General features: G+C 41.1%; 8 protein-coding genes and 4 pseudogenes across 12 annotated transcripts; 2 read left to right on the forward strand and 10 right to left on the reverse strand.

Annotated features, from left to right (window-relative positions):
• Nucleotides 1–253: 253 nt before the first annotated feature.
• Nucleotides 254–4,689, reverse strand: LOC125889005 (extracellular calcium-sensing receptor-like). Its single transcript, XM_049576663.1, has 12 exons — nucleotides 4,680–4,689; nucleotides 4,257–4,479; nucleotides 3,818–4,059; nucleotides 3,600–3,670; nucleotides 3,132–3,311; nucleotides 2,819–3,007; nucleotides 2,127–2,684; nucleotides 1,779–1,988; nucleotides 1,542–1,665; nucleotides 1,199–1,392; nucleotides 767–1,048; nucleotides 254–676 (listed from the first exon to the last, which is right to left on the reverse strand). The coding sequence occupies exons 1-12, from the start codon at nucleotides 4,687–4,689 to the stop codon at nucleotides 254–256; spliced, it is 2,706 nt and encodes a 901-aa protein (XP_049432620.1).
• A 5,095-nt stretch (nucleotides 4,690–9,784) lies between these two features.
• Nucleotides 9,785–14,080, reverse strand: LOC125889007 (extracellular calcium-sensing receptor-like). The gene is made up of 11 exons (XM_049576664.1): nucleotides 13,764–14,080; nucleotides 13,294–13,472; nucleotides 12,973–13,064; nucleotides 12,533–12,712; nucleotides 12,233–12,421; nucleotides 11,647–12,108; nucleotides 11,293–11,502; nucleotides 11,055–11,178; nucleotides 10,757–10,950; nucleotides 10,310–10,591; nucleotides 9,785–10,207 (listed from the first exon to the last, which is right to left on the reverse strand). Exons 1-11 carry the CDS (start codon nucleotides 14,078–14,080, stop codon nucleotides 9,785–9,787), a joined length of 2,652 nt encoding a protein of 883 aa, XP_049432621.1.
• A 3,952-nt stretch (nucleotides 14,081–18,032) lies between these two features.
• On the reverse strand, nucleotides 18,033–29,037 carry LOC125889008 (extracellular calcium-sensing receptor-like; annotated as a pseudogene).
• Nucleotides 29,038–32,201: 3,164 nt separating this feature from the next.
• LOC125889009 (extracellular calcium-sensing receptor-like) lies at nucleotides 32,202–43,194 on the reverse strand (annotated as a pseudogene).
• Nucleotides 43,195–46,338: 3,144 nt separating this feature from the next.
• LOC125889010 (extracellular calcium-sensing receptor-like) lies at nucleotides 46,339–56,014 on the reverse strand (annotated as a pseudogene).
• A 2,844-nt stretch (nucleotides 56,015–58,858) lies between these two features.
• On the reverse strand, nucleotides 58,859–69,131 carry LOC125889011 (extracellular calcium-sensing receptor-like; annotated as a pseudogene).
• A 3,856-nt stretch (nucleotides 69,132–72,987) lies between these two features.
• Nucleotides 72,988–77,138, reverse strand: LOC125889012 (extracellular calcium-sensing receptor-like). Its single transcript, XM_049576666.1, has 12 exons — nucleotides 77,123–77,138; nucleotides 76,764–76,974; nucleotides 76,252–76,430; nucleotides 76,006–76,097; nucleotides 75,664–75,843; nucleotides 75,361–75,549; nucleotides 74,799–75,254; nucleotides 74,466–74,675; nucleotides 74,249–74,372; nucleotides 73,981–74,174; nucleotides 73,563–73,844; nucleotides 72,988–73,477 (listed from the first exon to the last, which is right to left on the reverse strand). The coding sequence occupies exons 1-12, from the start codon at nucleotides 77,136–77,138 to the stop codon at nucleotides 73,055–73,057; spliced, it is 2,556 nt and encodes an 851-aa protein (XP_049432623.1). The 3' UTR covers nucleotides 72,988–73,054.
• Nucleotides 77,139–78,074: 936 nt separating this feature from the next.
• On the reverse strand, nucleotides 78,075–175,170 carry plch1 (phospholipase C, eta 1). Of its 3 annotated transcripts, XM_049576858.1 has the most exons (24): nucleotides 174,982–175,170; nucleotides 161,958–162,079; nucleotides 134,925–135,071; nucleotides 126,510–126,753; nucleotides 126,011–126,140; nucleotides 119,574–119,744; nucleotides 118,870–118,963; nucleotides 113,650–113,853; nucleotides 111,781–111,901; nucleotides 107,850–108,021; nucleotides 103,079–103,186; nucleotides 99,801–99,956; nucleotides 98,935–98,997; nucleotides 97,112–97,206; nucleotides 92,815–92,912; nucleotides 92,530–92,709; nucleotides 91,479–91,586; nucleotides 88,558–88,682; nucleotides 88,282–88,366; nucleotides 85,315–85,461; nucleotides 84,783–84,862; nucleotides 84,600–84,659; nucleotides 83,674–84,061; nucleotides 78,075–81,944 (listed from the first exon to the last, which is right to left on the reverse strand). In XM_049576858.1, exons 2-24 carry the CDS (start codon nucleotides 162,034–162,036, stop codon nucleotides 79,210–79,212), a joined length of 5,790 nt encoding a protein of 1,929 aa, XP_049432815.1. In that variant the 5' UTR covers nucleotides 162,037–162,079; nucleotides 174,982–175,170; the 3' UTR covers nucleotides 78,075–79,209. The 3 variants fall into 3 exon arrangements, with proteins under 3 accessions (XP_049432815.1, XP_049432817.1, XP_049432816.1); XM_049576860.1 differs by lacking the exon at nucleotides 84,600–84,659; XM_049576859.1 differs by lacking the exons at nucleotides 161,958–162,079; nucleotides 174,982–175,170 and adding an exon at nucleotides 158,780–159,228.
• Nucleotides 175,171–177,784: 2,614 nt separating this feature from the next.
• On the reverse strand, nucleotides 177,785–184,711 carry c18h3orf33 (c18h3orf33 homolog (H. sapiens)). Of its 2 annotated transcripts, none has more exons than XM_049577514.1 (5): nucleotides 184,542–184,711; nucleotides 184,091–184,150; nucleotides 181,254–181,413; nucleotides 178,977–179,137; nucleotides 177,785–178,311 (listed from the first exon to the last, which is right to left on the reverse strand). In XM_049577514.1, exons 1-5 carry the CDS (start codon nucleotides 184,692–184,694, stop codon nucleotides 178,057–178,059), a joined length of 789 nt encoding a protein of 262 aa, XP_049433471.1. In that variant the 5' UTR covers nucleotides 184,695–184,711; the 3' UTR covers nucleotides 177,785–178,056. The 2 variants fall into 2 exon arrangements, with proteins under 2 accessions (XP_049433471.1, XP_049433470.1); XM_049577513.1 differs by having other exon boundaries at nucleotides 177,785–178,314.
• Nucleotides 184,712–185,383: 672 nt separating this feature from the next.
• Nucleotides 185,384–209,044, forward strand: LOC125888775 (mediator of RNA polymerase II transcription subunit 13-like). The gene is made up of 30 exons (XM_049576363.1): nucleotides 185,384–186,266; nucleotides 187,019–187,253; nucleotides 188,376–188,544; nucleotides 190,890–191,035; nucleotides 191,499–191,696; nucleotides 192,595–192,789; nucleotides 192,906–193,062; nucleotides 193,160–193,267; nucleotides 193,352–194,068; nucleotides 194,179–194,395; nucleotides 195,487–195,514; nucleotides 195,631–195,752; nucleotides 195,914–196,004; nucleotides 196,089–196,285; nucleotides 196,376–196,575; nucleotides 198,462–199,351; nucleotides 199,472–199,639; nucleotides 199,761–199,984; nucleotides 200,107–200,302; nucleotides 200,397–200,775; nucleotides 202,776–202,992; nucleotides 204,152–204,343; nucleotides 204,473–204,696; nucleotides 204,817–204,959; nucleotides 205,053–205,211; nucleotides 205,313–205,495; nucleotides 206,485–206,630; nucleotides 207,020–207,184; nucleotides 207,892–207,992; nucleotides 208,084–209,044. The coding sequence occupies exons 1-30, from the start codon at nucleotides 186,201–186,203 to the stop codon at nucleotides 208,214–208,216; spliced, it is 6,366 nt and encodes a 2,121-aa protein (XP_049432320.1). The 5' UTR covers nucleotides 185,384–186,200; the 3' UTR covers nucleotides 208,217–209,044.
• Nucleotides 209,045–222,099: 13,055 nt separating this feature from the next.
• On the forward strand, nucleotides 222,100–225,845 carry LOC125888964 (uncharacterized). Its single transcript, XM_049576618.1, has 4 exons — nucleotides 222,100–222,114; nucleotides 222,261–222,329; nucleotides 224,367–224,490; nucleotides 224,577–225,845. Exons 2-4 carry the CDS (start codon nucleotides 222,282–222,284, stop codon nucleotides 225,449–225,451), a joined length of 1,047 nt encoding a protein of 348 aa, XP_049432575.1. The 5' UTR covers nucleotides 222,100–222,114; nucleotides 222,261–222,281; the 3' UTR covers nucleotides 225,452–225,845.
• Nucleotides 225,846–227,722: 1,877 nt separating this feature from the next.
• zgc:112083 (uncharacterized protein LOC550461 homolog) lies at nucleotides 227,723–234,459 on the reverse strand. 2 transcript variants are annotated; one of them, XM_049577436.1, is made up of 10 exons: nucleotides 234,264–234,459; nucleotides 233,205–233,402; nucleotides 231,990–232,216; nucleotides 231,793–231,904; nucleotides 231,552–231,704; nucleotides 231,385–231,459; nucleotides 231,041–231,161; nucleotides 228,979–229,117; nucleotides 228,762–228,886; nucleotides 227,723–228,643 (listed from the first exon to the last, which is right to left on the reverse strand). In XM_049577436.1, the coding sequence occupies exons 1-10, from the start codon at nucleotides 234,442–234,444 to the stop codon at nucleotides 228,211–228,213; spliced, it is 1,764 nt and encodes a 587-aa protein (XP_049433393.1). In that variant the 5' UTR covers nucleotides 234,445–234,459; the 3' UTR covers nucleotides 227,723–228,210. The 2 variants fall into 2 exon arrangements, with proteins under 2 accessions (XP_049433393.1, XP_049433394.1); XM_049577437.1 differs by having other exon boundaries at nucleotides 233,997–234,354.
• Nucleotides 234,460–243,807: the final 9,348 nt, after the last annotated feature.

Consider the following 243,807-nt stretch of genomic DNA (forward strand, 5'->3'; position numbering starts at 1 on the left):
ACTTTTTTTTTTCGGTCAAATGTTCAGTACCTTTCATAATTATGGATAGGACCTTAAGGCAATCTAAAGTTGATACACTATTAGAAACAATAATGAATGCATCATCATTTCCTGGATTTTCTGGAAAATCAAATCTATGATGTAAGTTCTTTATTTTTAAGATACAATACTGAATAAATGTAATAAATGCATGCAAACAGAAAAGAAATCAAGAGGATATCAATTCAAATGTGTGCATTGTTCATTATCTATGTTACCTTGCCATCAGATGTTTTTTAGTATTTTTCTCAGGCCTCAAGAGAATGATAAAACATTTGGGGGCAAAGATGCAGACCAGTAAACCATAGCTAGAGGCCAGGATCGCAAAAATCTCCACAGCAACAGTATATTTCCCAGGAGAGCTAATATAAGCAGGGACAAAGGCCACCCAGACAGCACAGAATATCAGCATGCTGAAGGTGATCAGTTTGGCCTCATTGAAATTGTCAGGGAGTTTCCGAGCAAGAAAGGCCAAGAGGAGACTGGTGCAGGCCAGCAGACCAATGTAACCCAGAACCAGAGAGAAGCCCACCACAGAGGCCATGGCACACTCCAGGGTGACCTTTGACCCTTGAAAACCCAGATCACGTTGAGGCACCGGGGGGCTGAGGGACAACCATATGGCACAGATGATAATCTGGATGAAAATAAAATGTATTCAAAATAATGTATAACGTAGTGTACCAGTATTATTATATTCTTTGAATAAAAAGCATATCCGTAGTACCTGTATACAAGTAAGAAGGCAGACACTTCCTCTCTGCTGGCCTGGTCCAAACCACCTAATCAAAGCTTCAGCACCAGGCCGAGCTGAACGGAACGCTGCAAGTACAACTATAGTCTTCACTTGGAGGCAGGAAACACAAAGTACAAAGCTGATCCCAAAAGCTGCCTGCTGGAACCGACAAGACCAGACTGATGGACGACCAATGAACACCAGTGAGCACAGGAAGCAGAGCTTCAGCGACAGGAGTAGCAGAAAGCTCAGTTCTGAATTGTTGGCTCGAACCTGCAAATGTAAAGATGAAAATAAGGCCAAGCCCATAACAGCCAAACAGAAAATTATTCAGACTAATCATAAGCAACTGCAACTGCACAACAATGACAATTTGTTGGAAATGTATGGTACTGGTGTTTTCACAATATTCTAGGTTCTCACCAGAGGTGTTTGACGGTGGCAGAGAAACACCACAAACACAGCTGTTGTAATGGCAGCACCAGACACAGCTGCAGTAGTCAGGGTAATGCCCAAAGTTTCATTAAAGGAAAGGAAGTCCAGCTGGCGAGGGATGCAGGCAGTTTGTTCAGCATTGGACCAAAACTCTAATGGACAACGCTCACAGTGAAGAGAGCCTGGAAGAGAAAAGAGGGGAAGGCAGGGTAATACAAAAGGTTGAAAAATAGAGATGAACTTAAAGCAGACAGATTTAGGAGTCAAGGTTGCTGCATTTTGGAAGCTCGGGGACAGGAGTTGCTGGTGTTCTAGATTTTGATTTCCTCACCTTCTGTTTTGCTTATCTCCCCTTCAGCACATGGGATACAGTCAAAGCAGCAGAGAGGTTCTCCTTTCCTATTGGCCTTGCGGGTGCCTGGGGGACAGCTCTCACTGCACACTGAAATGGGCACCTGAAGAATAAACCAACAAATATTCTCAGTGATAAAAATAAATGTGTGTTAAGAACACAAATTCAATATGTAGAAATTTGTTATTGAATCAACATTGTTTTCCTGTTTGATACCTGACTTGATCCTGTGCTCCACTGAATAGCTGACTCACTGAGGTGGAGGTCAAAAGCATCCACACGACCAATCAAAACAAGTTTTTGTGAACCCTTGGGGGTGCTCTGCCAGTTAACAAGGTCATACTTTGCTGGAATGTCGGCACCTTGGAAGTAAAACATTTCACCCTGTCGTGTGGTGAAATTTATGTGGTTCAAGTGCTGCAACAGCTGAAATCATCAAAATAGGGAAATTGCTCATACTGTAACTGACAGAGCCTGTGTAAAATGATGCTTATGACTGACTCATGGTAATTTGACATGGCCAAGTATAGGTTGTTGAAAAGCAAGGCTGATTATCATACTTACCTCTTTGGGTTTGATATGTTTTGGAGAGGAGCAGGTGGAGCTGTTGTGTCTGGGTGAACTGTTTCTATCAGGGCAGGACAGAAGGCTGTGAAGGGCGTGGGCTGCAGCATAAACGGCAAGGTAGACACTATATGCCACTCGCAGCTGGGAGGTGTCAGTGAAGTGATTCTGAACTCCCTCCAGTGACTCGGTGCCACTGCAAAGTGTTGGAGAAGCTTTGTGAGGGGACCCCTTTCCACCTGATGAAGTAGAAATATTCAGTAGATGGCTAGATCTTTGTGAAGGGGTTACAGATTTGAAGGATTGAGAGGAATGTGAAAAGAAAGGTGTGGCCCCAGGACTGCATCCAAATTCGGCTTCCCAGAATTCTCTTAAGAACTCATCATCAGGATGATGAGATGGGTGCAAACTTCGGATATGAGTTTCAAATCCAGGTATAGCTGAGCTTCTAATGGCAACACCAAGAACACCTTTTGCTACTTTACTTGAGACAACATTTTGTATAAGATCACCACTGGTGCTCCAAGCCTCACTGGCCAGAAACTGTCTGTCAGTCACCTAGTTACAGCAGGAGGACAAGATCACAATCTAGTCAAAATTTAATTGTGAGCCATAATGTTTAGAAAGTAAAATGCCTCAGTTCTGCATTGCATTTACTTAATTCAGTACATAATCTTATTTCAGCTTCTCACATTTATCTTGGCGAGTTGCAGGAACAGTTCCCTCACATCTGTGTACCAGGTAAAGATCAGAATCACTTTCGCAGTTGAGGCCTGAATTGTGAGTGCTGCTCGTCTGGCATCACTCACAATGTTTTCCCTTTGGAGAGTCTCTATGAATGCCAGACACACCCCTTTCCCCTGAGTCTCCTCCTGAAATACCTGACAGTTGAAAGGAGCAAAATGATTAGATGAATGAAAAGCATTAAAATACAGTATTTATGAATATACATTTTCCATATACTATATAATGTTATCTATCTACGTAACAAATACATAGAGACACCTTTACTGCCATGTGGCCGTAATTATTGTTTGCTACCACTGCCCCAATCCAGGTCCAGTTGAAGTGTATGGCAAGCTGGGCAATGGCCCGGGCTTGGTAAATATCACTGGGGATGGTCCTGAAGAAGTTAGGAAATTGACGCCTGTCACTGAGACAGGGGCAGCTCGACAAGTAGCTGATCTAAAATGTACAAAAAAAATTACATAATTTGTTATTTTCATTAAAATACACCACATATACTTAAAAGAAGCAAATGTTTTAAAAACTAATTTCTAAAGGTTATTTTCCTGCCCTAAGAGGAAACTTTTCTCTGCACTTTCGTGTTAAAATGAAGTCCTCTCCCAGGGAGCAAAACAAAAATAGTGACTTGCGTTAAAGAGCTGAAGTTAAAGATGACACCAAGTTTTATGAAAAAAAAGAGAAAAAAAGTCCCAGCACAGTATATAAAACATAACTTACCAAAGATACAGAGAGTGGGCCCAGGATCCTGGACAGTATCTGGCCTGTTACGGATGAAGCACCACCGATGATCAAGGGAACTGGGTGATCACATAATGACAGCATTACAAGATGTTACATGAAAAATAACATTTACACAGCCAAACATGTCCTTTTAAGTACAACATTGTTTTGCTGTCTTGATTTCATTTGGTTATGCAATGGACAGAGTATGACAAACATGCTACCTCTCCCTTCTCCAATTCCCTCTCCATACTCAGCAGAATAGTCTGGAGGGTCTGCTGAATTACAGCTGGGGCTGTCTCCCCCAACCAGTGACAGTGCTGCCTGGAGAGCCCATGGCGGTCGGCCACAGCTATCCAAAATATGGTACCCCAGCTTCACACCTGGTAGCAGCATTGTGCTACGATTGATTTCCTCCACCGCAAACACCATAGCATGTATATATTGCAGTGGAACTTGTTCTAATCTGAGATCACAGGAGAGAAGACATGAGAGAAGTATTAGTCAAAAATTCTGATTTATTCTGTGAAGCTACTGGTATTAATCTAGAATTTTACATTATGTCAAATCTGAACGACCCAACATGCAGAGATTCTAATGATAGTTATACATTCATTGCCATTCTACAGTAATTACAGTGCATAGTACAGTTCAGAGTTTTACCCAGTGCAAGGTTTGTAGTGTGGCAGCTGAGTGAAGTCGTTGTCTATAGCTGGAGGTTGGTAATGAATAGTGAAGAGCCCACCAATAACTACATCTCCATCCTGGAACAGACCCTGATTGCTGGGTGTTCCCCACTGAGAACAAGACACTGTCTGAACACACTCCACTACCACGCTGAGCCCCAGCTGTCTGCCCACAAGCCCCACAAGGAACAGGGATGGGGCTGAAGAAAGCCACAGAGTGAAAAGCCAAGAGAACCAAGACATGGATGCAGCTGATTTGAAAACTTTGTATATATGCAATATACTCAGTCAGTTTTCTCATAGGCAAGGCATTCAGTGTCTCCAAAACATTCCCTGAAATAAAAAGTCAGACAAGATAATATCCCTCCCAGTGCAGTAAAAAAAAGGTTAATATTTTCACCTGAAGACATCCACCTGTGGAGGAAAAAAACAACCTGAAGTAAAAGCAAAGATTTCAATACACAAGATGTTACTTAATGACACGGTATCCAAACTCTGACATACCTGCCCCCCCTCCTCTGAACAGCTTAACTGCTGATGTGGGTATTTATAATAGATGTAAAGCCTTTCTGAAACCAATTAAACAGGATGGCACACAACCCCAAATCGCTCCTCTCAAGAGTGAAAGTACAACAACAGCATGATTACAAATGATTAGTCGATGTGTAGGTGCTAGAAGTACAAAGTGTGTGCACATGCAAGCCAATATATTAGTTTCTCCTTTATGAAACTGAGTTCTTCAATACTTCGCCCTGTATGCAGGATCAAAGTGGGGTTTTTTGTTTGTTTGTTTTAATATTTTGTTCAAATACAACTGTTCCTGCTAATCTTAGCTTTATCTGTGAGACTGACATGATGAGACAAACATGGAGCACAAATGAACATTCAAACTAAAACAATCAAAAGCTTATAAAGTGAATGGCCACAAGCAGGCTGATACCTCTTTTGGAGAGGTACATATAAGGCTGGAATTACTGTCACATCTATGTCATAAAAACTGACTTTATTTTTCAAGAGCTGTTGCATGCTGTTAAGATCTCTGTCATGACGTCATGAAATTAGCTTAGGATAATAGGATTTGCATCAAAAACTACAAATGATCAGTAAGCAGCAATCTCCAGGGCTGAAAAAGGAAACCAACATGGAAGTGCTAAAAACTGTAGATCCTCAAATGGCCACTTGATGCTGGCTTCAGAATTAAGTCAATCCCCATAGACCCCCATGTTGATAGGCCCAAATTTACAGCAGAAATAAACATGTTTACAGGCTGTTACAAAAAGCGGTTTAGTCCCTGTAGCTAATTTCGCCCTTTTAGGACAACTATACAGGTGGTGAATTTTTATATAACACCTGTTTAAATGTTATTAAGGCCTAGAGTTAAGCATAGTTAAGGGTGTGGCTGCGTTGAGTGATGGGATGTCTGTGGGGTTTCACTGAAGTCTATGAGTCAAATCCACTGCGCACTCCTCCACAGCTACACCCTCTCATTCAAATGCAATCACTTCTGACTTCAAAAATCCAAGATGGCGACGGCCAAAATGCTGAACTCGGGGCTTCAAAATGTCAGTCCACAAACCAATGAATGACATCACATGGCTGCGTCCATTATTTGTATACAGTCTATCGCTTCAGACCTGGCTTGCTCCACCACTCATTAGACCTGTAGAAATAAGGCAAAGAAAGCCAACCATCAACTACCAGCAATCACAAAGTAATCTGTTTTTAATTTTTGTATTTACATTTTTTTTCCAGTATATGTTATACTGAAGGAGGTACATGTCTGTCCACTGCAGTATACACTATGCATGAATGACATTAAAGTGATTCTATAGAAGTCAATATAGGTCCAAAAAATATGTTTGTTGTTATTGGATTTTCTTATGTGTATTCATACCATTGGCTCTTACTTAGTGGCTCTTACTTAAAGGGACAAAAAGCGAAATCGTTTCATGGCTAGGTTTGTGGTTGTGCACTGCCTACAGACCAAAACAATGTGTGTCATGAGCCACTCCTCCCTCTACCTCTGCTCTCCACCCCCCACCCCACTCTCCTCATCTGTGCAGTCGAGCACCGCAGCATCTCCACGGACTATTACATCCAGACGGTCCAGGTGTTTCTTCAGCAGGCTCCACTTCACTCAGCTGGCCGATATACTCACTGCTTCTTCCCACTTTAACCTGAATAACAAACCAGGGCTTGATTCTCCGGTTGGATCCAAACGGAGAGCCGTGGCTAACGTTAGTTGGGAAGCTAGCTAACATTAGTTAAAACAGACATTTGACTCCGCCATTTCACTTCGAAAATACGCGCTGCCATTGCTCACTGGCTGTAGCCTTTTATCAGGAGGAGGGCCAAGGGCTCTGGGGAGGGGGAGGATTCACATGAATGTAGGGTAGACAGTTGAGACACTTTTTGCTTCTCCATTTTTGAACAGATATTGCACAAAAACTATACATTGAAAATAAGTGATTTTTCATATGCAGTTTAATTTGTTTATATACTAAGTTATTATTGATGAATATCATTTATAAGTTGTTTATTTTTTCCACAATCAGGTCATAAACATGCATTTTTACCATGGTACCGTCTCAACTATACCCCACATGTGTATAGTTGAGACAGTACCATGGTACAGTTGAGACACCTATTGAAACCCATTGATGATGATTGAACATCAATTGTAAATGCAATAAACTTTTTTAAAAAATGACAATTTGACCACATATTTCAATATAAATTCATTTCTCTTTATTGAAATTAAAAACAATGGAATATTATTGTAAACAAGCAATAATAAAACACCAGAAACGCCTAAAATGTCAAGACCTGTGCTGGCACTCCCGTATTTGTGGCCCTAGCTCTGAAGCGGGGCATCCTGCAATAGGCATAGCACAAGAAGACAAACATAAACAAAAAAATCCATACAGGCTATAGAACATAGCTAACATACACACACACACACACTGCATGCCTTTTTATTTCTGAACTCTGAAGTAGGCTAGGCTACACACATCCAATAAAGGCTGTACCCGTTCTACTACCTTGCCTATTACACCACACGCTAAATTATCCTTATATCATTCATGGTTAAAAAGATGTCCATTAATATAACACAGTTCAAGTATCACAAATTTTAAATTATATTTTCATTTTCTTTGTTTGTTGTCTTATTATGACTTGTAACCTGTTATCTTTACGCTGTACAACTTAACAGCATGTGATGTAATAGAACTCTATCACGGGTACAGTTGAGACATTGTGTCTCAACTGTACCCTGCTAACCACCTTGTGTATTTCTCTAGATTATGCAGTGACCTAACATGCTAGGATAGCATGAAATATGTGACTTTTTAGGGCACAGAATAATGTTTACAATGATGTAAGTTATGTTTCATGGTCACAAAAGGATAATAAGCTATTCATTGTGGAAGGGACATGGTAAAGTGAAATTCTTACCTTAGTAAAAAGACTTTTGCTGATATCTTCTGACTGGAAATGCTAACGCTCTTCAAATTTCCCACCACCAAAGAGGATGCTAATCCGCATGTGCTGAGTAAAAATCACAGCTCAGGCTTGCAGCGCAGGCAAGATATTTAGGGTGTTTCAACTGTACACGTCTCAACTATACTCAGTCTACTCTACATGAACATGCAGCCGGACCAGCTTGTAAACAGTGGGCTGGAGATCAACACAGACAGAAGGTGTGTGAGGTCATGCTATACTCCAGATGAAATTACACCTCTAGTTCTTCACATAGCAATTTTTTAATTCCTTCAATCTAGAACTGATGAATTTTACTTATTGCTCCTTTAATGTACTTATATTTGATTGTTTTTTTTGTTGGTTCGTTTTTTAATTTGGCCTGGCAGCAGGGTGGTGCAGTGGTTAGCATCATCGCCTCTCAGCAAGAGGGTTGTGGTTCGAGTCCAGGGTGTGGGGGGTTAAACCCTGGGGTGAGGGAGCCCCCCTGTGCAGATTGCACATGCCCTCCCTGTGTCAACGAGGGTAGGCCCTACTCCAGCTTCCTTCCACGGTCCAAAGACATGATCTAAATGTCCCATAGGTGTGAATGTGAGTGTGAATGGTTGTGTGTCTCTGTGTGTCAGCCCTGCGAAAGTCTGGCAACCTGTTTAGGGTGCTGCCTCTCTCCCAGTGTCAGCTGGGACAGGCTCCTAACAGGAAAAGCGGTTACGGAAATTGAATGATAAAATGTTTTTTGGAGCTATATTGGCCTCTTTTAAATCACTTTTTATATTGTTGATGCATGGTGTCAAATGCAGAGGACAGATACGTAACTCCATCAAGATAACATATTTTTGGGGAAAAATGGGCATAGTTTTTAACTTATTTAGAGGAAAAACAAACATTAAAAAAATATTTTGTGATATACTATGACTGAGATGAGTGAGATTTAGAATTAGTGGTATGAGCGCTGTAAATAGCCACAGCCGAGCACACAAACAGCTGCTCTAGCACCGTTAGAGAACCTCGCTGTTGCAACACAGTTGGTGATATTGCACTTTTTCCGCCGTATTTCTGGGTCAGCTATTGATATTCTGTTCATATGGTCCCAGATTAAATTCTGTTCATGTTGTCATGCACTGGAAATTTGACTTGCAGCACAGAAACTCACTTACATGTGTTATTTAGGGATTTATTTATTTTATTTTTATTTTATTTTGTAAGGTCATTATTCTAAAACTATTTTAAACAAGATGTATAGAATAAAATGTTCTTTTCGAAATACTTCCTGTTCCCACTGCTTTGCATACCTCAGAGAAACTGGATTGATTGTACAGAAACTTAATTAAGGGCCCTCAAAACCACCATTTCTTTTCTCAGGCTCCATAATTTTAAATCCAGTAGATATATGGAAAAGTTTTGATAATTAAAGGTATTTTCTCAAATTCCATAAGACCTAAAAAATGAAATCATGAAATGATAAAGTTCTGACCACCATTTTATCAGTTTCCCTACACACTTCTCGTGGGCTCACTTCTGCGATTATAACCTGATCTCAAAATGGCAATGCTGTAAATCAGTGTGAGGTGTAGTCTGGTGTAACTCCCTGTCACTTTGATTCTCAACATAAAAAAGTGTTTATGGCACAACCTGTGATGCAAACAGTTGCATCACTACAAATAACATACACACAACCTTGAAACCTTTTTATATATGTTTATAATGTTGCTGTTTTTCTTATGCTGTACAGAGTTTATTACATTAGTAATGGTTCTAAATATTGAAGTAAAACAGGCCTATGTTTTCAATTTTACGAAGTTGGAAAAATATCAAAATGTTTTTTTGTTTGTTTGTTTTGTTTATCTATAACACAAACTGTTTAGGTAGTAGCAAAGGTGCGTCACACTGACATTTTAGTATACATCACATTTAAGGAACATCTGAGAAATGGTTACTGCTGTTTGTGACACAGTAGTATATATACATAAATGCAGGCTGATTGATAGGGGAATAATAACTTAGCTGCACTGTTAATTTTCTCTGCTACCTGGCCATCAGGTGTTTCCTAGTATTTTTCTCTGGCCTTAAAAGAATGATGAAACACTTTGGAGCAAATATGCAGAAAAGTAAACCATAGCTGGAGGCCAGGATCGCAAAAATCTCCACAGCAACTGTATACTTTCCAGGAGAGCTAACGTAAGCAGGGACAAAGGCTATCCAGACAACACAGAATATCAGCATGCTGAAGGTGATCAGTTTGGCCTCATTGAAGTTGTCAGGGAGTTTCCGAGCAAGAAAGGCCAGGAGGAGACTGGTGCAGGCCAGCAGACCAATGTAACCCAGAACCAGAGAGAAGCCCACCACAGAGGCCATGGCACACTCCAGGGTGACCTTTAACCCCGGGATATCCAAGTCAGCTTGAGGCACTGGGGGGCTGAGTGATAGCCAAATAATACAGATGAAAACCTTGATAAAAGAAAAAAGAATTGCACAATGTCAAGTTAATGTATGTAAAATGCTGTAGTGAGTCAGACTTTTGTTGTCAACAGGTGCATCTGCAACTCTGACCTGTACAGAGGTAAAGACGCAGACACTTCCTCTCTGCTGGCCTGGGCCAAACCACTTCATCAAAGCTTCAGCACCAGGCCGAGCTGAGCGAAAGGCTGCTAAAACAACTATAGTCTTCACTTGGAGGCAGGAGACACAAAGTACAAAGCTGATCCCAAAAGCTGCCTGCTGGAACCGACAAGCCCAGACTGATGGACGACCAATGAACACCAGTGAGCACAGGAAGCAGAGCTTCAGCGACAGGAGAAGCAGGAAGCTCAGTTCTGAATTGTTGGCTCGAACCTGCAAATGAGTGTTGGGATTAAATTGGTATTAAAAAGACAAGCATATTAACTACTTAAGATGGACTAATACACATTATTTTAAACAAATCTATTTCAATATGTAGTAATGCAGAAATCTGTCAGACATCTACAGACCAAAAATGAATGTACTCTGACTTCTTACCATGGGTGTTTGACGGTAAGAAAGAAACACCACAAACACAGCTGTTGTCACCGCAGCACCAGACACAGCTACTGCAGTCAGAGTAATGCCCAAAGTCTCATTAAAGGAAAGGAAGTCCAGCTGGCGAGGGATGCAGGCAGTTTGATCAACATTGGACCAGAACTCAGATGGACAGCGCTCACAGTTAAGAGAACCTGGGAGAGAAGGTCACACAACAGAGGGAATATGGAGCAAACTTAGAGCACAGTATAGATTAGCAATACAAAGCCAGGAACATTTAATGAAATAATTTCCTCACCAGTTGTATTGCTTATCTCCCCTTCAGCACATGGGATACAGTCAAAGCAGCAGAGAGGTTCTCCTTTCCTATTGGCCTTACGGGTGCCTGGGGGGCAGCTCTCACTGCACACTGAAGTAGGCACCTGAACAAAAAGTAAAACCTTGTTCTCAAGAACATATGCTGTGAATCACAGTAAACATTTAATTTAGTAGGCATTTTGGTATGGGTCTGAATCAGGATTGCTCCTTTTAATCACCTGATTGGATCCTGTGCTCCACTGAATAGCTGACTCGCTGAGGTGGAGGTCAAACCCATCCACACGACCAATCAAAACAAGTTTTTGTGAACCCTCTGGGGTGGTCTGCCAGTTGACAAGATCATACTTTGCTTGAGTGTCACCTCCTTGGAAGTAAAACATTTCACCCTGTGGTGTGGTGAAATTCACGTTGCTCAAGTGCTGCATCAGCTGAAATCATCGAAATTGCAGTAAATATTTCAACATTTTAAAGTAGATCATTATAACAGTTGTATGTGTCACATAATAAAACTACAATAATACTGTCAATGTCCCCATTAAAAATATGTTTAAAATAGACATTATTGTGGTTACCTCTATGGGTTTGATATGTTTTGGAGAGGAGCAAGTGGAGCTGTTGTTTCTGGAAGAACTGTCTCTGTCAGGGCAGGACAGAAGACTGTGAAGGGCGTGGGCTGTAGCATAAACAGCAAGGTAGACATTATATGTCACCCGCAGCTGGGAGGTGTCAGTGAAGTGATTCTGAACTCCCTCCAGTGACTCTGTGCCACTGCAGAGAGGCAACCTGTGTGCCTGAGGTGGTGGTGTGGCCCCAGGACTGCAACCAAACATGTTTTCCCAGAATTCTCTTAAGAACTCATCATCAGGACGACGAGATGGGTTCAAACTTCTGATATAATTTTCAAATCCAGGTATAGATGAACTTCTAATGGCCACACCAAGAACACCACTTGCCACTTTAGAAGTGACCGGATTTTGGAGAAGATCACTACTAGTGCTCCAAGCCTCACTGGCAAGAAACTGTCTGTCAGTCACCTAGTGATGGCAACACAAAAAAAAACAAATGATAACTTAAAAAAAAAAAACGTATTATGTTTTTCAGATAATATCAGCTCTATTATTTACAGATTCAGCGCAGAGTTTTATTTCAGATTCTCACATTTATCTTGGCGAGTTGCAGGAACAGTTCCCTCACATCTGTGTACCAGGTAAAGATCAGAATCACCCTCGCAGTTGAGGCCTGAATTGTGAGTGCTGCTCGTCTGGCATCACTCACAATGTTTTCCCTTTGGAGAGTCTCTATGAATGCCAGACACACCCCTTTCCCCTGAGTCTCTTTCTGAAATACCTGACAGTTGAAAGGAGCAAAATGATTAGATGAATGAAAAATATTCACATATTGCATTCATGTAGATGTCTTGTATAGATTGCATAGTATTTCTCCTACAAGTGGAAACACCTTTATTGCCATATGGCCATAATCATTATTTGCTACCACTGCCCCAATCCAGGTCCAGTTGAAGCGCATGGCAAGCTGTGCAATGGCCCGGGCTTGGTAAATATCACTGGGCATGGTCCTGAAAAAGTTAGGATACTGGCGCCTGTCACTCAGACAGGGGCAGCTAGCGGTGTAGCTCATCTATTGTAAAAGACAAAATACATTCATACATCTATGCACAGAAGTCAATCAAAGTAGGTTTAAAAAAAACTATAAATGTCATGTTAAATGTAATACATGTTAAACCACAGTGTTATACAAAGTGAAGTTTTCAACATTATGAGTGAAAATCTGAAAATATTTTTTTTTTATCACAGTTTACAATTCCAATTTTAATTTAAAGGGGTTTTTTTTAATATTCAAATGAACACCAAGGATATCTGAGATATAATGAAACTCACTAAAGGTACAGAGAGAGGCCCCAGGAGTCTGGAGAGTATCGTGGCTGCTTTAGAGGAGGAACCACCAATAATCACAGGAACAGGCTGATCACCTGATGATATAAAAAAAAGTATAATGATGATAAAATAAAGTCATTTGTTAGGGCTTTGTTCTATTTTAAAACACTGCAGTGTTTATGCTGTCTTCATTTACTTTGCTTGTTTGTTTTTTTTTTTATATGAAAGGATGTACATCAGTTATGCGATTCAATACAGTACCTCTTTTTTCTCCGATTCCCTCTCCATACCCAGCAGAATAGTCTGGAGGGTCTGCTGTATTACAGCTGGCACTGTCTCCTCCAACCAGCGACAGTGCTCCCTGCATAGCCCAAAGGGGTAGGGCACAGCTGTCACGAATGTGGTAGCCCAGCTTAACACCTGGCAGCAGGGTTGTACTGTGATTGATTTCCTCCAGTGCAAACACCATCGCATAGAGATACTGTAATGGAAGATTTTGCAAACTGAGACCACAGGGGAGAGGGGATGAGAGAGATATCAGTCAAAATGCTGAAGTGACTGTGAGATCTGTAATCATCTTGCTAATATTATTATGGCTTGTCATTTTGTGTCATTATTAGATAAGCAGTTATTACGTATATACCATATTTTTAAAAGGGAAAATTAACATGAATGTGAAGCAACCGTCAGTAATTGCCTATGGAACAGAAAAGATACAGCTGACACTTGTTTGTCAAACATATCTATATGCATTGCACAGTATTCAGAGTAAATAGTACAGTTCAGAGTTTTACCCAGTGCAAGGTTTGTTGTGTGGCAGCTGAGTGAAGCCGTTGTCTATAGCTGGAGGTTGGTAATAAAGACTAAAAAGCCCACCAATAACTACATCTCCATCCTGGAACAAACCCTGGTCATCCGGTTTTCCCCACCGAGAACAGCTCACTGCCTGAGCCACCTGCAACCCCACCCTGAGCCCCAGCTGACTGCCTTCGAGCCCCAAAAGGAGCAAGAATGGGGCTGAGCACAGCCTCAGAGTGAAGAGCCAGGATAACCAAGACATAGATGCAGCTGCAATAAACTCAGTCAGCTTCTCATTGGCATAAATATACATGAATAAGAGGTGCAATAAACAGTTTAAAGTTCCTGAAATGAAGATGTCAAAGTCAATTAAATCCCTCTTAATACATCCTGAAGACTTCCACCTGCAAGTACAAATACATTTCAATGAGACAATGTGTATTACAAGTTCAAGTTGCAGTGACAACTGACAAGGTTGTCTTAAGTATGACACACACCCCTCCTGCTCTGCACAGCATAAATGTTGTTGTGTGTTTTTATAACAGCTGTAAAGCCCATGGTGAAGCAGTATGACAGTGCATCAAATCACTTCTCTCAAAGGTGAGAGCAAAACAATAATATTATAACTAACTGCTGTGTAATACAGAAACTAGAGTATCTACCCAGAGGGTAGTGACCACAGATATCCCAATAGAAGTATTTTCATCTTCAGTATTTAGTGTCTAAATTAACCCACAGGGACTCATAAAAACAGGACCATTATTCTAACGCCTTGATTAACAACACTGTTCTTTCAGTATTGGTTAATGTGACCAGTCTTTTAATCATACATTATCCAAAAAGTCTTCATAATGAACCTTTAGTGAAACAACAGTGTTGTTAGGCAGGGCTCCGGTGTGAGAGGTACAGGTATATATAGATATATGCGTGTATGTTTGGGCTGTTTTCATGGCGACTTTTTTCAGTAGAAACTAGTTTCAATGAAAACTGCAGAACTTGCACATGTGTCCAGGGGCCATAAAGAAAGTAAGCAATGGGGTCACAACAACTCTCAGCCAGCTTCTGAAGCACCCAAACATCTCATATCAGGACTGCTGCAGCATCTTACTTGCATCTGGCCCAAACATGGCAGATGGCAACTAAGACAGCATAAGCAAACAGGCCTGGTCCACCCCTGTGTCTATGAGAGGGACAACTACCTCTCCATCGAGAGGAAGGCCATTGCTTTGCCTGTCACCACCATCTGCCCCTCCAGCTTAGGAATGAGGAAACCTGTTAGATCTCAGCAAACAAGTCTGAGCCCACCTTTTTTACTAGATATCACTGATACAGGCTGTAGGGTAGTCCCAGCCCTTGTATTGCAATATCATATTCATTTGAGTGGTCCGCAATCAATCATCTCCTGACCATACATACACCCATGCTAGCTGTCTACATGAACTTATCCAGAAACTAACTGAACTTGTTGGCACTCTGATTTTTGTGCCCATGATTTCAAAATTTCCAGTAACCTCTGCAAGTAACATCATGTTCAATTGTGTTTCTCGCAGAAGATATTCCAGTGACAACCAGGAACGATTTGCTGATTTGCCTCTGAGTGGCTGTACTTGTTAATCCTTCATATATTGCATGCAGGCAAGCATGAGAACAATGCTGCTTGTGTACATGTATGTGTGTGGTAAAAAGCAACTATATTACGACCTTCAGGAGCCTCAACAGGGCATCAAGAGGACAGTCAGAAAAATACACAACACAAATTAGTTGTGGAAGTGAGGCTGACTTTGCTTAGGCTCACTGAGGCTGGGACAGGGGCAAAAGGTCATCTTACCTGAGAGGACTAGGTTACATCAGAATTAATTCAGAGCCGCAGGTGTGCGATTGCTCACCTCCATCATTGTTCATTTAACAAGCAATTAAAGGTCATTACACAGTGACGAGGAGGGGGAACAGGGGAGGGCTGTGTGCATGTTTGTTGTTTTGCAGATCATAGCTAACACGGTGCCATTCTTATTTTTTATATATATCTACAGTAGATAAATTATTATACCATAGCTGTTGTAGGCAATTCAACCTTTGGGACAGGCCGAATAAAGTTGCCACTTAAATAACAGGCTAAGAGTTGTATAATTACTGATATTTTCCAGCTGTGACTGATCCAATATTTGCATAATATATAGATATTAAAACATGCATCAAAAAAGGTTAAAGGAACAAGAGAAAGAAGGGTCAAAATATTGTGCATTCTATTTCATACAGACTTTGCTGTCTATCTCTCCAGCTCTCTGCGACAGCATTTATGTCATTGGTCATTGTCTGCAATCAGCTCCTCTGCAGGAGGAAGCAGCCTATGTGAATGTTATTCAGTTTTATATCACTTGTAATGAAACTGGATATGACACAGGCTTTGTGGAAATAATTAACATTGCAACACATTTTCACTCCGACCTCGTCTCATATTGACGTTTGGTCATGGATTTTTTTTTTTTTTTTTTTTTTTTTTGGGGGGGCATTTTTTGCCTTTAATGGACAGGACAGTTAAGTGTGAAAGGGGGAGAGAGAGAGAGGGGATGACACGCAGCAAAGGGCCACAGGCTGGACTCGAACCCGGGCCGCTGCGGCAACAGCCCTGCACATGGGGCACCTGCTCCACCACCAAGCCACCGACGCGCCGTTCATGGATTTTCTGCATCCACATATGACGTGCAAGGTACACCAGGAGGACACCTTGTCAAGTTCTGCCTTTTGTTGGTACAACACTATGAATTGACGTTTTTTTTTTCCCTTCAACAACAAACAGACATGGTTGGGTTTAGGAAAGAAGAACAGGGTTTGGCTTTAGAATCTTATGGGACACAAACACCGCTCTCTCAGGTGAAAGTCGGTGTTTGTTGTTGGTTTATGATGCCGCAAGTCACTGCCCAAGCGCTGGATTTTGTCGACTTTGGAGTGAGAATCACATTAAACTGCAATCCATGATTTCTTGACTTTAATTATTCAGTGGAATCCTTTCTGTGGTCAGGAGACATAATTACTATGCAGAATGTATGGCTTTATATAATGCATGAGGATTTCTATTTTATGGCAACTAATTGAAATAAAAATTACATATAGGTTTAATCTCCCAAACACACAAGACACAAGAACAAGCAGGAACCTGTTCATAAGGAAACAGTGGCAATGGTAAGGTCAAGGCATTATACAAAAGTGAAGAGGGCAAACCAGCCTTCCCCACACCCATCTGCCTCCCTGATGAGAACAGATGTGGGGTGGGTGTTAGCATATGACAAGCATGGATGCACTGTACCCACACTAGTCTTATTAAACATGCATAAAGAAGTACTGTACCTACACCTTGAAAGCAGATGATGCTTCTGCAGGAAAATTTGTCAACTTAAAAAAAAAAAGTATGAGGTATATCTTGGGTTGGTCTTGGGAACAGTAAATATTTTGTAAGATTTGGACTCTACCAGACAAAGACTGTCTAACAAAGAGATGGTACTAAATTACATTAGGCACATACTCACATTGCCTCATTGAGTTGATTTACATGTGGACAGATTTTTTTTTTCAACTACAGAGAATATTATCTTACATAGTACTATGGTTACTATGATCCACAGGTCAGTTATTATATTACTACTAAATAAATACTACTAAATACTAACAGTAGAGGAAGAGCAAGATGTTGCACAGCTGGATTATCTCATTGCAGATGTACATGGAAAGTTCAACAAGGACGAAACATTGTTGAGAGATGAGGAAAGAAGCATCAGAGGATTATTAAATGGTATAATACTTCCACCAATGGCTGTAATTTCATTTTGATACAAGTTGATTACAACATTTCTCTCACTGATATGATTTTGATATCTATGTCAACTATTGTGATGAGGCACTCTGAAGGCCCATTTTTTAATGTTACATTCCTGAGAAACTGGTGGATTTTTATTCAGATGATGTACACAGAACAACACAGAAAAAGAGATCAACAAAATACATTAGTGCAAAATAAATCAAGGTTTACAGGGAGCAGTATTTTATTTCAATGTGTGGTTGTCTATAATGGTTGATGGAAAGTGTTTACATTTGCATTTATTAGGACTAACAACAGCAGAAATATTTTTATATAAAGCTACCAACAATTGCAATAACTATGTGTGGTCTCAAGAAGTTTGCTAATTTCATGCAAGCACATTAACAATGGACATAATCATCATCATCATCATCATCATCATCACCATCACCATCATCAGTTCCAGAAAAAACTACCTGGCCATCAGGTGCTTCTTTGTGTTTTTCTCAGGCCTCAAGAGAATGATAAAACATTTGGGGGCAAAAATGCAAAGCAGCAAACCATAGCTGGAGGCCAGGATTGCAAAAATCTCCACAGCTACAACATACTTTCCAGGAGAGCTAACGTAAGCAGGGACGAAGGCCACCCAGACAGCACAGAATATCAGCATGCTGAAGGTGATCAGTTTGGCCTCATTGAAGTTGTCAGGGAGTTTCCGAGCAAGAAAGGCCAGGAGGAGACAGGTGCAGGCCAGCAGACCAATGTAACCCAGAACCAGAGAGAAGCCCACCACAGAGGCCATGGCACACTCCAGGGTGACCTTTGATCCTTTGAAACCCAGATCACGCTGAGGCACCGGGGGGCTGAGGGACAGCCATATGGCACAGATGATAATCTGTAAGTAAAGTAAACATATTCAAGTGATTTATATGAAGTGTAGAAATGTTCCCATCATTTAATCAGCACAACAATATTCACACCTGTACAGATGTAAAGAGGCAGACACTTCCTCTCTGCTGGCCGGGACCAAACCACTTCATCAAAGCCTCAGCACCAGGCCGAGCTGAACGGAAAACAGCTAGAACTACCAAGGTTTTCACCAGGAGGCAGGAGACACAAAGTACAAAGCTGATCCCAAAAGCTGCCTGCTGGAACCGACAAGCCCAGACTGATGGACGACCAATGAACACCAGTGAGCACAGGAAGCAGAGCTTCAGCGACAGGAGAAGCAGGAAGCTCAGTTCTGAATTGTTGGCTCGAACCTTGGGGTGAATCAGATTAACAGACAAAGACAGGGCCATTGAAACAACATAATACATTCCATAAACAGAAATAAAATGATTAAAGTGTATACAGCAAGCTCTCTGTTACATCACTCTGACTTCTTACCATTGGTGTTTGACGAGTAGAGAAACACCACAAACACAGCTGTTGTCACCACAGCACCAGACACAGCTACTGCAGTCAGAGTAATGCCCAAAGTCTCATTAAAGGAAAGGAAGTCCAGCTGGCGAGGGATGCAGGCAGTTTGATCAACATTGGACCAGAACTCAGACGAACAGCGCTCACAGTGATGGGAACCTGGTAGGGGGAAAAACAGGAGAGAGGGAATGAAAATAAAACACAAAGGTGAAACTTAAGAGTCATTTCCTCACCAGTTTTATTGCTTATCTCCCCTTCAGCACATGGGATACAGTCAAAGCAGCAGAGAGGCTCTCCTTTCCTTTCAGCCATTCGGGTACCTGGGGGGCAGCTCTCACTGCACACCGAAGTAGGCACCTAAACAAAAAGCCAAATTATATTCTCCATGACATAATCTTGTGAATCAACACAGACATTTCATCAATAGCAAACTTGACAGTAGCCTTGAGACAACTGATGCAACTACCTGATTGGATCCTGTGCTCCACTGAATAGCTGATTCATTAAGGTGAAGGTCAGACCCGTCCACACGACCAATCAAAACAAGTTTGAGAGATCCTTTAGGGGTGTTCTGCCAGTTGACAAGGTCGTACTTTGCTGGAATGTCAGCACCTTGGAAATAAAACATGTCCCCGTGTGGTGTGGTGATATTCACTTTGTTCAAGTGTTGCAACAGCTGAAAGCATCAAATGATGAGGAAACCTACTTTTTTAAATCTGTATACAAAAATGCATTTCCAATTTTCAGTCAGAACTTGAAAAGCCATGACTCTAATGGATAAGATGACACGAGGATAATGTTTACCTCTATGGGTTTGATATGTTTTGGAGAGGAGCAGGTGGAGCTGTTGTTTCTGGAAGAACTGTCTCTGTCAGGGCAGGACAGAAGACTGTGAAGGGTGTGGGCTGCAGCATAAACAGCAAGGTAGACATTATATGTCACTCGCAGCTGGGAGGTGTCAGTGAAGTGATTCTGAACTCCCTCCAGGGACTCGGTGCCACTGCAAGGGGCTGGAGAAGCTTGTTCTTGCGTAGCTCCAGGACTGCATTCAAACTCCTGTTCCCAGAATTCTCGCAAGAATTCATCATCTGGACGACGAATTGGGTGCAAACTCTTGAGATAACTTTCAAATCCAGGTATCGTTGAGCTACGAATGGCCACACCTAGAACACCACTTGCCACATCAGAGATGGCAAGATCTTGGAGAAGATCATCACTGGTGCTCCAAGCTTCACTTGCCAGAAACTGTCTGTCAGTCACCTGCAGTAAGAGGACACAATAAATCACAACAAGAATAACAGATGACATTTTGATTTTTACAAACAACAAACCTTAGTCCATAAAAAATTTTCATACAAGTTGCTCACATTTATCTTGGCCAGCTCCAGAAAAACTTTCTTTGCTTTTGTGTACCAGCAAAAGATCAGAATCACCCTCGCAGTTGAGGCTTGAATTGTGAGGGCTGTTCGTCTGGCATCACTGACAATAGTTTCTCTGCGGACAGTCTCTATGAATTCCAAACACACCCCTTTCCCCTGAGTTTCTTCCTGAAATGCCTGGAGGTCAAAACAACAAATATCATCATACATATATTGCTATCTGTATTATTTATGAAGGAGATCCATGAGAAAGGTTTTTAGGCAATTTACAGTATCTTAACAGACATACACCTGTACTGCCAATCGACCATAATCATTGTTTACAATCACAGCTCCCATCCAAGTCCAGTGGAAGCGTATGGCCAGTTGTGCCATGGCCCGGGCTTGGTAAATATCACTGGGGATTGTTCTGAAGACGTTATGAAACTTCAGCCTGTCACTCAGGCAGGGCAGCTTGCCAAGTAGCTGATCTGAGAGAAAACAAAAAATATTTGACACTGCTTTTATAACAAAAATACCATTTCATTTTTAATTAAAATGCTTTTAAATGTATTAAACCTTCCTATTGTGTTCAGTTTGCTTTAACCTTTTGTTGGGCCAAATTTGACTCAAACACAATAGGACGGTTACAAAAAAGGTTCATCAGTTGTATTTCGTGAGGTAAGGAAACTCACAACTGGCACATAGAGAGCCCCAGGATCCTGGACAGAATTATGTTGTTGACGTGCTAGGACCAATGAGCAAAGGAACAGGTTGACCACCTGTTGATAGCGTAAGACATATAGTTACACGAGGACAATTTTTATACTGTAATCATATAAGGATATCAGGTTGTACCTGCTGTCTCTCTGGGTTGTTCAGAATGAGGCACAGAGGCTGTGAAGTTGCAGCTGTGTGTGTCTCCTCCAACCAGTGACAGTGCAACTTGCAGAGCCCAGGGGTATCTGGCACAGCTATCAAGTATACGGTAACCTAGCTTGACTCCTGGTAGCAGGGTGCTATTACGATTGATTTCCTCCACCGCAAACACCATAGCATATGTATATTGTAATGACTCTAGCTCTAAACTGAGACCACAGGAGAGGGAAGAAGTAGTGGATAAAATAAACTACTATATCAGTCAGTGAAAGGTAAATGAAATCATGAAAAACAACAAAATTATCTATTGAAATTATTCTACTGTTATTAAAATATGCTGATCTTAACTATTTATAAATGGGTTAGTATAAATCATTGCTTAACTTTTGGAGCTTAATATTTTGTAGAATTAAGTTATATTTTTATCTGTATTTCAACACAAACATATGAGCATGACAAAAGCAATGTGCTAGGCAACATTCAACAACAATACATGTTAAAGTTTTACCCAGTGCAAGGTTCATAATGCGGCGCTGGTGAAGCTCTGCTCCACAGCTGAAGGTCTGTTATACAGATTAAATAGTCCACCGATGATCACATCTCCATCCTGGGAGAGGCTCTTGTTGAGCGGTGCACCCCACCGGGAGCACACTATCGCCTCAAACCACCTCAGCCCCATCAGTCTGCCCACTATGCTGAGAAGCAGCAGGGAGAGGGCTGACGAGGACCACAGAGTCAGGAGCAAGGGGAACCAAGACACAGATGCAACTTTTCTGGACATTTAACAAAACAGATAACTGTTACCTGAATGTCAGAATAGGAATCACTAAATTCAGTCTGTGTCAAACACAAGTCACAGCAAACCTGCCTCATCAAACCTGATAATAGAATGAATTAAGTTCACAATAAATGGTACCTCATAGACAATATTCAACAGTTCCTGTTAACAAAGACAAACCTCACAAAAATTACACATGTTCAAACCTTTGCCTCATTTCAGTTACCTACAAAAACAGAACATGATAAACACAAAATGTTTCAGTTGGTTAAACGCTCCTATCACAAGATAAATTGTGATTGTGAAGCATCTAAAATATGGCTACCCCCCCCCCCACTCTGCACAAGTGAAGTGTTGGTGTGAGTATTTATAACAGGTGTAAAGCCTTTTGCAGAGAAGTAAAACTGATGACACAAGCAGTATGCAAGACAAAATTATTCCTCTCTAGAGTGATGGTGGAAAAAGAATCATATGCCTGCAAATGATTCGTGTTCATGAAGTGGTGTGTATCTGTGTACAATATGTTATCTATCAATGCCATAACAAATGATGTCATTTGAATGAGCCTAGGTCACTGAGAGACTAGTGTAGAAGCAGACAATGTATCACTCTATATCAAGGGTGAAAATAATGTCAGTTGCACAAGGTCTTGGAAGCAGTAGCTAAGAAATAAGCTAAACTTGAGAGAGTAAAGTGAAATTTGATTATGATTGGTTTTCAGTATCCAAAAGGAGACAGCCCTAAATTAAAGAGCAGCTGGGGAAACGGAAGAGACCTAAGGTGTTAGGGAGAGCAAGTCGTGTTTTTAAGTCTGAAAAGAGACTAGGTCTAGAGAGACCGAGATTTCAAGTCCAGAGGGACTTAAGAGTGTTTTAAAAGTTTTATTTTCAGGTCTAGAGAGACCAAGATTTCAAGTCCAGAAGGACTTAAGAGTTTTTTTGTGAAAGTCTAGAAAGACTACGTGTATTTTGTCAGTTTAAGAATAACTGAGGCTGTGGTTCCAGCAAACGGAGAACCAACCCCCCGTATTTTGTCAGTTTAAGAGAAACTGAGCTGGATTTCCAGCAGTCAGAGAACCAACATCTTGTTGAGTTGAGTACTGGTAATAACAATTAGTGGCACAAATTAGTGACTCCAAATTTATAAAGATTGCCAAGAGATAGGAGCGCCGAAAGAGGCAGCTGAACTCCCATAAGCCGGGAGGTGGTTTCAAAGAATAAAAAGGTATAAGCTGATAGACATAATAAAATATAGAAAGAGGCCAATAAATAAAGAAAATATAAATAAATCCAGCTGGGATAAAATACGGATAACATAAGTATCCTTGAGAAAATAACAGTAAAAATCACAATTGGTTAAAAAAGAAAAAGGCTGCAGCCAAAGACGATAGTCACTTACACTTAGACTAGTCTTTATATAAAGAGTTTACATTCAGTGAATGTAGAGTCTGTAGGCAAACCCTGGAGATCTTGCCTCCGGAAGAGTAGCGGAAGAGCCCTGGTTTCCAGTTGTAGGCTGTTTGTAGTCCACATGATATTGACCAATCACGATTGAGCCAGCTGCAGTTGTTGCCAGGTTAAACGGTCCGTGCGGTGAACTAATGAGGCGGAACATAATTGGTGTCACTGCAAAATCTGAATCCATCGCAATGGTCCAGCATATTTACTTATACATAAACGGAAGTCAGAAACAGAAATTCGCCTCCTCCGCCCAAATCAAACCGGAATGCCAAAAAATCGCAGGTCTGCCCCCAGAGGCTGTATCGCCATCTGCCGAAAGTCAGACGCCGAATACAGCCGATGGGTTCCGAGAATGCTGAGAGACTGAACCTAAGTAAGGGAGAGGTGACAACTATATTCCTTTGTGGGGTTGGTTCAGCATGGGGAGCAACATGCTGTCATGTGAGCAGATTACAGATCCGGTCAGATTCACACAGCTGATGTTTAGTAATCGTTACTAGTCCATACCCATTGGTAGCTTTATCACCTTCTACCTATGTAGAACCCATAACTTCCGGTTTATAGATTTTCCGCCATTTTGAAATTTTTGAAAAACACTTAAAATCAATCTCTTCCTAGGAAGTTTGACCGATCTGCATGAAACTCTGAGAACATAATCTAGGGAACAATATCTAAAGTTTCCTCTTGGCAAAAGTTGGAAAACTTACTAAAACTGAGCTTCTATAAGGCAATGAATATTGCAGAGGGCGTGGCTCATCACATAAAGGTATATAACATCTCAAGGGTTTCACCAATCACCATGCAACTTTGTAAGCATATGACCACACATAATCTGAGGGGACCCCTCCATAGGCCCATTTCCACCGCAGGAACTTCGGGGTAATTTTACGGGGCCAGGGCCATTGGTGCATGTCTCCACCGCAGGAACCACCCTCTAAGGACAGAGTTCCAGAACTTTTACAGGGGCAAAACAAGTCCCTGCCTCGGAGTAGGTACTCAGAAAGGCCCCGAGAGACTCCTGGCTGGGACTTGGGGATTACTTGGTGCTGATTGGATATACTCAAGGTGGGATGTGACGTTTTGTAATTACTATGGTTATCGTAGATTAGCTGGGTTAACTGTTAGCTGTTAGCGGTGTCCGTATTAACTCATTAACTCAATATACGGTCCGCAAAAAAAACATTTTTTCCAGCGGATATCTTAGTTACAACATGATTGAGCTAGCAAAGCAGTTTTGTGTTGCTATGTGTGGTATTTATTCAGATTTGGGAAATCACAATGTCTAGAAAGCATCAGCTGACAGGGACAGCTTACAGCAGCAGCAAAGCTAACATCAGGACGTCATCTGTTCAAAGCCTCCCGTTGTCGGATACAACATGAAACTACTCCAGTTAGCTCAATCATGCTGGAAAAAATATTTTTTCACAGACCATTTATTGAGTTATTGAGTTCATACAGACACCGCTAACAGCTAACAGCTAACTACGTCCCTACGTCGCCCCGGTCACAATGGTCGCGCAATGATTACGTCACATCCAGAGCCCAGTAACTTTACAGGAACCTTCCTCCTACTTCACTCTCTCAGTGGAGACACAGTGGTTGAGAGGGCCGAGCGAGAGGAGTAGTAGTTCCTGTCCCCCAAATAGTACCAGGAACTTCTTCAGTGGAAATGGGCCTCATTATTGACCTGATCAAACAAAATGGGAGCGCTAGAGAGCTAATTTCTTATCTAGGCCTTACCGCCATATCGATTTTTACTAAACTTGGTAGATATATAGAACAGGATGCCTCAAGGTGACTGGAGAAATTTGACTGTAATTGGCAACTGGGTGGCGCTATAACAACAGAAAAATGCTTAAAATGGCTAAAATGCGACCGATCGCTGTGGCTCCCCCTGTGGCCGAATGTTGGGTTTTTTCTAATTTTTGGTATGACTAAGTCATGGTATAGTATGCTTTACATAATCATGGAAACTGTCAGTGTGTCATTCTGTCAGTCAGTCATTTTGTCTGTCCCACGTTTTTCTACTCACTGACGTGGTCAATCTATGTGAAACTGCACATAGGCATTGAGGATTGGCATAGATAGAAGGTGACAAAGCTACCAATGGGTATGGACTAGTAGAATAAAAAACATGGTAATGATGGAATGTTTGATAGAATGTTTTTTTTTCTTCTTTTAAGTATTGCTGGGATTCACTGTACCACAGAAGATTTGTCATTTGTACAGATCTAGACTGGACATGTGAAGGCTTTTACTCTGGGTCTTGCCATCTGAAATGGTGGCTGAGAGCATGTTATTTGTTCAACAAACATAGGACAGCACTCATCTCCACGGGATGCCTCATTGTCACACCCAAGTGAGAGACTAGTCTTCAAGCTTGACTGGGCACTACTGTCACAGTGACATGTGATGTGATGTCACCAAGCAAACTTGAGGAGATGCTTCTCCTCTCCATCGCTTGTCTTTCTCCTAAGCCGCCAACGGGCTCTCTGCTCCTAAACATGTGAGGAGGTAGAACATCACACAGCAGGACCCATTCTCTCACTTCTGCATGCTCACAGCAAGAGCTGCATCTTTGCTCTCAATGTGGCCTGCTCCCAGCAGACACAGAACCTGTAGACCAGAGAGGTTAGCGTGCCAAACACAATGTTGCAACTAGCTTCCCAGCAACAAGGAGAACCAAGCTGAGTTATCACAACGTCTAACTCTGCAAGGACATAGAGAGACCTATCTCCTCAGATCTGCACCTTTAGCGCAAGGAGACAGCAAAGACTGAATCTGGTACCACAGCTCTTTCCTTCCACTACAGACTAACAAAAACATCACACCACAGCATCTCAAAATCCTTCAGCCTTTCTATTTACATGGTAATTATAGTTATTCATCTTACCATTGATCAGTTTTCCAAACTGATAGTTTAGTGTATTTTATGAGACTGGCTGTCATTTTTTTCCGTTTGGAAATGCAAATTAAGTCACATTATTTGACATCTATATCATGATGAAACCTCTGTCTGTCTGTGGGTCTGTGTCTGTGTCTGTGTGTCTGTTCCACGTTTTCTCCTCACTGACGTGGTCAATCCATGTGAAATTTGCCACAGTGGTAGAGGGTCATGGGAGGATGCGAATGAAGCAATATTACATCAATTGGCCAAAGGGGCGCTATAGCAACTGATTGAAATTGCAAATTTTGAATGGGCATATCTCATGACCCATATGTAGTACAAAAAATCATGTGACATGTTTTACACTTATATATGTTTATACATGACTCAGGTGACCTCAGACTTGACTCCAGACTCTCTGACGTGTTGACACCTTTGTGTGTGTCTGAATGTATTGCTTTTCCTCTTCTTTCATTTAAGGTAATCAACACATCAGATCTGTGTCATGTAATCACTGCAGCTGTTTCTCATGTAACCATAATTGCATCATGTGATCAACTATATTTAAGATGGCCTGTCACAGTATTTGTTTGTCTGACAAAGAGCACACAGCTCGAAACATACGTCATGGTGCAATAAATATTTTTTTCTGCAAAGAGTCCTACAGTGTTGCGAGTCATTCACCCTTTTTTCATCCATATGTCGTAGAGACATGAAACATTGCACAGAGATGCCTCTCCTCATGAGGAACAAATTTGCCTCAAGAACCCATAACTTCGGGTTATGTAGATTTTCCGACATTTTGAATTTCTTGAAAAACACTTCAAATCAATCTCTTCCTAGGAAATTTGAGCGATCTGCATGAAACTCGGTGAACATAATCTAGGGACCAATATCTAAAGTTCCCTCTTGGCAAAAGTTGGAAAACTTACTGAAACTGAGCTTCTGTAAGGCAATGAATATTGCAGAGGGCATCACATAAAGGTGGATAACATCTCAAGGGTTTCACCGATCACCACACAACTTTGTAGGCATATGACCACACATAATCCGAGGGGACCCCTCCATTATTGCCATCAAACAAAATGGGGCGCTAGAGAGCTAATTTCTTATCTAGGCCTAACCGCCATATCAATTTTTACTAAACTTGGTAGATATGTAGAACAGGACGCCTCAAGGTGACTGGAGAAATTTAACTCTTATTGGCAACTGGGTGGCGCTATAACAACTAAAAAATCCTTGAAAATGGCTAAAATGTGACCGATCACTGTGGCTCCCCCTGTGGCCGAATGTTTTTTTTTTTCCAAAATGTTTGGTATGACTAAGTCATGGTATGGGATGCTGTACATAATCACGGAAACTGTCAGTGTGTCATTCTGTCAGACAGTCAGTCATCCTACCAGTGCCCCACTTTTAAGTCAATACAACACATTAACACTTTAACTATCTGCCTTTCAACGTGCTACCTCAACTACTAATGTACAGTTTTAGCCCACTAACTATCCCACTATTGGCAATGGTACCACTGTACTTTAAATAAAGCAATCGTACTATCAAATTCACAAAAACAATCTGAATACATTGCTCTTCTTAATGGGTTCAGTTGACTATTTAATCTGCAATTTTCTATGACCTGTATCCCAAATACACACCATGTGAAACTGTACGTGGGCACCTGTGCACTCAATGGGTATGGACTAGTAATTATTATTACTAATAATTATTAATTATTTACGATAGCCATTTTGGAGGCCTGTCACGCGGTCAGGTCACAACAGTATTTGTCTTTATTCAAGTTAAAATGTGGTAATGACAGAACGAATGTATTGTAAACACTATTTGTTTTTAATAGTGCAGTTTGAAATGTAAATAAATGCACCTGAGTCAATGAATCATGTTCTCAAATACATTTTTATTTGGAAATATAGTGGTTGAACAACATTATTTTTCACATTAAACACATGAAAAATGATCCTCATGACAAACAGCAGTAGGTTGTATTTTGTTAACAAATCGACAAACCATAGCATCATCACAAATCAGATTAGATTAGTCTTGTACATGTTTAACCCTTGTGTATTAGGCATCCCTTTTTGTATATGGCTCGGAAAAAAACACACAATGATGCCCAAATATTATAGCATGATTGCTTTAAGATATAGATCTTCACAAAGAAATTGTTTATCCCAGGTGGGAATAAATCAGAGTCAGGAGGGTTGCCAAAACTATCAAAGATTTTTGTCTTTTGTGATGTAAATAGCCACCCAGTGCTCACAGGTCAACTCTTGACATGAAAACTGATGTTTAAGGCCATCCATTTGTGGCTACCAATCGGAGTATAGATCAGGCTTGTGCATGTGCATCAAACAGAATTAGGCATAGGTGCGCCTTAACAAGTCTGACAACAAAAAAGCACGTATCTGACTCTGTGCGTACATGCAGTTTTAGGCCTGAATAGGCTATAAACAGAGTTTTATGCATATGGCCCCAGATCAGATTCAGTTCAGTTCATTGTTGTCATGCATTGGAAATTTGACTTACAGTACAGCAAAAATAAACAACTGACAGGTGATCAGTTTGGCCTCACTGAAGTTGTCAGGGAGTTTCTGAGCAAGAAAGACAAGAATGAGACTGGTGCAGGCCAGCAGACCAATGTAACCCAGAACCAGAGAGAAGCCCACCACAGAGGCCATGGCACATTTCAGGGTGACCTTTAACCCCAGGATATCCAAGTCAGCTTGAGGCACTGGGAAGGAGACTGAGTGATAGCCAAATAATACAGATGAAAACCTAGATAAAAGAAAGAAATAGAATTGCTCAATGTCAATTTTAATGTATGTAAAATGCTGTGGTGAGTCATACTTCTGTTAACAACAGGTGCATCTGCAACTCTGACCTGTACAGAGGTAAAGACACGGACACTTCCTCTCTGCTGGCCTGGGCCAAACCACTTCATCAAAGCTTCAGCACCAGGCTGAGCTGAGCGAAAGGCTGCTAGAACAACTATAGTCTTCACTTGGAGGTAGGAGACACAAAGTACAACAGCAGGCATATCAGGACTGCTGGAGTATCTTACTTGCATCTGGCCCAAACATGGCAGTTGGCAACAGCATAAGCAAACAGGCCTGGTCCACCCCTGTGTCTATGAGTGGGACAACTACCTCTCCAGCTCGAGGAAGGCCATTGCTTTGCTTGTCACCACTATTTGCCCCTCCAGCTTAGCAACAAGGAAAACTATTAGATCTCAGCAACTAAGTCTGAGCCCTCCTACCCGACCTTTTTGCTAGATGTCACTGATACAGGCTGTAGGGTAGTCCCAACCCTTGGATTGGAATATATTTGGTTGAGCTTGGCATCCATCAGCCTCTGCAGCACAGATTTAGAGGGCTACAACAGCTGGGATAGTCCTGGTTCAAAAGGGCAAAGGGTCATCTTACCTGAGAGGACTAGGTTACATCAGAATTAATTCAGAGCCGCAGGTGTGCGATTGCTCACTTCCATCATTGTTCATTTAACAAGCAATTAAAGGTCATTACACAGTGACGGGGAGGAGGGAGGGGGGAGGGCTGTGTGCATGTTTGTTGTTTTGCAGATCATAGCTAACACAGTGCCATTCTTATTGTTTTTTATCTACAGCAGATAAATTATTATACCCTATATTCCAGCTGTGACTGATCCAGTGTTTGCAATATAGACATCAAAACATGCATCAAAAAAGGTTAAAGAAAAAGAGCAAGAAGGATCACAGTAGCATGCATTCCATTTCATACAGACTTTGCTTTATGTCTCTGCAACTCTCTGTGCTTCCATCATTAGCATGGTGACACAAAAGCTGCGACAACGAAGTCCGGAATCAGTCAGTAAACATTGCAAGATGGCTACGGATGAACACCAGTTGTTTGAAACGGCTTTGGTCGCGACAATGAACGAGTTAGACTTGGCTTTTTCTCTAAAAGAGGAACAGAAGACAGCGCTCGAATCTTTCCTTTGCAAGAAGGACGTTTTTGCTGTTTTGTCAACCGGATATGGCAAGAGTCTAAATTGGTCATAGTGTTAATTGCATGCAGTGATATTTTCAAATGCATGCTTGGTGCCGCCCCTCGAGTTGGGCCATTTTCATTACTCATGGATTTCCAGGCTATGGCTTTATATTATGAATGAGGATTTTTATTTTTATGGCAACTAATTAAAATGAAAATGACATATAGGTTTAATCTCCCAAACTGACACAAGAACAAGTGGAACCTGTTCATGAGGAAACAGGCAGCCCTTTCAGGTTCCCTCTGCACTGGCAATAGTAAGGTCAAGGCCACACTCAACAAACTCTGACTGGCATAATACATAAGTGACGTAGGCAAACCAGCCTTCCCCACACCCATCTGCCTCCCTGATGGGAATAGATGTGGGATGGGAGTTAAGCATATGACTAGCATGGAAGCACTGTACCCACACTAGTCTTCTTAAACATGCATAAAGGAGTACTGTACCTACTAAATGAAAACAGTTGTAAAAAAAAAAAAAAAAAATTGTCAAGTCTGCTAACAAATACAGGTGATGAAGTATATCTTGGGGTGGTCTTGGGGACAGTAAATATTTAGGAAGATATGGACGTTACCAGATTGAGACTGTTTAAACATGGTACTAAATTACATAAAGGCAATTGTAGGATTACACAGCTTTGGAGCTTGGTCAGTCAGGATTAAAATTGGAATATCTAGGCATCTGCTGTTTTTTTTTTTTTAAATTTTATATATTTATTTTTATTTTTTTATTTCAAATTGTTTTAATTGTATAATGTCTCTGTGACTACAGGTCTGACAACCAGTGTCGAAATTGTTTATAATCTTTGCACCTCAGTAAGAGAGGTGATGTCTCTACTCAGTTTGCCTCATTCTAAAGAGTTCATTTACATGTGGACCAACTTTCTTTGAACCACGGAAGCAAATATCTGACATTGTACTAAGGTTACTGTGTATGATCCGTAGGACAGTACCTGTGCATTACAACGAAATACTTCAATCAATATTAGTAGAGGAAGAGTACAATGTTGTACAGCTGGACAATGTAATTGTAGATGTACATGGAAAGTTCAAGAAGGACGAAACATTGTTGAGAGATGAGGAAAGAAGCATCATAGCATCATTAAATGGTATAATACTTCCATCTAGTGGCTGTTTTTGGTAGCTGCAGTAAGACAAGTTGATATTAATATTTCTCTCACTGATATGACATTCATACCGACATCAGCTATTGGGATGAGGCATGATGAGGCCCCACTTTTTTAATGGCAGTCATACTTGTTTTTACTAAAGCCAGAACACAGGGCATTGGCTCACTGTGAAAGGAATAAATCTGTTAACTGACATTATGTACTGTCACTTATTGAATGAGTGTAATAAAAATGGCACAGGATGGTATACAAGCAGCATAATGTTTCCTGAATAAATGGTCTATTAATGAAGTGCAACTTTCCCTCTTTCTGAGAAACTGGTGGATTTTTATTCAGTTGATGTACAATATTTATTCGAAAGACAGACAAATAGATCAACAAAACAAATTAATGCAAAATAAATCAACGTTTGACTTTATGGTTGATGAAAAGTGTTTATATTAGCATTTATTATGACTAACAACAGCAGAAATATTCTTATGAATTCAGCTACTAATGGAAGCATAACTACATGTGGCTGCAAGAAGTTTGTGAATTTCATACAAGCACATAAACAATTAGCATCATTTAGATAAAATGAATTGACATACACATGAACAGTTGCATAATATTGGGTCAAGGCAAGTGTGGGGGCCACTCTCCACTGGACAAATACAAAAAGAGTCGTAAGCTCAAGATCCAGAAAAACTACCTGGACATCAGGTGCTTCTTTGTGTTTTTCTCAGGCCTCAAGAGAATGATAAAACATTTGGGGGCAAAAATGCAAAGCAGCAAACCATAGCTGGAGGCCAGGATCGCAAAAATCTCCACAGCTACAACATACTTCCCAGGAGAGCTAACGTAAGCAGGGACGAAGGCCACCCAGACAGCACAGAATATCAGCATGCTGAAGGTGATCAGTTTGGCCTCATTAAAGTTGTCAGGGAGTTTCCGAGCAAGAAAGGCCAGGAGGAGACAGGTGCAGGCCAGCAGACCAATGTAACCCAGAACCAGAGAGAAGCCCACCACAGAGGCCATGGCACACTCCAGGGTGACCTTTGATCCTTTGAAACCCAGATCACGCTGAGGCACCGGGGCTGAGGGACAGCCATATGGCACAGATGATAATCTGTAAGAAAAGTAAACATATTTAAGTGTTTTATATCAAGTGTAGAAATGTTCTCATCATTTAATCAGCACAACAATATTCACACCTGCACAGATGTAAAGAGGAAGACACTTCCTCTCTGCTGGCCGGGACCAAACCACTTCATCAAAGCCTCAGCACCAGGCCGAGCTGAACGGAAAACAGCTAGAACTACCAAGGTTTTCACCAGGAGGCAGGAGACACAAAGTACAAAGCTGATCCCAAAAGCTGCCTGCTGGAACCGACAAGCCCAGACTGATGGACGACCAATGAACACCAGTGAGCACAGGAGAAGCAGGAAGCTCAGTTCTGAATTGTTGGCTCGAACCTTGGGGTGAATCAGATTAACAGACAAAGACAGGGCCATTGAAACAACATAATACATTCCATAAACAGAAATAAAATGATTAAAGTGTATACAGCAAGCTCTCTGTTACATCACTCTGACTTCTTACCATTGGTGTTTGACGATAGTAGAGAAACACCACAAACACAGCTGTTGTCACCACAGCACCAGACACAGCTACTGCAGTCAGAGTAATGCCCAAAGTCTCATTAAAGGAAAGGAAGTCCAGCTGGCGAGGGATGCAGGCAGTTTGATCAACATTGGACCAGAACTCAGACGAACAGCGCCACAGTGATGGGAACCTGGTAGGGGAAAAACAGGAGAGAGGGAATGAAAATAAAACACAAAGGTGAAACTTAAGAGTCATTTCCTCACCAGTTTTATTGCTTATCTCCCCTTCAGCACATGGGATACAGTCAAAGCAGCAGAGAGGCTCTCCTTTCCTTTCAGCCATTCGGTACCTGGGGCAGCTCACTGCACACCGAAGTAGGCACCTAAACAAAAAGCCAAATTATATTCTCCATGACATAATCTTGTGAATCAACACAGACATTTCATCAATAGCAAACTTGACAGTAGCCTTGAGACAACTGATGCAACTACCTGATTGGATCCTGTGCTCCACTGAATAGCTGATTCATTAAGGTGAAGGTCAGACCCGTCCATTACGACCAATCAAAACAAGTTTGAGAGACCCTTTAGGGGTGTTCTGCCAGTTGACAAGGTCGTACTTTGCTGGAATGTCGGCACCTTGGAAATAAAACATGTCCCCGTGTGGTGTGGTGACATTCACTTTGTTCAAGTGTTGCAACAGCTGAAAGCATCAAATGATGAGGAAACCTACTTTTTTAAATCTGTATACAAAAATGCATTTCCAATTTTCAGTCAGAACTTGAAAAGCCATGACTCTAATGGATAAGATGACACGAGGATAATGTTTACCTCTATGGGTTTGATATGTTTTGGAGAGGAGCAGGTGGAGCTGTTGTTTCTGGAAGAACTGTCTCTGTCAGGGCCAGGACAGAAGACTGTGAAGGGTGGGCTGCAGCATAAACAGCAAGGTAGACATTATATGTCACTCGCAGCTGGGAGGTGTCAGTGAAGTGATTCTGAACTCCCTCCAGGGACTCGGTGCCACTGCAAGGGGCTGGAGAAGCTTGTTCTTGCGTAGCTCCAGGACTGCATTCAAACTCCTGTTCCCAGAATTCTCGCAAGAATTCATCATCTGGACGACGAATTGGGTGCAAACTCTGAGATAACTTTCAAATCCAGGTATCGTTGAGCTACGAATGGCCACACCTAGAACACCACTTGCCACATCAGAGATGGCAAGATCTTGGAGAAGATCATCACTGGTGCTCCAAGCTTCACTTGCCAGAAACTGTCTGTCAGTCACCTGCAGTAAGAGGACACAATAAATCACAACAAGAATAACAGATGACATTTTGATTTTTACAAACAACAAACCTTAGTCCATAAAAATTTTCATACAAGTTGCTCACATTTATCTTGGCCAGCTCCAGAAAAACTTTCTTTGCTTCTGTGTACCAGCAAAAGATCAGAATCACCCTCGCAGTTGAGGCTTGAATTGTGAGGGCTGTCTGCCTGGCATCACTGACAATAGTTTCTCTGCGGACAGTCTCTATGAATTCCAAACACACCCCTTTCCCCTGAGTTTCTTCCTGAAATGCCTGGAGGTCAAAACAACAAATATCATCATACATATATTGCTATCTGTATTATTTATGAAGGAGATCCATGAGAAAGGTTTTTAGGCAATTTACAGTATCTTAACAGACATACACCTGTACTGCCAATCGACCATAATCATTGTTTACAATCACAGCTCCCATCCAAGTCCAGTGGAAGCGTATGGCCAGTTGTGCCATGGCCCGGGCTTGGTAAATATCACTGGGGATTGTTCTGAAGACGTTATGAAACTTCAGCCTGTCACTCAGGCAGGGGCAGCTTGCCAAGTAGCTGATCTGAGAGAAAATGTAAAAAAATATTTGACACTGCTTTTATAACAAAAATACCATTTCATTTTTAATTAAAATGCTTTTAAATGTATTAAACCTTCCTATTGTGTTCAGTTTGCTTTAACCTTTTGTTGGGCCAAATTTGACTCAAACACAATAGGACGGTTACAAAAAAGGTTCATCAGTTGTATTTCGTGAGGTAAGGAAACTCACAACTGGCACAGAGAGAGGCCCCAGGATCCTGGACAGAATTATGGTTGTTGTTGACGTGCTAGGACCAATGAGCAAAGGAACAGGTTGACCACCTGTTGATAGCGTAAGACATATAGTTACACGAGGACAATTTTTATACTGTAATCATATAAGGATATCAGGTTGTACCTGCTGTCTCTCTGGGTTGTTCAGAATGAGGCACAGAGGCTGTGAAGTTGCAGCTGTGTGTGTCTCCTCCAACCAGTGACAGTGCAACTTGCAGAGCCCAGGGGTATGTGGCACAGCTATCAAGTATACGGTAACCTAGCTTGACTCCTGGTAGCAGGGTGCTATTACGATTGATTTCCTCCACCGCAAACACCATAGCATATGTATATTGTAATGACTCTAGCTCTAAACTGAGACCACAGGAGAGGGAAGAAGTAGTGGATAAAATAAACTACTATATCAGTCAGTGAAAGGTAAATGAAATCATGAAAAACAACAAAATTATCTATTGAAATTATTCTACTGTTATTAAAATATGCTGATCTTAACTATTTATAAATGGGTTAGTATAAATCATTGCTTAACTTTTGGAGCTTAATATTTTGTAGAATTAAGTTATATTTTTATCTGTATTTCAACACAAACATATGAGCATGACAAAAAAGCAATGTGCTAGGCAACATTCAACAACAATACATGTTAAAGTTTTACCCAGTGCAAGGTTCATAATGCGGCCGCTCGGTGAAGCTCTGCTCCACAGCTGAAGGTCTGTTATACAGATTAAATAGTCCACCGATGATCACATCTCCATCCTGGGAGAGGCTCTTGTTGAGCGGTGCACCCCACCGGGAGCACACTATCGCCTCAACCACCTCCAGCCCCATCAGTCTGCCCACTATGCTGAGAAGCAGCAGGGAGAGGGCTGACGAGGACCACAGAGTCAGGAGCAAGGGGAACCAAGACACAGATGCAACTTTTCTGGACATTTAACAAAAACAGATAACTGTTACCTGAATGTCAGAATAGGAATCACTAAATTCAGTCTGTGTCAAACACAAGTCACAGCAAACCTGCCTCATCAAACCTGATAATAGAATGAATTAAGTTCACAATAAATGGTACCTCATAGACAATATTCAACAGTTCCTGTTAACAAAGACAAACCTCAAAAATTACACATGTTCAAACCTTTGCCTCATTTCAGTTACCTACAAAAACAGAACATGATAAACACAAAATGTTTCAGTTGGTTAAACGCTCCTATCACAAGATAAATTGTGATTGTGAAGCATCTAAAATATGGCTACCCCCCCCCCCACTCTGCACAAGTGAAGTGTTGGTGTGAGTATTTATAACAGGTGTAAAGCCTTTTGCAGAGAAGTAAAACTGATGACACAAGCAGTATGCAAGACAAAATTATTCCTCTCTAGAGTGATGGTGGAAAAGAATCATATGCCTGCAAATGATTCGTGTTCATGAAGTGGTGTGTATCTGTGTACAATATGTTATCTATCAATGCCATAACAAATGATGTCATTTGAATGAGCCTAGGTCACTGAGAGACTAGTGTAGAAGCAGACAATGTATCACTCTATATCAAGGGTGAAAATAATGTCAGTTGCACAAGGTCTTGGAAGCAGTAGCTAAGAAATAAGCTAAACTTGAGAGAGTAAAGTGAAATTTGATTATGATTGGTTTTCAGTATCCAAAAGGAGACAGCCATAAATTAAAAGAGCAGCTGGGGAAACGGAAGAGACCTAAGGTGTTAGGGAGAGCAAGTCGTGTTTTTTTAAGTCTGAAAAGAGACTAGGTCTAGAGAGACCGAGATTTCAAGTCCAGAGGGACTTAAGAGTGTTTTAAAAGTTTTATTTTCAGGTCTAGAGAGACCAAGATTTCAAGTCCAGAAGGACTTAAGAGTTTTTTTGTGAAAGTCTAGAAAGACTACGTGTATTTTGTCAGTTTAAGAATAACTGAGGCTGTGGTTCCAGCAAACGGAGAACCAACCCCCCGTATTTTGTCAGTTTAAGAGAAACTGAGCTGGATTTCCAGCAGTCAGAGAACCAACATCTTGTTGAGTTGAGTACTGGTAATAACAATTAGTGGCACAAATTAGTGACTCCAAATTTATAAAGATTGCCAAGAGATAGGAGCGCCGAAAGAGGCAGCTGAACTCCCATAAGCCGGGAGGTGGTTTCAAAGAATAAAAAGGTATAAGCTGATAGACATAATAAAATATAGAAAGAGGCCAATAAATAAAGAAAATATAAATAAATCCAGCTGGGATAAAATACGGATAACATAAGTATCCTTGAGAAAATAACAGTAAAAATCACAAATGGGTAAAAAGAAAAGGCTGCAGCCAAAGACGATAGTCACTTACACTTAGACTAGTCTTTATATAAAGAGTTTACATTCAGTGAATGTAGAGTCTGTAGGCAAACCCTGGAGATCTTGCCTCCGGAAGAAGAGCGGAAGAGCCCTGGTTTCCAGTTGTAGGCTGTTTGTAGTCCACATGATATTGACCAATCACGATTGAGCCAGCTGCAGTTGTTGCCAGGTTAAACGGTCCGTGCGGTGAACTAATGAGGCGGAACATAATTGGTGTCACTGCAAAATCTGAATCCATCGCAATGGTCCAGCATATTTACTTATACATAAACGGAAGTCAGAAACAGAAATTCGCCTCCGCCCAAATCAAACCGAATGCCAAAATCGCAGGTTCTGCTCAGAGGCTGTATCGCCATCTGCCGAAAGTCAGACGCCGAATACAGCCGATGGGTTCCGAGAATGCTGAGAGACTGAACCTAAGTAAGGGAGAGGTGACAACTATATTCCTTTGTGGGGTTGGTTCAGCATGGGGAGCAACATGCTGTCATGTGAGCAGATTACAGATCCGGTCAGATTCACACAGCTGATGTTTAGTAATCGTTACTAGTCCATACCCATTGGTAGCTTTATCACCTTCTACCTATGTAGAACCCATAACTTCCGGTTTATAGATTTTCCGCCATTTTGAAATTTTTGAAAAACACTTAAAATCAATCTCTTCCTAGGAAGTTTGACCGATCTGCATGAAACTCTGAGAACATAATCTAGGGAACAATATCTAAAGTTTCCTCTTGGCAAAAGTTGGAAAACTTACTAAAACTGAGCTTCTATAAGGCAAATGAATATTGCAGAGGGCGTGGCTCATCACATAAAGGTATATAACATCTCAAGGGTTTCACCAATCACCATGCAACTTTGTAAGCATATGACCACACATAATCTGAGGGGACCCCTCCATAGGCCCATTTCCACCGCAGGAACTTCGGGGTAATTTTACGGGGCCAGGGCCATTGGTGCATGTCTCCACCGCAGGAACCACCCCCGAGGGACAGAGTTCCAGAACTTTTATAGGGGCTAAACAAGTCCCTGCCTCGGAGTAGGTACTCAGAAAGGCCCCGAGAGACTCCTGGCTGGGACTTGGGGATTACTTGGTGCTGATTGGATATACTCAAGGTGGGATGTGACGTTTTGTAATTACTATGGTTATCGTAGAGTCGCTGGGTTAACTGTTAGCTGTTAGCGGTGTCCGTATTAACTCATTAACTCAATATACGGTCCGCAAAAAAAACATTTTTTCCAGCGGATATCTTAGTTACAACATGATTGAGCTAGCAAAGCAGTTTTGTGTTGCTATGTGTGGTATTTATTCAGATTTGGGAAATCACAATGTCTAGAAAGCATCAGCTGACAGGGACAGCTTACAGCAGCAGCAAAGCTAACATCAGGACGCCATCTGTTCAAAGCCTCCGCTGTCGGATACAACATGAAACTACTTCCAGTTAGCTCAATCATGCTGGAAAAATATTTTTCACAGACCATTTATTGAGTTATTGAGTTCATACAGACACCGCTAACAGCTAACAGCTAACTACGCCCCTACGCCGCCCGGTCACAATGGTCGCGCAATGATTACGCCACTACATCCAGAGCCCAGTAACTTTACAGGAACCTTCCTCCTACTTCACTCTCTCAGTGGAGACACAGTGGTTGAGAGGGCCGAGCGAGAGGAGTAGTAGTTCCTGTCCCCCAAATAGTACCAGGAACTTCTTCAGTGGAAATGGGCCTCATTATTGACCTGATCAAACAAAATGGGAGCGCTAGAGAGCTAATTTCTTATCTAGGCCTTACCGCCATATCGATTTTTACTAAACTTGGTAGATATATAGAACAGGATGCCTCAAGGTGACTGGAGAAATTTGACTGTAATTGGCAACTGGGTGGCGCTATAACAACAGAAAAATGCTTAAAAATGGCTAAAATGCGACCGATCGCTGTGGCTCCCCCTGTGGCCGAATGTTGGGTTTTTTCTAATTTTTGGTATGACTAAGTCATGGTATAGTATGCTTTACATAATCATGGAAACTGTCAGTGTGTCATTCTGTCAGTCAGTCATTTTGTCTGTCCCACGTTTTTCTACTCACTGACGTGGTCAATCTATGTGAAACTGCACATAGGCATTGAGGATTGGCATAGATAGAAGGTGACAAAGCTACCAATGGGTATGGACTAGTAGAATAAAAAACATGGTAATGATGGAATGTTTGATAGAATGTTTTTTTTTCTTCTTTTAAGTATTGCTGGGATTCACTGTACCACAGAAGATTTGTCATTTGTACAGATCTAGACTGGACATGTGAAGGCTTTTACTCTGGGTCTTGCCATCTGAAATGGTGGCTGAGACCGCATGTTCTTTGTTCACCAAACAAAGGACAGCACTCATCTCCACGGGATGCCTCATTGTCACACCCAAGTGAGAGACTAGTCTTCAAGCTTGACTGGGCACTACTGTCACAGTGACATGTGATGTGATGTCACCAAGCAAACTTGAGGAGATGCTTCTCCTCTCCATCGCTTGTCTTTCTCCTAAGCCGCCAACGGGCTCTCTGCTCCTAAACATGTGAGGAGGTAGAACATCACACAGCAGGACCCATTCTCTCACTTCTGCATGCTCACAGCAAGAGCTGCATCTTTGCTCTCAATGTGGCCTGCTCCCAGCAGACACAGAACCTGTAGACCAGAGAGGTTAGCGTGCCAAACACAATGTTGCAACTAGCTTCCCAGCAACAAGGAGAACCAAGCTGAGTTATCACCCCAACGTCTAACTCTGCAAGGACATAGAGAGACCTATCTCCTCAGATCTGCACCTTTAGCGCAAGGAGACGGCAAAGACTGAATCTGGTACCACAGCTCTTTCCTTCCACTACAGACTAACAAAAACATCACACCACAGCATCTCAAAATCCTTCAGCCTTTCTATTTACATGGTAATTATAGTTATTCATCTTACCATTGATCAGTTTTCCAAACTGATAGTTTAGTGTATTTTATGAGACTGGCTGTCATTTTTTTCCGTTTTGGAAATGCAAATTAAGTCACATTATTTGACATCTATATCATGATGAAACCTCTGTCTGTCTGTGGGTCTGTGTCTGTGTCTGTGTGTCTGTTCCACGTTTTTCTCCTCACTGACGTGGTCAATCCATGTGAAATTTGCCACAGTGGTAGAGGGTCATGGGAGGATGCGAATGAAGCAATATTACATCAATTGGCCAAAGGGGGGCGCTATAGCAACTGATTGAAATTGCAAATTTTGAATGGGCATATCTCATGACCCATATGTAGTACAAAAAATCATGTGACATGTTTTACACTTATATATGTTTATACATGACTCAGGTGACCTCAGACTTGACTCCAGACTCTCTGACGTGTTGACACCTTTGTGTGTGTCTGAATGTATTGCTTTTCCTCTTCTTTCATTTAAGGTAATCAACACATCAGATCTGTGTCATGTAATCACTGCAGCTGTTTCTCATGTAACCATAATTGCATCATGTGATCAACTATATTTAAGATGGCCTGTCACAGTATTTGTTTGTCTGACAAAGAGCACACAGCTCAAACATACGTCATGGTGCAATAAATATTTTTTTCTGCAAAGAGTCCTACAGTGTTGCGAGTCATTCACCCTTTTTTCATCCATATGTCGTAGAGACATGAAACATTGCACAGAGATGCCTCTCCTCATGAGGAACAAATTTGCCTCAAGAACCCATAACTTCGGGTTATGTAGATTTTCCGACATTTTGAATTTCTTGAAAAACACTTCAAATCAATCTCTTCCTAGGAAGTTTGAGTGATCTGCATGAAACTCGGTGAACATAATCTAGGGACCAATATCTAAAGTTCCCTCTTGGCAAAAGTTGGAAAACTTACTAAAACTGAGCTTCTGTAAGGCAATGAATATTGCAGAGGGCATCACATAAAGGTGGATAACATCTCAAGGGTTTCACCGATCACCACACAACTTTGTAGGCATATGACCACACATAATCCGAGGGGACCCCTCCATTATTGCCATCAAACAAAATGGGGGCGCTAGAGAGCTAATTTCTTATCTAGGCCTAACCGCCATATCAATTTTTACTAAACTTGGTAGATATGTAGAACAGGACGCCTCAAGGTGACTGGAGAAATTTAACTCTTATTGGCAACTGGGTGGCGCTATAACAACTAAAAAATCCTTGAAAATGGCTAAAATGTGACCGATCACTGTGGCTCCCCCTGTGGCCGAATGTTTTGTTTTTTTTTTTTTTTTCCAAAATGTTTGGTATGACTAAGTCATGGTATGGGATGCTGTACATAATCACGGAAACTGTCAGTGTGTCATTCAGTCAGTCAGTCAGTCATCCTACCAGTGCGCCCCACTTTTAAGTCAATACAACACATTAACACTTTAACTATCTGCCTTTCAACGTGCTACCTCAACTACTAATGTACAGTTTTAGCCCACTAACTATCCCACTATTGGCAATGGTACCACTGTACTTTAAATAAAGCAATCGTACTATCAAATTCAAAAAACAATCTGAATACATTGCTCTTCTTAATGGGTTCAGTTGACTATTTAATCTGCAATTTTCTATGACCTGTATCCCAAATACACACCATGTGAAACTGTACGTGGGCACCTGTGCACTCAATGGGTATGGACTAGTAATTATTATTACTAATAATTATTAATTATTTACGATAGCCATTTTGGAGGCCTGTCACGGTCAGGTCACAACAGTATTTGTCTTTATTCAAGTTAAAATGTGGTAATGACAGAACGAATGTATTGTAAACACTATTTGTTTTTAATAGTGCAGTTTGAAATGTAAATAAATGCACCTGAGTCAATGAATCATGTTCTCAAATACATTTTTATTTGGAAATATAGTGGTTGAACAACATTATTTTTCACATTAAACACATGAAAAATGATCCTCATGACAAACAGCAGTAGGTTGTATTTTGTTAACAAATCGACAAACCATAGCATCATCACAAATCAGATTAGATTAGTCTTGTACATGTTTAACCCTTGTGTATTAGGCATCCCTTTTTGTATATGGCTCGAAAAACACACAACGATGCCCGAATATTATAGCATGATTGCTTTAAGATATAGATCTTCACAAAGAAATTGTTTATCCCAGGTGGGAATAAATCAGAGTCAGGAGGGCCAAAACTATCAAAGATTTTTGTCTTTTGTGATGTAAATAGCCACCCAGTGCTCACAGGTCAACTCTTGACATGAAAACTGATGTTTAAGGTCATCCATTTGTGGCTACCAATCGGAGTATAGATCAGGCTTGTGCATGTGCATCAAACAGAATTAGGCATAGGTGCGTCTTAACAAGTCTGACAACAAAAAAGCACGATCTGACTCTGTGCGTACATGCAGTTTTAGGCCTGAATAGGCTATAAACAGAGTTTTATGCATATGGCCCCAGATCAGATTCAGTTCAGTTCATTGTTGTCATGCATTGGAAATTTGACTTACAGTACAGCAAAAATAAACAACTGACAGGTGATCAGTTTGGCCTCACTGAAGTTGTCAGGGAGTTTCTGAGCAAGAAAGACAAGAATGAGACTGGTGCAGGCCAGCAGACCAATGTAACCCAGAACCAGAGAGAAGCCCACCACAGAGGCCATGGCACATTTCAGGGTGACCTTTAACCCCAGGATATCCAAGTCAGCTTGAGGCACTGGGAAGGAGACTGAGTGATAGCCAAATAATACAGATGAAAACCTAGATAAAAGAAAGAAATAGAATTGCTCAATGTCAATTTTAATGTATGTAAAATGCTGTGGTGAGTCATACTTCTGTTAACAACAGGTGCATCTGCAACTCTGACCTGTACAGAGGTAAAGACACGGACACTTCCTCTCTGCTGGCCTGGGCCAAACCACTTCATCAAAGCTTCAGCACCAGGCTGAGCTGAGCGAAAGGCTGCTAGAACAACTATAGTCTTCACTTGGAGGTAGGAGACACAAAGTACAACAGCAGGCATATCAGGACTGCTGGAGTATCTTACTTGCATCTGGCCCAAACATGGCAGTTGGCAACAGCATAAGCAAACAGGCCTGGTCCACCCCTGTGTCTATGAGTGGGACAACTACCTCTCCAGCTCGAGGAAGGCCATTGCTTTGCTTGTCACCACTATTTGCCTCCAGCTTAGCAACAAGGAAAACTATTAGATCTCAGCAACTAAGTCTGAGCCCTCCTACCCGACCTTTTTGCTAGATGTCACTGATACAGGCTGTAGGGTAGTCCCAACCCTTGGATTGGAATATATTTGGTTGAGCTTGGCATCCATCAGCCTCTGCAGCACAGATTTAGAGGGCTACAACAGCTGGGATAGTCCTGGTTCAAAAGGGCAAAGGGTCATCTTACCTGAGAGGACTAGGTTACATCAGAATTAATTCAGAGCCGCAGGTGTGCGATTGCTCACTTCCATCATTGTTCATTTAACAAGCAATTAAAGGTCATTACACAGTGACGGGGAGGGGGGAGGGCTGTGTGCATGTTTGTTGTTTTGCAGATCATAGCTAACACAGTGCCATTCTTATTGTTTTTTTTATATATCTACAGCAGATAAATTATTATACCCTATATTCCAGCTGTGACTGATCCAGTGTTTGCAATATAGACATCAAAACATGCATCAAAAAAGGTTAAAAGAAAAAGAGCAAGAAGGATCACAGTAGCATGCATTCCATTTCATACAGACTTTGCTTTATGTCTCTGCAACTCTCTGTGCTTCCATCATTAGCATGGTGACACAAAAGCTGCGACAACGAAGTCCGAATCAGTCAGTAAACATTGCAAGATGGCTACGGATGAACACCAGTTGTTTGAAACGGCTTTGGTCGCGATAATGAACGAGTTAGACTTGGCTTTTTCTCTAAAAGAGGAACAGAAGACAGCGCTCGAATCTTTCCTTTGCAAGAAGGACGTTTTTGCTGTTTTGTCAACCGGATATGGCAAGAGTCTAAATTGGTCATAGTGTTAATTGCATGCAGTGATATTTTCAAATGCATGCTTGGTGCCCTCGAGTTGGGCCATTTTCATTACTCATGGATTTCCAGGCTATGGCTTTATATTATGAATGAGGATTTTTATTTTTATGGCAACTAATTAAAATGAAAATGACATATAGGTTTAATCTCCCAAACTGACACAAGAACAAGTGGAACCTGTTCATGAGGAAACAGGCAGCCCTTTCAGGTTCCTCTGCACTGGCAATAGTAAGGTCAAGGCCACACTCAACAAACTCTGACTGGCATAATACATAAGTGACGAGGCAAACCAGCCTTCCCACACCCATCTGCCTCCCTGATGGGAATAGATGTGGGATGGGAGTTAAGCATATGACTAGCATGGAAGCACTGTACCCACACTAGTCTTCTTAAACATGCATAAAGGAGTACTGTACCTACTAAATGAAAACAGTTGTAAAAAAAAAAAATTGTCAAGTCTGCTAACAAATACAGGTGATGAAGTATATCTTGGGGTGGTCTTGGGGACAGTAAATATTTAGGAAGATATGGACGTTACCAGATTGAGACTGTTTAAACATGGTACTAAATTACATAAAGGCAATTGTAGGATTACACAGCTTTGGAGCTTGGTCAGTCAGGATTAAAATTGGAATATCTAGGCATCTGCTGTTTTTTTTTTTTTTAAATTTTATATATTTATTTTTATTTTTTTATTTCAAATTGTTTTAATTGTATAATGTCTCTGTGACTACAGGTCTGACAACCAGTGTCGAAATTGTTTATAATCTTTGCACCTCAGTAAGAGAGGTGATGTCTCTACTCAGTTTGCCTCATTCTAAAGAGTTCATTTACATGTGGACCAACTTTCTTTGAACCACGGAAGCAAATATCTGACATTGTACTAAGGTTACTGTGTATGATCCGTAGGACAGTACCTGTGCATTACAACGAAATACTTCAATCAATATTAGTAGAGGAAGAGTACAATGTTGTACAGCTGGACAATGTAATTGTAGATGTACATGGAAAGTTCAAGAAGGACGAAACATTGTTGAGAGATGAGGAAAGAAGCATCATAGCATCATTAAATGGTATAATACTTCCATCTAGTGGCTGTTTTTGGTAGCTGCAGTAAGACAAGTTGATATTAATATTTCTCTCACTGATATGACATTCATACCGACATCAGCTATTGGGATGAGGCATGATGAGGCCCCACTTTTTTAATGGCAGTCATACTTGTTTTTACTAAAGCCAGAACACAGGGCATTGGCTCACTGTGAAGGAATAAATCTGTTAACTGACATTATGTACTGTCACTTATTGAATGAGTGTAATAAAATGGCACAGGATGGTATACAAGCAGCATAATGTTTCCTGAATAAATGGTCTATTAATGAAGTGCAACTTTCCTCTTTCTGAGAAACTGGTGGATTTTATTCAGTTGATGTACAATATTTATTCGAAAGACAGACAAATAGATCAACAAAACAAATTAATGCAAAATAAATCAACGTTTGACTTTATGGTTGATGAAAAGTGTTTATATTAGCATTTATTATGACTAACAACAGCAGAAATATTCTTATGAATTCAGCTACTAATGGAAGCATAACTACATGTGGCTGCAAGAAGTTTGTGAATTTCATACAAGCACATAAACAATTAGCATCATTTAGATAAAATGAATTGACATACACATGAACAGTTGCATAATATTGGGTCAAGGCAAGTGGGGGCCACTCTCCACTGGACAAATACAAAAAAGAGTCGTAAGCTCAAGATCCAGAAAAACTACCTGGACATCAGGTGCTTCTTTGTGTTTTTCTCAGGCCTCAAGAGAATGATAAAACATTTGGGGGCAAAAATGCAAAGCAGCAAACCATAGCTGGAGGCCAGGATCGCAAAAATCTCCACAGCTACAACATACTTCCCAGGAGAGCTAATGTAAGCAGGGACGAAGGCCACCCAGACAGCACAGAATATCAGCATGCTGAAGGTGATCAGTTTGGCCTCATTGAAGTTGTCAGGGAGTTTCCGAGCAAGAAAGGCCAGGAGGAGACAGGTGCAGGCCAGCAGACCAATGTAACCCAGAACCAGAGAGAAGCCCACCACAGAGGCCATGGCACACTCCAGGGTGACCTTTGATCCTTTGAAACCCAGATCACGCTGAGGCACCGGGGGGCTGAGGGACAGCCATATGGCACAGATGATAATCTGTAAGAAAAGTAAACATATTTAAGTGTTTTATATCAAGTGTAGAAATGTTCTCATCATTTAATCAGCACAACAATATTCACACCTGCACAGATGTAAAGAGGAAGACACTTCCTCTCTGCTGGCCGGGACCAAACCACTTCATCAAAGCCTCAGCACCAGGCCGAGCTGAACGGAAAACAGCTAGAACTACCAAGGTTTTCACCAGGAGGCAGGAGACACAAAGTACAAAGCTGATCCCAAAAGCTGCCTGCTGGAACCGACAAGCCCAGACTGATGGACGACCAATGAACACCAGTGAGCACAGGAAGCAGAGCTTCAGCGACAGGAGAAGCAGGAAGCTCAGTTCTGAATTGTTGGCTCGAACCTTGGGGTGAATCAGATTAACAGACAAAGACAGGGTCATTGAAACAATACAATGCCATTTCCTAAATAGACAAAATGGAAGAAAAAAGGGTAAAATAATTCAAATGTATACAACATTTGTGTTACATCACTCTGACTTCTTACCATGGGTGTTTGACGGTAGTAAAGAAACACCACAAAGACAGCTGTTGTCATGGTGGCACCAGACACAGCTGCAGTAGTCAGGGTGATGCCCAGAGTTTCATTAAAGGAAAGGAAGTCCAGCTGACGAGGGATGCACACTGTTTGATCAACATTGGACCAGAACTCAGACGAACAGCGCTCACAGTGATGGGAACCTGGTAGGGGGAAAAACAGGAGAGAGGGAATGAAAATAAAACACAAAGGTGAAACTTAAGAGTCATTTCCTCACCAGTTTTATTGCTTATCTCCCCTTCAGCACATGGGATACAGTCAAAGCAGCAGAGAGGCTCTCCTTTCCTTTCAGCCATTCGGGTACCTGGGGGACAGCTCTCACTGCACACTGAAACAGGCACCTAAACAAAAACCCAAATTATATTCGCCATGACATAATCTTGTGAATCTACACAGGCAAACTTGATGGTAGACAACTTGTTGATGTGACTACCTGATTGGATCCTGTGCTCCACTGAATAGCTGATTCATTAAGGTGAAGGTCAGATCCATCCACACGACCAATCAAAACAAGTTTGAGAGACCCTTTAGGGGTGTTCTGCCAGTTGACAAGGTCGTACTTTGCTGGAATGTCGGCACCTTGAAATAAAACATGTCCTGTGGTGTGGTGACATTCACTTTGTTCAAGTGTTGCAACAGCTGAAAGCATCAAATGATGAGGAAGCCTACTTTTTAAAATCTGTATACAAAAATGCATTTCCAATTTTCAGTCAGAACTTGAAAAGCCATGACTCTAACGGATAAGATGACACGAGGATAATGTTTACCTCTATGGGTTTGATATGTTTTGGAGAGGAGCAGGTGGAGCTGTTGTTTCTGGAAGAACTGTCTCTGTCAGGGCAGGACAGAAGACTGTGAAGGGCGTGGGCTGCAGCATAAACAGCAAGGTAGACATTATATGTCACCCGCAGCTGGGAGGTGTCAGTGAAGTGATTCTGAACTCCCTCCAGGGACTCGGTGCCACTGCAAGGGGCTGGAGAAGCTTGTTCTTGCGTAGCTCCAGGACTGCATTCAAACTCCATTTCCCAAAATTCTCGTAAGAATTCATCATCTGGACGACGAATTGGGTGCAAACTCTTGAGATAACTTTCAAATCCAGGTATCGTTGAACTACGAATGGCCACACCTAGAACACCACTTGCCACATCAGAGATGGCAAGATCTTGGAGAAGATCATCACTGGTGCTCCAAGCTTCACTTGCCAGAAACTGTCTGTCAGTCACCTGCAGTAAGAGGACACAATAAATCACAACAAGAATAACAGATGACATTTTGATTTTTACAAACAACAAACCTTAGTCCATAAAAAATTTTCATACAAGTTGCTCACATTTATCTTGGCCAGCTCCAGAAAAACTTTCTTTGCTTCTGTGTACCAGCAAAAGATCAGAATCACCCTCGCAGTTGAGGCTTGAATTGTGAGGGCTGTTCGTCTGGCATCACTGACAATAGTTTCTCTGCGGACAGTCTCTATGAATTCCAAACACACCCCTTTCCCCTGAGTTTCTTCCTGAAATGCCTGGAGGTCAAAACAACAAATATCATCATACATATATTGCTATCTGTATTATTTATGAAGGAGATCCATGAGAAAGGTTTTTAGGCAATTTACAGTATCTTAACAGACATACACCTGTACTGCCGATCGACCATAATCATTGTTTACAATCACAGCTCCCATCCAAGTCCAGTGGAAGCGTATGGCCAGTTGTGCCATGGCCCGGGCTTGGTAAATATCACTGGGGATTGTTCTGAAGACGTTATGAAACTTCAGCCTGTCACTCAGGCAGGGGCAGCTTGCCAAGTAGCTGATCTGAGAGAAAAATGCAAAAAAATATTTGACACTGTTTTTATGACAAAAATACCATTTCATTTTTAATTAAAATGCTTTTAAATGTATTAAACCTTCCTATTGTGTTCAGTTTGCTTTAACCTTTTGTTGGGCCAAATTTGACTCAAACACAATAGGACGGTTACAAAAAAGGTTCATCAGTTGTATTTCGTGAGGTAAGGAAACTCACAACTGGCACAGAGAGAGGCCCCAGGATCCTGGACAGAATTATGGTTGTTGTTGACGTGCTAGGACCAATGAACAAAGGAACAGGTTGACCACCTGTTGATAGCGTAAGACATATAGTTACACGAGGACAATTTTTATACTGTAATCATATAAGGATATCAGGTTGTACCTGCTGTCTCTCTGGGTTGTTCAGAATGAGGCGCAGTGGCTGTGAAGTTGCAGCTGTGTGTGTCTCCTCCGACCAGTGACAGTGCAACTTGCAGAGCCCAGGGGTATGTGGCACAGCTATCAAGTATACGGTAACCCAGCTTGACTCCTGGTAGCAGGGTGCTATTACGGTTGATTTCCTCCACCGCATACGCCATAGCATATGTATATTTTAAAAACTCAAGATCTAAACTGAGACCACAGGAGAGGGAAGAAGTAGTGAATAAAATAAACTACTATATCAGTCAGTGAAAGGGAAATGAATTTCATCAAAGACAACAAAATTATCTATTGAAATTATTCTACTGTTATTAAAATATGCTCATCTTAACATATTTATAAATGGGTTAGTATAAATCATTGCTTAACTTTTGGAGCTTAATATTTTGTAGAATTAAGTTATATTTTTATCTGTATTTCAACACAAACATATGAGCATGACAAAAAAGTAATGTGCTAGGCAACATTCAACAACAATACATGTTAAAGTTTTACCTAGTGCAAGGTTCATAATGTGGCTGCTTGGTGAAGCTCTGCTCCACAGCTGAAGGTCTGTTATACAGATTAAATAGTCCACCGATGATCACATCTCCATCCTGGGAGAGGCTCTTGTTGAGCGGTGCACCCCACCGGGAGCACACTATCGCCTCAACCACCTCCAGCCCCATCAGTCTGCCCACTATGCTGAGAAGCAGCAGGGAGAGGGCTGACGAGGGCCACAGAGTCAGGAGCAAGGGGAACCAAGACACAGATGTAACTTTTCTGGACATTGAACACATAAAGATAACTGTTACCTGAATGTCAGAATAGGAATCACTAAATTCAGTCTGTGTCAAACACAAGTCACAGCAAACCTGCCTCATCAAACATGATAATAGAATGAACTAAGTTCACAAAATTGGCTCCTCATAGACAATGTTCAAGAGTCCCTGTTAATAAAGACAAACCCCACAAGGGTTACCTACAAACATCATAAACACATGTTTCAGTTGGTTAAAATGCTACTATCACAAGGTAAATTGTCAACTCTGAAAATAGCATCTTGACTAAACATGGCTACCCCCCCACTCTGCACAAGTGAAGTGTTGGTGTGAGTATTTATAACAGGTGTAAAGCCTTTTGCAGGGAAGTAAAACTGATGACACAAGCAGCATGCAAGCCAAAATTATTCCTCTCTAGAGTGATGGTGGAAAAAGAATCATATGCCTGCAAATGATTAGTGTTTATGAAGTTGTGTGGTGTGTGTCTGTGTACGATATGTTATCTATCGATGCAATAACAAATGACGTCATTTGAATGAGCCTAGGTCACTGAGAGACTGAACCTCAGTAAGGGAGAGGTGATGTCTCTTCCTCTGTGGGGTTGGTTCAGCATGGGGGGCAACATGCTGTCATGTGAGCGGATTGCAGATCCAGTCAGATTCACACAACTGATGTTTAGTAATCATTATGATGTGAGGTAGTTCTATATCATCTCTGACGACGTGGCCATGGTTCAATGGCATCATGCTGATGGTAGGGGGTCCAGGGTACAGGATGTGAATGTGTTTTTAGGGGCCATGACTACAGCTTACACCAGGCTCATGCTGTACGACATGTTGGACCAACACATTGTGACTCCAACCTCATCACACTTTGACCTTTGGTCATGGACTTTCTACGTCCACATATGACGTTCAAAGTACCCTGGGTGTGCTCGATGTTGACGTTCTGGGACACTGTGTCAAGTTCTGCCTGTTACATGCATTGTCTTCTTTCAAAATACACTTCCATTTTAACAGAGAGAGCACCGTGAATTGACTTTTATTTTTCTTCAACAACAAACACACATGGTTTGGTTTAGGCAACAAAAGCAAGCAGTTAGGTTTAGGATAAAAGAACAGGCTTTGGCTTTAGAATCTTATGGGACGCAAACATCGCTCTCGGGTAAAAGTCGGTGTTTGTTGGACCCATTCACCACCCCTCCTGCCCGCCTCAACTTTTGTCCTTGTCCTGCTGTCGGGGGCCAAGTGGTTAAGTGAAAAGGAGTAACACTTAATGCTGTCAATGCTGAAGTGGTCACCCATGAATCATTGGCAGGACTAGTTCACTTGCTTGTAGCCAACCAGAACACAGATGGTCATTTGATAGCTATGTGTGATACCATCAAACGCAATAAAAACAGGTTTCATATAAAATATTAAACAGTTGTGAAGAGAGTTCAGGTGGTGTACAACAAGTGCAGGGTGTTGCCTGATTACACAGCACTACATTATAGATACTAAACTTGATCAAGGGTTTGATGGCAGACTACAGCATCGGTTTAGTCTGGTGGTTAGCGGTCCTTCTAATTGTAGGAAGACTTTTTTGTCAAGAGTGTTGTTGAAAAGGCATCGAGGCTTGTTTCACACAATACTGACAACACTATTTACATTTACTCCTGCTGGCAGTCTTTGTATAATTAACTCCTTTATACAGTATAAGAGACATCAACTTTGTAAATGGTCTGCCTGAATCGCTGTGTGATGATATGTTACTGCCCCCAGTTAAGAACAATTTACTTATTATGGACGATTTAATGAATGACGCTAGAAATAATTTGGAAATACAAAATGTGTTCACCAAATATTTTTTACAGGTATCTTCTTACAGCCAAGCCAAGATACCCCATTATTTAAGACTCAGAACCAATTTGCTGTCAGACCAAACTGTTGTACATATTCCAAAAGAGCTGAAGAGATGATGATGTCATTACATATGCAGAGAAATCTACCACTGTTGGAGTTGTTATATAAATCATTGCTGAGTGTGCAAAGGCTAATTATTAGTAATCAAGCGTTGACTTTTTTCATGTGCTGTGGGAAATAGCCCTCTGTGTTTTCACACCCAAGTGAGAGACCAGTCTTCAAGCTTGACTGGGCACTACTGTCACAGTGACATGTGACCCAGTATTGTCACCAAGCAAACTTGAGGAGATGCTTCTAAGCCGCCAACGGGCTCTCTGCTCCTAAACATGTGAGGAGGTAGAACATCACACAGCAGGACCCATTCTCTCACTTCTGCATGCTCACAGCAAGAGCTGCATCTTTGCTCTCAATGTGGCCTGCTCCCAGCAGACACAGAACCTGTAGACCAGAGAGGTTAGCGTGCCAAACACAATGTTGCAACTAGCTTCCCAGCAACAAGGAGAACCAAGCTGAGTTATCACCCCAACGTCTAACTCTGCAAGGACATAGAGAGACCTATCTCCTCAGATCTGCACCTTTAGCGCAAGGAGACAGCAAAGACTGAATCTGGTACCACAGCTCTTTCCTTCCACTACAGACTAACAAAAACATCACACCACAGCATCTCAAAATCCTTCAGCCTTTCTATTTACATGGTAATTATAGTTATTCACCTTACCATTGATCAGTTTTCCAAACTGATAGTTTAGTGTATTTTATGAGACTGGCTGTCATTTTTTTTCCGTTTTGGAAATGCAAATTAAGTCACATTATTTGACATCTATATCATGATGAAACCTCTGTCTGTCTGTGGGTCTGTGTCTGTGTCTGTGTGTCTGTTCCACGTTTTTCTCCTCACTGACGTGGTCAATCCATGTGAAATTTGCCACAGTGGTAGAGGGTCATGGGAGGATGCGAATGAAGCAATATTACATCAATTGGCCAAAGGGGGGCGCTATCGCAACCGATTGAAATTGCAAATTTTGAATGGGCATATCTCATGACCCATATGTAGTACAAAAAATCATGTGACATGTTTTACACTTATATATGTTTATACATGACTCAGGTGACCTCAGACTTGACTCCAGACTCTCTGACGTGTTGACACCTTTGTGTGTGTCTGAATGTATTGCTTTTCCTCTTCTTTCATTTAAGGTAATCAACACATCAGATCTGTGTCATGTAATCACTGCAGCTGTTTCTCATGTAACCATAATTGCATCATGTGATCAACTATATTTAAGATGGCCTGTCACAGTATTTGTTTGTCTGACAAAGAGCACACAGCTCAAACATACGTCATGGTGCAATAAATATTTTTTCTGCAAAGAGTCCTACAGTGTTGCGAGTCATTCACCTTTTTCATCCATATGTCGAGAGACATGAAACATTGCACAGAGATGCCTCTCCTCATGAGGAACAAATTTGCCTCAAGAACCCATAACTTCGGGTTATGTAGATTTTCCGACATTTTGAATTTCTTGAAAAACACTTCAAATCAATCTCTTCCTAGGAAGTTTGAGTGATCTGCATGAAACTCGGTGAACATAATCTAGGGACCAATATCTAAAGTTCCCTCTTGGCAAAAGTTGGAAAACTTACTAAAACTGAGCTTCTGTAAGGCAATGAATATTGCAGAGGGCATCACATAAAGGTGGATAACATCTCAAGGGTTTCACCGATCACCACACAACTTTGTAGGCATATAACCACACATAATCTGAGGGGACCCCTCCATTATTGCCATCAAACAAAATGGGGGCGCTAGAGAGCTAATTTCTTATCTAGGCCTAACCGCCATATCAATTTTTACTAAACTTGGTAGATATGTAGAACAGGACGCCTCAAGGTGACTGGAGAAATTTAACTCTTATTATTGGCAACTGGGTGGCGCTATAACAACTAAAAATCCTTGAAAATGGCTAAAATGTGACCGATCACTGTGGCTCTGTGGCGAATGTTTTGTTTTTTTTTTTTTCCAAAATGTTTGGTATGACTAAGTCATGGTATGGGATGCTGTACATAATCACGGAAACTGTCAGTGTGTCATTCAGTCAGTCAGTCAGTCATCCTACCAGTGCGCCCCACTTTTAAGTCAATACAACACATTAACACTTTAACTATCTGCCTTTCAACGTGCTACCTCAACTACTAATGTACAGTTTTAGCCCACTAACTATCACACTATTGGCAATGGCACTACTGTACTTTAAATAAAGCAATCGTACTATCAAATTCACAAAAACAATCTGAATACATTGCTCTTCTTAATGGGTTCAGTTGACTATTTAATCTGCAATTTTCTATGACCTGTATCCCAAATACACACCATGTGAAACTGTACGTGGGCACCTGTGCACTCAATGGGTATGGACTAGTAATTATTATTACTAATAATTATTAATTATTTACGATAGCCATTTTGGAGGCCTGTCACGCGGTCAGGTCACAACAGCATTTGTCTTTATTCAAGTTAAAATGTGGTAATGACAGAACGAATGTATTGTAAACACTATTTGTTTTTAATAGTGCAGTTTGAAATGTAAATAAATGCACCTGAGTCAATGAATCATGTTCTCAAATGCATTTTTATTTGGAAATATAGTGGTTGAACAATATTATTTTTCACATTAAACACATGAAAAATGATCCTCATGACAAACAGCAGTAGGTTGTATTTTGTTAACAAATCGACAAACCATAGCATCATCACAAATCAGATTAGATTAGTCTTGTACATGTTTAACCCTTGTGTATTAGGCATCCCTTTTTGTATATGGCTCAGAAAAAACACACAATGATGCCCGAATATTATAGCATGATTGTTTTAAGATATAGATCTTCACAAAGAAATTGTTTATCCCAGGTGGGAATAAATCAGAGTCAGGAGGGTTGCCAAAACTATCAAAGATTTTTGTCTTGTGTGATGTAAATAGCCACCCAGTGCTCACAGGTCAACTCTTGACATGAAAACTGATGTTTAAGGCCATCCATTTGTGGCTACCAATCGGAGTATAGATCAGGCTTGTGCATGTGCATCAAACAGAATTAGGCATAGGTGCGTCTTAACAAGTCTGACAACAAAAAAGCACGTATCTGACTGTGTGCGTACATGCAGTTTTAGGCCTGAATAGGCTATAAACAGAGTTTTATGCATATGGCCCCAGATCAGATTCAGTTCAGTTCATTGTTGTCATGCATTGGAAATTTGACTTACAGTACAGCAAAAATAAACAACTGACAGGTGATCAGTTTGGCCTCACTGAAGTTGTCAGGGAGTTTCTGAGCAAGAAAGACAAGAATGAGACTGGTGCAGGCCAGCAGACCAATGTAACCCAGAACCAGAGAGAAGCCCACCACAGAGGCCATGGCACATTTCAGGGTGACCTTTAACCCCGGGATATCCAAGTCAGCTTGAGGCACTGGGAAGGAGACTGAGTGATAGCCAAATAATACAGATGAAAACCTAGATAAAAGAAAGAAATAGAATTGCTCAATGTCAATTTTAATGTATGTAAAATGCTGTGGTGAGTCATACTTCTGTTAACAACAGGTGCATCTGCAACTCTGACCTGTACAGAGGTAAAGACACGGACACTTCCTCTCTGCTGGCCTGGGCCAAACCACTTCATCAAAGCTTCAGCACCAGGCTGAGCTGAGCGAAAGGCTGCTAGAACAACTATAGTCTTCACTTGGAGGTAGGAGACACAAAGTACAACAGCAGGCATATCAGGACTGCTGGAGTATCTTACTTGCATCTGGCCCAAACATGGCAGTTGGCAACAGCATAAGCAAACAGGCCTGGTCCACCCCTGTGTCTATGAGTGGGACAACTACCTCTCCAGCTCGAGGAAGGCCATTGCTTTGCTTGTCACCACTATTTGCCTCTCCAGCTTAGCAATGAGGAAAACTATTAGATCTCAGCAACTAAGTCTGAGCCCTCCTACCCGACCTTTTTGCTAGATGTCACTGATACAGGCTGTAGGGTAGTCCCAACCCTTGGATTGGAATATATTTGGTTGAGCTTGGCATCCATCAGCCTCTGCAGCACAGATTTAGAGGGCTACAACAGCTGGGATAGTCCTGGTTCAAAAGGGCAAAGGGTCATCTTACCTGAGAGGACTAGGTTACATCAGAATTAATTCAGAGCCGCAGGTGTGCGATTGCTCACTTCCATCATTGTTCATTTAACAAGCAATTAAAGGTCATTACACAGTGACGGGGAGGAGGGAGGGGGGAGGGCTGTGTGCATGTTTGTTGTTTTGCAGATCATAGCTAACACAGTGCCATTCTTATTGTTTTTTATATATCTACAGTAGATAAATTATTATACCCTATATTCCAGCTGTGACTGATCCAGTGTTTGCAATATAGACATCAAAACATGCATCAAAAAAGGTTAAAAGAAAAAGAGCAAGAAGGATCACAGTAGCATGCATTCCATTTCATACAGACTTTGCTTTATGTCTCTGCAACTCTCTGTGCTTCCATCATTAGCATGGTGACACAAAAGCTGCGACAACGAAGTCCGGAATCAGTCAGTAAACATTGCAAGATGCAGCAAGATGGCTACGGATGAACACCAGTTGTTTGAAACGGCTTTGGTCGCGACAATGAACGAGTTAGACTTGGCTTTTTCTCTAAAAGAGGAACAGAAGACAGCGCTCGAATCTTTCCTTTGCAAGAAGGACGTTTTTGCTGTTTTGTCAACCGGATATGGCAAGAGTCTAATCTACCAGTTAGCTCTGCTGGTGGCACTCTAGATACGTCACCCCGTTGTTCTGATTGGTCATAGTGTTAATTGCATGCAGTGATATTTTCAAATGCATGCTTGGTGCCGCCCCTCGAGTTGGGCCATTTTCATTACTCATGGATTTCCAGGCTATGGCTTTATATTATGAATGAGGATTTTTATTTTTATGGCAACTAATTAAAATGAAAATGACATATAGGTTTAATCTCCCAAACTGACACAAGAACAAGTGGAACCTGTTCATGAGGAAACAGGCAGCCCTTTCAGGTTCCCTCTGCACTGGCAATAGTAAGGTCAAGGCCACACTCAACAAACTCTGATTGGCATAATACATAAGTGACGTAGGCAAACCAGCCTTCCCCACACCCATCTGCCTCCCTGATGGGAATAGATGTGGGATGGGAGTTAAGCATATGACTAGCATGGAAGCACTGTACCCACACTAGTCTTCTTAAACATGCATAAAGGAGTACTGTACCTACTAAATGAAAACAGTTGTAAAAAAAAAAAAAAATTGTCAAGTCTGCTAACAAATACAGGTGATGAAGTATATCTTGGGGTGGTCTTGGGGACAGTAAATATTTAGGAAGATATGGACGTTACCAGATTGAGACTGTTTAAACATGGTACTAAATTACATAAAGGCAATTGTAGGATTACACAGCTTTGGAGCTTGGTCAGTCAGGATTAAAATTGGAATATCTAGGCATCTGCTGTTTTTTTTTTTTTTATTTTATATATTTATTTTTATTTTTTTATTTCAAATTGTTTTAATTGTATAATGTCTCTGTGACTACAGGTCTGACAACCAGTGTCGAAATTGTTTATAATCTTTGCACCTCAGTAAGAGAGGTGATGTCTCTACTCAGTTTGCCTCATTCTAAAGAGTTCATTTACATGTGGACCAACTTTCTTTGAACCACGGAAGCAAATATCTGACATTGTACTAAGGTTACTGTGTATGATCCGTAGGACAGTACCTGTGCATTACAACGAAATACTTCAATCAATATTAGTAGAGGAAGAGTACAATGTTGTACAGCTGGACAATGTAATTGTAGATGTACATGGAAAGTTCAAGAAGGACGAAACATTGTTGAGAGATGAGGAAAGAAGCATCATAGCATCATTAAATGGTATAATACTTCCATCTAGTGGCTGTTTTTGGTAGCTGCAGTAAGACAAGTTGATATTAATATTTCTCTCACTGATATGACATTCATACCGACATCAGCTATTGGGATGAGGCATGATGAGGCCCCACTTTTTTAATGGCAGTCATACTTGTTTTTACTAAAGCCAGAACACAGGGCATTGGCTCACTGTGAAAGGAATAAATCTGTTAACTGACATTATGTACTGTCACTTATTGAATGAGTGTTATAAAAATGGCACAGGATGGTATACAAGCAGCATAATGTTTCCTGAATAAATGGTCTATTAATGAAGTGCAACTTTCCCTCTTTCTGAGAAACTGGTGGATTTTTATTCAGTTGATGTACAATATTTATTCGAAAGACAGACAAATAGATCAACAAAACAAATTAATGCAAAATAAATCAACGTTTGACTTTATGGTTGATGAAAAGTGTTTATATTAGCATTTATTATGACTAACAACAGCAGAAATATTCTTATGAATTCAGCTACTAATGGAAGCATAACTACATGTGGCTGCAAGAAGTTTGTGAATTTCATACAAGCACATAAACAATTAGCATCATTTAGATAAAATGAATTGACATACACATGAACAGTTGCATAATATTGGGTCAAGGCAAGTGTGGGGGCCACTCTCTCCACTGGACAAATACAAAAAAAGAGTCGTAAGCTCAAGATCCAGAAAAAACTACCTGGACATCAGGTGCTTCTTTGTGTTTTTCTCAGGCCTCAAGAGAATGATAAAACATTTGGGGGCAAAAATGCAAAGCAGCAAACCATAGCTGGAGGCCAGGATCGCAAAAATCTCCACAGCTACAACATACTTCCCAGGAGAGCTAACGTAAGCAGGGACGAAGGCCACCCAGACAGCACAGAATATCAGCATGCTGAAGGTGATCAGTTTGGCCTCATTAAAGTTGTCAGGGAGTTTCCGAGCAAGAAAGGCCAGGAGGAGACAGGTGCAGGCCAGCAGACCAATGTAACCCAGAACCAGAGAGAAGCCCACCACAGAGGCCATGGCACACCCAGGGTGACCTTTGATCCTTTGAAACCCAGATCACGCTGAGGCACCGGGGGGCTGAGGGACAGCCATATGGCACAGATGATAATCTGTAAGAAAAGTAAACATATTTAAGTGTTTTATATCAAGTGTAGAAATGTTCTCATCATTTAATCAGCACAACAATATTCACACCTGTACAGATGTAAAGAGGAAGACACTTCCTCTCTGCTGGCCGGGACCAAACCACTTCATCAAAGCCTCAGCACCAGGCCGAGCTGAATGGAAAACAGCTAGAACTACCAAGGTTTTCACCAGGAGGCAGGAGACACAAAGTACAAAGCTGATCCCAAAAGCTGCCTGCTGGAACCGACAAGCCCAGACTGATGGACGACCAATGAACACCAGTGAGCACAGGAAGCAGAGCTTCAGCGACTAGAACTACCAAGGTTTTCACCAGGAGGCAGGAGACACAAAGTACAAAGCTGATCCCAAAGCTGCCTGCTGGAACCGACAAGCCCAGACTGATGGACGACCAATGAACACCAGTGAGCACAGGAAGCAGAGCTTCAGCGACAGGAGAAGCAGGAAGCTCAGTTCTGAATTGTTGGCTCGAACCTTGGGGTGAATCAGATTAACAGACAAAGACAGGGCCATTGAAACAATACAATGCCATTTCCTAAATAGACAAAATGGAAGAAAAAAGGGTAAAATAATTCAAATGTATACAACATTTGTGTTATATCCCTTCTTACCATGGGTGTTTGACGGTAGTAAAGAAACACCACAAAGACAGCTGTTGTCATGGTGGCACCAGACACAGCTGCAGTAGTCAGGGTTATGCCCAGAGTTTCATTAAAGGAAAGGAAGTCCAGCTGACGAGGGATGCACACTGTTTGATCAACATTGGACCAGAACTCAGACGAACAGCGCTCACAGTGATGGGAACCTGGTAGGGGGAAAAACAGGAGAGAGGGAATGAAAATAAAACACAAAGGTGAAACTTAAGAGTCATTTCCTCACCAGTTTTATTGCTTATCTCCCCTTCAGCACATGGGATACAGTCAAAGCAGCAGAGAGGCTCTCCTTTCCTTTCAGCCATTCGGGTACCTGGGGGACAGCTCTCACTGCACACTGAAACAGGCACCTAAACAAAAACCCAAATTATATTCTCCATGACATAATTTTGTGAATCAACACAGGCAAACTTGATGGTAGACAACTTGTTGATGCAACTACCTGAGTGGATCCTGTGCTCCACTGAATAGCTGATTCATTAAGGTGAAGGTCAGATCCATCCACACGACCAATCAAAACAAGTTTGAGAGACCCTTTAGGGGTGTTCTGCCAGTTGACAAGGTCGTACTTTGCTGGAATGTCGGCACCTTGGAAATAAAACATGTCCCCGTGTGGTGTGGTGACATTCACTTTGTTCAAGTGTTGCAACAGCTGAAAGCATCAAATGATGAGGAAGCCTACTTTTTAAAATCTGTATACAAAAATGCATTTCCAATTTTCAGTCAGAACTTGAAAAGCCATGACTCTAATGGATAAGATGACACGAGGATAATGTTTACCTCTATGGGTTTGATATGTTTTGGAGAGGAGCAGGTGGAGCTGTTGTTTCTGGAAGAACTGTCTCTGTCAGGGCAGGACAGAAGACTGTGAAGGCGTGGGCTGCAGCATAAACAGCAAGGTAGACATTATATGTCACCCGCAGCTGGGAGGTGTCAGTGAAGTGATTCTGAACTCCCTCCAGGGACTCGGTGCCACTGCAAGGGGCTGGAGAAGCTTGTTCTTGCGTAGCTCCAGGACTGCATTCAAACCCCATTTCCCAAAATTCTCGTAAGAATTCATCATCTGGACGTCGAATTGGGTGCAAACTCTTGAGATAACTTTCAAATCCAGGTATCGTTGAACTACGAATGGCCACACCTAGAACACCACTTGCCACATCAGAGATGGCAAGATCTTGGAGAAGATCATCACTGGTGCTCCAAGCTTCACTTGCCAGAAACTGTCTGTCAGTCACCTGCAGTAAGAGGACACAATAAATCACAACAAGAATAACAAATGACATATTGATTTTTACAAACAACAAACCTCAGTCCACCAAAAATTCCTTACAAGTTGCTCACATTTATCTTGGCCAGCTCCAGAAAAACTTTCTTTGCTTCTGTGTACCAGCAAAAGATCAGAATCACCCTCGCAGTTGAGGCTTGAATTGTGAGGGCTGTTCGTCTGGCATCACTGACAACAGTCTCTCTGCGGACAGTCTCTATGAATTCCAAACACACCCCTTTCCCCTGAGTTTCTTCCTGAAATGCCTGGAGGTCAAAACAACAAATATGGTCATACATATATTGCTATCTGTATTATTTATAAAGGAGATCCATGAGAAAGGTTTTTAGGCAATTTACAGTATCTTAACAGACATACACCTGTACTGCCGATCGACCATAATCATTGTTTTCAATCACAGCTCCCATCCAAGTCCAGTGGAAGCGTATGGCCAGTTGTGCCATGGCCCGGGCTTGGTAAATATCACTGGGGATTGTTCTGAAGACGTTATGAAACTTCAGCCTGTCACTCAGGCAGGGGCAGCTTGCCAAGTAGCTGATCTGAGAGAAAAATGCAAAAAATATTTGACACTGTTTTTATGACAAAAATACCATTTCATTTTTAATTAAAATGCTTTTGAAATAGTATCAGTCTCTTGATGAAGACTTCATACAACTCTCATATTGTGTTCCCTTCGCTTTAACCTTTTGTTGGGCCAAAGTTGACTCAAACACAATAGGACGGTTACAAAAAAGGTTCATCAGTTGTATTTCGTGAGGTAAGGAAACTCACAACTGGCACAGAGAGAGGCCCCAGGATCCTGGACAGAATTATGGTTGTTGTTGACATGCTAGGACCAATGAACAAAGGAACAGGTTGACCACCTGTTGATAGCGTAAGACATATAATTACATGAGGACAATTTTTATACTGTAATCATATAAGGATGTCAGGTTGTACCTGCTGTCTCTCTGGGTTGTTCAGAATGAGGCACAGAGGCTGTGAAGTTGCAGCTGTGTGTGTCTCCTCCGACCAGTGACAGTGCAACTTGCAGAGCCCAGGGGTATGTGGCACAGCTATCAAGTATACGGTAACCCAGCTTGACTCCTGGTAGCAGGGTGCTATTACGATTGATTTCCTCCACCGCATACGCCATAGCATATGTATATTTTAAAAACTCAAGATCTAAACTGAGACCACAGGAGAGGGAAGAAGTAGTGAATAAAATAAACTACTATATCAGTCAGTGAAAGGGAAATGAATTTCATCAAAGACAACAAAATTATCTATTGAAATTATTCTACTGTTATTAAAATATGCTCATCTTAACATATTTATAAATGGGTTAGTATAAATCATTGCTTAACTTTTGGAGCTTAATATTTTGTAGAATTAAGTTATATTTTTATCTGTATTTCAACACAAACATATGAGCATGACAAAAAAGTAATGTGCTGGACAACATTCAACAACAATACATGTTAAAGTTTTACCCAGTGCAAGGTTCATAATGCGGCCGCTTGGTGAAGCTCTGCTCCACAGCTGAAGGTCTGTTATACAGATTAAATAGTCCACCGATGATCACATCTCCATCCTGGGAGAGGCTCTTGTTGATCGGTGCACCCCACCGGGAGCACACTATCGCCTCAACCACCTCCAGCCCCATCAGTCTGCCCACTATGCTGAGAAGCAGCAGGGAGAGGGCTGACGAGGGCCACAGAGTCAGGAGCAAGGGGAACCAAGACACAGATGCAACTTTTCTGGACATTGAACACATAAAGATAACTGTTACCTGAATGTCAAAATAGGAATCACTAAATTCAGTCTGTGTCAAACACAAGTCACAGCAAACCTGCCTCATCAAACATGATAATAGAATGAACTAAGTTCACAAAATTGGCTCCTCATAGACAATGTTCAAGAGTCCCTGTTAATAAAGACAAACCCACAAGGGTTACCTACAAACATCATAAACACATGTTTCAGTTGGTTAAAATGCTACTATCACAAGGTAAATTGTCAACTCTGAAAATAGCATCTTGACTAAACATGGCTACCCCCCCACTCTGCACAAGTGAAGTGTTGGTGTGAGTATTTATAACAGGTGTAAAGCCTTTTGCAGGGAAGTAAAACTGATGACACAAGCAGCATGCAAGCCAAAATTATTCCTCTCTAGAGTGATGGTGGAAAAAGAATCATATGCCTGCAAATGATTAGTGTTTATGAAGTTGTGTGGTGTGTGTCTGTGTACAATATGTTATCTATCGATGCAATAACAAATGATGTCATTTGAATGAGCCTAGGTCACTGAGAGACTGAACCTCAGTAAGGGAGAGGTGATGTCTCTTCCTCTGTGGGGTTGGTTCAGCATGGGGGGCAACATGCTGTCATGTGAGCGGATTACAGATCCAGTCAGATTCACACAACTGATGTTTAGTAATCATTATGATGTGAGGTAGTTCTATTTCATCTCTGACAACGTGGCCATGGTTCAATGGCATCATGCTGATGGTAGGGGGTCCAGGGTACAGGATGTGAATGTGTTTTTAGGGGCCATGACTACAGCTTACACCAGGCTCATGCTGTACGACATGTTGGACCAACACATTGTGACTCCAACCTCATCACACTTTGACCTTTGGTCATGGACTTTCTACGTCCACATATGACGTTCAAAGTATCCTGGGTGTGCTCGATGTTGACGTTCTGGGACACTGTGTCAAGTTCTGCCTGTTACATGCATTGTCTTCTTTCAAAATACACTTCCATTTTAACAGAGAGAGCACCGTGAATTGACTTTTATTTTTCTTCAACAACAAACACACATGGTTTGGTTTAGGCAACAAAAGCAAGCAGTTAGGTTTAGGATAAAAGAACAGGCTTTGGCTTTAGAATCTTATGGGACGCAAACATCGCTCTCGGGTAAAAGTCGGTGTTTGTTGGACCCATTCACCACCCCTCCTGCCCGCCTCAACTTTTGTCCTTGTCCTGCTGTGTTTCCCCCTGACGTTTTTGTCGTTTTCTGATGCCGCAAGTCGCTGCCCAAGCGTCAGATTTTGACGTATTCGGGGTGAGACCGGGCTCATTGGACAAGCTGCAGTACCGTGTTTTGTATTGTGACACAGTCTCTGTGATTTTCACATCTCGACCTGGCGAGTGGGTTCCTCCCTTGGGTCCCTACTTAGGGGATTTGACTGATGAGTTAAACGATGGGAGTCCTGGGGAGGACTACATAACGGAGTTTGTGTCAGGGGGGCCAAGTGGTTAAGTGAAAAGGTGTAACACTTAATGCTGTCAATGCGGAAGTGGTCACCCATGAATCATTGGCAGGACTAGTTCACTTGCTTGTAGCCAACCAGAACACAGATGGTCATTTGATAGCTATGTGTGATACCATCAAACGCAATAAAAACAGGTTTCATATAAAATATTAAACAGTTGTGAAGAGAGTTCAGGTGGTGTACAACAAGTGCAGGGTGTTGCCTGATTACACAGCACTACATTATAGATACTAAACTTGATCAAGGGTTTGATGGCAGACTACAGCATCGGTTTAGTCTGGTGGTTAGCGGTCCTTCTTTTTTTTTTAAAGCTATTTTTTGGGCATTTTTAGCCTTTATTTGATAGGCCAGACAAGTGTGAATGGGGGTGAGAGAGAGGGAGTGGCATGCAGCAAAGGGCCAGAGGCTGGATTCGAACCCAGGCCGCTGCGGCAACAGCCTTGTACATCGGGCACCTGCTCCACCACCGACGCCCCGGTTAGTGGTCCTTCTAATTGTGGGAAGACTTTTTTGTCAAAAGTGTTGTTGAAAAGGCATCGAGGCTTGTTTCACACAATACTGACAACACTATTTACATTTACTCCTGCTGGCAGTCTTTGTATAATTAACTCCTTTATACAGTATAAGAGACATCAACTTTGTAAATGGTCTGCCTGAATCGCTGTGTGATGATATGTTACTGCCCCCAGTTAAGAACAATTTACTTATTATGGACGATTTAATGAATGACGCTAGAAATAATTTGGAAATACAAAATGTATTCACCAAATATTTTTTACAGGTATCTTCTTACAGCCAAGCCAAGATACCCCATTATTTAAGACTCAGAACCAATTTGCTGTCAGACCAAACTGTTGTATATATTCCAAAAAAGCTGAAGAGATGATGATGTCATTACATATGCAGAGAAATCTACCACTGTTGGAGTTGTTATATAAATCATTGCTGAGCGTGCAAAGGCTAATTATTAGTAATCAAGCGTTGACTTTATTAATGTGCTGTGGGAAATAGCCCTCAATGTGTCACACCAAAGTGAGACACCAGTCTTCAAGCTTGACTGGGCACTACTGTCACAGTGACATGTGACCCAGTGATGTCACCAAGCAAACTTGAGGAGATGCTTCTACTCTCCAACGCTCGTCTTTCTCCTAAGCCGCCAACGGGCTCTCTGCTCCTAAACATGTGAGGAGGTAGAACATCACACAGCAGGCCCTGGTACACCCTCCCTCATTCTCTCACTTCTGCATGCTCACAGCAGGAGCTGCAGCTTTGCTCTCGATGTGGCCTGCTCCCAGCAGACACAGAACCTGTAGACCAGAGAAGTTAGTGTGCCAAACACAGTGTTGCAACTAACTTCCCAGCAACAAGGAGAACCAAGCTGAGTTAGCACCCCAACGTCTAACTCTGCAAGGGCACAGAGTGACTGGTCTCCTCAGATCTGCACCTTTAACACAAGGAGACGGCAAAGACTGAATCTGGAACCACAGCTCTTTCCAGCCCTCCACTACAGACTAACAAAAACATCACACCACAGCATCTCCAAAATCCTTCGCCCTTTCTATTTACATGGTAATTGTGGTTATAGTTATTCATTTAACTATTGATCAGTTTTCCAAACTGATAGTTTAGTGTATTTTATGAGACTGGCTGTCATTTTTTCCATTTTGGAAATGCAAATTAAGTCACATTATCTGACATCTATATCATGACGAAAACTCTGTCTGTGTGTGTGTGTGTGTGTGTGTGTGTGTGTGTGTGTGTGTGTGTGTGTGTGTGTGTGTGTCTGTGTCTGTGTCTGTGTCTGTGTGTCTGTTCCACGTTTTTCTCCTCACTAACTTGGTCAATCCATGTGAAATTTGGCACAGTGGTAGAGGGTCATGGGAGGATGCGAATGAAGCAATATTACATCAATTGGCCAAAGGGGGGCGCTATAGCAACCGATTGAAATTGCAAATTTTGAATGGGCATATCTCATGACCCGTATGTCATACAGACATGAAAATTTGCACAGAGGTGCCTCTCCTCGTGAGGAACAAATTTGCCTCAAGAACCCATAAGTTCCGGTTATATAGAGTTTCAGCCATTTTGAGTTTCTTGAAAAACACTTAAAATCAATCTCTTCCTAGGAAGTTTGACCGATCCGCATGAAACTTGGTGAACATAATCTAGGGACCAATATCCAAAGTTCCCTCTTGTCAAAAGTTGGAAAACTTACTAAAACTGAGCTTCTATAAGGCAATGAATATTGCGGAGGGCGTGGCTCATCACATAAAGGTATATAACATCTCAAGGGTTTCACCAATCACCACGCAACTTTGTAGGTATATGACCACACATAATCCGAGGGGACCCCTCCATTATTGACCCCATCAAACAAAATGGGGGCGCTAGAGAGCTAATTTCTTATCTAGGCCTAACCGTCATATCGATTTTTACTAAACTTGGTAGATATGTAGAACAGGACACCTCAAGGTGACTGGAGAAATTTAACTCTAATTGGCAACTGGGTGGCGCTATAACAACAGAAAAATGCTTAAAAATGGCTAAAATGTGACCGATCACTGTGGCTCCCCCTGTGGCCGAATTTTTTTTTTTCCAAAATGTTTGGTATGACTAAGTCATGGTATGATATAATCACGGAAACTGTCAGTGTGTCATTCTGTCAGTCAGTCAGTCATCCTACCAGTGCGCCCCACTTTTAAGTCAATACAACACATTAACACTTTAACTATCTGCCTTTCAACGTGCTACCTCAACTACTAATGTACAGTTTTAGCCCACTAACTATCCCACTATTGGCAATGGTACCACTGTACTTTAAATAAAGTAATCGTACTATCAAATTCACAAAAACAATCTGAATACATTGCTCTTCTTAATGGGTTCAGTTGACTATTAATCTGCAATTTCCTATGACCTGTATCCCAAATACACACCATGTGAAACTGTACGTGGGCAACTGTGCACTCAATGGGTATGGACTAGTAATTATTATTACTAATAATTATTAATTATTTACGATAGCCATTTTGGAGGCCTGTCACATGGTCAGGTTTTCTTTATTCAAGTTAAAATGTGGTAATGACAGAACGAATGTATTGTAAACACTATTTGTTTTTAATAGTGCAATTTGAAATGTAAATAAATGCACCTAAGTCAATGAATCATGTTCTCAAATGCATTTTTATTTGGAAATATAGTGGTTGAACAACATTATTTTTCACATCAAACACATGAAAAATGATCCTCATGACAAACAGCAGTAGGTTGTATTTTGTTAACAAATCGACAAACCATAGCATCATCACAAATCAGATTAGATTAGTCTTGTACATGTTTAACCCTTGTGTATTAGGCATCCCTTTTTGTATATGGCTCAGAAAAAACACACAACGATGCCCGAATATTATAGCATGATTGCTTTAAGATATAGATCTTCACAAAGAAATTGTTTATCCCAGGTGGGAATAAATCAGAGTCAGGAGGGTTACCAAAACTATCAAAGATTTTTGTCTTGTGTGATGTAAATAGCCACCCAGTGCTCACAGGTCAACTCTTGACATGAAAACTGATGTTTAAGGCCATCCATTTGTGGCTACCAATCGGAGTATAGATCAGGCTTGTGCATGTGCATGAAACAGAATTAGGCATAGGTGCGTCTTAATAAGTCTGACAACAAAAAAGCACATATCTGACTGTGTGCGTACGTGCAGTTTTAGGCCTGAATAGGCTATAAACAGAGTTTTATGCATATGGCCCCAGATCAGATTCAGTTCAGTTCATTGTTGTCATGCATTGGAAATTTGACTTGCAGCACAGCAGAAACAGACAACTGACAGGTGATCAGTTTGGCCTCACTGAAGTTGTCAGGGAGTTTCTGAGCAAGAAAGACAAGAATGAGACTGGTGCAGGCCAGCAGACCAATGTAACCCAGAACCAGAGAGAAGCCCACCACAGAGGCCATGGCACATTTCAGGGTGACCTTTAACCCCGGGATATCCAAGTCAGCTTGAGGCACTGGGAAGGAGACTGAGTGATAGCCAAATAATACAGATGAAAACCTAGATAAAAGAAAGAAATAGAATTGCTCAATGTCAATTTTAATGTATATAAAATGCTGTGGTGAGTCATACTTCTGTTAACAACAGGTGCATCTGCAACTCTGACCTGTACAGAGGTAAAGACACGGACACTTCCTCTCTGCTGGCCTGGGCCAAACCACTTCATCAAAGCTTCAGCACCAGGCTGAGCTGAGCGAAAGGCTGCTAGAACAACTATAGTCTTCACTTGGAGGTAGGAGACACAAAGTACAACAGCAGGCATATCAGGACTGCTGGAGTATCTTACTTGCATCTGGCCCAAACATGGCAGTTGGCAACAGCATAAGCAAACAGGCCTGGTCCACCCCTGTGTCTATGAGTGGGACAACTACCTCTCCAGCTTGAGGAAGGCCATTGCTTTGCTTGTCACCACTATTTGCCCCTCCAGCTTAGCAATGAGGAAAACTATTAGATCTCAGCAACTTACCGTGCGTTCACACCAAATGCGATGGATGTGATGTCATTACCCATAACACGAGTATCGCGTCGCTTGATCACAAATGTCACCTTTTTGATCATCGCTTCAATCGCAATGACGCAACTCTCCTCCCGCAATTTTCTTCACCTCCCGCTATTTTCTCGTCAACCGTGGCTGAGTTAACTACCATAGCTGCTCTTTATCTGTTGTGGACATCTGATTTGGATCGGAGACCCAAACGCCACCGTGTCTGGGTTCACAATATCCTCCAGAAACGCACACAGCTGGGTGAATATCATCACCTCCTGCAAGAGCTGCGTCTGGATGACGGTCGTTTCCAGCAGTACTTCAGGCTGACGCTGGCCCAGTTTGAGGACCTGTTGGCCCGTATCGGTGTGAGGATCCCCTGCCCGGACACCAACTACAGGCGCTCCATCCCAGCTGCGGAGCGCCTGTCCATCTGTCTCTGGTTAGTTGCTTATAATTTCTTTATGAATGGTTGGATATCAACGCTGATTGGATGTCACGGCACAGCGTCACGCGATGTCGCTTGAAAAGTTCAGATTTTTCAACTTCAAGCGACATGCGATGAGGCGGTGGACGCTTCATCGCGTCGCTCTTATCGCCTGAAACGCGTCGCCCGAAGCGACATCGCGTGTCATCGCGTCATTTACATTGATTTTGAATGGAAACTTGTGGCCTTCATCGCGTCCATCGCGTTTGGTGTGAACGCACAGTAAGTCTGAGCCCTCCTACCCAACCTTTTTGCTAGATGTCACTGATACAGGCTGTAGGGTAGTCCCAACCCTTGGATTGGAATATCATATTTGGTTGAGCATCCATCAGCCTCTGCAGCACAGACTTAGAGGGCTACAACAGCTGGGATAGTCCTGGTTCAAAAGGGCAAAGGGTCATCTTATCTGAGAGGACTAGGTTACATCAGAATTAATCCAGAGCCGCAGGTGTGCGATTGCTCACTTTCATCATTGTTCATTTAACAAGCAATTAAAGGTCATTACACAGTGACGGGGAGGAGGGAGGGGGGAGGGCTGTGTGCATGTTTGTTGTTTTGCAGATCATAGCTAACACAGTGCCATTCTTATTTATTTTATATATCTACAGTAGATAAATTATTGTACCCTATATTCCAGCTGTGACTGATACAGTATTTGCATTATAGGCATCAAAACATGCATCAAAAAAGGTTAAAAGAAAAAGAGCAAGAAGGATCACAGTAGCATGCATTCCATTTCATACAGACTTTGCTTTATGTCTCTGCAACTCTCTGTGCTTCCATCATTAGCGTGGTGACACAAAAGTGAACACAGTTTCTGTGACTGTTGTAGTGTTTACAGAGTTTACGACACCAGAGTGTATGCGACAGTAAGGTATTGTGTGTCTGCCTACCGGCAGGGAGGAGTCTGTCTATCAGAGGGTATCACGCATGGCTGTGTATATGTATGGATATGAATACATTCAGTAAACATCACCACAAGTTCATATCCAGATTGGTCATTATCTGCAATCAGGAGGAAGCGGCCTATGTGAATGTTGTTCAGTCTTATATCACTTGTAATGAAACTGGATATGATATAGGCTATGTGAACAGAAAAGAACATCAACATACTGCTTCTGTCCAACCTCCAAAGGACTTATTAAACTGCAATCCATGATTTCTTGACTTAAATTATTCAGTGGAATCCTTTCTGTGGTCAGGAGACATAATTACTATGCAGAATGTATGGCTTTATTACCCTGGAAATCCAGAGTTCTCGCAAAAGCACAATCTGAATTTGCTCAGCGAGTCACTCTGGCAATCAGTAATGATTCTTATTACCCATGCCCTTGTAGCTGAGCTGCACCAATCACATCGGTGTATCTGATATAGGCAGGCCAGAGGCAAGCTAAACGGATGACGACAGCGCTGCGACAACGAAGTCCGGAATCAGTCAGTAAACATGCAAGATGCAGCAAGATGGCTACGGATGAACACCAGTTGTTTGAAACGGCTTTGGCCGCTACAATGAACGAGTTAGACTTGGCTTTTTCTCTAAAAGAGGAACAGAAGACAGCGCTCGAATCTTTCCTTTGCAAGAAGGACGTTTTTGCTGTTTTGTCAACCGGATACGGCAAGAGTCTAATCTACCAGTTAGCTCTGCTGGTGGCACTCTAGATACATCGCCCCGTGTATTGTTCTGATTGGTCATAGTGTTAATTGCATGCAGTGATATTTTCAAATGCATGCTTGGTGCCGCCCCTCGAGTTGGGCCATTTTCATTACTCATGGATTTCCAGGCTATGGCTTTATATTATGAATGAGGATTTTTATTTTTATGGCAACTAATTAAAATGAAAATGACATATAGGTTTAATCTCCCAAACTGACACAAGAACAAGTGGAACCTGTTCATGAGGAAACAGGCAGCCCTTTCAGGTTCCCTCTGCACTGGCAATAGTAAGGTCAAGGCCACACTCAACAAACTCTGATTGGCATAATACTTAAGTGACGTAGGCAAACCAGCCTTCCCCACAGCCATCTGCCTCCCTGATGGGAATAGATGTGGGATGGGTGTTAAGCATATGACTAGCATGGAAGCACTGTACCCACACTAGTCTTCTTAAACATGCATAAAGGAGTACTGTACCTACTAAATGAAAACAGTTGTAAAAAAAAAAAAAAAAAAATTGTCAAGTCTGCTAACAAATACAGGTGATGAAGTATATCTTGGGGTGGTCTTGGGGACAGTAAATATTTAGGAAGATATGGACGTTACCAGATAGAGACTGTTTAAACATGGTACTAAATTAAACAAAGGCAATTGTAGGATTACACAGCTTTGGAGCTTGGTCGGTCAAGATTAAAACTGGAATATCTAGGCCTCTGCTGATTTTTTTTTTTTTTTTAATTTTATATATTTATTTTTATTTTTTTATTTCAAATTGTTTTAATTGTATAATGTCTCTGTGACTACAGGTCTGACAACCAGTGTCGAAATTGTTTATAATCTTTGCACCTCAGTAAGAGAGGTGATGTCTCTACTCAGTTTGCCTCATTCTAAAGAGTTCATTTACATGTGGACCGACTTTCTTTGAACCACGGAAGCAAATATCTGACATTGTACTAAGGTTACTGTGTATGATCCGTAGGGCAGTACCTGTGCATTACAACGAAATACTTCAATCAATATTAGTAGAGGAAGAGTACAATGTTGTACAGCTGGACAATGTAATTGTAGATGTACATGGAAAGTTCAAGAAGGACGAAACATTGTTGAGAGACGAGGAAAGAAGAATCATAGCATCATTAAATGGTATAATACTTCCATCTAGTGGCTGTTTTTGGTAGCTGCAGTAAGACAAGTTGATATTAATATTTCTCTCACTGATATGACATTCATACCGACATCAGCTATTGGGATGAGGCATGATGAGGCCCCACTTTTTTAATGGCAGTTATACTTATTTTTACTAAAGCCAGAACACAGGGCATTGGCTCACTGTGAAAGGAATAAATCTGTTAACTGACATTATGTACTGTCACTTATTGAATGAGTGTAATAAAAATGGCACAGGATGGTATACAAGCAGCATAATGTTTCCTGAATAAATGGTCTATTAATGAAGTGCAACTTTCCCTCTTTCTGAGAAACTGGTGGATTTTTATTCAGTTGATGTACAATATTTATTCGAAAGACAGACAAATAGATCAACAAAACAAATTAATGCAAAATAAATCAACATTTGACTTTATGGTTGATGAAAAGTGTTTATATTAGCATTTATTATGACTAACAACAGCAGAAATATTCTTATGAATTCAGCTACTAATGGAAGCATAACTACATGTGGCTGCAAGAAGTTTGTTAATTTCATACAAGCACATAAACAATTAGCATCATTTAGATAAAATGAATTGACATACACATGAACAGTTGCATAATATTGGGTCAAGGCAAGTGTGGGGGCCACTCTCTCCACTGGACAAATACAAAAAAAGAGTTGTAAGCTCAAGATCCAGAAAAAACTACCTGGACATCAGGTGCTTCTTTGTGTTTTTCTCAGGCCTCAAGAGAATGATAAAACATTTGGGGGCAAAAATGCAAAGCAGCAAACCATAGCTGGAGGCCAGGATCGCAAAAATCTCCACAGCTACAACATACTTCCCAGGAGAGCTAACGTAAGCAGGGACGAAGGCCACCCAGACAGCACAGAATATCAGCATGCTGAAGGTGATCAGTTTGGCCTCATTAAAGTTGTCAGGGAGTTTCCGAGCAAGAAAGGCCAGGAGGAGACAGGTGCAGGCCAGCAGACCAATGTAACCCAGAACCAGAGAGAAGCCCACCACAGAGGCCATGGCACACTCCAGGGTGACCTTTGATCCTTTGAAACCCAGATCACGCTGAGGCACCGGGGGGCTGAGGGACAGCCATATGGCACAGATGATAATCTGTAAGAAAAGTAAACATATTTAAGTGTTTTATATCAAGTGTAGAAATGTTCTCATCATTTAATCAGCACAACAATATTCACACCTGTACAGATGTAAAGAGGCAGACACTTCCTCTCTGCTGGCCGGGACCAAACCACTTCATCAAAGCCTCAGCACCAGGCCGAGCTGAACGGAAAACAGCTAGAACTACCAAGGTTTTCACCAGGAGGCAGGAGACACAAAGTACAAAGCTGATCCCAAAAGCTGCCTGCTGGAACCGACAAGCCCAGACTGATGGACGACCAATGAACACCAGTGAGCACAGGAAGCAGAGCTTCAGCGACAGGAGAAGCAGGAAGCTCAGTTCTGAATTGTTGGCTCGAACCTTGGGGTGAATCAGATTAACAGACAAAGACAGGGTCATTGAAACAATACAATGCCATTTCCTAAATAGACAAAATGAAAGAAAAAAGGTAAAATAATTCAAATGTATACAACATTTGTGTTACATCCCTTCTTACCATGGGTGTTTGACGGTAGTAAAGAAACACCACAAAGACAGCTGTTGTCATGGTGGCACCAGACACAGCTGCAGTAGTCAGGGTGATGCCCAGAGTTTCATTAAAGGAAAGGAAGTCCAGCTGACGAGGGATGCACACTGTTTGATCAACATTGGACCAGAACTCAGACGAACAGCGCTCACAGTGATGGGAACCTGGTAGGGGGAAAAACAGGAGAGAGGGAATGAAAATAAAACACAAAGGTGAAACTTAAGAGTCATTTCCTCACCAGTTTTATTGCTTATCTCCCCTTCAGCACATGGGATACAGTCAAAGCAGCAGAGAGGCTCTCCTTTCCTTTCAGCCATTCGGGTACCTGGGGGACAGCTCTCACTGCACACTGAAACAGGCACCTAAACAAAAACCCAAATTATATTCTCCATGACATAATTTTGTGAATCAACACAGGCAAACTTGATGGTAGACAACTTGTTGATGCAACTAACCTGATTGGATCCTGTGCTCCACTGAATAGCTGATTCATTAAGGTGAAGGTCAGACCCGTCCACACGACCAATCAAAACAAGTTTGAGAGACCCTTTAGGGGTGTTCTGCCAGTTGACAAGGTCATACTTTGCTGGAATGTCGGCACCTTGGAAATAAAACATGTCCCCGTGTGGTGTGGTGACATTCACTTTGTTCAAGTGTTGCAACAGCTGAAAGCATCAAATGATGAGGAAACCTACTTTTTTAAATCTGTATACAAAAATGCATTTCCAATTTTCAGTCAGAACTTAAGATCATAAGATGTCATAAGATGACACGAGGATAATGTTTACCTCTATGGGTTTGATATGTTTTGGAGAGGAGCAGGTGGAGCTGTTGTTTCTGGAAGAACTGTCTCTGTCAGGGCAGGACAGAAGACTGTGAAGGGCGTGGGCTGCAGCATAAACAGCAAGGTAGACATTATATGTCACCCGCAGCTGGGAGGTGTCAGTGAAGTGATTCTGAACTCCCTCCAGGGACTCGGTGCCACTGCAAGGGGCTAGAGACGCTTGTTCTTGCGTAGCTCCAGGACTGCATTCAAACTCCTGTTCCCAAAATTCTCGTAAGAATTCATCATCTGGACGACAAATTGGGTGCAAACTCTTGAGATAACTTTCAAATCCAGGTATCGTTGAACTACGAATGGCCACACCTAGAACACCACTTGCCACATCAGAGATGGCAAGATCTTGGAGAAGATCATCACTGGTGCTCCAAGCTTCACTTGCCAGAAACTGTCTGTCAGTCACCTGCAGTAAGAGGACACAATAAATCACAACAAGAATAACAAATGACATTTTGATTTTTACAAACAACAAACCTCAGTCCACCAAAAATCCCATACAGGTTGCTCACATTTATCTTGGCCAGCTCTAGAAGTATTTTCTTTGCTTCTGTGTACCAGCAAAAGATCAGAATCACCCTTGCAGTCGAGGCTTGAATTGTGAGGGCTGTTCGTCTGGCATCACTGACAATAGTTTCTCTGCGGACAGTCTCTATGAATTCCAAACACACCCCTTTCCCCTGTGTCTCTTCCTGAAATGCCTGGAGGTCAAAACAACAAATATGGTCATACATATATTGCTATCTGTATTATTTATAAAGGAGATCCATGAGAAAGGTTTTTAGGCAATTTACAGTATCTTAACAGACATACACCTGTACTGCCAATCGACCATAATCATTGTTTACAATCACAGCTCCCATCCAAGTCCAGTGGAAGCGTATGGCCAGTTGTGCCATGGCCCGGGCTTGGTAAATATCACTGGGGATTGTTCTGAAGACGTTATGAAACTTCAGCCTGTCACTCAGGCAGGGGCAGCTTGCCAAGTAGCTGATCTGAGAGAAAAATGCAATGCTATTATTTTGACACTGCTTTTATAACAAAAATAACATTTTATTTTTAATTAAAATGCTTTTAAAATATTATCAGTCTCTTGATGAAGACTTTATTCAGCTCTCCTATTCATCAGGTGTATTTCATGAGGTAAGGAAACTCACAACTGGCACAGAGAGAGGCCCCAGGATCCTGGACAGAATTATAGTTGTTGTTGACGTGCCAGGACCAATGAGCAAAGGAACAGGTTGACCACCTGTTGATAGCGTAAGACATATAATTAATCATTAATATCATTAATTATTATTTTCATGGGCACATCAAATTTCAACTGCATGCTAAACAATATCAGGTTGTACCTGCTGTCTCTCTGGGTTGTTCAGAATGAGGCACAGAGGCTGTGAAGTTGCAGCTGTGTGTGTCTCCTCCGACCAGTGACAGTGCAACTTGCAGAGCCCAGGGGTATCTGGCACAGCTATCAAGTATATGGTAGCCCAGCTTGACTCCTGGTAGCAGGGTGCTATTACGATTGATTTCCTCCACCGCAAACGCCATAGCATATATATATTTTAATAACTCAAGATCTAAACTGAGACCACAGGAGAAGAATAAGCTAAACTACACTAAAGGTAAAAAAAAATAATCATCATAGACTTGAATATAGAAACAGTCCAAACATTTTAGATAGACCAAAATAAATGTATTAAAGCAAAATTATTTATTGAAATAATTCTACTATAATTAAAATCTGCTTATCTTAAACAACATTTTTGTTAATGGTTTAGTATAAGACATTGCTGAACTTTCTGGTTTAAAACTTTGTAGAATTAAGTTTTATCAGTATTTTAACACAAACATATGAGCACGACAAAAAAGTAATGTGCTGGACAACATTCAAAATTAATACATGTTAAAGTTTTACCCAGTGCAAGGTTCATAATGCGGCCGCTCGGTGAAGCTCTGCTCCACAGCTGAAGGTCTGAAATACAGATTAAATAGTCCACCGATGATCACATCTCCATCCTGGGAGAGGCTCTTGTTGAGCGGTGCACCCCACCGGGAGCACACTATCGCCTCAACCACCTCCAGCCCCATCAGTCTGCCCACTATGCTGAGAAGCAGCAGGGAGAGGGCTGACGAGGGCCACAGAGTCAGGAGCAAGGGGAACCAAGACACAGATGCAACTTTTCTGGACATTTAACACATATAGATAACTGTTACCTGAATGTCAGAATAGGAATCACTAAATTCAGTCTGTGTCAAACACAAGTCACAGCAAACCTGCCTCATCAAACATGATAATAGAATGAATTAAGTTCACAATAAATGGTATCTCATAGACAATGTTCAACAGTTCCAAAGACAAACCTCACAAAAATTACACATGTTCAAACCTTAGCCTCATTTCAGTTACCTACAAAAACAGAACATTATAAACACAAAATCTTTCAGCTGGTTAAAATGCTCCTATCACAAGGTAAATTGTCAACTCTGAAAATAGCATCTTGACTAAAACATGGCCACCCCCCCACTCTGCACAAGTGAAGTGTGTGTATTTATAACAGGTGTAAAGCCTTTTGCAAGGAAGTCAAACTGATGACACAAGCAGCATGCAAGCCAAAATTATTCCTCTCTAGAGTGATGGTGGAAAAACAATTGAATGCTTGCAAGTGATTTGTGTTTATGAAGTTGTGTGGTGTGTGTATGTGTGTACAGTATGTTTTCTATCGATGCAGTAACGAATGATGTCATTCGAATGAGTCCAGGTAACTGAGAAACTGAACCTCAGGATAAGTGAGGGAGAAGTTTTGGGAGGCATTGTATCTGCTGTTCAGTGAACTGAAAGGTATATGTCAAACATAAAAGAAATCACCCAAGTGTGTGTCCTTTTGTCTTAGATTTATATAGAATATTGTGCTGCAATTGATCCATAAAACTTGACAAAGTGTGGCAGTCTGTCTGAACCAGTATGGGGAATTTTATGCCCAGAGCAACAGGTGTGCAATTTGTCAGCTCGATTACACGGTAATTTCATGAGCAATTACATCCCATTATGTTTAAGGTGGCATATGGGGAAAGATGAGTCTGTTTGTGACTTTCAATAAATTGGTTTTGAGCTGAAGCTCCGTTCAAGATTAATTATCTGTTGTATGTTCTGTGTAGCGAGTTGAGCAAAACAGGAATTGAACAAGTAATTTGTTGAAATCAAATATTTAAATATTTTATTGCATTGGTAGGAAAATGCTCACAGTTGTCAGATGAGCAACATTACAAAGAAAAAAGGATGGCGTAACACTGAAACAATACAAAAAACTGCTGCTTTGCCACCCTCCCCTCCTCCTCAGCCTGGCCCTGTGTAGTTGTGACTTTGATTATTCATTCAATTAAGTTATACAAAATAAAACAACCATATCCAACAAGAGATTATTTTTGCAGTCTGTATCAAAGCAATTATAAAAATAAAAACCTTTAAACTCCAAATCCTTCAAATTTCCGAGTATGTTTTCAAAGTCTACAAATCATAGAGAGCAACAAGTCCAAGCACGGAAGTCTATGTACTCTATTGCACCTAATACAAACAAGCCTATGTCCTCTGTTGTATCCAATGCAACTATTTGTTCTGTGCAAATGTTGTTGGGCGATGCAACATCTATTGTATAAATTGGTGCATAGTCATGCTTGACATGTTCACAGGTAACATGCACAAACATAAATGTACAGTTAGAACTGGTTCTCAACTAAAACCAGTTTAAAAACAATGACAGGAATATTTACACACAAGACAAATAAAGAAATACCACCAAAAAGAGAAGGAAGACTTAAATATGGTCTTTGAGAAGATGAATCCATCTATTAAATGTAGCAGTCTGATCATACTACACATTCAAATGATACAAAGAAAGACATTCCCTCTCTGCTTATAAGCCTTTTTTTTGCTTCATAGTTAATGTACGTAGTTTGGACAGTAAATCACAGGGACAAAGATAATAAGTATCTGTACAATCAGTCTAGGAAGCCATTTGGAGGGAATCAATGTTCCCAAGTACATTTACACATTAAGCAGAATATAGACAATACACTGCCAGACTAGAAAGACCATTCACTATTGAATAGTGGACATTTCATACAGGAAATTCATGCTGTCAGTTCCAACCATGGATTACATTTAATGTTTCACTTACATTATACAGACTACATCTTTCTCTGAAAGCCCAGAATAAAACTTACTGAACTGTTATAAGGGAAACTGGGACATGGGAACAAACTATGGCAAGTATTTCTTTCCTTGATCTTCTGGCTTTTGGTGTAACTGAATGTCATCGAGAATCACTGCTTGGTCATTGTCTCATTTCAGGTTATGGTCAGAGCTACAGTCTGAGTAGAAAGTACACCTCAGGCTCTGACGCAGAGTGGTTGGAGTCCACAGGTGGAAGAGAGTCATCTGTGTAGTACCGATCTCCATATTGATCCCCATTTCCATAGCGTAATGATGTACAAGCTCCTTCAGGAAGTCCCCTGTCCTCCAGCTGACCAAGGTAGCCTGCTATGTAAGAACCAGTAGAGTGTCTGTTAGCTGGTGGATTCTGTGAGGCGGGTTTACTCCTCAGTACCACTCCACCAATGCTGGCGGAGCTATTGATCATCAAACCTGCCCGAGGCTTTAGAGCCTCTTGCTGTCTTTCACGGGCTCGGCTGTTGATATGGCGCACTCGGCTTTGGCTCCGAGAAGATAGGCGCCGCGTAAGAGGTGGAGGGGAATCATCTACATCCCTGGGACCAAGAGGTGCTACACTTGTTGCTTGTGGCTGTGACAGTGGGGATTTTGTTTCCTGACGCAACTGAGGAGGCTGGGGTTTATCTCTGTCACTGTCATCCCCCTCCAGACTGACAAGCTTACGTAGCTGTTCTGTGAGTGGATCACAAGACTGTGATTGGAATGTTACTTCCCCCACAGTGCCAATCCTCATTTGCTTCCTCATATGGGGAGTGATGAAACTGCGACTAATAATGTTGTATTTGCTCTGGAAGTTGCATAATATGTCTTCAGAGGTCAGGTCTCCCAGGGACTTGGACTTACATGGGCTGGGGACAGTAGATTCTATGGTACCAGACTGGGGTCCAGATGATAAAGGGCCTAAATCTGAGTGTAGATAATCTCTGGACTCAGGCTGTGACTGCTGCCTTGTAGCCATAAGGGGAGCCTTTTGTTTCCATGAATGAGTCGGGGTGTATGATTGTGTTTGACTTTGGCAGTGTGGCTTAGTGTTTCGAGGAGCTGAAGACTCTGATGGGGGTGTAATGCAGTCATAGTCCAGGTGGTTGTACACTGCATCACAGTCAGAGGAAGGGGAATATAAGCCTCTGTCTCTACTGATGTGTGTAGACAAAGCAGCTTGGCCGGGGAGGCTTTCAGAAGAGGAGAAACCATTATGGAAGCACCTTACTTGCTCCCTCTCCATTTGTTTATACCCTAGCCTATCTTGATGAGACCTCATCAGGATCTGGCTGCCACTATAGCTCTTCTGTTGCATGTAGGAACTGCTGTAGTCTCTGCTGTTGTTAAAGGCATCAGAATTGCTCTGAGGAACGGGATAGCTGTTCTGACGCAGTGGGCTTGAGATGGAGGGTCTAGAGTTGACGGGTCTGTGGAAAGGTGAAGGCTGGAAGTTGTTGTGGTGTTGGTGGTGATTGGGCAGCTGATAGGAGGGTTGATTAACTGGGGAGGAACACTGTGAAAATGCACGTGATGGGTACTGCTGCTGAGGATCACGGTATGACAGAGGCTGTTTTTGTTGGGAGTAGCTGGGAGTGGACTCATGGTTTTCATAAATAGCATGCCGTTTGGTTGGACTTGTAAGTCCCTCCCATTGGCTGCCATGTCTCGGTGAGGTCATCATAATTTCCAATGGATCCTCGTCGACATTTATCTCCACTTCTGCAAAGGCATTTCCAGCTGAGTCATGGAGAAACTGGAAACGTTCGTTGTTTACAGAGGAGCCCATGTAGCTTTTAGTCACCTGCTCTGCTCCTGGTACTAGTGCTGGTGGATCATACACTTCTTCATATACACTCTCCTCTGCCTCCTCAATTTTTTCACTCCCACCTCTCTTTTTGTTCATATCATCCCAGCTTGCATTGTTCCCTTTCCCAAAACCCTGGACCACCTTTGCTGGAGAGGACCCCAAGCTGTTTGAGGGTGTGCTGTCTGTAGTGTCTGCCTCAACATGGACTGTCTGTTTCCTCAGGTTGTACACTGATACAGGCAACAGCACTTCCTCATCCAGAATTGTGTAGACCTCCTCAAGCTCAGCCGTTTCTGGGCTCGAGAGGAGAGCTGGAGCAGGAAAATCTGCATGGGAAATCTGGTGCACTGACTTGTTTTCTTGATTTGTTTTTTGAGCCACTTTTTGGGGACTTAATAGGTGTTTCTTGTTAGTTGATGCAGTGTTGCTCTTAAGAGGAGTCCTTGAATCCTGCAGCACTTTAGGGGTGGTAGGTCTGAAGTTTGAGTGACAGAAAGGGGTATGATGAGGAGATGTGTGTGAATCATTTTGTTCAACAGTGTTTTCAAACTGACCAATCAGAGCAGAAATAGAGCCACATGTGTCTTGCTCATTGCCTAAAGACACAGCATCAATGAGTCTGGAGATGGTGCTGTCATGCAAAGAGCTGGGACTCTTCAGATCGCAGTCCATACTGACAGGGGAGAGAGGGGGCAAAGAGGAGGGGGCAGAAGAGGAGGAGGATGAGGAGACTGAAGGTGCAACTGTGAATGTCGTGCTGATTGATGATGTTTCTGGTTTATCTAATTTCATCTGGCTGTTCTTAGAAGGTGAGACGAAATACTTTTTCTCTGTTTCTGTTGGGAGCATGTTTGATTTGTTGACTTCATTGTCTTCTGGTTGATAATTGGCATACTCCTCTTCCTTTCTTGCTTGTCCTCCGCCAATGACCAGATAAGAAGCCTCATCTGATTGATCAGTTTCTTTATTTCTGTTGATATACGTCTTGGAAGGGGAGGAGATATTAGGTTCAACTGAGAATGAAGATTCGATGAAAGGATCCAAAGAGGAAGACCTGGGCCTGTTGAAGGGGCAAGCTCCTGTGGACACAGATAATTGAACAAAAAAGATTAATAAAGATGGATTTAAATACACTTTCTGATGTAGAACACCAAGCCAACCAACAATTAAAAGACAACAATTAACAGTCCAGCCAATACAAGGCAATAGCAATACAAAGACGAATGGATCACGAAATACAACTGTGAAGGGGAAGTTGGAAAATGAGGCCGTGGAGGTTAAAACAAAGGAAGAATCCATGTTTGCGGACATCCAATTTGGAAAGAGATGGTCTAATGGGATTGGATTGGTCGAATGGGATCAGATGACACAGCAATATATTTCTCAGACCACTTTTGAACAAAATACACTGGGTGGACGCAATTGGTATGTTTTTGGACGATGCAACCTTCAGACAATAGGTATTTTAGATTACCTGTAGGAATATCCTAGTCAGTTCTCTACTATAAAGAAGCACAACAAATGAAGATGGGACAGAAAAGGCATGTTAAGGTATCATGGAGAGTAGGCTGTAGTATGTCAATTTACATGGTTATTGTACATGAGTTTTAAATAGTTGTAGTATGATAAGTAAAGGAGAGAATTAGAAAAAAGAACACATCTTACATCAATCAATGTGCAAAACAAGTCAGTGCAAAATCCTGCTTTAAGACATGCCAGCTCCAAGCATTTCATCACAAAGAAAGTAACACTTTTATCCTACAGTTTAAAGAAATTAGTTGAATAACACAGCAGAACTGTTCCCAAAGCCAGCAGGGACTCTGTTATCAATGCCTAGGATTGTTGGTGCTTGATTTGTGGTAGTATTTAAATAGACCAAATCACAATGTGTTACAGTAACTTCCGGGTAGAAGTATGCGTCACGTACATACAATGTAATGACGCTGAGCAAACGGGACGAGGAACAGCTGAGATATCAAGAGAAAATGGCTTAGTTTTGTTGTTTACGGGCATGCCAGGTAATAATACAGAGTAGAGAAGGGTTCAGGTTTTTCAGGTTTCAATCTGCAAAGAGCTGACATTCTCAAAGACAGCTCTGGACTCAGAATCTGAAAAGGGAGTACATTTGGGACAGACAAAAAGTCTGTCCATCAAAAAGATGGGGCTTTACAGAATCAGGAGTTGGGTCAGCTCTGCAGCCTGGTGCTCATGACCAAATTTGTGGGGAGTATTTTGTGACAAGTAAATTTTACATCTAATTTCAATTACAGTGATCAAAGAGCTAACTTACTTGAGGTTGTTGGCATTTACTTAGTTAGGCTAACATTAGGTTACTTAACATTACTGACAAGTATAGAGGCAGGTGAGCCATTGCTCTGTTTTTAAATTAACGTGAACGTTTGCTGAAACAAATTATTAGTGTCTATGATTTAAATGTGTCATGCTATGTTTTCAATATGAGCACTGAAATTTACAAAACAGCCAAGCGTGGCCAGCTACATTGTTGCTGTGTTACTGTTTATGTGTACAACAGGTCAGCAAGTTTTTTTTAGCTGATGTTGGCTTTGAGAATGCTAAAGATTGTGTATAAGAATCATCTGCAGCATGTTTAGGCAATTGCCAGTTGTCTACCCGGAAGTGATTGTTGTTGTTAGTGTGATGTCATGGTGATTTAGCCTATTAGATAATCATGAATCTTACAAATACCTTCTGTTGATTAAACTAGAAATTATATAATTTGGGTATAAATTGCATAATTCCAAATAATATTTAATTTTTTAACTGGAATGATGAAAGGAAAGTACCCACCGATGACAGTGTCTGAGCCCAAATCATTCTGTTCCTTGTCTGGGGAGCAGAGGGATAGCTGCCCTTGCAGAAGCCTGTCTAAGGGCATGGAGATAGGTCTATGGGTGAGGGGGCCTCGTGGCTGGTAACGCTTCCCCACACCTCCTTCTTTCCCTGACATGCCCTCTCCTCCTGCTCCTGCACCTGTGCTGTTCTTTTGGTCTGATATTGAAGCCACTGACTCTGATAGTGCCATCTTTGTCTTTTTTCGTCCCTTTGCTGGAGCACTGGCTGTGCGTCGCAGGAGGTGGTCACTGATGGAACGTTTCCGAAGGCCACCGGAGTTTGTATCCACAGAGGACTTGGAAGAACGGTTAAACAAACCACGGATACCTCGCAGCTGATGACCCTGAAGGCAGAAGGAACAGAACAGAAAAAAATAAGAGGGGGAAAAGAGATAACAAGAAAAGGAGAGCAAATGTGCTTCTGGAGCAAATGTGCTTTGGACAAAGACATAACACAACTCTTTCACACATTACAGCTTGAACATGTTAATTGTCATGAAAACAATGAAAACATATGACACATTCTGAAGTTAATTTACAGCAAATGTTAACAATTGCATGCATTCAGATGCATTGCCAATAGATGGCACCATTACTCCTTATATTACCACAACAAACAATATGCAAGAAGCCAATGAGGCTTATACATGCACGCTTACATTGCAGAGTATTCCATCTTTGTTGAAAATGAGACAACCACAGTTGAAATAATGTTTGTTTGTTTTTTAATAAAAATGACCTTATTAGCAAACTGTATGACTCAGCGCTTTGATGTCACACACAAATAAGTCATTAGAGATATGGCTGAACGCACACTGCACTTTTGCATCATGCATTACTGTTTCATGCAGCACCACACAGAGCCTCGGAGCACCAGGATACCTTGTTAGATCCTAGAAAGTGCATTATGGTAAAGCTGGGGTTCAGGACTAGAGGGCTCCACTAGAAAGACAAAGGATTGAGCTTAAGTGGATTGATGTGTTGAGAGAAACATATTTTTTTCTTTGACAAAAGAGGGCCACAGGGGGAATGTTACCATAAATACCAGCACTATACAGCACTTACCTTTCCATAGACATCATGCACTGACACATGCACAAAGATGGAAGCCTCAGTCAGCCCCTCCAAGTAAACATGTCTGTAACCTGTTGTTAGAGATAAAGGAGAAAGCATTTAAGCGAGCGAGAGAGTGAGCGATGGAGTGAGTCAAAGAAAGACATCGGCTGTCCTCACACTGGTGGTTGCATAGTAGTTTGCCTGAGGCGAGGGCATCAGGAGTTCAGGGACAACTCTGATGGATGTAAACAACAAATATAACCCACCGAGCCACAGGTCTTTAACTATACAAATCAAACAAATCATGGTTCACTAGACACGAGATAATGTGTCCCATAACCATAGCACTGCCAAAGCCTTAAGGGAAATTATGTGTTTAAGTGTGAGTGAGTCGGTCTGTCTATGTGCGTTAAATAACAGAGCTAATGATTGTAACTGGCAGTGACAAACTGTGCCCCCTTTTAAGTTCATGTCAATACACAAAAAAAGTATCTTTTTTCCCTGAAATAAAGCTGAAAAAACAGAGGAATTCTGCACAGACCAGGCATCAGGCTGCTGAAGGCAACGGTCCGTTGACCAATAAAGTCCCGTCCAATTGGGTCATGGTCCCAGACAAGGAAACGCACCAAGACCACCTCTGCCATATGAAGTGTAAAAGACAGAGTCTCCTCCCATACTGGATTAAACCCTAAGGAAAACACACACACACACATATATGTTTATTGTAATCATGATGTGTTTCATCAGTATCTCATCAAACGTATATACACAAGACATACAAAAACCTGGGAAAAAATGAAGTTGGTGGTAGTGATGTGTCAAATTATTTATTTCTTAGATCAATGCCCTGCACACTAATCTCTTAATACTGTTTGGCTCCCAGCTCCACAACCTTTCCCTGAGGAGGCTTCTCCTCCCCCTGTTAGGTGCCCTCATCTTCAATTCCGTCTCATGCAGGCTCCACCCTCTACTGGACTCTTTGGGTAATACTCCCGATTCAGTGGCTTGCTGCTTTGTGGTAACCACAGTGGGGCTTCCCTCAGACCAAATCCCTTGTTTGAACATAAGGAGTTAGTTTTAGGTCGAGAATAATCGAATTAGATGCTTTATCCTCCACCCCGTGAGGAAAACAGGGAGGTAAAATTGCTTTGTGCAGTGGCATGTTATGTTGAATGCACAGCCCCTGTCAGATGCACTGAACAGCTCTTTTTGTGCTCTGGTGATGGTGTGGCCAGTAAGGCCCTATCCAAGAAAGACCTTGCAAGATGGCTTTGTGAGTGCATCTCCCAAGCCTCCAGGCAGGTGGATAGTAACCCTCCCATTGTGGTCGGTGGCCTTGTTCAGCATGGTGAGTGTCTGGGACATATGAACGACAGCTTTGTGGACTATGCCCTGCCCATTCATACAGTTCTATCTCTTGGACATGTCTGGCTTCTTTTCAGGGTTTGTGCTCACACACACAGGACTGGTGTAAAGGGTTGGGTGTATGTCAGCTGTGTTGCACCTGACTCCCCTATGGGCATGATACACCAACTTGTTTCCATGCACCTTGATGACCCTGGAATTGTGGTGTGCAGGGTGTCTATTGCTTGTGTTTAGACCCCTGCAAGGTGAGGCCACAGCTCCACCCAGTTCAGTGGCGTACCACCTGGGTTGGCTGAGGCTCCCTACTTCTCCACTGCCACAGCCTATGTTATGAGAAGTAGGTGGTAACTTTTAGTCCATCAAGATCAGTGTGACTGGGAGGATATTATGTTGCGACAGTGCATTCATTTATCAGGCTCCACCTACTGTACCCAGAGAGTCTAGCAGCGAGTGGAGCCTGTGTGGGATAGAACAAAGGTTACAATACTGTAACCCTAGTTCTATTAGCAAAGACAAAGCCCTCTAACTAGGGGCCCTGTCATTCCTGTGCCACTCGCTGAAGAGGGTGTAGGAGAGTGGGAATCCACCTCCTTATATACTGTGGGGTCCACATGTATTCGGGTATGGTTGTCCTGATTGGCTGCCTACGTTTATGCTTTTCTCAGTATGCGAATGCATGCTCATGATTAGAGGAGTATTACCCAAAGAGTCAAGTGAGGGCTCTACCTGTGCCAATAGAACTAGGGTTACAACATAGTAACCTTTGTTCTGTTTCCATTATGCCTCTAATTAATTAATCTCACATTTGGAAGTGCTCCACAGCTCAAAGCCAAATGGAGGATCTGCATATATATAGTATAGTATGTTTAATACTACCTAAAAGTTAATATACATATAATCTGTAGCCATTTCAAATGTAAAAAAGTGTGGCTGATTTATTTATCCACTCCTTGGTTAGGTTAAGTGTCATATCTATATGGTTAAAAGGTGTGCAACATAGTTTGCTGCCATTCCCTAAATTTGATCAATACAATGTTTTATCAACAGGCCCTTTTCACAGGAGACATTTTCACTTATCAATAGCAGAAAATCTCATGCATTACTAATAATATATTAGTATGTATTAACATCAGCTCAGTTCTGTTTACAACAGGTAAACGGAATTCAACCATGATTAATTTAATGATTTATGCTTGTGCTTTTCTGCCTCTGCCATGACATGTCACAATGTCTTTAATGAGCCTGTTTTGAAATTACAGTGGTGGGTACTTAGTCTAAAATCTTAAAATTGAAGAAATGTGATATTATGTATTACTGATTATCTAAATTATGGATGCCTGGCTAGATGTGACATGAAATATCTGTTACCCTCAAACATTTACTAGTCAGCTTTCTGTAAGGGAAAAAACTGCAGCTGCAGCTGGGAAACAGAGAGGGGGGATGCGACACTCAGATAATAGCTTTTAGAACTTAAAATAATTCTTAAACCTCCTGCAGCTTATTGTGTGGCCACTTGGAGGTAGCTGAAATAAGTTGTGAACACAACACTGTAATATCATATGGTAATATGGTAAACCTGTAAGCAAACAGTTGGTTTTTACATATACAGCAGTTATGGACATGGTATGGTATTCATTTGGACTCCTGTTTCTGGCCACATGGCAAATGCAAGCCTAATTTCCACTCTCTTTTATCTCTGGATTTGGTCTCTACCAACTCCTGAGGGAAATATCTGGCTCTTAAGCTCCTGAAAGCTCCACTATGTTCGCCAGGTAGTCTCTGACTGTGTCTGTCTGCTGTTTGGTACTGAGCAGGTAGTGTGCGGTGGGATTTTAAAGCTTTTTCACTGAAAACAGCTGCCAGAGCTGCAGGCGAAAACCAGAGAGCAGTGAGAGTGAACTTGAACAGCAAACAGTGAACAAATGAGCTGAAACTTGATAATTCTTTGTAGGGTCATCACCACAAGTGACCCCTTTCACATTGTCAAAGTTTTTCCACACTGCCATTTGAAATATTGTTGTTTATAATATCTATAATAGAGTATAAGCAACTTTTTGTCCCGCGAGATGACGTTAAAACATTCTTCAATGGTTCAGTGAGTGCACATTCTGACATAGTTCAAGTTTATCTGTGTGTTTCTAACCGTTGTCATCAACAACTCGTGTCTGTTCCTTGCAGCAGTCAACTGGCAGACCGATGATCTCCACTTCCACAAATGGATCAATAATCTGATAGAGGGGAAAAAGTGCAATAATTTTAATTATTTTATGACACTGAAAATATTCATGCTGAGGTGAGTCGAACATTTCTGAGTAGTCAAGCATACTCGTGCATGAGTGTGTGTGTGTTTGTGTGTGTGTGTGTGAAAGAGACAGATGGAGAATATGTGCACACAGTGTATGTTTTGGTATTTTTATACCTCTCCACGGTCCCCCAGCATGGAGTCTGGTGGTTTGGGCAACTGCTGTCCGCTAATGATCTTAAGAATGAGTTGCTTCTTGGGGTAAGCTGGAAGCGGGTCATCACTGAATGGGTTGAAGGAGCCTGGAGGGAATGAAAGACAGCAGAGCAAGAACTTTAATTTATGTCACCACTCAATCCTAAAATCCAATCCTCTCACATTGGTCTGTTTCTTGCAGTTATTTATAATATTTATATGCAAAATGAAGGGAGAAAATAACAGATATATTCACTGTAACTGATCAGATAATGTTGACTTGGTGGCTACAGTAAATACAAGAGAGCATGAATTCTGTATACTTTAAGGTTTGCGTCATAAACGTTAACAATGGGCCCCTGAGCACAGATATGCAAAAGGCACCACTGTCTCCTCTCCTATAGGGTCAAGACACACAGACTTTATGATGGTTTTGCCTCTGTTTTTGTTGTTTTACATCTCTTTTTAGTAATAAAGAAATGTGTGTTTTTGGCTTGTTGTAGTCATTTTGTGTCTCTTTGTAATTGTTTTGTGTATCTTCATACAGTAGTCACGCTGTGTCTCTTTGAGGTAATTTTGTGTATCTTTGTTGCTGTTTTGTGTCTCTGAGGTCATTTTGTGTCTTTCTTGGTTACTCTGTGTCTCTTTGTAGTCATTTTGTGGCTGTTCTGCCCATTTTTGTAGTTATTTTGTGTCTCTTTGCAGTTCATTTGCATCATATCTTCCTGTGTCTGTTTGTGGTCATTTTGAGCCTCTTCCTGGTTTGTGCATTTAAATCTGGCTGACATTTTGCAGGTGATGAAAAGGAGTGAAAAAAAAAAAACATTCAAGCATTGTAAACTACATGTGTAGCACGACATGAAAGACACACCATTGCCTCAGGTTTGTTTTGTATCCACCTATCAGTTGGTATCTAATTTCAAAACAAATAACGGTGTGACAGAACTATAATGAGGGTGATATTATCTTTATAACCTCAATATCTTGGGGGAAAAAAACCTTGATGCAAAATGTATCACTAATTCTATTTCCTGTATTTGTGCGTCTTGCATTTGAATATTTCACTATCTGAAAATATCAGAGAGGTTCAATGTAGCAAGCAGATAGAAAATATACCAGACATGCAACAGTGTGAAATGTTTTAAATTTAAATGGGAAATCAATATAATTATATAGGTTACTATATACAGAGCTACATATATAGTTCTATTTCACAAAAGCTCCACTTTCTGCTGGAGTGGGTAATACTCTTATCCAATCACAAGCACACATTAGCCCACTTAAATTTGCATAAATGGAGCTAACCAATCCTGATGTGGCTACCTGAATCACGCAGAGCCCATAGTATATAAGGAGGCATATAACCCTCAGATGCCCTTTACCTCTTCAGTGATGACAGTTCGTCCACAGACTGGTCAGAGCAGAGTCTGTGTGAAATAGAATGAAGGTTACGATATTGTAACCCTTGTTCTATTAGTATCAGTGGAGCCCACTACCTAGGGGCACTGATGCTCCTACACTGATCGCTGAAGAGGGTGTAGGGACGAATGTGTGCTCATAATTGGAGGAGAGTATTACCCATAGAGTCCAGTGAAGGGCTTGCCTGTGCTAATAGAACTAGGGTTACAAGATTGTAACCTTCTTTCCCATACCCCATGTATTTATCTCTGTATACCCAATGTAGTTCCATCCCCACACATACCTGTGTTGTCCCCATGCCTCTAACTTATTATTCCACACATCCAATTGCAATCAGTAAACATGGATGGATTACTGAACGGACATGCCAAGCACAGGCCCAATGGCCCCAAGTTTCTAGCCTTGCTAGAGATGCAAAAGATCTGCAATAGACATAACATAACTACAAAAATGGGCAAAATAACACAAAATGACTACAAAGAGACACAAACTGACCAAGAAAGACAAGATGACTATAATAAGACACAAAAACAACTAACAGAATACACAAGATGACCTTAAAGAGATATAAAACCACAAAAAGATACATAACGACCTCAAATAGATGCAGAACAACAAAGAAGAAGCAAAATCTGTCATGATACTGGGTTTTGGTTTCATATTCTGTTATCTTGTGGACTTTGCTTCTGAGTTTTCTGTTTGTGTTTCCTTGTTTCATGTTGTTTAGCTCATATTTAATCTGCTTCCTGTTTTATTATGTAGGTTCTCTCCTCATGTGTCATGTCTGGTTTTACTTCCTGTCTTTGTGTGTTTTCCTGCCTGTTTTCTGCCACACCTGTCTCGTTAAGTCTTGCTTGTTACCTGAGTCTTCCCTTCACACCTGTTTTGTATTAGTCTTGTCTGCTTCACCCTTGTTGTCAACCAACCCCTGTTTCACTCCTTTTGCCCATGTCTTCCTTCTCCAGCTGTGTCTTGTCCTTGTGATTAGTTGTCTGTGTATATACCTGTGTGTTTCCCTTTGTTCTTTGTCAGTCCATCTGCGTACTTCTGCGTCCCTCTGCATTCCTCATTCTGCCATCATCATGCAGCCATCCCTGGTCTTCATGTATTTTCCTGGTTGGTTTAAGTTTGGATTTTTGTTCTGATCCCAGATGGGTTTTTTTGAGTTGCCTGCCTTTATTGGAAGTCCATCGTCAGCTACATTAAACCTTTTGTTGAAAACTTAAACCAACCCGTTGAATCTTTGGGTCCTCTTCTGAACTGAAACCATAACAAAACCACCGCAAAGTCTGTGTGTCTTGCTCCTAGATAGGTGACGTAGTGGGGCCTTTCAGATATCTGTGCGCAGGGGCCCTTGTCTCATAATCTGCCCATGCAAATAAACACCGATTTGCACAATATTTTTTTATTTGTATGAATAAACAACGATTTGTATGCATGTGTTGGTGCTTGTTTGTGTGCATGCAACCTGTTTGTTGCAGTACCTTTACACATGGGAGGGGGCTTGAGGACGTAGCCAATACCTCCATTCACCATGAACTTGGCTCTGTTGAGCTGCATCATCCTGCCCTCGGTCTGGTAGTTCAGTGCGACTGAAAGAGAAGGAAAGAATATTTATTTAGATATAAAGTGTCACTAAACCTCAGTTTTTCAATTATTATACAGATATTGGTGCAGTACACACACACTATAAAAATCCCTGAGGATGCTTAATAGTGTGTAGCAAGAATCATATGAGGAGATGAGGTCTTTACCCTAGTGGTCATTTTGCATTTGTAAAATGTACCTCTTTTTTTTTTTAATTATACATTAATTTATTTCTTTAAGGCTGTGAGTGACAACCTTGAAACTTTAATTGGAAAAACAGAAGGGGAAGGAAACCAGCAAAAAGAAAACAGATACAAAAAGGAAGAATTGCACCTTTCAGTGTTTGGTGTTTTTCTTTCACTTCCTCTCTCCTTTGTAATGCTTTCTGTTTTTGTAAACCTTGAACGTGATTTCTTAGAAATTCAAGAGACCAATACGGCTTTCTGAACAGAAAAAAGAAAAAAAATAATTGGCCGGGACAGGCAGGGATTCCTTGTTTCTTGGATTTCCTGACAATGCTCATCTCTGCCCAGATAAAAATATTCAGTGCCAACTCTTTTTCATTAGCTTATCTTCTCTTTATTTATTTATGTATTTCTCCCTAGTCCTCACAAATTCCTGTTCCAACTGTAGCCCTACAAGTAAACTCACACACGATCACACACAACATGTAGATACATACAGTACACATACATACGTTGCACAACTGAGTTGATGTCCACATACAAATTAGCCTCTGCACTTATGAGCATCGGCAAACTACACACACAATATGCTATGTGTACATGAAGTGTGTGCAGGCCACAAATGAAATCAGTGTGTGTGTGCATGTGGTATGCAGTGTCAGTTAATGTGTAATGACAGGTATGTGGCTTAAGGGAAGGCACCTGGTGTTTTCATTAGCCTCAATACAGGTCAAAAGCTTAGAGTGACAGACAACTGTCTTACCTAACTGACAGCCCACGTTCCAGTAGAACTGGGGGTTAAAATTGGACGAGTCGATACGATAGGCTGAGGGATAAATTCGTGACAGCTGCCTCTGGTTAAAAGCCAGGAATTGTTCGGCTTTGTGATTTACCAGAGATTGGGCTCTGGTCTCACTGAATGACAGAACGTCACCTGGAGTACCTGAAGAGAAACATGGGTTAGGAATGAGAAAATGTCTTTGTGGTAAAGATTGCAGTATGTCTATTTGTTTGTGTTTGTGAAGGTGTCAGATCTTTGGCGTTTCACCTTCATTCAGACACTCCTGTGAGGCAACAGAGTTGGTGAACACCACCAGGTTTGACAGATCTCGACTCAGTTTCATCGTCTTCCTCTTCCTTCCACCCCTAAAACAATTGCCAGGTGACAGAAGACGATTGCAAGAGAGGACAGAAGAGGGTGAGTGAGATCACGTTAAGATATATGAGACAGGTAAAGCAAGAAGACATGCACACAGTCATATACATGTTTAAAAATTTACAGCGGCAATAGCAAAGCAAGGCAAGACAGGACTGTCCATCAGTGAGGCAGCTTGCAAACCGCAGGAAGGAGCATCAAAGGCAAAAAGCTTAATGGGGACCAGAGCGCATGCAGTGCAGCAAGACTCCACATATATACAACTACACACACACACACAGTGATGCACATGCAGTCTTGCACAAAGCCAGTCAGTCAGTCACAAAGCCACTCAGATGCATGCTGCAGGAATCTGCACTGTGACATGCATATATGAATATGCAACCAAAGACCGGGAGAACAAAGAGAGACAAAGGCTTTATATACAGAGCAACTCAGGGGGAAAACACGGCTGGATTTCCATATGTCTTGCCCAGTGCTCACTCACAAAGACAGAGGAGAAATGAGACAGAGGTGGATAAAGATTGTTTGTGAAAGAGAATTGTGCTATATTCAAGCTGCAGATGAAAATGGACTGGATTTCCCCCCTTCATTAGTGATTCATATCAGGGTTGTTTTTTTGTTTATTTAATAACAGTGTGAATGTGGGAAAAGAGCAGGTTGATTCCGATGCTCTGATTTAGGTTTCTTTCAAATGTGAATATCTAATTTGTGGCAATAAAGTTGATAGTGCTGAGAGCAGTGGAAGAGCTCATGTGGCATTCTTGTTACTCCAATGCAACATTTTTCTCATGACTTCATACTAATACCAAAGGGAGGTTGGAAAACAGCAGCAGCAGAGGTTTTCAGTGGAGGTGGAATATTTTGGATGCAATTCAAGCAAACACACATAGGGAGTGGGGGGAAACAAATACATTATATAAACACGTACTTAAGTACAATTTTGAGGTACTTTTGTATTTTAATTTTTGGCTTTTTCACACTTCTACACTGCTACATTTCAGAAGGGAACACAGAATATTTTACTCCGCTAAATTTATATCACAGTTACAGTTATTACTTATTTTTAATAACTTTATATACTTTAAAGTATGTAAAACAGTTAAAATGATCTCCACCTCAACCAGCTGCAACATCAAGTGATGCTTACATGTTAAAGGTGCAGTGTGAAATGCCTGGCCTTATGCTCCAAAGAAACAGGGGGCAGCATTTCACGGGTCTACTACTGAGTCCATGCAACCTAAATTTACAGTCAATAGATATATATTGAAAAAACTACTAACTAACAGCAGGGCAAGAATCTTACTATATAATGACCAAAACTCTGTCTGTGTGTCTGTTCCACCCTTTTCTCTTCACTGACTCTGTCAATCCATGTGAAATTTGGCACAGTGGTAGAGGGTCATGGGAGGATGCGAATGAAGCAATATTACATCAATTGGCCAAAGCAGGGCGCTATAGCAACCGATTGAAATTGCAAACTTTGAATGGGCATATATCATGCCCCGTATGTCGTAGAGACATGAAACTTTGCACAGAGGTGCCTCTCCTCATGAGGAACAAATTTGCCTCAAGAACCCATAACTTCTGGTTTATAGATTTTCCGACATTTTGAATTTTTTGAAAAACACTTCAAATCGATCTCTTCCTAGGAAGTTTGACCGATCTGCATGAAACTCGGTGAACATAATCTAGGGACCAATATCTAAAGTTCCCTCTTGGCACAAGTTGGAAAACTTACTAAAACTGAGCTTCTATAAGGCAATGAATATTGTGGAGGGCGTGGCTCATCACATAAAGGTGTATAACATCTCAAGGGTTTCACCGATCACCACGCAACTTTGTAGGCATATGACCACACATAATCTGAGGGGACCCCTCCATTATTGACCCGATCAAACAAAATGGGGGCGCTAGAGAGCTAATTTCTTATCTAGGCCTAACCGCCATATCAATTTTTACTAAACTTGGTAGATATGTAGAACAGGACACCTCAAGGTGACTGGAGAAATTTAACTCTAATTGGCAACTGGGTGGCGCTATAACAACAGAAAAATGCTTAAAAATGACTGATCGCTGTGGCTCCCCCTGTGGCTGAATGTTTTTTTTTCTCCAAAATTTTTGGTATGACTAAGTCATGGTATGGTATGCTTTACATAATCACGGAAACTGTCAGTATGTCATTCTGTCAGTCAGTCAGTCATCCTACCAGTGCGCCCCACTTTTAAGTCAATACAACATATAAACAATTAACTATCGGCCTTTCAACGTGCTACCTCAACTACTAAAAAGTTTGGGTTTTTTCTAATTTTTGGTCTGACTAAGTCATGGTATGGTATGCTGTATATAATCACGGAAACTGTCAGTGTGTCATTCTGTCAGTCAGTCATTCTGTCTGCCCCACGTTTTTCTACTCACTGACGTGGTCAATCTATGTGAAACTGCACATAGGCATTGAGGATTGGCATAGGTGGAAGGTCACAAAGCTACCAGTGGGTATGGACCAGTATTTAAAATTTGACCGAACTGAGGAAACTCTGAGAGCCGATCAAAATAACACTGGTATCTTATTATCTTTGTGTGTGGCGTTGGACTATATATGCCATAGCTTGCTCAGTTTTAACAAGGCCATAGTAGTGAAAAAACAGGCACATCGAAAAACATGTATTTCATTATGGTTTGTGTTATTTAGAAGAATGTTGTGAGTCAAGCATCAAATCTCATGTCTTTACTTGTCTTAAGCTGTCTCCAGCAGTGGACAGTCACACCTAAATTTACTCATCTTGCTTTGTTTTCTATAGTTTTTTTTTCTTTGAGACTGCTCTCAGGATTGCAGCTCAGCCCTGCGTCCGATCTTTCCCAGTGGCCACTCGTGGTATTGCAGCAAAAAATAATCTCTTGCTGCCCAACAAGCATTTTCTCCATAGAGCACCACTGTAAAAGAGACGTCTGTAAAACTGTTGACAGGACACCTCAAACTGCAAACAAGATCAATTATGACAGATGGAGATTTTATATTTATAAAACTTTCCTTGAGCCGAGAAAAGCGGTTTAAAAATCTGTGACACCATCACAATATGAAGTCTATGAGCTGAGCAGTAACACACAGAGAGAAAAAATTCAGTGGGCCGCATACTGCAGAAGTAAACCCAGAAGCTAGAAACCTCTTGTGGCATATGCGCCAGGTGAGCATCTCCATTCTACTGAATAGGCACCATCTTGGGGTCAAGTATCTATTTATCATTATACATTCATGGTTTATTGTACCACTAACCGGGGACTCTGGGCTGTGCTCTATGTCTTTGATCACTCATGTTGGTCTGAGGGCAGCCTGGACGCTACAGTGACTCACTGTTGCCTCTTGAGGTAATTATAGGAAGTAATAATCTAATATCGAATACAGAAACATAATACTTACTGGAGTCAGTCTGCATAATGAGCACTTTAGTCCATTTTGTTGCCAGTACCATTGTACTTTCACTCAAGTACAAGTTTAAAAGCAGGAGTTTTACTTCAGAGTTTTTGTATAGTGTGGTGTTGCTACCTTTACAACATAAATAAATCTTACTTCTTTAACTACTGGTTTTAATGTCAAAGCAAAGCTGTAAAACTTTATTTTATTATTTATCTTAAAGAAAATATCAAATTAAAGCAGTGGCCAAGGCTGAATAGCATGTCTATATTTGATGATACGATACACAATAAACACTGCTATGAGCCCCCAGAGCTGCGTGCTGAAACTATATGCGATGCCTCTAGTCTTCCACTCAATTTTATTGATCCTGCTGTTCTGTCTTTGGTATTTTGCACGTCTGAGTTAGTCCATAAAGTCTCACTACATTAAGACCACATAATCTGATGTGAGCAGAAAATCGTGATTGAGCAGTAAGGCTTGTAGAGTGAATGCAGCCTTGCATTCCTGCTGTCCTTCATGTACTTTAAATGTATCAAAGGTGATACATGAAAGGAGGAGGAATCAAAACCAATCAGGCTCCCCTTTCTTTGCTGTCAGTGGTTGTGATCGTTCTTTCCCTCACACAAACACAAATGACTGCTGAAGAAGCTTTAGTGGTTTGCATGGCACCACTGATGCCCCGGACTGTGCAAAGCTCCCAGCAGTCAGCAACTATCAAACCTTCCAGTTGTCAGGGATTGTCAGTGTTATATGGTAAAGCAGGTCGAAGGTCACCTGTTGAACTGCCCTCCGGCCTCCCTCCCGGACCCCTCCTGATCGTCGTCTTCCTTGTCCACGCTTTGGCATGACAGCCTGGATTTGGAGTGCCTCTGGACGATGGAGAAACACACAGGAATATATTAAATAAAAGCGCACACATTACAGTGAAGGCAGAAAAGTACGGCCGGCCCATATCCTCATAAATGTGTTAACACAGATAAACATTTCTTTAGTGGACAAGGGTGGCTGATGATGTGTCTTTGGCAAATTGCATGTGTTTCTGTATGATTCATAGAGAGTGTCATTATTGTAGTAGCAGATTGAGTGTATGGTTGCGCATGTCGTTGGGTGTTTTAGGTAAAACGTATGTAATTATAGCCAGAGTGTATTTGGTGCAGTGTGCGTTTTTCCATGAGAGAAGCAACATCTCTATTAGGGCTAAATTGGAGTTGAGGAGAGGATGAGGGTCACAGTAATTACAGGGTTTAGGCCGGTTGCCAACAGATTACATGCACCCATGCATGCACGCATATATACACACACACACGTGGGAGGATGCATAATATGCAAAGAGGGAGACATAAAAGAATGAAGAGGAGATGTGAGTGGGTAAACCAAGGAGGGGGTAGAGGAAGGTAAAATGAAGCAAACGGATAGAGGAGAGAATTCAGAGTGGGAAATAACCAGGCAAGGAAGGAATGTAGAGAAAATAACAAAAACACCCACACACTCACACACTAAATCTATATCACACAGTAAAATGGATCGATACTGTATCTCAAAAGAAAACCTCTAGAAATACAAGGCATCTTAATCAATTCCGCTATAAGTGCAAAACATACATTAGAAACAATCTAAATCAAGACAGGACATGCTTTAGATCTGCATGTGTAATTCACAGATATGCATAATGCAAGCATTCACTGCATATGGAATTAAAGGATATGTGTGGCAGTCTTAATTATGATCCTGCTACCTACCACAGACTGAAATTAACATTACAAAGGGTGTATTTTGCAGATGTATTTTCTCATGTATGGCTTTAAGGAAGATTTATCCATGGGAGAACAGTGAGGAGGCTTCCTCTCTGCTTCCAATAAAAAAACAGATGAGTTGATGTTTGAACAATAAACTCAGTGGCCAGTTTCATGGGAATTCATGGCAAAAAATAACGTAGTCTAATGACACAGCCTTCAAAATTGTTTTCCAGAGGCGCTGGAGGCTGTAGTTTGGGTTGCCATTGTGTTGAATACTGAGTTACACTCACAGATGTAGTTATTTCTAGAGACTGTCAAAGCTCCAGACTCTCTGTCTTTCCTGCAGAGTCTGACAGTAGCCGCTCATGGCTGGTTAGCTCTGACTACCAGCTCTATACTTCTACACTGAGCGGTGGTCAGTCAGTCTCCCCCGTGTCCCCACACACGACACTGCGTAGCCATGCCTCCTACAGTTATTGCTGCCTTACTCCTCTGTTTCATGTTTAAATAAGCTGGAACTTGAGGGTCTAGTTACCCTCTAAGAAGGTCACTTAATCAGTAACTAGACCTTCTTGAAGAGGTGGTCTCAGTCCAGTTGTTTTGGTGTGCACTCAAGTGCAATTGCTGTGTTCACACCTGCCAAAATGAACTGCACTTAGGGGGCAAACAAACTTGAGTTTGATTGAACCGAAACAAACAGGGCAGGTGTGAAAGCACACGAAGTTCTGCAATTCTTGTGACATGAAGTAGCAAAGTTTTTCATTACCAACTAACCTGAAGCTGAACTAACCTGAATTTGCCTTTTCAGACCTCGCACAAATAGATCAAGAATCGAGCACCCTCTCTTCCCCTGCTCCTCACCTTCTGTTTGAGCGTTGTGATGAAGGATCGGCTCTGGGATTTCTTCAGAACCCCCTTGGAGCTCTAGAGACAAGAAGAACACATTCAGAGAGTCTTTTATAAGTGTGTGTGTGTGTGTGTGTGTGTGTGTGTTTGTGTGTGTGTGCGTGCACGCGTGTGTGAGTGTTTGTTTACATTTATGTGTGCGGATCATTTGATGTGAAAATAATCACAACCACATTAGCACCCAGCGAGACACTTAAACCCTAAAGCTGAGTATCTGGAGGAGCTGCATCAGATATCAGCCAATAAAGCAAAGCATAGCCGAAGAGGAGAGTGCGTGAGAAATAAGAAAAAGAGAGAAACTGGAAAAAAAGGAAAATTACAGTAAGAAAAACAGAGAGAAAAAATGCTTTGGAGACAGAATGAGGTGAAGGGGATCACCAACAAAGAAGGATTAGAATAAAGAGAAGGAAACCCTGATGCACAACACCCACTACATTAAATGGCTGTCAGGAAACTGAGGCTTCTAAAAATAGCACAAGAGGCAAGCAGGGAAATTAAATATTAAGTAACACTGCAGACATTTAGTTGCTCATCACTTCCTGTCTGTTTTGACATGCTACGGATAAAGCGCTACCTATGCGTGAACACAGCAGTCCCTTCAGACTGGCATGAAGATTTCCCGCTTGACTGTGTGTTCAGTGTGTTTGACCTGTGAGTGGTGCAGTAACTAGTCCACCCCTTTATTTTCTCCATTTTCCTCTGTGACTAATACCGTGGCCTAGTTTTATCCCCCTCCCCTTCTCTTCCCTTTCTTCTCTTCATCTGTTGACGAGCATGACTCCGCTCCACACGCAGCTCTACACATCGCCTTGGGGTGGTACCTGCCGCAGGTTCTTCTGAAGGCCCTGGCTTGTAGCCCGGAGCAGAGCCCTGATGCTGAAACTGTCGGAATCTTCCTTGTCTCCGATACGAGACTCCTTCAGCAGAGAGTCCAGTTTCTTTCTGATGTGAGACTCCACCTGGTGATGACCGTTGTCCTGTGGGAAAGAAGAGGAGAGTTATTGAGAAGGGGGAAGGAGGAAGAGAGCCGGGCAAGGACGCCAGACACACCAAGGAGGTCATTTCAATAAAAGTGCAAGGACACTTGTATTGACAGGAGATGATGGAGAGCAGTGTCCTCTTAGAGCAGTGACACACATCGTTACCCTGCTAAATATCAACCAGCTGCAGAGTAACTACAGCAGCAGATGTGCACCAACTACATGTATAGAAACTATCAGTGGTGCAATTTTGACTCCTGCGCCACCTGCAGGCATAAGAGTTACAACTTCAGTATTTTTTTCATAGCTGCTGCAAGATAGTGTGTTTAATATTTAATATGGTATATTTTAAACCTGCAAAATATAACTGGAGCATATTTTCTGCTTCATATTTTGACGAGCAAAAAAAGTTACTGCGTGTGCTGTAAAAGCTTCAATGTATTTCATTTTATCTCCCTTTATTTTATCTGTATCTTCTTTTATTTCATGCTTAGAGACAACATCACAAACAAACATCTGAACGAGCTGCATTGCACTTCTGACGGATTATTTAATGCACTAAATGTCAGCGTCACAAAACCCATGTATCACCGCACAAAAGCTACATCACACTTTTAATGCGGCGTTAGTGGCGACTGCTGTGAAAGCACACCAGTTTAATGAGCTCAATACAAAACCTCTCATCAGTGGAAACCTGCCACCACTCTCTTAAAATGGCAATGATCATCCAAAGTGGCATCTGCGGCCTCATGCCTCCAGCTAAATGTGGAAGAATGATGCCATATTCTGTTACACAACAGAACCATCTGGAAAATAAGTGAGTGTTTTCCTGCTTTAAATGTGGTGAGGAGGACCTTGGACTGTATCACGGAATACATAAACAGAATTAAAGATGATTAAAAAAACGGCACAAGGCAAGTTCGAGAGCAATGAGATTCATGACATGTTTCACGTGTTTCTGGGCTACGCATAAAAAAAAAAATGCAACTTCAAATGACTGCATTGACTGAGTATTTATATCTGCACCATTAAGCATTGATTATTCGAAACATTACTGCAATGATGATCAGTAAAACTTTACAAGCACCGACATTACTACCCAATTACTGGAGTCATTACGTTGAGCACAACAATGTCATTAAGATCCCATTATCTAACTTCTGTTTGTGGAGTCTGTATGTGGAGGACGGGGTTTGATTCTCTCACATTAGTCCCTGCCAGACAGGATGTTGTTATGTCTTATTTTTTTTGAATGAATTGATTAAGCAGCACTGAAAGAGAAGCACAAATAGAGCCACAAATAAAGGCTGCCAGACAGAGAGACAGACAGCACTCAGAGAAAAAGTGAAATTGAGACACTTTTATGTTTCTATTTTTTTTTTTTTTACAGAAATATGTGGTAAAGGTAAAATACAAAAACAAAAGTTCAAAGAGCAGAGTTTTGTGATGTTGTTTTATTTATGAAATCTGTTTAATGTGTTGTTTTTGCACTGATTTCAATGAAAAGGTTCATCCTGAACCACTGGTTACTTTGCCAATACATAATATGAAGCCTTTTTTCCACTTACTTCATAACAAAATAAAGGCACAAACTTAAAGGATCACTTCATTTTTTTTTCGACCTGGACCCTATTTCCCATGTTTTTGTGTTTTAGTGACTAATAGGAACAAATATTTTTGAAAGTGTTCCAGTATGGAGTAGGAGTGCTGCAGTCAGCAGATGTGAAACAGGCTACAATGTAATCACTTGGGGCAATTATGCACCATCAATTTATATCCACTAACAATGCTTGTTTTTGCCACTGACAGAGATTCAGATTATTATTCTAAAGGTCTTTGCACCCTGAGTCAGTTTTTTAGTTATGCACAGAAATCTTGTAGATGATTCTGATGCGTTTTATTGTTCTATTCATTGTGAAAATTAACAATACGTGACAAAATGAAAAGACACATTCCTCCTTTGTTACTTATATGGCCGTCATAACTCCCTCCCTGTCTTTCATTGAACTGCATGAAGGGGCGGAGCTGTCCTCCCTCTCTGTCCTCCACATTCTGTGTGCAGTCCACATCTTCCTCCTCGTCATCCTTTCCCACCTGAATATCACTATCTGACCTGTTGAACGTGAGCTGTCTGAGTCATGAAATAATTCTGTGCGCCCCGTTCCCCTGTCTTGTCGCGGCTGTGTCCCGCCGCCACATTTTCTTCACTGATTCTTGGTCAAACGTTTCCAAAGGCTCTGGCGGATGCATAAAAAGGACGGAAATCAAACCTGTTCTGAAAATTTTAAAGACTGACGAAAGTTTCAGACTCAGTGTGCAAACGTGATTGACACAACATGAAGTCATCTTTATTTTTAGACGTGCGACAATTTCAGACAAAAAAAAAAGATCCCTACAGAGATAGACCTTTTGTTAAAGAGCAAGATCCTCTTTGCCCTGAAATTGCTATCATTAAACCCACCAGACCCCATTTAAATAAACAGTAATTTTATCATCATAAAACACACTTCAGTCAAAGTCAAAGTCAACAGAAGCAAAGTAAAACTAACGAAAGCCGTCTTGGTTTGTCTCTGGACTTTTCCAACAATCAACTACTCTGGTTTGGTTGAAATAAAACCTTGATTCACCCAGTTTAAACATGTTGGCTCTGTGCAGGCTGACATTACTGTTTATTTAAATGGAGTCTGATGGGTTGGCGATAGTAATTTTGGGGCTGTTTCCTCTGTAGGGATTCTTTCAGTGATGCTTTCAGACACTTAGAATAACAATCTGAGCCTGTCAGTGGCAAAAACAAGCACTTTTAGTGGATGAAAATTGGCGGTGCCTGATGGCAGGGATCCCAGTTCAGCCTGTTTGGCCACTGCCAGCTGCAGCCTTGTCATGCAATTCTGGACCAATTTCAAAAATTGTTGCTCCCAGTAGCCACTTAGACACAGAGACATGGGAAAATAGGGTCCACTTTGGAGAATACCAAAGATAATGGCTGGAGAATGTTGAAAAGTGACTGACGACAAGGATTTAAGACTCAAGTAATGTGAAGTATCGTCTTTTTAAGGGGCTGTAACTCGATTGTTTATGCATGTTTGCGGCACATAATGTTTACATCTCCTCAGTCTTACATTACTGCTCTTCAGCTTGAAGTCGTCCTCAATTTCATCAGCGCTGTCATCATCGGACACCTCTCCTTCCTCTGCATCTGCAGACAGATAGGCAGGAAGGCTCTTCCCCTGGACAGGGAGAGGACAGAAAAAGACATGAGATGAGAGTGGACAAACATACATTTGACCCAGGCTTATGTCTTCAATCCTCACTCGTCTCTTTCATACACTAAAGCGCCCACACAGGTCACACCTCTAAGGTCATCCAAGAATAACAGCAGAATGCAGCATGTTTTACTCAGGCATTCACTTAACGGCACACAAGCCTATACACACAAAATGCACCTTAAAGTAATGCCCGTTATGTGGCTCCTTTCCCGGTATTTATGGGTAGAGTGAAAGCCAAATATAAGCACACAAGAGGGCAAAAAAATGCACACTCGTGCACACGCCAACAACATGCACAAATTGTACAATCAGCTGCAGATTCTCCGAGAAGCTCCCTGAGCAGCTCGTTCAGCAGAGTGGAAGCCCATTAGTGAGCCATTCTGAAGGTGTGAGTGGGAGTCAAGATTTTCTAAGCTGCCTCTTCCAAAATCAATGGCAGACTCCGAGCTTCCCGTAGTACATCGAGTGTCTCGCTGGCTGACATTACCGCCCTCTCTTCTATCCGTGACTGTCAAAAACCCTTATGCCATTTTCTTTTATTGTCTTGTGACTCTCTGGCCTCTTGCTCCGCTGGGGGATTGAGAGGGGTGAAAGGCTTTCAAATGAGGGCAAAGGGAGAGAGGAAAGAGATGGGGGAAACTGTTAGAGGAGTATAGGGCTTTATAGAAAATCAATAATGCTCTTTCAATTTTCAGACATCTGGCTGAGGAAGGACAAAGACAGAGCTCTTTTTTTCTGGGGAACAATGCAGACTTTCTTCACATAAAAGATAAAGTCGATTTTATTTGGTTCTTAGAAAAAAAATAATCCAATAAATGCTGAGAGCTTTTGCTCCTCGAGATGCTCTCTGTTTCTCTGTGTGAATAACTCCTCCTGTGCTGGTTGATAATAATCTTCTGGGTCTGCGGGCGTCAAAGTGGGAGCTGACTTTCTTTTTTTTAAAAGGATGTTTTCATTCTCATTGAGGATGAGCATGTCATCTGTGTTTTACAGATCATCATGCTGGGCACCCTTCCTGCCTTTTGGGATTACAACAGTAGGTGCTGTGAAGAGATAAGCTTTTGAGGCTGGACATGATGACTTTACATACTGTGAAGTGTGTCATGCAGGTGGACAAGAAAAGCAAACTTTAAATTGCTGCTTTGACTTTTAAAATGATCAGAAGGGTGAAAGAATAACAAAAGTAATGTTACGTATAAGCTTTGCTCAAGTTTGTTGGCATAATAAAAGACCACAAGGTGTGAAACCTATTTTAAATCTTTTTAACTAAATGACAAAATAGGCTCTGTGTCACAACCACCCATATGAGCTTTGCAGAATGACTCATGAGTTGTCTCTGATCATCTGTCACCTCTATGGTTTAAGTTTCTTAACATTTAGGCAATGGGCGCAGGGGCGTTAAGGGCAGGCCATTTTACAACACCCCAGAAAATCTCTGTCTTTTTCACAGCCTAATGTCGGCAGGTATGAAGAGTCAGATCTGTTCTTTGTTTTTGTTGTGTTAGCAATAGTGATGTCAGGTTAATTTGGCTAAGTCAGGGCCATGGAATATTAAAGGGGAACTAATGTTTTTTTCAACCTGGGCCCTATTTTCTGATCTACTTTTGTCTGAATGAGTGATAGGATGTTCAATATGTGACATTTCTCCAGTACGAAGCTAGGGCTGACCTGCCTGCAGCCCGTGAGCGCGCGATATATTAAATAATAGGGCATTCAGACAGCATAAAACAACGTCAAAATACGTCCACTAAAAGTGCATTTCTTTCACACAGGTAGGCTCGGATTGTTAGTATAATTATCCGACAACATAACAGAAAGACGAAATGAACGTCTGTGTTTACCTTTAGCTGGATTCGGACATATTTGTTATATGTGTCAAAACACTTCCTCTGCCTGCTCCCTCTCTCTTTCCTCGTCCGCTCTTCAATGAGCTCTGCGTCCGTGTACTCTGTGTACTCCATGTTCAAATAAATACAGGCAGTCATCAAATTCAAATGGCTCATCCAGTTGGTCAAAATCAGGTAAAAATTCAGTCATGACTACTCCAAACAGTTGCATTTGTAAGCTCACTCCAGCGGTAACTTCCTGCAACAACTCAAGTCTCGCGAGACCAACTGCCGTAAAACACTATAGACTGTATAGTAAAACACCAAAGAAGAAGAAGAAGAAACTTGCGAGGCATGAGATTTCAGAGCCAGACTTTCACTCTCTGAGTGAGTGTTTTGACTTGCCACAACAAACATGTCCTAATTTTTACCCGATTTTGACCAGCTGGATCTGGATGAGCCATTTGAATTTGATGACCGCCCATATTTATTTGAACACGGAGTACACGGACGTACACGGATGCAGAGCTCATTGAAACTGAAAAGCGGACGAGGAGAGAGAGGGAGCAGTGTTACTTCGGTAGCACATATACTAAAATTGTAACAGGCAGAGGAACATGTCCGAATCCAGCTAAAGGTAAACACAGACGTTCATTTCTCCTTTCCGTTATGTTGTCGGATAATTATACTAACAATCCAAGCCTATCTGTGTGAAAACATGCACTTTTAGTGGACGTATTTTGACATTGTTTGATGCTGTCTCAGTGCCCTATTATTTAATATAGCACGCGCTCACAGGTTGCAGGCAGGTCAGCCCTAGCTTCATACTGGAGAAATGTCAAATATTGAACATCCTATCACTCATTTAGACAAAAGTAGATCGGAAGATAGGGCCCAGGTTGAAAAAAACACGAGTTCCCCTTTAAATCAGCCATATTTTATCACTACATCTGAGCCTGTCTTTCCCTTAAGTGTACATAAAATAAGGTTATACGCTTCTTTTTAAAACAAAAAAAATGTAAAATTATCGGTTATCATATCAGTTATCGGCCATGAGAAGCAGGTTATCGGTTAAATTAAGAGAGGGTATTGTTCAGTGTTCATCATATGGATATAGTCTGTAACATCCAGCTTTGTTTTGTTTTTCTCTTTGTTTTTGCATATTGTTAACATACTGGGAAGCCATTCAGTGTTCATTTTGTGGGTAGTTTTCTTCATGGGACTGCAAAAGACTACAGTGGTATTTTTTTCTTTTCTTCTGACTTTATGAAAACAAAATATGTTCCAAAGTTTCAAGTGGCAACTCTTCGCTTTACCGCCGCTTTTATCAAAATTCAGAAATGTCCATAAACACACTAAATAAGGAAATATTTAATCTTGCACATGCTTAATGAGCTATTCCAAAAAATACATTTTTATTTTGTTTGCCAAAAACCCATTCAGAGACAACTAATTCCCCAAGCAGAAATTGAAATAGACTTACTTGGGATTTGGAAGGGGTTTGAAACCCTTTTATTTAACCATGCTATACAGACAGTGTCTCTGAGACCTCAAACAGGTCATCAGTTCAAAAAGCAATCCTCATACAATTAGTACTAAATTTAGTGGTAATTAGTGGTAATAAAATTAGTCATTAGGCATCAAGCTGATAGAAGGACTCAGTGTGTGTTTTGAGCTGTTAAAAAGGGCCCAGGGTCTCCAAAGAGAATATCATGTTTAAAAGACATGGTCACAGGTGACTGGTGGAAAGAAACAGAACCTGAACCACAACCACTCTGTAGCCTCCTTCCTGTACTTCAAACAAACAAGCCATGCTGCTGTCTCCCTGAAGAAGCAGCTGCAAAGCATGCCAGAGTAAAAAACACTGACATTAACCAAAAGATTTCGCAGCGGTCTCTGGTTAATGTTAGTCTGCAATGCAGCGCCTGCGGAGCAACTTTACAATCTGAATGTGTGCCAGGGGTGTTTTAAGGACTGATAATGTGTCCTACCTATAGAGTGACTTAAATTAAAGTTACTAAAAAAACTGCATTATTTATTATGAATCATTTAGGGGATATTGCCGCACTGAGAATATTAGTGAGTTTTCCGAATCTGAATTATGAAAACCAAAAGTGCTGCTAAATGGTTAATGGTAAAGTTTTACTTCCCAGTTTAGTTTTAACCAGGGAAATAAAAGACTGATTCTGTGTAAGCTCTGCAGCAGTGGTAGCAGTGTGTATTTTTCATCTAATTTAAACATGTCTTTAAATATTCATATATTCTTCATGGTTAATTGCAGAATTGCTGTGACTAGTACCAATTTAAATAATGAATAGTTTGACAGACCCCAGCTGAGTCGCCGTGCAGGTTGTCTTTGTGCGTGTGCCCGTTTGTGTATGTGTGTTGGAAAAATATATGTGAAATGCAACAATCTGTCGCTCAGCTATCACACGCCAGCATCTCATCCTTCTCTGCTTTCCCCTCTATGATTAATACAATGACCTAGTTTGTCCTCCCTTTCTGCTCTTCCCTCTCTTCATGTGTTTACGGGCAATAATTAGCTGCCTCGCAGTGCCTCTCCCGCTCCCCATCCTCGGTACAGCAATGCACATGAAGTCAAATATAGAGAGATAACGAGAGCTCCGCTTTCTTGGCCGAAATAAGAGGAAGAAAACGGAGACGTGCTGTGCAGATGCTTTGATTTGCAAGTGCACTTACTGACTGGGCATATTTTAATTTAGCAATTTATGTAGTCATTTAAAAACATGAACTGCAAGTCCACCACCCATCAGCTGTGTCCATAGATGTGTCCTTACTTTGATGAGTATCTTGCCCAGCAGATTCTGAGGACTGGGTAACGTTTTGGAGTCTCTGCTCAGCGCGTCTCTGACGTCCAGTTTTTCTCCAAAGATTTCTCGCAGGTACTGAGCAATCTTCTTCTGCTGCTGGATGCTACAGTGGTTCTCTATGGACAGAATTACTGGGTACCTGAAAGAAGAAATGATTAACATGCATATTAGATTTCCATAAATAACATCAAAACCCATCCACACTTGGAAAACGTGAGTGGAATGCAGCCAGTGGACCGAAGTGAGACTGATCTGCTGATATGAGTGTGAACCAGATCTCAGACTGTACTTTCATTTCTCACTTCCAAACAGCAGAAGAGTGAGGAGGTAAATGATAAAAATACAGCTGCATAAAAACCTCTTCACCTCTGTGGCATGGTGTGTGTGTGTGTGTGTGTGTGTGTGTGTGTGTGTGTGTGTGTGTGTGTGTGTGTGTGTGTGTAAGTGATGTGCGTGTGCCTGTGTTTTCATTTAGAAAAGGTGAAATGACTTGTGGCCACACGGCAGCGCAGCTCAAATGTCAAGTTTGTCAGACTGACAGCTCTCCCTCAGGGGATGCAGCCCTGCTCTCAACTCCACCTCTCATCCACAAAACACACACACACACACACACACACACACAAGTCCTCTGCCAAAGACAAAAAAGAGACAACAGAGAGAGGAACATCCAGAGTCATTTCACTCCGACACACAGACAGCGACATCCAGGAGCTCCTCTCAGGTGAAACAGTGAGGCGGCTCAATGAGCTGTGTAATGTGTGTGTGTGTGTGTGTGTGTGTGTGTGCCAAGACTCACTCCATTTCAATACAGCCAAGGGGCCATTAATCATATCAACAGGTGGCACTGATGATAAAATATTAGCTAAATGTGAAAGGCGAGAACGGCAGAGCGAAGAGAGACGAGAGATAACGCGCAGAATGTTCAATTTATTCATGTGTTCTAGCTGTCAGAATTATTACAGATTATTAATTAATACAGTGCAAGTTCATTTAAGTATACAGATATCTCCAAATTAGCATGTGAAAGACCACATTGAACATATAGTCCTTAATCTAATTAGCAGAGGAATGCAAAGAACTTACCCTCGGCAGAAAAAAAATGTCTTGTCAACTAAAACAATTTAGGAAAAGTACAGTGCAACTTTATCACTCAGTTTTAAAGCTATACTAGTAGACCTGGTTCAACAGTTATTTTCATCATAGAGTCATCTGCCAATTATGGTCTCAGCTAACTGACAATGATTTGGCCTATAAAAGGTTCAAATGTAAAATGCTACATCAAGTAGGACAGGGGTCGGCAACCTTTACTGTCAAAAGAGCCATTTTTGACCATCCCTAGCTAACCAGCTAGGAAGATTGGCCACCGCTATCAAGGTTAAAAAAATTCAAGGAGAAAGTGCAAGGCAGTAGATAGAAATTGTTGAAATGTTAGAACCTTTTTTTTAGTTTGGTATAGAGGCTTCACATTTTTTCAACTGGAGGATGTAAGAATTTTTTTAGGCATATAACAATGATAAATTTAAATTATAATATGAAGAAATAACCCTTTTTCATTTCCACATCTTTTTTTTTTTTTTTTTTTTTTTGTCAAAGCCGCAGGGAGCAACTGGAGAGGGGCTAAAGAGCCACATGTGGTGCCAGAGCCGCAGGTTGCCTACTCCTGAAGTAGGATGAAGAAAAGCAGTGATTCCATACCAAGAAGAAAGTTTGAAATTTTTGCCTGAAAAATGACTATTACACTATTATAAAAAGTTGTTTTTTATTCAGTTGACTTAATTAACTAATCATTTTACCTCTAACCATAGAATTTAAAAAAAAAAAAAAAATATGGGAATTATGGGAATGTCCCATCTACTCTCTGAAATCAGGCATGTTCGGTCGGCTGTTGTGTCTGTCCTTATTTTGCCTTCCTGTTTTGTTGATTGTTAGCATATTTTGATCTGTGATTAATTGCTGATGCAGTTAAAAGAAAACATTTGGAGATAAACCCTTATTTGTGGGCGACTGTGGCTCAGGAGTGGTCGTCTACCAATCTGAAGGTTGATGGTCTTTGCAGTCTACGTGTCAAAGTGTCAAGATACTGAGCCCCAGAGTCCAACCGATGGCTGTGCCATCTGTGTGTGATTGCATGTGAATGTTTATCAGATGAGCAGGAGGCACCTTATGGCAGCCTCACCCATTAGTGTGTGACTGTCTGTGTAAAGAGGTGAACAGTGCTTGTGTTGTCAAGCACTTTGAGTGGCCGTTAAGACTAGAAAAGCAATGTATAAATACAACCCATTAACAATTTGTGTTCTTGCCATGAGTTTAATGAATAGATCAATACCACTCTCACCTGTCCATTAAACGTAAAGCTACAGCCAGCATATGAGTTTAGTTTGGCATAAAGACTGGAGACAGCAGGGAAAACAAGTCTGGCTCTGTCCGCACGTACCAAAATCTAACTACTACTGTACCTGCATCATATCTAGTTTGTTTAAACTGTACAAAAAAAAAAAAAACAAAGAATAAAATACACAATAGTAGTCCATAGTGCAGCTACTCGTGGACAAGAGGCTGCTTGTGATAGTGTGAGATGTATAAACATTAATAGCGTTCTCCTTGGCTGAGCTGTAATGGTAGCTAGCTTAACTACTGAACTAAAATCAACACCAGCACAAGCCTCTTGTCCATGAGTATACAGTCTTCCATTTGCATAGTGATTCTATTGGCAGGTGTAGTTCAGTAGGAAGAAAATAGTTCCTACATGAAACTGCTCACAACAAGCTCTGTGGATTATCTTGAGTAACTGGGTCATGATTTCTGAAAAGAGACATTGCTGTATTTTTTGGGCCTTTGAGCACCACAAGCTGAGTGCTGTCTAGTTCCATTATATTTGAGAGAAGACAGACATCATAGATATAGTCTAGATTGTTTTGGCAGAGTTGCAGCACTACAGGTAAAAGGATACGTACATATTTTTGATTCTGCTGTGAACTGTCCTTTTATGGCTATATTATAGATAACCTGAAAGATAAATTGAAAGAATGAATGTCTTAAAGTTGACAACCAGAAAATAAGACGATGAAGAACAGACGGCAGCCTTATTAATTTTACTGAAACTTTCACCATCTATTGCCAAATGTATTTATACTTCTCCATAAATTGATTCTACTCCAACACTGTCATGAAATAAATAGCTTTATAACACAGGCGCCGTACTCCTAAGTAGCTGCAATAGATGTCAAAGCGAGCCAATGTGGCAGCAGGAAGCTGCATCATTCACCACTTTGTTTGGGTATAGTTGGACCCAGCAGAGACAAATAGTGGCTCCTTGGGGAGCCAGAGGAAATGCTGCTAAACAGATGGTTGAGTAATAGGTGCTAATTACTGCCAGGAATCACAATGTTCTCTGAAAAACACAAACCTGGCTGTCTAAATGTTGCAACTTTCTCATTAAATCTTGTGGGGAAGCCTTCCATCAAATTCATAGATATTTCATTATAACAGTGGGAGAAATGCTAGTTTGAGACTCGTTTTGTGAGGACAAACACAGCTCTGCAGCCTTTTCTGAGCATGCTGATGCCATTATAACTCATCCCATAGTGGACCACATAAAGCAACACAATCAAACAGAAGAGAACAATTTACAATCAATAATAAAATCTCTGTGCTTAGAGATGTCTTGTGCTGTTTGTCCTGAAGCAGAGGACATCATGTGCTCTTCTGAATGTCAACCAGAAATGATGTTTCAGTCAGATTTATATGAGTGAGAAAACATAAGTTAAATTGAATTTCTATTTGGTATTCTGGGCCATTTTCTCCCAGTACAATACCAATGGGATAATAGAAGCAGTTTCCATTAGATGTCACAAACACACATGCGCACACACACACTCTATAGGGAGCTTTGACTCACTGGTTATTTATGAAGGCATATTTATTGATGGTCTCTATGACAGATTTGAACGGAATCTTGGAGGTCAGTGTGTAGCCATGTTGGACCATCGGCTCTCCATCAGGACCGTCCCAACAGTCCACTGCAGGGAAAAACAGAAGAAATAATGCATGAATAAAACAACACATCATGTTACTGTTCCCAGTTTTCTGTGTCTCCTCACTGCTTTGAATATGGAGAAGGCAGTCGATTTCATTTGTACTTGATGTCTCAGCTATTTCACATTCTCTTGACGAACTCTGGTTTTTTTATTCAGTCTGGGACACAAACTAGCGTGAATGAAAGTAATGGTCAAGCAATAGCATGCGCAAAATAGTCAGACTGGGGTTTTATTATTTCAGTGCTTTGGCATCTGTGGGCCTTTTCAAATTTTATTAGCAAACATAAACACAGCAAAATGGGTGCTGAGTTTCAATTTAGAAACGTTAAAAAAATGTTCCACATTGCTCAGCAGTAAACATCCTTAACATCCACAAACATCCCTAAGCAGACATTTTTACATGTTACAGTAGGAAAGGCACAGGTCTGACTAAAAACAATAATGACAGCTCTGTTGTATGCAAATGTCCCAGTACGCCATGACAGTGTGACAGTGAGCCAACATGCACAATACCAGGACCCTGAAGCTGTAGCAGCTAATGCCTGCCATACACCAGAAGACTTTGAAAAGACTTTTTAAAGACTAAAGTCTGACACCCCCTCACATCTTTTTAGTCACACACTGTGGGATTTTACAAAGACTGGGGATTGTGCAGGCTCATATTTCCAAGACTAGATTCCTTTAAAGATTTCCCATCCTGCTCCCCGTGGAAAATATTACACCAATCTCAGGCATCCTGATCAGATGCCCGAACCACCTCAAGTGACCCCTTGCGACTCAAAGGAGCAGCGGCTCTAATCTGAGCTCCCTCTGGATGTCCGAGCTCCTTACCCAATCTCTAAGGATGACCACAGAATTGCATATCTGCTTTTGCAGATGATGTGGTTCTGTTGGCTTCATCACACCGTGACCTCCAGCACACACTGGGGCGGTTTGCAGCCGGGTGTGAAGCGGTCGGGATGAGAGTGAGACAACAGTCTAATCTCATTAAAAGAAATATGAAATACTGACAGTTCCTTACTTAACCACAGAAACACATAGCTCTAGGAACACAAGATAAATGGTGTCCTATAGATGCAATGGATTATATGGATTTTGTTGCCTCAACTCACTGCACTATTTTACTGGGAGGACACCGTGGGAATTGGAAACCAATTCAAAAACAAGGTTTTGTCCTGGTTTGTGGATCAGATACATGCCAAATTAAACACTGACTCTTGTTCACTTCACAACTCCACCAGTTTCTCCTCCCTTTTCACAGTACAAGAGAACAGAAACTTGTTCATGATGCTGCACCTCCAGTCCCTTCCATCCCTTAATGTCTACCTGTTTTACTGCTTCTTGTTTGGTGCTGGAGAGAGTGCAGCTATTCTTTACCATGAGCCACCACCAAAAACTTACAATAATTTTTAACATATTTAATTTTTCCAGAACTGCAAGCACACCATGTGAATGCAAAGACCGACTCAAGACAGATCTACAGTTTTATAACCACCTTACACTCAAGCTCACTTATCATGATCAAGGGAGCGTGCATCAACTGACGTAAAACTCTTGATTTATTCTGACACTGAAAATTTGTCTGTGACAGTGAAATTGCTTAAAAATGCATAAGGCCAGAATAGAATTCAGCCATGCATAATGTTATCATTTATGTGGATGGTTTTCCTACTGTGACACGTCAAAAATTCGTGGAAGAGGCCTCAGTCAATATTTAAATCTGTGCTTACCTTCTACACAGCGGCAGCCGGACTGCAGCACCCAGGCATACATGTCGGTCTTGGAGTGGGAGAGGAGCTGGTCCCCAGTCAAGTATGTATTATGAGAGGAGGCGATGAAGTAGTTACACAGAGGCTGATCCATGTCTTGATTCACCTCGTGGTGCAAAGGGTTGAAAATGTCACACGTTGGACTGCGCATGAAACTTGTAAAACCTGAAAGAAGATACATATTTATGAGAGAAAAATAATAATTTAGAGTCAAACCAGGCATCGTTAAAGAATTCTGCCTTCTCCCTTTTAATACATTTTTGTAGCTTTGAATATTGGATTAAAAAACGTTACATGTGCTCGGACATAATTTATTTTTAGCCATGCTAATGTAGATGGCAGCGCTGTCCGCCTGTTGGTATGAGCACCACTTTGGTCCAGACTGAAGTTTTGGATGGATTGGCATGACATCTGTACATACATTCATGTTCCATTCATCCATTCTTTTTCAACCATTTATCCGAAGCCAGGTTGTGTGGACAGCAGGCCGAGCAAAATATTCCAGACATCCCTCTCCCCAGCAATGCTCTCCAGCTCCTCCTGGAGGACCCCAAGGCATTCCCAGGCCAGACGAGATATGTAATCCCTTCAGCATGTTCTGGGTCTACCCCAGGGCCTCCTACCAGTGGGACATCACTGGTCTAACGGGAGGTGCCCAAGAGGCATCCTGATCAGATGCCTGAACCACCTCAACTGGCCCCTTTCAACACGAAGGAGCAGCGGATCCAATCCGAGCTCCCTCCGGATGGCCAAGCTCCTTACCCTGTCTCTAAGGGTGACCTCAGAATTGCATATCTGCTTTTTGCAGATGATGTGGTTCTGTTGGCTTCATCACACCATGACCTCCAGCATGAACTGGAGTGGTTTGCAGCTGAGTGTGAAGCAGTCAGAATGAGAGTCAGCACTCCAGGGTCTGAGGCCATGGTTATCTGCCAGAAAACAGTGGATTGCCCCCTCCAGGTTGGAAGACAGTTACTACCTGAAGTGAGCGAGTTCAAGTATCTTGGGGTCTTGTTCACAAGTGGGGGTAGAATGGAGCATGAGACAGATCAGCGGTTTGGTGTGGTGTATGCAGTGATGCGGGCGCTGCACCAGACCGTCATGGTGAAGAGGGAGCTGAGCCGGAAGGCGAAGCTTTTGATTTACTGGTCCATCTACATCCCAACCTCATAACCTTTTTTGTGTGAAATATCTTAATAACTACTTCCATTAAACTAGGCACAGATATTTATGTTGGCCAGCGGGATAAGTTGTAATAATTTCGGTGATCCTCTGACTCTTCGTCTAGCTCCATTGTCTGGTCAAACATTCAAGTTATCCCATTGCTTTGGTTCATTACCAAATTTTGGCAGAACTAAGGACATTCGCATCAGCCTCAGCTGTACTTTGTGTTAAGTGCTCGTTTGCTAGTTTAGCAAATGTTAGCCTGTAAACAAACTAAACTAAGATGGTGAACATGGTAAACATACAAACTGCTCTCAGGCACTGTTCGTATGTTTACGTACAAAAAGTAATGCATAACAATTCCTATATAATCCATGTAATCATGAGCCACTAATTTGTGCATAATCCACATAATCAGGAAGATTGCTATCATGTGACCAACGCAGTGACCGGAGAAAAAAGGTATATAAAAACCAAAAGTCATCATAAGGAGGCAGATTGGGGTGCTGGATCATAAAACAACACAGGACCTTCCCTCAGCAGGCTGGTGTTTGGAACCGTGTGAAACCAAGTCAAGTTTTAGTTATTTTAAGGTGCGTCATTGTCATGTTTCTTTTCCTAAACATACCATAAATAATCCTTCTTTCCTAAACCCAACGTACTTAATTTTATATTAAGTCCTTCACGTCATTTGTGGGGTGCTAACTTGTCAGATATCAAACAAACTGTTGCCTGGGGATAGGTTGAAACACAATACCTGTTTAACATAAGCACATCCTCCTGAGACCTGAACCTTTGTTTGGTATGCATTTTAATTTCTCCTGGCTATTTGGGATTAGTAGGCCCTGATAAGTATAAAGGACTAAACATTGTCAATGATAATAAAGTCCCTACATCCTTAAATGAGACAACAATGAAGTCCTACTGTCTTCAAGTACTTTAGAGTTAACAGCATCTTAGTTATCTTTGCTAAACTAGGTCAAATTACATATCAATGGCATATGAAACTACAAAGGTTATTAATCATAAATAAAAAAGATTAAACCATTGTGTTTGCTGCAGACTAACTTGGCAGAGATGGCCATCTTGTATTTACATGGATTAGTGTATTGTGCTTTTGCTACCACTAGATGACAGGCAAAAGTGTCCACAAACAAGGATAACAGGTCTAAGTTGAGCAGAATGAAGTAGAAGGTCCAGTAAACCCAAAATATAATGTCCTCATATGAGGACACAGGGTCTCAGGAGGATGAACATTTAGCCACCTGCGTGGTTGCAGACTCTTTGTCTTGTTGATTGACATATGTTGAAGTCAGTTGCAGATTACATGGATTAGTGTATTGTGCTTTTGCTACCACTAGATGACAGGCAAAAGTGTCCACAAACAAGGATAACAGGTCTAAGTTGAGCAGAATGAAGTAGAAGGTCCAGTAAACCCAAAATATAATGTCCTCATATGAGGACACAGGGTCTCAGGAGGATGAACATTTAGCCACCTGCGTGGTTGCAGACTCTTTGTCTTGTTGATTGACATATGTTGAAGTGGAGACGTCAGTTGCAGAGGTAATGTTGGAAGACAGCTGTTGCAGCAACACAAAAACTTTTCTATTTCAAACTGCCAGCCACCAGATCATATCATGCACCTTCTAACAGCTCCTAGCAGTGACATCTTCAATATATCTCTTCATTTGCAGGTTGATCTCCAGGAATATACCAAAGGATGACAGACATGCACATTCAAACCAGAGCGCTGTGGTTTCACACCAGAGTGGTGAGGTTTGAAGCCACGGTACTGGCGGATATACTTCACACAGACAACTTTTTTTAGGTGGCAAAGCATGAAGAGGAGTGAGAGGGAAGAAAGCACTCTTTCATCCAGAGAGGGGGGATAGAAATGAGACAAGAATACCAAGAGCATGAAAAATCGGGAAAAAGCCAGAAAGCAGACAAGGGAAAAAAGCAGACAGTTAACGTGTAAATGGAGACTGTGGAGGAGAAATGGAAAAATGTGACGCAAATGTGGGAAAGATTTTTGATACGGGAAGTCAGTGATCAGACAGGACATGTAATCTCATCATGGCTGCCATCATGGCTGCCTTCAGATTTTAACCACATGTTTTGTTGACATGAAGTACTGTAGGTAACAGCTCATCACACTGTAAAAAGATGTTAATGTGAATCTGTTTGTACATTGCTGTCACATCTGTGCACAATGCATGCTTAAACACACACATTTCTGGCCTGCAGGCATACTGGTCTGATCAGTCAGACACACACACACAGTGTTAGCCTTCATGCCTCCAACAACAAGATTAGTCTCACCCTTCCTCCTCCCCCTCTCATCTCCTCTCCCCATACTCACTCCTCTCATTCCTGTCACACTCTCATTTTCTCTCTCCCACCGCCCTCATTCTGACTTCCCAATTCTTCTCACTCCAGCCACCCCTTTCAATCCTCACTCCTTCTTCTCCCTTAAGCTCACCCTTCAGTTGCATGTGGCATTACCTGAAATGACACTGAGAGATGAACACTTTCCAAAGACAAAATCCCAGAACATTCATGGTTATTCTTTTTAGGATTTCAGCCACACTCATTGTCAGGATTTAAGAGTTTTATAATGAGGGTTGGAATTCACAGTAAATATAAATGGTTGATATCAGAGGCAATTGAATTGGTAAATTTGCTCCAACATTTCAAAAAAATCCTGATTAATTTATTATTAAATTGCCCTTAAAGGCACAGTGTGTTGGATTTAGTGGCATCTAGCAGTAAGGTTGTAGAACTGAAACTATGCACCTCGCATGCAGGGTAACTACGGTGACCAAGGCAGGAATGCGAATGGCCTTATCGAGTGCCAGTGTTTGGTTTGTCTGGTTTGGGCTACTGTAGAAACAACATGGCGGACTCCGTAGAAGAGGACACCCTTCATGTGTAGATAGAAATGGCTCATTCAAAGGTAGCAAAAACACAATTCTTAGTATCAGGTGAACTAATGAAAACATAACTGTGAATATTATGTACCATTTCTGCCAATAGATGTCCGTTAGTCCTGCACACTTGACTTTTAAATTTCAATTTCCTTTAAAATAGACAAGTGTTTTATGTTGTTAAAACCAAAATGAAGGACACATGTGCACATCAGATAAAAGTTTTCTTGAATCATATGTTAAATCTTGCTAGAAGCCAAAGATCTTCTAATTTTGGAAAGTGAGTCTTGTGATTCTTTTATACTGTACATATTATTTCAGATGAAATGGCTCAACAAAACCCGAAAATATTCTGCTGTAAAAATGATCAAAAAATGTTTAATTTTGTGCTCAAGCTTTCTAGTTGAGCCAAGGAAAATCTGTAGATCATGCTAACTCTCATTTCTTCATTATTAATCCCACTTAACATTGTCACCTCACAGCAAGAGGGTTCCTGGTCCGAACCCTGGGTTGGGGGAGCCCCTCTGTGAGGACTTTACATGTTCTCCCTGTGTCAGCGTGGGTTTTCTCCCACAGTCCAAAGACATGCAGGTTAGGTTAACTGGTGACTCTAAATTGGCCGTAGGTGTGAATGTGAGCGTAAATGGTTGCATGTGTGTTGTCTGTCATCCACGTCCCATAGTCTGGCAATGGTCGATCAGCCAATGTCAGCTGGGATAGGCTCCAGCTCCCCTGCGACCTCCAACAGGATAAGTGATTCGCAAAATGAATGACTTAATGAATGCTTACTGGTTAATTAATGGTGTAAGCAATAATCATTCATTCTGTGAACCGGCCAGTGTCACATAATCATAGGCAATACAATCAGTTCAACTCTGCTCTTGCAGGTTGACACCTCCTAAGCAAACTTCATAATGGTGTACACTGCATCACTGCCTGATTTTGAGATCTGTTTTGAGAGCATGTAACAGAGTAATTGATGAAAACTGATGGTGGCGATGACAGATAAAAGGGGGGAAGATGGAAAAAAAATGAAAGAAAATTTGAAAATAAAGGCGTTCATGAAGAAAGTGAAACGGGGGAAAGTTACCTTCAATCCCTAAGACTCCTCTTTGTTTATTCTCATCTGACACCTCAAACTTGTCAATGATTTCTGCCACATACTCTGGAGTCACATTGGCCATCTGTAGAGACAAAAAGAAGAACAAAAAGCATGTTTAGACTCTTCGAGATGTAGTAAAAATGATTCAATCCCCATGTAAATGCTAAATGCAGTCAGAATGATTTCCCATCTTTATTATAACGCATTTGTGTTGCTATTAAATTAATTGTCAGCCATGTCAAACAAGCAGTCAGAGAACAGTATTAATCCTGAGTATCGCAGGCTGGAGGCGGTAAATACAGCATGATGAAAAATGACACCATAACAGTGTAAGAGAGAAAAGAGTGTGTCAGAAACACAAAGAAAAACACTGAAAGAAAAAAAAGAGCGAAGAAAAAGTGTAAGGAACAAGAAAAGGGCTCCCATGAGACAAACCAATTTTAGGCATGATAGATTGGCTTAGTGAAGCTGATTCCTCTGGGCAGACAGCTGAGACGGAGGGAGTTACATGTTAGACTAAAGGAGGGAGAACGAGATCATAATCAATCTCTATTGTGTTGGTGGATCTAAAACTGAAATGGCTGATTGGGGGGGAAAGTAGTTTGGACACCTCATCATAAAAATGTGTCCAGTTTAACATCACTGGATGAGAATTTTATTGTCTCCATCCCGAGGCAGGCGTCACCTCTCACCTTCTGCTCATTGCGCAGGAAGTTGGCCAGCTCCTCCGCTGTCAAGTGATCCTTTCTGTCACTGTACGCCATCATCAGCAGGAACAGGTCCCGTCGCAGAGACATCATCTTGTAGAAGACAGAGAACTCTTCGTATGTCAGCGTTCCCTGCTGATCGTCCGTGTCTGCCTCCTGTGAGGAGGAGGAAGTGAAATGTCATCTGTAACACAACTCAGGCTATTATAATTTGATGGTAAGTGAAACTCTACACAAACTCATGGACTGCAGTGTGACTCTATGTGTGTGATTCACACTGCGCTCATCCGAAACAAACAGAAACTTCCAACTCACAAAAAAAAAAAAAAAAAAAAAAAAAGTAAATCAAATTTTATTTTGTCAAATATGAAAAACATTTAGTGTCTGCTTCTGGCAGCTACAGTCACCGTGTCTGCTGCAAATGATGATGGGATGGCTATGTTACATGTTACTACTAATCAGCTAAGGCAAAACAAAAAACAATGGGCCTCATTCAACAACTGTTCCTAAGATGACATTTACTTTTAAAATCCCACTTACGCAGTTTTCTGGAAGATTCTGACATTCACCAGTGCTTTCTTATTTGGGATTTGTTCTTAGTTAAGAATCTACACACCCTCAAAAGCACACTTAGGGGGCGATCACACAGAGATGAAATGCTAGACGCCAGTAAAACAATTGTTTTCCTATGATACGGCGCGTCTGACCGGCGTTCAAGCGTCTTTTTAGACGGGCATAGACGCTGAAAAGTTAAAATATTTTCAACTTTTTGAGCGTCAGGCACCAATAGCACCATTCATCATCAAATCCTCCTTCCTGTTTTGTTGTGGCATTTACGACAGTTTGGTCAGTTACGGCAGCTTACGGCAGTTACGAGCAACAGACAACACAATGCAATCCGAAGAGGAGAAATTTATCCTGACAATATTTGATTTTTAAGAATTATACAATACACGCACACCTCAATTCTCTCAAACACAGGAGGAGATACGCATGGAGCTGTGCGAGCAGCGCAACAAATTTGTCTGGTGAGTACAATGTAATTGACGACGACAATATAGTCGTAGCAGCTAGTTAACTTTCAGACAGTGGGATATGTGAGAGGGCTGGTGACCATATTTCGTAGTTCACAGTTTTTGTGCTGCATTTTTTTGTATGAAAAGTGCTATATAAACAAAGTTGGATTTGATTTGATAGCTCATGATAGTTTCATGTAAGCTAGTACTGTCTCTACTGTCTTTGAGGGAAACACTATATTCAAGGGGAAACATAGGGAGATGACAGGAGATGTGTCTGTGTGTTGCGCACACACCCCTGCTCCACAGGCGCTACTTGCTTTTTTTTTTTTTTTTTTTTTTTTTTTGTCTAGTGCGCAATGAATAAGCGCTTCCAGCGTTTCAAGCATCTTTGAAGCGTCCGTGTCTCTAGCGTCTCATTTCTGTGTGATCGCCCCCTTACTCACATTTGAGTGCTGACATGTTGCAAAATAACTGGTAATTGCATTTTCTTTAATTCTTCAATTGTAGAATATTATAGGATTTATATTACCAGTTATAACAAGACCAACACTTCAGTTCATATCAGTTATATTAATGTGAATCATGCCATCTAATACTTAGTGATTGCTAGAAAATATTATGGGTGGTTTAGGTAGCGAGACAAAAAGTGACAAAGCAGCGTTCTGTGTAAGTTATGAATAACTTATAGAAGCATTGCGTAAAATAGTCTACCTTCCACCTTCCATCTCTCCCCCTCAAACACACATACACACCTTGGACGCCATGGCACTCGTCTCTGTCCTCGGTCTAAACAGTTGTGCTACTATAATGCATAAAGTTTGTGGTTGCAGGTCAGGAGGTTCATTAAAATGTATTTTTTGCATCTCACGCATCTTTTTTTTCTTATTTTATATCCTGACGCTACTAAATATGACAGCTCGCTTGGCGTTCATTTCATGCAGAAGCACCTCCACTTCAGAACTACTGAATTTTTTTTTTATGTTTGGAGCTCAGTGCCCGACGTTCTTTCGACTTCGGTTTGGGTAGCTTAATTCTCTTAACTTTTGTTCTTCCGACTATTGTGTATGCACACGGCCCTGCAGTGCCGTGCTCTTTTATTGGGATTTGCATAGTGTTTACCTGAGCTAATTAGGATCAACTGACACGCTCTTTCAACCTACGAGGACAATGGGATTCACGAGGAAAGTACACAGGTGAGAAGATTCTGCGGCTTAAAACGTCTTTTCTGTACTAAGGAAATGCTTCCAATGACATTAGTGAATGAGGTCCAACGCCTTTCCCTTTCAAACAGAAATGAACATAAACACAATGTCAGACTGAATGAATGACATGAAACATAATGGCAATTCAGTCTGATTTTCAGGCTATAATAGAAACTAGCAATTACTGCCAGTATATCGGTCAATGCCTAAAATTAGAGGATGTGTAGACTTGTCAGCTATGAAGGTGTGCACATGGAAACAGCTGTGCACACTTGCAGCTGCAAACTGTCTCATCTTTATTTTTCCTCCATCTCTCGTCACATTTCTCTCTTTCACATACCAACACAAATTCACACCGGCAAGTGTGCCCAATGTACCAGTCTTTACGATACAAACACATTACCTCTCCAACCATGTTTTTTCTCTCCTAACCCGCCTTCTCACTACATGTTGCCTGAGGACACACGCAGCACGGCTTTCTGCTCATTCTGTTCTGCCACATCGCTCCGCCTGCTCACTGGGATCTGGCATCTCGTATTACCTGGATCTCACGGGGGCCCATCGACTCCACACCAAATCTAATAATACCAGCTCCATCACACACCCATAATGAGCACGCTGTGTGCATCGGGGACTCGATCACAGAGAGAATCTACACACAGCCAGCAGGATAAATCACTGTGAAGGACTTCATCAGAAATGCATGGACAGAAAACAAACAGATTCAGGGTATTTTAAGCTCAAGCACAAGCTGTTCCGGTTTTCAAAGCTGTCATCCGCCAACACATAAATGGAAAGAGATAAATTTATGAAATTTCCCATCTAATCTAAACCCAAAGAGTGAATTGTTTCTTGGAGCGAAACTACAGTTTAGCCCATTATGACATTCTAAACAATCTACGGTATCAACTCTAAACTGCTGGGGGTGGAGAAGAGGAGGCTTTCAGGGATATTTTGGATAGCTTTGTTAAAACACGTAGTGCAAGACAATTTTAAGATTGCTGTTTCCTGTGGTCACTAGGTTATAAAGAGACCTATTTTGAATCTTGAGCAAACTGGTCCAGATTGGAACACTGCTTTAAGATTTCTATTTCCTAAAATATATATATAAAAAAAAAAAAACTGTTAAGGGGCCACAGAGAAAAAAAAATGTTGCTGGGCGCCTGTTTCTCAAAATGCACTCACAAACACTCACAAATCTATTTAGGAATACTGTATGCTTTGTGGGCACAATAGGCTAAAATTATACATAGAAAAAAGATTTCACTCTTACCATTACCAAAATCCAATTGGTGAATTGGTTTTGGGGCCCCTGAGGGATTTAGGGCCATGTGGCAGTTATCTGTTTTGCCATGGTTTCATCTGATTCATTGTTAGCTGACTGTGATTTTCCTGCTCACTCTCAGTGACTAAGTTTCCATACACACTAATATTCCACTATTCTATATATTCAGTATTTGATGTAAGTTATGTGAACAGCGTATTCCCTCTTTCTCTGTGTATTGTACACAAACCAACTAGCTAAAAATTTGCAGGGCTAAAGTAGAAGTGCATGACCAAAAGATGGCTGCATGTTTCATTAGTCGCAGATAGCCTAAAAAAAAAAAACTAAAAAAAAAAAGTGAAACTCTTTTAAGAGCTGCGCCTTGTCAAAATAAATCAAAACCTATATGACTAGACCACGTGGGAATTTATTTTGAAAGAACAGACACAGGAAGTGGCCACGCTCAGCAGTCAGACAGGAGTCACGTTACAAACCAATCACAGCCAACAGATATCTTTCCCTTCTTCTGTAAATATCATTTTGTGATAAATATGGAAAAGTTGATCATTTCAGTGCAGGGATACCCAGAGTTCTACATCTGTCCCACAGACGACAGGCTTACAAACAGCTCCTGGAAGAAGATCAGATCTGTACTCAGGATTTCAGGTAAATAAGCTCTGATATGATGCCTGCTGCCACGCTCTTGAAAGCTGGCACAAAAAATAGGCAAAAGTAGCGCCCAGTGCCCGACCTTACATTTTTCAAGTGGTTAAAGACACGGCATGTGTTCGGCCTCAAATTTCCAGGGCTGGTACCTGCGGTTATTCCACAGGCTAGTTAATAACATGTCGGGCAGGAAATCCAAAGTGTGGGATCATTTTGAGAAGGTGAAGGATGAACCCAAGGTGATATGTAAACTCATCTTCACTGGTTGACTACAAACATGACGTATCATCTGAAACATGTACGTAGCTACATGCCCATTAGCCACTTAGCACAACCATTACTGCTTGGCCCACAGCTTCATTAACAGGCGACTCGCTCAGTGTGTGACGTGCACTTGTAGATAAAATATAGGCCTATATTAATGAAGGTTCATTAGGACGGTTTTGTATTTCTCTGTAATGTAGCACAGTGTTAACAATGTTACTGATATTATTCTTTCTCACACCTTCAACTCAAACCATTGTGTTGCCCCGCCCAAAATATATCATTTAATAGTTAAATTAATATCGTAAACATGCCCTAAATCACGACAGTTGATCGACGAAGAAAATTCTTAGTTTGGGGCAGCCCTACTTTACTGTAATACAGCCTTACAACCAGGAAAAAACAACAGCTAGGATATTACCATATCTAGAATCTAAGACAGATAGTCTAGTCTCATTTTATAAAATTAATATAATATCAATAGATTTCCCAGCCCTAGTAGGAATATTGTGTATTTTGGAATTAGGCAAAAACTACAATATTTTGTGCACCTAAACACAGTCGTTGTAATATGAGAAGAACCCCTCCTGTTTCAGGCACTGCGTCTCCTCACCTGCACCCCCACACGTATCACCCAGCCATTGACCTCTCTGCTCCCCATTAGCTGTCAAAGCCAGCACACTTCCCAGCGAGCATTTTCTCTTTTCCCCAGACTGTCTTTATTGCCTTGTTGGCTAGACTTTGCAGGCCTGCTTTTGCTCTGCCTGCCTTGCATTCCTTGATCCCTTGAGTGAGTGCTGGGTGCCTATCTGGCTTCATGCAGGTATTGACTGTATTTTTGATCTGTTTAGCCCCTAAACCTCCGCCTCGTGAGTCTGGATTTGAGTCTTCACTCCTGCGCCAGCTTACTGAACACCCGCTTTTGAAGGTGGTAAGTTGTGAAGGATAACCAAAAGTTGCCTCACTCTCCCTAAAAATTGGCCAACTCGCTCAGGTGCAAATTAAAAGATCAAAATAAATGCTCTCTAATGTCACATCTAACCATTCAATCAAGTCAATTTGTCTTATGGTCAATAGATAAAAGAAGAAAGTGAAAAGATTTTGCTGCATCAGTGTTAGAAAAGCCAGTAGACTCTGAATGTGGATTTCTGACATTACTGAATGTGACTTCTGTTTTAAAAATTAAAGGCAGCTCTCTCCACACACGTCTTCATCTTTTCCCTCTAGAAGTGTCTCGCTCCCCTACGAACATATGAAATATTTCTTGCACATTTATTCGAATCACACAGATGCACATTAAAATAAGAAATGCAGCAGTAATGTGACGTCAGTCCGCTAAAATATTTATATACAAGGAATTTAATGTGTTTGAATGAAAGCAAAACTCATTCTTAGTTAATAAGACAGCTTAATATGGACGCAAATGTTTTGGTAATGAATTTCTATTCACTGCTAATGCCTTAAAAAGGAATGAACGAGCAATTTATTGCACATGTGAGATGTGAAATAGTGAATGTTTGTATGGTTGTTGTTCTGTTTTGATGTATGCTTTAAATTAGCATCCCACACCGTCTACTTATGATTGTAGGGGCTGTTTCTAGAGATGGAATGAAAATAATGGATGTAGCCACTGTGACGTGACCCACTGGTTTGTGGATTTAGAAGCCTTGAGTTTGGAATTTAAGCAGTTGCCATTTTAGATTTTACTTTTTTTTTTAACAATTTTTTTTTAGAGACAGTTGTCATGAACGGTGAAATTAGCTATAAAGCCCCAAACTGTTTGTACTAGGCTGTAAACATGTTCATTTCTGCTGTAAAGTTGGGTATTTTAACATGGAGGTCTATGGAGATTGACCCACTCTTGGAGCCAGCCTCAGGTGGCCGTATAAGGAACTGCAGTTTTTGGCACTTCCACTTTGGCATCATTTTTCAGCCAAGGAGTTTGCCTCTTTGCTGTTTTGAAAAGGACTTAGCATTAAATGATTTAAAATGGGTTCATATTCTGACCTGAAACATTTGTTTGACCTTCCTGCGCGGCAGATTGACATTCAGCTTATGGAGAAGCTGGTAGATCTCTTCGATGTTCAGGAGACCATCTCCATTCTTATCGGCCTCCTCGAATGTCTGTTTCAGCCACGTCACACAAACACATATTAAGGAAAATGCAGCATTATAATAAAATCTGTCTGCATGATTTCAAGCATTTCAACTCGGTATCATATCATTTCTAGTGTCAGTGATCGCCTTTGAGCTATTGAGTGTGCACTAACACCTCAGACTCTAAACAAATGAAAACCCAGATCAAGAATACTGGGCTACAGGTAGATGGAAACAAATATAATACTAATATGTCACTTGGCCTCGAGTAGTGCCACATATTTGTTTTGAGAGTGTGTCTGAGTGAGCAAAAGTGTCTCACAGAAAAAGCTTCCATGTAAGCTGAGAAAAAAATCCCTCAAAAGAACAGAAATGAAACCAAAAAAATTAACCTTTGTTCAAAGGATATTGGTCATGTGTACGCTGCCGTTTGGCCAGCGAGTCCTCGTCACTGATCCCAGCCATGAGATAGCGGAGGCCAGTTATCCAGGTTCTGGCTTCTTCCGCATTTGATGTCACCAAGTCGAGGGACTCCATGTGGTTTCCATGGTACACCGTGAAACAGCAGGCCGGGTCGAAGGTGCCGTCCGCATGCCGATGGAAGATGTCCGATTGAATGCCCTCTGTCACTTTGTACAGCGAATCAATGGTGACTGAGGACAAGAAAAGACCACTTTGATTATTAGAAAAAAGATTCATTAATGATTTCTGTCTCTAATAAGTTTAAGTTTATTTACTTTATTAATCCCCTGAGGGGAAATTCAATGTTTATTAAGTTTATTTATTAAATAAATAAACTTAATAAACATTGGAATACAACTTAGTTATAAGGCTGTAAATATTCTATTGTTGTCCAAAAATGTATAAAAAAGATATTCATAAATTGTAGTTTATTTTGCCTGAAAACCACATCACCACCATCCAGCTGCGAAATTCTCACTAGAGCAGGAAAGAGTCACCTTAAATGTAACACATTACAGTCTCACTACGTAAATGCCATCATTGCCATTGTGGTGTCTGCATGTATCTGTTCTTTGGCAGTTATCATAGCTTTCACATCATGAAGGCTTTTTCCGGTCTGTAAGGAACGCCACAGCATGGGTGCAACCCCGGCTCATTTGTGATACTTGTTAAATTCTAAGTGCCTAGATCTGTGAGCACAGTATGATTGATTTTCCTCTCCGTTTGCTCTTCCAGAATGCCAACAAACAGGAGCAGCTTTATTGGTTGATGAAATATTGTTTCTGCACTTTTTTGTAGCCTATTTTTGTAGCCTACTGTTTAATGTGATGTTTAGATGCTGACAGGAAGTTGATGTTTTGTCAAACCATGGCTTCATATGTCTGTTTTATGTCAATTAAACTCGCGAATATGAATGGACAGTGTGGTTATAGCATTTAAGAAGTTGTGTTGCTATATCACAGGCCTTCCCAAAAAGCATGCACAGCTTTGGCCAGTACATTGTGTTCAATTAAATGTCTTTCAGTAATATTCTAAATCAGGTTTAGGGTTTTATATATGCATATACCATTAGATTTTTAAAGTTAGATATTTAGGCTATTAAAAAAGATTAGGCTTTTATAATATTGTTACAATTTTCATCAATCAAATGTATATATTCATATAGTTAGACATGATGGTCTGACCCATTTGCACATCTGCCGTGCTTATTTTATATACTTGTTAGTGTCTCTGATAAACCAAATCTACCAGCACAGACGCTGGGCATGGGCTGCGCAATGTGCTGCTGTGGACGGAAACTGCAGCAAACTATTAGCCACCAAAGAAAAAAATCAGTGTAAGTGTCTATATTTGCAATATTTTTCCAGCTTTACCTGATACACTAACCAATCAAGAAAGCAGTGGACCAGGAACTGTATTCTGTGAAGTAAAATTAGTGTTTTTGTCAATGGAGTCTGGTGGCTTTGCGATAACAGCTTCAATTTCCTGTCAGAAAGAGTTTCTGACCGCAAGGTAAAATGTGGAAAATATCATGAATATAGCATACACTTAAACTGATATTGATTTCTTTAAAGGGGCTTAAAACGAATAAACTGATGAAGCATTCGCTCAGCGTCATTTAATTTTATGCACATGATGCGGTGGTTTTCTACCCTTAATTTATTCTTAAAAACCACTGTGATAGTGCCCCAGGAATGAGTCCAAAAATCTGGAAATGAATTGCACTCCTGGTTCCCTCATCTCGAAGTCAAAGGTTTTTTGAATGGGTTGTGGTTAGACGCCTGCAATAAGGTCTGTGGTTAACACAAGCTTAGGACACTGTCACGTTTTGGTCTATGACATAAAATATTTCAGTAGATACCCCACTCCTGAGTTTTGAAGCTTTTCTGTGTCTTCAAAAAGGCGGTTGTTAACAAGTGGCTAAATGAGAGAACATCATCATGGCAACCATGGCTTTACATGATTGTTGTGGTAGCGATTATGGTTGGGGGAAAAATCAATACAGCATAGTATCGCGTTATTTTGCGTGGCGCTATTGTATCGATACACAGACTGCAAGTGTCAACCTATTATATACATTATCAATTTTTGCAAATACACATTTTAACACATCTTTTGGTACTAGCATAATAAAATCAATTGCTTTTTCGGTCCACTAGATGGTGCTGATATTTTATTTCCTTGTGAGGTCAGCAGAGGTCTCAGTCAGCGGCATTTGGCAGGAAGTAATTTTGGATTTTTTTTTTAACACAGAAGGACAGAGGGACTTGGATATGACACATGGGGTTTGCAAGCAGTGTAAAATGAGAATAAAATACTCTGGGAATACTGCGAATATGAGGGCTCACCTCACACTCCGTCATCCAGAGATAGCGTTAGCCACTGATGGCCAAGCTAACGCTAAACCCACTCTGCCAAAAAAATCAACCAATACTGGACACACTTAGCTCAACTAAGCTACCATCCAACTCTGAGAGAGCTACGGAAATAACACAGTCCATAGCCTACTTCATGTGCAAAGAGCTGTGTCCATACAGCGCTGTTGAAACAAAGGGTTTTGTTACATGCTAAAAACACTCCGTCAGTATGTGACTCTGTCCCAACGTTTTATCACTGACACAGCCGTACCCAAGCTCTACAGGGAAGTGAAGCATAAAGTTGAGGAATCTTTAAGTACAGCAGGACGGGTGGCTTTAACTTGTGACAACTCGACTTCAAGGTCAGTGGATTCACATGTGACTATAACAGCACATTATCTCACACAGAACTAGCAAAGTCTGTCTCACGTTCTCCAAACTAGAGCAGTACACCGAAGTCACACCAGAGCAAACATTGCAGACCTTCTGCAAAATGCAGCACAAGAATTGGAGATTGTGGTTGTAACCAGCATCCCTTCTAACGTGGGTGATGCCATTCACCTAGCAGGATACCTGAATGTAAAGTGATTCACTCAAACGCTTAATCTGGCATTGCAGAGGGTGTTAAATCTGCTAACAGTTCAGTTTGTCCGGTGTATGCAGCATTAATGACAGGTCAGTATTTCTGCTTTGTATCACATTTTGCTGCAATAAAAATGATGAACTTTATCTTATGGGTCAAAACTGATGTTGACGAAGTTTTTCTTTCGGGAAATAATTTGCAGTTGGAAAAAAAAAGATAACAAATCACAAAATATAGCAATATATTGTATCTCAATACTCAGCATATCGCAATAATATTGGATCGTGACCTAAGTATCGTGACAGTATCATATCATGGGTCCTCTGCCGATTCCCACCCCTAGTAGCAATGTTACATCATCCGACCGTAGTGTAGTTCATTTATAGCCTAACATTATCTTTTTACTCCTTACTTTCCTAAATTATAAAAGTTGTGTTCATTTGTGAAGATTATCTTTCTGAACAAAACGTCTAAGTATAATTTGTTTGCCACAGAGCTTATTTATGGCAATAATCCAAAATCCAGTGGAAAAATCCCATAGGGTTTTTTGACGAGGGAACCAGGACAAAGCTAACTCCCACATCGGCCTACAGAAAAACAGCATCCCTGGAGCACTACTTGGTCTGTATTACTGTGACCAACTCCTTGACAATTCCCAATACATTATAATGACAGGGATGGAGTAGGTCGCCTGATATCTGACAGAGGACAGATTCAAAGGTCTGGACCCAGGCAAACGTAGCAGGCAGAGTAATTAGACAAGTTTAAAATGGAATAACAGCGAAAACTTTTTGAAAAATAACCATGACCAAAATTAAGTGCGTTCTCACTTGCTCTGCTTTTCTCAGAGAAAGCAGTTCCTGTAGGCTTCAGAGAGTATCATGGTCTAATGAGATTGGAGTAGAAACTCAGCTATTTTTGATTCCGTGTCTTTGTTAGGAGAGAAACAGCCAGCAGTAAACTACGTCCTGTTTTACACATTTTCACATCCATCTCTTCACCGCGCTTGTTTTCTCCTCACAGACTCTCTCTCAGGGGTGAACCTTCAACATGCTGTCAAAGGTTTCTCATTCAATTAAATCAATTCACTAATGACCCTTATCTTTGCACTGTTGTGTTTTCCCCAGAATAATGAACCTTAATGTTTTGGGAAACACCATTATGTTTGATAACTTGATTAAAGAATTAATGGTTTAATGATTCTGTTCCAATAATTGCCTTCTTACCCAGCCCAAAATACTGCTGTCATAATCCCTTCCAAAATTATCCATGTCCATTTCCCCATTACACTTTCATCCCGTTACATAATCTCATCTCTGAAATTCTCCGATGACTGAAAGTAACAATATGGCAGCCTGATTTTGATCCCGCTCAGACAGATAGCACACACACACACACACACACACACACACACACACACCAACTCAAAGACAGACCTTGGCAGCTGCTGTTTGTTTCTCACGTCAGTGGAGAGGCTTATCTAACGCTGACAGCCTACACACGCACATTGTCATTTACATGTAAGGACAGGTCCATGGACAGATGTAGGTTGTAACATAAAGCCAGTAATGCAAAAGAAAAAGTGACAGTGATGCTGTGAGGTGGCCATGAAATATATGATGATAATCCCCTCAGAGCCGGAGCAGTGTGGCTGATTCAACAGACATTCTGGGGCGAAATGAGGGAAGAGACAAAGACAATCTGCTGAGCACTTTGTAACACCTGCTACAAAAATAGTGTGGTAGTATTACTACTATCATTATGTAAGTTTAAAGAATTATTCCAATTTACGAAAAAAAAAAAAAAAAAAAAGTCCAACAGGGCAACAAATGGGCAGACAATTGGCCATACAAAGCACAGGATTTCCCATCCTGACTTCTGTCTGTGGGGTGGGATTTTCCTAAAAACAATGTGGAGTCATACAAAAGTAATCTCTCTCGATGACCCACTGGATGTGTGGCGGTGTATTTATCTGCAGAGACTCTGCCCTCGTCTGTATTTTATTCTTATTTCACTGTGTTTGGGAGTTTACGGATATGTAGCCCCTGGCCAATAAAGTGAGCAGGTGAGGGCTTTGGAAAAAAAAAACATTAAAGGTAGGCATCAGACCGTAAGCAGCATGCATTCAAGACGAAGCCACAAAAATCACAGACACAGAACAAAAAAAGCACAAGTACAGCGTGGCGAAACGCCAAGAAGACAAAGCTCGCTCCAGAACCAGAGTGAATCTGGGTTTGGCTTTCACTTTCACTGGCGAGCGAGCACTGAAGGAGAGGATGACGAGTGATGCAGAGTTGGCCTGTTTTTGTTTGTTTGTTTTTGACAGGTAGGTGCAGACAGTTAGCTTAGTTAGCTTGCTAAAGCATTGACTCTTCTGTTATAATAAATGCAATAATCCAACATAATAGCTTGCTGTGTACGTACACCTCTGGTGGAGCAGGAGATAAGGGGCCACCTTATAAACAGTGATAATAGAATGGATTTAGCATATTAGCGCAGTATACCTTTAAGTTAACGATAAGAAAATGTAGTTTTGGTTAAATGTTAATAAACATGTTTACATTACAAAAAAGATTTATTTTTTTACATTTAAGAGATTATATTCAGACACTTGTATGATAATGATTCACTCTACAATTAGGGAAATTGTCAGACGTCCCCCTATTTGCCTCACTTTATATCAAACCTTTACATTAATATACGACAAGGCAAAGTAGACACTTCTAACATATGTGCACTTGGGAAAAAGATCTTAGCATTCTTGTCACTGAAGCACAACGAAATAGTAGTCAGACACAGATACATAGATGTTCTTTAAATGCTAAACATAACCTCATGCAAGGTCGCACACAGACTACATTACTCAAAGGTGGAGCGGCACAGATTATTTCCCTCAGTGTCCCCATTATGTGAGAAATGTGACCCTTGCTCACAGCTTTATACAATGAAGATCGAGAATTACTGGATCAATATTCATAGTATTTTTTCTAAAATCCCGGCATGCCAAGTGAAGACCATCTAACTATTATATCTAACATTTCTGGGAGCATGAGTGGTCTCTCATCGTCTCATCAACACTGTCTTAATTTCTGTCTCAAGAAATGGTTATTAATGCTATGTGAGGATTAAGACATGCCTAATGTTAAACTGTGGCTAGCCGACCTTGTTAGCGCGCTGGAGATGGAGAGGATTAGATACCTTAGGATGGATCAGGCACACAGATTAACTTTAATATGGCAACCACTCATGTTTCACCCTGGGGGCCTTCTAACGAAGACTTTCTACCAACCCTGTCTGTTTCCTTTTTTTTTTTAATAGCACAACCTTCAGGATCTCTGGGTTTTATGTGTGTTTCTTTGTATGCTTGTTGTTTATATATGTGGGTAAGTGGGATTTATGACAAAGAATAATTTTGACAATCAGATCACGTGTTGATTATCTTGCTTAAGTTCTTTTTCCATTCATGTTTTTTCTTTACTTTTCTTCTTTTTTTAATGATGTTTTAATTTACATGTCTTGTATTTCGTGCTTACTCGTGTGTTTGTGGGTATATATACTGTTCAGATAGACCAGATGACTGTGGATGTAATGTATGTGTGTCAGTATGGCTTAAACTACTGCTCTTTTTTGTCTTTTTCAACACAAACAAAACTGACTATGCTGGCTGGCTCTGTGAGAAAGATTACAGTAGTACTAACCCTCAAACCAAGTATAATTTGCAATACTGAAATGTTTTACTCTTTGTTTTTGTTTCAGACCATTGGCTGATTGCTGCTGTTAAAAAAGATTTTCTATTTCAGTCAGGATTGGAATTATATCAAATCACTTTTTTCCTTCTTTTCTTCATTCTGTATTTCATTAAAACAGTGGTGTATATGGATGTATGTACAATCATTGGTAAATGTCATAATTTTATCATAATAAGCTTGTGAATTTTTGAGGTATGGCCAAAAATGTGTTTTTTTCTTTTGACCATCATAATCTAATCACTTCATCCTTGAGTCCACGTTTGTGCCAAATTAAAGGAAATTCTCTCAAAGCATTCTTGAGATTTTACATTCACAAGAATGGGATGTATAGGCCTGTTTCCACTGCAATTTTACGGGGCCGGGGCCGTTGGTGCATGTCTCCACCGCAGGAACCACCCCCGAAGGACAGAGTTCCGGAACTTTTACAGGGGCTAAACAAGTCCCTGCCTCAGAGTAGGTACTCAGAATGGCCCCGAGAAACTCCTGGCTGGGGCTTGGGGTTTACTTGGTGCTGATTGGATATACTCAAGACGGAATGTGACGTCAACAGAAAGCGGCAAAATAGCCGGCCTTTTTAAAACTCAGTAGACGTTGGGTTAGCTCGTTCATAGCTTCAGTAACTCAATAAATGGTCCGTGAAAAAAACATTTTTTCCAGCGGATATCTTAGTTACAACATGACTGAGCTAGCAAAGCAGTTTTGTGTTGCTATGTGTGGTATTTATTCAGTTTTGGGAAATCACGATGTCTAGAAAGCATCAGTGGCTGCAGCTGACAGGGACAGCTAACACTAGCAGCAAAGCTAACATCAGGACATCATCCGTTAAAAGCCTCCCGTTGTCGGATACAACATGAAACTACTCCAGTTAGCTCAATCATGTTGTAACTAAGACATCTGCTGGAAAAAAAAAAGAAAAATTCATGGACCGTTTATTGAGTTACTGAGTATTACAGACACCGCTAAGGGCTAACAGCTAACAGCGTCCCTACGCCCCTACATCACCCCAGTCAAAATGGTCGTGCAACGATTACGTCACATCCAGAGCCTGGTAACTTTACAGGAACCTTCCTCCTACTCCGCTCTCTCAGTGGAGACACGGTGGTTGAGAGGGCCGAGCGAGAGGACGTTCCTGTAGTAGTTCCTGCCCCCCAAATCGTACCAGGAACTTCTTCAGTGGAAACGGGCCTTATGTTGGACAACCTGACACATATTGCCTCAGTCCACGGTGGACGTCAGCCCCAACAAATGCAATATTTTGTTGGTGAACATTTTACTGATAAGTTCAGGTTCATTATTATCATTCTGTAAAGTGTAAAAAATGCACTCAATGAACAATTTGATGAATAATTTGATCATTAACCTTTGTTTTTTCTCCCATAATAAGGTTTGTCTAAGGGGTTTTGTTGCTGATTGCTCATTATGCTTGCCTCTTTAGATGTTTAAAGTAGCAGATATTCCAGTTACTTATAAGTGCTCTTCATTAAGTTGGGTTTAAAGAAGTAACAGTCAAAATCAAAGCAGCAAATACTGAGAGATCCTGATTTTTAGTCCCTAGTAAAGCTCAGGCTCCACAAATACTGCACTTCCCATGATGAAACTTCATAGCATCTTTTGTTTGACCCACATCTTTCAAACTCCACACCGTGTATACGTGTGTGCCCATGCATACTCACTCTTTGCCTTTTCACTCTTGCGTGAGGGCTTCCAGCGAATGCAGGAGCGATGATCATCCAGGAAGAAAAGTCTCACCAGTCCTTTGGATCCCGCCTTCAGCTTCACCATCTGTGTCCCGGACTGCATCACACTCATGCATCGCTCCACTGCAGAGGAAAACACAAACACAAACACTGGGGTCAGTGGAGCACTATATTAAGACACAAAGGGAGCAGGTGTCTGGCTCTGCTTGTCTTTTCTCAGGAAGAAGTAAGGCAGAGTGTCACAGTGTCGCACAATTAGCTGGGCAGACAGCAGCTGATGTGGGTCAGAGTCCAAACTGCAACAGAGATGCTACTGTGTGGACGCACAGGGCTGCTTTTCTGTTTCCCACTGACCTGCTGCTGAAAGCAACGGAGAGAAGGAAGAAGGAGACCGATCTCATAGAGAGACACAGAGCTGATGTGTGTCTCTCTGCTCTTTCTTTCACAGAGGGCCTGTGGGCTGTTCAAGAGGAAATCTACACATCATCCTGAGGCAGGTGGAGGCTGGGCTATAATAATGCCAGCAAGTGCATCACTAGGGACATTTTCTTAATTTTTCATTTTTAATCGTTGAAATGTTTTGGCTGCATTAACAAAACGTTTCACCCACAAATGACCAGTTGTAAATCAATGAGTCATGCTGTGTTACTTTGAATTGATGAAGAAAAACAATTTTTTTGCATGCCTCCGCAGACAACGTCAAACATACTGACTGATCTGGAACCACGTTTAACAGCAAAACTGTATCAAAACATCGATTACAAACCCTCACACAACTCGTGCAGTATAATCTAAGTCTCATTTATCCAGTTGTATGCTTATTACTTCCAAAACACATGCATTTTTGCTGAAACCTTATTATTTAAAACTGAACTGAAAGTGAAGCTTATTCATGATCTCTTCAATGCCAGGCTGCAAGATTTCAATTTGGGACACACTGAGCATAAGAATGGATGAATGAGACTTGGATTATACTGCAGGAGTTCTGTGAGAGTTTGTCGACAGATGTTTTGATATTTTGCTGTTGTGATACGCAGTCCCATCCATCCATCCATTATCCTCCGATTATTTGGAGCCAGGTCATGAGGGCAGCAGGCCGATCAAAGCACCCCAGACATCTCTCTCCCCAGCAACGCTTTCCAGCTCCTCCTGGAGGAGCCCGAGGCGTTCCCAGGCACGAGATATGTAATCCCTCCAGCGTGTTCTGGGTCTGCCCCAGGGCCTCCTACCAATGGGACGGGCTCAGAGCACTTCTAACGGGAATTTTTTAGGGAGGCATGGGAGAGAAAAAAATTGGGGGTTTTTACAACTTAAATGTAATCCATGGTATTTTGTTTGTTGGTTTTAAATTTTCCAGATTTTGGAAGTTCAATCTCAGCTCCTATCATGCATGAATAATAAACTGTGTAGCCAAAATGTCCCCAGTGAAACCCATTAAAACCACAATTTTTGATCCCACATCAACTACAGCAAAAAATCATGTAATCTCTTCTTTCAGGCCTTCAGTCTACAGCCCCATCTTCAAAATTATCATTTTTACTATTTTTCACCAGACTGAGCCATTTTCTCATGCTCACCCAGAGGGGCAAATGCATGCTTCTTTCCTAGTGTCCATTATGTTGTATTATGGAGCGCTGCAGGCAAAACGTATGCAAGTAAAATGATCTGCAAATTTCGGTTTTATGTGCTTGGATTTTGAGATTTTAAAAATTCTCTACAGAATCAGTGTCCTTGCTTCTCTGGATTATCCACAAACTTCACTGTCAACAGTTTGCATCAGTACTTTTACTTCAGGAGTCCCAATTAAGTCTGTCCAGTGGAGGTTTGTGGGTCATCCAGAGTAACCGGGACACAGATTTTAGACTGAAATGATGCTGTTGAATTGAACATTAGTTGCACATTTTAATTCAAAACTATCTGTAGGCCTAAATACCACTGGAGGTGAGTGAGAAATTGATTTGTTTTTTGTCATTTGGGTGATTTGGGTGCAGTTGTTACTGCATCGTGACTGTTTTAAATACTGTAGTAATTACAGACATCTTTGCCCCATCAGCTTCAACACCAGCTCATCCAGGTGCTGATTGCAAGCCGGTGCTTGACATTTTCGCATAGAGCGCAGCTAATGACAGCTCACCTTCTGTTCCTGCAATGCATTAATGTACTTCAGCATATAGTATGTATGTGCATCATATATACAGAGGAGAGAACTCAATTTCTTGCAGTCATCCACAGGCGAGGACTCAAAGACACTTGAAACGAAGAGAAGAAGGAAAATAATGGTAGAGTGCTCTGAGGAGGAGAACAGAGGGACTGGATTGATGGTGAGAAGTGACTTTGTGTTTGATTGCTTGACTGCCTGGCACTGTCCAGCATCGAAAAAGGATAAAAGACAAAACTTCAAACTTTTTACTTTTTTTGACAGCTGGTGGCAGGGGCACAGACGGGGATGACAGCAGAGAGACGGCGGGATTTCCATCCTCATTAGTGTGTGCATGCAAGTGTGTGTGTGTGTGTAAATGTGTTTGGTTTGTTATGTGTGTGCCTGCACCGCAGCACATATTTTCAGTGCATACGATAATTTGTCTTTACAGTGAATGAAGAGATTAAAAAACAAAATCGTTAACAGATCATGTGGATATTTGTTTGTAATAAATTTATAGAATCCAGGACCTTGGCTGTGAAGATGAAGAACAATATTTTACTTTTTTTTCACATGCACAAAGGCTACGTTCATACTGCAGGCAGAAGAGGCCCAAATCTGATTTTTTTATGCTCATATGTGACTCAGATCTCCTTTTTCATAACAGTGTAAGAATAATAATCATAGAATTTTTATTTGTATAGCACATATCTAAACAAGGTTATAAAGTACTTCACAAAGTGCATGAAAATAAGCCAACAATAACAATACAATATATATATATTTTTAAAAAAAGTTAAGAGCTGAGAAAAATTGTGTGCTCAGAGGCAAAAATAGAATAAAAGGAAATAAAACACAAAAGTTACAAATCATTAAGTACAAATCAGGCATTAAAAGGGAAAGCTTTTCTATCAAAATATGTTTTAGGCAATGATTTAAAATGTAATGCTCCAGCCAGCCTCATCTCCGTCACCTTTAGTTATGAACCTCAATCTAGGGACACTGGAAACAGTACAATCACATGGAATCTGATCTTTTCAATGATTTCGGCCACTTCCAAATGTGGTCTTAAATCAGATACAGATCTGATCTTTTGCAATGTGACTTCAGTCGGAACAGTCAAATTCCTGGTACTTTTACAAGGTGGGTCACCTGAACTGAGTGCCTTGTCATGAGAGTCTTATGGAGAGGTGCTGAAAGGTGTATTCAAAAGTAGCACCTGACATCCTGAATTCTGGATAAAATCTGTTTCAGTAAAGCCATTCACATCACAATCCCACCCGTCCTGGTTCGGACTCCACATCCACACACACCTCCACACAGAAGTAACAGCCACTGCTCCACAAAAAGCCATCATTAAAACTTGGCTCTCTTTCTGCTCATCCTCATCCTCATTATCATCTGCTCACAAATTCACTGACTTCCACTGCACATCAACTTATAAATTAAAGTGTTTAGTTCAGTAGCTTCCATGTTCACTTCCATATGACAGCATTCTGCTTGTGACATCTTTGTTATTGTTCTTTTGCATATGGGGGTCAGTTCAGGTCCATGACCAGTTCACACTAAAATCAGACATTAGTCACATTTAAAAAATAATGAAAACACCCAAACAGAAAAAAAATCTAACACTTTCCGAAGTTGTCACATTTTTGTTGCTTTTTTTTTTGGACTGGTTTTTATCTTACCTTAGAGGACGTGATTTTAGTGTTTCTCCTGGGAATTTTAGCTCATAAAATGTTTAAATCTCATGTGGTGTCCCCCAGGGGTCAGTTTTAGGTCCGTTATTGTTTAATCTGTACATGTCGCCCCTGGGTCAAATTCAGGAAACACAATGTTTGCTACCATAATTATGCTAATGACACACAGCTGTATATTTCCCTGTCCCCCGATAACCTGAGCCCTATAGACACGCTTGCAGAGTGTATCAAGGATATAAATACCTGGATGTCATGAAATTTTCTACAATTAAACAATGATAAAATGGAAATCATGGTTATCAGGGCGAAAGCACACAGACAGGAAATATCTTTTAAATTGTCAGAATTGGCTCTGGAAAATGTTATACAGGTCAGAAACCTTGGTGTCATCATTGATTCTGACCTCACCTTCCAGAGCCACATTAGCAGCATTGTCAAAACTGGTTCTTATCATTTAAAAAATATTAATAAGTTTAGGAGCTTTTTATCCCAGGATGACGCTGAAAGACTCGTCCATGCTTTATCTCCAGTCAGCCAGTCTACTGTAACGCACTGCTCACTGGAATACCTAAAAAGCATCTTGATCGACTGCAGCTACTCCAGAATGCAGCTGCTAGAGTTTTAATGAGAAAAAGAAAATACAACCACATAACACCTGTGTTGAGGTCATTACACTGGCTCCTGGTAAATTTTAGAATTGGATTTTAAAATTTTAATTCTGGTTTTTAAGGACCTACATGGGCTAGCACCTCAATATGTGTCTGACATGCTTGTGAGCTATGAACCAAGTCGACCCCTCAGGTCATCTAGAACAGGCCGTCTGGCTATTCCCCGGATCTCCATGAAAATTGGTGAGGCTGCTTTTGAAAGAAGACAATGCATGTAACAGGCAGAACTTGACATAGTGTCCCAGAACGTCAACAACCAATGAGGCCGTGGTACCTTGCACGTCAAATCTGGACATGGAAAGTCCATGACCAAACTTCAATATGTAACAGGGTTGGAGTGAGATTGTGTTGGACAAGTGCTAACAAGTGCCAACGGTGGACGACACACCACCACAAAACTAGGGCAGCAGATGCTAACTGACGGTAAGACATTGACCGACAGCTGACCGTCAGCTTGGTGTGTCGGGGGCCTTACACATCAGTTTAGTTTGACGTTAACTTCTGAGAGCAGTTAATAGCCTGATACCACTGCATCAAAATATCAGGGACACTTTCTTACTTCTTTAATTTCAAATAGTTAAGGTTAAGTCTGATAACCTGCTGTCATCCATCATTTCTCTAATAACATTTTTGCCAGTCACAATGGGGGAAAAAAGGCTCTCCAGCAATTATGGCATTGATGTCAAGCAAGAACCACTATATGCTGTGCTGATATAGTTACAACAAAAACTCCTTCAATAGAGCTGTCATCTTTACAGCCTTCACTCAAGAGCTTCTAGAGTTCAGGGGCTTTCTTAAGGACACTTCAGTTGGTCGGATGCTTGTCAAGGGCAGACTCTCCTTGTATGAGGCAATATCCAAGAGGCACATCCTTTGATTCTTTGCTGGTGCTGAATAATAATAATCTGTACTGAAAGATGAGAATGTGCACTGCTTGTTCATTCCCAATTCTTTATATCCTACATAGACATGACTCGATCAGAGATGGTCTTCTTCAGGTAAAAACATTTAAACATTAACACGCACATACATAATAAACCACTAACACAGACTGCAGAGGCTTACACTGATCTGGGACATAACACCAGGACACACTACTGCTTTCAACTAAAGGAAGATTAAGTTATTTGTCGACAACTCAATGTGTGCAATCCAAAACTGCCCAAAAAGGAGGTAAGTACTACAAGGAATCACACACCTCTTTGATCTTTAATCCCTCAATGTGATGTGAATCTTTTACGACGCAAACTTTAAAACAGCAGGAAGACTGAAAGCTACGGAGCCAAAGTCCCCAAAGGTGATTTTTTTTTTTTTTTTTTTTTTTTTTTTGGTGCACAGAGGTTAATTACCTTGTGGGAACAAGTTATTAACTTGTTGGAGGAAAGTAATTTTTTATGGAGACAAGTTGATTAGCTTCTGGAAACAAGATATTATATTGTTGGAACAGGTTAATTACCTTGTGGGAACGAACAGAAATTTCATTAATGAAAACTATGTCAAACATTTTTTGTAATAATCCCTTTTCCACGACAAAGACGTGACATTAACAAGCTAAAAATAATAAGACGCGAAAAGAACAGAATGATGAATTATTTTACAAAATGTGTGAGAAAATATCTTTAAACTGGGAGGCCGAGAGTGATTGTGCCTCTAATGCCGTATGAGCAGTATGAGATAGAAATGCCAACCAGCTGCAAACTCAAGTAAAAAGTTGCTGCCAGAATGTTTCGCTAGCTTGCAACACACTCCCACTGGAGCAGCATCAGTCGTCAGCTGTAATTTGAGCTGTAAATAAGTAAATGACAGTAAATAAGCAGCTGCAGGGGTCTGACTGTTGACGGTGGAGCTGATGAATGGATTTGTGGATTTTGTTAGCTGGTCGCAGAGGTGGCTGTTAGCAGCTACCTCCACTAGTTAGCTGCTGAACAACAGCAGAGTAAGCAGCCGCCATCTACTAGTCTTTTCATTTGCCGATCCCTGCAGGACTCCACTCAAATCTGGACTGCATGGAGAGGGTTTATGGTTTGTTTGCTGTTTGACAGGCAGGTAGGAGGCTCAATTATCTGATTGTAGTGCTGTAAACAAACAGCTGAGTTTTGTCTGACAGAAAGTCCAGTTTAAGCCCCTGACTCTGTGAGAGGACAAACCTTCAGACTAACATGTTGCAGCTTTAGAAAGAATTTAGGATGAATATGTTATTTTTCTGCTTCTCAACAGTGAAATCGATAAATCAGAGTTCACAGTGAATCTGGCTTTTCAAATGCTGACCGGTACGTATGTGCTTGTAAGTTATCCTCTAAACCTGTCAAAAACTGTGCTGTACCTTTTGGGACTTTAAGGGCTCTGTAAAAAGAAAAACAGCACACATCTTAGTTTGTGTCTGTACATTTGTCAGAAACTCCAGTCTTAATCCTCAACCCATTATCTAGCTAATAGCATTTGGCTCTGCTCAGGGTTTCCATGGCACATTTTCAATGATTTTGATCAATAAAGAAGATAAACTCTGCAGCATATTCGCAATTCACAGTAGTTCCCCAGGATACCACTAATCCTAATAAACTGATCCTGGTTGAGACGTTAGGTATATGTATCCTACCACTAATTGTATAAATACCTAGAATCACAGACGTTATTTTCTGCATCAAAACCGTGTTAGAAAACAAGCATGGAAAATCTGACAGAGCTTAATGACTCAAAGTCTTCAGGGTTTAAACTTACAAACTCTGGCAATCTATTAGCCCCTCGGAAATGACAGCAATTACAAAATATTTAAAAGTTGTAGGACATTTTTAATCTTCTTTCCTTCAAGGTCTCACAGCCGCACTTATATGTACACAGAAATATTAGAAAGCATTTTCTGAGACGATGTGGGTGATTATCTTCAAAGACAAGTGAAGCCAAACCTCTCATGGATCCAAAACACATATTCAAGCATACTTATCAGAACACATGGCGAGCAGCAGAGTACTCTTTAACAGGCTCTCTGTCCCGAGGACAGGCTAAGCAATGACACAAATTCTGTTCTCGACATTCAATGACTTCGTAAATGCTCCCTCCAGGGACGGCATTATACACAAACACACGCAGGCATAAACACATGGCCCTGAGCCCTGAGTGTTATCTCCCAAGGTGCATGACAAATGCATCATGAATTCAGGTCACACAATCTGCCATGTTGATACCACAACAGAGTATGCCGAAAGAGAGACAATGCGACCATGTAAATAATAGAGCAAACTCAGGTTCTAAATCCTACCGGATCTTTCCTCTAACGCTCTTGGTTTACCAAGATCCGTCTACACCTGGGCATCCAGAGACACAACAGCTCATGGTCGAGGTAAACCAAAAGTCTGTTAGGGGATTCAGATACCTGCTATTTTCAGCAATTCAATGGCAGTAGGAGGAGGTTTATTCTAAGCAATCTGGTAGGATTAGGTTTCAGCGAATATTATTCTAATAAAGCAAGGAATCTTTACGCCCTTACAGAGATTGTGCTGATAGGGTCACTATGAAGTCCCTTCTTCATGCCACCTTTGCATTTACACAGAACCAAACAACAGTAACACCATGCCTCTCCAGTGTGGGATTTTATATTGCACGCCAGCATCGTGGAATCAAAAGAGGCATGACGGTTGTGACATGTAACAACTGTGTCAGCCTCTAGTGTGACATATAACGTATGCATCGGCAGAGCTTTATAAACAAAAACAAGCAAGCGTAACATGGTATTAACAATCTTTTACTATCCCTGTTATATGGCAGCTGATCCCATCCTCTGCTCATAGGGTAAGGAGCTCCCAGGCCTCATTGTTTTCCCCATTTGCAGACATTTTCAGCTGCTATTGTTCTTCTTTGAGTTAGCTGCTAATTGCTATGCGCAACTTTGTAAATCTCCCATGGTGGATCACACATGTTACATTATCAAAACATCACACCCATGCCACCCATGATCGCATCCTGTTGGCTGTCCCATTCATACAGACATTGTTTTGGTGCTGTTACTACTTCCACTGCCAGTTTAAAGGTGATACAACACCATTCTGTGATTGCCCCTTTTATACATAACAGCAAGGCGGCATCATGGTGTGAAATTCCCACCTTGAAGAGAGTAAAAGGGGCATCTGTTTGTGCACGTGAAAGTTCTCAATGAAGCGTTCATTTGATGTAACTCACACTTGGCTTGGCAGGCATATTGCTGGGAATCCAAGGATGTACACTGTCCAATTTGGTGTGATTTTGACACGCTACACATTTAATATTTAGAGAAACACAGGAACAACGCTCTGTGGTACTGTGCAACAGCTGGGGCAGGGCTTGAGGGCTCTGAGAGACATGCTCTCAGAGAGTCTACCATGTCTATTTCAATGTAAGTATGGAGTCTCCGTTGCTCGCCACGGTACATTCAACAACAAATGAAGAAAGAGAGACAGGAAAATTTCAAGCATTTCGAGCATCAGTGATGTAACTTTCAGAATGAATACTTTTGCTAACAGACCCAAGGAAAGGCACGGTTCTGCAGAGATGAGCAGCATGTCGTCCACGGCTCATAGACCTTTTTCACAGCAGACATGGTGACTTGTCATAGTAGGAAAAGCACAGGTGAAATTGATAACATGAACAATGGTGCAGCTCCATTAAGTGTCCCAGTGTGCTATTCAAGTGAGACAGCATGCACAAAGGGCCTCCCCTGAGTGGAATGCAGTACCGCTATGCTTTTCCTGCTAAGATGTGTCAAAATGTCTGCTGTGTACTAATGTTCAATGCTCAACCAAATACTAAAACTATTAACTATTGAATAGCAAAACTATTAACACCACACAGTGACAGTCCTGTATTTGAATTTTAACTTAAAGTGAAGAGTGAAAGAGAGGCGTTATCAGCACAGTGTACTAATATGTACTCAACGTCTGTTCATATTGGACCTGCGTCTGAAACTTTCTGTATCGGAAGAGTTGTATTGACCATTCAAATTTGAGCGACAGTTTGTGTGGAGAGGCGGAGCACATTCCATGTCCCCAGACCCAGTCTGTGACATAGGGGTAAGCATGCCTGGGTGCCCACCCCTGCCTGCTGCCCAGCACACAATGCACTTGGCCTCGATGCCAGTCCCTGCAGGTGGTGAGCCCAAAGGGTGGTGGCTCCATGTTTTCGGGCTGAGGCCAACCGGGTCCCTAGGTCCAAGGCCCAGCCACCAGACACTCGCTGGCAATCTCCCCCCCAGGTCTGGCTCCAGAGAGGGGGGGGGGTCTGGTGTCCCCATACCGAGCAAGGTACTCTGTCTCCGAATGTGCCGTTTCATCGTGGCCTTCTTGAATTACTTGGGACCACTGTGGTCCCATTCCCTTGGGAGACCTTACCAGGGGCTATTAGCCCCGAACAACACAGCTCCCAGGATCACAAGGACACGCAAACCCCTCCACCATGTTAAAGGAGCTATATGTAAGAAATATTAAGCAAATAGTCATAAAATCCTCCTAATATGTCACAGAGACTAAGGAATAATGTTCATATAACATACTGATCTCAACGACAACAATAGTACAGCCAGAATATTCGCATTTTAAAAAAAAAAAATTTACGGTCCGCAAATCATGTTTATGTTTTGAATTTGTGTTTTGGCCTGTTGCGCCACCCACCGCCGTCTACCAGTCACGCAGTCAGTAGAGTCTCAGCATCAGTTAAAGTTACGACTGAGCTACAGCAGCACGGCAAGCAGCATTAGCAGTGTCCCGGTACATAGCATTAGCAGCCGGCTCCTCACGAGCTGTATCCCGGCAGCAGCGTTAGCAGCAGAGAAGCCGGACTTGCTCGAATGGTCCGCTGAAAAACCGAAGATCAAGGACGCGGCGACGTGGCCCTGCCACGGCAGCCGCCCGTGGGCAAACAAATCAGTCTCCAGCGTGCCGCTGTCCAGCAACCTTGAATCTGTAGGGGAGGGGGGGCGGACACGACTCGCGGCAGTATTTTGAATTTGAGTGCAGTAACCGTTTTGGCCACATTCTTACATAAAGCGCCTTTAAGGTGGTGATTCTTGGAGGGGTAGGAGCATCAGCTCTTCTCTGAGCTCCTTCACATCTAAAGGGTTCAGTTGAGGTGGTTTGGGCATCTGATCATGATGCCTCCTGATGCCTCCCATTGGAGGTGTTCCAAGCACGTCCCACTGGTATGAGGTCCCAGGGCAGACCCAGACTGGAGGGATTACATATCTCGTCTGGCCTGGGAACACGTTGGGGTCCCCCAGGAGGAGCTGGAAAGCGTCGCTGGGGAGTGGGACATCTGGAATGCTTTGCTCAGCCTGCTGCCCCCGTGACCCGACTTTGGATAAGCAGTTGAAAATGGATAGATGGATGGATGGCCAACACATTGGATGAAATGCAATCGCAGAACCCATCAGCTATCATCTGACAATGTTTTAGCTCTTTATCAACTTTTTTTTTTTTTTTTCAATTTATCTGCATTCATAGGCAGATATCTGCTTAAAGAGATTAGCCGAAACGATTGCACAGAAGGGGAGTGTTGGTCCAGATATCCCCTGGCTACACTGAATTTACGTGGGCCGTTGCCCCACTACACTTATCGTCGCCAGACCGATAGCCAATGGATTCTGAGACTGGGTAATGGGTTATAGTTAAAGTTCCACATATATTACATCAAGATTTAAGTTAACTTTTGCTCTTAACTCATTTATCATACAAATTATTTTATCATTTATTACACTGTAGGAATCAACGAGCGAGTACCAGCTAGTGTTGTGACAACTCTTGAAAGCTGCTGAAAATAATGGGACTCTGAAGACACAGAGAGACTCTGGGAAAAGAACTAATCAGAAACAATAAAATGGGCCGTTCTGCATTATTTATTTCACATAGCCACTTCTGAAATTCACAGCTTCATTAAAGACAGTGTTCAATGGGGGTCACTGTCAAATGTGGGTTTACTGCAGTATTGATCACATCCGCAGTCTGTGCTCCAGTCAACAGCCATGTTCTCCTGGGATCTTTGATCTCACACCATTTCAGGCGACAAAATCCATGACTCAGACTAGACAAGCTTATAGCAACACTTCTCGAATTCTTAGATATGTAGCTTCGTAAATCAAGCCCAAAGTGAACAAACATTTTTCACCATCACCAGAGAGTACATGCCCATTCTCCCACAATCCCCTCGGAGTGAATACATATATATATATATATATAACAGTGTTTCTCTGGGAGGCAGTCAGATATATTTCACAAAAAAAAGCTAAAAGGGAATACAGAAGTCGGCTTTTTTTTCATCCAGCTAAACAGCCATTGTGAGGCAGCTCTCCAGGAATAGAGAACTGACATGTACAGGTATCAGTTCATCATCTGATTGTCTGTTTCTTTGTGTCAAGCCAAAGAACTCCCTGTTGTTGGTTCTCTACCATTTTTTCCTGTTTCCTCCAGTCGTCTATCTATCCCTGTTAGTCCTTGACATTTCTGCAGGCTCCCTCCAGTCACTTTACTCTCTATCAGCAATGATAAGGACCATAAAGAGTCAAACCTCAAACTCAGTACGGCTGAAGATTGCGAAGCAAGAGACCGGAGGAGAAGAGGTGGCAGAGGTGCCAGGAGAGGGGAGCTGGCTCGTAATCAAAGATGAGAACTGATGTAAATGGCTCTCAAAAGAGCAGTGATGGCTGAATCAAAGGATCAGTGTCCTTTACATCTTCACTCCCATCTCTGGTCCTATTTTCCCTAAAGGAGTAATGCTTAAACCACTTGAGCATGAGGTTTTAAACGTACAGTTTAGTTCAAACTTGCAATTCAAGTATCCATCTTGTTGGACATCGTTTAAAAAATGAATTCATGTCCTCATAACCCCACCTGGCATTTACATCCAGGCCATCAATCTTCATGCTTTGCTATCTGTAGCTACAGTATCTGTATCTGATTCAAAAAGACAACTCCACCCAACTGTAAAAAAAATGATTTTCAGCTAGGGAGAAGAATAAAAAATATGTAAAGCATCTTTTTGGCTTTCATTTATTCGCTCTGTGCGTGTGCATTCACTGGTTTGTGTTTGTCTTCATGTGCATGTGCGTGTGTGTGTGTGTGTGTGTGTGCATGTGCTAAAACTCATCATCTCTGTCGGCACAGAGCAGAGAGAGCAGATCAAAGCTTTGTCTTGCCACACAGGCCCAGGCAATTCAAATATATTTTAATAGGGTAGGTGATAGAGACGTCTCTGTGATAACCTGATGAACAAAGCCTGCCCTCACTTGGATCCATACAATGAAGGTCAGGCCAGGACAGCAAACAGCAGCATCCACAGCACTTTTCAATCATCATTTTCAGTTTTAACTGTCATTTTTAATCACAACATGATAAGAGATTCCTCTCAGTCATCCCTTTAGCCTCATTTCTACAAGTTTACATCAGTTAAGGATAATATTCTGATCCCTGAACAGCTCTGCATTAGAACATAAAGTGTGATGACTCCAACAGACCACAGTCCAAAGATTTATCATAAATTATTCATCACTCCATACATTCATATTCAGCAGCATCTGCCTGAATCTTCATGCACTATTCATGTCACATAAGGCACCACCATCCGGACTGGCCAAGCCAGTCTGACTGTTGATCAAACACAACAAGCACGGCAATCAAACCCAAATAAAACTGTCTGAATGGAGGCATGGTGTCATAATTCTTCACTCGCTGCTCTGTTAGCTCTCATGACCTGAAGGTTTGTTTTGTGTTCTGAAATTTAATCAAGATGTGGTTCAGTTTTTGGTTGACTGACTGTCCACAGGACAAATATGAATGACATTTGCACATAATTACTGCCATGATGAGCGGTACAACGCACAGAAACCAACACACAGACAAGACAAATCTCTTGCATGTAATGAGCAACAACTCATTACGGCGAGCTATACAGGTTCAAAGTTATGGTAGCAGAAAGTGAGCAGTTTGATCATCCTGGGGGTATTCTGATACATAAACATGAGCTCCTGCTCTTTTCCTGTGCTATAAATAGCACCAGCAAGCAATATGTTCAATATGCAATATGTTTGTACACACACACACACACACACACACACACACACACACACACACACACACACAACCTGCACAGAAGGAAAACATAGGGATGGGATTATTTTATTCAAGACATATCAATTTAAGTGTTGAGAGGTAGAAAATTCAGTGGGGAAAAAAGACAAACTTAATGTTTGTTAGTTTTATTGGGTTTCCTTCTCTGAGGCACACTGATTTACAGTGTCTAGACACACACACAGACTTACCAATTTGTATAAGCCTGCATTTCTGTGGTACAGCCAGGGTGCCCCCAATATGGTAGACGTTACGCGCCAGGAGAGTCGCGACAGTTAACACAGCCGATTTTTCAGCAGGAGCATAAATAAAGGATCGTACTTTCTGAGCAGATGTTGCATTTGGATCATAACAAATTTCCTCCATTTTCTCTGCAGAAAGTAAGGATCTAGTAGTAGTCCTCCTTTGCCCAGTCCCAGTGTGCAACATTCTCCACCTGTAGCTAAAACCTTGATAACAAAAAAAGAAAAAACACTTGGTTTTCCTCACATCAAACTTGACAGGCGCTCCAGGCTCGCTTCAAACAGAAAGCCTCCACACAACAAACAAGCACACCAAAACTCCTGCCGTTCATCCTCCTGTGTACTCCCGTGATCTGTGGCAGCACCTTAAACTGACAGCCCTCTCTCTGAAAACACGTTTCCACCTTTCTCCTGGTCATCTGTTTTCCACTCCCACTTCCTGCTCCCCCAATCCGCCTCTCTTTGATGTTTACAGGTCTTTCAGTAGATGTGCTGCTGTGTCAGTGCCAACATGCTACCCTGATGCACGGACTTAGATCCAGCATGTGTGTAGATTACGGAGCGATTATAAAGAGTCAGGAAGGAGAGTGCAGCAGATGTGTGTCTCTGCATATCAGACGGGTTCATAGGGTCACCCAGTGGAATATGAGGATAAGAATGATGACATAATGTTCATGATAATGCACTACTAAAAGTATGATTTAATGGGTTGACGTGTGTGTGTGTGTGTGTGTGTGTGTGTGTGTGTGCGCGCGCGCGCACGCACGCGCATCTGTCCATCTGATACAGGCTTTGCCCTCCTGAGGGGGAAGCCCTCACTACACTTTGTGCACTGACCTTTTTATGTACTGCATCATCAAATCAGGGAAACCCTGTTCTTTTGCAGCAACAGAATACCAGAAAAACAGAGGATATGATTTGACTTTGATGGAAAACCTATGGAGGATGCAAAAGCAAATGCATGCAAAATCTCTAGGTGCAAACACAGATAGTCAAATTTAACAATTTCAGCAATCAGGCACAGCTGGACCCAACATGGAATATATAACCAGTGATAGGGATATAGGATCAACAGGTGAAGGCAGGGCAATCAGTGGGGCGACATATATACAGCCTGTCCACTGTCTCTGCATTGTAGGTAACTGTCTTGTATTTTAAGGAGCAGTTTGTGGGATTTAGGACAATGCCGTGGCATCTAGTGGTGAGGATCGCCAAATTTCTTCCAGTTAGGATTCCTTCAGTGTTCATTGTTCAGAAGGTTTATACCAGGAGCTAAATTATCAGCAGAGGTCTCTTCCTCTCCAGAACAAACCGACCAGAGGATTAAAACTGGTAAATACACTGAATAAAGCAGTTTGGTAATATAAATCAGTGTGTCTCCAATGCTGTTTGGTTCATCTGAGCTGGCGCAACTTTGCACCTACTAATGTGCGCGCACCTTTTTTTCTCTAACAACTTGAGATCCAGATGTTCAAGAGGTTTTTACCTGAAGCTAAATTATCCGCAGATATCGTTCCAGAAAATGGACCTGGTGATTTAAACCAGTAAAAACACTGAATAAAGCAGTTTAAAAAATGTGCTGCTTGTCGTAGAGCAGCTGCTAACTACAGTGGCCGATGCAAAAATACAAATTGCCCTATATAGAGCCAGTTTGTCCATTCTGGGCTTCTGCAGAAACATTGCAGTGCAATATGGTAATCTTCCTGGATGAGGACCAGCCTCCTGTGTGGATATAATCAGCTCATATTAAGATGGCGAAAACACAACAATTATTATTTTCAGCTGCTTATACACTATAAAACATACTCATTATGTTATATTCCATTTCTGCCATCATATATTCTCTTCAATCCTACACACTGGAGCTTTAACAATGTCTGGTTCTATAATTAACTTTATTTAAAATCTTTAATAATGTCAGAAAAATCTACTAAACTAGAAAAAAAATCAAATCGAGTTTTCAGATTAGCGGAGCAGGCAGCATGATTTCTAATATCACTGCACCGGTGCACATTTAAGATGATAAACCCCAAATGACACCTCATGTAATCTCATAATATCTTCTTCATTTAGTCCTTTGGGGTTACATCATCCCAGTCTGCACCCTGTTTCACTGTTCCTCTCAGGACATTCATGAGCTTATGAAATTAAATTAGTCAAGTGCATAGCTTCAGCTTGATGACTTCGGGATAAATGTGAGGGGAAATCAGGCTGCGCCATGGAGGGATAAAAGCCAGCAGCACATTTGTGACAGCGCTGAGCTTGAGCCTTGGCAAAATCATATGTCCCTCACCTGCTTCACCAGTGTAATGGCCAGCAAAATGACCACTGGGTGGTCATATTCACCCAAGCATTATAATCATACATAACGGACAAATAATGAAGTGACATTTACTCATTTTGTCTGTCTGTTTGTTTCTGTTCAGGGTCGTGGAGGCTTGGAGCCGTTGCCAGTATGCATTAAAGGTGGAGGGGCCAGCCTGAATCAGTTGTCAGTCAGGGATAACACAGATAGACAGACACTCACATTCATACCAGTGGGACAGCTGGAGTGTCTAATCCACCTGATGTGTGTCATTGGAAGGAAACACAAGGGAAACCTGCATGAATGCAGAGATAACATGCAGACTGCACAGGGAGGAGTGGAGCTAAACACTAAGCCACATTGTTATTAATTTGGCAAATCTTTGGTTTAATGAAAAAAGAAAACAGAGAGCGTGCATATCCAAAAATTGGAAACAAAGGCAAGAACTGTGATTCTGATAATATGTGGTTACATTCAGGCTGGTGCATGGAAAATCATGAAACCGTCGCACTGCAAACAGCAAAAGGAACACAAACAAAACACACATACAGAAATCTCTCATGTCAATGAAATAACCATTATGGTTCTAAATTGGGCACAAGTACAAAAGTGCTCTTGAAGGATATGGTCACTTACATGATGAAGCCAATTAAACCTCTACTACTCCACCCCCATTTTGTAGCAAAAACACCTAAAATGACATACTCAAATTAAAATGACTGTAGCTTCTGAACCGCTCTGACTACATGCATGAGAACCTACCTCAGAAACACTCTAGGTGATACAGAGACAGAGTAATCGGCCTCTGAAGTCAGTAAAAAGTTGAAGATTTTGCCTAAAATAACATAAAAAATGTTTTTCAGGATGAATAACTGTCCGTGGCTTCATCTGAGCAGGTAAATGACACTGTGGGGCTGTAGGCACACTATCAATGAACACTCACTTCAAATCTGAAGAAGACTGCACAAAGTATGACTATTCTGGGGCGTCGGAGGCTTGGTGGTGGAGCGGGCGCCCCATGTGCGGGGATGTTGCCGCGGTGGCCTGGGCTCGACTCCGGCCTGTGGCTCTTTGCTGCATGTCACTCCCTCTCTCTCTCCCCCTTTCACACTTGTCTGTCCTATCCATTAAAGGCTAAAAATGCCCCCAAAAAATATCGGCGGAGCTCCAAATGACAAGTCAGTCACTCGGCTTCAAAACAGTACTATCAGTGATCAAACAACACTCAGCCAGCTTCAAACATTGTACCTTATTGAAATCAGGTGTGATTATGATAGCTGATGTTGTTTATGACACAGAAACACCATAAAATATCACCAAATAGTTTTAATCCCACTTTCTAGACGGTATATCTCAGTCAAAAATAGTGGTAGGAGTGAGACTCTTACCTTTTATAAACCAGCTAAGTCATCGCTAACAGCTCCGCATAAGATCGCGAGTCATCCTTTAACTTTTCCCGTCAAAAAACTGAATCCGGCAATACCAAACATCACATGGTTTGATGACGTAGTGCGCCTGGGAGATACCATTTAACAGAGGAGGAGGGGGGCGAGGACGTCGGCGTCCTGGCAGAATTGGAGAGGTTAAAAAAATTCCACAAGTTCTTTAACCTAGATGACTCTAACGGTTGTTTATAACTTCCGTCCAAGGTCATCCATTCAAGCCTTTTCTGATGTGGCACACCAATCAGCAGGACATTGTCAGTGGCTTCCAAAACTACTATGCTCATGTTGGGGAAAATTTGCAGTCATTGTTAAAGTAAACTAACTTTTTAGGGTTTAGTGCACTGAGTTAACATCATGCTACTGCTAATTCTGCAGTCACAAGAGTTTACTTGTATGATAAATGTAAACAGGGGCATCCCTGTGGTTTGGGGGTTAAAGCTACACTTTAGCAAGAATGACCAAAAGTTATGTTTTGGCTCAGACCAAGACCTACCACAGGCGGTCCCAGAGGCCCTCTTGAAATTGAAGGAATTATTGTTATTATTTACATTATTATTACGATTTTTATTTGAAGTCTTTGAACGCATTTTTGGGTTATTTGTGATGTTTCAAAACTCACAAAACTATGCACACTTGTCAAAATTAGTGAAAATAGATATCTTTATGGGTTTGAAGTTTGGGCATTGCAAATTGGCTCAGTAGTGCCTCCTAACAGTTTTCAAAGTAAAAGCCCTGACCTTTAACTTTCACATAGAGAAACAAAATTTGGTATGCATACGTACCATGCTACAAAAAAGGTCTCTTGGTGCAATACTCTAAACCCAACAGGAAGTCAGCCATTTTAAATTTACTGTGCAATTTTTGAACATTTTTGGCCATTTTCAGGGGTCGTACTTAAACAAACTCCTCCTACAGATTTGGTCCAGTCAACTTCAAATTTGGTCTGCCCCATCTAAAGACCTTACACATGATAAGTTGTTTATAACTGTCGCTATATCATGACAGTAATACAGTAGGCAATTTTTTTAAAGATATTTTTTTGGCCATTTTGCCTTTATTGGACAGGACAGGTGAGCGTGAAGGGGGAGAGAGAGAGGGGGATGACATGCAGCAAAGGGCCACAGGATTCCAGCCCGGGCCGCTGCGGCAACAGCCTTGTACATGGGGCGCCTGCTCTGCCACTAAGCCACCAATGCCCCATAGGCAAATATTTTATGAAGAAAACTGTGTTCCTCTGTCTCCTCATAGTGCTCCTAATGGTATTCGCAAGAATCACTAAAACAACCAATAAATCATACTGTCAAATATAAATCAAGAGTCAGTTAGTGCATTGCCTGTTTTTCGCCACACGTTTTCAGAAATGATTTAGTGTACTGTTTCGAAAATGAGAATGTTTGTGATCCAGCCACCATCAAAAACCAAAGCCAGCCACCAAAACAAAACAAACGTTCTCATTTTACAGACAAACTATAGACAATGCAGTTACAGAATCTTGTGTCACATTTAATTTGCAAAACTAACTAATGTGATATCTCACAAATTAGCGTCCCACGAATAGTGTCATCATATTACGTACTTAGCATAAAATTATGCACTTAACGTAAATTTACTTAGGTTTAGAAAAGAAACATGCTGATGATGTTCCTTAAAATAACTTAAAGTTACCTTGAGCCCCTTTTACACTGCACAAAAAACCCTGCTAACACATGCAAACCTCTGGTTTTTAATGTAATGGGAAATGTTACAATCAGCATTCACACCTGCGTCAAGGAACTCTGCAGCAGTCACAGGTATTTATCAGCTTTAGCTCTTATCAGTATTGACAACACCCAGGTTAACGCACTAATTATAGCCCCTACACCAGCAAGATGCAATGACACACCAACACAAAATACCATCCATCTTCTCCCGAGCAGCGCTCAAGCATCAATCCAAATTGGTCTGCACCGAATTTGAAAGAGAGACTGGAAAGGTAAGAGATTTATAGATAAGTACCACTAGTCTCTATACAGACTCTACATTCAGTGAATGTAGAGTCTGTAGGCAAACCCCAGAGATTTTGCCTCCGGAAGAAGAGCGGAAGAGCCCTGGTTTCTGGTTGTAGGCTGTATGTAGTCCGTGTGATATTAACCAATCACGTTTGAGCCGGCTGCAGTTGTTGTCAGATTAAACGGTCCGTGTGGTGAACTAACGAGACGGAACATAATTTGTGTCACTGCAAACTCTGAATCCATCGCAGTGGTTCAGCATATTTACTTATGTATAAACGGAAGTCGGAAACGGAAATTCGCCTCCTCCACCCAAATCAAACCGGAATGCCAAAAAATCGGGGGTTTGCCCCCAGAGGCTGTATCGCCGTCTGCCAGAAGTCAGACACCGAATACAGCTGATGGGTTCCGAGAATGAGTAACCACCATAAGGTTTTCATAGGCCTCCATGCTGCTTTCTTCTGTTTACTAACCTGTTTTCTGGCCTGTCTGTAACATTGAATGTAACACACCAGAAAACACACACACACATACACACACAGAGTCTGCTGCAGAGACGTGTACACAGCTCTGCTCTACTGGCAATGGGAGAGGAGTCTATGGCCTATTTCTTCTGCCTTCTTATGCTGACCTCCATCAACACATTGGTCAGTTCAAATAAACACAAGAAATTTGTGCTTTAGATAAAGGATCAGCGCTCAGTGAATAACCTCTTAAGCTCTATGATATTGGGGTCATCAGGTGGGAACCTTCTTTCACCAGTGTTTTGTCTAGTTGGTCCCATGACACCTCCAGGAGGCTAGACAGTGATCTCTGGCATCCCAGAGACACTCCCATAATGCCCAGTCTCACTGCTCCCCGCACTAACCCAACAACCTCCTTTACCTCACTTACACTTCTCAGCCCAAACAGCACTGCCACCTTCAGCAAACCCAGGCTCCAGCTCATATTATTGCACGTGATAACAAATCACCTGCTCATGATTGCAAGGGATATATGCAAAATGTGGCTCATTACTTTTCACAGGTGTACGTACAAACAGTACATGAAATCAGCCTGAACTTTTCCTCTAGCACCACCATGAGGTCGACTTTTTAGTTCTTTATTCAAACATCTTGACAAATGTTGAATGTTTTGCTGTGAAATCTGGTACAAACATCAGGGGTTCATCATGTTAACTTTGATCTGTGGACTTCTCATCTTGTGCTATCATCTGGTAAAAATTTCATTTTGTCCAATACTTTGATGTTCAACCTGCAAAACTAATATTCGCATCAACCTCAGCTGTGCTTTCTGTTTAGCGCTAATCCAGAAAAGTTTGCATGGTTAAACTCCAAACCGACACAGATGAGGACAGCCCAAAAAGTTGGGTTTCAGGGTTTGTTTGTTTTTCTCATTTTCATGTTTTAGGTTTTCCTTCTAATTCCTGCCTACTAGTGCTCACACACTGCACTGAGGCTGATAAACAGCTGCTGCTGACTAGCAGTAACAACTGTTAATTCCTGATGATGAAAATGGCAGCTTATCATTGGCAATGTTTCCGCATTATTTTAACGCCTCGCATTCTACAAATGCTGGGTGGGTCTAGACTATTCACACCGAAGGGGACAAGCTGACATGTAAATACCTTTTAAAGCAAACTAATTACACAAAACCTGCATGGAAGAAGTCAAAAATATTTGGGTTAACCCTCTTATTAGGGACATAAAAGGTGAGGAAACACAGGGAAATGATGAGCAAAAAGAGGGAAAACTCACTCACTTCGCCTAATTAAGAGTGCTCAAGGCAGTGCTCCAACCGCCAGTACTACAAATGGATTCCCAGGTCCCCCCGGGGTGCAGAGTGTAGAGCGGCACCGGAACAGGAAAAAAAAAAAAACAACAACTGCAGCATGATAATGCATTCACCAAAGATGCTACAGGGGGCTCCCCGAGTGGAGGAGTTCAGCAACAACATCAAAGGAGTATGTGTGTGTGTGAGTGTGTTGGGGGGGCGGGGGTTGTTACAGGGTATGTATTGATGTTCCTGCAATGTTAAAGCTTCTTCTTTCCTCCTCCCTAAGCCAGGCTGGATGACTGTGGGTAGATTGAGATGCAGTATATTTGGCAGCAGAGCCAGACTGCCATGCAAAACTGTCTGATCTCAACTGCTTCACATGTTGGAGTGAAGCTGCACTATTGCCGCTGTCCTGGTGCCTCATTTCAGGACACACCGGAAGCCTAAAAGTGTTGTCTAACGTGACTAAAAGGACCGAGCCTCTAGGTATTAACTGCTGAGGGGATGGAGGCAAATGAAATAAAAGCCCGTGGTTAAGGATAATTTGCTTTCTATTTCTCACCCAGACACAGGTACAGAGCTGCAGCTTCAGACAGATGATAGCCTCCCAGAAGGTCTCAAAAGCTGATGTTTCACACTCACATCCAATATGCTTGATTCAAGACCAAATGTGATGTGCCAGCGGCTAAGTCAACATGCAGCCAGATAGACTCATTATCAGTGAAATTCTATGTAAATGCAAATTATGGTGCTTCAGGATCACGTGGGAAGGGCAAAGATGGATGTCAGTAGCTCCCTGGATGTCAGAGGTGTGAAGCTGGTTACTTAATAGTGTTAAATGTGACACAATTATTTGGCAAAACTGGATACAACATGTGAAAAAGAGGAAGGAGAGGGGAGGTAGGGCTAGGTGTTGTTTCAAAATGTCAACACAATACAGTTTCAGTAGCAGTATCAAAATGATACCAAGGAGGAGAGGAGAGGAGAGGAGAGGAGAGGAGAACTTATTCTGACAAATTTGACAAAGTTTGACATGAGATTTAAATCAGGAACGACTTGATCCGACGTGCCTGCGTTTGGTATTTGACAGCTTTCAATACTCATGTTCACAGACACATTTCAGTTGGTACCAGTGATGAAGTATTTAACAGAGGGGGCTGAAAATAAGAATTGGTGTTTAAAAAGAGGGAAAGAGCTGAGAGGATGAGAGTGTGTTCATCCCCTGGCGTCTGTTAGCTGTTTCTCTGCCCTGGAGCGACAAAAAGGAAGAGGCAGAGACAAAACAGGGGGGAGCATGCTGAGATTCATCATCATCAGCACAGGAGAGACACATGAGGAAAAACACATTTTACATGGAAAAGCCATTTCCTCCATGTGGAGGAGATTAGCAGCCATGCATGCGCCTCCAAACCCTTCTCCTTGCATCATTTTCTCTCTTCTCCTCTCTCAGCGAGGGTGGCGTGGTGCCATGCAAGTCTTCTCAGCACAAGTGTTGACAAAATGAATGAGGAGGAAGCCCTCTTGGCCATTGAGGAAAACAGGGGCCACACTCTCACACCCCAATGAAAGAAAAACATGCGCTGCAGGGGTGAGGACTGACAGCTTGACACATCCTGCTTTCTAAGTGCCAGGGATGCGCCATATTTTTGACAGCGTACGGGAGAGAGCAAAGGGGTCGCTCTAATAGCCCGGGGACTGCTGGGACTTCAATTTTGCCATCAAAGCTCAACCCAAAGCTCTGTCACTGCGTGTAGCGCTCAGCGCTCCCCGTCTGGGTTTCAAGGGGCTCCTGTTTCTGCTGAAGCCATTGGCAAAACAATCCACCTCTGGCATGTGGTAATGCTATGTGGTCTGTCAGTTTCTCTGGCATCTTTACACCAAGGCACTGCAGTGACAGAAGCCATAAACTTCTCATGGATTTCTGTGAACAGTATGGAGGATGCAGGATTGTGAAAGCATGTGACACATTCACACCTATGTGTTGCTGTATGGACGAGAGCAGAGCAAGTCTTGTCAAGTTAATAAATTAAGAGGTTTTTCTGCCCCCTAGTGACAAAAGCAAAGGGCCATTTTCAGCACCGGGGACAGTTTCTGCTGCCCCACTGCTGCCTTTAATCAAGAGCTCTCATATGAATTCAAAAAATCTGACATCAGTTTAAAAATCCCCATAGAAACAATCGACAGAGTGACTGCTTGTAATTAATTCTAATGTTTTGCACCCACAATTCTGACAGACATTATTATTGCACAAATATTCCCTCGCCTAAATTGGCAGCCTTCAATTAAGATTCCTTTCTCAGTGCTTGTAGAAGCGAGGGTGATGACATTTCTTCACCACAACAAGCGCAATGGAGAAATTACGCATGGGCTTCTAGCAATGTTGGCTTTAGACATCCAAAGGAATGCGTGCACCACACAGACTGTTCCTCTCTATATGAGACTGAGAGATAAAATAACCAGAAAGCTTGATAAATGATCACTCACCCTTCTCCAGACTGAGATTTCTGCAAACTTCAAGTTCTGCCATTTAGGACTGGAGTTCTCACAAGGTCCCTCCATGCGTTTTGGACATCATGTTTTTATTTCCTAATTGTGGCGGTTCGAAAAACCATCAAAACATGTCTGACTAGTCCATTTCTCCATGATGATTGGACGTTCACACGGAACGCGCCATGATGATGAAGTGTCACTTTTGTGTCCAAAAAAAAAAAACGAGCCCGGAAACAAACTGCACCTCAGTATGTGCCTCTCCCGGCACGGTCTGCGGAGTGGCTTCACAAACCATCAAAGCTCTCACATCCACAGCCGCTGCTGCTGCGCGCACATCCTCTCCTCTCAACAGGCACAACACAGAGGCAAAAACGATAAGCCGATTTCTCACACGCTCGTTGGACCGACGGAGAGTAGTTGTTAATAAGCAAGAGCTTAACACTGGCGTGGAGTGAGCAAGAGTGAATGATAGCGCACAGAACAGTGGCTCAGCTGGCAGAGTTGGACATTGTGGACATTTCATCAGCTTTGCCTGACAGTCTGGTGTTTGGAGACAGTTTGAATTCCCCACCAAACAGCTCCTGTCACATCCGTTTGTTTTTGCGCACCTAACGTTATTCCTCGGTTTGTATCTGGAGAGACACAGTCACCATTGCGCAGGGATGCCAGCGCTGTGACCCACTTAACGCTCTCCGTGTGTGTCTCCTTTTAGGTGTGAATGGCTCCTCAGAGATGAAGCAGGAAACAGGCTTCATGAAACATGAGGGATGCGCCAACAGTGCGCGCACACAGGGGCTCTGAGAGCAAGTTACAGTATGTGTAAACATGCATTATATGCTTTTCAATTGTGTGTGTGTGTGTGTGTGTGTGTGTGTGTGTGTGTGTTGAGTCAATTCCCTAATGAACGTTTGGTCAATCTAGAGTTCCCAGATTAGTCTTGCTCATTGGTCCACATTAAAGCCATTTAATTTAGGTTTGCAGGAGACAATTATGGAGTGACCAAGCACACACACACACGCACGCACACACACACACACACACACACAGCAAACACACACATGCCCGCACACAATTGTGTTCAGACACTGTGAGACAGAGCCAGAGGTTACCAAATCGATTAGTGCTGTCTGCAGGAACCAAAAGACATGTCTGACCACCAGTGTGTCCCACCAAGTTCAACGCTGCACGTCTTGTCCTCGTGCACGCCATGCATTAGCAGGTACACAAGGTTTTCCAGTGATTGCATACTTTGATTTAAGTTGTAAACCTTTTTTCTTCCACACCTGCCTGATCACACACAGTCCCCCTCCCTCCTCCCCTCACACACCCTTCTCACACTGATTTATGTACCATGGCCAAATGAAAACCATCAGCCACTCTGTCTTTCACAAAAGACTGGAAATAAGTGGGAGGAAGGGAAATGGAGGCAGAGCAAAGCAAAGTCATGTGGAAAATAATCCAGGAAAGAAAAGACAGAAGCATTTGTTTTCAGAATGGTTCAGACTGACAGGAAAGGGCAAACTGTCAAGGACATGAGGGGGTGATTACAGACAGAGATCAACAGGATCTGAAGTTTAGTTAAGACACAACAATACTTAGACTTTTTGTTCTGATTCTCCTCCCTTTATCCCTCTTAAAAACTTAACAGCAGCTTCAACATAATAACTTTAAGCGACAAGATTAGTATCAGAATATGTTATCTTGCAAGAAATGGATTGGAGGAGGTGGAGGGGTGGTGCAAGCTGGCTTTTCCGGGGAATGTATGAAAATGTATTTGCGTTTCATGCTCAGTGAGCTATTCATTTTTCACTTGAACAACATTAATTACCCACAAGGTCTGGAAGAAGAGTCACTTTGGCTTGGAGAAACATATTTACAAAGGGAGATAATCTGTGAAATTCCTATAAATGTGGTAAAATCCTTATTTCTCAGCCTGACCGGAGGTGAAAGAGACACTTGTGTGCATTCTGTCCATCAATCAATCCATCATCCACAGCAGAGTACTGAAGCAGTCAAGCCTGTTTTCTACTACAGTTCGCTGACAAGCAGAAAGAACACACTTGTACGGTATATAACACACGGTCTGCAGGGGTGGGATGTGGATGTGGGCTGTAGTAAGTCAAGGTGAGGCTTTAAGTGGCCTGTCTGCTGTAGGTGTGACAGCCACGGACGCAGACAGAGATCAGAGATTTGTTATGGATTTGTCTGGCGGATCTGTCAGCGTGCAGCCTGACTGCCTCGAAACTCATAAATCATAATCAGATTGATGTCTGCTTTAAAGTCAGCTTTAGGGAGAATGAAAAATGCAGTATTTGCTCTAGTTTATTAAATCATATCTGATACAACATACTCGCATAAACAGGTATGCATATATGTGTTGGGGTATTCAAGCTGACCCATGCAGATATTAAGCTAAATAAAACATCCTCTCATACATGCTGAATCATAAAAATATCAGAGAAAAAGAAAAGAGGAGTGTTGAGTGTCTCTGTTTGATATATTTGACTCCACTGTGTGAGTATTAATATGTATGAATCATGCATGAGTAGAAACATATAGCACTACAAATCAGGTGTTGCAGCCTATTAGTACACAGATGGTTTCATGCTATCCTGTGCAAATGAAGCTCTGGGCAGTTCTTCTTTGCTGTCTCACAATGAGTCAGTGGCTTGCAGCAGGTTTTGTGTTCCAGTAAACAGTGATTAGGTTTTATTTATGTCACACGACTGAATCTTGGCTGTGCTGTCTACAATATAAAAGGCTGAATACTTGAGGCCCAACAGTGGAGATAAGTCTCCCTCTACTGTTCATTCCCATGACATACAGCTATCAGAGAGACAATGTACTGTTCATAATATTCTGTCCTTTCTATTAATCTGTTGTGTGTGTCTGTGTGTAATTGTACATGCTACAAAGTGAGGACCAAGAGATGTATTTTAGCAACATAGTGAGGACATTTTTGCAAAGTGAGGACATTTTGGCCGGTCCTCACTTTTTCAAAGGTCTGTTCGAGGGTTAAGGCTTGGTTTTAGGGTTCAGGTTAGAATTAGGTTAGGTATTTAGTTGTGATGGTTTAGGTTAGGGTAAGAGGCTAGAGAATACATTATGTCAATGAGGGTCCTCACAAAGATGTAAGTATAAGAATGAGTGTTTGTGTGTGTGGGATATTCACCATGATAGGTGCTGTTGTCCGTCAGGAAGTGCCGGCGGTACTGTGGCTCTCCTTTCCTGTTCAACACCCAGGAGCTCATGGTGAGAGGAGGAGGGACGCAGGAAGGAGAACAACTGGATAACCTATGGAGGAGAAGAGACATTAGCCATGTTGTCCAAACACTTTACAGGAATCGATTGACTCCGAAAAGTAATTTAATTTAAATGAGTCACTATGATGGAAAATTGCTGAAAGTTGTCATAAATTGAGGATTCTCTTGTAGCGTTTACTAAAACCTGCATGTTAAATGTGCTACTAACTATGATTGACTATCTCTGCATGTATCAAAGATGTGTTTCACTGCTGGAAAGATATAAATAAAACAAGCTATCTGCAGTAAAAAGATCTAAACAGTTATGAAATTGTTGAAACATGACCAAAGAAAACAGAGAAAAAGGACTGTGGCATTCGCTTTTGCTCAAGAGGTAGAAAACCTACAACTACCAGAATGCACTCTATCACCAATAAACACTCCTCCTGGTGGGTAACATAATGGTGCGTTTATTTTGCACTCAGAGGTCGGAAATTCCCAGTTCCCAGTCGGAAGTTTAAACTCAAACACATCCTGAGATCGGATTTCCAACTTGGAAACTCGCAGCAACCACATCAACCCCAACTTATGTATTTAAGATGGTTGCTGGTCACATACATAGTGAGTAAACACTCTGCTAAAGTGCTGTTTATAGCAATTTTATCTTATTTGTTTTACATTAGGTCAGCCATACCCATAGTACTGTTCAATTTTTATCCATGGGCATGTTGCTATGCTGTCTGTATGTGCAAAATACCACATAGAGCATTGTTATCAACTGATATTGCTAACAGTGGCTACGGCGAGCCCAACGGTAGAACGGTAAGGGCGTCCATGTTTTTTTCCGACTTGTTCACCATTGTCAACTAGAATGCAAAAACTGTTGTCAACTCAGAGGTGATGCCATTCCCACTTCCGACTTCCGACCTCCGAGTACAAAACGAACGCAGCATAATGCGAGGTTAGCTGTTTTTCCACAGGAAACAATATGGCAGCCAGCTGGTAACAAACACTCCTTGAATTACAGTTACAGTTAAACATTTGAGGCAAGAAATAGGCAACGCATTAACACAAACTTGGTTTATATTTGATTAATACTGCCAACTCTTACCATTTGATTGGAGTTTGGTTTGCATTTGAGAAAGAGACAGAGAGGCAGGTCTCTCTATCTGCTTCTATACTCTTTGAGTCTGTGGTGGCAGGCATACGGAAATGTGGAAGTACAATCTCTCTGTATGGGAATTGATTCGAGAGATGAGCAGGGCAATCTGGAATTTTACTACAGTTCATTTACACGTGCAACCCATGCTTTCATGATACAAACTATCCCTTAACTTTAACTACAACAGGAGCTCAAGAAAATGTGGTGTCAGGACTTTATTATTAAGTTATGTGCAAAGAAGATTAACTATGCAACATGGGAGACACATCTCCAGAGTTATGTAACCAAAGTATAGAGGAAATTACAAAAAAACTTTCCCTCTACTGCAGCTGAAATTAATATTGTGACTCCACAGTTTGTGCGATTATGCTGAGTCAGAAATCCATCTGCAGTTATTCAGTCATTTGTATCTTGTTGGTTTGCAGCACAAGACAAGTGTTTTAATCATTGGTTTGTGCAGTTTTTCTTCGTCCATGTTTTGCTTTTATTTTGAAATTCCTTCTTGTGGTAGCAGCATTACCTGCTCTTCCACCCCTCACCATAGAGTATATATAGTTCAGATCTCTTCAACATGTCATTGAATTAAATGAAGACAGCTTGTAGTTATTTCGGCCTATTTGACTCTTTGCTGTCTTTACAACTGCACCATGAAAACACTCTCAGATCCTCCTTATCTATCGTCCTACCATTTCCCATCCCTCTATCCAGCTCTCTTTGTCCACCTTTTTGGCCCCTTTGAATTTCTGTATCTCTCTCCATGTGTTCTCATTCATCTTCCTCTTGTTTCTCCTCATCATTATTCCCGGATTCCCGATTTTCCACCACTTCCTCCTGATCACTTTTCATTCCTACCTCCCCTACTGCCAGTTTCACTGCTTAGTGTTTCCCCACCTGTTGCTTGTCTGTCTTTCTGTGATTTACTGCTTCCCACTATAAACACATTCTCTCTCACACACACACACACACACACACACACACTCAGAAGCTGTATAGATCTGAAGAGGCTCGGAGCCTCTGGGACAGTTATTGGGGTCTGGTGCCAGCTGACCCGAGGAGAGGTGACTGTCTGGTCGAACACATAGAGCACACGGGTCAACTATCTCTGAGGTGAAAGTACTTTCCTGTGACCTTGCCACCACCTCTTTTTAAATCACAGAAGCCTGTAATGTCTGTGGTGTTTATGGACAGAGACCCACTCATCCTGTTGATATGAGGGGGAAAGCCTTCTCTTACTTTGCCTCCTGAACTTGGAATAACCTGCAGAGCATAACACATCTTAAAAATCTACCCCCCTTAGAAAAACTGAGAGCCATGGTAAAAGTCTGTGTAACTGAGAATTCAACTGCTTTATCTGAGCTGGGTTTAGTCTCTCTCTTAACCATAAGAGAGCCAAAGGACTGTCAGTGATCTCTGCCAACATTACTATCTTTCAGAGACTATAGCAGGCTGAGTTTTGAAGCTAGGGGGTAAAGTAAGGCTCAAAAGTTGGGCTAAATTTTGGCAAGGAAAAAACATGCATGGCCAATTTCACAGGGATCCCATGACCTCTCACCTCAAGATATCTGACTGAAAATGGGTCCCAAGGGTACCCACAAGTCTCCCATGTATAGACACTTTATGGTAATCTCATACAGTTTGGGGCAAAAACCATGTGGTTTTTTGCATGCAGTACAAACATGTATCTGTCATGGTGCTGAGTAACCCCCATAGTGGCCTTTTCATTGTCATGGGTTAACCATTGTTTGAAACAGACATTGCTGTATATCATGAGCTATTATGACCTTCAGGATAATCAGAGCTGCATGAAACTTCACAACTACAAACTCCAGACCTGAGGCGATCAGAGGATGTATGGCTTTTATATGTATATTGACAATAAAAAGGTTTATAAGCCGTGCTAAGAACAGAAGTGCTCGCCATCCAATCGCCAAAAATAAATGCAATTCTTAATGAAATTTCAAAATGTTAAAAGTTTTTGATACTAAATCACACCATGGATTTTTCTCTGGTGTTATTCAAGTTCTTGGTGTCTTACTGTGATATTTTGGAGGCATTTTTGACTACTTTATTAGTTTTTGAGTGGTTAAAAATGTACCAAATCTATGGAACAAATGGTATCAACCCCCCAAAAATGCTGTAACATCTTACAAAACATAATTTAGCATCATATACTTCCATCAGAATGTTCTAAGCCCTTATAAACTCTAAACTGACCTGCTATCCCCCCTAAAGATCTCCTGTCCCTGGAAAAAAAGACAAAAGTGGGTCTATGGTATATTTTTTTAAAGGAAGAACATTTAAAAAGAAAGAAAAAAATAGAAAAGCGAAATAATAATAAAAAGTTTAGCAGAAATAAAAAGAAAAAAGATAAAAAAGGAAAAAAGAAATAATGAAATAAAAAATTGAAAAAAAAATAATCAGAATAGAGAATAGGAAGGAAAATAAATAAAAATAGTAAAAAAAAAACAATAGAAAGGAAAAAAAATAGGAAAAAGTGTGTGAGAATTCAATCAACATGGACAACTGTAATGTATTTTAGTTCCAGCTTGCTTCATAATGCAGAGAAGCTTCTTGCTGTAGTTCTAGATTAAAAAGGAAATGTTTAATATCTGTTTTTTTTAACAAGAGTAATATTTTAGTATTATTGCTTATATATTAAGTTGTACTCTGGTTAGTGCAAGGTTAGAGGGTGCAGGAAGTTCCAAGAAATAAAAAAGAAACACAAACATCCTGCAAAAACTACAACAAAACATAGAGGTTAAAAGATTTGCCTTCACAACAAGACATGGAGAAACACAATAATGAATGTGCTAAAAGAAAAACAGCAACAAAGAAAAGGAGAAAAGACCTTAGGACTGTCTTAGAGCAGATAATTCTGCTTATGCTATAATCAGCGCTCGCTGGTGCTTTGGGAGAGAAGCAAATACAGCTTTGACCTAATACCATAATTTTCTACTATACAACATTTGCAGTGTGTAAGGTTTGAAAGGTTTGTTGCCTTCATGTCATAAGCACAGAAAATCATCTGAAGCTTTTCTTCATATTCATTAAACTCTGCCTCACCTTGTGCCTGCAACGCCTCTTAGCTGCTCTAAACTCACCAAACAGCATGGCCCCTTGTGGCTTACTGCTTAATTACAGAATAATGTTTCTAAATTACTGTTTGTTTTCATAACAGAGTCCAAATTAGAGGTAGGAGCCGAGCAGAGGTAGATGACTGGAGACACTGTTTGAGCAGCTTAATGACACATCAGGTCTTGATACAACTAGATTACATAAATCCACCATAGACGCTGTAGTCACATGGCAAGAAGAAGTTTACCAGAATGTGCAAGCCAGTTAGCTTTACAGAATTACACAGCAAATACGATCAGAGATCAGACAGTGTCTATACTGCTAGTGAATCTTAAGTTAACATCTCATTCATACTGCATTGGTCTTTTTGTTTTTGGAATACTGTCACTAACATAACAAGCAAAATTGGAGATAATTAAATTCTACCAATGGAATTACTACATAGCCTATTACATTAAGTTTGCAGTAGCCAAGTGTGATTGTCCAACATTACCAACATTTTGGGAAATGACTGTTAAAAAATGAAGCCAGATGTCTAGTAGCTCATCAGCTCAGCATAGCATAGTGAAAACAGGGAGAAGCAGTTGGCCTTGTCCTGCCATAAGGTTGTCTCACGTAGCCAGACCTTTCTCCACAGCGCTGTACATGTCAGCGCTGTGGAGAAAGGTCTGGAAGTATGCATTATCACTCTGCTATAGAGGGGAAAAATGCTCTGACTTGTTTCTATTTCTTTAAACCAATCACAATGGTCTTGGGCTATACTAAGCCCTGGATGCAGTGACGGCGTCCTTGCAAAATAGAGTTGGGGGTGAACTTGTTTTGATGGAGCACATGCACATGGGGAGGTGAGTACTGCCATTAAAATGGCTCCGTATGTCAACAATGTGATTCAACTTTTAGTGATAACAAAGCTTAAAGATAATTTGATAATCACCCTAGAGGAGAGGTGTGACTATACTTAAGCTCTGGAGGAGCTCATTGGACCCGTTAAAACCACAGACAATTTGCTGGCTGTATGTGGCTCTAGCAGAACATAATTACAACAATATAACAGAGGCTCGTGTAAAGTGGAACACATTGGTACATTAGTGAAGTTATTGTCAATGGCACATGCTGCTGCCTCAGTTAAAGATGTGGCGAATCAACTCCGACTGGCTGTGTCAGAAAACGCAATACAGGGCATGAGAGTCCCACAAGACGGAGTCTGGGCTTTTCTGAGGTGCGTTCACCAGTTGTTTTATACAGTGTAGCTCTTTTCAAGAATTCACCTCAGCTACAAAGAAGCAATGCCTTATTTTTCAATCTAGGATCTTCGTCAAAATTTGCCATTGTCAGCGTGTAGGTTGTTAGCTTGGAGGTTGATGTTGTTTCCCGTAGAAATGGAGATTTCTATTTCTATCACAGATAGCGGAAGGCAATGAAAATGTCAGCCTACATGGGTGGGCCAATGGCAGGCTTATAACTACAGTCTATTTCAGTCAGTCAGACTAGTCATACGGTCACAATATTCACCTACAAGAAACCCAAAAGTTCACTAACTACAAAACAATTCTTATTTGCTTAATTAGTACAAAACCTGAAGTGTTATTTGCTGGACTATTTCTTGGCTGGGAGCAGTGGCGGCCTGGGGTCTCGTCGTTTTTGTGAGGTTGCCAGGCAACCACCGAAGACTGGTTTTGTACAGATTAAACAAACAAGATATAAAGTGTTTGTTAGTGAGCTTTAGAGTTGCTGGTACATGGATTTTGTTCATATTTGCCTCACAAACAGAGTGGTATTTATCTTGTCATCTAACTTTTGACAAAAAGCGAATGACATTGTTTGAAAAAATGTCAAACTACTCCTTTAATAATAACAACAGGTTAATAAAATGTGGTTAACATATGGTTTATAAACTAAACCAGTACAAACCAAGAGTGTGTCAGTGTATGTAAAGTGAGTCAGTAAAATGACTCTGCCCATCATGTGTAACACGAGTAGCCTTCTCATTTGAAGGCCCAAAGCTCAGGGGAATACAGTCTGCTCTTTCCTGTCTCTCAGGCCACTGGGAGAGAAGGCAACTTAAAAAATGAATATTTCACTGTCAGACTGCCTGATGAGCCACTTCATCTCAGGGCCTGGCAGGAAGTAGGTCGAGGATGCCCCCAAGTTAGATGTTTTGTTGTAGTAGATATTAGAATCAAACAGAAGTAATACAATCTGAAACATGTGGATGCAGCATTTTATTACTTCCGCTTTCCCTGTCTGCCCTGCACGTAAGACACACATATTATCTGACAGCAATCATTTAAGGTTAATACAGGCTGTGGAAGTTGATTCAGTGCTAATACAGCAGATTCTAGTTCTTATCTTAATAATTAGTGGCAGTATCTATTGCACCCTTTGACTGTGGGGTACTTTTGAGTCTTTCAGATATTATCATAATAACACCTGACAGCAGGCCTTTGGTGCTGCAATTGAATTCTTTTTAATAAGAAGCAAAGATATGAGACGGATGTAGGGCTGGACAATATGGCCAAAAATATAAACTTTGATTTTTTTTTCAAGACTAAAACATAATGATGATATATTTTAGGTCTGTGCAAGACAGTTGAGTAGGTATTTAAGTAAACTGTACTGACTATTAAATAAATTGCCCAGTCCTATGGATGAGATGTCCAGTTCTTAAAGTTAGCACGGAAGTACCTTTTTTAGAAACAGCTTAACAAATCCAAGAACAATGTAGCTATAATTTATTTACACAGCTATAGTGTTATTCTAAATGTAACCTTGGCCCTTAACTGTCTGCTAAAGTGTAGGCTTGTTGGTCATTTGTGCGTTTGCCTGACTGCTCATTTATTGGCCTCATCATACTTTAGCAATTTCTCCACACTTCCAGATCTCAGCATCCAACATGGTTGGTGCAATGTTATCATAACTGATGGAAGTTACAGCCAAAACTATGAGTAAAAGACCCAAGTTGTAAAAGGGGCCATGTCCACCAAAGCATATTTTTTAATATATATTTTGTAATGCTTTGCAACACATATTTACAGCGCACAACAAACGCCATGCTACTAACACTGGCAGCACACCTGAGCGCTGAGCGTAACTTCAGTGCTGAGCACTGGTGGTTGGGCACTGTATTCAAATGGAGCTTGTGAGCTCATCTTTCTCACAAGGAAGTTCATGAATCAAACTCTTGAACTCTGAGCTCTCAGAAAGCTTTCACTTATACGCATTTCGGAATACCATAACAGGAGAGCATTCATGTGGACTCTTCTCATGAACACCACTAACTTATAAATAAGGGCTCCAAAGGGTTCCTTCCGGAAGGACCAAGGTTTTACCAAGAACCATTTGCTTCAGAGGAACCCTTTTTGAAGATAGAGTTTTTCAAAGATTGTTGAGAGCATTGGTGTTAAGAGATCCTCAATCTCAGATAATTAAAATGTTTACCCATGTTTCAAATGGTATATTTCAATGTAGCTGTATCTGGAATACTCTTAATCAATTCATTTAACTTGTGTTCTGCCATGGCTAATATGTTTACCATCATTTCATGGCATTCAGTACCACATGGTCTGCAGAAATGGTAGTGGTGATTTCAAAAAATCTCTACCTCATAAAAACATAACTAAGTGTTGTAGGTTGCAGTGGATCACATCAGCCCCGGATCTTTAGGACAACAATTAAATCCAGAGTTGCTGGATGTGGCTCCCTTAGCCCCAGATTAAAACCACCATTAGTGGGAGAGAGGTCTATGGGTAATATAATCAGTTACTATTTTAGAGTCCTCTGGGTGTGTTCTAGATGAAACCCTTGGAATATAAAAGGGTTTTCAGTCCCCTTGGTGGGCTCTCGTTAGAACCCTTAAAAGGTTGAACTGTCCTGGATAAAACTTGCAAAGAAGGTTCTGGGTGGGACCATTTCACCATTGAGAGGTACTCTGTAAAACCTCTCATAGTGGGGCTTGGATGGAACCATACACAGATGGTTCTAGGTTGAACCCTTTGAAAAGGTTCCAGGTGTAATGTTTATAAAAGATACTACCAGGAACCAAAAGGGTTTCCTCCAAAGGGGAGAAGCTAAAGACCCTTATGTGTCTAGTTAGCACCTTTATTTCAAAGAGTGCACAATTCATCTTTATGGGGCTGTTTAGTATTCATGGCACAAATCACCCCTCATATACAGCATGCCCCTATTTATGTAACAAAGGCCCTCTTATGACACACAGACACAAAGACAGCAGCATCTGTCAGCCCATATTGACACATGCCAAAGAGCACTCTATTTAGACATGAATAATGAGATATGCTGTGGTTGTTCTGTTTTTAAGTGACCAGCTGCCATAAATGCTAAGTGATTATTAACTATGATTCAATTATTTTTTTTTAATCTGCAACTGTCTCAGTGGTTATGACTTTCTGTAAGGCAAAGGCACACGCAACACAGTTATGTTGCTCCCTACATGTCTCCCTTCACTACCAGTCAGCTGGGATGGAGGAGTCAATGAGTAGCTTGTAATTGCTTGTTAAACAGTTAATAGAACAGAGAGTAAACAGTCTTGGTATGTTGATGGCTGGACAGATACTTTGTCAAACAGTGCTCCTTAACTTAACCCATTTAAAGTATAGGAGTGTAGGAGTGTAGGGGACTAATGGTAAGAAGCATTTTAATTCATGTTCATTAATTTGTGTATGAATATTGTCATTCTGCAATACATTGTTAGACAATGGGAAAAGCTTTCTATAAAATTAACTTTGTGTTTCACTGGGGCTTAACGGTGGTCATTCACTGCCTTTCTCACAGACTCACACTCTCAGGGGTCATGTTAAATATCTGTAGTGGTGCACCTCTACAATTTTAATTCCTGCTAACAATTAATCTGACTAAATAATCGTCTTACTGTCACTTTCTGGACTCGGATATTCTATTTTTTATACTTCAGATATCACATTTTTACTCAGGTCAAAGATAATCTACATGGAATATCACCATGTTCAAAACTTGCAAATTGCTTAATTGGTCTAACCAACAGTTCAAAAGCCAAAGATGGTCAATTTATAATTATATATAACCAAAAAAAAAGCTGCAAATCTTCATATTTGAGAAGCTGGAACAAAAAAAAATTTGAACATTTTTGCTTGGAAACTGTATTAAGATTAATTAACTAATCCTTTTACCTCTACAAAACACCTAATATACATTTTCATGAGGCTCCAGAGGAAGGAAGAGGAAGTTGTAACATCTTAATTGTCCAGCCTGTGCTGTTTCAGTCTTTGACCTGATAAGGAGACAGAGTGGACCTTGAGGCACTAAGGTTACTGAGGGGTCAAAGTTGTTACAAAGGGGCAGTGAGGCTATCTGAGATGGTCAACAGACGCTGTACTAACATCAAGGTGTGTAAAAGAAATAAACTCAAGAACCTGCTCTGCAAAAGTGCTGCATGTCCAAACTGAACTGGCAAATGTTCAGTCTAGATTTAAATGTAGAGACGTCCCAGAAAAATAGGGTAAAACCTTTGACTAATAGATATCATCATTAAACTTCCCCCAGTTGATTACTTACAACAAGTTTTCAGAAATGGCATGTTGAAATATGTGTTTTTACATACATTTCTAGAACAGATATCTGAACAAAGTTGCCATTCATTTTGTTGCCATATTAAAACTCAAAGGTTTTAAAGGGAAGACATTTTAGATATCTCTTTTAATTACTCAATAAATCAGCAAACACTGTCAACAGCCATAAAAAATACTTTTGCCATGTTTTTAGGAATAAAATCTCATATAAATCAGGCTATGAATAATATATGAACAAACCCCTCAGTAAAAAACCTTCAGAATATTGATAGGAATAAAGCTTAAGTTAAGTTAAGTTTGGTGTTGTGCTACTGGGTTGGAGAATTTTCCAGTTGATTACTTACATTAAGACATTATTTTTTTGTATTAGCCTACAATGTTTTTTACATTTTATGTTTAAATATGCAAATGAGGCATTATCTATTTAAATATGCACATTTTGCATTATTTCCAGAACTACTGTCTCCCCATATGGTCCCTCACCACAAAGGAAACCAGTGAACCGATAGCAAGACTATACAACAGAGCTTACAAGATCCATGGTAACCTCCCCCCTTGGACTCATCACTGCACCGCACTCTCAAACTGTAACAAAATGCCTTGACTTTTCAAAACTACACAAATAATCTAGCCATTAAATGCTATTTTCAGATCCTACACTTACTGCTCTACTTCCAACAACAACAACACAAGACAGCAACACATGACTGCACTAATTCCTGTACCACCTTACAAAAACAATTATGGTCAGAGATCATTTTGTCACACTTATACTAAGATCTGGAACGAGATCCCACACTACATTAAAGCAATAACCTTGATTACACAATTCAGACAAACGTATTAACACTATCTGATGGAAGGACATACCTGCAACCACTGATTTAAATCCCATTTTACTCACTCCACTTCAGTCCGCTACTCTGCAATGTCCATGTAGCTGCCGATGTTTTGTTGTTTTGCATCTGTTGATTGTTTATGTCTTGATTCTGTACTGTAATGTGTTTTTGTTGCATAACAGGAACCTGCTGAAAACCAGTTTTTGACTGAGTCAGGCCAGTTTTAACTGTAACACACAAGGTTACTTTTAGTTCCTTTCCTGTATAAATAAAGAAAATTAAATGAAAGTAAGTTAAACTTAAAATAAACGTTTTCTTTCCACTTTCTGACAGAAGACATTTTATTGACGCAAAATAGACTAAAATCTCAAAATTGTCCAGTGCACATGCAGTGTCTCCCCTCAAATGAAACAACTAAGATAAGGGGTGAGAAGTGAATCATAAAGTGTCAAAATATGTTCTTGTATGCTCTGAAATTTTCTTTTAAGTCAAATAGATGTCATTGATTCGACAATTTGTAAACATTCATTCATTTCAGGTGAAAACCCTGTCCCCAGAGCCAGAATATCAAGTATGTGTGTTGGAAACTTTAAGAGCTCAATCTTATTTTAGCTCTCATATATGCTGCTCTGTGCACGTGTGCGTGGTAGAACGTGTCTGTGTGTGTGGTGGGGTCGTCTTGCTTTACGGTGAATTTGAGGGGTGGGTAAGGTCATGAGTCAAACCTACAGATCTATTTCCAGCAGATACACCCCCTCATCTCTCCCTACGCTTCCTATCCTTTACTTTTACTCTCAGGTTGTAGACTCAAACTGTCTGCTTAATGTCCTCAGTGACAAGAGAGAGCTGTTCATTTTCTGCAGGAGCGAGTGCAGAGTTGATAACACATCAGCTTGCACTAAGGGAGTCCAACACGTAGACAGTTTCCCATTTCGGTTTGTAAATGGATATGACACCTCTGACTTAGAGTTGCACGAAGTGACAGCTTGCTCCGTGCTTGCTTTTATATTTCTGTCTTTTACCTGCACAATAATCCTCTCTCTCTCTCACACACACACACACACACTGTCCCAAAGTGTTCCTCCCTTCCTTTCCACCAAAAAACTTCAATTATTCATGAGTGATCACAGCACCCACAAAGAGTCATGTTCCCACTCCTACAACCCTACACCAGCAAGCCGATACACTGCTCACAATACTCCAAGTCACATAATAACAAGGGAGTCACTTTACGGTTGATGCATTCCTTCACACACACACACACACACACACACACACACACACACACGCACACACAGCATCTATGTGGGTGTGTGATGAAAAAGCTGCTCACTGTTATAGTTGCTTACCAGTGTTTATTGTGACAGCAGGTGAAGTTTGGAGCAAAAAAAAATCTATTAACACCTGCAAACTGCACATAAAGAGCTGACAGAGTTTGGATCTTATAGGCCTATAAGCCTGTATCAATTTACACACATGCTTCACCAACTCTGCCTGACAAAGACACTCCTTGTGTCAGATATTGACAACGCAGGTTCATCGGGCCGGAGAGCAAAGATGCAGAGATGTGCTTTTCAGGGTACATTTCAGTGTGTGTCACCCCGGCTCTCTGTCTCTTTAAATCTCTTTGTCTTTCACACCCGGGCAGCTCCACACAACCACTCAAATCAAATCAAAAAAATCCCCAAGGACCCTGCTCTCGGACGGGGGAGTGCCCCATCTCTTTCTCTCCTCGATGGCTACCGGCTGAGTGTAATAAAGGCCTTTGTTATGCTGCCCTGCTGCAAATCTCTGTTGTTGAAGCACAATGAGAAGGAGCAACAAACTGTGAGACACATGCAGCAGAAAATGCTTTATCAGTCACACACACATGAATTACTGACTCTAGTAGGAAACAAGCCAAAATGCATGAGAACAATATGTGAGTTCATCAGCTTAAGGAGTTTGTGGCTGTCAACATGATTCAAGAATTAAAAAAGGATCTGTGCCTGACTGCATGTGGCTTACCTGGTACAGTAAAGATAAGGATTGAAATGTCATGAATTTCTACATTACATAGCCTGTGTCCAGGCACACAGCTTGAGCAGGTGCACATCTGCATGGTTACTGTATACAGTATCCTACCAACAGTAAATTTAAAGTGACAGCTTACTGTAGGCACATTGTCACAGTCAGAGAAGTGCGCAGATAAGTTCCAGGAAGCAGGCTTTTAAAGTAAGGAAAATGCACCTTGTGTGATATAATGTCATGCTGTTTTTTTGTAAAAGAAAAAAAAAAGTTCATGAATCACATCAGACATCATGTGCTTACTTACTTCTGTCAGCTCACTTTCAGATTTTGAAACCAGCTTCCTCACAAAAGCTTTCCACTTTCACCGGAGCAGTAGTCCTTCAGGCTCTGAGCTTCCATGACACAGGGCACACATGTAGCAGAAGTGAGTGATAGTCCCAGCGGTGTGGTTTCAGGCAGAGAGAGTGTCCTCACAACTTCACTGGTTGTAGACAAGTACCCACCACTACATCAAGCCGCTGGTGCCTTTTCAAATGACTACTACTGGTGTGGGACCAGTGGCTTTGGGAAAACCTGGAGTGGATTTCAGAGTGGACTACTTTGCCACAAGAGAGGAGTTACTCATTCATTCAATCTTTCCATTCAACATTAGGAACAAAAAAAGAAAGGAAGACTAATTAAATTATTGTTTATCAAAATTTAGGCACACTGACACAAACATTATTGTGGCAATACCCTTATTTTTCTGTCTTTTAATCAAGGCCGTAGCCATGAATTCAACACTGGGGGGGAACAAATCTGCATGTAGGTCTGGGGGGTCCCCTTTTCTAGAAAAAAAAATCAAAATTTGAAAACTTATTTATTACAAGAAAGACAGCTGTACAGTAAACGACACGATTATGCAATAAATAAACACGCAAAACTGCAGAACACTGTAACTTCAGCACGTTCTCATCCCAAAGTCATGAAATACCAACGCTTGGTCAGTGATTTAGAAGTCTGACACCTGACACCTTAAGCCACCATTCACGGTGATATGATACATGGCGGGGCGTCGTCAGTGTGTGACGCGGCAGGATGTAACTTTTCACTGTGTTATGATACACAGCCAGTTGACTGGACGGCACGTGTCACGGCAGGATGATGCGCAGCTGGATGGCATCAGGTTAAAATGCTGTTGGTAACGATATGATATAAGGAGCTGAAAAGTCCCTATAGGGTGGGTGGATCCAACAAACCATGGGGCCAAGTGTTCACTTCCTGTATGAATGAGGAGCCAAACCATGATGTTTTTATTTAAACATAACTACGTGCTTTCGTTGCTTAAATCTATCCATGCTTTCGTTGATGTCACGGCATTAGTAGCGGCGTCCTGGTATGTCAACAGCAGATGCAGATGGATACATAGCACGTAACGCGTAGACGTGAAAGGCCACTGACAAAGCAGCGATATGTGACAACTTGTTAAGTTTTATTTATAATTATGATCACATTTAATGATTATTTTGGGCAGTGGCATGTGGTTGCCTGTTGGTATATTTAAATAGTAACCTAACCCTAACCCCCCCACCCCACATATATATTAGAATCACTGCCTTGTTTTAATTGGATGAACTGTGAATTTTACTGTCCTACCATCCTGTACTTTCAGCAGTAATCATTTTGCAAAGTAGCGAAATGAGAAGAAGCAAGTGGTCCTATATCCTCCTTAAAAGTTTCAACAAATTTCTAACTTTTCAAATGATCTTTTTGCTCCTTTGAATCATTATATAACTAGGCTACTTGCACATTAAATCTGAACAACTGGTGAGTGATGTATTATGCAGTATGGCAGGTGAGCATGCAGCCTGTGTTGATCATTAATTATCATTAATTGCACCAGAGAAATTCCTACTTGCACAAATATTAAATCATAATCTAAGATAAGATGAAGCCAAACTAAATATTACAACCCCATCTTAGACTTTTAACCTCTTCAATGGACGTGACTAATTCTCTGTGATCGCCAGCTTCAGTAACTTCACTCTGCTTTGCTCTCCCCCTGTTGTCTGTCTGAGCCGTGGTTTCCCTCCCACTCCTCCCTCAGTGACAGTTCAAAGTCTGGCAGCAACAGCCATCAGCCTGAAATGCACCTTACAATTTAAACCGGCCCACCAATCACGAGCCTCTCCGGCCGTAACAGTCGCTAGTAACATTTGCACAACAAAAGGGAGCTGATTCATCGACCGCCTCCCCCCCTTTCCTTCACTCCCTTTCCCTTGACTCCTCCTCTGCAGCCTTTGTGTTCGGACCCAAAATCCCCTTCTACCCATGCAACCCTCCTCCCCTTTGCACTAATCTCCTTGAGCCCATTGGATTGACTGCTCCACCGCTACCTCTCACTGCACCGAGACCCCCTCACCCTGCACCCCACAGGACACACATCACAGTCTAGCTTCATCTGCAGGCTCCACTCCTGCTCCTCTTATGTGCATGGATATAACATGGATAACAACCACAGCACAAGGAAGCACAGGGTGTAATTTTGGCAGTGGACTTTGTACTGCAAACAATAATGACAATCACATGAGCGTAATCATGGACACACAGGAAATTTGCTTTGTGGTTTATGCTTCAGGATTATTTGCATCCAACATGAACAGATAGAAATCATAATGTATTCATCTGGTGTGTGTTTTTCATATTACCTGAAATTAAGGGCAGGTTACAGGCTTGATCTCTTTCTGTTCTATGTCAGTGCTTCAGTACTCAAATGTCTTGGTCACGTTACGCCTAAAAGGGCCCTCTTTGTAGGTACTTAAAGACCCCCACACATACACACTGCATGTAAGGCTCCCATGGGGTTTGAGGGCGGCCAATATAGAGTTTAGCCTTTGCCTGGCTTTGTATTTCACATTTGGTGTTTCTATAGCAACAGCGAGAGGGACAAGTGGACCCCCCTTTCCATTTTAAACACCATTAACATACTCCGCCCCCCTTTTGTGATTAGTGGGGTGTCCCACACACACACACACACACACACACACACACACACACACACAAACACCAAAGGAAGAGTGTGTGCTTGTAGTCTAATGGGGTAAGTGAAAGCCAAGGGATTTGTATCATAGAGGTTTTTAATCATTTTAAACTTCTAGAGACTGTGACATACAGCCAAAAACAAACCACAAACCTTTGTAACAGGTGTAATGGGGAATGTAACACAAAAAATACAGTTTTTGTTTTGTAATATATCAATAATCAATAACAGTTTTTGACAATGTGGCACACATGGATGATCATTGACGGACGGCACTTTTTGTAGCCTGTAGTGAGACTTTTAAATAACTTTTAGATGTATCACTGTATCCATAGGCAAATATGCTGTCATGTTAGTGCATCAAGTCCTCTTAAAGATCTTCCTCATCAGTCTGAACAAAGCGCTGTCCCTGACAGCCCTGGAGGCCCTCTCCCATAGGCTGTCTTGCTTCCACAGTCCCCGCCCCCTCTTCTCAGCTTTGACCTCTGCCCTGTGCAGCTGTTTGTGGAGACGCCAGTAGAGGCGAGAGTCCGGCTGTATCCCCACCACAGGGGCAGTGCGAGCCAGACCCTGCCTGAGGACCTCTTCATTCATACAGTAGCTCCACATCGACCCCTGCTGGAGAGATGAGGAAATTACTTCTTGGGATATGAGCTATCAGTCTGACAGTAAAGAAATTCATTCATTCATTCATTCATTCATCTTCTAACCGCTTCATCCTCTTGAGGGTCGCAGGGGGGCTGGAGCCTATCCCAGCTACATCGGGCGAGAGGCAGGGTACACCCTGGACAGGTCGCCAGACTATCGCAGGGCTGACACATAGAGACAAACAACCATTCACACTCACATTCACACCTACGGACAATTTAGAGTCACCAATTAACCTAGTCCCCAATCTGCATGTCTTTGGACTGTGGGAGGAAGCCGGAGTGCCCGGAGAGAACCCACGCTGACACGGGGAGAACATGCAAACTCCACACAGAAGGGCTCCCACGCCCGGGATTGAACCGGCAACCCTCTTGCTGTGAGGCGAGAGTGTTAATCACCACACCACCGTGCCGCCCTGACAGTAAAGAAATACTCTACGCAAAAACTTTTGTACATAATTTAGTCTTGCCATGTCACCTTGAATTTGTAAAGAAGACTTGCATGACTAATTGATATGAAAATGGTCATTCTGTGGGTGAAGCTTTCCTTAAAATATACAATAAACAAGGCAGTACTAATAAAATCATTTTTTTTCTGCCACTGACTGAGAGACTCATTAATACACGCCTCACCCTGCTTTGAGACACCAAACAGTGTAGCACGTCCTTATCTCGGCTGATTAGTTTTAGCCAGACTGTTTGGGAGGGAGCCAGATTCTTCTGCAGCCATACCCTGCCCTCTGGAGTCAGCTCCACTCCTGCAAGATGCACCAGCATCGGGGACGTGCACACACCTAGAGAGGACATAAAAGAGCCATTTACCATATGTGTTACAATAGATAGGTTTAATTGCATAGGTTGAGTGGCCAGAGTGTAGTTATGCACACTCTGTGTACACACTCGGCTGTGGCTCAGAGGCAGAGCAGGTCGTCCACTAACAGGAAGATTATCCCCGGTTCCTCCAGTCCGCATGTCAAAGTATCCTTGAGCAAAATACTGAACCCCAAATTGCTCCAGATGGCTGTTACATCAGTGTGTGAGTGTGTTAAAACTGAGTAGCAGGTGGCACCCTGTATGGTAGCCTCGGCCACCAGTGTGTGAATGTGTGTGTGAATGGGTGCATGTGACTCGTAGTGTAAAAAGCACATATACTGATTAAGATACTGATTATACTGATTATCATTAGGGCTGGTTCTGTTTGATACTTTATACTAACGCTGATACCTGAGTTTTGTTGCTGATTTCAAAATGATTATCTTTTTGATTTTTGCAGTACTGACTTAACACAAGCAGCTGTACTTTGCCAACAGTAAGCAGCAGAGGTTTGGACTGGAGTCCAATTCAGACTCAAGTCACAAATTTGATGACTTTAGACTTGACTTGACAAAATCAAAAAAGACTTCCAACTTGTGTTCGAATGTAACACCAATGACTCGGAACATAATTTAGACTCCAGCCTTAATTTCCCATCATCTCCTGACTGAACTAACATTAATACTTTTCAATCCCAGCAAGTTGTCACTTAATTGCTCAAATCCATTCTGTTTAAACCAATCCAATAGCATCCTGTCAAGTTGCAGGAGAGAACCACTGGAAAACTAAGGTTACGCTTCTTACAACAGTTGGAAAAAATGACACCAAAGGTAATTTTGTTTGCATACAAAAACTATGCTGTCAACAAAAACGCAATTGCAGCAACTTATAAATGGAGACGCAACTTAAATTATTTATTTTTGTTCATTATATTATCGATAAGTATATTGTTTACCTCGTATTGTTTTGCTTTGCTTTGTTCTATTTTGGTTGTTTTTAAAAATATATATTTTTAAGAGGTCCTACGTCAGTTAATGTTCTGTTATCTGAAAAAATTTAACACTAAGTAAAAATTTCAAAAAACAAATGGAGAAAGAAAAACTTCCAAACAAACTTGTTTTAATTAATATAGATTTTTAAAAGCATTCATAAATTTTGTAAGTGTAATATATTACTCTGTTCTTGAAATGGCGTTAACTTTGGTGACGAGCACATAATGACTTGTTTCGGACTCAAAACGCAAAGTTAAGGACTTGGGACTTTTCAGTCTCGTCTTGGAGCTTGACTTGTGACCTGAGTGCAAACACTTGAGACTTACTTGTGACTTGCAAAACAATGACACCCCCTACAAAAGACAGTCTGTTATTGGCTACCAAACTTATTACACAGACTACAAATTAGCTTCCATGATAAAGACATTTACAATACTCATTGATACACATTCCGATTACCGATTTTGAGGTATTGAGATTTATTGTCGAGCCCTAACTGTGAGTGACTGAGCTTTTATATGAAAAATAGCAAACGCAGCCCAACCACATCTATGAAATACACACCAGTACATTATCTTTGTGTAACACCCACGGGCCCAAACAATGGGTCTAACCAGCTTTAAAGCGTGGGAGGTCAAGTAGGACAAAGGTAATATTTGAAATAGCTCAACAAGAGCCAATCTGTTCATGTGAGTCCTTCACACTGAAGTTGCTGATGGAGCACTCTATATATAAAGCACAAGCTGCTTGATTCTATTGCTCGTAGAATACAGTGATTTAATAACAAAGCTAACAAGCTTACCTGTCACTCTCACTCATGGAAAGAAAATAAAGTACAACAGTGTTTGACATTTACACAGTAAAAATGTCACAGTGACATTTTTGGGGTTCACCTGCTATAAACTGTCATGCTGTTGAACTAATAAGACAAAATTTGATGTGCTGATTGAACCCTTCAAAATTTTCAGAATTGTAATGGGTTATCATTATGTAAGGAGGCGTACAAGCTGTCTAATGCGTGTGTGTGTGTGTGTGTGTGTGTGTGTGTGTGTGTGTGTGTGTGTGTGTACCCTCGTGATTTCACTCAAAGGATACCCCACATTACCTTTGTGTTTCAAAAGTAGCGGAGTGAGCACTGGCAGATAAATCGGGACATGCTCCACTTCAATTCCTCTGTCTGTGATTGAATGAACTTTCCCGCGGAGGCTGACGTTCCTCTCAATAAAACGAGCAGGGATCTCAGATGCAGCTTGAAACCTGGTGATCTGAAGAGGTGGAATGAGACAGCTGAGTGGCCACGTTAAATGACTCATTTGGGTAAGATGTTAGAAAATGCATTTCATTAACAACCTACTAATCCAATATAATAAGATGCAATGCCAACAGAAGCTGTTAGTCCAGGGGTGTCATTTGAGTTCATGGACCACACACAGTCTGATTTCATCGCAGTTGGACCAGTAAAACCATTGCATAATATCCTATAAAAAATATCCACCTCCAAAATGTACATTTTTTTAGTTAAATGAGGTACATTTTAATGTTTTTTCCACATTCTGTCAGTCTACTACTCACTGTTATTACATGTGTATTTTTCATTTTCACTCCTGTGCAGTAACCCTGACATCACCACACCAAACTAAAGAGGAAGCTATTGAGTAAGCAGGTTAAGTCTTCTCCTGCCTTACAAACCATTTACAAATCAAAAGTTTTGGCAGTGTCTTAGCAATGGGGTTCCACCAGTCTTGTTTTAAGATGGAAGTCTGATACAGATTCTTTTGAACTGAAGCTGCTGATTGACAATATTTTGCACAATGTTCATTATCTTTAAATATGACCACAGTAAGTATGCATTGCTCTTTCAGAGAGTTGTAGTCTGGGCAGGGTGGAAAAGGCTCTGTAGCAGCATGTACATGAAGGAAGCTACTCACTGTTTAACTTGCTCCTAAAACCTGACACCTCTTATGCAGAATTTATACTTCTGCATTGAATCGACACTGTGACTATGGTGTAGGCTCTGCTTCGATGTAGAGCCTATACCGTACCCTATGCTGTAGCCTTATGTGCACGTCCCCAGAAATGTAAAGTTACCCACTGTGGTGACGCAGACCTCCTGTCTATTTAAAACCATTTCCCCTCAGTGGAAACAAAGCTTTTATTTACTTTAATTTCACAGATAATTAAACAAGAAATTGTGAAGACAATAAAGCCTCCACAAAAACAGCATTTTAAAAATTGTGTGTGATTTATACTTAGGGATTTATCCTAGCTTCATATAAGCAGAGGAAATCTCCAATCATTGCTAGGCTAATTTATACAATGTAAAATGCTATAGCCTTGTGCTTATAATGTTAGCATGTTATACTTTTATTTGGATAACGTGTTTTGTATAAGACAGTTGTTTTGTCGGTGAACCTTGTGAGTTGTAATGAAGCTTAATTTTGTAACGTTACCTTTGTTAAATGTTGCTGTTGTCTCTGGCTCCATGTGAGTGGAGGGAAAGTTTGCTGGACGTGAGGCTAATTTATACAATGTAAAAATTCCATAGGTTTGTGCTAATAACATTAGCATGTTATATTTGTTTGGTAAACGTGTTTAGTTAAGACAGTTGTTTTGTCGATGAACCATTGTGAGCTGTAATGGAGACAAATTTTGTAACGTTACTTTTGTTAAATGTCACTGTTGTCCCGGCTTTATATAAAGAGAGGAAAAGTTTGCTTGCTGCTATGCTAATTTATATAATGTAAAATGCAATAGGCTTGTGCTAATAACGTTAGAATGTTATATTTGTTTGGCAAACATGTTTAGTATAAGACAGTTGTTTTGTCGATGAACCTTGTGAGTTGTAATGAAGCCGAATTTTATAACGTGACCTTTGTTAAATGTTGCTGTTGTCCCTGGCTTCATGTGAGTGGAGGAAAAGTTCGCTAGCCGTTAGGCTAATTTATATAATGTAAAAATTCCATAGGTTTGTGCTAATAACATTAGCATGTTATATTTATTTGGATAACGTGTTTAGTATAAGACAGTTGTTTTGTCGGTGAACCTTGTGAGTTGTAATGGAGACAAATTTTGTAACGTTACTTTTGTTAAATGTTGCTGTTGTCCCTGGCTTCATACAAAAAGAGGAAAAGTTCGCTCGCTGCTACGCTAATTTATATAATGTAAAAATTCCACAGGTTTGTGTTAATAACGTTAGCTTGTTATATTTGTTTGGTAAACATGTTTAGTTAAGACAGTTGTTTTGTCGATGAACCTTGTGAGTTGTTATGGAGACAAATTTTGCAACGTTACTTTTGTTAAATGTTGCTGTTGTCCCTGGCTTTATATAAAAAGAGGAAAAGTTTGCTCGATACTACGCTAAATTATATAATGTAAAATGCCATAGGCTTGTGCTAATAACGTTAGCATGTTGTGTTTGTGGGAAAAATGTGTCCAGCAAAAGACAAGTGCTTTGTCTGCGAACGCTGTAAGTTATAGTGAAGCCAATTTGCGTACGTGTGTTGTCTCTATTAAGCCATGTTTAATGTGTGTTTAATATGTGTTTTGAATCAACCAAACTTTACAGCACTTCACAGAAACCCCACCACCGACTCATGTTTTGGAAGTGTGACTGCAGAGTGACTCAGACACACCACCGCACGAGTATAAACGCTCACAACGGCATAGGCCGGTAAATCCCCCTTTAGCCTTCACAAGTGCATCATTATTAGGTGTGCAAAGTCATCCAGTAGGCCTAACTGGACCCTTTATGGGCCAGTTCTGGCTCCCGGGCGTTTGACACCCCTGTGTTAGTCTACAGTTGAACTTAACTGTGTGTCAAAATTGAAACTGAAACAAAGTAGGGCGGGTATCATTGTTTGAATGCATTAAACCAAAATGAAACTGTTAGTTGAGTGTGATTTGAGGTTCCCTTGGCCCCAGTGTGTGCTTATATTCTCTTACCAGTTTGATACTCCTTGCTATTATAATCACACCAGCAACCGCCAGTCCGGTGCTTATGTTCTGTGTGAGAGACAAGAGAGAAGTGACGGGTTTAGGGTTGTTAAGATGACAGTGATACCATCAAACCAGCTGAACATGTGCTGCACAATGACAATGAGAAAGACTCTGACAGAGATAATAGTGACAGGGGGGCATCAAAAACCCACTGGGGACTTCTGGTGCTGCCTGACAATGCAGCTGGTCATTGGTGACACCATATGGTAAAGAGGACTAGTTTAACAGTCCACATTTCTGATTTGTTTTTAATGCACTCCCCTGTTTTACCATTACAGTCCACTTAAAGAGTAGATGCAGCTGGCTCAGGTACACAGTGGCAATGAGGTGACCATATTGCACCTTCATGCCGGTGCATCAGCAGACAAACTGCAGGCTACACAAAGCAGACTCCTACCCGCACAAGAGTTAAATTATCATCTGCGATCTGAGATATTAAGGACACGATGTTAGGAGACGACTGGTGTCCTTGCTGTCTGTCCCTCCTGCCCTCGTCAGTTTCTGTTTCTCTGGAAGTCTCCGGCATGTTGTTGACATTTTCTCGGTGCATCCAATGCTCCGCCTCTATGGGAGGGACGCACAGAGCATAGCTGGTGTAAAGTCTCCGCCCTGTGGTTTGCTTTGGATATGACAGGATGGCGTTCAAGTGCGCCTGAATGCATTAAGTTTTATGTTATAAAACCGCCTTAAAATTGCAATAATTTGCACTTTTGCACCGTGAATGTCAAAACTGTTCACTACAAAAAGCTCCTTGTGGCAGTGACATGCAGCGGATTGCAGAAGTAGTTCATGCACACTGCAGCTGAGATTCATATGATCAACCTATTAGCCTAATAAATACCGCTGGGATCAATGACGTCCCCATCTTTGTCTGCAAAACCTGACCTAAATAACTTCATATCTGCAGCATAATTCAGTGCACAAGCAAAAAAGGCTCAGCCAGGCGATATAATTTACCTCTTATTGATATTTATAATTATGCATATTAGTGCAAAAACACAAATTCCACCACTTAATGAATATTAAAATGATATATCTCAGTTTGACATAGCAGTCACATGCAGCAGATGTTGCACAGTGAAACATGTTTAGTAACAGACATCACTGAGGAGTGACCACTGACTGTATGACAGATGCACTGGAGCTCTCATCTTGTAAACTGTGAAGTCATGGAGCTACTTGAAGACGGATGACGCCCCCATTACCACAAATTGGCCAATAGGAGTTGAGAGGCAGAGTTGTCCTCCTGGCCGCCATTAAAGAATTCAATCCATGAACTGAAATAATGGAAATCTGCAGGACCTATGGATCAGACAGAGGAAAGTAGCCGATGAGTAGTGTCGCCAGTTTGGCATTTTATCCGTTTTAAGAGTAGTTGTACTATGACGGAGCACTGTGATGGTTTTAGCGAAAAGGAGGGCGGTGTAGCTAATTGTTTTATTTAGCTAGCAAGCTAGCGCTGGAGCTCTGGTATGTTAGCTTTTGTGCTAGCAGGCTAGGAGAGATCAGGGGGAGGGGAGAGTTCCTTTGCTTTGAAATTGTTTCAGATCAGCTAGCTGGCATTAGCATTAGCACAGCAGGGACTAAGCTTTTGGAGTGAAGTTTTTTTTTAGTTTTCGAGCTCGTATTTTTTTATTGCGCATCTAACTTTTCTCGTGTTTGATTTAACGTTAGTCTGTCCGGGTCATGTTAACGTTGACTGTTTGACGTTGAGGTAATGTAGCAAGCAAGCTTTGCGGCTAACCAGATCAGACAATACATTTCAAATAGGATTGATGAATCGAATAGCTAGAAGCTTACAGTTGACGCTATCTGGCTGCCTGTCTAACGTTAGCTTAGCCACCGGGCTAGTGGTGGCTAGCGCCGGTTAGAAGTTGTCTGGTTGAGTAGCGGTAACGTTAGCCGTAGCTGTAGCTGTAGCTAGCAAGTTGGTCAGCGCTTTAACGGGGACAACTACAACTGAGCACCGCTTCGCCAGCGAGTTAACTACATCAGCTATTGCCCCCGACGGTGATTGAGACAATGGACTTTAACGTTACAACCACGCAGTGAAAGGATGAGTTCGTGCTTTGTACCAAACGGGGCCAGTTTGGAGGACTGCCACTCCAACCTCTTCTGCCTGGTAAGACTCTCTATGCTCTCTGCGCTAGCTAGCGTTAGCTGTGGTGCTGAGAGGCCAGAAAGCCATTTTGGCTAATCAGGCAACAAGCTCTGTAACGTCAGTTGCAGACTGGCGTGAAGGCATCGGGCCTGCAACTTGCAAATCGTGATCCAGCTAACTTTCATAGTAGACAGCACATACTGCAGAGTAACTATATTAAAGAGTTGCTCATGAATAGTGTGTTTACACTGCACTGGTTACAGAAATACACAACTAGCATTACATTAGTTATATGATCATACCAACAGGTAAATTATTAAAACCTGTCAAAACATTTTATTTTACTTAACTTAAAGTGACGCTGAAATATCACAATATACATGTTGGGAGATAACCCACATTATTACTGTTATAAATAAGACAAGCTTATCTGATTTTAGACTGGTGGCAGTGGTGTGCCACTAGTTGTTAATAACTGCTGAGTAAATGGCTGTGTGACAGTTATGTTTTCAGGAATGACTTTGCTGTCACATGTTCAAATATTGCAAAACTTCACAAGACTTCAGCAAGTCTCAGATTCCAAGTAATTCATTCAAAGCACTTTTCAGTATGACAGCACTCTGTAGCTTCTCATCCCCATGTGTGTGTGTGTGTGTGTGTGTGTGTGTGTGTGTGTGTGTGTGTAAGGGAAGAAACATGCACGTACACTCACAACTGATGGTTAGCTTCATGATGTGCAGCTATACTCACTTTGTTCTTCTCTTTCTTCCCAGGCTGATTTGACTGGAATAAAATGGCGGCGTTTTGTGTGGCAAGGACCCACCTCTTCGCCCATCCTTTTCCCCGTGACCGAGGAGGACCCTATCTTGTGTAGTTTCAGCCGATGCTTGGCAGCAGATGTGCTGAGCGTGTGGAGAAGGCACCACACCCCCGGGCGCAGAGAGCTCTGGCTTTTCTGGTGGGGGGATGACCCCAGTTTCGCCGAGCTTATCCACAATGAGCTCTCGAGTAAGTGCATGCAACATCTCCATGTTCATCAGAAGTGCGTACACTGAAAATATATTTAGTTCCCCAGTGTAAATAGTAACAACATTTGTGTATTTACATACAATCTAAGCAGTTAAGTGCTTGGAAATTGGCACCACTATAAGAAAAACTAAAATTCAAGAGTGTAGCAGTTGTTGCTATTTACAGAACTTTCTAAAGCTGCAGGCAAAATTGGTCCTGTTTTTTGGAGACGCTGCTCACGTTGAAACATGCTCAGTGTTTGACGACGATGCCAACCTTTCTAATCTGCGGTGGCGGAGTTGAATGTTAATGATACAAAGTCTGATGATAATAAGTTGTGATAGCCAAACTGATTTGTGGCTAACCAGTCTTTTAAAGTCTCTAAAGCCTTGTGGAATCCACTGGCTCTCAGCCACAGAGGTATTGGCTCGTGTGGTAGCATAAGAGCAAGGTTTTGTGCATCAGAGTCACCTGACACAGTCTTGATTTTGGATGAAGGGCTTGTTCCAGCTTTTTTGAATCTTCATATCTGCGTAACAGCTCCCCTTGGGGGCTGCCACACTGACCAGGTATTCTGTCCCCTGTCTCAAGGAGGGTCAGGTGTAACCGGAAAGCAACACAGATTTGGCATTACAGAGACAGACAGAGCAGCATTTTCACAGATGAACTGCAGCTTTAATTTGGACTTGGGAACTTACATTTAATAATCATTATGAAGTATGGCTCTTGAAACATTGTTGATCAGAGTAGAAGTCAGATGGGTGGGTTTAATTTCTTTTCACAATAAGGTTTCACTTTGTATGAACACAAAAGTAAATTTTCTGTCACACAAGTCGTTCATGTTAACACTGAAGGGGCTGTATTCTCTTATTTTGGATCATGTTGCTGTATAATATCCAGTAAAATGAACTTTGAAATGTTTTTCATATGATCAAATTCAGGTATTACTCACGCTTCAGGTTTTACTGTGGTCAGTTGTTTACAACTCGAACTAACTCCCCCTCTTTTGGTCAGACATATTTACCGCACCACCATGTACAATTAACAAGAGGCTGTTTTCTTTGTCAGTCAGAAAAGATTTTTGTTCAAAGTATCCAATTAAATGTATCTGCCTTTTTCCAGGTGAGGAGGACGGTGAGTGGGAGAGTGGCCTGTCCTACGAGTGTCGAACGCTCTTGTTCAAAGCCATCCACAACCTGTTGGAGCGGTGTCTCATGAACCGCGGCTTTGTTCGTATTGGCAAGTGGTTTGTTAAGCCATACCAGAAGGAGGAGAAGACCATTAATAAGAGGTATGTCCCGCTTCCCAATAGCAGACAACGGAGTTATATGACGTGCCGTAAATTGTCAAATTGCAGCCCAGACTCCACTAACTGTCGGACTCAACTAACTGTCGGGTCACAAGTTATAGCTGGGGCTGCGTTCTGTTTGAAACAGTGGGAACTGCCTGCATCTCTGTCTGTTGTGTTGGTACAAAAATAAGGTTATGCCATACTTGTCTATCTGTTGAAATAATGTTCTCACTCACTGATTGAATTGAATTCTGACTGATTCTACTGTTGTCATTGTTAAGCTGCAATTAATAGATCTCAATTTTAATATGAACATGCTGACATTATTTTAAGGAGGTGGAAAAATTGTTGAAAGTTAGAAAACCTATTCAGAAGTCAGAAAAGAGGTCAGCTGAGTTAGTGACAGCAGTGTCGTTGCTGTTAACACATGTAGCAATAGCAAAGGTCCTTTTCCACCTACATCATAAAAGTCCAGCTTACATGTACCGTACACTTTGTTCATTACACAAAAGAAGCAGCACAAATGCTAAAGATAAGCATGATGTCATGAATTGTTGTTGTGCTGAAGGGCTGAACAAGACCTAGTGTTTGGTATCGGAGTATTAGTAAAGATGCAGCATGTGGGGGTTGGCTGTTACAGTTGTCTTTGTGAAGTGTGACTTCATTTGTTTGGCACAGTGTTTGCATGCAACTTTTTTATGTTTGTTCAAGACACCTTCAAGATAAATGAGTGTGTACGTGCACGTGCTGCAGTTTGGAGAGCCTCACTGGGCAGATGTCTTCAATGAGAGTTGTGCTTTAAACTTCCCATAACAATTCCTGGCCTCTGACAGCTTCTAATTGTTAAAATTCCCTTTTGGGATTCAACTGGAGAGATGGTGCTTGCAGCTGTATTGTTCCAACTCCGTGGTTATACGCTGATAGCTATTTAAGGGAATGAGACATCATCTTCTTATAAGAGAAATGGCTTGAACAAATACACACACAGGGCTTTCCTTAAGCAGTGTAACCATGACACTAGACTGTTGACTGCATATCTGCTGCTCTGATTAACTTCTATACGATTGAGTACACGCTGGGTGCTCCGAGGTCAGTTGTAACTCATATTATTAAAGCGTGTACAGCTTGATTCGTGTTGCTTTGAGTCAGCAGGAACATTTGTATTCCTGGAATTAAATCAGATGTAATAATGATTTTGATGGAGTATGACAGGATTATAACAGTTTTCTAATTACATCATCAGCCTGACACATTTTCCGGCTAGTTTCATCCAGCATGTTGCATAATTTCTATATCAGTTTAGACTTTCCTAAGGTAATGGTAGAACACTTCAGAGGAATGTATAATATCCTCACTTTTCCCAGCTGCGAGGTAAAACTGGTCTGTGTACAAGTGTATGTCTTTACCTCCTGCACATAAGGGTGGTGACATAGATTTAGCGTCCCCCTTGCATTTGAATGAGGGGGCTGGTGTATCCTGGAGTTCCCTGACAAGCTAATTTGAGTCTCTGTTTTTTTGGCTGTGTAGATCCAAACTGACTTGTGTTTGATGCACAGCCCTTTGGCTCACTTCCCCTTGGCAGCTTTGTCAATGAGAGTTTTAGCAGCTATATAAAAGAGCTATTGGTATAGAACAGGAGGCGGTCTCCTGCTCGTTGGTGTTTAGCTTCTGTTTCTACATAAAGATGTCTAAAAGTGTGTGTTGAGGCAGCACCTCTAACAGAAGAGTCTGGCAGTCTCGCTGTCGCCTGCCCTCTCTGGCTGGTAAACAGGGCAGTCTTTGGAAAATGCTGAGTGTGCACTGTGGTTTTACAGCAACCGTGTCAACAAGTACTATTTTAGTGCATTTAGCCGCCTGGCCTTCCAGAAGTAGTCAGAAAATAAATATGAATATTGTTTTAACATTTCAGGACTATAATAATCTCCCATGCTTATTTTTGACTCATATTTTAGCCTGTGCATTGCGATAAAGTTTGATAAAGTTAGTGTGTTAGAGCCGACTGTGTGTTATGTGCCGATTGAAAGCATGAGCAAGCCTTATGGGAGCAACAGTTGTCGCCTGAAAGCATGATATGGATCAAAGTGCCCAGCCAAATATGCAAGGAATTGTACTCCTCGCAGCTTCTTTACCTTTTTCACTCCTCCCTTGAGTCATTCTTTCACAATGAGTGATGGAGAGTACAATAGCCTCAATAACCTGCAGGGGTTTACATTAGCTTTTTAGTGCCGACTGCAAAGTGGAGCTTTAGTCAGGTGTGTTTCAACTTAGTGGTGTGGTTATGCCTGGGGACAAATCTCTCTAAACACTACAATGCATTTGCATTGCATCTTTGACTCACCCTGCAGCGAGCACCTGTCTTGTGCATTCACCTTCTTCGTGCACGGCGACAGCAACGTGTGCACGAGTGTGGAGATCGCTCAACATCAGCCTCTTCAGCGACTGAGTGAGGAGCATCTCAGCCTCGCCCAGCAGAGCTCCAGCCCTTTGCAAGGTAGAAACTCATGCAGTGTGCACAATGTTCAAGAAAAATTGTGTGTGTATTATATCAACGAAAGAAATATTTGTCAATTAACGCAAGACAGTTGGAATTTATTTTTCACATACCACTTCTAGATAGCACAAACACCACACAGAAATTAGATATAATTTAGCGTGCATAAATATTGTGACCAGGGTTGCACAATTAATCTAAATCACAACACGGCCAATTGCAATATACAAATCACAGGAGCTGCAATTTTTTGATAAAGGTAAAATGTGTCACAGCATGACAATGTGCCTGTTTGGTGTAGACCCCAGCAAAAAAAAAAAAAAAAATTCTCAGTGAGATGAAACGAAAAAAAATCCATTCCCACTAAAATTGCAACTCGTATTGCAATCACAATATCTGTGAAAACAACTGCAATATGATATTTGTCATGCAGCCTTAATTGTGACTCCTCTCTGCCCTCCAGTCATCCTGAGCCCATACGGCTTGAACGGGACCCTCACTGGTCAGGCTTTTAAGATGTCAGACCACCCCACCCAGAAGCTCATCGAAGAGTGGAGGCAGTTTTATCCCATCAGCCCAAATCCCAAGGAGGTCCAGGAAGACAAGATGGAGGACACGGACTGGGAGGATGACTCTCTGGCAGCTGTGGAGGTCCTCGTCGGTAAGACATTATAATGTTTAAATAAGAGGTTGAGTGTTCTTGTGCTGAAGTCTGAGTTGGGTCTGAGTTGCACAGACAGGGAAGGAAAGTTCAAATGGTTTGAGAAGCTGATTTTGGTAATGTCATGGGAATTGCTGACAAATGATGTATAGTATCTTACAAAGGGCTGCCCCCTTGAAAGTCAGAAGTTCAGATCATCACTCTGCGATTTCTCAGTTGACACAGATTCTTCAGTATACATCTGGGGACACTCTGGTCCTCAGATTTAGCTGCAGAGTGAGCAATTGCTCCTCGCTGTCACACTGCTCTTGGGTACAGAAAGCTGTGGTTCAGACCCCAGGGTGCGTCTGTGTGAGATGGGACAGCTGCCCAGAGGAAGAAAGTTATTGCCCGGTCAGGCTCAGAGATAAGGTTATCATTTGCCTTCTGTTTAGAAGTAGTTCAGTACAGCTCACCGCAACTTAATAGAGTACAGTCTCTGGCTCTTTGTGATATCTCATGTCGGCAAAAAATTATGTGGTTAGCACAGTATATATTAGCTCAGAGGACTAACTTGGCTTGTTTACATTACGTGAACTTTGCTGTCCCACTGAACCTCTTCAGACTCTCAAACTGGAATGTTACATGGAAAAAAAGGGGGCAAATAGTCGAATGTTTTTATTTAACAGCCAAATTAGATTGGACTGACGTAATTCTTAGTCAGGGACAGCCCTTATCTTAAAATTATAAGCAGTACCTTATCCTTGAATGACAGGATGGACTGGAGATTAATGCATAGGTGCAAATAGAGCCTGTAAAGGTAGGAAAGTCTCACTGTTGCCCCCCTCAGCTGACCATGCCTGTTTGATTCTAAGCAATATTATTTTGAAATAAACAAAATGTGTTTGTTTGCTTGCAGCGGGAGTGAGGATGGTTTACCCTTCCTGCCTGGTGCTTCTCCCCCTGTCGGACCTCCCTGCTGTGGTCCCTCAGGGCTCAGCCAACACCTCAGGAAGCCTGTGTGGTGCTCAGCAGGGCCAGGCTGCTCACAGAGATCCTGCCATGTCCTCCGTCACTCTGACTCCTCCAACATCACCGGAGGAGGCTCACACTGGTAAGACATGGAGTTGCATAATGACCAGAATTGAACACATTTACCAGCCTTTATTTCTGAGAGGCTCTGCATAATAACAGTATTGCACTTGCATTTTCTTTTGTCTTCCCTCACAGATTATCAGCCTGCCCAGAGGTGGCTCAAGTTGTCCTCTGCATCAGATGGCTACAGCTCTAACAACACTCTTCACGGGGGTAAAATCCCTCGCAGGCTGGCCAGCCAGATGGTGGAGTCTGTGTGGCAGGAGTATAACATTAACCGTACAGGGAACAAGTATGTTTAGTGTCATCTCTTCCTCAAAATTTGCATTGCCAGTCAAAGATGTGCCTCCATGCGGACTGATTAAATGTCAATCTGCTCTTTTTATTAGGAGGAAGTTTACTACCTTGACCAACGGGACCTGTGAGGAGGAGGCGGACAAAACTGGACTTTGGGATTTTGTGGAGTGTACTCACAGGCCACATTGCAGCTGCTCGAGGTATGATAAATGGAATACATTCACAAGTGACTGTAGATGTCTATTCACATTTTTTGAAAGAATCATTTGTGTTTTTCCACACAGACATAAGAATCAGAAACAGCGATCCAGCAGCACCTCAGGACACCCACCTTCATCAGGCCAACCTGCGCAGCCGGCCCCCAAACACAAGCTGGGCGAGAAGCTGGAAAAGGGGGAGAAGCAGCAGAAGAGGCCGCAAACGCCTTTTCACCACCGCAACTCTGTGAGCGAGGAGCAGTCCCTGGAGCCACAGACCCAGAGGCTCTGTTTAAGATCACAGGAGGAGGGCTCGTATCCCAGCCTGCACCATGTGGACACAGTGCCCTCCAAAGCCCCCACGTTGCACACACACGGCCCCCCCGCAGACCTCGTCGGATCTCCACCTCCCCCTCCTCTCAGCCCACATCCCTGTGATCATGTAGAGGGCGACATGACTCCAGGTGGCATAAAAAACTCATCTACGCCCATTCACCAACCGTTCTACCCGCCGTCGGTGGAGCCCTGTCTGCTGCCACAGAAGGGCTCATCTGAGGAGCCTCAGCTGGAGAACATGCCTATGCCTCTGCCCTTCCCCGCCGCCTACAGTGAAACCTTAGAACCCACCATCTTCGTGGGTTCAGCCATCAACCCCAATGAAGACTCCACCCACAACCCTTGGAAGTATTTTAACCTGCCCAGGAAGAAGGCCTCCAACTTTGTGACGCCCTTGCTACCTGTGGATAAAATACGAGAAGATTCTGGGGGAGGTGGCGGAACAGAAAGTGTAGTGTCTGTCACTGAGTAAGTGTCGAATCACTCATCCTCAGCAGCATGAAAACAAATGTAACTGTTATTTTAAACAGCACGTTTGCATCTGTCTGAGCATCTCCACACTATTTCTTTTTTCTCAGGTTGATGTCAGGCTCCACACAGCCCCTCAAGGTGTCCCAGGAGCTGGTGAAGACCTACGCTCAGCGGAGAAACAGCCATCTTGCCTCCGCCACAGGAGATGGAGAACACAGCGAGGAGCCAGACCCTTACGCCTTCGTAGAGGGAGACGAGGAGTTCAGCTTCACCGAGAAGAAGGACAAGCCTGGATCGGAGAGAGAGGGCAACAAGAAACACAAGGTGGGTCGAGATCACGATATATCACAGGAAGTCATGCTAAAATCTGCTTCTGTTTCCTGGGCAAGGACAGACTGGAACCTGAGATTTTCCATTTATATGTGCTTGTATGAAAAAGTTAATTGGACTTTATTAGTGTATTGGCACTGACCAGAATGCGTTGTATCAAAAGTCAGATGGTGCCGGTCAGATGGTCTTGTTTACATACTCCTGCAAACATTTACTGAGATTATAGTTTAGCCAGTTTCAGACTTTTTCTTCAACTACATTTCTCGTAAACCTGCTCTTTTGGACAGCATTTAACATTTAAGAAATTTGGCTTCTTTTGTCAATAGAAAAAGAAAACAGTTTTGTAGAATAGGAATCTTTATATTCCTCAAACTATTGAGATACTGATTCTCTGAATATCTGTAGTATCTCACTAGTATTGAAAGGATTTCCAGTCACTTCCCAGCTGCACCAGGATATTTCTTGAAGATAACAAAATCCAGGTTTGCATGCAGCGTAGCGGTTACACAGACAGAAAAAAACGAACCCGACCCGAATCTGAGACAGTTATAACCGAGTCTGGTCTGACCCCGACAGACTTTATGATTTTTAAGTCCAAATCCGACCCGAGCCCAACGCAGTTTGATACCTGACATAGATATTGTTATCATGGTTACAGCTTGTCTGTTTACCGTGAGCGGAGCCTGTGTTGCGTTCAGCATGCAACAAATGTGTTATGTCATCACTTTAAGAATAAGCTTGATATCGGGGCGTCAGTGGCTTGGTGGTGGAGCGGGCGCCCCATGTGCAGGGCTGTTGCCGCAGCGGCCCGGGTTCGAATCCGGCCTGTGGCCCTTTGCTGCGTGTCGCTCCCTCTCTCTCTCTCCCCCCTTCACACTTGTCTGTCCTGTCAATTGAGGGCTTGGAAATGCCCAAAAAATATCTTTAAAAAAAAAAAAAAAAAGAATAAGCTTGATATCCAGAGACTTGTATGTAAGTACAATAGGTGCAGTTACCCAATACATTTACTTTGTATGAAATGATTTAATATGGTCGTCCCAGAACATTACAATAATTCCTATGATCGTTTTCCTTTTTTCACCCAGGTGGACGAAGGAAGTGGAACAGCGGACGGTAAGAATGTCTTCACTACATTCGTTTGGCCCCTAGGTTTGACATTTAATTAAATTTAATATTTGGAGTTTTGCATCTTATTCAAGGTCTCCTCTCTAATTTGTTTTGCGGTGCAGATGGTCAGGGTCCGTCGGGCAGTAAACCTTCAGCCTCCACCAGCCTTATCCATGAGAACGACTTGGCTGTGTCCTACAGCGACCTGGATAAAATCTTCAATTCGGATGAAGATGAGCTAGCGGTAAGAGCTTCAATGTATTGAATGAACATGTTAGCGCCAAAGTACTTCTTACTGAAGTGTTCTGAAATGTTCAGACACTGCTGCTGATGTTGGCGTGTAAAGCCTGTTGAAACATGAAAATGGAAGATGTATTGAATGTATAGTTTTCCCTGTTCACACAGCCTGGATCCAAAAGAGCAGGAGTTGGTACAGAGGACAAGTTTGGCTGTAAAGACACCAAAGCAACCACGTTGGATCCCCTGTCTTGCATAAGTAAGGACACTGAGCTTCAGGTAATCATTGTAGCTCTTACACACATGTTCTTTCAAGAGAAGTAATCACGTCTTATTTCTGTAGGCTCAGCAGACCTGCACCAGATGTTTCCCACCCCACCCTCCCTGGAGCAGCAGGGTTACTCTCCCATGAACTCGGGCAGTAAGGATAGCCTGGAAGCAGGGGCAGGCCTCACCCTGTTGGATGGCAGCCAGCTGAACAGCCACTTCAAGATGGAGGTGGAGGAGGGATTCTGCAGCCCAAAGCCATCAGAAATAAAGGTATGTCATGTCACACACCTGCCAAGTATGAAGCTAGTGGAATAACTAGCTATGTCAGTGCTCTTTACCTTTTTCCTCTCTCTCTTTTAGGACTTCTCCTTCGTATACAAGCCTGAGGCATGCCAGTTGTTAATTGGCTGTTCAATGTACGCACCCCTGAAGATGCTACCCAGCCAGTGTCTGCTGCCTGTCAAACTGCCAGAAGACTGTGTGTACACGCCCAGCTGGACCATGGGCAAAATGGAGCTGATACCCCCGGTGACAAATGTCAACCTCCTCACCAAAGACAGGTTAGTGTGTGTAGCATTAACAGTACTGTCAGAGATGTGGGGAAGGGGACCATTTGGGGATGAGCTCATAACTAAATTTATTGCAAGCACCACTTTATAGATGCATCTTTTCTTTCTGTTAATTAACATGTATATTGTTTGACAACAACATATTAACATACATATTCCTATAACAGCAACTAGGTTTGAAACTTCATGCTGTGATGGTACAGAGAATTTAGCCACAAATGTTAACATGGCATTCAGTTGCAGATGCAGCAGAGATCTACGGATGCACATTAAATGATGTAAAATAACCAGTGGCTTTGAGTTGCTAGACAGACAAGAAAAAAGGATATTTAGCTTGTACCTTTGGAACCTTCGGGCATGGTACCTAGACCCTAGGTCTGTTGAGCGTTTCCACCGCAAATAGTACTGTTAAATGTGGGCGAGGTTGTTGTCACTCACTGCTCCGTCCAGCACTCACTGTATTTCTTTATTTCAAGTGACAAAGATGAAAGTCTGTGCCTCTTTATTTTCAGAACAAAATACAACAGGCTGCAGTTAGAGTCTCTCTCCATGGGGTATTTAAAAATAGTGGGTTTGTGCATTTAGTCCTTCTCAGGCAAGCTTGGGGGTTTAGTGTTGTCCACCGAGTGAGGATTAGAATATGTGCCGTTCACACAACCCAGCCGAAATTAATATATATATATATATATATATAATATATATGCTATATATATATGCTTGAAAATCCACTCATTACTAAAAGTATGTGTCATACAAAAACCTAAGTGATGCTCAAAGTTGTCACATGGAATATTTAAAGTGTGTTGATTGATTAACATCTGAGTGCTAGGGACCCCAACAGAAGGGGGACCAAAAATGGCAACGGTGCGGAACGGTTCCATTGGTACCATCCACAACTTTTCACAGTGGAAATGGAAAACAAAGCGTATCGAACTGCTCGTTGGAAACAGGGCTTATTTATGTCATTTTAACCAATTACAAACTTTGAAAAGTGTTTTGTTTACCTTTTGAAAATTAGTTTGAGCTGAAAAGAAATCTGTCGAAATAAATAGTTTGTTTAGGAAATAGAGGACAACTAAAATAAACAGAAAAAACACTTTATTTTAAGAACCTTTTGATTTTAAACACAGAACCACCTCAGAATGTGATTTTAGACAGCATGCCGGCATCCGGGAAGTAAAAGAGGCATGGCATGTAACAGAATAGTGTCTGCCTCTGCTGTGACATGTAACACAAGCCTCTGCAGCGCTTTATAAACAATAACAATGACATAGTGTGGCAGGGCAGTAACAATCATTTACTGTCTTTGTTATATGGCAGCTGATATTGTCATATGCTTGGAGAGTGAGCTCCTGAACCTCATTGGTTTCCCCGATTGTAGACATTTTCTGCCACTGTCTTTTTTTTTTTTTTTCTTTTTTTTTTTCTTTCTTTTTTGGAGTTAGCTGCTGACTTCCACCAGCTGCTTTTTAAATCTCCCAGTGATGGGTCAAATTTATCACACAAAATCAAAACGTCACACCCGTCCATCCATGGTCTCGTCCTGCTGGCTGTCCCCTTTACACAGATGTCAATTCAGCACTGTTACTACCGTCCACAGCTAGCTTAAAGGCGAGGCAACTCTGTCCCTCAATTCTGCAATCAGCTTTTTATAAAGAATGGTGATGTGGAACAATGGTGCAAAATTCCTGCCTTGAACAGGCTGTACAAGGGGCTTCAGTCTGTTAGATGATGAGATGAGATGTTCAGTTGAGATGTTTAATGTCAACAAGCCATTACAAATCATACTGAATATCGGCCAAAATCTTAAATCCAGTTTAAAAAACTGATATATCTGAAAAATAGCATTTTAATGGTTGCATATTTTTCTGTTACAGTAATGTCCCCAGTGTGGAGCCAGACTACAGCCAGACCTACACCCCTCAGACCCACACGCCCTTCATGTCCAGCAGTGCTCCTCCAAGCAACAGTGGCACGGGCATCCTGCCCTCCCCAGCCACACCACGGTTCTCCGTGCCCACGCCTCGCACTCCACGGACTCCACGGACTCCCCGCGGCCCATCGAGTGTCCAAGGCTCGCTCAAGTACGACAACTCTGACCTTTACTCCCCCGCCTCCACTGCCTCCACCTGTCGACCACTCAGCTCCGTTGAGCCGGCTACCGTACCTTCCATCCCCGAGGCTCACAGTCTCTATGTCACTCTCATTCTCTCCGAGTCAGTCATGAACCTCTTCAAGGACTGCAACTTTGACAGTTGCTGCGTGTGCGTTTGCAACATGAACATCAGAGGAGCAGATGTAGGCGTGTACCTCAAGGACAACGGTGAGGCCCAGTACCCCTGCACTTGTGGCTTCAGCGCCGTCACCAATCGACGCTTCGGCCAGTCAGCCGGGCTGTTTTTGGAGGACGAGCTGGACGTGGTGGTACGGGGCTCAGACGCCAGTCGGGACACTGAGCGGTGTTTCGAAGAGCTGAGAGCTTCCACAGTGCACAAGGCCGGCAGCTTGACAGAGAAACCTCCAGATGAGCTAATCCTGTTGCTGCAGGACCAGTGCACCAACCCATTCGCCCCGATGGCAGGCGTGGAGTACCCCAAGCAGGGCTCAGCACCCAGTTCATTTCTGAGGGTGGAGGAGAGAGACTGTTATAATGACTGCTACATGGCACTGGAGCACGGCAGGCAGTTCATGGACAATATGTCAGGAGGCAAAGTAGATGAAACACTAGTGAAAAGCACCTGTCTTCATCAGTGGCCAAAATGCAAATGTATGTAAATTTCTGTCACCATTTGTTCCTATTACAAGCTTATTTCCCCCATATTTAAAACATTTCCAGCCTCAAATGTGGTTAAGTTAAGACTTCTTGTCTTTGTTTTTCCTCTTGTAGCAGCAGACATGAGCAAGCTTTTCTCTCAGGATGTCCTGCGGGTGTTGTTGTCCCTGCAGCCTGTGCTGCAGGACACCATTCAGAAGAAGAGGAGTGTGCGCTCCTGGGGCGTTCAAGGACCGCTCACTTGGCAACAGTTCCACAAGATGGCTGGGAGGGGATCATATGGTACGTGGAGAGTCCTTGCACCTCCAACAGATTTAGAGATCTATTTTTGGAATCTTGTGATGGTTGATCATGTGACTGTTGCAAAAGACAAAGCTGAACCTTTGTCCTCGTTTCACTCCAGGTACAGATGAGTCTCCTGAGCCTCTGCCCATCCCCACCTTTCTGGTTGGCTATGAGTATGATTTTGTGGTGCTGTCTCCTTTTGGGTTGCCCTACTGGGAGAAGCTTCTCCTGGATCCTTTTGGATCCCAGAGAGATGTGGGATATGTCGTCATCTGCCCAGAAAATGAAGCTCTGCTACGCGGAGCAAAGACGTTCTTCAAAGATCTTAGTGCTATGTATGAGGTACGCACCTGGCAGGATCAAACCTTTCTTTCTTGTACTGACATGCCCCACAAAAACAGTTTCATGTTCTCACGAAATGATTCACACTTTTATTTTCACATTGACTCCCTTTTTGTCGACAGGCATGCCAGCTTGGGCAACACAGGCCCATCTGTAAGAGTCACCCAGAGGGCGTATTGAAGGTCGGCACCACAGAAGGCAGAAACATGACAGAGCAGCCCCTTAGCGACTGGTTCCTTAAGATGGCTGCCAGAGAGGGAAACAATGAAGCCTTTAATAAGCTCAAACTCTTTGCTCAAGTGTGCCGCTATGATCTAGGTAACATCTATTATGTTTAAAAAATCCAAATCTGATAAGGTTACATGGTTTGTAAAATGATAACAGATTATTTTCCTCTTGTCACATCTTACAGCTCCCTACCTGTCAGAACAGTCTTTGGATGGCTCTCTACTCTCCCAGCGCAGCGCTGTCGTGGCCTCTTCCTCCTCCCAGACCTCCAGCTCTTCCAGCACCTCCTCAGGACCCCAGAGCACCAACACTACCAGCTCCAGCACCAGCTCTGCCCAGCCTGTCCAGGTCAACAGCACCCCTCCCTCCTCCTCCTCAGGCTCCCAGACTATCGGGGGAATGGCCTCAGCCAAGCCAAGCTCCTACTCGCCGTTTGGGACGGCAGGCTTGCAGGGCAGCACGTCCCAGAATGGACCCCAGTCAAACCCACAGGGTGCGGGAGGGCTGGCAGAAAATGGACCCTCAGCCAACCAGCAGCAAGGGCCCACTGAGACGCCAGAGAGGTACGTTACCACATAATAACAATGTTGCAAAGTGCTTCACAATAAAAACAACGACAAAGCTACAAATCATGTTCAAGATATAACAGGATAACACAGTATAAATAACAGTAAATACTGTGAGTTGAGAAAAAGCCAAACTATAAAAATGAGTTTAAGAAGAGATTAATAAAAGGTCCAGATGGCAAAAGCTCGGCGAGATTTTGGAACCATTATTGGAGCCTTGCTGGAGGATCATAAGCAACAATCAGGCTCATGGGGAGTGAGCAGATCATAGATATGGGTAGAAACCTGACTATTCAAGGCTTTAAAAACAAGCAGTATAATCTTAAAATTAATTCTAAAACTCACAGTAACCAGTGAAGGGCTGCAATTCTCAGTGTGTTGTTGTTATTGATGGTTGTTGCCACTCCTGGCAAGCATGTTTTAGATGATGTAACAGTTGTTACTGACAAAGCTGTAGCTCCTTTAACCATTAGAGAAATTTAGTTTATGGGTATTCTCTTATTTTACTCATGAAACGTTGAACATCTCAGTAATTTTTAGAGATGTACCAATACCACTTTTTCCTTCCTGATACCGATTCCAATCCCTGAACCTTATGTATCTGCCGATACCGAGTACCGATCCGATACCAGCGCGTAAAATAAAAATGGATGGGATATGAATTATTGTATGTCTCAACTCCTAAAATTCTGTGTAAAATATTAAGAAATAAATACATAATAGTAGAATGAATACCATAAAACCTTTATTATTATTATTATTATTATTATTATTATTATTATCCAGTGTTGACACAGATCAAGACACAGGTTAAAGTGCAGGCACACAATTTGGTAAAGACATTTTGAAGGCTACAGTAGAATGCTTTTTAAACTCTGCTCCGTTTCGTTTGCCTGTAGCGTGTGTATGCATAATGACATGAGGCATAACGTGGTATCGGATTGGTCATAGGCTGTACTCGCCGATAACGCGATATCGCATTTTAGGCAGTATCAGAGGCATTTCCGATACTGGTATTGGTATCGGTACAACTCTAGTAGTCTAGAGTCTAGTAGTCAACTCTAGTAATTTTGTAATAATTTAGTCAAACCTAGCTGAACCAGAGCTGGCAGGCACGTTCTCATTCAGTGGACTCATAACATTAAAAGTATGCTATCTTAATTTTTATCTTTTGAAGTTGTGACAGACACTGTAGTCTAGCAAACTGTTATGCATGCATATCATCCAGTGTCACATGTCTACAGGGCTGCAACTAATCAGGATTAATCTGTTTGATTAATCTGGTTTTTTTTCTTGATTAATTGATGTTGTTTTGTCTTTAAAATGCAAGAAAATGATGAAAAATGTTGATCAGTGTTTCCCAAAGCCCAAGATGACATCCTCAGATTGTCTTGTTTTGTCCACAACCCAAAGATTTCAGTTTACTGTCACAGAGGAGTAGAGAAAACAAAAAAAATCACTTTTAACAATCTGTCATCAGAGAATTTTTTTTTTTAATATTCAAAAGGATTATTAAATTAGTTGCTGATTAATTGAATAGTCAACAGCTAATCAATTACTCATTGCAGCTTTTCATGTTTACATACAGAACATAATGTATTGCAACAGAGCACTGTCTGTATGTTGTGGAGTTCAGGTGGTACTGCGAGACATCAGACACTTACTTACCAAACTGACCTGTCAGCAACCTTTTTTTTTTTTTTTTTTTTTTTTTTAAAGTAACCGATACAGTTATGTCTTGTGTAGATTATTTTAAACTCCTCTGCATGTCTACTGTGAGTGAAGACACTACACTGTGTATTGTGTAATCAAGCACAGGTGACACTGAAAGGACAATGTGACATAGAATTTTGTTACTTAATTCTTTTCATATTTTGTCATAAAATTGTTTCTAAACACACATTTTAGTTTTTTGGCCAACACACACACACCGCTGCTCCTCCTCCTTTTCTGTTGGTCATATAGTCATACTAATTATGTGTCACTTTTGTCAACAGCACAATGGAGAGAGACAAAGTTGGGAAGCCAACAGACGGAGAGTCCCACGCTGTGTCTTACCCACCTGCCATCGTGGTGTATATCATCGACCCCTTCAGCTACGAAGACGCAGACAGAGAGGTCCACTCCAGCGCCTACACACTGGGCCTGCTGCGCTGCTACATAGAGATGCTCCAGTTCCTACCTGCTCGCATCAGAAACGCTGTCTCAGTACAGGTACGGACCAGCATCACAGTCTCAGTGTTTGATGTCATAATTGAGTGCGTCACAGTATTACTATATGGACATGTTAAGATCACAGTTAGTTATCTTTCTCAGAGGAATCTGCTGATGAGCTGTGATTGATGTCATCAATGGTTTAACTAATTTGCTCCCACTTGTCAGTCGAGTCACAACAGAGCAGGTTACCAGCAGGCACAGAGGGAGGTGAGAAGGAGTAGGGGACTCATTAACAGACACTAATAGAGGTGGTAACTGCCACACCTGTGATACAGTGACACAAGATTGCATCAACATGCCAGAGGGGATTTTGAAACACCAGAGGTGTGAATGTGCTAATGGTTTCAGTATTAGTCTTTAGTGCCGCAGTGGTAGAACAGAGCAGCGTGTCACTGCCTGTTTTCAGATGAAGTGTCAGAATATGATAGGTATTAAATAACTGAGATTGATTTCACCTAAAACTGGCAAAAGATACATATAATAATACCCAGTTATCACAACATACTTGTGACACCTCTGCTGTCCTTTGTTTTAAGCATTGCTCCAGTTAGAACGGTTTCCTCTCTGTGCACCCTCCGTGCTTTTCCCACTAAGTATTAATAAGCCAGTTTGCAGGTTAGATTATTTAGCGATTCACAATATGGTGGTACATGTGCTGCACTGTTGTTAATTATGTCCCCCGTGTAAAGGGCAGTTTATTCATGAATAACAAAACACAAAAATGTAACTGCTTGGATGAAGCCAAACATCCTCATTGCACCCAGACTAACAAATACAAAACACTGGAACATGAAGTTATGTTTTCACAAACCATTGCCATTTTGCATTTTATTCTGAGTTTAATAAAGAACTGTTTCTACTAGTGCCAGTTAGTTACTTTGCAAGAATGACTGGGTATTGCTTTGTACATGACAAAAGGTTAAGGTATACGTCATTGATGCCACCCAGAATTTTTCCAAAGCAAACTAACCACTACGACTGGAAACATAAATGTTAGCAAAGAGCAATCAGTGATGTTTACAAACCAGATGACATACAAAAATCCTGACTGAAAACAGAACACATTCAAAAGTTAGTTGCACTAGAGCAGAAAAGCAAAAGAAAAGTGTTATCACAACTCTATCTAAAGTACCACTGTTGTTTCCTTTCTTGTCAGATTGTTCCCTGCCAGTATCTGCTGCAGCCGGTGCGCAGCGGAGAGCGTCACCTCTACGGCCAGCACCTCAAGTCGCTGGCCTTCTCAGTTTTCACTCAGTGTCGTCGGCCTCTGCCCAACTCCACCAACTTCAAGGCTCTCACAGGCTTTGGCCCTGGTCTTGCCATCGACATGGCACTCAAGAACCCTGAGGTAACTGCCACTCTGGCTGCATATCTGAAACTGATGTGGCTTCTGGTGAAGGAAGTCAGCCCACACAGAGTCTGGCATTGTGTCATCTGTTGTCTGGCTTTTAAACTGACAAGTTTTCCCTCTTTGCAGAGGCCTGAGTGTTTGCGTCTGTACACGCCGCCCTTCATTCTGGCTCCGGTGAAAGACAAGCAGACGGAGCTTGGGGAGACGTTTGGCGAGGCCTCCCAGAAGTACAATGTCCTGTTTGTCGGATACTGTCTGTCCCATGACCAGCGCTGGCTGCTGGCCTCCTGCACAGACCAGCACGGAGAACTGCTGGAGACCTGCATCATTAGTATTGATGTACCCAACAGGTACGTGCACTCAAGTACAGAAAAAAACATGCATCAGTGGTATAGGATCAATAGTTTAGTTATTGATTAGATCGTGTGTGTGTGTGTGTATTTAAAGTACATGTGTTATGTCTGTTACAGGGCTCGCAGGAAAAAGGGCTCAGCCAGGCGAGTGGGTTTGCAGAAGCTGTGGGAATGGTGTCTCGGCTTGGTGCAGGTGACGTCACTGCCGTGGAGAGTGGTCATTGGGCGGCTTGGTAGAATGGGCCATGGCGAGCTGAGAGGTACACACACACACCCGCAGCGTCAGGAGAACATGAAGGTTATTTACATACACAAACACACACTAATGAGCTCTTATCTCGTCCCTGTTTCAGACTGGAGTATCCTGCTGAGCAGGAGGAACTTGCAGTCTCTCAGCAAACGTCTGAAGGAGACATGTCGGCTGTGTGGCATCTCTGCTGCTGACACTCCTAGCATCCTTAGCGCCTGTCTGGTTGCCATGGAGCCCCAGGGTTCCTTTGTCATCATGCCAGGTAAGAAAAAAAAACAGAGTAAATATGGTTTATGGTACGTGGCAAAGCTTGAGAACCCACCGACTTGACTCCAACTCTGATGATCCGTCTCGTCTCTGCAGATTCGGTATCAACAGGTTCAGTGTTCGGTCGCAGCACCACACTCAACATGCAGACGTCACAGCTGAGCACTCCTCAGGACACATCCTGCACGCACATCCTGGTGTTTCCCACCTCAGCCATGGTGCAGGTCAACACTAACACTTCAGAGCCCATTGACATCAACTTCAATCCCATAAATCCTGGTACGTTCTTTAGCTGACAGCACCTCATCAGAAATGCATCACTTTGTCTTCTTGCTTGTCATTAAGAGATGCTCAATCATGAATATGGCATAATGTTTAAAGGAATGCTTCACCCTCCAGATGACCATATTGTTTATCAGTTACTCACCCCGTGTTGCGTTGAATTTGTGAAGAAAACTTTTCTCGCATGCCTCAGTTGAATGAAGAATCCAAAAACTGGGAAAATTCTTGATAAGTTGAATTTATAGGCGACATGTTTAAAAATAGCAAAACTATATAAAAACATCTGTTTGTAAAGTCTCACACAACTCGTGCAGTATAATCCAAGTCTCATTTATCCAGTCATAGGCTCATCACTTCCCAAACAGACAGCTCAGTCTGACAGGGAACTGAACAGAAAGTGAAATTTTCTGATCTATGCTCTTTTTAAAGCCAGACCCCCTTGAGAAAAGCGGTAATTTTACCTCGCTGAACACGGGAGCTGCTGGTCTACCACTGCCTCGATCAGTTAGTTAGTTTATGTTACTGTGTGACTGTGGTGTTTAAAGAGTAAGCTTGAATTCACCAAAGTCACACAGTAACACTATCTAACTAACTGATGGAAGCTGCGGTGGACCAGCAGCTCCCGTGTACAGCAAGGTAAAATAACTGTTTTTGTCAATAGAGTCTGGCTTTGAAGAGAATATAGATGCTTCACTTTCCTTTCAGTTCCCAACAGAAAGAGCTGTCAGTTTGCGAAGCACTGAGAATACAACTCTATAAATGACACTTAGATAATACAAATGTTAAATCTTTGACTTCAATTCTTCAAGAATTTTCTTCTTTTTCTATTCTTCACTATGAAGGCATGCAAGGAAAAAAAGTTGTCTTTATGAATTTAACGTTACATGAGTAAATGATATACAAATGGTCATCTGAGAGGTAAAGTATCCATTTAAGTTGAACCACAAACAAACGCTGAGCTCTTTGCATGTTGTTCTTCTCTGCAGATGGATCTGATGGAATGGGCATCTTTGACCTGTTTGACAACGACATGGTAGATCCAGACCTCATCAACATCCTGCCCAACTCCCCCACAACTTCGCCTGTTCACTCTCCAGGCTCCCACTACCACCAGGGGGGAGATGGAAGCAAGGTCTGTCACCCTTTAATAACTTCACAATAAAACAGAAGTCAGTTTTAAGTGTTTATTACAGACCATAAAGATTATTTACCTGCAAGCCTGCTATGACGAAGAAGCGAGACACGTGTCAGTGTTTATACAGTTTTGTCTCGTCAGTTCTGTAGATTTTTTTAACCCTCACAGATAAAGAAGCACAGTTTATAGTCAAAATGTATTGTCTTTATTCTTCCATCACCTACTGAGATAAATGATATGCTCAAATAACGAGCTACCTGCCCTGAGCTCACTATATCATAACCTCACAGTGACTCTCAGTTTTAGGAACGTGGCCAGAAAGAGAAAATCTCCATCTCACAATTAATATTGCTCTGGTCATTAACTTCATCAATGTTGTCTTGCAGGGTCAGAGTGCAGACCGTATGGAGTCCCACGAGGAGGCTCTGAACATCCTGCAGCAGCCGATGGCTCTGGGCTACTTCGTCTCCACAGCCAAGGCTGGACCACTGCCTGACTGGTTCTGGTCAGCCTGCCCTCAAGCCCAGAACCAGTGCCCACTCTTCCTCAAGGTACAGCCGCACTAGAAACTTTGAAGTCAGTCACATCTAAGTAGAGCTACAACTACACTTATGTTCACCATAGATTCATTGGCTGATTGTTTCTGTTTTACACTTTCCTAAAGCCAAATGTGACATCATAAAGGCTCAGTGTGTAGGATTAAGGGGGATATATTTGCAGAAATGGAACATAATGTAATATGAACTTTATCTTAAATGTATTATCACCTGAAAATAAGGAGTGTTGTATTTTCTTTTCCTTAGAATGAGCTGTATATATCTACATGGGGAGCAGGTTTTTTGTCTATGAGCTGTTATTTGTAACGTGAAAGTGCTTTATTCAGTGTTTGTACTAGTTTAAATCAGGGGGTCTGTTTGTTTTGGAGAAGAAGAGATAATTTGGATAAGTTGGTTCCTGGTAAAAACCTCCTGAACAATGAACACTGTGGAAATCTTAGCACACGGGAGAAGTTTCAGCTGGTTGCAGTCTGCAATTCTCACTTCTAGATGCCCCAAATTCCACACACCGCTTCTTTAAAATGTCCAAAACCCAAAGATATTTTCTCTTGACAAGCAGGAAGCAGAGAATCTTTGGTATTTTTGCTTGACATGTGATTATTAAAATCTTTATTAAATCATTTAAATACTGTCTGTATCTCTGAAAAGCGCAAGTAGATCTAAATACTTTGAATTAATTTGTCCTGTGTCGTTTTTGCCAGGCCTCTCTGCACCTGCACGTGTCTTCTGTCCAATCAGACGAGCTTCTGCACAGTAAACACTCCCATCCCCTGGACTCCAACCACACCTCTGATGTGCTCAGGTAGGCTGCTCAGATCAGAAGAGTCTGTACAGTTATAGGAATTGATGTTGGATGTGTAATAACATTGCTGTTTTTGCCCTCTGCATGATAGATTTGTTCTAGAGCAATACAACGCCCTCTCCTGGTTGACATGCGACCCTGCAACCCAGGACCGACGCTCCTGTCTGCCCGTTCACTTTGTGGTGCTCACCCAGATGTACAACTTTATCATGAACATGCTCTGAACTCTTTAACGGGATCAAACTGCTGAGGTTCGATTGGATGGCTTGCTTAGTCAAATCATGGATTTCCTACTACGAAGTATCGTCAACACTCAAAGGACCTCACACTCCATCAGGGTAAATGTGGAGGAAGCATCTCTCCTCCTCTTCCCCGGTGTATCTCACACAACACTGACTGACTGACTGACTTCAAGTTTCCAATCAATCAATCAATCAATCAATCAGATGCCAAGAATCCATTTTAGCATTTTGGAAGATCAAGGGACGTTTCATAAAGGAGAATAAATTGTCTTTTTAATGACTGTAGATTGCAATCTATGAAATTTTATCTTAATGAAATGCCTGCATATATTATTTATTGTAAGTTTTTAAATGTGGAATTTTTAATGCTTAATATCTTTTATATATTACAAATCCAAGAGGGTGTGTACATCTCACTGTAAAGGAATTGGTTTAAAAAGTGTAATTTTCTCAATTACAACATGGAAAAACCTGTTCAAGTGAATTTGCTGTAGATTGCTTTTAGAATATTATTTTTTCAAAGGGTACAGACCTTTTTATTGCCATGCTGTAAAAATGAAGTAAAAGCTGGCCTGGGCATTTGTGTCCCACCCAATGAGTGGATGAGACTTACCTCTCTGTCTGCTTTGGCTCCAGAGTCTCTCGCACAGTAACTCAATGAGCTCTGAAGAGAAATTAAAAGGTACATTGTCAGATTATATATTTTATATAACAGATTTAGGTAATTGTGTGTGTATATGTGTACATATAATTGTGTGCCGCTACTGATGGTGCAGCTTCTGTTTTAGGAATAAAGTGCGTCTACCTTAACCTCTCTGCTCTTGTTGACTTGTATTTGATGTGTGAAGAGCTTTGGTTTTATAAATATTTCCCCCTTTTAAATGTCTACTGTGTAGTATTTAGTGGCATCCAGTGGTGAGGTTGCAACATTGCAACCCACTGAAACTTCTCGTGTGCCAAGTCTGTAGAAGAACTATGGTGGCTGATGCGAATGGCCCTAGAACCAGTGTTTGATTTTTCCGTGGAAGAGGATTAATTCCATATGTAGATATACCGGCTCATTCCGAGGCAAAGAAAATGCAGTTCTCATTTTTGGGTCATTATAAATAAATGAAACATAGTTATAAATATTCAATTTCTGACAATAAATCCTACTTAATCTCACACATTGGACCTTTAAAAGAACACTCAAGGAATTCAGTATTGCACTTCCATAAAGAGATTTAAGTGAGTGATCAAAATCAACAAAGGAAAGAACAAGATATCCTAAATTTTATGGTTCAGACTCTTCCCATAATGCAACTTGGTATAATGAATTCAGTGATGGAAGAAGTATTGAGATCGTTGCAGGATATATGAACAAGTCCTGAAGTTTTTCTGTAATTCATGAGTCAAAACTTTGAGTATAACATTCTATTTTTTTTAAGTAATTAAAAAGCCATACCTATGGATATAAAAGTTCATTATATGGCACGTTATAAAAATAATAAAAAAGTAACAGTATAGTATGTCACAAAAATGCCAAACATTGTATAATACAGTATGTCACAAAAAAAGCAGGGTGTAATATGTCATTAATAAAATTCACAAAAGATTTCAAAGTATAGTAAGCCATAGTACAATATGCCTAAAAAAAAGTCATAGTATAGTATGCCTTAAAAAATGTCATAGTATAGTATGCCAAAAAAAGTCATAGTATAGTTTGCCTTAAAAAATGTCATAGTATAGTATGCCTTAAAAAATGTCATAGTATAGTATGCCTAAAAAAAGTCATAGTATAGTTTGCCTTAAAAAATGTCATAGTATAGTATGCCTAAAAAATCATACTATAGAATGCCAAAAAAAGGTCACAGTATAGTATGCCGAAAAAAAGTCATACTACAGTATGCCCAAAAAATGTCATAGTATAGTATGCTGAAAAACGTCATAGTATAGTATGCCTCAAAAAAGTCATAGTATAGTATGCTGAAAAACGTCATAGTATAGTATGCCTCAAAAAAGTCATAGTATAGTATGCCAAAAAAGTCATAGTATAGTATGCCTAAAAAAAGTCATAGTATAGTTTGCCTTAAAAAATGTCATAGCATAGTATGCCTAAAAAAAAGTCATAGTATAGTTTGCCTAAAAAAAGTCATAGTATAGTTTGCCTTAAAAAATGTCATAGTATAGTATGCCTAAAAAAAGTCATAGTATAGTTTGCCTTAAAAAAATTCATAGCATAGTATGCCTAAAAAATCATACTATAGAATGCCAAAAAAAGGTCACAGTATAGTATGCCGAAAAAAAATCATACTACAGTATGCCCAAAAAATGTCATAGTATAGTATGCCTAAAAAAAGTCATAGTATAGTTTGCCTTAAAAAAAGTCATAGCATAGTATGCCTAAAAAATCATACTATAGAATGCCAAAAAAAGGTCACAGTATAGTATGCCGAAAAAAAATCATACTACAGTATGCCCAAAAAATGTCATAGTATAGTATGCTGAAAAACGTCATAGTATAGTATGCCTCAAAAAAGTCATAGTATAGTATGCCAAAAAAGTCATAGTATAGTATGCCTAAAAAAAGTCATAGTATAGTATGCCTTAAAAAATGTCATAGTATAGTATGCCTCAAAAAAGTCATAGTATAGTTTGCCTTAAAAAATGTCATACTATAGTATGCCTAAAAAAAGTCATAGCATAGTATGCCTAAAAAATCATACTATAGAATGCCAAAAAAAGGTCACAGTATAGTATGACGAAAAAAAATCATACTACAGTATGCCTAAAAAATGTCATAGTATAGTATGCTGAAAAACGTCATAGTATAGTATGCCTCAAAAAAGTCATAGTATAGTATGCCAAAAAAGTCATAGTATAGTATGCCTAAAAAAAGTCATAGTATAGTATGCCTTAAAAAATGTCATAGTATAGTATGCCTGAAAAAAGTCATAGTATAGTTTGCCTTAAAAAATGTCATAGCATAGTATGCCTAAAAAAAAGTCATAGTATAGTTTGCCTAAAAAAAGTCATAGTATAGTTTGCCTTAAAAAATGTCATAGTATAGTATGCCTAAAAAAAGTCATAGTATAGTTTGCCTTAAAAAAATTCATAGCATAGTATGCCTAAAAAATCATACTATAGAATGCCAAAAAAAGGTCACAGTATAGTATGCCGAAAAAAAATCATACTACAGTATGCCCAAAAAATGTCATAGTATAGTATGCCTAAAAAAGTCATAGTATAGTTTGCCTTAAAAAAAGTCATAGCATAGTATGCCTAAAAAATCATACTATAGAATGCCAAAAAAAGGTCACAGTATAGTATGCCGAAAAAAAATCATACTACAGTATGCCCAAAAAATGTCATAGTATAGTATGCTGAAAAACGTCATAGTATAGTATGCCTCAAAAAAGTCATAGTATAGTATGCCAAAAAAGTCATAGTATAGTATGCCTTAAAAAATGTCATAGTATAGTATGCCTAAAAAAAGTCATAGTATAGTTTGCCTTAAAAAATGTCATAGTATAGTATGCCTAAAAAAAGTCATAGCATAGTATGCCTAAAAAATCATACTATAGAATGCCAAAAAAAGGTCACAGTATAGTATGACGAAAAAAAATCATACTACAGTATGCCTAAAAAATGTCATAGTATAGTATGCTGAAAAACGTTATAGTATAGTATGCCCAAAAAATGTCATAGTATAGTATGCCTCAAAAAAGTCATAGTATAGTATGCCAAAAAAGTCATAGTATAGTATGCCTAAAAAAAGTCATAGTATAGTATGCCCAAAAAAATCATATAGTATGCCCAAAAAATGTCACAGAAAAGCATGCCCCAAAAAATGTCATAGTATAGTATGCCAAAAATGTCATAGTATAGTATGCCCAAAAAAATCATATAGTATGCACAAGAAATGTCGTAGTATAGTATGCGTAAAAAATGTCGTAGTATGGTATGCCCAAAAAATGTTTATAGTATGCCAAAAAAAAGTCATAGTATAGTATGCCTAAAAAAGTCATAGCATAGGAAAAATAAACATACTATAGTATGCCCAAAAAATGTCATAGTGTCATAGTCATAATGTCACAGTATAGTATGCCAAAAAAAGTCATAGTATAGTATGCCTAAAAAATGTCGTAGTATACTATGCCTAAAAAATGTCATAGTATAGTATGCCTAAAAAATGTCGTAGTATAGTATGCCTAAAAAAAGTCATAGTATAGTATGCCTAAAAAATGTCGTAGTGTAGTATGCCCAAAAAAAATCATAGTATGCCCAAAAAATGTTCATAGTATGCCTAAAAAAAGTCATAGTATAGTATGCCTAAAAAATGTCACAGTATAGTATGCCCAAAAAAGTCATAGTATACTATGCCTCAAAAAAGTCATTGTGTAGTATGCCCAAGAAATGTCATAGTATAGTATGCCTAAAAAATGTCGTAGTGTAGTATGCCTAAAAAATGTCATAGTATAGTATGCCCAAAAAAATCATATACTATGCCCAAAAAATCATATAGTATGCCCAAAAAAATGTCATAGTATAGTATGCCCAAAAAAATCATATACTATGCCCCAAAAAATCATATACTATGCCCAAAAAATCATATAGTATGCCTAAAAAATGTCATAGTATAGTATGCCCAAAAAAATCATATAGTATGCCCAAAAAAATGTCATAGTATAGTATGCCTAAAAAATGTCGTAGTATAGTATGCCTAAAAAATGTCATAGTATGGTATGCCCAAAAAAATCATATACTATGCCCAAAAAATCATATAGTATGCCAAAAAAAATGTCATAGTTTAGTATGCTTAAAAAATGTCGTAGTATAGTATGCCTAAAAAATGTCATAGTATGGTATGCCTAAAAAATGTCATAGTATAGTATGCCCCAAAAAAGTCGTAGTGTAGTATGCCTAAAAAATGTCATAGTATAGTATGCCTAAAAAATGTCGTAGTATAGTATGCCTAAAAAATGTCATAGTATGGTATGCCTAAAAAATGTCATAGTATAGTATGCCTAAAAAATGTCGTAGTGTAGTATGCCTAAAAAATGTCATAGTATAGTATGCCCAAAAAAATCATATAGTATGCCCAAAAAAATGTCATAGTATAGTATGCTTAAAAAATGTCGTAGTATAGTATGCCTAAAAAAGTCATAGTATGGTATGCCTAAAAAATTTCGTAGTATAGTATGCCTAAAAAATGTCATAGTATGGTATGCCTAAAAAATGTCATAGTATAGTATGCCTAAAAAATGTCGTAGTATAGTATGCCTAAAAAATGTCATAGTATGGTATGCCTAAAAAATGTCATAGTATAGTATGCCCAAAAAAATCATATAGTATGCCCAAAAAAATGTCATAGTATAGTATGCTTAAAAAATGTCGTAGTATAGTATGCCTAAAAAAGTCATAGTATGGTATGCCTAAAAAATGTCGTAGTATAGTATGCCTAAAAAATGTCATAGTATGGTATGCCTAAAAAATGTCGTAGTGTAGTATGCCTAAAAAATGTCATAGTATAGTATGCCCAAAAAAATCATATAGTATGCCCAAAAAAATGTCATAGTATAGTATGCTTAAAAAATGTCGTAGTATAGTATGCCTAAAAAAGTCATAGTATAGTATGCTTAAAAAATGTCGTAGTATAGTATGCCTAAAAAAGTCATAGTATGGTATGCCTAAAAAATGTCGTAGTATAGTATGCCCAAAAAAAGTCGTAGTATAGTATGCCAAAAAAGCCATACTATGCCCCAAAAAAATCATATACTATGCCTAAAAAATGTCACAGTATAGTATGCCCAAAAAAGTCATAGTATACTATGCCCCAAAAAAGTCATTGTGTAGTATGCCCAAGAAATGTCATAGTATAGTATGCCTAAAAAATGTCATAGTGTAGTATGCCTAAAAAATGTAATAGTATAGTATGCCCAAAAAAATCATATACTATGCCCAAAAAATCATATAGTATGCCCAAAAAAATGTCATAGTATAGTATGCCCAAAAAAATCATATACTATGCCCAAAAAATCATATAGTATGCCTAAAAATGTCATAGTATAGTATGCCCAAAAAAATCATATAGTATGCCCAAAAAAATGTCATAGTATAGTATGCCTAAAAAATGTCGTAGTATAGTATGCCTAAAAAATGTCGTAGTGTAGTATGCCTAAAAAATGTCATAGTATGGTATGCCCAAAAAAATCATATACTATGCCCAAAAAATCATATAGTATGCCCAAAAAAGTCATAGTATAGTATGCTTAAAAAATGTCGTAGTATGGTATGCCTAAAAAATGTCATAGTATGGTATGCCTAAAAAATGTCATAGTATAATATGCCTAAAAAATGTCGTAGTGTAGTATGCCTAAAAAATGTCATAGTATAGTATGCCCAAAAAAATCATATAGTATGCCCAAAAAAATGTCATAGTATAGTATGCTTAAAAAATGTCGTAGTTTAGTATGCCTAAAAAAGTCATAGTATGGTATGCCTAAAAAATGTCGTAGTATAGTATGCCCAAAAAAAGTCGTAGTATAGTATGCCAAAAAAGCCATAGTATGCCCAAAAAAAAAAATCATATACTATGCCCAAAAAGACAAAAAGACATGTGGGATATGCCAGTATTATTCAGGTATACATATCTTAATGGGGATTTTTACCACAGTTTGTGACACACGGCCTCTTGTCTGTTTGTGGTCAGCTCTGTGAGTTGTCATAGATGTGTTGTACACGAACCAAACCAACCAACAGTTAGCTAAGCTGTGGGGTAGAGATTCATGCCCGAAAGGAAAATCAACATTTCTAGTCGAAAGGAGAAACACACCTACTTTTAAACATTATGAAAGACTTGGATATCAACAGGTTTTGAAAATACACACATATCGCAATGCTGACCTTTTTCAGAAGGTGGTTGCACAAACATGTCTGCCACAAAGGAAAATGTAAACAAAATCCTATTTTGACAGAAAGAAGCAAAATGGCACAGGCGGCTCCAGCCGTTGCACTCTTCTGTAATTTGAAGTAATAAACTGTTTGTTATATAATATATATATATATATATTAGTGGAATTCATTTTTTTGCCCGGTCAAGCACTTAGTAGAAATATTGCTTTTTTGGTATAACAGCAAAATACAGAATATTTTGTGCTGTAAATACGATACAATACAATACAATACGATACGATACGATACAATACGATACGATATGATACAATATATTACAATATGATACATTATATGACACACTTTATTTTCCCCATAGTGAAATTTGTCTTGGACTCAGGAGCTAAAATGAGTATACAATAACCTCCATTGTAATTCCTGCTTTGAGTTGTCCAATAAGTCTTGGCACACAAGTGAAATGTGGCTTATAAAGGGTAATGGTTCGCGGCCGGGTGAACACTGTTCCTCGATAGAGCAGCAGCTTTAACCCTGCCCATACTAACAGGATTTGGATGGTTAGTGAGAATGGAATTAGCTAATCAAGGAGAACATGTCATCCTAAAGCCTCATCCAATCATCGTCTTATGTTCTGCTTAATGGGATCCAATTGAAGGGTAGCCCAATTTGTCTGGGGCGATTCAGGACATTGGGCTTGAGCCAGATCGCAGAATTCAAACAATCTGTTTCAGAGCACTTAATCAGAAAACCCAAACACTGGAGCTATATTGGGAGGTGTTTGAAGTCAGTAAACTGATTTAGTAATGGAAAAGTAAAATGTTGGTGCCTTTAAATTGGTAATAAAAAAAAAAGTAAGCCTGTGTTGTTTATGCTCAACTTTAAACGCATCTTCCTGTGTGTTATCCATGTGAAACAGCAACACATGTAGGATGTGAAAACAAACTATACAGTAAAGCCTATCTATCTACCGATCCTGCCTTTAGACTGATTTTATCTGAAATTAATTAGCAAGGTGTTGACCTGCTCACCGATTTAAGTCATATTTTATTTTATTTGACCAACATATCCTTTATTCTTACAATGCAAAGGGGAAAGTGAGGCATTGCATTCACTGATTTAAGGGTTGTGTAGTTGATAATAAGACTGAATATGTCAATTAAGTTGAATTTTATTTCCATTATACTTGTATACAAAAATTTTTTAGCCATGCCCCAGTCCCAAACTACATATGAGTTTTAAGCAGGTTTAGAGTGCGCTGTGTTCAAGCCGACAGGATCAAGTCAAAGCTTTATTGTTGAGTCTCCTTTTGATAAACACTGTTACATCTCACAATGCAATACACTAAAGAAATGGAGGAGCTGCTGCTGCTGCTGCTGCTGCTGCTGCTGCTGCGAGCAAGAACAAATATCAGTGGATTGCAACTAGAGAAAGAACTTGGAATACAAACAGCGGTAAGTTGTAGTCTGAATAATGTCTATTGGTGCATTATTGCATCATTTCCAGTATAAAGCAGTAAAAAAACTGGATTGATTTCTTGTACACTAAATAGTTTGAATGCACAGTCAAATTTAATAAAACATAATTTTAAAAAAGTGTACTAAAACTATCAGTTTCAGTCAGTCACTCTTTAATGGAATTCCTACTGAAAATGCAATACACACAATAAAGCACTGTCAATAATTGTTATTTAGGTCTCTTGAGTGTTGCCACAATTTTCTAATTTTGATTCTGAAATTTCAGGGCTGCTTAAAATGATCTGTCGTGTCCAAAAGGTGAGTCTGTGTAAAATAATCTGTTAAGTGTCAATGTTACAGAGGATGGATATTTTAAATCATTTCTATATTTGAGTATTCAAGTGATCACAAAGAGAGTAAAATGATAATAACGTGAGAATAGGGTCTTACATTTGTTCTATGATACGGACGTTTAACGTTACACAGCTTGCACTGCACGTTCACGTTGTTTATTTTGACAAAGTACTTAGAAACATCACTTTTATGCCTGGGCATGATTCTGCCTTTAACTTAAGAACACGTGACGCCTGACTGAAAACGCTGAACGTTATCTGCAGCTGTGCAGATCTATCATTTTTGCTGCATGGATCGCTGCAGATAGCAGAGACATCACTGTGTCACATCCAACAAATTCAGAACAGGGTCAATTTATGTCCAAGCTTGTGTGTGTGAGTGTGTTTTCTTTTACTAAGCAAAAAATGTGATATCTATATATGTTGAACAAATACTGGCGTCCAAATCAGGCACTTGAGTATTAATAATAATAATAATAATAATAATATAAAATTTGTGACAGGACAACTTTCAACACAGCATAATAAAACCAATATATAAAAAGGAACACATTAGAAGTATAAATATTAAAACAACATAAATAACTACAAAAACCTATCATAAATTAAATACAAAAGGAACCTTTGAGAAACAGGCGTGAAAGGTTTGGTTACATACAGAGCATTATTAATAGATGTGGGGATTCTGTTTTTATTTTTATTTCTATGTCAGATATTCTATTTGAAAACCCCTGCTGTTGCCACATACAGTAAGCTGTCTTTCTCTAAACTGAATCAGAAGGGTTTAGGGGGCTGATGGGATTAGTTTAAGCCATTAGGAGTAGTTAATGGTCTTTCCTGGTGTTGGTAAGTAACACTGACTAATTGACCACAGGGCAGCAGACAGCTGACACTGGCTCACAGCAACAAGTGGTCCCTGCTGAACTGCAGTCACTGTTCAGGGTCTGCAGACGGACGACAAACAAGAGACGTTCTCCAATTAATGTGGCTGATATTTAAATTAGGAAGGAAGAAGAAGAAGTCTTTATCTTCTAACTTTGTTGGCTGGACGAACTGGAGGTTTTTTTTACTGAATAACAATCTTCAAATATCAGGAAGTCGAGGTTTCACATTCACTTCACTTCAGCACACAGGTAAGAGACATATGTGCAGAAAATATGCATCTGATTTTGCAACATTAGATAATGAGATGATGACAGATAAACAGAAATTACACCTGCAGATTACTCTCTACCTTTTCCCCTTATTTTAGGATGTTGTTTTAGTCTTTGTAACTTTTAAAAAGTGTCCCAAAAATAACGTTTCTATTGTCTTTTGAGAAGGACATCTGGTGTATCTTCTTACCACCTTCTAATGTATCTTTTCTTCATCTCATATTATATTCAGTGTGCAACACTTTAATAATTCATGACTATTTACATTGGTGTTGTATCTGACTTAGTGCTGCTAATAACATTTATTATCTACCAAATTATCTATTAAATTGTTTTCTTAATAAAGTGGAAGAAATTAGTGAAAAACACAAATTTCCAGAGCCCCAGGTGAGGTCTTTAAATGCCTCATTTTATTAAACCAGCTGTCTAAAAGCCAAAGACTGTCAGTCGTAATAAAACCTTTATAATATTAGTTTAGTCTATTTGATATGAACATCACAGTAGAATTAGAAGTGTACATCTGCGTGCCACAGCTATACACGCTGTGTTTAGTGCTTGTAACAAAACACTAATTTTTAACGCCCATTAACAGGAGGCTTTTTAAAAGTAAAAAGAAAAGAAAAAACATCCAAACAAAATACAAAATTCTGATGTGTTTACTGTGTGAGAACAATGTTTGTTTTATAGCTGTGATTTAATACCTCTCTTAAAAACATTAAAACTGTGTTGCATTAATGTTTGAGAAGCTCAAACGAGAACATTTTTTCAAGCTCTGCTTTTAAAAAAATGATTAAAACACTTACAAGAATTGTTGCCAAATCATTTTCTAATAAATTAATCACTTTAAAGTTTTATGAATTATGGATGTGTAAAACTGTATCCCACTGAGGATATGTCTTATGAAGTTACACAGTATTAAGATTTAACTGTTGCACAGTATGATGGAGTGCGTTTTATCTCAGTTGCGAGTACTCTCAGATGACACAGCGAGCCGATGCCTCATTCACTCTGTTTGTGCTCCTAACAAACAGCTCCTTTATGAGATTAAGAGATTTCTGTGGCACGCTGACATGGACGAAATTTAGAGAACATAGGATGTGTAACCTCCAGCTAATCTTGTCTTTATGAGAAAGGAGGGATCAGGCTATTGGATTGCTGCGGCCTGGAGAGGTTAACTGAGTAACTCACAAACAAGAAAGGAATCTGCGTCATCTTTATGTATCTCTGGTTCCTTCTGGAGCTCCTGTGCTCTGTCTGTGTTTGACTTGTTTACAAGACTTCCCAGAACTTTGGCTTTTCACTACACCAAGTCAAACATTAAGTTACAGGGATACACAACACAATAAATTCACAGTGGAGCCTCTACTCTGGTTTACATTCACCACAGATATACTGTATATGACAGTGCTCACTAACAGCATTACTAATCATGTGTCCTTGGAACGGATGGATCCTAAATTAATTAAATGGATTGGCACACTGGACTCTTCAATTGGATTAAAGTCTGTAATGCAATCTAACAAGATACTGTCATTTGCATGTGATTTGCAAAGCATATGTGTTATAATTTTTATTCTTCAAATGTTTATGTACTGATATACATGATTGTGTTTGTAATTCAGTCACTGATTCATACTGTTTGTGTCTTCACTATAAGGGTGATTCATAATCTGGAAAGAAGACTGCAAGAAAAGTCTGAACCTGCAGGTGTTTAGCTGCTTTTTTAACTTCTTCCTCAACAAGAAAAGCGCCATCTTACCAGTGAACTGAGCCAAAAAATACTTCAGACCAGTGCGACCAGCGGGCCTTCAACAAGCCTCATTTATGCCGGGAGAAAAATCGCTGATTCAAATTCCTCAAGCCCAGAAACACACTCCACAGTCAGGTATGACCAACTACACTCTGAGCTATAACATTTTTTATCAGCTTCTAATTTTTGTTTAAAGGGATAGTTTGTGTCTTTTGAAGTGGGATCAGAAAACGATTTCAGATGGGGAATAAAGACGTTACATTGCTCTCTTTAAAGCCAGACCCCATTGAGACAAACGGTGATTTTCAGTTCATTTTCACTCATTCGCTGAACACAGGAGCTGCTGGTCTACCACTGCCTGATCAGTTATTTTGTTTGTGTTATTGTGTGATTTCTGTGTTTAAAAGGGATAGTAAAGACTTACCAAAGTCACACAATAACACAAGCTAGCTAACTGATCAAGGCAGTAGACCAGCAGCTCCTGTGTTCAGCAAGCTAAAATTACTGTTGTTCTCAATGGAGTCTGATGACTTTGACAAGAGTGTAGATGGGGCACGGAAGCTGTTAACAGATTTTTGTGTCTGTCTGATGAAAAAAGATAAAGCGGTGAAAATACTCTCTGAAAATACTTTTGATTTTTTTTTTTGGTGGGACTTTTTTAGATGGCTAAAATAATGGTTCAGTGTTGCCCCTGTCATTGCTTAGCTTCTGTGTCAGCACTCCTGACGCTTCTCCAAACTAGGGACGTTTAAGCAGACATCTACTGTATGCAATATTCTGACTATGGCTAAGTGCCCCAACCAACCCCACTTCAAATAAATCTGAACTATCCCTTTAAGATGCAGCATGTTAGTGTTAAAACTGAACGTTTGAATGTGATTTTTCTTCCCTCTTGAGTAAAGAGGAAAAGTGTGAGGCTGAGAGCTGTGAGGCTCAGGCAAAGACACTATTTGAGGTGAAAGGGACGGGTGCATGCCAATGTAGTAAGTCATTGTTGTCTGGCCCAATGATTTAGCCCATATTTTTTCAAAAATGGCACTCCTTTTCAGAGTCATAGCTCAGTCAAATCTGAACACACTTGATATACAGATATTTAGATTCAGTGTGACCTACAATAAACGTCCATAAATCAGCTTAGAAATCACAGGAACAAAACTCCTCCTCCAGAGTACGCCTGAGAATCATGACAGTTTTAAAGAGATAGTTCATCCAAAATCAAAAATACATATTTGTCCTCTTACCTGTAGTGCTGTCTATCAGTCTAGATTGTTTTGGTGTGAGCTGCTGAGTGTTGGAGATATCGGCCGTAAAGATGTCTGCCTTCTCTCCAGCATAATGGAACTAGATGGCACTTGGCTTGTGGTGCTCAGAGCAATGTCTCTTTCCACAAATCATGACCTGGTCACTCAGGTCAATCCACAGACTTTGTTGTGAACAGTTTTATGTAGGAACTGTTTTCTTTCTACCAAACACCTGCCAACTGCATCACTGCACAGATGGAAGCGTGCATCTAATCATGGATGAGAGGCTCGTGCTCGTGACGGTGTAAGATGTAAACATTACTGGCATCCACCGCGGCTGACCTGTAACATGAGCTTGCGGTAGATGCATACATCCTTCTGCACAGTGATCCGGTTGGCTGCTGTTGTTCACTGGAAAGAAAATAGTTCCTACATGAAACTGCTCACAGCAAGGTCTGTGGAGTACCCTTGTCATGATTTCTGGAAAGAGAGGCTGTTGAGTTTGTCGAATGTATTTTTTTGGTACTTTGAGCACCACAAGCTGAGTGACATCGAGTTCCATTATACTGGACAGCAGTGTCAGACTTTGAAACGCCCTGCTCTAGAGTAAACCGCCCTACCTGCTCAGCAACTGTAAGCATCACTTACTTTTTTGTTATCTTGCAGTTCGCTTCATATGTGCACAGCCTGGTTCATCAGCATCTTCACATGCATCAGCACGCTCACCAGCATGCCTTCACTCCAACCCTGCACCAATCCTTGACCGTCCTGCCTGCTCCAATGGAAACTCAGAGCAGTAACGTAAGGACATTAATCATTATACTCTGATGTTCACACTGAGTGACCTTATTTGCCACGTATATGTTACTCATACAATTTTTATGGAATTGTCACTCAGCCACAAATAATAATTTTATGTCATTCCCTTTCACCTCTTGCTACAGTTCAACAAGCACCTCCCCAGAGGAACAACGAGGCCCTCCTTTGCTCCTGTCACTGCCTTTCACAGAGCAGCACAGAAGCCCTCCAGGCCAACAGTGAGTCCAGCGTGCATCAGTCCAAACTCTTGCTTCTGTTTCTTTTTTAAAAGTCAAAGCTCATGTATGCTCAATTAAACTAATTTGATTAAACAAAATTTTATAAATCATTGTTACAAATTGTTTTCTTTTTTCTTTTTTTCCAGAAACGAGGGAGATGGGGTGCAATGCACGTCTGCATTGCCTGGAAGATTTATTACAACGAACAACTCAAGGTAGTAATCAAATTTTGAGTTACATAAAGTCAATAAATTCAGACAGTAGTCAACCTTTTTTCAAACTTGAAGGTATTTTGTGTCTGAAATTGAAAGCAGTTAAAGTGGATTTGGGGATTTCTAAATGTGACCTCATAATGTGAAATATATTTCACATTATTTTTTTTTCACGTTTACTTTGGACATATCTATATAGGATCTTTCAGTTTACAAACTCAGTTTTTAAGAGCTAAACACATAGGAAAAATATTATTGGACATTTCTGAAGTTCAGTGAACTCTGGTATCTTTGAGTTAACCCTCTGAGACCTGCAGGACCACAGCTGATCTTGTCCAACATTACTGTCTTTAAGAGGATGTGGCATGCTCATTTTTTGAGAATAGACAACTAGACAACCTAAGACATAGTTAGTACATAGTTAGTTAGTAAAGGGGCTGAATAATGCTCAAAAGTTGGGCAAAAGTTTGGCGAGGGAAAAACTGGTATGGTCGTTTTCAAAGAGATCCCCGACTTCTCACTTCAATATATCTGAATGCAAAGAGGATGTAAGGATGAGTCTCCCCTTTACAGCTGGTCCCATGCAGTCTTTTTGCATGCAATATAGTCGTGTTATTTTTGCTAATCTAAATCTGTATACTTCTGTATACTGGGGTCCCTGAACAGTCTTGAACTTGCATGAGATGAATTTGACTGGAAAGCTGAAATTCTTGTGGATTCAGCTCGTGAGCTCGTCTGTATTCATGTGTGATGATCTTGTTTCCGTTAGTATTCATTTCAGTATAGTGAGACCAGGGGTAGGGTCAGTGTATAAATCTGTTAGTGTATAAAATGACCTATTGTGTCGCAGCCTCATGAAACTTTACACCTACAAACAAGAGACATTAGATTATTCAGAGGATGTGTTGTTTTCATGGCTATATTGACAACAAGCAGAGCAGTTTTTCAAAATGAATCCAAATGGCAAAACAGAAATCTCCAAATGTCAAAAGTTTTTGATACCAGATCGCAGCGTGGATTTTTCTGTGGTGTTCCTCAATGTCTTGGTGTCTTCATGTGGTATTTTGAAGGGATTTTTGACCATTTTTTAACCAATTATCAGATTGGTAAAAAAAAAAAAAAAAAGAAAAAAAGGTTGCATTTTGCACAAAGTCTGTCTAACAAGTGGCATCAATCTGACTTATGAGACATAATTGAGCATGTATCATATACTTCCATTATGATATCATGATGTTATAAGTCCTTAAACACTCTAAACTTAAAAAAGTTTAAAAGTTTAACAAGGCACCTAACCAAAACATAATATTTGTTACAGTTTCATGACTACAACAGCGCTCAGTGCTGCACAGTGGTCAAATTAACCTTCAGGTTCCAGCATTCAGATGATGTATACCACTTCTGTATAGCATATACAGGGTGTCTACAGGTGTCAGACAGTTCAGTTTAATACTTTTAAAGACCCATTCAAGACAACTTCTAACCAAAGACAGATTTTTGGACAAATCATGTTGTACTTATTTAAGCATTGCAGGCAAGTAGTATATATGTGGTCTTGTGTGGAGGTAGGTGTAATGTAAGAATATGGTTATTAGATTCTATCTCTTCTCTTATTTTGGTAGGTGCAAGTATGAAGTAAAATGACAGTATTATAGTTTTTAAAAATTTGTAACATTAGAAATGTGAACTTTTACATTGAGAGGCGTCACTCATTTTCACAAAAAGGACTTTAAAAATGGATGAATAAAATTAGATTAAATATTTGTAGTAGTTAAGACCTCACAAATTCAAATTTCAGACAATTTTAATGACTTTTAAGGCCTTATTGTTGTAACATTGAACTTAAGACATTTTAAGACTGGTAGACACCCTGATACACTATTGACCTGCTATCTGTCGCCAAAGATCCCCCGCGCCTTCCAAAAAGACAAAAATAGGTCTATGGTGGGTCTCAGAGGGTTAACACATCATGTCTTTGTGATTTATATCTATTTCTATCTAATTCCAAAACTGACTTTGTGCATTACAAACTGTATTTAACAGAAAATGCAGCACAAACCCAACAGTCTCCATCAAAAAGTGAAACCTGAGTATCCTGCCACCAGTCTACCTGACACAGTGCAACACAAGGAATCAGACCAGCCCTCCTGCATACACCCAAATACCGGTGGGTTTAAGGCCACATTGTAAGAAACAATTTAGCATCAGTATTGTATGTGCCATATTATTAAAGCTGACCTTCTCATTTTTCAGACTCTCCATGTGGACCCTCTGCATTTGGAAACATGAGCGACAGAAGTGAAACAGGAAAAGCAGCTGAAAATTTCAGCCACTTCAACAGAAGTTATCCCTCTGACCTTTACACATCTTCACCAGCGTCATGTCAAGGCCACAAGACCAGGAAAGAGACACTGGAACAGCCTCCAAACCTGCACCAGAAAGAGAAACTTCAGAAGGAGACGCACGGGGGCCAGCCAGTTGACACAACAAAGGATTTACCTCTCAGGGACAAATCTTGGGATCAAACAGCGACTCCTGAACATGACGGCAGACACGGCTGCAGGAAAAGGCAGCTCGAGTTTGACAGCTCCTTTAAAGTGAAGAGGATAAAGCAGGAAATCGTAGATCACCAGTCTGATGCTTCAAAGACTTCGCACACTGATCCACCTCCACTCAGCATCAGACACACACATGCATCTTCACACAGCATGCCGGTGCAACATATAAACATAGGTGATTTGTCTGTCTTGTATCCTAACAGCAGTAGATGTAACATTACCAGAACTCCTGGGAGACTCGTCTCTTATCCAGGAGCTGAAATGCATCCCTACCAAACTGCATCATGGGAGCCAATGTGGGACATTCATAAGACGATGGAGCTCCACTCTAGAAAAAACATGCTGCAGAACTATTCATTGAATACCTGCAAAGGGATCAGGATACCTCATGTAGCACAGAAACAGAAAGAGGCTTTTCATGGGTTCTTTACGCCACCTTTTTATTTCCCTCTTGCTCTGAGGCAGCAGGAGACAGTTTACCTTAGAGGGAGGGAGCTTCTACACTCACGTCATCAGAACTGTCATGTCCACTATCCTGGCTATGTGGCAACATCCTACATGGGGCCCTGAGTCTCCAGAGCAGCAATTCTCATGAGGTCACTAAGTAATCCCTCTTTATCATCACTTATGACCCAAAAGAACTGTGTGATGGTATATTTATCTGTAAAGACGCTGCCCTCTGCCTGTAATTTCTTCTTATTTTGCTGTAGTCGGCATGTTTCTGGCGTCAACATGCAGGTGAGGTCGGGACTTTATAAAAAGGAAGTGACCAGGTGCCTGACCGTAAGCAGCACGCACCCAAGAGGAAGCTACAAAAAGATAGCCCAAAAAGCACAAATACAGCGAGGTGAAATGCCAGTCTGGGGATGGCTTTCACTTCGCTGATGATACTGTTTACAGCAGTGTCCGACAATCCCTGCATAGTAGTAATAAAGCATGGTAGTCTTGAAATTTAACATCAGTCTCTTCAGTGGATTTTGGTGACCGTACATACTAATGCTGTAATGATTCCCTCTTTTAATTGTTTTGATTAAATACATTCAGAGGCATGTGCTTGCTCATTTTTTAAAATAAAGTCAGGTGATATCAATGTTCATGTTTGGTGGAAGAAAAGGTTCAAAAAGTAATTGACCTTTCACTAAGCCCCGCCCCTTTGTGACAAGCTGTCAGAGTAAGCATGGAGCCTACACTGTAACTAATTGCACTCCCTGAAGAAATATTATATTTTTGGAAAAATGAAACAGTGATTCCAGAAAGAAGCAGACAGAGGGGTCTACAGTCTGTGTTTGAAGGATATATCCAGGATGTCAAACTGACTCAGCAGCAACAACAGGTTAAAAAGACAAAGATAGTTAGAAGCTAAAGCCGAACTATAGGCTACAGATCACAGTTTAAAAGTGAACCACCACATCACTGCTGATCACCACAGAAGACAATGAATATGAAGGGAAACTCTGCTGATATTGAACCAGCTGTGTGGCATCACAGTGTGTGCAGATGAACGTGCCACTGCCAGCACCTGGACCTCTGCCGCCAGACAGGTAGGGATCACCAAGGAAAGTCAAACAACGTTCATCTGCGCACACTGTGATGACACACAGCTGGTTGAATATCAGCAAAGTTTCCCTGCTTCCCTTCACTGGTTCCTGTACAGCAGGGTCGGTCTGATTTTCACTGTTATAATCATCAAAAAGCAAAAGCAGCACGTGTATACATTCAGTAGGCTATATCTTCAGTAGCTAGCTAGCTAACCCTACACTTTTCAGGGTTTGTTTTTGGTTTTGGAACAGGGAAGAAACATATATCTTTTTCCAACCTTTCCAGGTAATGAGTATCATTAATATACGACGTGCCCCAGGCACAACATTGAGCTCCAAATCCACAAAACCAGGTTGAAAATGAAGGAAATCTGAAATGATTGCATTAGAGTCAATGGAGCACAGCTGTGTTGTTGTCGAACCCTGGTCTGAGCCGGCCTGATGCTACATTATGATGGTATTACGCAAAGGGTCAATTAGCAGGAAACACAACTGATGCGCTGCCATTTGCTTTGCAGGTACTTGGTCATAAACCAAAGTATTGGACAAATTAAATTTTTGACTAAGCAGCACCCTTCAGGGCTGAAAACTACAGTTTCTCGAATGTCCACTTGAGGCTGGATCCAAAAAGAGAGTTAATCTCCACAGACCCCCATTTTTAAATGCTCAACTTTACAGTAGAAATAAACATGTTTACAACCTGGTATAAAAAACTATTTTTGGTCTCTGTAGCTTTTATATAATTCAACCATTTACATTTTATTAAGCCTTAAAGTTACGCATATTTATGTGCAGGGCTGCTTGAGTGACACCCCTCCCTCATCCACAGCTCTAGCCTCTCGTCCAAATATGGTCAATGCTGGCTCAAAAACCAAGATGGTTACAGCCCAAATGGTGAACTCCGGGCTTCAAAATGGCAGTCACGGTAGCTACGTCCATTATTCTATACAGTCTATGGGGCAAGCACAATGTCTCCGTTCGCTGTTATGCCGACGACACACAAATTTACCTTTTGTTAAACCCAGGGGATTCCAGCTCCATCACATCCATCCATTACTACCTTACTCGTTCTTTGAATTTGTACAGCACTTTAGTCAACTGTGGTTGTTTTTAAATGTGCTTTATGAATTAACATGATGATTTATGTTTTTGACCTGGTTCTAGGTTAAAAATCAGGACCAAAATGGTTGATCGACTGACCGTTCAACATTACCATCCCCACAGCAAAAGTGACTAAGGAAAAGACAAGTAAAAACTGAAACAAGAAAGTCTTACTTTTGTATAAAAAATGTATTTCACATTTGTAACAATAAAATTAAGCAAAATTTGAAGACTAGCATAAAAGATAATGACTTCTGAAATCCTCTGCCAGGCAACTTCATGGACAAATCACAGACACTGGAACACGTGAAGAACAACACTTTGTAGAACTAGCTTTGTAGTGCTTTCAAGTCTTCTCATTGATGTAAGCTTCATCAGAAACATTAGTGGGATTAACAGGCAATCCCTTAGATGGGAGACGTCACAAAGCCAAGCTGGGCCATTAGAGTTAACAAGAGCTGCTAAAATAAAACTGTGGTCTCCAACAGCAGTGAAGAATTAACCATCTCAATGAAGCACCACTCTAAAACCACAGGAGACCACAAGAAAGCTTTGGCTAGAAAAAAACAGTTCCAGTCTTCACTTGCAGCTCCACAGCAAAAATATATGACAAGAGGCAAACCAATGTCAATGCTTAACAGCTACAAGAGCATCTATGATGGATACGTGGTGCAGTGCAGTGTGCAGGAATCACACCACGTCCATGCCCAGGCCCCTCGCGACCTCGGTCAGGGCCTGGACTGCTCCAGATGTCCCACTGCCATCACAGTCCTCTTGAGATACTCCTCCAGGCTCCTCCTCAATGTGAGGAATGGTGCTCATGACACAATAGACGGGAGAGTCACTGCCTCTGGGGCTGGGCTGAGATGAAACATCCTCACCTCCAGAGAGCTCTGAGGAGTACGAGGAGGAGGAGCTGGAGGAAGGCGAGGAGGATCCCGCGGGAGAGCTTGGCCCGCTCACCGGTGTGACTGCAGCCCTCTTGTTCCGGCTGCTGGTTCTCTGACTTTTCCGAAGGCTCTGCGGCTTTTTAGCCATGTTCTTCATGATCTCCTTTGTCACTTCTACAGTCTCAAACCGCACCATGTTGAGTTTTAGGAAGCCATCTACATCCTTTCTGTATCTGTGAAGAAAGCACACGAACAACCACATATAAAACACATATTATTTCAGTCTTTACTTCTTGTTAAATGAATTACATCTGATGCACCACAGAGTGAATCTATGAAATCAGCCGTTACCTAAAGCGTGAATGCCCAGACGGCCATTTTAGCTCATGCTTCTTGCGTAGGTGAAGCGTGAGAGTGTAACACCAGGAGAAGACCTTATCACAGATATGGCATTTATATTTAGACATGCCCCCGACCTGTTGATAAATATATGTAGTGGTATTAACAACAAAGCATGATAACTGTGAACAAGACTGCAGCAGGTTGTAATGACGATGATCTGACAAACCTCGTGTACTCTCTTGAAGTGGTGGCTCATGGTTTGGAATGAGTAACAGGAATAATCACAACCCTCCACTGTACAGTGATACACAGTTCCTTCATTGTGAACCTCTGTGTGCTTCTGAAGATCCCTCGGGTTCTTAAATCTGTAAAGAAAAATATTTATAACATGATTTTATGATGCAGTCTTTAAAATACAACTTTACATGATGGTTTTGTTCCAGTTAAGTTATGATTTTATTTCTATTTGTAACATTTTTTTTAAAAAAGGCAACAGATATAAATATACAAATATACCAGACACCATTAAACACACAGGAAAGTAACTACAAAACGTTAAATTGATTAGTTACTACACGGTTTTTCCATTGTTTGGTAATCCATTTAAAAGAGAAAAGATACTAATAAAGGAACTCCTTTATACAACCAAAACCCCCCCCCCCCCCCCCCCCAAAAAAAGAATACACAACAAGACAGGATATTTAATTTTCAAACCAATAAACTTTCTTGTTTTTGTAAATATTTTTATGCCTGTTACATGTTACATAAAAGCTGGGACAGGAGCATGTTTACTAGTGCGTTACATCACCTTTTCTTTTAACAACACTCAGTAAGCATATGGTAAATGAGGAGAGTAATTGTTGAAGTTTTTAAAGTGAAATTCTTTCCCATTCTTGCTTGACACACAACTGAAGTCTGGTATCTCCATTGTCGTGGGTTGCGTTTCATAATGCACAGCACATTTTTTAATAGGACACAGGTCTGGACTGCGGACAGACCAGTTTAGTACTCGCACTCTTTAACTAAGAAGCCACGCTATTATAAAACATGCAGAATGTCTCATCATCTTGCTGGAGTAAGGAGAGACGTCCCCTAGAAAAATGTCATCTGAATGGCAGCATATGATGCTCCAAAACCAATATGTACCTTTCAGCATTCATGATGCCTTCACAGATGTTCAAGTTACCCATGATGCCGTGGGTACCAACACACCTGCATATCATCACTGATGCTGACTTTTGAACTTTGTGCCAGAACAACTTGGATTTTCCTTTCGCTCTTAAGCCCAGAGAGCACAACGTCCATGATTTTCAAAATTGATTTAAAATGTGGACTCATCAGACCACAGCACACTTTTCCACTTTGTGTCAGTCCATCTCAGATGAGCTCTGTGGTGTTTCTGGATGTTGTTGAAATAAGACTCTCACGTGGTAGAGTCTTAACTTGCATTTGAAGATGCAGCTACAAACTGTCTTTACCGACAATAGTGTGCCAAAAGAGTTCCAGAGCCCATGTAGTAATAGTCTTTATATAATCATATCGGTTTTTAATGCAGTGCCACCTGAGAGGTCAAAAGTCACCAGCATTCACTGCTGGTTTTCAGCCTTGCCCCTTATGTGCATAGATTTCTCTAGATTCTCTGAATGTTTTCATAATATTATGGATTGTAGTGAAATCCTTAAATTCTTTGCAGAAGTGCTATAAGAAATGTTGAGTATTTGAGTATTTACAGTATTTATATAGCACCTACACCTGCCTTATAATTATAAAAAGACATGTAAATAATAATAACGATAATACATTGGATTTATATAGCTCTTTTCAGGATACTCAAAGACGCTTTGTACAATATGAGACCTTTAAAAGGGCTAATGTGACTGAAATTGTACTGTAAACATAGCCAATGAGCAGGTAATATTATGAAACAAAACAACAGAAGATGGAAGAAACAGCATGTTTATGAACGCTGGTGCTGAAGGCAACAATGTGACATCCACGTCTCCTATTTTCTCAACAGTGTTTTTGTTTGCAACACAAATAAAACGCAATATAAATGACGTTTACTTACTTACCAATAGGTAATGAATGACATCCTTTATAATACAGCGATTTAAAGATAAATGTTTTACTGAAATAAGTGAAACTTGATTTTTCTACTTTAGTGCCAAATTGACGAGAAAACACAATTTAGAGGGGGTTGTAAACTGACAAGCTATTCTTGAGCTCCACTTTTGCTCAAGTATAGTTGCTGTCAACTGGACATCTAATCAGCTGTTTTGAAAGTCTACCTTTTGTCACAGAAGTCACACGGGAAGGGCCGCTCATCGCAGTGGCGGAACCTGATGTGGATCTTCAAAGCTGCCAAAGTGGTGCAGGTCATGTCACAGAAGGGACACTTCACCTGATTCACTGGGAGGAAAGGAAAAAGTAAAAATTGAATATATTCCCTGATAAAAGGCTAAATTGGCCAACTGATAGTCAACTTAGTTTATCAGTGATCCATCGTGCACCTTTCAAGTACAATTACATTAAATGGATTTATCCTCTTCTTTTCAATGACTAACTCTATGACAATATGATTCTGACCAAAACATTCATGAAAATAAAACAAAAAGTTGTACTAAATGATTACCATGCTGACGGACATGATCCCTCAAAAGCCTCTCACTGGAAAAAGCTTTGCCACAATGTTCACATACCAGTGACTCTGTTGAAATGAGATAAATTTACAGAAGTCAGAATCTATACAATATGTTTAGCACATGATCATCCTAACAAAAAATGAAGTGTCCTTCTCACCAACTGGCTCGGCCTGTCTGTGCAGGTGGTCAAACAACTTTGTGTTGCTGGAGAACATACTGCCACATGTAGGACACGCTACGAGTCTCTCCTGTGTGTGGCTTCGCATGTGTTCTCTTAAACGGTATCTGATTTTGAAGAAAGCATCGCATCCTGTAAAAGAAACATGACATATAGAAATGATTAGATAAAGTTAGATGTACTTGGAACAGCTCTTTGGCTTCCTCTTACTCAGTCGTACCTGACCAGTGGCAGAAGAGAGCCTGTTGTTGCTGCAGGAGAGACTGTGGCTCAGCACTTTCAACATGATTGTCCACATGTCGGTAGAACCACTCAGGATTGTTGAATGTACTCTATATAGAGACAAAAATATTAATTCTGTAATAATAGTGCCCTCAATTATTTGATGGCAGATGAAAAAGCATTTAAAATACTTACATCGCAGTGCTCCCACTGGCAAACGTATCCATCAGATCCTTCAGGAACCAGGTTGTTGCTGTGCAGGCCTTGGTTGCAGCTGGGCAGATCAGGACGGGACTTGAGCAGCTGTGACCCAATGAACTTGAGCTTACCGTGGTAGTTGTGGAAGTAAGCATGGACCTCCAGCTCTGCAGGGCTACCCATGGCCAGAAATTCACATCCATTCCAGAGACAAGCATACTCATCTAAACAAAGACAGGGGCAAAGTAATTATTGCAATGAAGAAAGGACAGATGTTACAGTATGTACAGGGAGCATGATGAGATGTGACTGAGTAGGGCTGGGCAACTAACTGAACATAGACACAAACTTATATCCAACCTCATATAAATGATGTAACCAGACTAGACAAGCTGTTGCCTAGTTTGTTAATGCAACTGAAAGTCTAACATCTAAGCCAGAGTAAAAACAAGTCACTGTCAGTCAGTGAGAATTCATGAAGTTTGCGTGGCTTTATTCATAAAAGAAAATCTTGTCAGCAAAGCTCCTGTCTAACTAACAGAAAATGTCACTCCAATATTGGAGAAAATGCCAGCACGGGTGCAGATTAGGAAGAGCTGGAAAAAAAGATGCCATGACAGATGTGTGGGATAAAAATAGTTGTTGCTTCAAGAGGAAACAGAGAGAAATTGTCCCCCAATGTGAAAGGGTACTAACTCAGTGTTATCACTGGCAATTTTCTGATTATTGGTCAGTACACAGAATCATTAAGAGGTCTACTGCAGGTAGAAGATACTGTTTGTTACCAAGGTGAAAATGTGAGAATGTTTCTCTTGAAGACTAGAAAACCACTTTGCAGTTGACTTTCATGCCTATCTTTGACTATGGATTTATCTTGAACACACACGCTGATAATTCCACTTTAAAAACAACTTAATATGGTTTACTACTGCAACAAACAACAGATCACAAACGAGATCCAAAGATTGATCCCACAGAAAAATACCGACCTTTTAGAGATGTCTGTGTTTGTTTTTAATGCCATCATGTCTCTGTAGCACACTTAATTATTCTACTGTGTCTCTTCTTGTGCAAAGCAGGTCCTAGTCTCAATGGGATGTCCTGACTAGAGGTCAGACTGACTAAACTGTCATAGTGGTTTCAGGTAACATCACCCAGCCTTGCAAGTGAAATAGCCTTACTCCTTGTGTATCCTGTATCCTCCTCACTCACCCAGGTCCTCTAAGGCATCATTGTCTCCCAGGTAGTCCTTTAAATGTAATGACATATGATTGCTCAGCTCCTCCATGGTGCGGCCCTTGAAGTCGCATGAATCCCACTCGCACGCCACCTCAAAGTTGTCAAGTCTCTTGGTCGTCATCATGATGTTGATCTGTGTGCTCAGCTGCTGCTGCACATTATCTTGACCACCTAAACAGAGAAACACAGCAACAGATATTTTAACAGAGACAGAAAAAAATTTCAGTGTAGGGGTGCAACTAATGATTATATTTGTTACTGATTTATCTGTAGAAATTGCAGCGTAATGAAACAGATATCCTAGAGCCTACAGAGACTTCATGTAACTGATAACATTATTTCCAATACCCCCCAAAATGCTAAATGTATTATTATGACCAAGGAAAGCAGCAACTCCTCAAATTTCAGAAACTGATCATATTGTTAGCAGTTTCACATGAAAATAATTTAACCGATCAATTGTTCATTAAAATAGTTGTCTGTTAATTTCCCGTCGATCCGAATAATCGACTACTTGACTAATCGTTACAGCTCTAAAACTGTGTGCTACAGCACCATTACTAAGAAGCGATTTCAGCCGTTAGCATACAAAGCTAGCTAGAGCCGTTAGGAAATTTAAACTCGGGCTAACAAACTCATAATATATTTAACCGACGTTAGCTCAAGTTAGCTGACATGTTATAATCTATGTTTCTGGCTGACGCATTAAAAACAACAGCAATCGTTTTTACTACCGACTGTTTGCGAGTTGACGAAACCACTGACCGGTTAAGTGCACATTATTTCTATCTTCGTCTGTTGTGTTCATATAGTAACTAGTATTTTGGCTAACAGTCTAGCTAACGCTGAACCTGTCACAGGTTTCCTCTCTGTCGCATTTTTCCTAAACAGCTTACGCTAATCACCTTTTTTTTAAACGTTTAACATAAAAAATAATTTGACATATCCGTGGGCAACTAGTAGACGCACACTGCTTTCGACACTTGGGATACACAGAGTTTTGTAAATGTTTGTTAAGAGTATAAACGTTACTTGCTGCAGCATCTGGGCTTCTTCCCTCCTCTGAGCTTGTCTGATTTTGTTTATTTCCGGTGAGTGCAAGCCCCAAAACGGAAGTTGTTCTTCTTCGTCTGTTATTCAAAATCTGTTCTAAACAGACGAAGAACAATACTTCCAAGTGCTGCACTGGGTGAACATCCAAACAATGATTCATGTTTACAGAGAAAAATGGCAGACTTTTGTCTTCATGTGTGCAGTGACAGTAAAGCTGATAAACCGCGCTAAGAGCAGTAACACTGTCATTTCTGAATGGCTCCCAAACTTTTTCTTGTTTACAACATAGAGTGGATTATTGATAGATTATAATTTTAATGTTGACACTGACAGTGGAAAATGAAAAGGTCATAGGCATCTTCCTTACAAGGCGAAAGATTTAATGTGCCCAACAAAAGCAAGATAAAGACATAAACTATGTGTAACTGCAATCTAAAGAAAGTTGTTTGTACCTAACGGTCTACCAAGCAATCAGTTGTGTATTTAGTATACTGTTATACTGTATATGGTGACATTAGCTAAATTGAGCCACTTTATGGCAAATCACTTAGGAAACTAAGAAAAAGCAATGTGTGACACTGAACTGTGCTTTTATAGTTAATATGGACTGTTTATAATTTTTTTTTTTGTTGAATTGATATAAAAAAAATATAATTGTTCAGTTGTCCCACGTTTTTGAGATGAGCAGTGTTCTGGTAAAATGGGCCACCTGATCAGCTAAAAGGAGCCACTCATCTAGATGTATGGCCGTTTTTTTTTTTACTGATTTATCAACCTTATCATTTTCAGGAATTTGTTTTCTGCCAGGCCACTCACCTCACAGTTCTCCTCAGCAGGCTGGACGTGAAGCATTGCCCCACCCACCACAGCAACCATAGACCATCAATTCAATTGTTTTTTGTCAAGTAATGTTCTAACAACAATTTGAAATCATGTGCAGCCATTGTCTGTTGAAATTTATAAAACTAGGAGGCTCAAACCATTAATGGCTCATTTTACCTGATGGCTCAGTTTAGCTGATATCACCCTGGTATATTATATAAGATTATATAAAAATCTCCATCTGTTGACATAGGTGAGTGGTTAAAGCCATGGTGATTGGATAGTTTGTGGTGACGACTGGGTTGGTCAGGTTTATAACCTAGCACTCGCCCTCAGTCACAAAAACAACTGTTCATAGTCTTGTAAATATGTAATAACTCGTTAATGAATTCGTCAAAGTGCAGTTTGTATCTTTAAGGTTACATTATGGTTTATTTTCATTCACCAATAATAATAATAATAATGAATAAATCTAATAAATATCTATCTAATCAATATCTATCAATACAGTTCAGTTTTCCATTAAAAGATGACAACAGTGAGCCTTGTTGTGTGTCTGGAACCAGTTTGTGTAACCACAGCATCCTGAGAGTGTTTGTTTCACAAGGGACAGTAAATTACTTATTTTGCCTCACTAAATCATTCTTTTCAATCATCTCTGAACTTCTTGTTTTGTCACTATTTGTTGGTAAAAATTACACAAAGTGTTGTCTGTTTTGTGTATGAAGCTTTTAGAAGTTTTAGAAGAAGAAGAAGAAAAAATAATAATGACACAGTTTCAAACATTTGTATGATTACACCTGACTGATGAGCTTTTGCTGAAGGCTTTTCAGGAACTGAAAAACCTAAGACAATTTTTTTTTTATCACACTGCAACATTTCTAACTGTTCTAACTTTCTAACATTATAAGACAGTGAGAGACACAGTGGCATTTTTAAGCAAATTCAATTCAAGCCAATTTAATTATATAGCGACAAATCACAAAAGTGATCTCTGAACACTAATGAAAAACCAACAAATTTCCACAATCCCCACCATGAGCAAGCACTGTGGCAACAGCGGCAAGGAAAAACTGCCTTTTAACAGGCAGAAACCTCGAGCAGAACCAGGCTCTGTGGTGGGCGGCTGTCTGCCTCGACCGGTTGGTTTAAAGAGAGGGGAGGGAGGGAGGGAGGGAGAGGAGAGAGGGGAGGAAGAGGAAGTGGGGGAGGGGAGGGGGGGGTCAATGTAGTTCAGCAGCACAGTCAGGAGGGAGGGCTCTTCTTTTACTCAGCGTATGGAAATACCTGTAAGAAGAAGAAGAAGAAGAAGAAGAAGTAAACAGAATATAAACAGACAGGTGGCTTCAGTTTATCAACCGAGGCTTCTATTACACAGCATTGTATGTTATCTGAATGGTTGTATTTACAAGTGGATCTCTGGTCCCTGCTGTTCTACTGAGGTCTTCACATGGCAACAGGATTGGAGTCAGCGGTGCAGGCTGCTGCAGGAGGGTGTAGATGGAGCTACAGGTCTGTAGGTGGAGGCATCAGTGAGGGACAACAGAAATCTGCCAGAATCTGCCGGTGGAGGCGGTGACTGCAGGTTGCTGGCAGAGGCTGTAGGTGGAGGTTTGGCCACAGCTGTCTGCCAGAACCTGCAGGTGGAGGCGGCAACTGCAGGTTGCTGGCAGAGGCTGTCTGTCGAGGTTTGGCTAGTTTAAACCTGAGCATGGCTGTGATAGGCTTTTGGTGTAAGGTTGAGCAGGACACTTTAGAGGCTGTAGGTGGAGGTTTGGCCACAGCAGTCTGCCAGAATCTACAGGTGGAGGCGGCAACTGCAGGTTGCTGGCAGAGGCTTTAGGTGGAGGTTTGGCTAGTTTATCTGTCATCATGGCTATGACGGGCTTTTGATGTAGGATGGAGCAGAACACTAGAGGTGGTAGATGGAGGTTTGACTGCAGCAGTCTGCCAGAATCTACAGGTGGAGGCGGAGGTGCAGGTTGCTGGCAGAGGCTGTAGGTGGAGGTTTGGCTAGTTTATCTGTCATTGTGGCTGTGACAGGCTTTTGGTGTAGGGTGGAGCAGAACACTAGGTGGTAGATGGAGGTTTGGCTGCAACTCTCTGCAAGAAACTGCAGGTGGAGGCGGAGGTGCAGGTTGCTGGCAGAGGCTGTAGTAGGTGGCAGTTTGGCTAGTTCATCTCTAATCGTGGCTGTGACGGGCTTTTGGTGTAAGGTGGAGCAGGACTCTTTAGAGGCGGTAGCTGGAGATTTGGCCACAGCAGTCTACTAGAATCTGCAGGTGGAGGCGGCAACTGCAGGTTGCTGGCAGAGTCTGTAGATGGAGGTTTGGCTAGTTTAAATCTGAGCATGGCTGTGTTGGTCTTTTGGTGTAGGGTGGAGCAGAACACTAGAGGCGGTAGATGGAGGTTTGGCTGCAGCTCTCTGCCAGAAACTGCAGGTGGAGGCGGAGGTGCAGGTTGCTGGCAGGGGCTGTAGTAGGTGGCGGTTTGGCCGCAGCAGTCTGCCAGAATCTGCAGATGGAGGCGGCAACTGCAGGTTGCTGGCAGAGGCTGTAGATGGAGGTTTGGCCAGTTTAACTCTGACGGTGGTGGAAGATGGAGGTTTGGCTGCAGCTTTCTGCCAGAATCTGCAGGTGGAGGCAGAGGTGCAGGTTGCTGGCAGAGGCTGTGGATGGTAGAGGCTAGTAGTGGCTGTTAATGGTCTGAGGTGGAGCAGGAAACTTCAGAGGCTGCTGGTGGAGATGTTTCCATAGCTGTCCTTCAGAGTCTGCAGGTGGAGCATGGGACAGCAATTGGCTGGTAAAAGATGCAGGCAGAGGGTGGAGGCAGTAGATGGCTGTGTGACAGAGGTGGAGAGGAGTACATCTTGCAGCACACAGCTGCAACACTTAACCTTAAACTACAAAACTAAAACTTAACTGTAAACTACAAAACTTAACCTTAAACTACAAACTATTTACATATTTGAGCTAACATGAGTAATGTTCAGTGCTTAGCTCGTTTCTGTGGCGGTGTCCAGGGCTCTGGTTCGCCTGAAGTGTCCACGTCATACAGGGGAGGGTGGTCTTCAACCCCGTATGACACGCCCACACGAACCAGTCCGTCCTCACGGACTGATTCGGTGAACGTTGGACGCTCCAGGCGCTCCCACAGCCTCTGCTTGATGCTCCTCCCCAACGCCAGACTGTACGGACGCAGTTGGCCATCCGGGTACCTGTGAGGAGCAGAAGAAACAGAAATTAAATCATAATGAAACATGTGATTAAAAAGCTTAATTATGATTCTGAAGTAAGAATTATTAAAGAAGGTCATGATGATCTAACTTAAAGATGATTCTGACTCAAACACACCTCAGCACGGGGTCCACAACTTCATGGTAGAAGCGCTGGTACTCTTCCACGGTGCGGTTGTGGATCATCAGGGGGCCGTCGTCAGGCAGTGGAGCAGTGGAGGGCTGGGAGCTGGGGGCCACACCGGAGCACACTGGCAGGTCAGCTGGAGAGATGGTCGCAGAAGGCCTAGGAACCAAATTCAAAAGAGATGGCATGTCAGTGGCTGAGGTGCAGGGCTGAGGCGTGGCAACAGAACTGACCACCTCTGGAGCTTCCGAAGGTTCGGAAGGACGAGCCACGGAGGTCCGCTTCCTCTTCTGGGCACGGTCTGCAGCAGGACCAGCAGAGTGCTGGTGATCCAACCCTGAAGTCGCCACCTGGGGAAGGTCAGCAACACATGAGAGGATGTCAGGTTCCAGTCAGGTTCTTATTTAACAACATGCTGTTATAATCTCACATGAGACAAAGACATCAGATGCAGTGCAAAGGACTACTCTGTCAACTTGGGAACTTAACAGGAAAGTTACTGTGATGTAAATGAGCCCAATAAGCAATAGAGCTGTACAGTACTGTGTCTGACAATGTTGAGTATTCACAATCTATTCCGACGTGTTTTTTTAAATTCTGTATAAGCTGTCCAATTACATCTATAAACATTTTTTCTGTCCAAAATATGAAAGTCAAATGTCTGACCTGGTCGTCCCTGCAGCATTGGCACTGTCTGCGGGCTGCAGGCCTCCTGGCTCCCTCTGACCTGCGTGCAGACACTCTGCGGTAGCTGTGGTCCAGCGGGTGGACCAGCACATCAGAAGGCTGCAATAGTCATGTTAGAATGAGGTTTCACAAGTACAGTAAATGCAACACGCAGCACTGAATGATGAGACTATCATGTCCCATTTTTCTGCAACAGATTCAACTTTCCTTGAGAAAATGATATTACTCTTCATGAGCATGTGGGCCAGTTAGTCCTTTCAACAAACTGAGTTTTTGTTCCTTAAAATGTCTCCATAAAAGGGGCAGATTAACCTGCCAGGGGCCCCGGGACAAAATGTGCTGCTGTGCATTTTACCCTCGTTCCTCACACACTTTGTGTGTGTGCAGTTTTTCTGTGCTGAAATATTACCTGGCCTCAGATTTGCTGTGGTAACCTGACTAAATATTTTCATTAAGCAACACGTGAGCACAAATTTAAATAATAAAGATCTTAAAGTGTTTATACAGTCGCCTTCTTCAGGACAGGACAGCAAGGCCAGGTAATAAATCAGGATTTATCTTCAGGCTCTTATAATGTTAGTTGCTATCATGTGTCAGTGCTGCATATTACTACAAAAACACCTGTTAAATTACCACAAACTACTAAGTTCACATATCAGCTGGGACTCACATTGTAAATTCATGTATTTCAGAGTTGTACTCAGGGCTACACTTAAACTCACAATATTACTTTGTACCCCAGGTGGAAGCTGGCTGATATACATCTGTGATATAAATTATTTTATGAGACACAGATGTTGATTCAATTATTATTTAAAGTGAGGTGGCCATTTTGAATGGTTTTGTTTATTTTTAAATGAACACATGAATTGATCTGGTACAGTCTTCACTGGGGTTAATAAACAGTATTTTAATATAAATATTCCCACTTTAATATATAAAAAGCAAAATAAGTATTTTAATTTTAACAGCCACTACTTGAATCTCAGCTAGTAAGCTGTTGAAATGTTACAGATCTTCTGTAAACTATCTGTAGGTGGACGATCCAGATAAAGTGTTACTAATGTATTACTTTGAAAACCATGTATCTGACTTTTTTTGCTCTGAATTCACCTTTTTGAAAATAAAATGTCAAATTGTGTGAATTAGCAGTCAGTGGTTGTTAAAATTAAAATTGGAAACTTAGAAATGTTTCTAATTGACCTCCATGGCACAGCCTGTTAACAATGTAACGTTATGTGTGAACTCTGAGGGCTTTCAAAGCCTCGACGGTAAAACACAGAAAAACAGTCACAGTGTTGAAATCTTACAGTCTGCATGGTGGAAGTTGGTTGAGTCGCTGTCCGTGAGTGTCTGTGAGACTTAAGTCCTTGTCAGGATGCAAGAAGTCCTCGGCAGAAGTGTGAAGTTTGATGAAATCGTTGAGCGATAGCTGAGAGAAAACTTTTCTGACCGCTGTCGGGTTTGTTTGTGTTGAAATGATGATCTCGTGTATAAATGATGCACCTGAGACAAACCATAGCAACCGTGGAATCCTTCACCTCCATTTTGTGCACGTGTGTCGTCATAGTCACATCTCACCTCTGTGATCTAAAGTCTCGTCCAATCATGTTCAAAAGGCCTGAGATCAAGTCCATATCTAACTATGTAGAGATGCAGCCTCCACACCTGACTGCGTCCTCACTCATACTGACACTTTAAAATGCCCATCACTTTTTAACTTGACCGTGATAAGGTAGATTCTGTGATGAGATAAAGTGACAAGTTTTTACCAATAACTTGACGTCACTGAGCGTTATGTGTTGGTTCACTGCGACTGTTTCTATTTTGTCGTTTCTTTTTGAGTTTATATATATATATATATATGGTAATATTTGCAGTCATTTCAGCTGGATCGATATGTGCGTCTCCACAAGAGGCGCTGTGCGCAATTTACGCACGTGGCGCAGCGCCAGTAACTGCATTAAAAACATAACAGAATATGTGAGGATCTAACGGCGGGTTACCTTGAGAGCTTTCTGCATGTCAGACAGTTTTGCTGTTACACACAGATTTTAGAGTGATTTAATAAAAACATCTGAAAATAGCAGCCGCCCTCAGGATGAGTCCAGCTCCACCACAGCTGTCGGGGCATTTTTATTATAACTAAAAATACAAACTCCATTTGCCCTGAACAAATTAACCTTTTTTTCTTTCTTGTCCAGTTTACTATACTAATAATGGAGTTTTTAAACGTGTTGCTAAAATGTGACGTCATTGTGCGCATCGAAGCGCACCGTCCATATTTACCATATCCACATTTTAACACACCGCCAGACTTTGCAGTCTACAGATCAATTCTACTAATCTCCCCAACTATTGCTTTCATCTGTCACATTTTTATTATTAAATGCAAATAAAGATGATTGTTTACAGGGATGTACCTACAGTAATTACTGGACATATTAAATAGGGATGATGTGGAAAACTTCAGGTCAGTGTTTGATTAATAATAGAATAAACTTGATGAGCCTCAGTCTCTTTACTTTAAGTTTATTACAACACAAATCTCACATCAGAGAAGAACTTGGTACACCTGCACTGACAGAGAAAAAAAAACTTCATTTACATAGTGACCTGAGCTGGCAGACACAGGTAGCCACTGTCTGTACCAGAATTCATCAGCGCCTCCATTTTCTGCGTAGACTTCGGTTGTTTGGTGTCTGCAAAAACATAATGCTAATTTTCTACAGAGCAACAATAGAGTCCATTGTACGGTATGGTATCACCAGCTGGTTTGGGAACCTAAATGTCAAATCAAAAACTCAGATTCTCAACCTGGTCAGAGTAGCGGGTAAGATTATGGGTCACCCCCCCCTTAACCCTCAGGAACTGTTCAATCAGGCCGTCATCACTCAGGCAAAAAACATTCTAAATGACAGTTCTCGTGTTTTGTTCAACGAATACTCACTAATGCACTCAGGGAGAAGGTACAGGGTTCCCTTATGCAAACACAACTGGTACAAACATTCCTTTGTCCTGGTGTCAGTCAAGCTTATTAATGAGCAAATGTAAGCAGGTATTGTGTACGGTGTATTTAGCACCTTTATGTGTACTAGCACCTTGATGTGAACCAGCACTTTAAATATGTACCAGCACTCTAATGTGTACCAGCACTTTAACTTCAACGAGTAGACATGGCAAATTGCATAACCCAGATGAGCAAATATCTTTTTGCACATTGGTCCCTGTCTGGTTGCCAGTATGTTTTTTTTGTTTGTTTTTTTTAGATGCTGAATGTTTTACTGTCTTTTATGTATTTTGTTGTATGTTTCGTACTGTTTAAGCAGCAGTACCCTGTCTCCAATCCAAATTTCTCCCAAGGGAGACAAATAAATGGACTTTGACTTGACTTGACTTTTCTCTATACTATTATTTACTTTTTACAACAGCATCCATTATCAAACATCCTTTATGAAAACCTCTTTGGTATGGTGCAATCAGTCCTCTCTGTTCTTAAGCTTGTTTTGTAGTAAAGCGCAGACTTCAGAAATCACTGATGGCTGCCTGTCAGAGATGGGCAAAAATACATCAAAATGTATTTTGATGCAAAATACCCCTCAAATAAATGTATCAAAATAAAATACAAAATACTGGTGCCAGAAAATGTATCAAAATAAAATACATGTATTTTGTATTTTCAAATACAGAAAATAGTTCTTTTCTTTTTCTCTTTTGCAGCGACCCGCAGCTTTATAGGTCACTCTGTCGGTCGGTTGGTCAGTCCACAAATCTTTTTGTGAATAACTCAAAAAGTCCTCGACCAAAAATGCTCAGAATTTACATGCTTCAATTAGAGACCACAAGTAACTATGCCAGTAACTAGCTACTGTAGCTAGTTAACTTGTTTGCTGTCTAACTTGGAGCCTTTGGAGCCTTGTTTTCAACTTTCAACTACAAATTACATTTGCTTTTTATCAGCCTTATCAAATACAAATTACAAAATATTCAAATGTAATTGAAATATGTATTTTGAATACAAGTAATAGAAATACTGCCCATCCCTGCTCCCTGTGAAAAGCGAGTCCTCTATCTCAGGCTTTTACTATTCCAGACATGCAAGGAATAAAACCTATAAGGTTTTAAAGAAACAGCTCCTATTGGTAATTTATTATTTTCACTGATAACAGTAACAATATTACAGGATATGACAAATATTTGTGATTGTCTGTTGTCTTATTTTTTAATGTGGCACATTTTGTGACATTTTCTCCTGAAAGGTGCTATATACTACTTATTAGACCCATCCATCCTGTATTAAAAAATACTGTCTCCACACCAGTCTATCTTTACTGAGGGTAATCAAAGACATTGGTTAAATCTCATAAGTTGCTAGAACATTTTCCTTCATGAGTGAGTCTGGTGGACATTTGGAGGAAAACCCTGAGATAAATGACATAGAATTGAAACAGCCTCTGATCAAAGCTGACTCTTCAAGAACAAGACATCTTTATAAATATGTTTTAGCTTACTGCAATATGTAAACATGTGAGCAGGCAGGAAAAGTACAGTTTTCACAAATACAACATGCTAACGTTATTAGCACAAGCCTATGGCATTTTACATTATATAAATTAGCCTAGTGTCTAGTGATTCTCATATAAAACCAGGGA

Source organism: Epinephelus fuscoguttatus, linkage group LG5, assembly GCF_011397635.1.
Source record: "Epinephelus fuscoguttatus linkage group LG5, E.fuscoguttatus.final_Chr_v1".
NCBI classification, from domain to species: Eukaryota; Metazoa; Chordata; class Actinopteri; order Perciformes; family Serranidae; genus Epinephelus; species Epinephelus fuscoguttatus.

Bases quoted from the DNA above. Each gene is read 5' to 3' on its own strand.
- LOC125889005 (XM_049576663.1), bottom strand. The intron at 4,060-4,256 runs GTAAAACTCTGA...CTGTGATCTCAG, and splicing joins CACTACAAACCTTGCACTGG to ATTAGAACAAGTTCCACTGC. The intron at 1,989-2,126 runs GTAAGTATGATA...TGATGATTTCAG, and splicing joins AACATATCAAACCCAAAGAG to CTGTTGCAGCACTTGAACCA.
- LOC125889007 (XM_049576664.1), bottom strand. From the start codon at position 14,080: ATGTATATTTATGCCAATGAGAAGCTGACTGAGTTTATTGCAGCTGCA. The intron at 13,065-13,293 runs GTAATACAGCAG...TTATATCATCAG, and splicing joins TGGAGGAGACAGTGCCAGCT to GTGATCAGCCTGTTCCTGTG. The intron at 11,179-11,292 runs GTGATTAAAAGG...CTTTTTGTTCAG, and splicing joins GGAGCACAGGATCCAATCAG to GTGCCTACTTCAGTGTGCAG.
- LOC125889012 (XM_049576666.1), bottom strand. The intron at 75,844-76,005 runs GTGAGTTTCCTT...TTTTTCTCTCAG, and splicing joins GGCCTCTCTCTGTGCCAGTT to ATCAGCTACTTGGCAAGCTG. The intron at 74,175-74,248 runs GTGAGGAAATGA...TCCCCCTACCAG, and splicing joins GGAGATAAGCAATAAAACTG to GTTCCCATCACTGTGAGCGC.
- plch1 (XM_049576858.1), bottom strand. From the start codon at position 162,036: ATGAGCTCCTGGGTGTTGAACAGGAAAGGAGAGCCACAGTACCGCCGG. The intron at 97,207-98,934 runs GTGAGGAGCAGG...TCCATCGTCCAG, and splicing joins TCACAACGCTCAAACAGAAG to AGGCACTCCAAATCCAGGCT. The intron at 81,945-83,673 runs GTGGGTACTTTC...CTGTGTCCACAG, and splicing joins GGGCTCAGACACTGTCATCG to GAGCTTGCCCCTTCAACAGG.
- c18h3orf33 (XM_049577513.1), bottom strand. From the start codon at position 184,694: ATGCACCGAGAAAATGTCAACAACATGCCGGAGACTTCCAGAGAAACA. The intron at 181,414-184,090 runs GTAAGAGAATAT...CCACCTCTTCAG, and splicing joins TAGCAAGGAGTATCAAACTG to ATCACCAGGTTTCAAGCTGC. The intron at 178,315-178,976 runs GTGAGGCGTGTA...TCATCTCTCCAG, and splicing joins GTTTGGTGTCTCAAAGCAGG to CAGGGGTCGATGTGGAGCTA.
- LOC125888775 (XM_049576363.1), top strand. From the start codon at position 186,201: ATGAGTTCGTGCTTTGTACCAAACGGGGCCAGTTTGGAGGACTGCCAC. The intron at 200,776-202,775 runs GTACGTTACCAC...TTTTGTCAACAG, and splicing joins CCCACTGAGACGCCAGAGAG to CACAATGGAGAGAGACAAAG. The intron at 207,993-208,083 runs GTAGGCTGCTCA...TCTGCATGATAG, and splicing joins CACACCTCTGATGTGCTCAG to ATTTGTTCTAGAGCAATACA.
- LOC125888964 (XM_049576618.1), top strand. From the start codon at position 222,282: ATGCACGTCTGCATTGCCTGGAAGATTTATTACAACGAACAACTCAAG. The intron at 222,330-224,366 runs GTAGTAATCAAA...TGTATTTAACAG, and splicing joins ATTACAACGAACAACTCAAG to AAAATGCAGCACAAACCCAA. The intron at 224,491-224,576 runs GTGGGTTTAAGG...CTCATTTTTCAG, and splicing joins CTGCATACACCCAAATACCG to ACTCTCCATGTGGACCCTCT.
- zgc:112083 (XM_049577436.1), bottom strand. From the start codon at position 234,444: ATGAATCATTGTTTGGATGTTCACCCAGTGCAGCACTTGGAAGTATTG. The intron at 233,403-234,263 runs GTAACGTTTATA...TTCTCTGTTTAG, and splicing joins AAGCCCAGATGCTGCAGCAA to GTGGTCAAGATAATGTGCAG. The intron at 228,887-228,978 runs GTTTGTCAGATC...ATTTATCAACAG, and splicing joins ACTTCAAGAGAGTACACGAG to GTCGGGGGCATGTCTAAATA.